This window comes from Bombyx mandarina, chromosome 09, assembly GCF_030267445.1.
Source record: "Bombyx mandarina strain Sakado chromosome 09, ASM3026744v2".
NCBI classification, from domain to species: domain Eukaryota; kingdom Metazoa; phylum Arthropoda; class Insecta; order Lepidoptera; family Bombycidae; genus Bombyx; species Bombyx mandarina.
The window spans coordinates 1,421,676-1,665,468 of record NC_143216.1 but is presented as its reverse complement, the minus strand read 5'-3'; the positions used below and the strand labels follow the sequence as shown (position 1 = coordinate 1,665,468).

The 243,793-nt window shown below is 38.3% G+C and overlaps 12 protein-coding genes and 2 long non-coding RNA genes across 18 annotated transcripts in view; 4 read left to right on the top strand and 10 right to left on the bottom strand.

Annotated features, from left to right (window-relative positions):
- Positions 1-336: 336 nt before the first annotated feature.
- On the bottom strand, positions 337-10,063 carry LOC149502291 (uncharacterized). The gene is made up of 3 exons (XM_089729597.1): positions 9,879-10,063; positions 7,228-7,413; positions 337-756 (listed from the first exon to the last, which is right to left on the bottom strand). The coding sequence occupies exons 2-3, from the start codon at positions 7,384-7,386 to the stop codon at positions 433-435; spliced, it is 483 nt and encodes a 160-aa protein (XP_089585723.1). The 5' UTR covers positions 7,387-7,413; positions 9,879-10,063; the 3' UTR covers positions 337-432.
- A 1,673-nt stretch (positions 10,064-11,736) lies between these two features.
- Gdap2 (ganglioside induced differentiation associated protein 2) lies at positions 11,737-129,582 on the top strand. Of its 5 annotated transcripts, none has more exons than XM_089729660.1 (12): positions 11,737-11,896; positions 63,021-63,183; positions 64,318-64,460; positions 64,836-64,968; positions 66,039-66,148; positions 66,991-67,230; positions 77,977-78,124; positions 121,015-121,168; positions 122,474-122,613; positions 123,797-123,851; positions 125,521-125,664; positions 126,413-129,582. In XM_089729660.1, the coding sequence occupies exons 2-12, from the start codon at positions 63,038-63,040 to the stop codon at positions 126,455-126,457; spliced, it is 1,458 nt and encodes a 485-aa protein (XP_089585786.1). In that variant the 5' UTR covers positions 11,737-11,896; positions 63,021-63,037; the 3' UTR covers positions 126,458-129,582. The 5 variants fall into 5 exon arrangements, with proteins under 5 accessions (XP_089585786.1, XP_089585788.1, XP_089585787.1 ...); XM_089729662.1 differs by having other exon boundaries at positions 11,743-11,896; positions 63,025-63,183; XM_089729661.1 differs by lacking the exon at positions 11,737-11,896 and adding an exon at positions 22,864-23,024.
- On the bottom strand, positions 26,854-29,176 carry LOC149502290 (uncharacterized). The gene is made up of 2 exons (XR_016323513.1): positions 28,135-29,176; positions 26,854-28,041 (listed from the first exon to the last, which is right to left on the bottom strand). It is a non-coding gene; the product is annotated as an uncharacterized LOC149502290 (long non-coding RNA).
- Positions 109,630-112,796, bottom strand: LOC149502289 (uncharacterized). Its single transcript, XM_089729668.1, has 2 exons — positions 112,659-112,796; positions 109,630-112,282 (listed from the first exon to the last, which is right to left on the bottom strand). The coding sequence occupies exon 2, from the start codon at positions 112,273-112,275 to the stop codon at positions 111,034-111,036; it is 1,242 nt and encodes a 413-aa protein (XP_089585794.1). The 5' UTR covers positions 112,276-112,282; positions 112,659-112,796; the 3' UTR covers positions 109,630-111,033.
- Positions 129,583-139,172: 9,590 nt separating the features above from the next.
- PIG-F (phosphatidylinositol glycan anchor biosynthesis class F) lies at positions 139,173-140,143 on the bottom strand. The gene has a single exon (XM_028180328.2). It carries the CDS (start codon positions 140,021-140,023, stop codon positions 139,310-139,312), a length of 714 nt encoding a protein of 237 aa, XP_028036129.2. The 5' UTR covers positions 140,024-140,143; the 3' UTR covers positions 139,173-139,309.
- Positions 140,144-140,734: 591 nt separating this feature from the next.
- Alas (5-aminolevulinate synthase) lies at positions 140,735-142,829 on the top strand. The gene has a single exon (XM_028180323.2). It carries the CDS (start codon positions 141,212-141,214, stop codon positions 142,733-142,735), a length of 1,524 nt encoding a protein of 507 aa, XP_028036124.2. The 5' UTR covers positions 140,735-141,211; the 3' UTR covers positions 142,736-142,829.
- LOC114247368 (pre-mRNA-processing factor 17) lies at positions 142,826-179,480 on the bottom strand. The gene is made up of 11 exons (XM_028180322.2): positions 178,557-179,480; positions 177,790-178,063; positions 177,406-177,565; positions 175,873-175,988; positions 174,185-174,288; positions 173,738-173,845; positions 171,793-171,901; positions 169,802-169,956; positions 168,596-168,729; positions 167,718-167,939; positions 142,826-143,021 (listed from the first exon to the last, which is right to left on the bottom strand). Exons 1-11 carry the CDS (start codon positions 178,722-178,724, stop codon positions 142,844-142,846), a joined length of 1,728 nt encoding a protein of 575 aa, XP_028036123.2. The 5' UTR covers positions 178,725-179,480; the 3' UTR covers positions 142,826-142,843.
- Positions 179,481-179,551: 71 nt separating this feature from the next.
- Vha14-1 (V-type proton ATPase subunit Vha14-1) lies at positions 179,552-181,686 on the top strand. Its single transcript, XM_028180353.2, has 4 exons — positions 179,552-179,710; positions 179,830-179,911; positions 180,563-180,768; positions 181,347-181,686. Exons 1-4 carry the CDS (start codon positions 179,657-179,659, stop codon positions 181,377-181,379), a joined length of 375 nt encoding a protein of 124 aa, XP_028036154.1. The 5' UTR covers positions 179,552-179,656; the 3' UTR covers positions 181,380-181,686.
- Positions 181,687-182,046: 360 nt separating this feature from the next.
- On the bottom strand, positions 182,047-190,883 carry CAH9 (Carbonic anhydrase 9). The gene is made up of 5 exons (XM_028180352.2): positions 190,750-190,883; positions 184,654-184,857; positions 183,721-183,992; positions 182,611-182,841; positions 182,047-182,450 (listed from the first exon to the last, which is right to left on the bottom strand). Exons 1-5 carry the CDS (start codon positions 190,796-190,798, stop codon positions 182,244-182,246), a joined length of 963 nt encoding a protein of 320 aa, XP_028036153.1. The 5' UTR covers positions 190,799-190,883; the 3' UTR covers positions 182,047-182,243.
- A 17,695-nt stretch (positions 190,884-208,578) lies between these two features.
- On the bottom strand, positions 208,579-210,304 carry LOC149502288 (uncharacterized). The gene is made up of 2 exons (XR_016323516.1): positions 210,220-210,304; positions 208,579-209,184 (listed from the first exon to the last, which is right to left on the bottom strand). It is a non-coding gene; the product is annotated as an uncharacterized LOC149502288 (long non-coding RNA).
- Positions 210,305-211,305: 1,001 nt separating this feature from the next.
- Positions 211,306-215,648, bottom strand: LOC114247385 (uncharacterized). The gene is made up of 2 exons (XM_028180342.2): positions 215,317-215,648; positions 211,306-212,563 (listed from the first exon to the last, which is right to left on the bottom strand). The coding sequence occupies exons 1-2, from the start codon at positions 215,462-215,464 to the stop codon at positions 212,334-212,336; spliced, it is 378 nt and encodes a 125-aa protein (XP_028036143.2). The 5' UTR covers positions 215,465-215,648; the 3' UTR covers positions 211,306-212,333.
- Positions 215,649-217,934: 2,286 nt separating this feature from the next.
- On the top strand, positions 217,935-220,492 carry Vps51 (vacuolar protein sorting 51). The gene has a single exon (XM_028180331.2). The coding sequence runs from the start codon at positions 218,278-218,280 to the stop codon at positions 220,375-220,377; it is 2,100 nt and encodes a 699-aa protein (XP_028036132.1). The 5' UTR covers positions 217,935-218,277; the 3' UTR covers positions 220,378-220,492.
- LOC114247374 (uncharacterized) lies at positions 220,484-230,969 on the bottom strand. Its single transcript, XM_028180329.2, has 4 exons — positions 229,802-230,969; positions 229,655-229,718; positions 223,627-229,252; positions 220,484-222,427 (listed from the first exon to the last, which is right to left on the bottom strand). Exons 1-4 carry the CDS (start codon positions 230,452-230,454, stop codon positions 221,997-221,999), a joined length of 6,774 nt encoding a protein of 2,257 aa, XP_028036130.2. The 5' UTR covers positions 230,455-230,969; the 3' UTR covers positions 220,484-221,996.
- Positions 230,970-236,940: 5,971 nt separating this feature from the next.
- The window catches only part of TBC1D5 (TBC1 domain family member 5), a 14,350-nt gene continuing 7,497 nt past the window's right edge, over positions 236,941-243,793 (bottom strand). The window contains exons 9-13 of the mRNA XM_028180345.2: positions 243,211-243,329; positions 241,435-241,577; positions 239,726-239,885; positions 239,163-239,400; positions 236,941-239,066 (exon numbers count right to left, since the gene is read on the bottom strand). Of these exons, the coding sequence (XP_028036146.2) occupies positions 238,797-239,066; positions 239,163-239,400; positions 239,726-239,885; positions 241,435-241,577; positions 243,211-243,329 (930 nt within the window). The 3' untranslated portion in view covers positions 236,941-238,796. The remainder of the gene's footprint in view (positions 239,067-239,162; positions 239,401-239,725; positions 239,886-241,434; positions 241,578-243,210; positions 243,330-243,793) is intronic.

Genomic DNA, 243,793 nt, shown 5'->3' with positions numbered 1-243,793 from the left:
TTCAAAAAAATTATATTACACATTTACAGACTTCGCTATATTTCGCGTTGTTACGCTCTTTCGAAGATTTAATTTCTTATATAGAGTCAATATTTACGATTTATATTTAGATAATGCTTGTTTCCTCAGAGCGATTGCAAATAAACCAGCTAATTTATCTTTGCTTCATATATGTTTTTATTTATACTTACCCATACGTTCATTTGTACCTTTACATTATAACATTCTGTTCTGATATTAATTCGTTGTAAACAACTGAACTACATTTAGGTAATCATAACGGGAATAATACTAGTCTAAAGTATACCGAAATTTAAATTAAATTAAATAATTAAATTAAATTTTGATTCGTAATTTTATTCAATAATTAAATATAACATTTTGAATTAAGATTATAATGATTTGATTTGAACTATGCACAAGAAGCACACATTAAGCGCCATTTTTATCGGTATCTATATCACTGACAACCCGTTTCCTGGTTTCAATTTTACTATTAACAGAAACATTGTCAACGCCCACAACCGTGGAATTATTTATATTTCGTATTTTATTTATTCCATTATTTGTGCCGGTCAAATATGTGTCAACATTTACTTTTAGCACTGTCTTCTCTTCAGCGGTGGTTTTAATTTCAATGGATGTAGTACTTGCGTATCGTATTAGTGTTATAAGTGTAATATTTTGATCGATTTTCTCTAGTCCATATTGAAAATCATCACCAGTTGGAACATTATCACCGTATAAATCTCTTAACTGTAAAAAAAACATTTTTATTGATTTCTATAGACTGGAAAGTAATGGCGTACCACAATCCATTTACTTATACTGGTGTTTTTTTTTTTTTTTATGATTGAAGTATTACTGGTGGCCCGGAGGCCTTTCCAGTTTCACCAGGACAGGTGGGCGAGCAAAAGCTCAGCCAGGAGGGGTGGGATTTGCTAACAGCTACCCGAGCGCCTCCGAAGGAGACCTAACAGCTCAAGAGCAGCTGCTTCGCGAATGAATCTACTACCGGATCGGAATCGCGACCCGCTGAGAAGATCCGGCAAGAAACTCAGCGAGCTGATTCATGGGTTAGGTTGCACGGCGAACTCTTTGTCGAGTTCGACGAGTACGGTTACCGGGGTCCCTAAGCCTGCTCCTAGTGTTAGAGCTGAAGGCGTCTAATGCAAAGGTTATTGGATCTGATGGATCCGTAAGGACGTGTCTAGGGCGTCGACGGTGACTGGCTCCTGCGTGATCAGGATTCGGGGAGTAGTCAGCGGCGGCAACGATAAGGCGATTATCATGACGCATAGCCTTATCGAAGTACCGTTCCGACGCTGACTTCATGTATTTCTGGATAGATTCGAGGCCCAGGTCGTCGTGTAGGTCAACGTTCCTCACGAACCACGGAGCTCCGACGGCTAACCTGCAAAAGCGGGATTGTAGAGATTGGAGGGTGTCTATGTGTGTGCGGGCCGCGTGAGCGAACACCACACTCGCGTAAATCATGACGGGCCTTATGCAAGTTTTGTAAAGTGTCACCTTGTTCCGAAGGGACATTTTACTCCGCTTACAGATCATGGGGTAGAGTCTACCGAGAATAAACGCGGCACGGTCACGGACTGATTTTATATGCGGGCGGAATGTCATCGATGCATCCAGGGTAACGCCCAGGTACTTGACCTTCCTGGCCCAGGGTATGGGTTGTCTAAAGAGAGTAATCGGGGGTGTGAGATTCCTCCTCCTAATCCGGGAGGAAATCCGTGTGGAGCTTCCCCTTTGAAATAGCACCGCAGTACTTTTCGCTGGGTTGATGTCTATGCGCCATTTTCGGAACCACTGTCCTAGAGCTAGGGCTGCGCTCTGAAGCATCTTAGCGATTAGGGACTTGTTTCTACTGGAATGGTAAACAGTCGTGTCGTCGGCGAATAAAGCTAAATGGGTCGGCGGCGACCGGGGAATATCGTTAACGAATAAGCTAAATAGGAGGGGTGAGAGGACAGAGCCTTGCGGGACTCCAGCTGTGAGAGGTCGTGGGGAGGAGCGGGTTCCCTCGACTCGATATCGAAAAGAGCGGTTCGACAAGAAGTCCCGTATAATGAGCACGAGACTATCCGGCACGCCCATGTTGAATAGTTTGAAAATCAAACCGTTGTGCCAGACTTTGTCGAACGCTTTTGCGACGTCGAAGAAGAGAGCTCCCGTGTATAACGGTTTTGGTCGATTAAGCCCCACAAGAATGTGCTCCGTGAGGCGGTGCACCTGTTGAACGCATGAGTGATTTGTACGGAATCCGAATTGTTCATCGATGAGAATGCCCTTGGATGAGACAAAGTCTCTGAGGCGTTTGTAGAGCAGACGCTCATACAGTTTGCCTAGAGACATGAGGAGGCTAATCGGGCGGTAGCTCGTCGGATGATTTTTTGGTTTACCGGGTTTATGTATGCCGATAACGTCCGCTTCTTTCCACACCGCGGGAAAGATACAGTTCGCCATAGCGGCATTGAAAATAGATGCCAACATCACGATGAGTTGGACGGGTAGAAGTTTAATAACGCGGTTGGATATACCGTCGGAACCGGGAGCCTTGCGAGGACGTAGGTCTTTGATCAAGTCTTTAACTTCCATCGGGGTGACGGGTGGTAACGCATCCGAGGGTGGCAAGGAGACTCTGCGTCCTACCTCACTGTCTACTAATTCTACATGAACAGGGTCCACGGATTGAGTGCTGGGCGTGCACTGGGTTTGCAATGTATCGGCCAGCAGCTCTGCTTTTTCGTCATCATCAAACGCCGCGAGTCGGCCTGAGGGGCCTACGAGGGGGGGCATAGTTACTACCGTATCCGATTTGAGAGTACGAGCTAAGCGGTAGTAAGACCTTTGGGAGGGCGCGAGTCCTTCTAAGAAATCAGACCATCTGGCATCTCGGACTTCGGCGATGCGAGACTTTACGTCGCGTTGTAGGGCACGCATTCGAATAGATTTTCCGCGGTAGGATACCTGTCGTAGACGCGTATCGAGGCGTTCTTAGCTCTAAGGAGTTCCCTAATATCGTCGGACAATTTGAAGCGGTGAAGGAAGTCCTCCGCTACAACTTGTTTCGATGATCTATCTAATGTTGAGGTGATGTGTGACGTTAAGATGTCTATGGCTTCAGCGGTATCCTGAGGAGACGGGGTAGAGTCCGGGTTAAACGGGAGCGATGGTGGATCAGATTCAGCCAGGCTGATGCCCAGCGTGTGCCAATCCACCACAGTCCTCGTGACGGGAACGGAGTTGGGAGCGCGACCGAGCTTCATAACGACGAGACGGTGGTCTGAATCTAACTCTGAAACTACTTCGATCGAGTGTAAGCTCAGAGTTACGTTTTTTAATAACGCTATGTCGAGTATATCCGGGCGATGCGCGATATTTAGCGGGTAGTGAGTCGGTGTTAGCGGAGCGACGATATCGAAGGCGAGATCATCGACTAACGCGTCGAGCCGCCTGCCATTCGGGGTTGTGGTGTGTGAGTTCCACCTGATGTGTTTACAATTTAGGTCGCCCGCCAGAATGACAGAGCTCCCCATGCCGAGCAGCGCCTCGATATCACTGCTTAGAACGATCTTATCCGGTGGAAGATAAACGGACGCGATAACGATCGGCGCGTGTCCCGTCAGTGAGATTCGGCACACTGATGCTTCGATATTAGCGAGCGCGGGAGGATCGAGCGGGACGCAATGCAGGGCTCTTCTATAGTAAATGACGGTACCACCACCACGAGCAGAGAGCCTGTCGTTCCTGACCATGTTATAGTTCGCGATTTTAGGGTCACGGCACGCGGGCTTAAGTAGGGTCTCCTGCACCAAAAAGATATCAATTTGATGGTCACGCAAAAAGTCAGAAACCTGATCACGTTGATTTGCGAGACCGTAAGCGTTAAAAAATCCTATCGTTACGGATAGGGGCTTTATTCTACTTATATACGCCATTGATTACCGGCGGAGTGAGGGGAGGACGTACGTATTTAATGACGCGTATACGTCGGCGTATTCTTGCACAACGGCGATAAAGTGTTGTGCAGTGGAGGCAGCGCGAATGGCGTCGCCCAAAGCGTTAACGCGCTCAAAGTTGATCGACTGAAAGAAGTCGATCGCTAAAGCGAGATTGTCGGACGCGGTCGGAGGGCAAGTCGCGGGAGAGGGACGAGTTGCGGGGGCGGGACGAATCGCGGAGGAGGGAGTTGTAACCGTGTTCGTGTACGGCAGCGGTTTCGCCCAAGCCGAGACACTGGGCACCGGCGCCGGAACGAACGCTGGCTTAGCCTGCGACACAGAGGGTGCCGAGGCTTTGATGTCTGGGCCGGAAGCTCGGAGGCGGTTTTGGCGGGCGACGCGGCGATTTATTTTCGGGGCTCGGGGGCATCCGCGGTAATTTGCGGGGTGACCCTGTGTTTGACACAGGACGCAGCTAGGCGGTTCCGTCGCGGTTTTTTGATCGCGAGTGCATAGGGCCGTGGCGTGATCGCCTGAACACTTGACGCATCGGGGGCGCGCGTGACAGTTACGGGAAGAATGCCCGTATAATTGGCAGTTATGGCACTGGCTAGGTGTGCCTTTCTTGTGTGGGGTTTCGACGGCGATTCCGGAAAGGCTACATACCGTTCGGATGTTGAATATTTGCTTACCCTCGGGGGTAGGCTGGAGGGCGACGAGAACCATGTTATATGGCTCCCTTCCGCGGCCTGTGTGCATGCGGTGTACGGAGTTAACCGGTAGGCCTTGTTCGAGAAGGTCGGCCTTGACGAGCTCGGCATCCAACTCTTTAGGGATGCCACGTATGACGGCACGGAGTTCGCGCTCCTCCTGGAGCGTATACGTGTGAAAACTTATACGCTCCTTACGGAGGTAAGAAGAGAGGGCCCTATGGTCGTCGGGTGTTCGAACCTTAATTTGAATGCCGTTCGCGAGGTTACGGGCATTCGTGAAGTTGATATTTTTGGCTTTAAGGGCCAGGGAAACTCGATCCCAAGCTGCCTTCTCTTGGAGGATTACCGGGGGAGGGGTCTGGGTTTTATTTTGTGCCACCGGACGCGGCGACGGAGTGGCACGGGCTGGAGGCGCAACGGGAGTCTGAGGGCGGGGGCGCGACGCGTTCGCGGCTTTGCTAATTTTAGCGGCCGCGGGAGCTCGAGACTCCGCGGCACGCTTCTTACCCTTTTGTACCAGGGTGAATCCATCCGTCGATGAGGCGGGGGCGAGGTCGACCTCCATCTCCGAGTCAGAGTCGGAGGACGAGGAGGCGGGCGCAGGTGACCTACGAGCAGGTGTTTTGGAGGGCGCGACGGAGGCCGCGGACGATCGCGCTGCTGGAACGGTGGCCACGGCGGACGACGCAGCAGTTTTACTCGCCAGTATAGGCGACGCGGGAACGGCAGGCACGACGGAGGCTGCGGTGCTCGATGTAGAAGCGTTGCACGCAGGTACAGGCGACGCAGGAGCAGCGAGCACGGCGGAGTCCTCGAGAGGGCTCGCAGTGTGATTAGCCTTGTAGGTAAGAAACTCTGAGGCGAGCTGTGGGTAGCGAAGTCGGAGGAACTCCGCAAATACAGCGTCCATGATCGCTGAGTGCCCAGGTGGGGCGGCCCCGGGTCTTAAAAATAGCCCCAATTTCTCGGACCTGAGCGGTTCTATTGAACGCAGGTGGCGATGCGGCGCTATTACTACAAGACAAAGAACACAACAAAACAGAAATAATAAAAAGAAACAAAACAAATAAACACTTCCAGGAACACTTGGTCGGCAGATGTACCACGAACACAGAAATAACAAAAAGAAACAATACAAATAAAAACTTCCAGGAAAAACACTTGATCGGCAGATGTATCACGAACACAAGCCGCGCGAACAATGGCCGGGCTAACAAAAGCCGGGCGAACAAAGGCCGGGCGATCGAGTGGTCGATGAGCACGTCCGCACGTGACGGGTGCCTCTATCGGAATGAATACTGGTGGTAGCTCGTACGGGTAGGTATTAACGCCATCTATCGTCTAATAGTCGAACGAATATAGAAAGATCTAGTAGCGCCCAGAACGCTCGAGAAGTACAACGCCATCTATTGACAGATAGCGGAAACTACTACTAGAGATGTGTAGAGTATTCTCGATAATTCTAGGAATGAGGTATCGGCTATAAAAGCGTTGCAGAGATAGCACGCAGTCAATCAGTTATCGTAACTACTCGAAGCGAAACAGCGAACGGAACACCTGTAGCGAAGCGGAACAAGCGAATTGAGAGTTTTAAAGTGTTTGTTGAGTGTTTAAAAGTATTTGTGAAGTGTTTAAGTGTTCTAAGTGTTCAATACAGTTTTTAAGCTGTACTTTGGTGAAATTTTATTTATCCCGAATCCCAGCGCGTAACAGTATCATCATTCATGTTTAAAGGCCGTCAAGCTATCCAATTGAGATTACGATTTCAAATCTTATGATCAGAGGCATCCTTCATAATTTGTAAACATCAGATTGGGTGACAGTGACATGATGTCAAGCGATTGACAGTTGGGCACTGAGCTCATCGGTGTTTCCCGAGCGCTATGACATATCCTTCTTCAAACGAGGCTTGTGGACAGTACTTAACTGTAGGCAGCGGCTTGGCTCCGCCCTTGGCATTGCTGAAGTCCATGGGCGACGGTAACCACTCATCATCAGGAAGACCGTTCACTCGTCTGCCTAAAAGGGCAAATAAAGAACCCAATGATACCGCGTGTCTATAGTTGGACGACAGTTCTCGTGTTGGAAGAGTTTGCAGCGTATAATACGTCGTAGTTCACATAATATCGGACAGTGAGCCTCCAAATTGAGTTCGCTACTGCTGCCGTGTCCTATAATTGTTAAATTAATTAATCAAATTATAATAATCCTTATTCTGTTTTTAAAACGCATTCTGAATTGATGTTGCGAGCTAGTTAGGTAAAACAAATTGATTCCTCGCTGATAAAAAATAGACACGATCATTTATTTCAAAATACGTTCAGTTTTTCACATATTTACTTACGGTTACATCATAGAAAAAAAAGCAGAAGTTAGTTTGAAATCAATCACACGGTCAATGTCTCATTACAATCATAAATCACAGAAATTTCCTAAGCTCTGACAAAATTCATAGTTTAGTTTTATATAAAAACCATGCTGCCTTGTTTTCAACTTCGATGATTTTCAACGTTAGTACTAACTTAGAAACAAAAAAATCCATAAAATCTTACCTCTAACACATTGTTCAATATCGTGCCTTCTCTGAGATAATTACTGCCATTCCTATCTACGGGTGTAGGGTTCACAGTCGTCATCAGATAACACAAGAAACAAAATAAAGCTATGACTAGAACTGAATATATCACAACAAACAGCAGACGTTTTATCATTGAAAAACGAATTCTTCCGAGCGTGCTCTGAAATACGTGAAATGTGTTAAAGATATTGATAGGGTATTTCGCAATTTTGATTTAAATCTAAAATTTCTGCTTTGCTTGTGTATTTATAGTGGTTTTTGTTGCAATCTTCCCATGTCAATTTTTCTGACAATTAAGCTACTGTCATTCTAACGGTATGCGTAGCGAATAAATATTAACTATGAATGATTTTTCCATTGATAATAGATGAGGAATTTATATTAATATTAATTTTAGACTTTAGCTTTCTAATAGCTACAAAATATAATATAAACAAATCTATATATATAAAGGAATTGCTGTTCGTTAGTCTCGTTAAAAGTCGAGAATGGCTGGACCGTTAAAAGTTTAGATAAATATGAAAATGCTCGGAATTAAATAAAAATAACAATTTTGATTTTCCTTTGATGTGTCCCCCGTCGGACGCATTCCTTTTGTTCGTTTTAAGTTTATTTGGTACAAAAGTTTAGGGCTGTTATTTATCGATTGAGGCAATACGAACTCTGCCGGGTCAGCTAGTAGAATAATAAAATCTCTTTGTTGAGTATAAAAACCATGTTTATAACGCCTTCAGCCTTATGTTTACCAAAAAAAAATGATCTAGCTTTTATTTAAACACGCCTTCGGAAACTTTTTCCCATTTAAAGTAGATTCTAGAACTATCTATGACAATGGTCTGACCAGATACTTATGACACGAGCAGCTTTTTATAATACTTACTAGACGAATACTACTTATAAGAAGATATGGGAATACGAGTCAGGACTTCTCACGACTTCCAAATTTGAGTTAACTTTAACAATATCGAGAACATTAAACTCCCACTAAGCACACTGGTAAGTCGCGAGCGAATGGAAGACTAAAATAAGAATATTTTAATGAAGAGATCCTCTCGCCTTCTCGCATTCTTACAATAAATCTGACAAGTGAATGGTTTTGACAGGAATTGTGTAAAAGATTTCCTATGTCGAATTTTCACTGAAAATAACTCCGTACAATGTCCCCCTATTGAATTAGTTTTTAGTTGTTATTTGGATTTTTTGAAGGGAAGCTAACGAGGTAAAGTGATTTTTTTATTTCTAATTCCCTTGTGTATGATTAGATGTTAATAATTTATTTTATTCGTGATGTGCATTGGTTTGGTAATGAGATTGATTAATTTAAAAGCTGCTATTTTTAGGAACAATTTCGAATATACTGCAAAATGCAAGCGGGCAAAATATGTGCCTGTCCAAAGTTTAGACTTACAAACACTTCAAAATACGTAGTATCTTTTAGATTTTCTATGTTGTGTTTCTATAATTTATCCCTTTATGATACTGAGCGCTGCGATATGTTCTTCTTCAAACGAGGTTTGAGGACATTCTTCACTGCTATGCCCCTAGCATTCACAACTGATGAAAAATTATATAAAAAATGGTATAATTTTATATCATCATCATACCCCATGAATACCTTCAATAAAATTGACCAAACCAGGGCGCTACATTAAATAATATTGATCTTTTTTTTCTATTACTAATGTGATTGAACGAGCTCACAGCTCACCTGGTGTTAAGTGACCACTGGAACCCATAGACATCCAAAGTGTTAATGCCACCACTAACCTTCAGGCATGAGCTATAAGTCTGTTTTTACAGTACAACGGCTACCCCACCCTTCACACCGAAACATTACTGCTTTACGGTAGAAATAGATAGGGTGGTGGTCCTCATCGACACATTCCCGACCCTGCGGAAATAATGGAAAGCAGTCGACGTCGCCCCAAACACGTCATTTCGGATCCTCCCGATCCACTAACGGTGCTTTTAGGTACCTCAAGCACCGGTCACCGTTCTCGTCGAACCCGTCGCTTGCGACGAAGGGCTCGTCGAGTAAATTAACCCTCAGACACAGCCCACTGAGTTTCTCGCCGGATCTTCTCAGTGGGTCGCGCTTCCGATCCGGTGGTAGATTCTGCGAAGCACGGCTCTTGCTAGGGTTCGTGCTAACAACGTCGTCAGGTTTGAGCCCCGCGAGCTCACCTACTAGTTAAGGTTACGCTGAAATAGCCTCTCAAGGCTATCAGCTTAGGCTTAAAAAAAAGGTACCTGCTTGTGCCTCAACATACGCCTTACCACAAATACTCGACGTAAAACGAAAAACCTATCTAGTTATGTAGAATAGCGTAGGTACGGATACCTCATTCACGTAATAATAATAAGAAAGTAGGATCTATCGCTTGAAATGACCCTTGTTCACATATATCCGTTTCTCCTGAATATTAATTGAATCTAAATTTAAGCAGTTCCAAGTAAATCCCTATATAGCAATAGATTTGTTCGGTTTCAGGTTCTTTAGAATTTTGAATGGGATTCCCCTCGCTGTTATTTCTGAGAACTATGTCCGCTAGTCTTTCTTCGAACAAGATTTTAGAATATCTTTATAGGAAGGCTTATACAATGATTGAACAGGCGAAAACTTACACCAGGCGACTTGCATGCAGAGAATGCTTCACGCAGCAATAGAATCAATACTCTTACGAAAGATTGAAAACACAGCAAATTGACTGTTGTCTGAATGTTGACTGAAATTCACGGGCTATTTGAAGAAAATTTGTGAAAACCTAGTTTAAAAAAATACATAATTTAAAAAAAAACTTCACTTTTAAGACGCGGTATAAAAATTCAGTAAATAAATACTCGAAATTGCGGCAACTTAAAGATATTATGACAAAATAAAACATTTTTCTTTGATTAAGCATCGTCTTGGTATCGTGAAGGTCGTGAACCTTTCATAAAGGCGATTACACAAAGAATATTATTTTCATAATATAACACAGCTGGTATCAATATATTAGATACTAGCGACCCGCCCTCGCTTCGCTTCGGAAACATTAAAACACACATGAAACCAAAAAAATATTTTTTTTTTTTTTTTTTAAAGTAGCCTATGTTCATCAGGGACAATGTCGGCTTCTAATGGAAAAATAATTTTTCAAATCGGTCCAGTAGTTTCGGAGCCTATTCGAAACAAAGAAACAAATCTTTCCTCTTTATAATATTAACTAGCAACCCGCCCTCGCTTCGCTTCGGAAACATTAAAACACACATGAAACCAAAAAAATAAATAAAAAAAGTAGCCTATGTTCATCAGGGACAATGTCGGCTTCTAATGGAAAAAGAATTTTTCAAATCGGTCCAGTAGTTTCGGAGCCTATTCGAAACAAACAAACAAATCTTTCCTCTTTATAATATTAGTATAGATATAGATATAGAAGTATAGATATCACAATTCATATTATTATAAAAGATTTCCAATGTTAGCTGATAAGAAGTTGTCGTAAAAATGAATTATTATTTTATTATAATGAAATAGATATTTTTCGTTGTATAAATTAAGTTATAGATACTCAATCGAACAATGAAACCTAACTATTGTAGTGTGATTTGTGAATATCAAAAGAAACCTACTTCAAACCGTTGTCAACCTTTTTTTCCATTTTCCAGAGATGACGAAAAATTCCGATCATCATAGCGTTACGGATTCGGAAGCGGGGTCATTACAGCCGAGTCGTACAAGCAAGCTCGGAGCAGTCCTGTGTCCAACTGTGTGTGCATTACTTCTCGTATGCATTTTCGCCATGTCGTTTATAGGCACGAAGCTGGCCTATGCTCAATATGACGCCTATTGTAGTAGACGTTACGATATTACAAAACTCTATTCATACAGTAACATAACCATTAGTAAATCTTAATTTCATTTTTCACATATTAGTGTTGCCACATACCTCGTTTTGATTTTGTAAGGAATATATGTCAGTGCCACCTACTGATATAAATTGTAACTTGTTCTGTATTCGAGCTTTGAAAAACGTAAAACTTACTTTATTAGCTTTAACGCAACATGAAGTCAGAAAAAGATAAAATTTGTAACTAGGATAAATAATAAAAGAAAAATTGCTAATCAAAATTACTTGTCTAATGACAACACAAATAACGTTCATTTAATTAAATGAACCCCAATCTATAGATTATTTAACTTAAAATAACGCCATCTAACAAAATTATAATGAAGCATTTCTAGCGATAAAACCTAATTGCTTGTTGAAATATGGAGTTTTGTCAGAAGATGGCACTAAAGTTGAATTATAATATCATTTTTCGTTTTTTCACCCATTTTTAAATATAAAAACTGCATATTTTGGAAAATAAATATCAATAAGAATTCTTACGTGTAGAAAATATCAACTGGAAGTTTTTTTTTTCTGTGCACGAATTTTCAAATCAGTGTTGCCAATATATTAAGTGTATAATCTATGGTGTTGCCTGCCTCTAGATTAATTTAGGAATAGGTTGTCAGAAAACAAAATGGGCGGCCGCTGATCGCGCGACAAATTGTACATTTTTCCTACTATTTTTGTGTGTTTTATAATTCATATTCTTACTTGAGCTTTACTTTTGTAGTGCTAGTGGTGTCTCCTTCAACTTTTCTGTCATATAATGTAAGTATTATTTGTTTTATTCATATAATTTGTACTACACTGCTTGTATCGATTGTATTGGCTGAACTAAAGGCCAATGTCAGCTTTACGTCGGGGTCGTCGAGGGAGGATTAAATTAATTCCATTTTAATAGTTTTGATGTATTTCTTTAATTGCCGAAATCTTTTTAACTGAAACAGCAGATAGTAAAATATAAAATACTAAAAAGAAAATCTAAATTCCAATAAAGGCACACATTCCTTGTAAAAAATATTTTTTCTTGTAACTAATTAAAAATTGGACTCCTTTTCTTGTGTAGCTACGAATGGCTACAATGTTGTATTTATTGCGTTCAGTGTGGAAAAGAAGAAAAATCTCCCAATTTTAATCGAAAACTTTGAATTTATACAAGACATCGTCCATTTCGTGAATTGTGAATTTCTGAAATGAACAAGTTTAATATCACGTATTTTTTTTATAATAAAGTTGAGCAACACTAAAGAAAATTAAAAGAAGGTTGTGGAATAATTTATTACTCGACTTGGTAGGTATGGTACCTATATTAAGGCTGAGGAAGAGTCGATTGGCACATATTTTTTCTCGATTTTGCTTAGGCTTAATAATATTGTCTGTAGTAGATATTACCAATTCATTCATTGTTTTCCTAGGTACATGACGACCTTGAAACAGTTGAATCATTTAAAAACGTAACATACATCTTGAAAAATCAAACCTTATTTCTTTTAATTTAGCGTGATAAACAGAACAATATATGGGAAACATAATAGAAGTGGCTGAAATAGTATTGAAACATTGAGTTCATAAAAAAATTTCTTTGGCATAAAAATCTATCTATCCCTCTTTCTCTCTCTCTGAGATACTGTGTGCGAAGAAACGTAAATTAAATATATGTAAATTTTATAGAATTAACATGTCTGCTAACACAAAATTGAAATCGTCCGAAATAATGTCGTAGTCGTCGTGGCCTAACGGATAAGACGTCCGGTGCGTTCGTGTTGAAGCGATGCACCGGTGTTCGAATCCCGCAGGCGGGTACCAATTTTTCTAATGAAATACGTACTCAACAAATGTTCACGATTGACTTCCACGATGAAGGAATAACATCGTGTAATAAAAATGAAACCCGCAAAATTATAATTTGCGTAATTACTGGTGGTAGGACCTCTTGTGAGTCCGCGCGGGTGGGTACCACCACCCTGCCTATTTCTGCCGTGAAGCAGTAATGCGTTTCGGTTTGAAGGGTGGGGCAGCCGTTGTAACTATACTTGAGACCTTAGAACTTACATCTTAAAATTACTTTGTAAATGTCTATGGGCTCCAGTAACCACTTAACACCAGGTGGGCTGTGAGTTCGTCCACCGATGTAAGCAATAAAAATAATAATAATAATGAACACGAGATTAAATCATAAAGGTTGTTATCATCAAGTCGGCGAAACCCAGGAATAAACTGTACTTAGCTAAAGGTTCAGCTGTTTTCTTGTCACAGATCATGGTAAACGTTCATAGGGTACATTAATTTTATGAATTGCGAACAAATGATGTTTTAGGCCGGAAGATCGTATATTTAATGCGAACAAAAATAATTCAATTTGTAACTTTTATTGTAGTCCTTAAAGGACAATTAAAACCTGCGTCAAAAACTACGAAACGATAGAAACAATATGCCTCATTTCTTCAGCACTACAGGCGCAGTCTAGACAGCTGGAAAATCATTAGGCCGGCCTGCGGACGGTTAAGGCGAGTCAACCGTTCCTCGGGACTGGCTGAATTGCGTCCGCGAACGCCTCATCTTCCGGATGGTACAGGTGCTGACCGTGCATGGTTGGTTAGGGAAGTAACTTGTAAAGGTGCTGTGCAGACGGTAGAGTGCCATCATTGTGGATGCGACTTGGACACGACAGAGTATAGGCATAAAGGGGGCGGCATTACACCTTCGTCGCACAAATAGGTATCGACTTGACGCTGGCGGATGTCGATAGAGAGCCTAATGCTCTGCAGCCAGTACGCGTTACAGGCGATGTTCGACTCGCGTCGTTTCCTCACTGCTGAGGGTCGTGATCATCATATTTTGACAGGATTCTACTTCTTGCAATGTCCCTCCAGCGCCTTCGATCATTGGCTGCATGAAGGGCGTCGTAGAAAGGGATCCCTAGTGTGGTGCGGTTTTAATAGAACCACCTTGTCGGACTGCGCCCACGCGGTCTCTTTCCCTCGATCTTTCCTGTCACAAATGGTCTCTCTAGGCTATCAGGCTATCGCATAAACCTGTTGTAGACATCAACCGAATCCTGGCTTGAATCTGAATCTTAAACAGTTGGTCCCCTCCATATGCTGCCGTTTCGGAATCGGTAAGCGAGGCCCAAGAAGGCGAAACTTCCGAAAGATTCGATGGAAATTCTAAAAGAATTGAAATCGTTAGAAATAAATTAATAACAGTAAGAAAATCGCGAGATTAAACCGTAAAAGCAGTTTTAATTATGTCTAAGTCTCGCGAAAACCAGAGAAAAGACTGCTATTTTTGTAAAAAAACACTACAATCGTAGATATTGTAGTTCGATGTTATACCAGTGTAATACAAAGATAACCATACACTGCAAAGACCTCATTTCGGGCGACCTCATATCGCAGCGTGCAGAGAGCAAACTTTTAAATATACCACAGCCTTTGCGAAGCCCATCTTGTGTTATTTTCTTTTCGTTTCGTACAAGGTAAACACGACCTAGTTCTGCTCTTTTCATTTTTGTTTTTCACAAACGGGAGCTAACACAGAATAATGTGGAAGTCTTCGCGAATAAAAATTTAAAACGGAAAATTCTAGGGTAAAGTATACAATTAATGGCATTGAAGAGTAATTTTTTATTGGGGTAGTTAAATGAACATAATGTCATTAATTACCTAGACAGTTTTCGGCTTTTATTTTTTATATTTCGGACTTTAACCCAATGTACCAGAATTTTCTAGTACGATAACCCACTGAGTTTCTCGCCGGTTCTTCTCAGTAAGTCATGATTCCGATCCGGTATTAGTTCAGCGAATCAATATTGCTAGGCCTGATTTTATTTAGCAAACCCTTTCAGGGAGAGCTCCTTGATTTTGCTCACCAGTCAGGGTAAAGCCAGAATAACCCCTCGAAGCTACTGGCAGATAGGTAAGCAAAGAAATAATCTAGTACCACATTTTTCTTTATTTGAAATGAATCCGTTTTGTTTTCCTTTTTGGGGTTGTTGTAGCCAATGTGAACGAATATCGGCTGTATGTCATTAATCCAAGCGAAACTGGTATACGTACTGGTGTCAAGTGATGTGACTATGCCATACTTCAAATTATCTGACTAGGGACTAATTTTTCTTATAATCAATAGCATGAATGAAATCGAAAACGAACCAAAGAAAATCGGACGTAAATAATTGTGTAAGCTCCTCATACAGAAACGGATCCCTGCACGGATGCGTGGTAACGTTTTATCTATTTCTGCCGCGAAGTTAAAGGGTGAGAAAGCTGTCACACAATATAATTTGACCTGTCCCAGGGTCGCTTAAGCCCTGTAATATAATAAAAGTGACCCCGTAATATGTTCGATCCGCATTCGTTGTCAGTAAACAAAACCGGCTTAATGGGCAATACAGAATATATTTTTATTTTTCCTCATCGCAGTGAAATGTTTTCTGCAATAAATCCACTGTATATTATAGGAAGTCCGCAGAGATTGAAAGCCTTCCTCAAAGGAAATTGCAGTTCCGTCGAATACAGGCACGATACCTTGGGCATTAGCTTGGCTACGTCTATATCAGTAATTGGATTGACCAAGTCCTCCATTCAGTGCATAGGTTAATCCGACTTTTAAATGTCCAACAAGAGCATGCGTGTGGTCAATATTAGGTCGGATATAAAGTTTTGTCATGATTCGTGGAAAGCAGTACTGTTTTTTTTTATTGCTTAGTTTGGTAGACGAGCTCACGGCCAACCTGGTGTGAAGTGGTTACCGGAGCCCATAGACATCTACAACGTAAATGCCGCCACCGACTTTGAAATATTAGTTCTAAAGTCTCAGTATAGTTACAGCTGCTGCCCCACCCTTCAAACCGAAACGCATTACTGCTTCACGGCAGAAATAGGCAGGATGGTGGTATCTACCGGTGCGAACTCACAAGACGTCCTACCACCAGTTAAACTTTTTTTTGTCGTTGGTTGTACTGTTTTTATCTGGATGGCTTTGATAATATTAAATTGATGTCATTTAAAAATAAGAAAAACAAAAAGTAATGAAAAACTGCACTACGGAAAAAATCTTTTTGACGTACCACATTAAATATCCGTTTAACAAATCGTTCTTTAGAAGTTCGTCGGCGATGGTGGTCTTGTCGCTAATCCCTCACCGTAAAAAGCTGACACTTAACTTTACCCGATCGAACCCTAAATGGATTCAGTGGGTGATGAATGCGTCGGTCCATCGCAATTTGAAAAATCGACAGTCACTAGTACCCAGTCTGTAGTACTGTGTGCTTAGTTTCTTAACGTTCTCGATAGCGTAAAAGTTAGCCAATTTTGTATGCAGTTGGAACAGCGCCCCTAGCGGCAAACGTGCGCAAACGATCTCATTCCATACAAATATGAGCTAACTTTTACGCTATCGAGAACGTTAAAAAACTCGCACAAAGCACACAGATGTAATGTCTGTGGTAATGTAGTACTGATCAGAAATTTTGAATATAAAATCGAATGATAAAAATAAAACGCTACTTTGTTTGATAATATTTAGACTAATCTGGAGACTTGACAAAACAAAAATAATCTAATAAGCGACCTATTTATCATGCTTTTATTTATATTTCTTTGTTTTTGTATTTTCTATGGAATATTTCAAAGATGTTCTTGCGAGTGGCTTTGCCCCTTTTGATATATACTCATAGTCACCTAAACATCGTTCTCTCTTGTGTGAATTTATTTATTACGTGAAGCCAGTTACGAATAAAGTGTTCTGCATCTACTTATAGGTTAATTGTTGAATATATTATTTATGTCGGGTTAAGCTCTTCCCGATCATCACCTGTGTCCTCGTGGTCAGTCATTTGTAGGTTAGACTCTAAATAAGAACACAATTAAATAATAGCAGCCTAGAAACGCGGTGATCTCAGAAATGCGTGCGATCGCAAGGCGTGCGTGCATCCTACCCTCATAGATTAACTCTTCAAATGTCACACGTCATCCACAGATTCACTGACACTTGCCATACGTCATTGTCTATTGAACGAGTCAATAACAAGTCTAGCCATAAACAATTACGATCGCAACGCCACCTCCGATTCCACCCAGGTAATTAACCTGACGTTTCAAATCTAATATATCGCAGTTATTTCCACTGATGGTGTATGACATGTATATGATTTCGATATATGGAGACCAGTTGCAGGTCGCGGAAATCCCCTGTATGCGGACTGCGCAGAACCAGTCACTATGGTGAACCTTGGGGGGTGGGGTGTGTCTTATATCCAGCTGAGAACGTCTTTAAGCTGAACATGATAATATTTTGTATTGTATACAGAAATAAATCACAAAAAAAGGTATGGAAACAGAAAGAAAGTGTGCTTCATAACTACATGTACAAAAGGCGTGCCTAACTCATACACCGGCATTCCTCGGTAAAGACCAACAGTAAAACAATTGTACAAAATTGCACAATGAAACAAACATAAACAAAGCAACAAGAGACAAGTGCTTATAAATATATACACAAAATACAATGTAATAGAGAACAGCTATTTGACATGCATTAAATACTCAAACATCAAATAATTCTTATCAGTAATCATGAGGAGATATAATACATGTTAAGTCTTTTCTCGGTTTATTTCAACATCGAAGTCCCCTTTTTTATGGCTTAGAGGGCTTGTCTGGTGTTAAGTGGTTACCGGAGCCCATAGACATCAACAACGTAAATGCGCCATCCACCTTGTGATAAGGGTACTAAGTCAATTATATACAAGTACAACGACAACACCATCCTTCAAGCCGGAACGCATTACTGCGTCGCGGTAGAAATGGGCAAGGTGGTGGTAAGTAGCCATGCGGACTCAGATGATGTCCTACCACCAGTTTCTAGTTCTTAGCTTAAACGTTAAGGTCTTCAAAGCTGTTATGAAAACTATTATTTTGTTTCAGTGCGAAGCTTGAATATTTGTATAGTTGATTGACCTCTTAGTGATGGGGCGTAATATTTGGTGAAGGATTCTGGAACCGATTATAGGATACGATGAAAGATGTATACAGAAAAAATCAAGAAATGAAGGAACTTTTGGCATAGCTGAATGTAGTCGAGATGATAAAAAGTTATCTTTTTTTTTCTCCTACCTATGCTGATAGCCTTGAGAGGCTATATCAGCTTCTCCTTGACGTGTAGGTGAGCTCAAGGGGGTCCAACCTGACGACGTTGCTAACACGAACCCTAGTAAGAGCCGTGCTTCGAAGAATCTATCACCGGATCGGAAACGCGACCCACTGAGAAGATCCGACGAGAAATTCAGTGGGCTGTGTCTGAGGGTTAATTTACTCGTGGAGCCCTTCGTCGCAAGCGACGGATTCGACGAAAACGATGACCGGTGCTTGAGACACCTTAAAGCACCATTAGTGGATCGGGAGGATCCGCGATGACATGTAATAATAATAAATCACGCACAGTTATCCAGCTCTTTTATAGGATTCCCTGTGTTATGGGTACTAGAGACTGACAAACATACTGAAATACGTTTCAACATATACATATATACATAATAAACACCTAGACAAAAAAAATGTTCATCACACAATGTTTGCTCGATGTGGAAATCGAACCCACGACCCTCGGTGTAATAGTCAGGGGTTAATTACTGCACCATCGAGTCAGTCAAAATTAAAGCACTATCATACTTTGAAAGTGCTTTATATTAACCAATGAAAAGTACGTCCATTCTCGTAAATATAAAGAAATAAGTAGGTATCTTTTTCATTATTATGAAAAAGATATGCAAAATTATAAATATCGACTACATAAATAATGAAGTCGCTTTTGTAATCTCTGTTATCGGTCAAATAGCGCGTCACCTTTTATCATTCAGTTTTAACACCTTCTATTGTTTCGTAATACGCCATTATCTTGGGGAGATTGTAAATAAAAAGGTTTTAGCTTTGCGTTATACACAGCTACGAATTTGACTCTAGTGGGACATTTTTACTGGTGGTAAGACCTCTTGTGAGTCCGCGCGGGTAGGTACCCTGCCTATTTTTGCCGTCAAGCAGTAATGCGTTTCGGTTTGAAGGGCGCGGTAGCCGTTGTAACTATACTGAGACCTTAGAAGGTGGGTGGCGCGTTTACGTTGTAGATGTCTATAGGCTCCAGTAACCACTTAACACCAGGTAGGCTGTGAGCTAGTCCACCCATCCATTTATGTAATTTTGATCTCATTTTCGCTCAACTGTCCGGAAATATCGTTTTAAGGTGGACAACCATAATTTTTTATGTGTTTTTTCTATCAGTAGTGTATATATTATTGTGTATTAAGTGTACAAATTATTTTGTTTGACTCTGCATTGATATATTATACATTAATGAATATGTTTTTTTTTTAAGTGATAATATTGATCTAAAATTGGAAATTAGAGATTCCAAATAAAAGACAAAAACTAAACAAGAATTCGTACAAGAAGTTGTATTCACATTTAAACAAAAGAAAAAACAACTCTGCTAAAAACAATAATCGTGCCGGTTCGTAACCACTTAACTTCGGGTTAGCCGTGAGATCATCTACCAATCTACGAGTAGAACAACACAATAGAGCCTGCGTTATTTGTAAATGCTTTAATTCTACACGACACGTGGTTTACGCACGTATGACCTAACTTAGAAGTCGTCGTATTATGGATAAGACGTCCGATGCATTCGTGTTGAGCGATGCACCGGTGTTCGAATCCCAGGCGGGTACCAATTTTTCTAATGAAATACGTACATGACAAATGTTCACGATGGATTTCCACGGTTAAGGAATAACATCGTATAATAAAAATCAAACCCGCAAAATTATAATTTGCGTAATTACTGGTGGTTGGACCTCTTGTGAGTCCGCACAGGTAGGTACCACCGCCCTGCCTATTTCTGCCGCGAAGCAGTAATGCGTTTCGGTTTGAAGGGCGGGGCAGCCGTTATAACTGTACTAAGACCTTAGAACTTATAATTCAAGGTAGGTAGCGCATTTACGTTGTAGATGTCTATGGGCTCCAGTAACCACTTAACACCAGGTGGGCTGTGAGCTCGTCCACCCAACTAAGCAATAAAAAAATATTAAAAAAACATATTAATTCAAACATTCCTTTAACTACAGTTTGGCAATAACGTGACAGTAGCAAAAATTACTCAAGAGTCACATACTTGGAAAGAAGAACTACAAGAATCCGGCTGTAAAAATATTAATTTTCCGCCCGTAACAAGCACTCGGGAATGTTTCAATCACAACTTTTTCAATACACGACGTACGACGAAAAATCATGAAATAACGTTTAGGTCGTCCCTCGGGATCGACCCAGTCATCATTCACCTGGGAAGCGTTGTGACGTCATAAGATACGTCACACTGACCTATATACCGAGGGAGAGGATTGGGGGGTCGTCTCATTCAGATTTAATCCCCTGCACAATTAGTTGCTTATGACTTCATTCTCTTTCCTAGATCCTCGATTGGTAAATATGATTCTTGTGAATGGTGCAGAGTTCAAAGTTGGAGCTGTATATGCAAAAAGTGCAGTTGACTTCTAACGAGATGGAATTAAGTACAGCATTCAATCGCGTAGAGCATTTTGAAGTCGTCGTGGATAAGACGTCCGGTGAATTCGTGTTGAGCGATGCACCGGTGTTAAAATCCCAGGCGGGCACCAATTTTTCTAATGAAATACGTACTCAACAAATGTTCACGATTGACTTCCACGGTGAAGGAATAACATCGTGTAATAAAAATCAAACCCGCAAAATTATAATTTGCGTAATGACGGGTGGTAGAACCTCTTGGGAGTCCGCACGGGTAGGTACCACCACCCCGCCTATTTCCGCCGTGAAGCAGTAATGCGTTTCGGCTTGAAGGGTGGGGCAGCCGTTGTAACTGTACTGAGACCTTACAATTTATATCTCAAGGTGGATGGCGCATTTACCAGAGGCGCAGTAACCACTTAACACCAGGTGGGCTGTGAGATAGTCCACCCATCTAAGCAATAAAAAATAAAAATAAAAAAGTATTAAGGGTTTTGCGTGCAATACAGACAAGTTTAAGATACATACCCATTTTCTACAAATAAAACCTTATTCAAACAGATTTAGTCCAATGAAATATCAATCGATCAAATTACTCCAATAAAATATTACCGTCTCTGCATCAGTGTGTTAACGAGCAGTATATCAAGAATTATCCGTTAAAATAATTAAACATCTCTTTTTATTTAACTTTATTGTACCATGAAAGTGAATGATAAGTTAATATTCAATTTATCAAGTTATCATTCACTTTTATGCACATCAACAAAGCCAGGAGCACAGGTGAGCTACCAGTCGACTCTTTGCAAATCACGTTTCAAGAATAACAGGTCATAGCGCTTAAGAAGTGCCGTGGTGGGGTGAGTTAATTTGAGAGCCGGATGGTATGTGGCAAAAAAAACTCTGGAAATGAACTATGAATGAGCGCATTGTTTTCAGATACGATGGATGACTCGACTCTGGTAGCGGAAAGTAAAATGGCGATCATGGTGGATGATCTCGAAGGATTGCCTTCAAAGCATTCCTCTTCCCTATTCGAAATATGAAAAGCAAATTTAACTCTATATATAGACACTAGGTGGCAGCACTTTATAATAGGAATTGTAATTGAGTGTTCTTGCTGTAAAATAGGAAAGATTAAATAAGTTTGTACTCTTTCTAATTAAATTATTTTTCAACCAATAACCCATTACTCCCCATAGTTTTCCTGTGGCAATCACAGTTATTGTGATTCTAAGAGAAAATCACTATTTTTGCTAAACCATCTCCCGCTTTGTGTAGTGGAAGGTACGACATGTTCAAACATGAAGTATGTGGCGATATTTTGGGAAAGACTTTAAATCGCTAAGTGTTCCGCTACATATTCCACTGGAAATATTTTGAATAGATAATGAAAATTATACTTTTATCATCAGCTATAGCCGCCGTTTTCAGAGCATAGTAATATTATTATCAAACTAGCGACCCGCCCTCGCTTCGCTTCGGAAACATTAATTTTTAATTTTGATAGCCGAGTCCCGGAATGTTACCCGCGGTTATTCTCGTGCCGCGGGCGACGCCGCGGGGCGAAGCTAGTCTAAAAAGTAGCCTAAGATACTCCTTATATCATCAGCTACCTATTAGTGAAAGTCTCGTGAAAATCGGTTCAGCCGTTCCAGAGATTAGCCAGAATAAACAGACAGACAGACAGACAGACAAAAATAGTAAAAAATGTTATTTTGGTGTATGTGCCGTATATATTCATAATAATATGCATGTAGTAAAAAGCGGTTAATTCAATATTACAAACAGACACTCCAATTTTATTTATTTTCCATTTTTATTTATATGTATATAGATGATACTTGTGGTGAACCTTGAATTAAATTTGGCAATAATTTTCTGTCCATACTCTTATTAACTTAATTTGATTTGTCTCAGGTCTTAATTGTAAGAAATCACTGTTTATTAGCCTAAAAAGGTTTTAATCATAATAAACACGGAAGAAAATGATTTTTTCGACTATATCCGAACCTATGGGTCATTAAAAGTTAATCGAACGCATACAAACCGTGCACAAAAACTGGAAAATGCATTAAAAACCGACAACCTACTAAATCGTGAACTAACCATTATGGTCTTTATATCTGTCTGTTTTTGGTTGATTTTCATTTGAAACGCTATAAGGTTTTACTGCGCCTTGTTTTCCGCGTCACGCTTGCCCGCTGTCAGTCTTCAACAAGAACTCGTCGTTGATGAACGCGTGCTAATATTTGAAACAATATCTGAACAAGTAAATTACGGCGTTGTGTGTGTGTGTGGTTCATTGTGATCAAAAAGTTTAACATAAAATATCAACCTGGAGAACTCGGCTAAAGGTCAGTTAATAAGATTATACTTTATATCAAAACCCGGTTACTTTAAGCCAACCTCCAAATAAGTAACAATTGCTACGTCAATTTATTTTTTTGTTATTATGGTTTAGAACTCTATTCTTTCTGCAGTAGATCATTCGGTAATTCGGTAGAGCGGTTCGAACGAAATGTAAGTACAAACGAAGATATCTGACAAATTGGTATGATTGTATCGCTAGATCGATTAGACCCGTAGGTCGAAGCAGGCATTCCGATAAGGAAATAGTCTGTTTTATCGCTTCATAATAATTTTAGCTATAATATCGTCGACAACACGATATATACATATGTATATTGTACATTAAGCCTATATCTCGTAACAGGCAGTCGGTTTCATACCGGCTTTGTATTAAACGCTAATACTTATTTTTTAAATAGGAACTTGGTATCAAAAGAACATGCATATCAATGTGTGATTTTGACAGTGACTACAAAAAAAAATTTACTAAAATCAATTCAATTCATATATCCAAAGAACAATCTTCCGGGAGGTGCTTATTAAGTGCAGATAATTATGTAATAGTGAATTTGATTTACTTTGTGTTATAATTGGAAATGTTAATTGAAATACCCATTTTTTTAAAGTCACGTCAATTATTGGATTATCATCTATATACGCAATAAAACATCGTTCAATTACCAAAAACCATGCCAGTATCCAACTCTGTGGGATAAACGACATGGAGTCTCATAAAAAAACTGAATATGTGTATTGTTTCAAATATTCGATTTCATTTTCGCATAACAATCTTTTACAACCACAACCGCAAGGTACTAGATGCTTTTAAATTAGTTTAAATAAATGTCCCGCGGTTTTTTCAACATTAAATTTGTTGTCCATAAAGAATGAAACGCCGAATTTTTATGAAATAAAGAGTTGCTTGTCTGAGTCTGTAGTCGATAAACTGCAAGTTTGGTAGGAGCGGTTACCATGGCAACGTTTTCTGTTAATATTATGCAATGGCTTATGAAATATCCATTCTGGATAGAATTCACGTAAATGCGTTCTTACAGCCCGTGTCAAATTTATAGTCTGTCGGAAGGATAGTTTTTTTTATTTTTTTTTTTATTGCTTAGATGGGTGGACGAGCTCACAGCCCACCTGATATTAAGTGATTACTGGAGCCCATAGACGTCTACGACGTAAATACGCCACCCACCTTGAGATATAAGTTCTAAGGTCTCAAGTATAGTTGCCAACGGCTGCCCCGCCCTTCAAACCGAAACGCATTACTGCTTCACGGCAGAAATAGGCGGGGTGGTGGTACCTGCCCGCGCGGACTCACAAGAGGTCCTACCGCCAGTTTCAGATATCGTGATGAATGAGTAGGTACTATTTCGCTTTAATGTACATATCGCACCTTCGGTAAGACAAGGGCCGAAGTGCTAATTTTAAAAATGTTCAGGAGAGACGTTTTAAGATTTTTATAGATTTAAATTGTGTTTTTCTGTCCATATTAATGTAAAATAGTATTTTATTTATAGCAAAAATATACCTTATACATGTGAATATAAATATGTAATTTGAAAGACTGAGTTATTTATTTATTTATACTAATTATTTAATGAAATATTAATGTATTCCTACAATTATGCCATTATCCCACCAATATTTAAATAAATGTGCAGTTGCGACCAAAGTTACACTTTATATTGAAATGACTTAAATGAAAATACTACTTATTGGACTTTCATTGTTATATTATAGCAATGAAAGTCCACAAAAACAAATTTAAGTCTTTAAAACAGCAATTAGAATTGTGATATAATTGAGACGGCTATCACGAATATCCGGGTGACATGTGCATACATAAACAATATAAAATGTATTTTAACGTGTGCATCCGCTCATGTCAAATGAACAACTTGAATATTCAATTATTTCTAATTGTATACAATGTTATCTCAGGTTAGAAAAACTTTATAAATATTAAATTTCGGAGTCCTTTTTTTTTCGACGTATCACAGAAATTATTTCTCGAAATCAGAATCGTAAATAACATCTACTTCTAGCAAAATTCGCCTCTGTGTGGATTTGTGTGTATGTTTTTTTCTCAAAATATGTCACAATCGCAAAGATGTTTGTAGACGTATTTTGATATTTAAATCGTGTAGGTATTACGTAATATATATATCACTACTAATTAAAATTCGAAATTATTGATATCCTACTTCATGCCTATAATGTCGAAACATCTTTTACCATCTCTGGTGCTTAGTGCGAGTTTTTTAACGTTCTCGATAGCGTAAAAGTTAACTCAAATTTGTAACATGCTTTTAGAACAGCGCCCCCTAGCAGCAAACGTAAGCAAACGTTTCAATTCAAAACAAATTTGAGTTAACTTTTACGCCATCGAGAACGTTAACAAACTCGCACTAGAAGCACACTAATGACAGTCATCTGCAAACTACGCAGTTTTTGAATTAAAGCTACCAAGTATGTTTCCGGACATTTAAAATGTACCGCTATAATTGCGGACTTCGAATGCTATGACGTCATTACAAAAAACACATTTTTAACAGAACAAAATGACTTCATAAACGTAACGTAAAGGTTTTAGTGTAACATTGGTACATAGATATCCTTACTAAGTTTCATTAGTCAATTTAAGGTCACGTTCGGCTGTGACTACTGCAAATTGAATAAAAAGACGAATTTATTGAAACGATCTACGCGCCACCTATCGTACGCTCATTGTACTATATTATAGCCTAAGTGATATTCTGAGGTAGAAGCTATTCCATACATACATTGTAAAGTTTCATCTAAATCCTTCTAGTAGTTTTTACGTCAAAGAACAACAATCATGCACCCATAAAAATTTTAATATACCTAGTCAGGTCATAAGTATTGTCACACAGTAAAAACTTTTCTTTTAGAATGCTGGCCACAAAAAAGTTTATTGAATTCGAATTTCGAATTGTTCATGAAAATAAAAATGTATATGTTGGCTTGAGGGTAGATATTATTTTGTTGAACACCAAGTAAAACGAAGTCACCTTTGATTTCTAATTTAATCAACAATATTTTAACTTGACAATTCACTTTAACACTTGTCCAACTTTAACCAGTACGTACAACAGTCACTGAATCACACAACGTAACAACGATATAGTAAGTGCACCGGGCAAACGCAGTCGAACGAATGTTCATTTCAAGGCACGTTCCGCCTTTTTATACTAGCCGGCGCAGCTGGCTTATGAGTCACTTCTGTTGCAGCTGTTGTTTACGAGTAGAACGACACGGCCGGCGCGCCTCGCTTGTGTGAGTCACTCCTATTGCACGTGCTGTATAACATAAATATCGTTAACGCCGTCACGGCCATACTGACGTGCGCTCGTCCTCGTGCGCGCATTCTTATGGTATGTCTGTGAACAACAAACGTGTTCGTTCATCCTGACATTAACGGATGCAACTTAAAACGTGGTCTATGATATTAACAATCTAGTACGGTTCGGTTCGCATAATTCTTCAGAAAATCCTATACTGGCTATAAATAACCTTCAGACTGCTTACACACCTGGGCCAGTTCATTTAAAACTCTTCAGGTATGTAAGTATGTCCCTTTTAACTTACACCGGAATTTTTATCCCTTCAGTTTTTCGAACTGGACCGGATAATGCTAGACCGAATCGCAATCCCTGTAGCTAATTGTTGTGGCTAATCTGGATGAAAATCCCTATAGCCAAGCCATTGGACCGGACAGACCCTTCAATGACTTCACACTTTTTTTTTTTTTTTTCCTCTTTTTTTTTTGCTAGTCCGGATTAACATCTCTCTAGCCACATACAATTCTCTTTTTTTTTTTTTTTTAATCTGCGTGTACGGTAGCGTTTGTTAAAACATTTCTTAAACCAGAACATTTATACGGAATTTCTTCAGAAATAGTGCGAGACCGACCATCGTTTTCTACATTTCCAACACCTGCACCTGAGGTGCCTGAGCTTACAGACATTGTATCACTACCCACAGACTATGTTTGCTGTATCGCTATTTGCGGACAAAAATGTCGCTTCTATTGTCAGTGATAGAGTCGTCATCATTAAGATCAGTTTCACGAACAAGATTAATTAACCCATCTGTGTACGCCGTCACGTCATCGTCACTATAATTTTCAGAAATTTCTAGTAGGCCTGACGGGCCTCGAGGTACTTCGCGTAAGTTTTCATGGGGAACTTTGTACACTAGAACCATTTACATATCTCAACTTATACCTATCGTTTTCCAAAACTGCAGATGATTGAAAGATTACTGGTGGCCCGGAGGCCTTTCCCGCTTCACCAGGACGGGTGGGCGAGCAAAGGCTCAGCCAAGAGGGGTGGGATTTGCTAACAACTGCCCGAGCGCCTCCGCAGGAGACCTAACAACTCAAGAGCAATTGCTTCGCGAATGAATCTACTACCGGATCGGAATCGCGACCCACTGAGAAGATCCGGCGAGAAACTCAGTGGGCTGATGCATGGGTTAGGATGCACGTCGACCTCTTTGTCGAGTTCGACGAGTACGATTACTGGGGTTCCTCAGCCTGCTCCTAGTGTTAGAGCTGAAGGTATCTAATGCAAGAGTTATTGGATCTGATGGATCCGTAAGGACGTGTCTAGGGTGACTACGGTGACTTGTTCATGAAACCGCTTACCATTGAATAAATTACTATGGCTTTGTTTTATAAGACTACAGTCTGACCCTGAATGGAACATAAAGGGGGAGCCAAAACCACTTATCTGTAACACACTGAAGCTCTGGAACACACGTTGACGTCTCTGGTTGGACCTGCCACAGCACCTCACAGTCTCCTACGAGGCGGCGCGCCCTAGCGCAAGTGCAGCCGTAGCGCGGGGGCTCCAATATCGGCAGTCCGTGCTGGAGGCGTGGTCTCGTCGTTTGGCGGACCCGTCAGCCGGCCTCCGTACCGTCGAGGCGATCTGCCCGGTTCTCGCGGACTGGGTGGGCCGCGACCGCGGAAGTCTCACCTCCGGCTACCTGTGCAGACTCACAAGACCTCTCTTACACGATGTTACTCCCACACTGAGGAAGCCAACCGCGAACACATGTCAAGCACGCACAAGCACGCACTTCACCGGAAAAACCTGCATCCGCCAGCGGAACCCGAACACCGCCGCATCGCCAGACACGAACGCACCGGACGTCTTATCTTACAGGTCACGACGACTTCAGATGTGTCAATTTTTCTTCCCCACGGAAACTTGCTTGCTTTCTTGTTTGCTTGCTTGCTCGATGAAGCCCGAAGTCATCGAACGTGTAGTGTTATTGGTATTGAATCGAGTAGATTCTAAAATTTCAGCGACAATTCACAGTCTCATGTCCTGGTTTACTGTACTAGTGCCATGTAACTCTAGCAGTAGTCATTGGCTTAAAAACGATTCGTGTCGGAACTACCCACTCGTCATGACAGATCCATTATTGCGCTCGAAGTTTCACTTGAGATTTGCACTTGCCTTAATTTCTTGCAATAGCTTGTTACGTGTTGTATTTCCGTTAGTAAATGCCATGTGATGAAGTCGACAGTCAAACTGGGCAACATGAGCCAGAACGTAAGATGTGACGATTTCTTCGTGGCTCAGATCTTCCATCGAGGTAACAGAGACGTTATTACACGACTTACGTATGATGCATTCACGCTCTTGTGGCGTACCACTACTAGTATTCTAATCTGCATCATGTTTTTTTTGCTGTACTTCGAACATGTTCAAACACGTCACGCCAGTGAGAGTAGAGTTCTGATCCCACTTCTGATGTTGGCTTGAGGGTAGATATTATTTTGTTGAACACCAAGTAAAACGAAGTCACCTTTGATTTCTAATTTAATCAACAATATTTTAACTTGACAATTCACTTTAACACTTGTCCAACTTTAACCAGTACGTACAACAGTCACTGAATCACACAACGTAACAACGATATAGTAAGTGCACCGGGCAAACGCAGTCGAACGAATGTTCATTTCAAGGCACGTTCCGCCTTTTTATACTAGCCGGCGCAGCTGGCTTATGAGTCACTTCTGTTGCAGCTGTTGTTTACGAGTAGAACGACACGGCCGGCGCGCCTCGCTTGTGTGAGTCACTCCTATTGCACGTGCTGTATAACATAAATATCGTTAACGCCGTCATATACTTTTAGAATTTTACTCATTTTTAAATATGGAGTGGACGCTTAAAGAAGACCGTGTTGCAGTTATTGCGTTGCATCGTTGCGGTTACGCGCCAATTCAAATTTTTAACATACTGAAAAATTTGAACATAACCAAAAGATTCGTTTATCGTACCATCAAACGATACAATGAAGACTCTAGTGTAGATGACAGGTCAAGAAGTGGTCGCCCTCGGTCTGTTAGGACTCCAGCAGTGATAAAAGCTGTGAAGGCGCGAATTCAAAGAAATCCCAAACGTAAGCAGAAACTGATGGCCCTTCAGATGGGGTTAAGCAGAACCACGGTGAAAAGGGTGTTAAATGAAGACTTAGGGCTTCGGGCATATCGAAGAAAAACAGGACATGATTTGAATGCTCGTCTAATGGACCTGACACTGAATCTCTTCAGTGTCAGGTCCATTAGACGAGCATCTCTGCCGCGCTTTGTTGAAGCGGTACGCGGGAAAAAAATATCGGGAAATTCTTTTTTCGGATGAAAAAATTTTTACCGTAGAAGAGAGCTACAACAAACAAAATGATAAGGTGTACGCACACAGTAGTGAAGAAGCGAGCAACCGTATTCCGCGTGTCCAACGAGGTCATTTTCCATCCTCGCTCATGGTATGGTTAGGAGTTTCTTATTGGGGCTTAACAGAGGTACATTTTTGTGAGAAAGGTGTAAAAACGAATGCAGTTGTGTATCAAAATACAGTCCTGACGAACCTTGTGGAACCTGTTTCTCATACCATGTTCAATAACAGGCACTGGGTATTCCAACAAGATTCGGCGCCAGCTCATAGAGCGAAGAGCACACAAGACTGGCTGGCGGCGCGTGCAATCAACTTCATCCGGCACCAAGACTGGCCCTCCTCCAGTCCAGATTTGAATCCGTTAGATTACAAGATATGGCAACACTTGGAGGAAAAGGCGTCCTCAAAGCCTCATCCCAATTTGGGAGTCACTCAAGACATCCTTGATTAAGGCAGCCGCCGATATTGACATGGACCTCGTTCGTGCTGCGATAGACGACTGGCCGCGCAGATTGAAGGCCTGTATTCAAAATCACGGAGGTCATTTTGAATAAACTTTAGTGTCATAAGAATCTATGTTTTGTTAAGTTCATTTTGGTATATGAATGGTTACATAATGAATAAACTTGTTTCAATTATTTTACATTAAACATGTGACAGAACTTATGACCTGACTAGGTAATTAAATTAGTAAGATAAAACATTAATGGAATTATGAAAACATATAAGCTAAATCATATTTTTACTGGTGGTAGGACCTCTTGTGAGTCCGCGCGGGTAGGTACCACCGCCCCGTTTATTTCTGCCGTGAAGCAGTAATGCGTTTCGGTTTGAAGGGTGGAGCAACCGTTGTAACTATACTTGAGACCTTAGAACTTATCTCAAGGTGGGTGGCGCATTTACGTTGTAGATATCTATGGGCTCCAGTAACCACTTAACACCAGGTGGGCTGTGAGCTCGTCCACACATCTAAGCAACAAAAAAAAAAATTAAAAAAAAAAATGTTTTAAAACCGTAATCTCTGAACAGTAGAGGCTGCAATTGTTTAAGTGTGGAACTATGTATGTTGTTTCACTTGGGGATTGTAGAATTTAGCCAGCTCTTCCCACCATCGTTCTTGACATTCTCGTCTTGATTTTTCAACATTATACCGAAAGATTTCGTTATTATAATTATAATAAGCTCGTGGCCTTCATCTCCACTCAACATATTTCATAATTTAATAAAATAGTGATATTAATCTTTTGAATATATTTGACACAGAACTGTCTAAATATGTTTTCTTGAGTCTTCCGTTATGATTTTGCAGTATCCACAGAAATATTTCAAGAGTCACGTCTGGGATTTGTGGTTTTTGGATCATTACTAACTATGTGAAAAAATATAAAACTATTTGCATCCAAATTATTGACGTCAGCAAACGTTTTTAATTTCTTTCGTGTTTTGGAAATTGTTCACCGAATCTAATTCGATGTATCAGAAAATAAAACAATAAGAAATAGTTTAGAAGTCTCACCAGCTAAATTTCACATACAACATTTAATGTTAAATATAACTTTATGCACCAGCAAAAAAGTCAACTTAGATTTTATAGCAAGACACGTGATTTAATTAAAATATGTAAATTCAAAAGGAAAGTCTTATAAATTCATTATTGATTGGATGACTTTAAACATTCAGATATTTCTTGTAACTTTGATTTGATTGATAACTAAGAAACTTCTGGTAACTGAATGAATGCGAAGAAATCTGCTATACTTCTTAATTTGCCTGTCATTAGCAGACGTAGGCAGAATAATCGGTTCAAATCCTTGTAGTTGAACGTGCTATCTATATATTAATAAGTGAAGCAAAAACTTTGTACCCCATTTACGAAAATTGCGCGGCTGGAGAAGTATGAAATTTCCCACACTTATAGAGAATATAGAGAAGGAGTGCACAATGTAATTATGGATAAGAAATACATTAAATCAATAAAAAAAACATTACACACACTATCATGTTTTTGAAACACACACACGCATATATACTCTTTGGTTTATTGTTAGTCTGTGGTCCAATTGAGAATAGAATAATACTGTTTGTCGTTAATATAATCTATCTATAGTATAGCCTTGGCAAATCTGTGATTATAGAAGTAAAGTCCTTGACAATAGAACCATAGTAATATTCAAACTTATTATTTAAATTAATAATTATGGTCGAATTTCGACCGCTGGGCGACCGCTAGTTAAGTATTAATGCCTATAGTGTTGAGGTTAATCATGCGTGTTCATTTACATACACACGGTTCAACAAAATTCGCACCATTTACTACTGAACCGTACGCTGATGCATGTATAATGGTCAATACAATGTAAACGCCATTGTAACTGGCTTGACCTCACGGAAGCGAGTTTATTGACCCAATATAAAACGAGACAGAGCATGTTAACAGTTTTCGAACAGATACGAACCAACTAAGTCAATATTTGGATAAAATCCTTTGTCTATTTCCCGTGTTTCTCTCGACAAAAATATAACGTCAATATCCATGAATCTTTTATCACTCCACGTAGCTAATATAACTTACGTGAATAAATAATTAAAGAAGTCTGACAAGGTTGTAATGATAAATGCTTTCCGTCGATGAATTAGTTTGCTTTCGCCTGTCGCAAATCAGAAGAACTTATCGCAGAATGACCACTTGAAAGAAAGATCTTGAAGGAAAGAACAGATCACTTGTGACCTGCGTCGACGTTGAATTCGCTTAGAGACTTGTAAAATGGTATACCTAATAGATATCGACTTGAGAGCTATTATGTCAGTTTGTATTCGTTTGTACAGTCACCGATTCACACGTAAACGATAAACACGTTCCAATATTTTCGTTTTTTCTTATCGCATAGACGACTTCAAATATCTTTAACTATTTGCAGTCTAATATCATGGGTCCCACCTGGCATAGTTACAACTTACATCGTGGTTTACCATAGAATATATCATAAGAATTAGATCAAATATCTAAAGGTTGATGTCATGATCAATTCACATGACTCCAGCTAAAATGTCACTTTGGAATACAAAGCGTCACAGCTTGCAGAATTTATAAAAATAACGCAAAACGTGATGTAGAAAACTCGTTTATAAATGTAGAGGTACAGGTAGTGGCGACTTGACGTGACTCATTTAATTCGTGGGAAGCGATTGAATGTGGGAATGAAAATAAATTGAATTGAACTAAGGATAGTGGGCTAGTGGGTAGAGCCTAACAGATACAAAATTTAGGTATGCAATCATATGAAACGGGAATCCAATACCATTAAAAAAATCCACATTTAAATACAATCTAAACATGTTCGTAGCTTTTAGTAATTGAGAAATTTAGTTAAAAAAAAATCCATTTTTTTAATGTTACCTAACAAGTTTGGGTCTATCGAACAGAAAATAATTCAGAAAATCGAAAAAAATTGCATCAATACCCGTTGTAACAACTTCAAGAGATTTCATAACCTTAAACCGGCTTATTCATAGAAAACTAAAACACAGTCGTCCTACTTCAAAGTGAAAGGCATCGGATAGATGCAAACCTTCAAATGATACACAAAACACAAACATATTGTGTCAAGCCTCCGTGGCACTGCGTCCTTGGTTTAGTAAGCAAGTGTTAGGCCACTTGTGCCCCAAATCAGCTAATGCATTAAAGTCTCCATATCCTACCTATTGGCTTTGGCAATTTTGATAATCCAAAATGGCCCCTATAGGTGACTTCCACTGACACTCCAATTGGAACAAAAATATTTATATAAAAACCATTTTCCCTGTGTCCTCCCTCGCCTGCACAATTTTTTTAATTTAAAGTTTTTCGACAATAGCTTCGTAAACGTCATTTGTACCAATACCAAATACCAATGTCTGTAAATTCTCTACCACAATTACTAGACCACTTCGACCATTCCGAGACAGATTTCGAAATTTAGTCATCATAGCAATGAAATTGTGGAAACTGAATGTGCATAATGGCAAAACATGTAAAATAGTAGATTTGGCTCCTCAGTCGATTATACCGTTAACAGATTCTGGAGCGGTATTTTCTTCATAACTATGTATTTAAAGAGCGTCGATTCACAAGCTATTTTCAATACAAATCAATGATATTTTGTACATGAATCAATCCCACAATATCGAACTCAGGTAAATTTTGTTCGTCGCATATATATTTGCTATTTCCGCCCATTTTTAGTTAAGGTCGGTATATCTTACGATCCGATTATATATTTTGTTCTTAATAAGAGCTGGTGTTTCAGTGTGCACATTGTACTCAGAAACGTGATTATTCATCCGTTTTTCTCATTCAAGTAATAATAAAATTGAAGTTATATGAAATTGTGATAAACTGGATTTTATAGTTTTTTCATGGTATTATTTTTCAATAATTCTTCTTCTGATTATATATATTTTCAATTATTTGCGTTATGGTTTGTACCATACCTTAAAACTGTTATGCAGTAGAAATAATCAAGTTCATAAAAAGAACTCAAACTGGCATAGCGCAACGCTAATACCCTATCTGTAAATTGCTATGTGAAAATAGTTTCTATCGCCTCTGATATAAGTTATATTTTCTAATGAGTTCTATAGTCTTACGGCTAATTGGATACGTGTCCTGCATTAATTGAGACCGCTGCACTCTGTGGAATAGCGATGACTGTTGATTTAAGGATGCGACGGATGTTTGCGTCATTCGATTTAGGTCAACGTACGTTGTATAGAATATATTAAAGTCTTCGAATATTATTTGGCCTTCAACCTATTGCTATTATCTTCATATTATCTATCACTCCCGATCTTAATCGTCTTACTTATCTAAAACCTGAGCTACCCAACTCCTGAAGAAGAAACCCACAAGTCCAAAATTCTACCTAAAGATACTATTACTTCTTTCTGTGCGCAGAGAATGGTAAATGTCAAGAAATATTTTGTATAAACAATTGTATGTGTGTGAATATATTGATCGTTCGTTACCACGAAATTGTTCGACACGTTGGGAATCATCATAATCATCGCTAGCCCACAAAATATCATCCACTTCTGGATATAGGTTTCTCCCAATTGATACCACTGAGTTGGGTCGTTCGCCTGGTGGGGTGTGTTCCACCTTATGAAATAGCAAAATGATAATTATATACTCAATATTTTAATATTGACTTTACGATTGAATACGATTTGAAAACGATTTACGCTTTAGCTTTTTTAGTTTTCAAATCATTTCTTCAAAGAACACCTCTTTTCTTGTTGGGCGCTGCAAAACAGTGAGTCAAATTGTTATTTTTAAAAGTTATATATGTAAAACTTATTAGTCATTACAGGTCTTATCTGATTTTCTAGTTAGTTGTTTTAGAAAAAGCAAAATACACAGAATGCATTTAATAATAAATATGAATAATAAACAGAAGCTGATAAAGGTGATAAAAAAATAGCGAATTATTCAACGTCCAACTAAAGTGATTCTTTTCCATTATTATTATAAATGAAATCATTTGTAAATACTGTGAACTTACCAATCACATCGATAGATTCATGATTTTCATTTGATAATGGTTAAATCCCAGAAGCTAGACATTGCACAATTTAATTAAAAACGAATAAAAAAATTAGGTTCTTGAGAAAGAAAAAAAATTAATTGCTGTCATCAAAGTCTGTTGCGACCTTGAAGTTATTCCCTGTTTATTTGCGCACACAATATAAGGAATCTCTTTATATGAAACTTAACTCTGGTTTACAGGCCCAAGGAACCGGTTAATTATTTTAAGGTCTGATCTTTTTACTGTACGCAGTTGCGCTGGTTTGGCAAGATTTTCTCTCTCTGTCTAATGTGGACGGTCGTTGGAAAAAGGTGTACGTTCCTTGAACCTTCCGGGCATTAGTCCAGTTAGTTAGTATAACTAGTTAGTTTTTGTTTTATTGTATACTAGCGACCCGCCCTCGCTTCGCTTCGGAAACTAATTTATTATTGATTTCTCCACTATTTAATGGATGTTATTATACATGTCGTAGGCGGCACCAGGGATGGCTGAGCGGTAGTTTCCGTCATCACTCGTATTCGATTGAACTCAGTTTAGTCAATAAAACTTTTCAATAATAATTATTGAAACTCAACACACACAACTTTCACAATTACAGGATAAACCGACAGTTTCGTTGCACATACCGACAGACCGACTGACTGACTGCCAGAGACTCACTGACTGAGTCGGAAGGAATGACTGTCTGACACGGAATGCCGCGACTCTGTCCACGTACCGCCATTTTATACTGTGGCGTTACGGAGTCTACCCTTCATTTTGTGATATTTATCAAAACAACATTTCATCATTTAAAATAATAATCAAAACCACCGTCTTAATATTACTAAAAGTCGTTATCCACGACAACTAAAATTCGTTATCCACGACATACATATAAACCTTCCTCTTCAATCACTATATTAAAAAAAACCGCATCAAAATCCGTTGCGTAGTTTTAAAGATTTAAGCAGACATAGGGATATAGGGATAGAGAAAGCGACTTTGTTTCATACTATGTAGTGATGCATATATGTACGAATTTACTGAGCGTAGGCGTGTTTTAAACTCACACGGAAAAAAATTAATGAATAGGCGGGAGACAAGTCGCACACACAGTTTGGCACACCTTTATCCTAAACTAGGATTCCCCTTAGTATGGAAACCAGAGACTGATCTCTCTTCATTGCTGAGGATCGTGACTCCGTTTCATTCTGTCTCCATCGATCCCGTTCTGTAGCTTGGTGGAGTGCGTGAGGAACTAAAAATACCTGTCAGCGACGCACTCCACCAGAGACTGATAAACATACGCTTAAACCTATACATATAGATATTAAAGACCCAAACAAAGTGTAAAGAAATCTTGATCAACACACGTATGTTTGACCAATGCGGGAATCGAACCCGCGAACCGCGGCCCAACAGTGAGAGGCGCTGACTCCTGCTCCACCGAGTCAGTATCACCATCCTGCCTGTTCTAGTCGTGGAGCAGTTGGCCTGTTCTGTTTGAGGGATCAGAAAGCGTGGGTCCCGCGCACGACGTGGGTGGCGACATAAAGATTGTGATAACGATGGATCCAGTAAAATTTTTACCGCGTGGTCGGTTAGCTCGCCTACCTTTCTAGCAAATTTGGGTGAATAACAAAATAATGCTCTTTGACACGTGTAATAAAATCTCATTCCCTGCCTATTTCTGCCGTGAAGCAGTAATGCTTTTCGGTTTGAAGGGTGGGGCAGCCGTTGTAACCATACTGAGACCTTAGAACTTATATATCAAGGTGGGTGGCGTATTTACGTTGTAGATATCCATGGGCTCCAGTAACCACTTAACACCAGGCGGGCTGTGAGCTCGTCCACCCATCTAAGCAATAAAAAAATTTATATATATTTTTTTTAAATAGAATAAAACACGTGTAGATATATATATACTATTTACATACATTTAAAACGCAACTTTTGCCAAAACCTCTTGCCGATAAATATAAATATTCAAAAATGTCTGTAGTGTGTGGTATTACAAAAAAAAATTATCAAGTTACATTTCGCGATAACCTTGAAATCTTGAATTTTATGTCAACATTTACAATTCAGTTATGAGACATGTTTATTTATTTAGATATTGACGTGTTCGATAAATTTAATGTAAAATATTTTATATTAGGCTAATTATATATTTTGTGCGATATCTATATATTAATACGTGAAGCAAAAACTTTGTATCCCTTTTTACGAAAATTGCGCGGACGGAGGAGTATGAACTTTTCCACACTTATAGAGAATGTAGTGAAGAAGTGCACAATGCTAATATTTTTTTAAATAATACATAAAAGATACATTAAATCAATAAAGAAAACATTACACACACTACATACCATGTATTTGACGCACACACGCATGCAAACTATTTACATATTGTCAAACTTTTGTTCTTGACGTCTGTTGTCAAATTGAGAATAGATTAAATATTGTTTGTCTTTATTAATATTTCTTTATAGAGTAGCCTTGGCGAAATTTGTGATTATAGAAGTATAAAATACAATCATAATAGTGTACAAACTTACAATTCCAATTAATTATAGTCGAATTTCGACTATTGCGGGACCTCTAGTCTATACTAATATATAAATTTACAGTGGTTTTTACGGATGTTCCATTATAACTACTGAACCATTCATCCGATTGACTTGAAACTTGGTATCCATGTAAAAAATACATGTACTTAATGGATAGGCTAATATTTATATGAGTGTTGGACTCCCTAATAATAATGAAAATAAATAATAATGTTAATTTTAAATGCCCAGCGAAGCGGGCGAGTACGGCTAGTTATTAATAATGACATTAATATACAATGAGCATCGCTTTCGGAAATTAGTAACCTTTAAACCTAACAGTGGGTAATTGCTAACAATAAAAGATATAATAGTGTAAAAGAATTCGTCTTGTAAATTATAAGTCTCGAAGTCCATGAGTGTCACAAGTGACAATGCAAGGGTTCGTTAGTCTGTCGAAGTTCGTCATCAGCAAAGAACGATTTTACAGCACTATATAATATGCCCTCCAACGAATTATAGAATAATTTACCTAATAATATATATGTAATATAATACCGCAAACTATTGAAAGTTTATCTTGGGCTCTTTACCTCAAATAATAGGTAAAGGGCTTATTTAGGTAATTAAAATTAAAAATTGATATAATAGGAGATGTATGGAAATGGTAGTGCAGGGTAGAGGGGGAAGAGGTCGACCAAAGAAGACATGGATGGAATGTGTGAATGAGAAAAATTAGCTGTGCCGACCCCACCTTGTGGGATAAGGTGGAGAAAAATAGATAATAGCGCAAAAAAAGTTCGTCTTTGACGCGGTAGCGTTCTTTGATCTAACATAAAATTTTCCACACGCATTATCCCACTGTCTTTGTTTTAATTTTAACCCATTCCCAGAACTTCTTTATTCTGTCGATTGAGTAATGTTTATTAGTTTAATAGTGTACGTGTTACATCCGGTTTTCCCGCGATCGTCATTAGCGCGTGCAAGGGCATGTAGGTAGATTTTGTTGAAAACATCGTTCGCCTGTTACAACGGTCTGTGTTTTGTTTTCGTTTCACATTATCGTTAATCCATCGAGGACGCGTCTCGTCGTGCGTCGATAAGAAGTACATCAAACAATTGTTGCGTTACTCGGAATAGCATGTGTTAACGTGAAGCCGAGTGCTGTTTGCGATACATTGAATTTGCCTTTGTGTCCCAGCGTTTTATTTTCGCTTTTAGTATTCAGGTATGATTGTGTCTCCGTAATTACGTTTAAAATTACCTGTCCTAAAGTTTTACGGAAGGTTTCAAGATTCTGGATTGCACATTGGTTGCAGATACTATCTGAATAACTGGGACAAATCACGCACGGTCATTCGGCTTCAAATTGCGTTTCCCTGTGTTATGGGTAATAGAGACTGACCCGTACTGGTAATAGGTACCTAATAGACATCCAGACAAAGAGCAAACAAACATGTTCATCACACTAATGTTTGTCCGATGTGAGAATCGTACCCACAACCCTCGACGCAACAACAATCAGGTTCGCTAACTATTGCACCACCGAGGCAGTCTTTCTAGAAGGAAGGACCTAGAAGGTTTTTTGTTCGGAGCACTCAATTTTAACGACATGCTCACGCGGTAAAGAGCATGATGGAATGTGTGCTTTTTTTTTTGAACCGCTCTGGAAGTAATAAAGAATTCGATGAAGGTTCTAGATACAGCTAGTCCCAGTGCGCTATTTACCATTGCATAGTTTACAAACTAACAACAGTGACCATAATGAAGACAATTCACGCATTTGTTTAATGGCCAAACGTAGAAAACGTCGGCTTATTTTACTTGTTATAAAAAACAATAGTAATTCGTTTCGATTTTAAGAGCAAGATAATCGTTATCCCTATGCTAAAGATCAACTAGAGACTTCAATGGTACAATATTTGGACGGCATTATTTATGTGTGCTAACAAATGAATGATAGGTGTCTCTGAGCTCATGTAACCAATCCCGTCCACTAAACTTACAAAAAAAGCCACGTATTCTGACGCAAAAGCAAGAGTGAATTATATACTCGATACAATGTTTTTTTCCAAATGTCAATCGTGTTAATTATATCTTCAGATCAGTGACGCACGGACATGAAGTTACGGTTGCATGAGCTTATTATCTAACGGAAATCGACTAGAGTACATAGTTAATATTATCGATACTAATCGGATAAAACTAACTATCGTGAATTAGATAATGCGACATTAAATAACTGATAGGAATCAACCGCGCAGTAGTTCCATGTCGCTGACCATTGTACGATCGACCGTCTGTCTGTCACCAACGCTTATTCGATGACCAGTTAGCCTATTAGTTTCCAGATTCGCTGATTAGAATGGTTAAACTACTGTTAATTAAGATCGGACATAGATTATGCCATCGTCAGTTACAGAAGAGTTTTACAAAAAATAGATTCGTGTTTTTGGCGGTAGTTTATACTACAGGAGTTTTTTTTATGATTGAAGTATTACTGGTGGCCCGGAGGTCTTTCCAGTTTCACCAGGACAGGTGGGCAAGCAAAGGCTCAGTCAGAAGTGGTGGGATTCGCTAACAGCCGCCCGAGCACCTCCGAAGGAGACCTAACGAGAGCAGCTGCTTCGCGAATGAATCTACTGCCGGATCGGAATCGCGACCCGCTGAGAAGATCCGGCAAGAAACTCAGCGAGCTGATGCATGGGTTAGGTTGCACGCTACAGGAGTATTCAGAGAGGGCCGTACATGAAATATTGGAATACGATTAATATTAGTTTTAGAGTTTAATATTACGTCATAAAAGGACTACTGACTGTATGACCACGAAAATTGTAAAGCATTCAAAACGTCCGAAATAGTATAATGACAATAGAAAATGCGGGATTAAACAGTAAAAATAATTTTCATTGGGTTCCAATATTTCGACGGTGTAAGATTTATCTATTTTACTATGTCAATCTAATATCTACGAATCGCGAAAACCGAAGAAAATATTATATAGTGGAACTTATTGTAGTATGAATTCAGTGGAGGCACTATGCAACGGTGTTCGAACCCCGCAGACGGGTACCAATTTTTCTAATGAAATACGTATTCAACAAATGTTCACGATTGACTTCCAAGGTGAAGGAATAAGATGGTGTAATAAAAATCAAACTCGAAAAATTATAATTTGGGTAATTCCTGGTGGTAGGACCTCTTGTGAGTCCGCACAAGTAGGTGCCACCACCCCCCCTATTTCTGCCGTGAAGCAGTAATGCGTTTCGGTCTGAAGGGTGAAGTAGCCGTTGTACCATACTTGAGACCATAGGACTTATATCTCAAGGTGGGTGGGGCATTTACTTTGTAGATGTCTATGGGCTCCAGTGACCACTTAACATCAGATGGGCTGTGAGCTCGTCCACCCATCTAAGTAATAAAAAAAAGGCGCTTGAATCAGTGCTCCGTGAATTGCACTTTTCCCGTCCACGACACCGTTACGTGGCCACTTGTTTTGTTCTACTTGCCCCACTTAATCGAACTCCATAGGAGAGAGACATTGTAAATAATATATTATAGCCATTGTGTTTAATATAAAACAGAAATTGTTTTGTCGATATAATCTTTTATATTTGACCTTAGGTATATATGTCTAAAACCACTAGTAACGTAATTATTGAGGTAGGTACACTTTTGATTCTTAAAAGACTTTTTTTATTGCTTAGATGGGTGGACGAGCTCACAGACCACCTGGTGTTAAGTGGTTATTGGAGCCCATAGACATCTACAACGTAAATGTGCCTTGAGATGTAAGTCCTAAGGTCTCAAGTATAGTTACAACAGCTGCCCCACCCTTCAAACCGAAACGCATTACTGCTTCACGGCAGATATAGGCAGAGTGGTGGTACCTACCCGGACTCACAAGAGGTCCTACTACCAAATTTCTAAAGAAACAATATTTTTTTTTGAGGAAATACGTTTTTAAGGTCAACGTGACTTCCCAATCACACACATAACACACACAGCCATACATATATGTTATTATTTCCAGTTTAGCTGACTACAAACATTATTGCCGAGATGCTATTAAAATTTTTACTATTTCACTGAATATTGATCGATTTGAAATAGGATACAGAAATCCGAAGGGGCTTCAAACGGCCGTGTCCGAAGCCTCATAGGTGTGTGACAGCAAACCAACGTTTTATCTGATTAATACGGGACTACGTGACGCGAAATCCAATATAAAATTAATTCAGTAGAATTTCTAGTTGGGAATTTTTTGCTGTTTACTCAACGAACGTCTTTTTTGCCACGTACCATCCGGCTATGGAATGAGCTCCCCTCCACGGTGTTTCCCGAGCGCTATGACATGTCCTTCTTCAAACGAGGCTTATGGAGAGTATTAAGCGGTAGGCAGCGGCTTGGCTCTGGCATTGCTGAAGTCCATGGGCGAAGTAACCACTCACCATCAGGTGGGCCGTGTGCTCGTCTGCCTACAAGGGTAATAAAAAAAACGAAGGAGTTTTTGTCGGTCTATACGGTATCCACCTTTCCAGTGGCATTTAATGTATTGACAACCTTTTAACATAATGTGAACGGTAAGGTTTAGATAACGGTTTTAACATTACGTGAAGTTAGCAGTTGTTTTATTATTTTAATTTAGACATTATTTAAAATTGACTTGTGGCTTAGATTTCGATTTATTTTTTGGATTTATTTTGTTAACTTTACTTCATTGTGAAATTCTTTAGCATAGTTAAATTTCTATGAATTCTGTGATTTTACTGACTTGACGATAAAGTAATTAGCGTCTCTGACTCCTCGGCCGAGCGTCGTAGGTGCGATTTCCACCAGTGTGATTAATAGGTACTGCTGGTCTATACGTATGTATATCATTCAACGGTTCCCATAGTACAGGGAGACCCAGTTTTGGGACAGATGACGGTGTGTGACTTGCCACCGGCTATTATTATTATTAATACATATTAAATAAATACGAAATGACATTATGCTAATATATAGTTACGTGGTGGATCGTACGCACCGGCAGCTAATAGCGTAAGCTATTACTAGTCGGTGACATCACACCTTATCTTGCTACGAAGGTTGTTAAAGTGTTGGCTTCTAAACGTGTCCAATAAATGTTGATGTAGCAAGCTACTGTGTTCATCTACAGTGCGGTTCGAGAGATGTTACCTCGTTCTCAAATGAAATGACCTCTGAGCTTCGGTGTTTTCTAAAAGGACCTTCATTTGGCCTATAAATTTGTTTGCCGTGCAAGCAAAAAGCTTTTGACAGATGAGTCAGTTTACCATTACGATCGCTGCAACAATGTAATACTAGCTCGGCAAACGTTGTTTTGACATATAAATTATTTCTAGGAAAGATAAATAACCTATATACCGACTGCAGCGCCATCTGCCGGGCTGATTTGTACATCTAAATCATTCTCGAATTCACCTGAAGGTACACAGAAAATTTCATTAAAATCGGTCCAGCCGTTTAGGAGGAGCTCAGTGAAAAACACACGCACAAAAGATATAAATATATTAAGATATTGATTTTGAATTGTTGTTATTCTTCAAATGGGAACTGACCTCTGCTCTGGTTTTCCTCTGAAAATTGTAATAGGATAGTAATAGATTACTTCGTCTACTATTCGAAAGCTGTTACTGTGGTTTTAGAGACATTTGCAATAGGACAAGGGCAGCCCGGTGCAAGATTTCATAACATTCAAGGGTCCCGAGCGAGCCCAGACTAACGATTGGCGTCATTCAAGACAACAATTACTACAATTGGACATTTTAGTCGCCTTTCCATTTGTGCCAAAAAAATGCCTAAAGTTTTATGAATAAAACCCATTTCATTACTAAGCCGTCTAGACCATAGCCACTTGCGTCACAGACGTGGCGTGTCCCGTGTGAAAGAAATAGTCGTTACAATTTCACTAAAATATGAATATCTATACAGGGTTAACATTGACCCCAGCTATGTACCGTTCTACGTTAAACTATATAATAGAACAAGGCATATTCTCAAGCGATGAGCATATTTTCATTCTATTGTTCCGCATAAACCATGGAGCTAAATGAACATATGTGACATTTCCGCTCTCAATTCAACTACAATAAAGAGTAACTAAGATCTTTAAATTCACAAAGATTCATTTCCGAAACTAAAATTATGAAAGCTAAGCTAAATGAACATATGTGACATTTCCGCTCTCAATTCAACTACAATAAAGAGTAACTAAGATCTTTAAATTCACAAAGATTCATTTCCGAAACTAAAATTATGAAACTCATTACCTCTTAAATACAACTTTCTGCAGATATGTCTTAATCAACTTCATCGTGTAGATTTAAAGTTATCAAACTGTGTTCAAAACAAAGGAAAACACATTATAGAAATTGCACTTGTTTATTTACATCAGTATAGGTTGTATATGTTCCTAAAATATCTCCAGACTATAAACTGGTAAAAGTTAAATGGAAAATCCGAATTTACTTAACACAAAAAGTGTTTTTTGAAACTACCTCATAAATCGCCATCAAATTCAAAATTGATTTTTTATTGATTGATTTCTATAATAGTATCATTGTAAATTAATCATTACATTATCATGTTTTTCTGCTCTGTGTTTAACGACCCCCCTATAAATAATTCCAAATTATCCTAACAATGTCGATGTAACGAATGTATTTTGTCTTTATGTAATCTGTCGCAATACACCGGAATCTTAACTATCATAGACACGATACAAAACATTTCCACACCCAACGCCATTCGCCATTCCACTCCGACTCGTCATACGAATTAAAGAAATCATTGTATCAACATAGTAAAATATTGGCTGATATTGAAAACCAGTTTATAATGGGTCTTGGTTATAGCGCAATCTTAATTTAAGTTTCTTAATAAAAAATTCTTCATCGATTCTATTTGTCCATTGTCTATATTTCAATACTCTTACAACTCCCTGGACAGAACTATACATGAGTATCTAGGGCATAGTGATATGGGCCATAAGGCCAAGCTCTAAAATAGCAGTATTCTTTCAACGCTATACTGGAATTCAAGAGGGTACTTGAACTTAAAAGAAAACTTGGCTGTGCCCTCTTCATTTCTGATAACAATGAACGATGCTGATCACGTACAATAGAGGAACGGACATCAAACGGACAACAGCGTGTTGACAGAATTTATAATGACTCACAAAAATATAAATACGGCCAATTAACGAAAGCAGAATCTGTTTAGACCTACTTGTATTGGGAACGGATTCTCCAAAATCGTTCTGTACCAACCCTGGTTTGTGGGTGAGGGCAGACAACCGACCTTAATTTTCATTTCTTCTTCTCAGTCGTTCACTCCTGGCGGAGTGGTCGTGGTTCGTAAGTCTTAATATTTGGTTGCGGCTTTTGAGAGACTTCTCCATCTTTCTCTATTTGTGGCGGTACGTGTACACTTAGTAAGGGAACACTTCGTAGATAACTTAACCAAGTCTGTCCACCTTGTGGGTGATCGGCCGCGAGAGCGTTGACCGTCTACTCTTCCTTGAACCACTAAACGTTCCAATGATCTTTCATTACGAATGATATGTCCAAACATATTAAGGATTCGCAATTGCACAATCGACGAAAGCCTTTGTTTGATTTGGAGCTCTTTGAGGATGGATACATTAGTGCGGTGAGCAGTCCATTTTACCCTCAGCAAGCGTCTCCAGCACCACATCTCAAGGGCGTCAATCTTTTTACGACATTTTTGATGGATCGTCCATGTTTCTGCTCCATATAGGAAAATAGGAAATATTAAGCACCTCATTAAGCGAACTTTGGTGTTTTTAGTTATACGGCGATCTTTCCATATTTTTGTGAGCTTTTCCACGACTGATCGTGTCACGGCACAACGTCTTTTAATTTCTTCTTCGCAACTTGCAGTATTTGTGATTGTGGATCCCAGGTAGATGTAACTCTGGACAACTTCGCAATTTGCTATTTCGTGTAAATCAGATCGATTGTTATTCTTACGATCCACCACCATCACTTTAGTTTTATCGCGGTTTATGGCAAGGCCAAAGTCGGAACTAGTTAATTTTCATAAATAACTTCAAAGGCTTATATCGTAACACTTTATTCAAATATTTCATTTATTTCTTCATCATCGCATATTAGATCACATTACTAAGATGTGTGATTCAATAAACTTCTTATTAGTCAAATATCGGCCTGTAAAGATAAAATTGGAAATTGGCGAATCGATAACTGCAGCTTAAAATAGCTACGTACGTTAAATAGATATTCCGCATAGATTCCCCTGTCCAATTTACAAATGTCCAAAAGCTAGACGTGAAGAGAATTATTTCTGGTGAGTACATAAATAGTCAGAATTTCACAGATATTACAGCCTATTATTAATGCTAAGGTGTTAAATTAAAACGTCATGATGTTCACAAATGCTCACAATGTGTAGCCTTCTATTTGTATTGCTATTCTGCTATTATACACACTTTTGATTTTTGTGTCAATTTCTTAAAAACTTTATCAGTATATTTTAGTAGTATACGTTGCCTTTGGTCTAAGAACACACTCCATTCACTAATACGAATGTAATGCTTAATCTTATTTAGTACATATAAACAGTGCACTGGAACTTTCTATCCACAATTCTGGGAATTTCTTCTAAACTTAACTATTGTTTAATTTGTGAAAATTTCTAAATTTGTAATTTTTATTATTTTCACAAAGGAAGAGCGTGTGACTGCTTCTCATGCGTTCAAAATTATTAAATTTTAAAGTTGACAAAAAGCTTCTCATTGAGAAGATAAGATTGAAATAAAATAGAAAATTGTCGAAAAAACAGTTTTGAAACATACAATAATAACACAATGAATTAAAAACCTTAGACTTAAAAAAATAGATGGAAACAAGCGTTGTTATACAATTGAGGCTTCTAGATCATCTCTCAGTTTTTTTATTGCTTAGATGGGTGGACGAGCTCACAGCCCACCTGGTGTTAAGTGATTACTGGAGCCCATAGACATCCACAACGTAAATGCGCCACCCACCTTGAGATATAAATTCTAAGATCTCAGTATAGTTACAACGGCTGCCCCACCCTTCAAACCGAAACGCACGGCTGCTTCACGGCAGAAATAGGCAGGCTGGTGTTACCTACCCGCTCGGACTCATAAGAGGTCCTACCACCAGTAATAAAGCACCGGATCGGAAACGCGACCCACTGAGAAGATCCGGCGAGAAACTCAGTGAGCTATTATTCGAAATTCATGTTCAATGCACGTGTTGTATGATCGAAGCGTCGCGTCAGTTCGGCAACCTTGAGATGCGAGCCGTACTCTACCTACGGAGGTACAATGACATCACACGGCCGGGCATGGCTCGGTGAACCTTTTCATGGCATGCAACAAAAAAATATACTTTGCTAATCGAGGTGTGACGAGCTAACAAGACAATGAAAACATTTATTGAAGTTTTAGCAGTTTTAAATCGCGAAGCCACTGTTATTAATGTCGCGTAAGTTTCTTTTTTCATTAACAATATACACCCAATATTTTGAAGTCGTCGTGGCCTACAGAATAAGACGTCCGGTGCATTCGTGTTGAGCGATGCACCGGTGTTCGAATCCCAGGCGGGTACTAATTTTTCTAATGAAATACGTACTCAACAAATGTTCACGATTGACTTCCAAGGTGAAGGAATAACATCGTGTAATAAAAATCAAACCCGCAAAATTATAATTTGCGTAATTACTGGTGGTAGGACCTCTTGTGTGTCCGCGCGGGTAGGTACCACCACCCTGCATATTTCTGCCATGAAGCAGTAATGCGTTTCGGTTTGAAGGGTGGGGCAGCCGTTGTAACTATACTTGAGACCTTAGAACTTATATCTCAAGGTGGATGACGCATTTACGTCGTAGATGTCTATGGGCCCCAATAACTACTAAACACCAGGTGAGCTGTGAGCTCGTCCACCCATCTAAGCAATAAAAAAAAACACATTGTGAAGGTCATTTCAATCTTTGAAACTGCTATGTTTAGTTTACTATATTAATAAAGATTATTTTATCTTCATTTCTTATGTTCCTAACAAAGCGCTATTCATTGTAATACTATTTTTCCAATGAAAATGTCTCTTTCGTGTGTAGTTTCTTTTTTTTTCTTTTTTTTTATGTCTCGATGAGTGAATTGTGATTTTAGATAAATTGTTTAAATAACTGATGTCCTAAAAAATATCGCAACTTAAAAAAACGTTGCAACCGATTACAATTTTAAAATATTCAAGTAAAGATTATCAGTTTTTTTTTTTATTGTCCTTGTAGGCAGACGAACTTACGGCCGACCTGAGTGGTAACCGTCGCCCATGGACATCAGCAATGCCAGCGGTAGATCCAAGCCGCTGCCTACCGTAGAAGACATATTTCAAAATATATTCACAAATGTATTATATTTCATATCCACTAATGTGCTGTGCTATTTCTCGTAATTCAATACCATTTCCCTGTTGCGGTTTCACGGTTCGATAGTACGTGACACACTACTAGTTACACTTGAGGTTTGTACATTTGATAATTTGACGAGAAAGAATTTCCTGTTTGATACTACAGACATTCATGGTATCATTTTTAGATGTATAGTGAAAACAGACACAGTTGAACTTCCGCCGAGCGGTTTTTTTTGCTTAGTCTTTTTTATTTATTGCTTAAGTGGGTGAACAAGCTCACGACCCACCTGATGCTTAGTGGTTAGTGGAAGTCAATCGTGAACGATTGTTAAGTACGTAATTTTTGGTACCTGCCGGCGGAATTCGAACACCGACGCATCGCTACATACAAATGCACCGTCCAATCCTTCAGGCCACGACGACTTCTAGATTAGGTTTAGTCTGTTCTGCTGTAGCCCTTCCCGCCGAGATTGAATCACTTCAGTTTCCATACTGAAATTACGGAAATACCAGACCGCTTGTTACTGACGGATACCGATTATATAATTTAAGGCTTGCTATATCCGTTCTGTCTCTCTTTCTCTCTCTCTCTCTTTCTTTCTTTCCAAAACAGCCCGATAATTTTTTTATATAATATTTGTAATTTAAATAACATTCCAAGAATTCTTCATATTTTTTGCAAGATCGGTTTGGGTTATTACATTCGACTTCTTCGCCCTATCGAGTTAAAACACTTTTAAAGTTTTTGTTGCCACTAGTATGACAGTCTCTGAAACATTATCACCAGAAGCCATTAAATGTTAACTACGAAAATCTTTTGAAGTACATATATATTTTATTGCTTAGGTGTTAAGTGGTTACTGGAGCCCATAGACATCTACAACGTAAATGCCTCACTCACCTTGAGATATAAGTTCTAATAAGGTCTCAGTATTGTTACAACGGCTGCCCCACCATTCAAACCGAAACGCATTACTGCTTCACGGCAGAAATAAGCAGGGTGGTGGTACCTACCCGTGCGGACTCACAAGAGGTCCTACCGTTTGCATATATAATTTAATTACATCTCTATAAATAAATTATTTCACGGCATTTCATTGAAAGCAACTCATAAATCATCACGTACTTTTGAGCCCCGGCACTAATAATAATATCAGACAAACAGATGAGGATATCTCAGCTAAAAAATAAAGCTAGAGAATAATATTTGTGAAGTTGTTGTAAACAAATTACTTATTACGGAAACAGGAAGGCGTTGCATCGATAAAATAAACGGAAAAAGTAACATTTAATAAAAGACAACTAACTTAATTCATTGTGTGAAATAGCGAGACAGTGGAATTGCGCACAAAAAGGCTCTTTGAAATACAGTTTAGAAGATAATACTTTGTTTACTATTCAGTTGTGTGTGTTCTTATTTGCTTACACTAGGAGACACGGAACCACTTGCTTGGTTTCTTAGAAAGTTGATATTCGTACTAATAACTTTTTAATTACCATACAAAAAATTTACCGCTACAAATAAACTTGGGTTTGTTTTCAAGGACTTAATAAAAAAACTTCAAGTGTTCGTGAACAAGTGCCTGCGTCAGATTTTGAAAATCTTTTGGCCTGAGACGATCACTAACAAAGAGCTGTGGAGGATCACCAAGCAGACACCAATGGAGAAGGAGATCCTTACGCGGAAGTGGCATTGGATTAGTCACAAATTGAGAAAGCTCGATACCCACTTATCCAAGAGAGCATTGACCTGGACAGTGTTTGGCAAAAGGCCGTCCCAGAACAACTTGGCGTCGCTCGGTGGAGCAGGAGCTAGGCGTCTGGGGCGTGACGTGGGAGGAGCTAGAACAGACTGCCCAAGACCGATGTAAATGGAAGGATGAATGGATTGATTCGAGCCCTACACCCCAGCAGAGGGTAATAGGAAAGAAGGAATAACATCGTGTAATTAAAAATCAAACCCACAAAATTATAATTTGCGTAAATACCAAATATGTGCCACCACCTGCCTATTTTTGCCGTGAAGCAGTAATGCGTTTCGGTTTGAAGGGTGGGGCAGCCGTTGTAACTATACTTGAGACGTTAGAACTTATATCTCAAGGTGGGTGGCGCATTTACGTCATAGATGTCTATGGGTTCCAGTAACCACTTGACACCAGGTGGGCTGTGGGCTCATCCACCCATCTAAGCAATAAAAAATAAAAGAAAGAAGAGAACACAAAAAATATTTTTTGGTGGTAAGACGTCTTCTGAGACCGAATACTCAAATGGTGCCTGAGGAATTTTTTATGAAGTTTTTTTCATTTATTTTCTAACAAGGCACCTCATACTAGGCAGCCGACTACGAAATAAACTACGCTTTCCTAAGCCGTCCTTCAAACGACGTATTGAGGCCTCCACGATAGGTAGCAGCTTGCGTGTGCTTTTTGTGGGGCCGATATCCATAAACGATGGACCACTTAGCATGTCGTCAGATCGACTGCATTCGATTGTAATAAAAACGTATTACGAGCAAATAAAGTCAATTTGTATTTATTTATTGCCCTAGTAGGCAAGCGAGCGTACGGCCCACCCCATGGTGATTGGTTACCGTCGCCCATGGACTTCGGCAATGCCAGGGGCAGATCCAAGCCGCTGCCTACCGAAATTCAAATAAAATGGATGGGATGGTATTCCAAATTACATAAGTACATACAATTTCTTAACGTGTTGTCACTTGTCACGAATTACGGTTACGATGCTGGGCGAGACATCCTTGATGAAGTAGACAGTTCGGTGCCGGTTTCATAAATATGTACGTCATGTGACATAGATTCACAATTATTCGTATATTTACATTAGAAACGTTCTCGTTCATATAAAAAATTAGCCTACACTTGAAGTCCGAGAAAAAGTCGTTGAGTTGCCAACGTTAACTTTTTCCTTTGAGTAAGTGATAATCCGAATATCCGAATCTTGGTGCGCATGTTTAGTAACTTTGAGTAAAAACCGGACGTAGGGCTGCACTGCATCGTAGCATATTTTGTACTCGTAAATTATAATTTGCGTAATTACTGGTGGTAGGACCTCTTGTGAGTCCGTACGGGTAGGTACCACCACTCCGCCTATTTCTGCCGTGAAGCAGTAATGCGTTTCGCTTTGAGAGGTGGAGCAGCCGCTGTAACTATACTGAGATCTTAGAACTTATATCTCAATTTACGTTGTAGATGTCTATGGGCTCCAGTAACCACTTAACACCAGTAAGTACATGTAGGTACATACATTACTTCGATTATACAGACCATGTACAAGTATTTTTGGTAACATATTAAGACGTAACAGCAGACGATCAATTGTAATTATCAGCCCACGCGTGTATCGGAACTGTTATGACATACATGGGCGTTTGCCCACGCTAATCGAAGATTGATCAAAACTCGTAAAAATGTTTAGTTCAGTTTTATAATATTCTCAAGTAGTATGTACGTAGGCAGCGGCTTGGCTCTGCCCCTGGCATTGCTGACGTCTATGAGCGACGGTGACCACTTACCATCAGGTGGGCCGTATGCTCGTCTGCCTACAATGAAAAAAAAAAACCTACAAGCATATTAGGACGTACGTAAAAAAAAAAATATTCAACATAAATGAAAGTACATACTTGTTGAACGTCAAAAAGAACTACCGCCAATTCACAAAAACTAACCTCCGTCCTGAGAAGAACTGGCAAGAAACGCAGCGGGCATGTCTTTTTTTTTTTTTATATTAGATTTTTTTTTTAATATTCATTATATTCGAAATATTCGTCATAGTGCTGACAGCAGAGATGACTGCAACGATAAACGCACATGATAACGAGGCTATCTGTCCCCAATGGGATACGCTGTAAGATAGGAAAATGTAAGTAATAAATGCAAATGAACTCTAAGTAACTTCAAGCTCTCTTCAATACACTGTACAGAGATATTCTATGCATTCGTTTTGAAAATGAAATGCCGTGAAATGTAGATTAATTTAATTATAAAACACTAGACTATCCTATGTTTAAAAAAGCAGCAAGTTGTATCATAATATAAGCAGGAATATAATATAATGCATAATATGGCAGTGAAATTGCCAAATTCTAATAAAATGCAACGTTCTCAATCAAAATAACAATACAAAATCAAGTTCACGTTTTGTTTTCTTTACCATAACCATTTTAGGAACGGCATTTTTCTGACTTGAAATTAGATGCTTTTCTCTGATTATCTGATATTCATATTACATTATTTTTACTTCAACTTTGAACAAGAGACACTTTGCCAGCCCAAACCGCTGTCTTTTCGCGCTAAATAAAGATATTTTAATTTTATAGTATTCATAAATTTTAGTTTCTAATTATCATGTGTCGTCGGATAATTTCATAGACCAAAAACATCTTCAGAAAATATTTGAAAAAAATTACTACTGGAAGTAAATTCTGTGAGAACAAGGATACTTCCAGTTAATTATAATAAAGTTCAAGGACGCCGGAGTACCCGTGTCGTCCGAAATAGCCGGTCGGACCACCATTATAACATTTGCAACAATATTGATGCTAATTTTCATTTTCTCAATTAAGAGTCGATTTTTCTCAGTTACGTATACTGGGCGTGTAACTCATTTATTTTATGAATCGGTTAAAAGACCATCTTGCTTATGAAATTCCGATAACTCAATAGGAATAATGCCGCAAAGATCAACACTGGTCTATCTTTATACGAAATACTTATGCTCAAACATTATTATACAGTTGACACCAAGATCATGATTATGAAAATGAAATATACAAATCAAGATATGTCCTATGCTGTGCGTTACCTGTAAAAACTACATGGGTAGGAAGCGGGCTTGTCTACTTAGTGGCTTGTGCTTACGAACTTTTTTTTTTGTTTTTTTTTCCCTACCTATGCTGATAGCCTTGAGAGGCTATATCAGCTTACCCTACCGTGTGTAGGTGAGCTCACGGGGCTCAAACCGGAGAGTTGCTAACACTGACCCTAGCAAGAGCAGTGCTTCGCAGAATTTACCACCGGATCGGAAACGCGACCCACTGAGAAGATCCGGCGAGAAACTCAGTGAGCTGTGTCTGTGGGTTAATTCGCTCGCCGAGCTCTTCGTCGCAAGCGACGGGTTCGACGAGGACGGGACCGGTGCTTGTAGTGCCTAAAAGCACCATTAATGGATCAGGAGGATCCGTGATGACGTGCTTTGGGCGACGTCGACGGTTTATCATTCGGTCAGCCAAAGGCCACGACAGGAGGGTTCTCATGTCGTGCCGTCTTCTCGAAGTGGCGCAGCGATGCCGACTGTAGATACTTACTGACAGGGTCGTATTACGAACGATATACGGTCCTATACCAGGAAAGAAAGCACAGCCAACATCAGTAACATATTTGTACCATTAGTGGCTACTGTAGCTCTTGAATTACGCCACCTACCCCAAAACATGAGCTCAATCTGATTGTTTATTGTTAATCAACTATCCCGCCCACCAAACTGGAAAGAACTGCCTTTGTGGAAGCTCTTGATGTAGCAACTTTCATAGTTTTTATGCCGTAAATGAATAGACGAACTCACAGTCTCTGTGTAGTGATAAGCGCATGCCAGAACAACTAAGTGAACCTTCCCAATCCTTAACCTTAACACATGAACTCGAAGGAACAGAACACAGCTTCAGGAAGAAAAAAAAAGCGGAATGCTTACTACCGGACACAACATGCCAGACGAGTAATAGAAATTAACATCGCTCGTGCTACTGCTGGCAAATCCCACCCCTCCTAGCTGAGCCCGTGCTCACCCATATGTCCTGGTAAAACTGGAAATACCTCCGGACAAACAGTGATCCCCAAAACATAAAAAAAAATACATATATTATTGTTATAATGTGACGCACCACACACAAACTTGCGCTTTGTTCTGTTAAAATTCAATTTTAACATTTCATTTAACGAAAGATTGCATGAATACATTACGTTTATAATATAAAGATGTTTATGATTATTCATTCATTGTGATGTCGTCGCGCTATGAGTAATATTCTAGATAATTTCCTTTTAAAAACCGACGGAAGCAGCCGGGTCTTAGTTTCTCGGGTGGAAAGAAAAACGAATGCAGTTGCATGTCAACATAGCGAAGGGCACGACGCAGTAAATAAAGCATAATATATTATGCATATATATTATATTATACATTATAATGTAGTCACTATTTCATAACCATTACGAGCATGGTTCGATTTGTAATAACCAATTAATTATCATTCACAACGCTAATTATTCATGCGTCATTAATAACGTTTCATTTTTTCCAATTGATCAAATGGAATTATTGTTTTCAGTTTATAGGTTGTTTTGAAATGAGTTTGGCCAGTCTGGTTGAACGAGCTCACGGCCCATCTGATGTTTAGCGGTTACCATAGCCAATAGACTACGAAAATGCCGCCACCAACCTTGAGACATTAGATCTAAGGCTCATGAGCTATTTCTCCCTTAAAACCGGTATGCTTAATGCTTTAAGCTAAAATAGTAAGGGCAGTGGTACCTACCCACCCTTGCGGCCTCACAATGCGCCCTACCACCAGTCAACCATGCCAGATTGTGAATACAACAAAGAAAATACATAAAACATAAATAGATAACTGAACTTCTGGTTTACTAGTAAATAAAAGCTAGCATTTCATATCTATTAAACCCTATGATAAAACTGTTTGGATAATTATATAGGCTGAACGACACGTTGATAACCTGACATAAAAAAGTCACCCGTTTTAAATTACATCTTCAAGAAAGTAAATATTAGTAAACAAGAATGATCTTTTAGCAAGCCAATTGAGCAAATACTGGTGGTAGGTCTTGTTGTGAGCTCGCACGGCTAGGTACCAGCACCCTGTCTATTTCAGCTGTGATTGAGGGGATATGGCAGTTGTTGATGTCCTTAGGCACCGGTGACTATTTAAAACCTAGTAGCCCGTAAAATGGTCCATCCGTCTTAGCAATAAAAAATAAATCATCGTCTGGGGTATTGCAATGAATTTTAAAATATAGATTTGATTTTCAAACACTAATCTATACTAATATTATAAAGCTGTAGAGTTTGTTTGTTTGTTTGATTGAACGCGCTACTGTCAGGGACTATTGATCCGAAAAATTAAAATAATTATAGCCTATTTATTGAGGAATGATATAGACTATATAACATCACGCTAAGACTAATACGAGCGGAGCACTAATAAAGAATGTTTCAAAATCGGGGTTTTTTTTCCTTTTGAGAGCGTCCACTGTGTAAATGAAGATAAACGAAGCTGCGGGTAAAATTTAGCGTTATCCTAAAGTAACTATTCCACGGGGACGAAGTTGTGGGCAAAAGCTAGTATAAAGATAAAATTTCATCATTATGTTACGACACAACCCTAGACTTCCCTAGATACGGCTACGGATCGATCCTAGCCCCAACACAAATTAACATCGGCAATATAATTATCACGTTCACAGCATTATTATTTTTGGAACGAAGTTCCTTACCGCGCGCGACGGAAAAAATTCTTACGAAAAGTTGTCACGACACTTTTTAGATCCGTCATTCTGACCAATTAACGTGTAGGCGCTTATCGCGTGACATTGCTCGTATCCGATTGGTCCGCGTAATGAGTACAGTTTCTCGAGATAGCGTTTCAACAATAGTAATTTAGTTCATAGTATTGTTTTTTTCTTCTTCATAATGCCGTAATTTATTATTATAACTTAAAAAAAAAAATACAATTCCTTCACTAATTAATCGAAAGGAACTTCGTTCCATCCGGATGTCCCTTGACACCTCTGAAGTTTTTTCTTTCTTTACCTTTTTACAGAGCTGAGGTTATAATAAAATTTAATCCGTTATGTTCAATTAATGCATTTCCGCCAAATGTCAAGCGACAATCGGGATTATTTCTCAAGGTACACAAAACCAAATCGTTATAGTCGGATTTTTTATTAGACGAAGTGAACTGACGTTTACTGTGTTGTCAGTTTTTGATGAAATAAAAATAGTGTTGTGACAAAGTGAACGATTGAAAAAACTCCTGAATTAATGAAATTGCCTCGATTGTCTAGTGAATAGTTGGTGTGGCGAATTGCCGATATCGGGTACGGGGTTCGAATTTTAGGCGTGCTTTGTACATACCAACGAGTTTTCGACGAAATATTATGTTCCTATAGTATCTACCTGTAGTGAATACCGAGTGTTTTAAACATTAAGAAAAACATTGCGAGGAAGCTTGTAAGACTGTCCTATTTCCAATACATCATATAGTTGAAATTGTAGACGTATAAAATATAACAATTATAGGTAGGTAATGAAAATAAAAAAAACTGATTGTAGTTACATACTACTAGTAATATATGGAGCACTTTAATACAATTTTATTGTAAAATATAAATAATATTCTTTTATAGTTTGAAATTAATGATTAACTCTTCACACTCATTGTTCATTCATGTGACTGAACGAGAACTGAACGCATCACTATTACTTTAAATATAGCAACATTATTTCACAAAGTGACATTAGCTACTGTCAGCTGGCTTCGTCTAATTAAAAATCCGACTATACCTCCCGATATCGATTTGAAATTAGAGATAAGACAACCCAATCTTTTCATAGATATGTGTATTACTATCTGTCAAATCTACAATCAATTAGAATCTTATTAGAAAAAGCCCTACTTAGAGTATTCGATAATTTATAATAAAGTCGATCGACATTAAAGCAGCCGACATAGTCTAAATAAAAAAATATTATAGCGGTAATATTACTAAGACGCTCGCTGTGACTGTGATTTTTTTATTGCCTTTTGGAAGCAGTCTAGTACATGGTCCATGTAATGATAAGTGAACATCCGCAATGCCAGATACACAGCTGAATCGCCGCCTACTATTTAGGACTCTCCTTTTTTAAACCTCGTCTGAACTACTACACTCTTAGTACTATGCCAGAAAAGTTAAGACATCACTAACAACCAAGGCAAATTACGTTAAACAGTCGCATTGTCGTTTGGGCTTGCTTGGCCTGAAAACAAAAAATCAATTCGCTAAAATACTTATTCAATGTTAATAATTAGAGAAATGAATAGTTAATTGGCGCCAAAATTAAAGTGAATCCAGATAACGGATGCGATGATCTCTTGACCCAGTTGGGAGGGTCGTCGACCGCGTGACGTCACACCACCCTTCCCCTGACACAATCCCGCCCGTCACGTAACTCCTGGGGGTGTGTCCCTTCCCTTTCGGGGTCACATGCCAGCCACACTTCGAGGCGAATGGTCGTGCTTTACGAAAAAAATAACGGTGTTTTTTCCCCAGTTTTTGTGAGTTCGGGAATGACGATCGTCGGTGAGAAAAATTATTTTCGTTTAAATCAAGTTAATTTTTCATGTAATTTATTCTTGTATATAACTTTATTTGTACTCATTTCGTATAGAACATACTTATTGCAATACATATTGTCATTTCATTTTTAAATTGTAACGATGCTTGTAACCGTAGCATTCTTTGAAAGTAAAATGTACAAAATTATTACATAATATAATAACAGAATTTCGAATAAAATACGCAAACAAAATTTCAAAACAATAAAACATGTTTTCCTTTGTTGGTTATATAACATTACCATGAAATGACCTTCGGCATACCCTACTTCACAAATTATTTATGCGCGGGTACTTTACATAAGTCAGACATTTTCATGTCTTTGCATGTTTTTTTTTTTATTCTGTTCCAACATTTTCGTGGCACGACCTCATCAAATATCTATCATCGTAATGCGAAGGTACATAAGTTTCCGCGGTACATCGTTTTTCTTTTTTGAATAATTCATTAACTACGTTCAGTAGCATTGTAATTATAAAGGCCTTATTGTTTCTTTTTTTATTATTAGATTAATTCATATTCTTGTAAATGTAATTTTATTACTCTTAATAATATAGTCTTCAGATATTCATGAGAGATTTTCGTTAACATAATATTATCGAGATTTAGCGCGCAACATACCTACATAATTTTAGTATCATTTACCCATTTGTTTCACGAATTATTGTGCCGATGTTTTTTTTATAATAATAGCATAAATAAAGAAATAAAGCATAAATTTAAAATATTGGACCAATTATATTTTTGTAATCTTTGTTTAGATAGTACAAGTTATGTTTGTTTCATTCAGGCTGTCGGTGAACTATTATTCATCGTTATTGACGAATTGAAAATGCAAATATCCATGCAGATAACAAAACACAGGCATTATTCATTCAACCCATTGAATAAAGAGACAAAGACTGATTGTTCAGGTCTCAACGTTCAGTAAAAAATTACGTATTCCTCAATGGATTCGTCGTCCTTCTCTAAACGCACAGGCTAGAGAGAGACGGCTTCATTGCACTTGCTGACGTCACGGGAATCAGGAAACCGTGCCCCAGTTACCTCACTGTGTCAAACTCGATTGCTTTTCGATTTCACTACGTCAATAAATTGTCAGCCTTAACACCGAGCAATAAAGATCGATTCGCTCTTCCCGCTGGGTTTTAAATTCCTACAAAACTTGTTTCCCTAGTTCTTACTATGGTGGGTAAGTAGGTCAATTGTGTTCATGAATGAACGAACTAAGGAACGATTTTGAATGCTCAATTAAAATAATGAATGGTTCCAAATTACGTTCGATTTTGACTGGATTTGGTATTTAATTATGGAAATTGGCCGGTTGTTACGTGCAAAATGGGTCAAAATCTGATACGGAATATAATTTACCCATATTACTAATTGTAGAATAACTGTGATGAACTCCTTTCTCCGTTTTTCACTCTTTATCATACACAGAAGAAAACACTTATTAGTTCTACATCCACTTTAAAACATTTAAAAGCGCTATCCAAAAGACAGACCAAAAAGCTTGGATCATTTATACACTAGTATAGAAGAATGTCTTTGGAATGTTGTAACAACAAAAGGAAATTGTCATTATCGTTTTAAAGTATCGAGTAAAATTTAAGAATTGTCTCTATGATCGATTGAATAGAGAATAAAGTTCGAAATAGCTCGATTTATCGTGCCGTGGCCTTTGGTTTGGCAATGATTTAAATATAGTGTACAACCGATAATACGGTCTGTTCGTAACCACAAAAAGAATTCTATCTTTAGGCGGTAAGAATCATGGAACTTTAGTACAAATTATTATAGAATATGAGTAAACCTGAACCATCATTCCCCCAAATCCGTCTCAGAGGCCCCGCCGAGCTGACAGGCGCTCGAGCCCTTTACACTCTTAACAATGATAATAACAATAATAACGAAAGATTAATTAAATCCTAATCCATACTTTATGTCCCTTACACTTTTCTTTTTTTTATTGCCCCTGTAGGCAGACGAGCATACGGCCCACCGGATGGTGAGTGGTTACCGTCGCCCATGGACTTCAGCAATGCCAGGGGAAGAGCCAAGCCGCTGCCTACCGCTTAATACTCTCCACAAGCCTCGTTTTTTGGACTAAAGCTTGAATCATTTTAAAAACAAATAATCTTTAAACAATTTACGCAGGGTTTTAGAGTCCTAATCCGCGGTTCTGATTGTTCTAAACGACACTCTTCGTAAACAAAAACCCACAGACCACGTCCGCCCACCATCTGACATATTATTCATTCCCTGCAGTAAGGTTAGGTAAGGTTCCGAATGAAATACAATATTCAGTTGACAGGTACCACTCTCATTTCTGTATCTCAGGTTTGCAGGGTTGCGAAGAGAACTCCAACGCGCCGTACTGTAAATAATTAATGTAGCTTAAATGTAGACGAACTCGTGCATTGTGTAATGACCTTAAATGTCAACCTTATTTATAAACAAACAAAGGTCAGAGTGAATAAATAAATGCTAAATTAAAATTGACAGTGAAGCTTGCGAGATTGAAAATTACTTGTGTACTTTTGATTATCGAATTTATCGAGTATCGAAATAGCTACGAAAGAATTAATGAACGCCTCATCAGTAGTGGCAATATCAAAGTAAACAGGTAATTAATACATTAAAAACAATATTAATTGTGTGAAATATACATATAAAGTTGGACAGTTTCACTCATCTGGATGATTTGGATCAATCATTGGATTTTTTTTGTTCCTACCTATGCTGATAGCGTTAAGAGGCTAGATTAGCTTTACCAGACGAATAGGTGAGCTCACGGGGCTCAAACCTGTCGAAGTTGCTAACACTGGCCCTAACAAGAGCAGTGCTTCGCATAATCTACCACCGAATCGGAAACGCGCCCCACTGAGAAGATCCTGCGAGAAACTCAGTGGGCTCGTAGTACATACATTTTTCTGTACGAATATAATGGTGCTGGTTGGAGAAAATGAGTTAGTGAAAACCACTAAAACGTATTAGTATACTATCTTTTCTAGTAAGCTTTTGCGTTAAGTGTAATTAAAAAGCACGTTTAGAATTTGCTAATTACTAATTGCTGCTTTTTTTAGTGGTTTAGTTTAGTTGCCGAGCCCTTCGTCGCAGGTGACGGGTTCGACGATGACCGGATCATTGAATACTGAAACGCTATTATAAATCATTAGCATTGTTCATCGGATAATATGATTGGTAGTGGTAGTGCATTGCGAAATATCCTGCCTGTTGTTTCGAAACTTTTCACATTTTCATTATTGTCAATTCAACCGCACAATTGCAAAACAATGGGACAGAATAACTACAAATCTTTTATAAACTCTATTGCAAGTGAACAAATTACAATCATTGTAACAAATAATTTTTACATAAATATATTTATTATTTCGTTTCTGCAAGAACCGTTTCCTTACATCATCTTTAAGATTTTAAACATGGATAATTCATCAATAACAAATTATTAAGTTGTTGCGTTACTGCCTCTAGATCAGCTTTTGCAAAATGTCCTTCACATCCTCAACTTCTATCATATATGCAAGTTGTGTCGGAAATGGAAATCTTCAGTGGTCGCCAATTCTCCAACCACGATCCTTTAATCAATATTATATATATAGTACTAGCTGACCCGGCAGACTTCGTAGTGCCTCAATCGATAAATAAAAGACCTAAACTGTATAAAATAAACTTAAAACAAACAAAAGGAATCCGTCCGACGGGGGACACAACAAAGGGAAAACAAAATTGTTATTTTTATATCATTCCGAGCTTTTTTTATATTTTCTCACCTTTTAAACCTTCCCTGGACTTCCACGAATAATTCAAGACCAAAATTAGCCAAATCGGTCCAGCTGTTCCCGAGTTTTAACGAGACTAACGAACAGCAATTCATTTTTATATATAGAGATTATACTCGTTTTTTTCCTACCTATTCGCTGGTAGCCTAAGAAGCTACTCCAGCTACGTGCGGATGGATAGGTGAGCTTACGGGCTCAACCTGAAAGAATTTGCTAACACTAGCCCTAGCAAGGGTAGTGCTTCACAGAATCTACCATAAGATTGAAATCGCGACCCACTAAGAAGATCCGGCGAGAAACTCAATGAGCTGTGTCTATAGAGAGTTCAGTTTGCTTGTTACCTGTGCAACCTTCCTTTATTATTTGACAGGTTAATTAAACAAACATCACGGTCACCATTACGCCAAAATTAAAAGTACTATTTATTAATTCCGACATTTCGACTTTTTTATGGTTTCCTTGACCACGGACGATCAAGATGTATAGCGGTATTGTACTTTGTGTTGTCTATAAGTAGTCCTTACGGATCCATCAGATCCATTAATCTCAGCACTAGAAGCCTTCAGCTCTTACACTAGAAGCAGACTTAGGTGACCCCGGTAAACGTACTCGTTGAACTCGGCAAAGGGCTCCACGTGCAACCTAACCAAAACATCAGCCCGCTGAGTTTCTCGCCGGATCTTCTCAGCGGGTCGCGATTCTGATCTGGTAGTAGATTCATTCGCGAAGCAGCTGCTCTTGAGTTATTAGATTTTCTTTGGATGCGCTCGAGCAGCTGTTAGCAAAATCTCATCCCTCCTGGCTGAGCCTTTGCTCGCCCACCTGTCCTGGTGAAACTAGAAAGGCTTCGGTACACCAGTAATCATTCCTTCATAAAAAAAAAAAATAACCTATATATGCGCCTGGCGGTGTCTGTGTTCTCCACATGTAGAAAGAAAACAAAAACCAACTATTGACATCTGTAATAGAAAATCTTATACTGTCTGAGCAATTGCGTATAAATAGTTGTTGATGAAAAAAGTAATATTCTATCAGTCTCAAAAAATAAGTTCGCGTTGGAATAAGTATAACCTCATTTTAATTTATTTAAATCCAATTATATTGGGTACCAAGTTTTTTAATGAAATGCGTACTCAACAAACTGTTCACTATTGACTTCCACGGTGAAGGAATAACATCGTGTAATAAAAATCAAACCGCAAATTTTAATTTGCGTAATTACTGGTGGTAGGACCTCTAGTGAGTCCGCGCGGGTAGGTACCACCACCCTGCCTATTTCTGCCGTGAAGCAGTAATGCGTTTCGGTTCGAAGGGTGGGACAGCCGTTGTAACTATACTTGAAACCTTAGAACTTATATCTTAAGGTGGGTGGTGCACATACGTTGTAGATGTCTTTGTGTTCCGATAACTATTTAACACCAAGTGGGCTGTGAGCTCGTCCACCCATCTAAGCAATAAAAAAAAATGTGTTTCCGTTAAATGATGCGTTTTTACTTATTTGATCCTCGTGTAAATTAATACTTTAATATTTCCAGATAGTTCGGTGTGCGGGATGCGCGCGCCGGGCGAGTGCTGGTCGGTGCCGCGCTGGTCGCAGACGGTGGCCCCTCCCCCCGCCGACTACTCCAACTGCACCCCGCTGCACGCCCAGCCTGTGTTCCTGCACGACGACGCGATCAACGACCGCCTCGCGATATGGTCAGTAAAGCTCTAGCACACCAGCTTAACCGCCCAAAATCTGAGTGAGGAATGCAAATCTGTTTATCGCTTGGACAGAAACTCCCATAGACACAGCCCACTGAGTTTCTCGCCGGATCTTCTCAGTGGGTCGCGTTTCCGATCCGGTGGTAGATACTGCGAAGCACTGCTCTTGCTAGCAACATTCAGGTTTGAGCCCCGTGAGCTCACCTACACACGTTAGGGTGAAGCTGAAATAGCCTCTCAAGGCTATCAGCATAGGAAGGAAAAAAAAGAAAGACAGAAGCTCTTCCATGTCTCTTGTTAATGTTATCCACTCCCGCGATACTCTCACTGCACAATGACCTAAAGCAGGTCACTACCTAATCCCGTTTTAGTGCAATGACTAATCCTTGAGGGGTAGTATGTAAATATGGACATGGCCACATCGAAAGCAGCCTGCAAGAACTGGATGAGTAGAAGCCCAGTGGCACGCCAACGGGAGGAACCATTGTCCACTTGGCGTCGAGTGGGAGCTTTTGATGATAATGCCTTTTATGACTGTCTGCTATAAATTAGTCCAAGTTGTACCATTAATCGCTTAAAGAGTGATCAACTAATAAATCAGCCCTGATATATCACACATATTCTTTTGAATGACCATTCTGCCACGCAACGCCGAGTCGAACTCGAAGAAGTTCACTGTAAGATAACATCTATAAAGTGTGACAGATTTCAATTCCTACCAGATTTTCTATACATTAAAGGGTGCTGCAACTTTTTCTTCATCAACAATTCGGTTTCGAGTTTGTATTTTTTTTATTGTTTAGATGGGTGGACGAGCTCATAGCCCACCTGGTGTTAAGTGGTTACTGGAGCCCATAGACATTTACAACGTAAATGCGCCACCCACTTTGAGATATAATAAGTTCTAAGGTCTCAGTATAGTTACAACGGCTGTCCCACCCTTCAAATCGAAACGCATTACTGCTTCACGGCAGAAATAGGCAGGGTGGTGGTACCTACCTGCGCGGACTCACAAGGGGTCCTACTACCAGTAATAATACTACCACCAGTAATATTAACTTTACCACCAGTAAAAATAAAAGTACTTTTATTGGGATGGTCTAAATATATGCCCTTTCTCGATTCCAGGCAAGGCGACATAACAAGCTTGAGAGTGGACGCAATTACCAACACCACGGACGAGACGCTGACGGAGAGCAATGAAGTCAGCGACCGCATCATGCAAGTGGCTGGTCCGGATCTGAAAGAGGAGATCATACTCCGGGCACATGGTATGCAATTTTTTTTATAATTTTTTTATATCTTAGATGTCTGGACGAGCTCACAGCCCACCTGGTGTTAAGTGGTTATTGGAGCCCATAGACATCTACGACGCGAATGCGCCACCCACCTTGAGATATAAGTTCTAAGGTCTCAAGTATAGTTACAACGGCTGCCCCGCCCTTTGAACCGAAACGCATTACTGCTGCATGGCAGAAATAGGCAGGGTGGTGGTATCTACCCGTGTGGACTCACAAGAGATCCTACCACCAGTAAAATTATATAATGTCTAGATACGTTAAATTCTTGAAAGGTGATCCAGCAGTGGATGTCTATGAGCCGATATGAGCTAGTCACGTATCCTAACTGAAGATGTGTGTTTCCAGAGTGCCGCACCGGCGAGGTGGTGGTGACGCCGGGGTTCGGTCTCCAGTGCCGGCACGTCATCCACACGGTCTGCCCGAAGTACGTGTTGAAGTACCACACCGCGGCCGAGAGCTCGCTGCACAACTGCTACAAGTACGTGCGTTGTTCAATACTCAATGAAACTCCAAACTGTTTCTGAGCCCGTACTGATTATACGCTTGGGATTTGTTTTTTTTTTTTTTTTCCTAAATTTTCGTTACATTATTTAGAATGACTTGTATTAATGTGAAACACCGCAACGTGCCGTCAAATTAACCAACAACAGTTTGCTTTAGGTGGTATGTTCTCGAAACCCACTCGCTATGGTATTTAAAAAGAACGGTAGACAGTGGCTTGGCTCTGCCCCTGGCATTGCTGAAGTCCATGGACGATGGTAACCACTCACCATTAGGTGGATCATATGCTCGTTTGTATATGTATATTATGTGTATAATAAAATCTTACATTTATTTCCGTTATCTGGTACCTGTAACACAAGTTCTTTACGAACTTATCACGGGACCATTTAATGTGGCGTGATTGTTGAATATTTATTATTATTGTTATTATTTATTATCTATAATAATATATAAATCTACAGTGGTTTTTACGGATGTTCCGTTATAACTCATGAACCATGCATCCGATTGACTTGAAACTTGGTATCCGTGTAGAAAATGCATGTATTTAATGGATAGGCTAATATTTATATGAGTGTTGGACTTCCTACACCAGTTGCGGGGGCGTTAATGATGAGAATCTTTGTGGGGGTGAAAAATAACAATGTTAATCTTAAATGGTCAGCGAAGCGAACGGGTACAGCTAGTTATTATTATTATATGTATTAAACACTGTCTCGCCAGGGAAGACGGCAGGACACTCTGGCGAGGTGGGCAACAATCGGCCGGAGCGTTAGGGACTATTGGGAGAGAAACCGGCGAACTATACGTGCATTTTCGAGAAAGACTGCTTTTTACATTTGGGCCTCTCGAGATGTTTTGAGAGGCTTTTAGGGACCAAACTATTCACCGATACAATTACCGGGATTATTTCTGTAGATACCACCCTCCACATGTCTGTCACCTCGTGCTCCAGGTCCAAATATTTCGTCTTTTTATCTGCCTCGGCCCGCACGAGGTTCATTCATTCAGGTAATATTATGTATATTTGCGTCCGTTGTCCAGGAACGTGCTGCACGCGGCGGGCTCGCTGGGCGCGCGCTCGCTGGCGCTGTGCGTGCTCAACACGCAGCGCCGCAACTTCCCGCCGGACGTCGCCGCGCACGTCGCGCTACGTACGTACCACTGCACTACGCTTATAGTTCCCTCCTGATTCCGTAGAAGTTGTTCATCGATAAAAAAAAATTTAATAGATTTTATGACCTGGTAACTAAGATCAACAGTTTAATATCTCTGAAAGTGCACAAATGTGGGAAAATTAAACGAAGCCGCTGGACGTAACTTCTCGGGATCCTCCAAAAAGTCCAATGAATAAATCTCAGTAAATGACCACCATTTTACTGATATTATTTTTCATCCAATATCATCTATTGAAGTGAAAACTTCTTTAGAATCGTTGTGATTTCAAACCGGATGCAACGAAAAAAACGACAGGTAAGAGACTCAAATACAAAAATGTGTAGGATGAAGCCAGCAAAGAATGAGACAGAAATATACATACTATTTAATACAGCGCCACCTGTGAGATTTTTTAATACTAACGTGTGTATGAAAGCTCTTGTAGTGAATCTTAATTCAGGATTATACGTGAAATTAAAATATCAATTCACAGAGGGCGCTACCTTACAATTATTTACTAATGACAAAATTTTACATATACTTAAGACGTTTAGGATAATTGTATTTTAATTTTGGAAGGTTTCACTTCTACCACGTGTGAATTGCACACATGTTTTTTTTTCCTTTAGTTTCATTCCAGTTGATTAATATCTCAAATTAATCATCTTCATTTAATTTAATTTCACTCCATATTATCATTTTTCATAAAAATAAGAATAAAAACTAAAATAAGACATGACTTAAAAGTCTTAGTTACCAGGTCATGAAATCCATTAAAAAAAAAGATGAACGCAGTGGTTCGAGCGGGGCGCCGCTCATCTGAAGGATCTGTCGGCAGGCACGATCCGGCGCTACCTGGAGGGCAACGCGCAGCCGCAGCTGGTGGTGGTGGCGGCGGGCGCGGTGGACGCGTCGCTGCTGGGCGCGGTGGCGCCGCTGTACTTCCCGCGGTCGGCGCGCGAGCAGGACGCGGCGCGCTGGCGGCTGCGGGAGGCGGGCGGCCGCGCCGGCGAGCCGCTGCACCACGACCGCCGGATACGCATCATCCACAACCCGCACGAGCACCCGCACCGCGACGGTACGTACGCACCGCCCGCAACACCACACTTACACCTTTTTTATTTTATTGCTTAGATGTGTGGACGAGCTCACAGCCCACCTGATTTTAAGTGGACACATCTACTACGTAAATGCGCCACCCACCTTGAGATATAAGTTGTAAAGTTGTTTTACCACATTACTCGAAGAACGGATGGCCGTTGGGGCCAGAAAGTTCTTGAGTGGCGACCACGTACCGGAAGACGTAGCATGGGTAGACCTCCCACAAGATGAACCGACAACGATTGTTTGGCAGACAGGACTTTATTTTTATCGATACAAATTAGGTCTTCCTCCGGGCTCAGTATTCAGTCAGTCCAGAATTCACCGGAAAGGAGATATGTTTTCACTATTGAATTTCGCACATACCCGATCCTGCGGACTGAATGGCACACAGTCGATGTCGCTCTAAACACGTCATTTCGGATCCTCCCGATCCATTAACGGTGCTTTTATGTACCCCAAGCACCGGTCACCGTCCTCGTCAAATCCGTCAGTTGCGACGAAGGGTTCGACAAGTAAATTAACCCATAGACACAGCCCACTGAGTTTCTCGCCGGATCTTCTCAGTGGATCGCGTTTCCGATCCGGTGGTAGATTCTGCAAAGCACTGCTCTTGTTAGGGTCAGTGTTAGCAACACTCCGGTTTGAGCCCCGTGAGCTCACCTACTCGCTCGGGGAATCTAGTATTACCCATTGAATAGAATAGGTAGGAACAAAAGAAATTTAACTCCGCCGCTCAGCCGTAATTACTGGTGGTAGGACCTCTTGTGAATCCGCGTGAGTAGGTACTACCACCCTGCCTATTTCTGCCGTGAAGCAGTAATGCGTTTCGGTTTGAAGGGCAGGGCAACATACTGAGATCTTAGAACTTATATCTCAAGGTGGGTGGCGCATTTACGTTGTAGATGTCTATGACCTCCAGTAACCACTTAACACCAGGTGGGCTGTGAGATCGTCCACCCTTCTAAGCCATAAAAAAAAAAATTAATTGGGTTAAAGCACGAAAAACTTCACGCATTTTTCTTGTTCAGCACCTTTGTATAATGCACGTAGATTGCTGACTTAACAGTACGGGAATTCTTTTGTTAGGAACTAATATGGGCGGGTCCGCGCCAGTACCGGAGGATTCGGATCATTATTAACCCTCTCATCCGCCACGGTACGTGTCCCAGCTGGTGATGGATTTAGGCTTGATACCGCCCTTAATGCTATAATAAATTTTATTAATTTTGATCCAATATTTTTTTTATATAAAAATTAATATGAACTCATTTGCAAAAGAGATTGTGTCGTTACTTACATTCGATTTTGAAATTGTAGCATTTCAAAAACTTTGCCGCCCCTCAAATCATGTCGCCCAACGCCGGGACCATACGAGCCTAGACGTAAATCCATTACCAGTCCCAGTGGACTGTGAACGCACATTGTAAGAACACGTTGGTGCATCACATTTAAGTCCTTACACACACATTACGTTTACTGGTGGTAGGACGTCTTGTGAGTCCGCACGGATAGGTACCATCACCCTGCCTGTCTCAGCCGTGAAGCAGTAATGCGTTTCGGTTTGAAGGGTGAGGCAGCCGTCGTAACTATACCGAGACCTCAAGGTAGGTGGCGGCATTTACGTTGCAGTTGTCTATGGGCACGTCGTGAGCTCATCCATCCACCTAAGCAATAAAAATAAAAAAAGTTTGCATATTATTTTGTTCACTCGTTATCATTGAGCCTAATCGCAACATGACATGGTCAACGGTTACAGAAATCGATTCCCATATAAATTATTCAAAAGGTCATTGGAGGTCAAAAAATAACAAGACATTCCTGTGACTATTATGACGTTATTAAACTCGTAAACGTACCACATTGTAATTTCACTTCTAATGAGTATTAGATTTAAAAGTGATAATAGTTCAAGACTTTAGGCGAGACATTCACTAGCGCCATCTACAAAAATGAAATTTAACGTTTTCATAATCGATTTGAATAGTTACGATTAACACCGTTAGATCGCTCCGTAGTGTCATAAAATCGGGTTATATTAAGCTATAATCGTGAGACCAATCCAATTCTGATTGATTTCTACTAAAATAACAAATAAAATCATGATTCACACTACTGATACGGATACTACTGATATGATTGAAGATTCTTTTCAACTATATCACAGATTGAATAACAAAACTTGTATACGATTCTTGAGTGCATTTTTTTTTAATCGAACTTTTTTTTTTTATTGACCACCTTTTATTGCTCACAGCCCACCTAGTGTTAAGTGGTTACTGGAGTCCATAGACATCTACAACGTAAATGCGCCACCCACCTCGAGATATAAGTTCTAAGGTCTCAGTATAGTTACAACGGCTACCCCACCCTTCGAACCGAAACGCTTCACGGCGGAAATAGGCGGGGTGGTGGTACCTACGCGTGCGGACTCGCAAGAGGTCCTACCACCAGTGATTACGCAAATTATAATTTTGCGGGTTTGGTAAATTATAATTTTGAACTTAGAATATTGCGTAATTATAAACGATCTATTTAATGTTATGTTGAGTACATTAATAATCAAAACCAATTACCACGGGCCTGTTCAAGTTAGAGGTATTTAAAATCCAAAAACATTACTTAATGAACTAGTGGACCACCTAAAATACTATTAGTATTCAAGGGAATTCAATTAAGCCCATATTTTCTAACATGTTTTTTGGTATTTAAATTGAATACCTTCAAAACAAATGCATTATATGTATTCAATTTTCTCTTAGTTCTGATATCCTTTACAATCACAAACTATAAGAGATTACGGTAGACAGTGGCTTGGCTCTGACCCTGGCATTGCTGACGACCATGGGCGACGGTAACCTTTCACCATCAGGTGGGCTGTATGCTCGTCTGCCTACACGGCAATAAAAAAAACTTACATAGATTGTTATCTTTAACTGATAATAATTGCTCTAATTTAGAGCGATAATTTCGGATACGGTAAATAATAAAAATTATCGAAAAATATTGTTTTGACTAATTTTGCTTTACTCTAAATGTAACGATAAAAATCAGATGACGCACAAATGACGTCACCTGATTTATGCGCTCTCGGAGGAATTAAGGTACATCCGGCTTCTGGACAACTTAATATAAGTATTTTGGTAGGGTGTTTTATTGCAATAATATTTATTGTCTTTGGGTTTCACGTCTCGTCAACATAATTAAAACTATTTTTACGGTTTTTATTTTTATTACATAAATTCTGACGCTACGAACCCTTTACAGTTTTTAAACGTGCTTATGAAGAAAATGAAAAAAAAATTAAAATCTTAGATTTTTAAACATTTTGTTTGGAAACTCATTATATAGTTTGCAAACCCGAGACTTAGTTCTTTGATTTGAATGCAGAGTTGTGCTAAGCTTTATAACGATAATAAATACAGCCTTTCTTCTTATTTTGGCCGTTGGCTTCTTTGCTGTACCAAGTTTTTTTATTTCTTAATACATTTACTGTATAAGCTACGTGGCGTTCAATGTTAAACTTAGGTTTCATTGTCGCCTACTACCGAATATTTAGAAAAGAAAATATTATCCGTAATATTTTTTTCAATGTTACGGGCGTTTTAAATCCGGACGATTTTCGGTTCGCCTTTTGCTAAAGACAAAGTTAATTCCATCGCCCAACTTGATATATTCACAGTTGATTTATCAACTATACTGCAGAAGCGCATCACCTTCCAATTCAGAACGCACGAACGATTCGCAGTAGATGTGTTTCCTGAGCGCTTTGACATGTCCTTCTTTAAAAGAGGCTTGTGGAGAGTATTAAGCGGTAGGCAGCGGCTTGGCTCTGCCCCTGGCATTGCTGAAGTCCATGGGCGACGGTAACCACTCACTATCAGGTGCGCTGTACGCTCGTCTGCCTGCAAGAGCAATAAAAAAAAAAGTAGAACAAGAAAAAATCACAAAAACTAATTACGCACACTTAGAACTAATTACCACAGAACGGGGACGCTAACGCTGTTATCACGACCATCCCATTCCGAATTATCTTCAGATAAAACCGAATATAAATGTCGTTATCGGATATTGACGCATCAGTTGTATCGATCGACTTCGTAGTGTCGTGTCCGTGTTCTGTTCACTCGCTACGCAATGGATGTTGTGCCAGTTAAAGTTGACATCGAGCTAAAGGAAAAACCTAAAGGTACGCTGACGATAATATCTTTAAGTAACATTCGTGTGAAAGTATTCAAAACACTCAAACATCCACCTCAATGAATACTGACGATTGACGCAGCCATGGTCATCGAACACAAAGGCTGTGACGTGCCTACCCTAAATAAATGAACTTATGTGATTAATTTAAAATTAAGATATGAATTTATTCATTAAAGCGACCGTGTGATTTTTTTATTTTTTATTTGATTGAAATCGAGAAATTAGATTAGCACAATTGTTTTTTCTTTCGAATGCAAATAAATTCACGTTACGTAAATATTGAAAACACAATATCGAAATAGCATTTTCAGTCTTATTATGTGTATACTAAAGGGACATATTAATACTACTCTAGAGAAATGAATACAGGGTGTGGTAAGATGTGGTGTGTGTAATAAGATAATATTATCGCTGCCCCTATGTTGAAGTATCAACATTCTCCTAAAAATCTGAATTGCATTAATGTGGCTTTAGTATGGGTCCAAACTTCCATTTTAATTAAAATAATTGTGAGTTATAATTAATTGAATGCAATCGGAGTCAGTTATACGTTGCAAAGGACACTTTTTTCATTGATTAGATGGGTAGACGAGCTCACAGCCCACCTGGTGTTAACTGGTTACCGGAGCTCAAAGACATCTACAATATAACTTTTTTTCTTCTTTTTTTCGGGCCGGGGGCCGAACCTCCTACGAGGTCCCCGCGCCTAGGGGGCGCGCGGGGTATGTGAGACTCAACGATCTGCAGGTGTTGAGAGCAGACCGCGGGCCCACCCACTAAACGACTCCCCTGCACTCTTACATCCGACGTCCGATCTCCGTCTGGGGTCAAAACCCGGTCAGAGTAGGGGGGTTCCTGCGGTCAACACTACAAACCAGACACGCGGCGCCACCCTGAGGACGCCCGATCGACGGGTCGTCGAGGCGATAGTCGACGATCAACGACGTCGGTCTTCGCGGTACGGCGGCCCTACTTTACCAGGCCGCCCGGGCGATGCCGCTGGTGTCCGGCATACCTCGCTGGGCCAGAACCAGCCTGCCAGGTCGGAACGCGATACACCGCCGACCGGGTTGCTTTTCCACAGTATGTTCGGCGACGACAGCAACGACGAAAACGCGGACCGCATCACAGTCCGCAGCCGCCGACGCGCCGTCCCGTCCCCCTGGTGCCAGCGCGCTAGAGTGACGGTAGCGTTCGGCGCAGCCTCAACCCCCTTAGGTCGCCCCATGACCATCACTCAGGGAGGAGACTGCCTCCTCATAGGGGCCCGAGCTGGACAAACGCTCTCCTCAGACACCCGGCTCGGTGGCGGGGGCACGGCGCCGAGAGGGAAGAAGAGCTCTCCCTCTCCCGTTCCGCCGCCTCGTTCTGCGAGATGGTAGACTCGCAGAAGTCGAGCATCGCCTGCCAGGAATCGTCGCTGCCGAGCATCGTAGCCAGGACGGTCGGAAGCGACAAATCCGGTCCTATTTTTGCAACGAGGACGCGGCGCTGCTCCGCGAAAACGGGGCAGTACGCGAGCGTGTGCTCCGCTGTCTCGTTGCAGCCACTGCAGTGGTGGCACTTCGGCGTCGGCTCCCTCCGGGCGACGAGGTGCAGGTAGCGACCGAAACAGCCGTATCCCGTGAGCACCTGCGTCGCTCGGAAGGTGAGACGTCCTCGGTCGAGGACCGTCCCCAGTCCGAGAGGACCGGGCGAATCGCCTCGACGGTCTGTCGCCCGTAGGCGGGGTCCGTCAGGCGGCGAGACCACGCCTCGAGCACGGCACGCCGAGATTGAAGCTTCCGCGCTCGAACTTCCGCCGCGCCGGGACGCGGCTCCCCCCTGGAGTGGAGATCGCATCGCCACGCGTAATTCGCAGCGAGCGCCTCCGCTTCCAGGTCCCAGGGAGGCGTCCCAGATCTACAATATAACTCACCTTAAGACAAGAGTTATAAGGTCTCAGTATAATTACAACGGCTGCCTCACCTTTCAAACGAAACGCATTGCTGCTTCACGGCAGAAATAGGCAGGGTCCCTACCCTTGTGGACTCACAAGACGTTTTACCACCACCCAAATTATAATTTTTCGGGTTTGATTTTTATTACACGATATTATTCCTTCACCGTGGATTGTGGAAGTCAATCGTGAACATTTGTTAAGTAAGTTTAAGTTCACGTATTTCATTAGAAAAATTGGTAATTGCCTGAGGAATTTAAACACCGTTGCATCGCTAGATACGAATGCATCGGGCGTCTTATCTTTTAGGCCACGGCGACTTCAACTAGTCATATTTTGGATGAACTTAACTGAGACAGCTCACTGAGAGATACAAGCTGCGCAACCTAAATATTCATAGGCGCGCGCACTCTCTCTATGTCCAGTAATTAGAATGCCACAAATAAAACATTAAAATCATGACAAAACCCGACAGGTACCGCCCCCCGCATTAAACACACATGCATTTATAAACACGCGCGTGCTATCTGGTTTTTTTTCGGCAATAAGGATCGCATTTAACCTAGAACGCTCAGCTTGAACACACAGAAAAAATAATAGTGAGATAGGCGTACATATTAGTCGTTATAAAACTAAATTTCAAACAAACGCGAACGTGACTTTTAGTGACTGGTTTTCATGGATTTTGTATTTATATAGAGGAAATTTTAAGGCGTTATTGGTGTAGTGTTAAAATGATGGATGATCCCGAACAATGTGGATTCGCGTTTTGAAAACGTCGAAGGTCAAATTTAGTGCAGGTCACTTGCAATTTGTCATTGAAAATTTATAGTGATGAATAAGAAAGGCTGTTTTTGGAGGGTAAAAGCTTTGCTGTTTTCTAGAAAGCTGATGGTGGATCATGCTCTATCACAGACTAACGCAGCCAATGTTATGTTCCATATCTACATTTAAAAAGTGCATATTTTTAAAACCATTGTAATCTACGATGACAGCAGATGTGTAAACGCAAGAAGAAATTTACAGCATCTAATTAACATGACCTACTTAGAGACAGTGTTAGTCTTTTTTGTTACAATTTAAAACACGATTGTTCTTTCTTCATTTTAATACTAATTAAATAAATTATTAGATCATTAGAGTTCTGTGAATAAACTGTTGGCTTAGTAACCGGACCGGACAAGACCTACTCGTGGCTTAATTGAATAATATATTTGTTTAGTTCTAAGTATGTACACTGAGGATTATTTGCCATTATCTAAACGTGAAAAAATGTGGTATAACATAACTACAGTTTATCGTGATTGAAACAGTGGAAATTTAATGAGAACGGTTTCTTGAAAAGCTAAACTGACAGTTGTTTTCCCGCCGAATCCGCCATTTTGATTGTCAGTGTGCGTCAAACGTCAAAGATAACATGTTGAACGAAGGATTCGAATACGACCGTAAGTTGACAGTATTTACTTACCAAAAGATTTCTTGCAGCAAATGGTTGACATTAGGTAACAGAACACTATGGTAGCGGACCTTTAGCCGGTGGTGAGAATCTAAACTATTCTTCTTAATGGTAATGCTAATGATAATGCTTCCGGTTTGGAGGTAGGGAAACTCGTTATAAAATACGTAAAATACTTAAAAACTCGACCTTGACGTTGATGGTGGCTTTACCTTTGTGGTATTTTGGTGTTCAAGGACTCTAATAACTACTTGGCAGCGAGTAATATTGGAGACCAGCAAGCATCACAACATAAATGTCACCGCCCACGACGGAATGGTGGTATCTATCGCCCCACCACTAGTAAATGCTGATTGGTAACACACACAATAAGAAAATGATGCTGGCCAATCCCTTAATAGTCACTTTTTACAAAACTCACGAGATGAGACGTAAGGGTGCTATTGTAGACACAATGCAAACGTAGCAAAAGTCATTTTACTTTCTTTACTAACTTTAAACTTTATTAATGGTAGTAGGACCTCTTATGAGTCCGCGCGGGTATGGACCACCATCCTGCCTATTTCTGCCATGAAGCAGTAATGCGTTTCGGTTTGAAGGGTGGGGCAGCCGTTGTAACTATACTGATATCTTAGAACTTATATCTCAAGGTGGGTGGCGCATTTACGTGGTAGATGTCTATGGGCTCCAGTAACCACTTAACACCAGGTGGGCTGTGAGCTCGTCCACCCACATAAGCAACAAAAAATTTAAAAAAATGCACGTGTCGCTATATCGAGATGCTCCATTCGTGTTCGTTCGCTTAAAAGATTTTCGGTTAGTACACAATGATTCTCGCGTTTAGTTATGAGTGATAAATAAATGATGACACACATTACTGATGACAACGTATGTACAAGTACGTATGGTCGGAACGTATTTATAAAATGATAAGAATTCCGCAATGCAGATTATTTAAAATTCACCAGTATTCGGTTTTATGTCTGTTTGTTATCAGCTCAGGACAAAGAAAATTAAAGTCTGGAATGTCTGTGTAGAAGACAGTTTTATTTTATTAAGTATATTCAACTGAATTGGCATTGGTATTAATGTTCGTAAGTGTTTGTTTCTGCATACCTATTATTCGAGATTATTATGAAAATGCGGTAAAACTAAAATATTTTTAGGTATATTTTAGTAGTCTAGTAAGCAAGTCTAAAATTTAGTATAAATATTTATAATAATAAAATACAAATCATGAAACCAAAAACGGATAAAGTTAAAGAAATAACAAAAGAAGAAACAGAAAAATCCCTCCCTACAAGCACGTTGCGATGGTATTTTAGAGATATAACCCGAGGAGGGTTGACGTCAGCACTGGTTACCATCCTCGCCGAACACGTAGCTTGTGACGAAGGGCTCGACGAGTAAATTAACCCATAGACACAGCCCACTGAGATTTTCGCTGGATCTTCTCAGTGGATCGCGTTTGAGATCCGGTGGTAGATTCTGCGAAGCACTGCTCTTGCTAGGGTCAGTGTTAGCAACACACCCGGCTTGAGCTCCGTAAGGTCAAGGGAGATGCTTAAATAGCCTCTCAAGGCTATCAGCATAGGTCTGTCGTAAACAAATGCCAAATCTGAATTTGGCAATCAAAAGGAAAAGACCAAGAAATCTTTTATTGCATTTAAAAAGTATTTCTAAATCACACTATAAATCATCCGATCAACAATTTACCCACATGTGTAAGCGTAAAAAATGAGATTATAATATTTTTCAACTTAATAAACAAAAAGCAGAAACTGAGCTAAAATGAACCAAAATTTAAAATAATAACCAACTATGACTCTGGATGATGGATTCTGACGATATCATCTTACGTCCAAATCCGTTTGTACATTTAGAAGTGTTGACCATTTTTGGACAGACGAGAATAAAAAGAAGCCATTCATTCATCTGTAAACTTTTTTAAAGACCACATAAAGCTATATATCGACGGGTGAAAAGCTATTGGTGGTTTAAGCGACACTTTCGCAACTTTACAGGAGAGCATATTATTATTAAAGTTTAAAATTTGGAAAAAATTACATAACATACAAAAATCTTCAGCTATTCGAATGGATTAAACTTGATTGAAGTTCAATTAAAAACATCGAACTGTTGATGCTAATACCAAATAAAACGCACCTTTAATTACAAAGATAAATGTCGCTTATACCAAACAGTGTTTCACCTCTAAATATATATCTAGTATTTCCTTCAGAAATTGCGTTTCGTAAACATAATCAAAACTACATTTACCGATTAAAATCCCGTATATTTTATTGTCATTACATTATTGCCGAAGCTTCGATTATAACATAATTAAAATATAAAATACACACAATTTATATCTTAATTACCACATCAAGCTAGTTTATGTTGAGTCTCTATATCGGGCAAGGATTTTTTATTTTTTTATTATTATTAGACACGTGTTCAGTTAAGTGACTAACGTATATTGAGATTACAACCTAACGGTGCTATTGACAGCCCCACAATCCCGAGACTGACGTAGCATCACTGCAATATAATTATCGTCAACACATACATATTATTATTAGTTGCTATGGGGACATTTAATTTTGTAGTCCCTACATTTACATTCTAAAAATTCAATTGTAAATTTTTTTTATAATACATTGCTTGCTCTTTTTTTTCTACCTAAGCTGAGAGCCTTGAGAGACTATTTGAGCGTAACCTTAACTATTAGGTGAGCTCACGGGACTCAAACCCGACGACGTTGCTAACACGAACCCTAGCAAGAGCCGTGCTTCGCAGAATCTACCACCGGATCGGAAACGCGACCCACAGAAGATCCGGCAAGAAACTCAGTGGGCTGTGCCTGAGGGTTAATTTACTCGTCGAGCCCTTCGCCGCAAGCGACGGGTTCGGCGAGGACGGTGACCGGTGCTTGTGGTACCTAAAAGCACCGTTAATGGATCGGGAAGATCCGTAATGACGTGTTTTGGGCGACGTCGTCTGTTTACCATTCGTTTTACAGGATCGGGTATGTAGTTACCAGCGGCCATGACAAGAGGGTTCTCATGTCGAGCCGCCTTTTCAGTGTTTATAGCTTTCGAGTGACGCTTATATGTTTTGCTCAGCCGAGGACGACGCGTCGCTGTACGATGAGGACGCGGCGGCCGAAGCAGCGGCAGCTTTCGCCCGGGCCTGCGCGCCGGATACGCAGCGTCTGCTGGCGCCACCCACCAGGCAGTACGTGGACCGGCGGCTGCTCGACGACCATGACCAGTGAGTACTAGAGTTATTAACCGACTTAAAAAAAGAGGTTTTATGTTCGACTTTGTGTGTTTTATATGTGGTCATCAATTTCAATTAGAATGGGGATTTACACTGCCCGTGACAGCCACATTATTAATTTTATTGAAGTTTGTTTCTAATTTTTTTATTTTTGTTGCTTGGCTGGGTGGACGAGCTTACAGCCCACCTGGTGTTAAGTGGTTACTGGAGCCAATAGACATCTACAACGTAAATGCGCCACCCACCTTGAGATATAAGTTTTAAGGTTTCAGTATAGTTATAAATAAGCAGAGAGAAAAACAGTTCTCCTGAATTTGTCCGATAGCTTTAGGGTTATCGAGAAAAAGAAAATTAAACACCCTGTATTAGATAAGGCATTTCTGTTTTCCACCACAGTTTTTCTGCAAGTCGCTTTAGGTGCTTGACGTGAATTCTCATACGTCAATATTTTATTTACACTGTCAATGACATTGCCGATGTTTGCGTTTACATTACTCGCGCGCTTCCCACCTTAAGCTAAACAAATACGAACACATACAGAAGGAGCTCTCCGGCCCGTGATCAAGAATTATCTATACATATAAATAAAATTGGAGGGCTGTTTGTAATATTGAAATAACCGCTTTTTGCTACATGCATATGCATATATACGGTACATACACCAAAATAAATTTTTTTACAATTTTTGTGTCTGTCTGTCTGTCTGTTTGTTCCGGCTAATCTCTGGAACGGCTAAACCGATTTTGACGGGACTTTCACTGATAGGTAGCTGATGATATAAGGAGTAACTTAGGCTACTTTTTTTTAAACTAGCTTCGCCTCGCGGCGTCACCCGCGGTACAACAATAACAGCGCGTTACATCGCCGAACTCAGCTTTCAATAATAAAATTGAATGTTTCCGAAGAGAAGCGAGAGCGGATCGCTAGTATTCAATAAAAATCAACTTTTAAAAGAAACTTGGAGAAGCCGCAAAATAAATCACAATATTTATTTTTGTTAACCAAAATCATACCGATTTTTTTCTTCGGATTATTGTACAAGTTAGTTCCGTGAATCGAAGTGAAAAGTTAATATAGTCTATGATAAGATTAGCGCTGAATTCATTACCAAAAAAAAATTTTTTTTTAAATAAAATTACTTAGACTACTTTTTTTAGACTAGCTTCGCCTAGCGGCGTCACCCGCGGTACGACAATAATCGCGGGTTACATCGCGGGACTCAGCTATCAATAATAAAATTTAATGTTTCCGAAGCGAAGCGAGGGCGGTTCGCTAGTTTCGAATAAACTTTAAACAACCGAAGGCAGATATAAGCGCTAATGTATAAGTTTAAAAATAAACGATATTATAGATATAAGCGCTAATGTATAAGTTTAAAAATAAACGATATTATAGATATAAGCGCTAATGTATAAGTTTAAAAATAAACGATATTATTTATAATTTCGTGTCGAATCGGCAATGTGTTGCCATGAGGACGCCTCAAGATCCGTGAAGCCTGTGGCATTTCCGATGACGATCGAAAACAGTGCATCGCACTTGGTGTATTTGCGGAGAGTGATTGATCACCGGCAAATATTTGAGGTTTTTTTTTGCACACCGCCTCACATTAACTTTCAAAATATAATACGCCTACAGTCTGTCAGGTAAATATGCGTTCTTGTAATAAAATGGAAATATCTCCCGGAGTTTAAGGCGTTGTTCTTTGAGAGGTATACGACAAAGGTAAGATCTTCCACCGAGCGGGTGATATTGCTCGGTAGACTGACGGTCCGAATATTGTTGTTCGGAACTTGTATATATGCAAGCTTTTTTATTTTTTTATTTGTGCTTAGATGGATGCACGAGCTCACAGCCCACCTGGTGTTAAGTGGTTACTGGAGCCCATAGACATTTACAACGAAAATGCGCCACCCACCTTGAGATAAAAGTTGTAAGGTCTCAGTATAGTTACAACGACTGCCCCACCCTTCAAGCCGAAACGCATTACTGCTTCACGGCAGAAATAGGCAGGGTGGTGGTACCTACCCGTGCGGACTCACATGAGGTCCTACCACCAGTAAGCTTATCTTGAAAATGTCGTAAGCGATATTCAGGCATCTGTCAAATATCTTGTGTTGTATGATGGCTACCCGCCACAGTTCTTATTGTGTTGTAGTAAGTAGATATTTTGTGAAGCTACTATTTGTCACGCTACGTCAACACGCGTGGTATGGCGATACCGCAAGAGATATCCTGCATTCAAACAGCATGCGTTTCGATATGATGGCGAGTATACAATAAAATTGAGACTTATCTCATGTATCACGGGTGGGGGTGATCACGTTCTGTAATCTCCAATAACCACATCACTCCGGCTAGCTTATTGATCTGTTCTCGTGCGGTAAGAAGCATACTTTTTTGTAACGCTTTCTAAAAATGTACAACTAGTGGTAGGACGTCTTGAGGGTCCGTACGGGTAGGTCGTCTTGAGGGTCCGTACGGGTAGGTACCACCACCCTGCCTATTTATGCCGTGAAGCAGTAATGCGTTTCGGCTTGAAGGGTGGGGCAGTCATTGTACTGTAAAAACTGAGACCTTAGAACTCATGTCTCAAGGTGGGTGGCGGAATTTACGTTGTAGGTGTCTATGGGCTTCGGTAACCAGTTAATACCAGATAGCCTGTGAGCTCGGCCAACCATCTATGTAATAAAAAATAAAACTAAAATAAAAAAAATTTGTGAAGTGTATTAACAATAGAAAAAAAAATTTAATTGAAATGGCAAAGAAAATGTATGTTAAACTTAGTAAGTCCATCACACATTGTAGTCGCATGACCTTTCCAGCCCTATTCCTCTCTTTTAAGGCAGTAGAATTAATCTATAAACGATTATGTATAAAAGAATATATCTATAGACGATTCTCATCCCTATAAATCGTCTAAAATAACACTCGAACCCACCCTACTGCGACTTCCGAAACAAAAACACTTAAATGAAAATACAGTTCAGAAGATTCCAGGTTCCTAACCTGGCAGGGTCGGCATATAAAGGATTGGCGCAGCAGTGAATATGACTTTACTATTCAAGTACTTATTTTGTACTGTTGGTAGGACCTCTTGTGAGTCCGCGCGGGTAGGTACCACCGCCCCGCCTATTTCAGCCGTGAAGCAGTAATGCGTTTCGGTTTGAAGGGTGGGGCAACCGTTGTAACTATTCTGAGACCTTAGAACATATCTCAAGGTGGGTGGCGCATTTACGTTGTAGATGTCTTTGGGCTCCAGTAACCACTTAACACCGGGTGGGTTGTGAGCTCGTCCACCCATCTAAGCAATAAAAAAAAACTTCAGAGGTGTCAAGGGACACCCGGATGGAACGAAGTTCCTTTCGATTAATTAGTGAAGGAATTGTATTTTTTTTTTTAAGTTATAATAGTAAATTAATTACCAGAGGATCCTCAGCTACTTCGGTCATATTGCCCGCCGACAGTCAGATAACTTGGACAAAGTGATTGTGACGGGCAAAGTAGAAGGAAAGAGACCCCGCGGCCGATTACCTAGCCGTTGGTGTGATCAAGTAACCGCTCTAACTGGGTTGCCAGTCGCAACCGCCATTCGAGCAGCTGAGGACCGGACGAGATGGAAACAGCTCACGAGACAGGCAACGGTCAAGTTTCAGGGACACGACCTTCAGCAATGAAGAAAGCGACGAAGAAGAAGAAGAATAATAGTAAATTACGGCATTATGAAGAAGAAAAAACAATACTATGAACTAAATTACTATTGTTGAAACGCTATCTCGAGAAACTGTACTCATTACGCGGACCAATCGGATAGAGCAATGTCACGCGATAAGCGCCTACACGTTGATTGGTCAGAATGACGGATCTAAAAAGTGTCGTGACAATTTTTCGTAAGAATTTTTCCGTCTAGCCCCCTTTCACAACGCGCGATAAGGAACTTTGTTCCAAAAAAAAAAATTTACGCAGCAGCGAATATGACTTTACTATTAAAATACTTATTTATTACTCCCTTAATCTTATTACACCACTTGTTCCAAGACTTTACTCTCGTCTATATTCGTATGAATACTCAGCCAAGTCACACTAAGTGATCTAATTTTAGCATATCGAATTATTAACGAGCAACCTCGTCCGCTTATACCTACTTCATATTAAATTCATCTCTCTCAAAGAAGCCATGTTTCGACTTCGGCGAATTATACGTTCGTTCTATCTAAGCCTTGATAAACGTATTTATGTATGCGTTTTCTCGTGTTATAAACGTAATTTTAGACTTTCCATTTTGCTATCAGCTTGTTTCCGTTTTCCTTCCGCAAGTACTGGTGGTAGGACCGCTTGTGAGTCCGCACGGGTAGGTACCACCGCCCTGCCTATTTCTGCCGTGAAGCAGTAATGCGTTTCGGTTTGAAGGGTGGGGCAGGCGTTGTAACTATACTGAGATCTTAGAACTTATATCTCAAGGTGGGTGGCGCATTTACATTGTAGATGTCCATGGGCTCCAGTAACCACCTAACATCAGGTGGGCTGTGAGCTCGTCCACCCATCTAAGCTATAAAAAAAAGTACTTTCCTTAAATGGTAATTTAAAAAAAAAAACATTAAACTTTAGTATTCGGGGTACTTAAACCCGCGATCCGTTATCAACACCCCGTGGGCCCCCAGGCGCGGGGACCCCGTAGGAGGTTCGGCCCCCCGGCAAAGGTATTTGATGTATTGTTTTAAATGTGTGCACCCATTTTCTACTATACTACATACGTGGAAACTTGACAGATTGTTTCCACCATCGACTTCTAACCTGAAGCGTCAGATCACACGTCACGTTTAGTATATGCGTACCTACAAGCTGCAAACACAAACCATTGTTTTGACAACTACCGTCATGATGATCATCAAGACGTACTTAATGATATCAAATAATCACCAAAGATTCCCAAAAAGATTTTATCTTTATTTTGGGATGCGCGATAGAAATGTCTTCGGCGAGGGGTGACTTTGCTTTTGGTTGGGTGGCTTCACTTTTATACTATAATATAAAAGTCGAAGTGCGTATGTACGTTCCCTATATGTAAAGTTCGTAACGGCTGAACCGATTTTAATGAAAAATTTTGAGGAAATCTTCAAACTGGTCCAGCGGATGATCCCGTGAAGCTTGTTAGCGATCAGATCATAGTCAAATCTAAGTATCGACCTCTGAAACGGGCCGGATTTGACTGGTAAAACTGATAATAACAAAATGTTAAAAACAAACGCCTGATTATAAACCGTAAAATTGTGTATTTTTACTAAAGCTTACGATTCGCGGAAATCGAAAAGTCAGAGCCACTATGATTGCAAACTACAAGAAAAATTGATATAAATTATGCAAAATTCGACTTTGTTTGAACGAAGTGACGTTTATAGTGTATTAAAACATTTTTTGTTTCAAATTGGAAAACAATTACTCACTTATTTATCAGTTGAGGTATTTGAACAACAGCAGTTATGATGGCAACGGAACAACGCAATAAGTCACGATTCACCTTATTATTATTATTAGTAAAATAAATGCACGCCGATGATAAGAATTCAGAACACAAAGAACAAAATAAAGACAAAACAGAATCGAAATTAAATTCAGACTCTATTACAATGGCACTAATGATACTTTTACGAAAGCTTGTTAAGTCATTGCACTATTCATGAAACGTTAAAATTTAAGATCAGTGAATTTTATATGTAAACTAGCTGAATCCGCTTCGCTGGGCGTTTAAAATTAACATTATTATTTCTCACCCCCACAAAGATTATCATCATTAACGCCCCCGCAACTGGTGTATATATTTTTTTTATCTCCTACCTAAGCTGGTAGCCTGGAGCGGCTATTCCAGCGTAACCGTAACTAGTAGGTGAGCTCACGGGGCTCAAACCTGACGACGATGCTAACACGAACCCTAGCAAGAGTCGTGCTTCGCAGAATCTACCACCGGATCGGAAACGTGACCCACTGAGAAGATCCGGCGAGAAACTCAGTGGGCTGTGTCTGAGAGTTAATTTACGAACGAAAGAACGGTGACCGGTGCTTGAAGTTCCTAGAAGCACCGTTAGTGGATCGGGGGGATCCGAGATGACGTGGGCTGGTGTAGGGAATCCAACACTCATATAAATATTAGCCTATCCATTAAGTACATGTATTTTCTACATGGATACCAAGTTTCAAGTCAATCGGATGCATGGTTCAGTAGTTATAACGGAACATCCGTAAAAACTACTGTAGATTTATATATTAGTATAGACTAGTCTAGATAAATAAGACGCTGATCCAATCGTATAGGCATTCATAAAACTTACAATCAGAAAGGTACATATTTATATTTTCTTCGGTTTTCACGAGCCATATATATAATTAATACTATATTTACGATCTAATCTCGCATTTTGTAATTGTCTTCATATTATTTTCGATGTTTTGAATACTATACAGTTTTCGTGGTCACAGACAACTAAGGTGACCTACCGTCTGATTTACTATAAAAAATATTTCTAGACTGCAAAAAATGAAAATATACAATGCCCCAAAAGGAGCGAGGTCTTTACGTTGTAATGTCTATGGACTCTGTTAAACACTTAACACTTGTATTAAGGTCGTTCATCTATGCAATTATTAATGTAGAAAAACATTGATTTTCCACAGCTGGTGTGAATCGTAAATACAAGAAAATGAGTCAGAGGTTTACGCACGTGATCATACGTACCTTGTATTAATGACACAAAGAACGAAGTGAATCACACAAACATAATTTGATATAATGTCTACCTTGTTTCTTATGTCTCTGTCTGTGTTCGTCCACGCGAATTTCAGCTTTTTGATTATTGATTTGGCTCATGTGAAGCGACGCGCTATTAAAGGGTATTCAACTGTAAACCACGCACATGAATTCCGCACACGTCATTTCGGATCCTCCCGATCCATTAACGGTGCTTTTAAGTACCTCAAGCACCGGTCACCGTTCTCGTCAAACTCGGCGCTTGCGAAGAAGGGCTCTGCGAGTAAATTAACCCACAGACACAGCCCACTGATTTTTTCGCCAGATCTTCTTAGTGGGTCGCGCTTGCGATCCGGTGGTAGACTTTGCAAAGCACTGTTCTTGCTAGGCTAGCAAATTCTTTCAAGTTGAGCCCGTGAGCTCACCTACCCGCCCGCGCGTAGTAAGAATAGCCCCATAGTCTACCAGTGTTTAGGTAGGAAAAAATGAGAATCTTAATTAAAAAAATTAACATTACTGCGAACTATTTATTATAGTACTCGATTCTGTGACCCCTTGGCATTTATGTAATTCTTCTCATTTAACAAATTTTTATATCCAATTTTTTTTTCATTCATTTTTCATTTCATTTTTTTTCCGTTCTGATCAAATTTTGCAGTGTTTGGAGATATGTTCTAAATAACCACTGCCCATTTCCGTTTTTGTCCTTGTATGGACATCACACTTACGTTTTACGCGAAACCGTCAAATAGGTTCATATTATTAACCTACTTCAAAAGAAGGACGAGGTTATCAATTCGACTGCATTTTTACGCGTGTTACCTTTTTGAAGATTCTTCACGTGGATTTAAAGTTTATCAAGACGTGACCAGTATTTTTTGAACCACACTTAATAATGCATTTTTAATTGACTTCGGCTGTACCTATTGATGATATTTTCTCATTTTATTTTGTTGAAGTCGGTTTTTATTATTTATTTTGTATTGTTTAGTTTGTATTTTTTTTTATTGCTTAGATGGGTGAACGAGCTCACAGCCCACCTGGTGTTAAGTGGTTACTGGAGCCCATGGAGATCTACAACGTAAATGCGACACCCACCTTGAGACATAAGTTCTAATATTCTAAGGTCTCAATGTAGTTACAACGGCTGCCGCACCCTCCGAACCGAAACGCAATAACTGCTTCACGGCAGAAATAGGCAGGTCAGTGGTACCTACCCGTGCGGACTCAGAAGTCCTACCACCAGTAAAAAAGTATTTATTTCGAATATCGATAATCCTGTTACGCAAATGTCTAAGCTGACTTCCACAAAGCCTATTGACCTTGTCTGTATTAGTCTCGCTTGTATTCGGTGATGTAGGTAAAACTTGAGTGAATTTATTGAAATTGCATATTAGTCTGCTACAATATGACCTACTCGTACATATCGACAGGCGAAAGGCTGTTTAGTCTACATGACATTTTTTTTTTTTTTTTATTGCTTATATGGGTGGACGAGCTCACAGCCCACCTGGTCTTAAGTGGTTACTGGAGCCCATAGACATCTACAACGTAAATGCGCCACCCACCTTGAGATATAAGTTCTAAGGGTCTCAGTAGAGTTACAACGGCTGCCCCACCTTACAAACCGAAACGCATTACTGCTTCACGGCAGAAATAGGCAGGGTGGTGGTACCTACCCGCGCGAACTCACAAGAGGTCCTACCACCAGTAATTACGCAAATTGTAATTTTGCGGGTTTGATTTTTATTACACGATGTTATTCCTTCACCGTGTTCAACACGGGAGAGGTTAAGTACGTATTTCATTAGAATAATTGCTACCCGCCTGAGATTCGAACACCGGTGCATCGCTCAACACGAATGCACCGGACGTCTTATCGCTTAGGCCACGACGACTTCAAAACATATTTAAAGATTGGAAAATTTAAAATTTGGGAAAAGCATCATCACAAAAAACGTCGTATTGTTGATACTACACAAATGAAACCGACCTTTATCGCATTACAAAGATAAATGTCGCTTAGCGAAATTTCGCTTGAAGTCTTACTGGTGGTACCAACACCCCGCCTCTTTCAGCCGTGAAGCAGTAATGCGTTTCGGTCTGATGGGTGGGGCAGCCGTTGTAACTATACTGAGACCTTAGAACTTATATCTCGAGGTGGGTGGCGCATTTACGTTGTAGATGTCTATGGGCTCCAGCAACCACATAACACCAGGTGGACTGTGAGATCTTCAACCCATCTAAGCTATAAAAAAAAGTTTTTTCCCCTCGATAATGGTGATTGTCACAAGAAATATTTTGTAGCACGCAATTAAAACTACTACAGCTTAATCTCGCGTTTTTTTTATATATTTTTGTTCCCGATGCTTCGTATATTTTACTGTTTTCATGGGCATCGACGACTATCGTCTGCCTCACCGTCTTTTGTACAATATTAAGTCCTTACACGAACATTGACGGAACTGCGTCCACGGTCCTCTAAGAAGCAGATTAATTTTGGAGAAGATATTTCCTTTTTGTTTCCAAAAGAAATGTTACTGTCAGGAAGCAACAATGCGGTGAGCGATTATATCATAGACCTATATAATACTTCGGTTTATTATATTTACAATATGACAATAGGTTTGAACTATGTGAATGACAATTATTATTAGGATCTCTCTCGGAATACCTCTGACAAGCGCTTTTAGACAAGAAAAGGGTGAGATATTCAAACAATAAATATAGATATAAATTAATTATGATTTACGAAATAGAAATGTAAATTACGGAAAATGCATTTATAATAATTAAGGTAAGGAAAAATACTGCGTGATGAGGTCACGACAGGAAAATAACAAATGAATGTTAAGGGTGATACACACTTAAGGAGACAATATTATTGAATAGGAATATTATTAGAGTAATTAAGTTAAATATATTGAGATAGATGAGACCATCTAACATATGCAACCCAACGTCTTTTTTTTGTTGCTTAGATTGGTGGACGAGCTCACAGCCCACCTGGTGTTAAGTGGTTACTGGAGCCCATAGACATCTACAACGTAAATGCGCCACCCACCTTGAGATATAAGTTCTAAGGTCTCAGTATAGTTACAACGACTGCCCCGCCCTTCAAACCGAAACGCATTACTGCTTCACGGCAGAAATAGGCAGGGTGGTGGTACCTATCCGTGCGGACTCGCAAGAGGTTCTACCACCAGTAATTACGCAAATTATAATTTTGCGGGTTTCATTTTTATTACACGATGTTATTCCTTCACCGTGGAAGTCAATCGTGAACATTTGTTAAGTACGTATTTCATTAGAAAAGTTGGTACCCACCCATTGGTCTCAAAGCAGGTGGACTTTTCTAGAATAATTTTACACTAATGAAACTAGAAATTATTCCATGAACACTCATTATTCCTATTAGTTAAAGTTTAGAGTGCCCTTAATACAACTGAAAACCGTATGCAGAATTGCCGAATAAGTGGCCGATTAATTAGCTTAACATACCATATAATTTCAATGACATGACCTTGAAAATCCGTAGTTTTCAATATATTGTTATTGTGTAATGAATTTTCTTAAACATTTTTTTTTATTGCTTAGATGGGTGGACTAGCTCACAGCCCACCTCTTGTGATGTGGTTACTGGAGCCTATAGACATCTACGACGTAAATACGCCAATCACCTTGAGATATAAGTTCTCTAAGGTCTCAAGTATAGTTACAACGGCTGCCCCACCCTTCCAACTGAAACGCATTACTGCTTCACGGCAGAAATAGGCGAGGTGGTGGTACCTACCCGCGCGGACTCACAAGAGGTCCTACCACCAGTAAAATATCGTTAAAGAGTACATACAAATACAATATTATGATACGTCTCTTAAGAGAATATGGCAAAATACCATCTAAATACATACATAGAATCAATAAAATCCTATAACGATTTAAAATCTCTGGAATTCGTTGCCATCAGCGGTCTTCCCCAACAACTGCGACATTGGGTTATTCAAGAAAAGAGCATATTCTTACCTGAAGGGTAGGCAACGCACTGGCGTAAACGCTGGTGACCGTGGGCGGCGGTGAATCACTTACCATCAGATGACCCGTATTGCTCGTTTGCCACTTAGTTGTTATAAAAAAAAAACTATTCCTGTCGATTGCAATTTGAAAGTCACAGCAAAATCTAAATTTAGTAACGAAATGCAATATTGCTTAGTACACAACATTCATTCGTTAACTAAGTAATTTGCAGTAGAAATTACATCTGTAGTCTGTTTTTCTGCTTTTATCTCGATGTAGTATTTTATTTTAACCGTGGTGTATCCGTTTACCAGTACCCGGTCGAGGAGGCTAACAGACGCGGTTATGGTCGACACCAGCGCCTCCAGAGAAGAAGAGGTAAAAGAGGAAGACCGATGTCCTTTTTTCCACTTCTTCCAATTCCTCCTAGGATACTTTTTTATTTAATTTATATATTAAACTTTATTTTTGTGGCTAATCGGAATTTAACTACGTGTGACGCTTAAAAAGAAATTCTAAGAACGCGTTGCTTTTGATTTCAAGGCCGTTTTAAAAAAACTTCATGAGGAATGACGAAAAATCGAGATTTTTCTTTAAAATATGTTTTTCTGAAAATTAACCACGTAGAACGTTAAATTAATTAATTCACGAATGCTGTGACCCAGTTCGGTTGCGACACACGACTAGAAGAACGTAAACAGACACGTGTAGATTCGTAGGAATAAACATGACAATTATGTATTTTTTAAGCACTGTTTATTTTCTTAATAAAATAATTTTCATGTTTAAATTGTTTAGCGATTTCTTTTAAAAATGGAACATAATAAATGGGTTCATACTTCAAAATCACTACATAGTATAAAACAAAGTCGCTTTCTCTGGCCCTATATCCGTCCCTATGTATGCTTAAATCTTTAAAACTACGCAACGGATTTTGATGCGGTTTTTTTTTAATAGATAGAGTGATTGAAGAGGAAGGTTTATATGTATAATAACATCCATTAAATAGTGGAGAAATCAATAATAAATTACAGTTTCCGAAGCGAAGCGAGGGCGGGTCGCTAGTTAACTATAAAATACGTCTTTTCTAAATCAGAACGGAAATTTTAAGGGATAATATTATAAAAGCAATATTTTTTTTCGTTACATAAAGATGTGATTTTAATTATCAAAAACACATTTACATTAATTTCTAGTTTATTTTACTTATTTTCCATTTTCAATACCTTTTGCATACCGTTTTCATTTTTAAAGACGTTCAGGAGTGCTCACCATAGATATTAATGGGAAGCGTCGCCCGAAGGGAACTCATGACAACCTTAAAATATAAAATCTGTATTGTAAATCTGTATGTATCTGTATAAAAAATATAAAATATCTGCGATTTATTTACCTATGTCCGTGTTTGTTGTTCGAAAATGTTTTCTCGACGCACACTAAGATATCAAAGGATGTACAACCCTTTAGAGAATAGCCTGTCAATCCCGGGTACAACAAAACAACAGTGGGAGAGACGGGACGGTTTTCACCGTCAACACGTCCACCAGTTGACAGTGCTGACAGTTTGACAGGGATTGTATCCGTGCGTGCTAAGGTGTGTTGAATACCACAACTGTCGGATGCTTACAAATGATAAAACCTATGAATCCGTTTACTTTGAAAACCAGCGACAAACAAAATCAAGAGCCATTGTTCGAATCTGTATTGGTATATATCGACCAATGAGATGGAGGGGAATTTTGCAATAAAGTTGAATCGCGCTACCAATAATTCCAATAAATCTTGCGCAGTTATTCGAGATGATACCGGCATCTCGTTTTTACCATCGCACCGCCCGCCACCGGAGTAGAGTTCATCCATACTACCTGAAGCCACTGCGGTCATCCACAGAGCGTTTTCAGAGGTCTTTTTTGCCACGTACCATCCGGCTATGGAATGAGCTCCCCTCCACGGTGTTTCCCGAGCGCTATGACATGTCCTTCTTCAAACGAGGCTTGTGGAGAGTATTAAGCGGTAGGCAGCGGCTTGGCTCTGCCCCTGGCATTGCTGAAGTCCATGGGCGACGGTAACCACTCACCATCAGGTGGGCCGTATGATCGTCTGCCTACAAGGGCAATAAAAAAAAAGCAGTACACCATTTATCTACCAAACGAAGACAGTCGCTCTGTGTAATCTCTTCTTTAACGTAAATATCAGTCACAACTATGCTTTCTATTAAATATTAAAAGCAACTCTATATAGTATATAGTCTAAGGCGGTATCAGTGTGCTTAGTACGAGTTTTATAACGTTGTCGATAGCGTAAAAGTTAACTCAAATTTGTATGCAGTTGGAACATTACTGTATTACTGGTTATTACCAGTAATAACCAGTAATACAGTAATACAGAGGTCCTATTGGACCTCTTGTGAGTCCGCGCGGGTAGGTACCACCGCCATAACTATTTCTGCCGTGAAGCAGTAATGTGTTTCGGTCTAGGGTGAAGGGTAGGGCAGCCGTTGTAACTATACTGAGATCTTAGAACTTATATCTCAAGGTGGGTGGCCATTTACGTTGTAGATGTCTATGGGCTCCAGTAACCACTTAACACCTAGCGGCAAACGTGAACAAACGTTCCAATACCATACAGATTCGAGTTAACTTTTACGTTATCGAGAACGTTAAAAAACTCGCGCTAAGCATTACAGAACATTTAGAACGTCAGTATACTCGTAGCGGCGAGAGGTCGCGCGACGTGTTGCCCGATCGATCCGACCTCCCACCCCGGGTCGGGCGGGGCGAGCACTTAACTTTTATTTCTGAAATAATAGACGCACGGTTTGCCACACACTGCGATTTTAGCCACTGGCAATAATGATTGACCTATTTATTTATTCACGCTCTAGTTAAAACCGAAACACCTCGGAAGTTTTGTGATGAATGAATAAAGATTATGAATTTTTCATTTGCGTTGTCATCTTTCAACCATGATCTCTCATGGTCCACTGACTTTCTCGCCGGATCTTCTCAGTGGGTCGCGATTCCGATCCGGTGGTAGATTATGCGAAACACTGCTCTTGTTTGGGCTAGTGCTAGCAAATTCTCTCAGGTCGAGCCCGTGAGCTCATCTACCCGTCCGGACGTTGCTGGAATAGCCTCTTAGGCTACCAATAATTAGTAGTTAGTAGTAGTAGTAGTAGTAGTAATAATAATAAGTGTAATCGCAAATTGTAAATTATGTGTATGTAAGTATATTGGAATATAAATCATATGGTGATTTCGTATTGTGTTTAACGGTATATATATATTGTCTGGAAGAGATCGCTTTTAGCGGTAAGACCGCTTATTGTACAAACGTATCTGCTTGTTGACTGTTTTCTGATGTTATGTGTTTTGGTGTGCAATAAAGTATGTTCTCTCTCTCTAAATTATATGTAGGTTAGCACCAATCTCTCAAGTTTATTTCTGTTGCTCACGTTCACTTCGTATTTCCAACAATTTGCAGTCTAGTCAAAATTTATATGACAGAGTACTTTTCGCCGCGTACTCCATACCTGCCGGTGCACTGCGGACGTACAATATCCGCCCGAGCTTACCTAACATTATTACGTACATACTGTGTTCAATAAAAAGTTGGCTGATAAATTCTCGGGATAAGCGCTTACGATAAATTTGTTACCTTAATATGTTCTATAACACCTGTTGGCCAAATAATAAGACTGAAAAGCAAATCTGTAAACAAAACGAACAAACAGACAGCGTTCAGTTCTTTGTTGATTATTAATTAAATATATGGGTGTACGAACTCACTACCCACCTGGTGTCAATTGTATTGCATAACAAGTGTCCCATCTTTGAAGCCGGAATCTACAAGTCTTTTTTTTTTTTTCCTACCTATGCTGATAGCCTTGAGAGGCTATTTCAGCTTCACCCTAACGTGTGTAGGTGAGCTCACGGGGCTCAAACCGGAGAGTTGCTAACACTGACCCTAGCAAGAGCAGTGCTTCGCAGAATCTACCACCGGATCGGAAACGCGACCCACTGAGAAGATCCGGCGAGAAACTTAGTGGGCTGTGTCTATGGGTTAATTCGCTCGTCGAGCCCTTCGTCACAAGCGACGGGTTCGACGAGGACGGTGACCGGGCAACTACTACGTCTGCTTTGTGACAGCCATATGAGCAGAACTGTGGTACCTACCCGTTTATTCTTATCGTGGTACATACAATACAACATACAAGATCCTGATACAGTTTTAAATATAAGTAAAAAATAACGCATTAAAAATTACAATCAATTATTTGTAATTATCTTAATAAAAAGAAACAGTATTATCACGTTTGCTTAGCAAAACAATTTAGGAAATAATTATACATTTGAATAACAACGACTTCTATTGTGTATCGCATTTGCATTCACGGAGATACTAATTAGATGCTTATTTGAAATTAACGTTGCTTCGGTATGAGCTAGTTAGTCTTAAAAAATGTTAAAGATTAATTCAATATTTTGTACAGCGAACGTATTGGTTTTCTTGAAAGAATTTGGGCATGTTTTTTTAGTTGTAAGTTGTTTCTCATTATCATAATCAGTTCTCTCTGCCTGTCCCGGTTATCTCTTATAATTACACTAGTCGATCTTCTGGTTCTACACACATATTACTTACTCATTTATCTTGACAAGACAAACGAAAGATTGGCAACGTAAAAAAACGGGCACAATAATGACAACATGAATACACTTTATCTCAGAAAGGTAAACTTAGATTCAATAATATATAGGCATATACAAAACAAGATGGAAAATCGGATTATTTGTGGAATTCAATTAGGTACTAGCGTTGATTTATCGTCCTTTTCAAGTTAATTGCACGACTTGAAATTATTATTATTATTATTTTTTGCTACCTATTTCCTGGTAGCCTGAAAGCTCACGGCCTCAACTTTAGAGAATTTGCTAACACTAGCCCTAGCAAGAGAAGTGCTTCGCAGAATCTACCACCGGATCGGAATCGCGACTCCCTGAGAAGATCCGGCGAGAAACTCAGTGAGTTGCGTCTATGGGTTAACTCGCTCGTCGAACTCTTCGTCATAATCGAAGCATTCGTATCATCTTGCAGGTGTTTCCCACTGAGTTTCTCGCCGGATCTTCTCGGTAGTGGGTCGCGTTTCCGATCTGTTGGTAGATTCTGCGAAGCACTGCTCTTGCTAGGGTCAGCGTTAGCATCACTCCGGTTCGAGCCCCGTGTGCTCACCTACTAGTTAAGGTTACACTGAAACATCCTATCAAGGCTATCAGCTTAGGTAGGAAAAAAAAAGCAGATGTAGTGTGTATGGATAGAAATTACCCCACATTCAGTCGACCGACGTAGAACGCAGCGCGACGCGCGTCTCAGCGAACCTCACGCCCCCTTCAGTCAGACTTAGTTACGCGCTGAGCGTCCAGCGCGACGGACGTGTTTCGAGAAATTAAAACGTGTAAACATAATTAACGTTATTGTATTTCAGACGGTAATTTTACAGTGATTGTGTGGTGGTTCTTTCAGTTTTAAACGTTAAAAAAAAATTATATAATTATATTACTTCTAAAAGACAATTGTAATCGCAAATCACGTCTCTTCGATGCTAGTGTTCGTTTATTTGAATTATTAATGTCTCGATGAATTAGTTGGGTAGTCGAACGTTATTCTGAAAGGGTACGGTTTTTTTATTATTTAAATAATACGTAATTGACGCATTTCATCTACAAAAAACTGTTATATGTCACTGGAATTTAAAAGACGTTTCCTGTTTGGATATCGCTGAAAACCGCTGTCATTTAAAGCAATCAGCCAAAAATTAGGTACTCACAATGTTTTTCAATATGAACGTCGCGTAAAAAAACAATTTATTTTTAGTCACCGCCTGCTGTCAATCACACCGAATATAATATTGCTTGGTGTTGTGAAGTTTTAGGAATTTAATTTCAGAACCTTTTAAAAAATTGTTATGTATTCACGTAAATCTAACGACACTTGTGCGTCTTAAAAGTATTTTTAGCCGGAGCATTTTTCTGATTTGCATATTACATATTCTTAAAAAAGTAATTTAGAGCTCTAGTCTAATTTCCAAATTATTTCTCCGGATATCGTCATAACAGTTTGAAAATAAAAAAAATAAAAAATTATGTTAGTAAGTCTAACAATTTTCAAGTCAATCACACTGAATGTAATATTGTTTGGTGTTGTGAAGTTTTAGGAATTTAATTTCAGAACCTATAAAAATTTTTTTTTATTTTCTCGTAAATCTAACGACACTTATGCGTCATAAAAGTATTTTTAGCCGGGGCATTTTCCTGATTTACATTTTACATATATTCTAAAAAAGTTATTTTGAGCTCTAGTCCAATTTCACTTTCAAGTTACAGAACATACGTCATAACTTTATATTTTACTGTGTGTTGCATGTTCCATATCCGTTAAATTTACGATAAACATTAAGAATGTACTTGAAACAGAAGCTGACTTTTAAATTGATAATACGTATTCAGTTTGATAAAATGCCTCTTTATTGTTATTTCTCCGGATATCGTCATAACGGTGTGAAAATAAAAAAGATGTGTGGGTCGTGGGACACCGGATAGGAACGAAGTTCCTTATTATAAAAATATTAATTTTAACTTCTATTCGAGGTATAAAGAATATAATTATTCGGATATACATTTTTATTGCGATTTTTTTATTGATAAAAAAAACTGCTTTGCACAGTTATCAACTTTATTTTATTCACAATGATTTATAAAAAAATGTATATTAAAAATATGTTATTTTTTGTACGTTATTACAAAGTTAAGTCGTACACTGTGTGCATTACTAAATAAAGCTTACGTTACGGACGTTTTTTCCCGGTTAGGGTACCCCTCCGCATCGTCCTATAAGGAACTTCGTTCCAAAAATAAAATATTAGTAGGTTTAACAATTTTCAAGTCTAATGACCAGTTTTGAAACACAATTTTTTCTTTAAAAGCGCCTCATTGTTTTTCTTCGAAATTTGTAACACATAGTGACGACAAAGGCATTTAATATTTGACATTTAATTTTCGCAAAATTGTTTTTGGTGGTACTTACACCTAAACACTGAGTATTTGTATGTATTTGTAATCACTTATTGAAACACGGTAGTGAAAGAACTTAGCCCATCTGGTGATAGGATTACTGGAGCTTTTAGACATCAAATCGTCAATTCCTCCCCCTATCTTAAGACATGAGTTCCATGTAAAGCATGACAGCTACGCGGTAGATATAGGCAAAAACTAAAATCTGATTAGGCTTATTAGTATCTTACATTAGCTCGTACCTAGTCTTTTTTTTACTGCTTAGATGGGTGGACGAACTCACAGCCCACCTGATTTTAAGTGGTTACAGGAGCCCATAGACATATACAACGTAAATGCCGCCACCTATCTTGATGTATGACTTCTAAGGTCTCCGTTTTTACAGTACAACGGCTGCGCCGCCCTTCAAACCGAAATGCATTACTGCTTCACGAGAGAAATAGGCAGGGTGGTGGTACCTACCCGTGCGGACTCACAAATCGTCCTACCACTAGTCTTCTTATTCTAGAAAGAATAATACCAGGAGCATCACCAAATTACCATTCAAATTAAACTTGTACCTCATTATTACAAAAGAATTAAGTAGCCGGGAGTTGTAAAGAAATTAATTTTTGTCCCGAAGTAGGATAATAAAACGGTCACAAAAGGACGGGTACCCTTTGTAAGTTTTGTCATTTGCAGTCGGCCACTAAACGATTTTCTCTCTTGGCACGCTAAATGCTTTGTTTCAACGCGAAGTTGCTAGTCGGTGAGGATTTAAACCCGTCTCTAACTCAGATATAATATTTTCTGGTTACTTTTTCTCACATAGCATATTGTATTGACATAAGACCGTTACAATCTAGAACGTTAATTATTAAAAAATATTCTAAACGCATCAAATCGTTGGTAGGCTAAGGGGCTATTCCAATTCAAATTACGGAGGAGTAAGCAAACTCACTTGGCTCAGCTGGGAGGACTTGCCAACACTAGCCCTAGCAAGAGCAGTGATCGGAATCGCGACCCTCTGAAAACAAATTGACGCCAAAATACTCAATGCGTTTGTAATGAACGTATTATTGACACAAAACTTGTAATTTTATAGTAATATTTGTAATATTTTAATGCGCTTCAATTAGCCCAACCTTTATCCTACATATTATGTAGATCTGGAACAGAATCATTCAACGTAATTTTATTTTTATTTTATTTTAATTTAAATTCCAAAATTTTATTTACTTGAAAATCGCACACGGATCATGGACTGATGACAATACAATAATTTTGTTATTCCTCCCTCCTACATTATCAGAAAAAGAAATTATTAATAAAATTGTTAGTTCGGCGTTCTAGTTAAGACCATTACCGGTCACCGTCCTCGCCGAACCCGTCGCTTGCGGCGAAGGGCTGCACGAGTGAATTAACCCTTAGACACAGCCCACTAAGTTTCTCGCCGGATCTTCTCAGTGGGTCGCGTATCCGATCCGGTGGCAGATTCTACGAAGCACTGCTCTTGCTGGGGCCAGCGTTAGCAACACCTGACCTGAGCTCACTTACATGTTAGGGTAACGTTGATATAGCCTCTCAAGGCTATCAGCATAGGCAGGGAAATAAAGACGATTATAGTTTTTTGTTTTTTAACGGGTGAAATTTAAATTAATATTCTGTTTTTGAACCACGCTGTTAGATCTAAGGTCAAGTAACTAGCTTGAAAGGTAACGTAATTGATTATTTTAGTATTATTCGATCTACCGATACTCATGCTACAGCTTGAGTATCCACTGTTCTTTCTGTTTCTGACACGAAGTCGTCTTGCGTTTCGGATTAGAGGGCAGGCAAATCAACGAAATAGCCTTGTCGAGCACGCATTCAACAAGCGTCAATGATGTCATTAAATTTTTTAGTACATTCGGCAATAAGATATTATGCGTATGTAATTAGATACGTGCCGCCTTTAAATCACCAATAGAACCTACGCCGGAGTGGGTATATATATAATCATATTATAAATAATATAAATAAAGAAATATTTAGAATATTAAGATAAACTATTCCACCACTCTGCCTATTTCTGCCGTGAAGCAGTAATGCGTTTCGGTTTGAAGGGTGGGGCAGCCGTTGTAACTATACTTGAGACCTTAGAACTTATATCTCAAGGTGGGTGGCGCATTTACATTATAGATATCTATGGGCTCCAGTAACCACTTAACACCAGGTGGGCTGTGAGCTCGTCCACCCATCAAAGCAATAAAAAAAAATAAAAAAACAATATTCAACGTTAGTAAATTAATAAGATATGCTATAACAGCCGTCACAATCTTACCTAACGCGTTATTTAATTGCGCAGCGTTGCATGTGCTCGTTCACGCTGATGCACAGAATTGCTCGCTGTTGCGTTAACTCGACCGCCTTACTGATTAATATTATAGACTGGGTTTTTTTTTCTTTATGCGTTCGTTATTTTCTACGCTGCATTTTTATCTACGCTATCCAAGAAAAGGACGTAAGCATTTTTGTAAGGACAAATTTGAAACAAATTGAATGAGCTTTACAAATTTGACGGTAGTTCGCACATTATCCAAATGACGACGAATAACAACTCAGTCGACACTGAAAACGAAAACTTTAAAGTGATTGAAACGTCTAAAATAATATATTGACAGTAAAAAACACGAGATTAAAATAGGAAAATTGTTTGAAATACATTTGAATGTTTCTCTAAACACTGCTACTTTTTCAACGTGTTTCTGACATTTGAACAATTTCAATCAGAGTTATCAAAAATTAAACTGAACCTAAGATCTATAGGGTAGTCACAATTTCGTTATAATAAAAGAGTATGTGGTCGTCGTGGCCTAACGGATAAGACGTCCGGTGCATTCGTGTTGAAGCGATGCACCGGTGTTCGAATCCCGCAGGCGGGTGCCAATTTTTCAACTGAAATACGTACTCAACAAATGTTCACGATTGACTTCCACGGTGAAGGAATAACATCGTGTAATAAAAATCAAACCCGCAAAATTATAATTTGCGTAATTACTGGTGGTAGGACCTCTTGTGAGTCCGCGCGGGTGGGTACCACCACCCTGCCTATTTCTTCCGTGAAGCAGTAATGCGTTTCGGTTTGAAGGGTGGGGCAACCGTCGTTACTATAAATGAGACCTTAGAACTTGTATCTCAAGGTGGGTGGCGCATTTACGTTGTGGATGTCTATGGGCTCCAGTTACCACTTAACACCAGGTGGGCTGTGAGCTCGTCCACCCATCTAAGCAATAAAAAATAAAAAATAAAAACTGGCTTTTTTTGTTTTATTAGCGTCATTAAGCATACGAGTACATGAAGTTGATTAATAATTATATCAATTAGTATATTAATCCCAATGAATAAAAATTAAACCCACAATATTTACAAATTTACGTAATCAAAGGCTCACACGAATAGCTTTGACTTAAGTCTGCCTGTTTCTACCGCGAAGAATTATACAATAAAGACTGCGACCTTATTTTTCAAGGTGTTTTCCAGTACACCCATAAAATCAAGTGGGCCACGAGCTCGTAAAAACAATTATCAACAATCATGGCAAGGAGGGAGTGCTTCGTCGAAATATGCACATCTTTCGTGCAGTTTACGAGTACTGATTAGGACTCTTAGGAGAATTAGATGTATACCTACATGTAGCCACGTAAATAAAGAAAGCCCTACTACGGATGGATGATAAGTTTATAATGGCAGAGGTCGTAGGAGTCGCAAATCCCTATCTTCTAATAATTTTAGTCAGAGTACTTGTCTTAAAAAAAAATTATTAAGTGAAAATAGTATTATTAATGAGATATAGTAATGCTAATATCATGGAGAGGCGAGGTGAATTAAGGCTCACTGGATTCATAAATCACTGGAATTATCTTTCTTTTTCGGTGTTACCCAGCATTGCTATATTAAAATTTTATTAAAGAAGAATACTTCTAAAAATCACATTTACTTGTTGGCTATAGAGATCTAAACATACACTACATACATGACAATCTTTGTTGTTGAGTGGACTGGGTCTTAAGTTTGTGTGCATCCAGTTTTGATGTATGGCATCGCAACCATTTATGACTTTTACATAAACTAATTAGTTTCGAATTGTCGGATTTCGAATAGGCTATATATACGCTTAAAGACTTTTTTTGGTGTACATAAAAATAAAAGAACCCGTTTTAATGGCAAACATTATAATTTATTTTTCTGAAACCTTGAAGCGGCTGCAGTGAGTCACGTAATGACGTAAACTATGCTGGCGTGCAGTCCTTTCTCTAGAATTTCATTGAACGTTCACCGATATGTTCTACTTCTTTCAAACGTTATGAATTGATCGTATTTGTGGATCGCCAAGCTATTTAATACAATGAATTGTTTCTCCTCCTTTAATCGTGCTTCTTATGTCAGGTACGTGGTACCAACTCATCCTGTCCGGTATAATCAAGGGTGGTGTATCATCCTACACGCAAGCAATAACACAATAATGCATTATATCTCGTTACGCATTAAACTATTCTCCTAATCAATTATTAAATATCATAATGGAATATTTCGATTTTTTTTTTTATATATATTCGATCAAACACAATTTTGTGGAAGTTAATTATTAAAATTAGAGAAAGAGCATTTGCGTTGAATTGGTGAGCGAACTCACGGCCTATATGGTATTAAGCGATTACCTAAGGCCACTGATGGACGGACACCGTTCAATTCACGGTAGATTCTCGCCAAAAATAAGCAAGATTAATGTCGCGTTTATTACAGTAATTGTATTCTTTCTGACATTTCGTATACTTTATAGTCTTCATGTTTACGGACGACGTAACGAAATTTGAATGTCACGCTAATTACCGTCTAAAAATTAATTCATAAAAAAAAATTGAATTCAAAAAGAAATCTTAATAAAAGTAGTTTCTATTTTGTCTACGACTCGACTACGGAGTAAATCGAAGAAAATACCAACTACGTGTGTAGCAGAGTATGTAAATTAATCTCGAAATCATCCTGTAAAGTTTTTCGGGCACTCAAACAAGTTGACTTGAAGGCTCGACTTTTTGTTCCTATCTATGCTGATAGCCTTGAGAGCCTATTTCAGCTTCACCCTAACGTGTGTAGATGAGCTCACGGGGCTCAAACCGGAGTGTTGCTAACACTGACCCTGGCAAGAGTAGTGCTTCGCAGAATCTACCACCGGATCGGAAACGCGACCCACTAAGAAGATCCGGCGAGAAACTCAGTGGGCGGACGTCTTATGAATCCGCATGAGTAGGTACCACCGCCCTGCTTATTTCTGTCGTGAAACAGTAATGCGTTTCGATTCGAATCGTGGGGCAGCTGTTTTATTGTAAAAAACTGAGAATTTAGAACTCATGCCTCAAAATGGGTGGCGGCATTTAGGTTGTAGATGTCTATGGGTTCTAGTAACCACTAACACAAGGTGGGCCGTGAGCTCGTCCACCCATCTGAGCAATAAATAAATAAATCCAATTATGTATATCGACACTTGAAAGGCAAACGTGACTAAGCGACAATAACTGCTGTGTACATAAGTGATAGGCAATAACCATATTCGATGCGCAAAAAAAAATTATTTCTAGGTCTATTAAAATAATTTCAATACTACAGCTAGATTCGTTAAAATAAGAATTTTTTCCGGTATTTCAACTATTTATAAATTAGTCTACTGTAAAGTTCACGCATTGTCGCTTAGGCATGTTTGCCTTTCCAGCGTCGATATATATGTACCTTATTTTCTGTACTAGGATCGATTCAATTGAGATTTACTTAACGAACTTCGATGGCATCAAGCCAGTCGCGCGATCGGAACATTTTACTCGTTCAAATAAAAGGATTTTTCAGTGCCGTTGTTAGTAAACCAAAAAATTCTCGCTTCAGATGTTAACCATTAACAATAATGCACTAGTGTATATTAAACAAGTAACCTTGACTCCGGCGCCGGATGTGATGTCATCGGATACGATTCATGTTTTTACTGTCACTAAATTTCCTGAAAAGCACGTGAATTGTTTTATTTCACGGTTTTAGAGTGGAAAACAAAATATTGATTACATATTACGTGATGGGCTGGAGGCATGCCGGTTTCCCTTTACGATACGTTTAGGCTGTTTGCATTAACGAAGATATTTTTGTGTTTCAAAATGGCCGACAACTGACATAACTAGACATTCTTAAAGTTAGTTACATCGTTAACTTACACATTAAAAAAACTCATTAAAAACTAGAGCTCTTTATAGCCGTTACGAAATGATAAAGCGATTATAATTGCACACAAACTTTTACTTTTTCTTTTTTAACCGTCTACAAATTGTTTAATCTATAAAATTTAAATTAGGCAATTTATCAAAAGATTACTGTTTAGGACTTACAGTAAACAGTTTTACGCGACGTTGTTATGCTAATAGTGGAAGAAAAAGTGAAATAATATTAAAAGTGTGAATTACCAACGGACCTTAGTCAAGTTATAAAACAACAAAAAAACAAAATGGCGATGGACACTATGGCAGTGGAATTGCCAGATTTAACCACAACTGCTCCTCCACCAGCCGCAGAAGAAACAGCCGAAGAAAAGTGAGTATCTTCTCATTCATGCCTTGTGTACGTCGTGTTTGCATTTAATATTCGCAAAAAAAATAAACCGTTACGACTTATCGGAACGATATTTTGTATTCAGTGTCGGATGCCCGATATCACACGGCACGTTCGCTCACACACATCACACTTCCGCCCGACACCGAGTCCTAATGATTCCGATTCGATACCCTCGTCCGGTTTCATGAACCGCAATGTTTACAATTATCTGTCTCATTTGTTATTCTACATTTCGATCTTGTTTGTTTACGTTGACAGACCTAAAGTTAGTTTAGCTTTAAAAGCATTTTTTTCCTATCTCGTATGACGCAAAAACTTTGTACCCCTTTTTACGAAAATTGCGCGGGCTGAGGAGTATGAAATTTATTTATAGACAATATAGAGAAGGGGTGCAGAATGCTAATATTTTTAAAAATTTATTCATTAATAATACATTAAATCAATATAAAAAACATTACACACACTACCGTGTATTTGACACAACACATATACTCTGTGTTTATTTTGAAAGACTGTGGTTAAATTGAAAATATATTAATATTGTTTGTCTTTAATATTACTTGTCCATAGTGTAGTCTTGGTGAAATCTGTGATTATAGAAGTATAATAGATATAATAGAAATATACTCATAGAGCTCACAGTCCACCTGATGTTAAGTGGTTACTGGAGCCCATAGACATCTACAACGTAAATGCGCCGCCCATCTTGAGATATAAGTTCTAAGGCCTCAGTATAGTTACAACAGCTACCCCGCCCTTCAAACTGAAACGCATTACAGCTTCACGGCAGAAATAGGCGGGGTGGTGGTGCCTACCCGTGCGGACTCACAAGGCGTCCTACCACCAGTAAAAAATAATATCCATTTTTCGGCATTACGAAACACACCGAACTGTGTACAAATTTAAATAATTCGAAGCACGTCTGAGCAACCTTTAGTTTTGGATGCGAACCAGAACCGATAAACGTGAATGCCGAATGTCAAACGAAATTTGACCTAACAGAAGAACGTTGGAACAATTCAAAAACGGTGCGTGACTAGATTTCAGTCTAGACTCTATAAACGACAATAACCTTTTTGATTCCTTTACATTTTGACTAGCTGACCCCCGGCAGACTTCGTAGTGCCTCAATCGATATATAAAAGACCTAAACTTTTGTATAAAATAAACTTAAACCAAACAAAAGGAGTCCATCCGACGGGGGATACATCAAAGGAAAAACAAAATTGTTACTTTTATTTAATTCCGAGCATTTTCATATTTATCTACCTTTTAAACCTTCTCTGGACTTCCACAAATAATTCAAGACCAAAATTAGCCAAATCGGTCCAGCCGTTCTCGAGTTTTAGCGAGACTAACGAACAGCAATTCATTTTTATATATATAGATTAAACCAATATTGACGTTGTCCGTGAACCAGTGTTACTACCGTCACCATTGGTAGAAAACAGAATCATGATTGAAATCAATGATACGAAGGTCCATTGTGTGAGAGCTCATAAAACGTAATGTACTTTTTCAAATGTAAAAGGGGATTGCCCACTCTCCATAGTGTGCTAGGCCCAAGATGGACATCAATTATTACTATAAAAATGTACTGATTCAAATTCTTAAATGACCGACCGATTAGTCTCCTCCCAGCGATAGGCAAAATTTACGAACGGCTCCTTCGGAAACGCCTCTGGGACTTCGTTACCGCGAACAAAATTCTAATAGACGAGCAGTTTGGATTCCGCGCCAAACACTCGTGCGTACAACAAGTGCACCGCCTCACGGAGCACATCTTAATAGGGCTAAATAGGCGTAAACAAATCCCGACCGGCGCCCTCTTCTTCGATGTAGCGAAGGCGTTCGACAAAGTCTGGCACAACGGTTTGATCTACAAACTGTACAACATGGGAGTGCCAGACAGACTCGTGCTCATCATACGAGACTTCTTGTCGAACCGTTCGTTTCGATATCGAGTAGAGGGAACTCGTTCTCGTCCCCGTCATCTGACTGCCGGAGTCCCGCAAGGCTCCGCACTCTCCCCGTTACTATTTAGTTTGTATATCAACGATATACCCCGGTCTCCGGAGACCCATCTAGCGCTCTTCGCCGATGACACGGCTATCTACTACTCGTGTAGGAAGATGTCGTTGCTTCATCGGCGACTCCAGACCGCAGTAACCACCATGGGACAGTGGTTCCGGAAGTGGCGAATAGACATTAACCCCACGAAAAGCACAGCGGTGCTATTCAAAAGGGGTCGCCCTCCGAATACCACTTCGAGCACCCCACTCCCCAGTAGGCGCGTAAACACCTCCGCCGTTAGCCCCATCACTCTCTTTGACCAGCCCATACCGTGGGCCCCGAAGGTCAAATACCTAGGCGTCACCCTCGACAGAGGGATGACATTCCGTCCCCACGTAAAAACGGTACGCGATCGCGCCGCGTTTATACTAGGACGACTCTACCCAATGCTTTGTAGACGAAGCAAACTGTCCCTCCGTAACAAGGTAACCCTCTACAAAACTTGCATACGCCCCGTCATGACGTATGCAAGCGTAGTGTTCGCTCACGCGGCCCGCACCAACTTGAAACCCCTTCAGGTAATACAATCCCGATTCTGCAGGATAGCCGTCGGAGCACCATGGTTCCAGAGGAACGTGGACCTCCACGATGACCTGGAGCTCGACCCCGTCAGTAAGTATCTACAGTCGGCATCGCTGCGCCACTTTGAGAAGGCGGCACGACATGAGAACCCTCTTGTCGTGGCCGCCGGAAACTACATACCCGATCCTGTAGACCGTTTGGTAAACCGTCGACGTCGCCCAAAGCACGTCATCACGGATCCTCCTGATCCACTAACGGTGCTTTTAGGCAATACAAGCACCGGTCACCGTCCTCGCCGAACCCGTCGCTTGCGACGAAGGGCTCGACGAGCGAATTAACCCACAGACACAGCCCACTGAGTTTCTCGCCGGATCTTCTCAGTGGGTCGCGCTTCCGATCCGGTGGTAGATTCTGCGAAGCACTGCTCTTGCTAGGGCGGTGTTAGCAATTCTCCGGTTTGAGCCCCGCGAGCTCACCTACACAAGCTAGGGTAAGCTGAAATAGCCTCTCAAGGCTATCAGCATAGGTAGGGAAAAAAAAAAAAAAAAAAATTCTTAAATGTATTGGATATCTAAAAAATATATTGAAATTGACGCCACTATTATAAAAAATATAATAAAAATAAAAACTCGTTTTGAGGTTAATTTTCTATATAAATAAGTGTCGGATTGTGAGATACTTCAAGAACTTTTCTTTTCTTAATGTTTAAGATGTTCCTAATGTATTTTTATCCAATAGGGTATAAAAACACACTTAATTCTTTAAATATCTATATTTTCTTCATCTTCATACACAATTAGTATCATCTAAAAATAGCAAAGGAGAGCATATACACGGTTTTAAATCTCGGTCAGGGTAAAACCACAATTCACACAATGTTTTTTAGTCGTAGTATGAAACGTTATTGATAAAAGTAAAATAAATCGAAGAAAAATCAGAACACATCCATTTTGTACGCAAGCACAACACCACAAGCAGCAAGCGAAGTGTCAGTCAGTGAGATTAAATTCAGTGTTGTCAGTATAAAGAAAAATAATTACATGAAATTCATATATCGATTATTTTTTTAAATAACCGATAATTGATTTATATCTTAATCTTTTTTTTACGAGTACACATTATTTTTTATGTTTTTGTTTTAGTTGTACATATTTAAATAACAATACTAGTAAAGTTTTTTTTATTGCTTAGATGGGTGGGCGAGCTCACAGCCACCCTGGTGTTGCTAAGTGGTTACTCGAGCCCACATACATCTACAACGTAAATGCGCCACCCACCTTGAGATATAAGTTCTAAGGTCTCAAGTATAGTTACAAGTTAAAGTCCAATGGGTATGTCTTCGATGTTATTTTATGTGCATAAAATCCATTAAAATCGTTTGATTAATGATAATACTTAAAATGATTTATTTATATGTTTTATTTATATACTCAAAATATTTACTTCATACGTAAAAGGATTTGAAGCTGGCAATATTTTTCCCGCAAAAATAAAAATCCTTGTTTTTTCAATAGAGTTACTTTTTTTAAACTACTTATTGTAAACTATAGTGGCGCTTATTTGCAAGAAAGTAAATGCATATTTATTTATGACAAAATTAATGCACAAAGTATTTTTTCTATAATCTATTGTCCGCTTTGGGCCGAAAATGGGCCATCCCCTTTCATTTTTATCCTATTTAAGCTGATAACAATGTTTGGTAATGTTGTCCTACGTACCTTTGAAGTGTTTTTGGAAAGAATTACTGCTAAGTTAAAAAAAACAACTAAAATACATCTGTAACCAAATTAAACATTAAGTATATCTTCGTATATCGTATATTAAGTAAATGTAATAATACGTGAAGAAAAAACTTTGTATCCCCATTTAATGCGCGTACGGAGGACTATGAAATTTCCCACACGTATAGGGAATATAGAGAAGGAGTGCAGAATGCTAATATTTTTTAAGCTATTGCATAGCTTTTATCGCGGGCCTTGAGCGCGGCGACCGAATCATGAAATTCTGTAACGAAAAAAACCTTACACCCCTCACTCCGCCTACCATGTAGCTCGCGTTCAACACATTCACACGTTGCGCTTGTGTAGTGTTTGTGAATAAGCGCGTAGCGTGACGTCACACTGCATGCTCATCATGAAAAGTCTGCCCATCTCTCTCTCGCGCGGTCTAGCTTATGAGTGTGAAGGGGACAGTTAAGGTTTTGCTTTTATTTATGTTTAATATAGAGTGGTCTTGTTTTATTATTTTTTTAATAATAAATTATCATTGTCTAATTATAATTGCATAAGTTGATAAACAATGCTATGCAATAGCTTTACCGCGGCAGTTCCCGAGTGCCACACGTTTTTTATTTATTAATTATGCATAAAAAATACATTAAATCAATAAAAACAAAACATTACACACACTACCATGTAGTTGACACACATACGAATTATACTCTTTGGTTTATTGCTTATAGTCTGTGCTCAAATTGAGAATAGATTAAATACTGTTTGTCTTTAATATTATTTGTCTATAGTACAGCCTTGGCGAAATCTGTGATTAAAGAAGTAAAGTTCAATAGAACCATAATAATGTTGAAACTTATAATTTAAATTAATAATTATAGTCGAATTTCGATTACTGAGCGACCACTAGTATTAATAATTAGTTGAATAATTGAAGCCATGATGACGTTTTGCGCATCTCAAAAGACACGAAAACAATAGAGGGACGACTGATGCGTATTGTATTTTCGCAGAATTGTCGTCAATGTCAAAAAGTATATGTCTGATTCTGACGGTAAACAATAAGAACGAGTTCGTGTTTTATGTCAATGTCTTATTTGTAATCGCAACCGGTTATGGCTTTTCCAATTATCAAAGCAAATTGTTTTCTCAAAATGGTATTTTTATAAATAAACGTTGAGGGTTACATACCGAATCGTACTCTATTAAAAATTAAAAATGAACCGCAAAATTATAATTTGCCTAATTACTGGTGGTTTCTATCGGAAGGGTGGGGCAGCCGTTGTAACTATACTGAGACCTTAAACCTCATAACATTCCCGATCCTGCGGACAGAATGGAAAGCAGTCGACGTCGCCCAAAACACGTCATCTCGGATCCTCCCGATCCACTAACGGTGCTTCTAGGTACTTCAAGCACCGGTCACCGTTCTCGTCGAAGCCGTCGCTTGCGACGAAGGGCTCGACGAGTAAATTAACTCTCAGACACAGCCCACTGAGATTCTCGCCGGATCTTCTCAGTGGGTCGCGTTTCCGATCCGGTGGTAGATTCTGCGAAGCACGGCTCTTGCTAGGGTTCGTGTTAGCAACGTCAGCAGGTTTGAGCACCGTGAGCTCACCTACAAACGTTAGGGTTACGCTGGAATAGCCTCTCAAGGCTACCAGCTTAGGTAGGAAAAAAAAAAAAAGACCTCGTATCTCAAGGTGGGTGGCGGCATTTACATTATATATGTGTATGGGCTCCGGTAACCGCTTAACACCAGGTGGGCTGTGAGCTCGTCCATCTAAGCGATAAAAAAAATTTAAAAATATAAAAACTCGTATCTTTACCTCGGAATTTTAAGCCACATAGTAGCAATGGCTGACGGCAGTGTTACGAAGCGTTATCGCATTTCAATTCAGCACCGTAACCGATTTCTCCTATATGAATAATTCGAAAATATAAGTTCTCATTTTAACTAACACTAGATGATGACCGAGCTTAGCTCGGTTTTTTTTTTTTTGATAACGCCATCTTGGTTAGTTGCCCTCAATTAAGAAAAATAGTATTATTATTCGCCAATACATGTAGGGAATTGTTGATTATTGAAAACACGAATAAAACAACATTTTCTGAAAATGAATCGTAGCTAGATCGATTTATCGCCCCCGAAATCCCCTGTATACTATATTTTATGAAAATCGTTGGAGCCGTTTCCGAAATTCAGATTATATATATAGAAGAATTGGTCGTTTAAAGGTATAAGATTTAAATCAATTTAAAAAAGTGGTTTCCAAAAATAAATATATTGAAATACATAATATTTATCCGTATATATCGCACATCTAGATCTAAAGAGGTATTAACTCAAAAAAGCACTTTTTTCAGAAAACACGAAAAACTGTTTTCTGTGTCCCCGTGCACTGCAGGAGCGTTTTGTTTTTATAGTTTACTTTATTTATACACAATAATACTTATCTTGTAGTAATTTAGTGTTCTATACACGTTATAAGGTAAAAAATTGCAATTTTTTAATTATTTCTCTTTTGCTTATTAATGTACGTATAATTGCTACACTAATTTGAGTTGAGCCTGTGTTGGTGAATTAAGTCTTTAGTTGACTCTCTTTTGAAGAGGCATTATACATTTAGAACGCAAAACTTTTTGAATTATTTATGATAAGTCCAATTGACAGAGTGTGCTGTGACCAACAGTAAGAGTATAATTTTGCTGATAAAAAATAAAAAAATAAAAAACTACTGCAGTCAATCAATATTGTGTATATTGGTTCTGTTATTATTAGTAGCATTAACTTATGTCAGTCTCATAAACCCAAATGGGTCATAGTAACTCTAAACAAAACATAAAATATATTGCAAACTAGAAAAAACAGTTTTAAATGCACATCTGAATCATTACAATTACTCTTAATGCTTATTCTTGTAGAATAAAAAACACTCTTATAAATAAGAAGTTATCACCCTTAAACTTCGGTTTAATCTAAATACTTGTCTATTAATAATGGCACATAAAAATAATCGTTAATAAAATACACCTTATTTATATTAATAGACTTTACTAGTATAATTTTAATACTAGGTACTGAAGAGCTTTGGTAATTCACTGTAATGAGATCTAACGAGCTAAAAATATTCCGATGACAATAATGCATTTAATTTTTATTACCGCCAAGAATATTCTTATAATAGATATCATAATAAGATTTTGGGATTACATTCTTATCAATCAAATCTTGAATGTCTTTTTGTTTTGCATCTGATAATGCAATTTTTTCATTGTAGGCTTGTGTTAATCCAATTGAAAATGTAGTCTGATTTATGGCTACCCCAGTTCCTCTTGTACGGAAAGCCCTCTTTTTCACACACACTTTTCTATAAGCTTCTTCAGCAAATTATGTTTTATAGAAAAATGTATCAGGGTGTTCTTTTTCAACTCTGAGTACCTTAATGTCATGCCACTTAATTTGATTTTTTTCTTCATCTACATTAAAATTCGTGCCCCATGATTCCTGTAGTGCTTTAACATCATAAAATTGATTGTAGGTCATTTCAACAACTTTGTATGGTTTTCCAGTCTTTTTTGCAGTGGTAATCAACGTTTTATATTGTTCTGGTATATAAATTGGGCCCGACTGCATATATCTTTTTATTTGTCTTTCAATCACACTATGTACGTTATCTCCTTCGTTCTGTGAATGACCGCGTATTAAAAACTTGTGAGTAATAGACTTAACTAGCAATTTGTTGACGGCATAGGCATAGGCAGATAAAAGAAACTTATTTTTTTGTTGGCCACCACAATTATCCGAATAGAAAATGACGTCAATTTCTTTGTTGGGATTTTGGTCTATCTTTGATTTAATGTAGTTAAGTACGCAGCTGCTAATTTCAATAGCTCCTCTCTTTCCCTCTGTTTCATCCCAAAAGTAGCATATGACATCTTTTGCCCTTAAATCGCTGATAGTAAAATTAAGGCAGTTGATCCTAGATTTATAGAAGAACAAGGATATTTGTCCTTTAGGAATCTGTAATACAGCCTGTAAGTCATAAACTGCTACGATTGTGCCATCTGTCCTATTCTTGTCATTTTCTTTTTCAGTTCTTACTAAATCTTTTTCTCTTAGATGCTCTTCATATTCCTGGATTAACTTGCACTTTTCTTCTTCGTTTGAATTCTTGTACCTTTCGCACAAATCGCATTGATCTTTCTTCGGCACGAAGAAAGAAATGTTAAATTCGGTATTGAAAATCCTGTTGAATGTAGAAGACGTGGCAACCGGTAGTCCATCCTCTTCACGAAGTTTTTATAATCTCGGTAGATATCTGCTAATGATTTATCACTTGCTATGAATTCTCTTGTTGTTTGGGCTCTCAAATAGTGTGATTCAATCCGGGGAATAGAATTTATAAAATCTTTAACGCTCTGTCTGATTTGTGGGTCAATAGTTGGATGATGATTGTGTTTTCCTCTAAAATCGGCTTGAATAATACCTGATTCTGTTTTCTTTGAATGTGCTGTTTTTATCGCTTTATTGCTCAAATCAAGAGTGGATTTGAAAAATGGCTTGCATACTCTTATTTTGGATCCATTAATCTCTAAGTAAAATGCATTGTTGAGAGCTCTAAAATTTTGTGTACTTGAGTACCGATATTTAGGCTTTATTTGTTGCGAGTGGCGTACTATAAATTCTCTTTGCCTTTCAAGATCGCTGAGTGCCCAATATGCGTCAAAGACCTGTTGTCTTGACATCTCGTCCACTTTATCTTTGCATTTTAGGCGACATTTGTCTCCACAGGGTGGTCCAACCTTTCTTTCTAGTATTAGTTTCTTAGATTTTGACAGGGACTGATAGGCTTTGCCAGAATTTCTCAGTTGTTTCGCAATTTTCGACTTCCACGTTGCTGGCTTGCGTACTCTCTTTTTGCCCTTTTTTTCGATCTCAATACACGATTCAGGAACCATAACATTTTCCGGGCCTACTTGCTTACTATCATCTTCGGTATCCGACGAACTCGAGTTGCTGCTGCTGGTGCTGGACGAAGTCGCCGATGATAATGAAGGTACGACCTTAGGTGGGAGCTCATTTTTGTTTAACAATTGAAAATTAGGATCTTCATCAGAGTCGTCAATATCACTTTCATCGCTCCGGATCGGTGAAATATAGTAGTTCGGGGCAACAGAATTTTGTTGTTTAGATGTGCTAGGTATAGATGTATTAACCGGTGTCAAGACAGCATGAGTTTCATTGGAGGAAACTTCATCACTTGATGATATTATCTTCAAGTCATCTTCCACGGTTGCATGTTGCGTAGAAGTGATAGGAGGACCGATATTTTCTTTATCCCGTTTTTTTACCATATTTACTAAAAATCGCCCGCGGTGCATTATTTTCCTGAAATATAAAATGTTTATGTTACGAGCATACAGAGTCACGTGCTCCAAATCGATTTAGAAAGCCGATAAAAAAACATTTTTAATCTTTTTAGCTATTTTGTAAAAATATATTTGTCGGAAACCATCTAAAGGGATCTAACTTGAAAAATTGGCAGTAAAAAAGGAATAAGATTTGTTAATGCTAAGATGAATATTAAATTGAACTATGACCTAAAAACTCCAATCGTCAATAACGAAATAAGTTTAATTTTGATAAGATTTTACAGATAAAGGAGGGCATAAATTATGACTCAACAAAACAGACACAACTACAAAATCAAAAATGTTTCAAGAATAGGGTAACAACTCAAATTAAAAATAAAAACTTTACTCACCTTGCCAGTAATACAGGTTTAACTCAAAATGATGCATCTATTTAATCTGCAATAACCATCTAAAAGGTGACAATTCAAAATAACTCAATTTTTTTTACGGAGAACACGTGTGCTCTGTTTGTAATTCTGATTGCAACTAGCGTTGTTTCCGTTTAGGCGCGAGAGGGGCTGGCTCGCTCGTTCAACAAAAGGGACTCTAGGTGCCATCTAGCGTTGAGTTTTGTACTTATTTTTAAATCTGTTTTATTGGTCAGATAGGTATCCGTATAGGAAATTTAATGGTGAGCATAACTCAATCATACAGATTTTTGACTTAACTCTCTTTAGATCTAGGTGTGCGATATGTATATTTGTCCGTAGATCTTGTAGGTTGTATGATGCTAAGTTCTCTAATGCTGACATCTTTTGCTTGTCACTTGTAGCATATAGAAAAGCTATTTTAAAATATTTATAAGGTGATTTAGCCCGATAAGTATTATAGTTTTATAGTGTAAGTTGATGTATAAAATAATATGTGCGTATTGTGTTGCTTTTGTTTTTTTGTAATTTAAATTTCTAAATTTCTCTTCTTGTTCACTTTCTAATTAAATGTGATTTTGATTGTGGAAACATATTTGGTTATTGTTTTAGCTATATTTTTTTAAAATATTATATATTTGTACTGTACTGTTTGTTTCCCAAATAAATAAATAATATCTGATCGATTTAAAAAAATAGATTTCTGTAATGACAGACTTAACGTTTCTACGTTGGAAGCTTAGACTCAAACACGGTATATCTCTTACGCGTTATTGTATAATGTAAGATTAAAGCACATTAGTGAGGCTTCTCAGGGCTTCGTTTATCGTCATTCTATAATTTGCGTTTCTTTCGTTTCACATAATTAAAACATGCGATGAATAAAAAGGTTATTTCTGCGATTTCAGATGATGAAGCCGTCGCGAACAACAACTATCCTTAAACACATTAAACACATTATCCTACTTGAATATTTTTTATCGCTTACATGGGTGGACGAGCTCACAGCCCACCTGGTTGTTAAGTGGTTACTGGAGCCCATAGACTTCTACAAAGTAAATGCGCCACAAACCTTGAGGTATAATAAGGTCTCAGTATAGTTACAACGACTGCCCCACCCTTCAAACCCGAACGCATTACTGCTTCACGGCAGAAATAGGCGGGACGGTGGTACCTACCCGTGCGGAATCACAAGAGGTCCTACCAATAAGATATCCCTCCTATCGTGCGCCTCTCTAACTAATAGATTGTAGATACTCGTGGTAGGACGTCTTGTGAGTCCGCACGGCTAGGTACCACCACCCTGCCGTGAAGCAGTGACGCGTTTCGGCTTGAAGACTGGAGCAGCCGTTGTACTGTAAAAGCTGAGACCCTAGAACTCATGTCTCAAGATGGGTGGCGGCATTTACAATGCTGATCTCTATGGGCTCCGGTAACCACTTAACACCAAGTGGGCCATGAGCTTGTCCACCCATCAAAGTAAAAAAAAAAGAAGCTTCTAGATTATTTTACTCACTCGTTATCATTGAGCCTAATGGCAATAACGTGGTCGACAGTTACACTGAAATCGATTCCCATATAAATTGTGCAAAACGTCATTGGAGGTCAGTAAATAACAAGACATTCCTGTGACTATTATGTAAAGCCGTTATTAAACTTGTAAACGTATCGCATTGTTTATTTAAATGTTTAACTATGTCCATACACGATGGACATACTTGATATAAAAAAATGTATGTAGTATGTACACCTTTAATAGTTTCGCTAAGCTATCTTCTTCTATATCGTTCCCTCACTGCTGAGGATCGCGACCACATGTGACTTTCCTCCACTGTGTTCGATCATGGGTGGCAAGGACCGCATGGTATAGATTATCATCAACCGCTTCCTTTACCAGATCTTACAATCTGGCTGGTGTTTGACCTCTATCTTTTCTCCCAGTGCCTCTTCAATCCTGAAGGTTGGCCGTTAGCTTCCTGTATTCATCTCTATCAGCAGCCAGCCGGAACAGCACTTCTTTCTTGGCTCAGCACGTCTCTCCGTCCACTTTGCCCAACGTATCTATCGTTCCTGAGCACGCGACCGAGATATTGTATCTTGCGCTTTTTGATAGAAGGCAACATTTTCCGGGACATATGAACGCGCTGAAGCACGGTTTCGTTCCTGACCCTCTGCGTCCAACTAATGCGTAACATGCGACGGTAGCATCACATCTAGAATGCCTGTAGGCGTCTTGTAGTGTCCTCTTTCAGGGTCCATGTTTCGCAACCATACATTGACCTCTATGCGACCCGAAATGAAGTTATTGTAAATAACCCGACATCGCTAAGCTATGATTTGTATTTATGAGATGGATTGTAAAAATAATGTATTTAATAAATAAGCTCTTGCTGGTCGAATTAATTAAAGTCAGTGTATTGTAAAAACTAAAATAAACCATTCTTACGTAGCAAACAGGTTAAAACCATTAAAACCTTTATATCGTCCTGTTGATCTCGGTCGGGATATGAAGTCAATGTTTTAAATTCTTTTTACATTTTCGAGTTATTCGGGCGATTTTATCTTGCTGAAAATTAAATTATAAAGATTATTTTCCATAAATAAAATACAGTTCAAGCTAATAAGAGCGTGTTATTTAAATGCTGGATCTTAGTTATGAAGAAGTACCTACTTTGTTCCCTCACCCTACGAATAACTTATCATTTATTCGTAGCCTTCACCCCGCTTTTCCGTAGTAATACATGCGTCAACCCGCTGAGTTTCTCGTCGGATCTTCTCAGCGGGTCGCGATTCCGATCCGGCAGTAGATACATTTTTTTTTTATTGCCGTATAGGCAGACGAGCATACGGCCCACCTGATGGTGAGTGGTTACCTTCGCTCATGGACGTCAGCAATGCCAAGGGCAGAGCCAAGCCGCTGCCTACAAACATTCGCGAAACTGCTGCTCTTGAGTCGTTAGGTCTCCTTGGGAGGCGCTCGGGTAGCTGTTAGTAAATCCCACCCCTCCTGGCTGAGCACGTACTCGTCCTTCGGGCCACCAATAATCTTTCCATCCTAAAAAACAACCATAGAATAGCTCGACTAGCCAACTCATACACTCTTTCATCTCTCTTCCCGTATTCCCATCGTGCATCAAAACTTTTTTGATCAAGTAAAAACATCACTCAAAATACAGAGTGATTCACTTTCGTAACAACAGCATTTTAATTGTTATAAACAGCTCCAGTTCGTACGCGACTCGTATTATGAACGCAACCTTTAAATACATCTGATTATGGACAAATTATAATAACATGCTATTCTAAATATATGACGGTATTTCAATGTAAGCATTAATTATCAATAAAATTCTGTTAATAGAATAATTTCAAAGTGTAAATTTGCAGCTATCCGCAATTAGAGAGCCCTTAAAATAAAAATACGCAATTCAATGTTTACGTAAAAGCTATTGTTCTGCAGTTGAAGAATCTTATAATCGACTTCGGCGAAGGGTGCGGGGGTGGTGTGACGTCATGCGTCAATGACGGGCGGCCCGGTGGCGCCGAGCCAAACTCCCCCTTCACGCCCTTGGAGCGGAGCGCGACCCCTACCGCTATTAGCTCAGAATCTACCCCGCAACATGTTGCTATCACACCGATGAAGTGTTTTGTGTCGGTGACCTTTTCCGACTATTACCTATCTAACTATACACTGTATACAATAAAATCAATGAGGGAATAGATTTTTTTTTTTACACGGAAATTTTACGGGAAAATATTTACCGTTTTTCTGATATTTAATCTATATCTATACTTCTATACTAATATATAAATCTACAGTGGTTTTTACGGATGTTCCTTTATAACTAATGAACCATGCATCCGATTGACTTGAAACTTGGTATCCATGTAGAAAATACATGTACTTAATGGATAGGCTAATATTTATATGATTGTTGGACTGCGGGACCTCTAGTAATTAACAATCGCCATGTATTGTTTATGTAACTGTGTGTGGTACGCTGTATGAACTATGTAATTAGATCTTCAAGAAAGATTATCATACAAACAAGTTTTAGTTAGATAGCAAAAAATATCATTAGTGTAAAGGAATTCAACTCCAAATCTTTGTAAGAGAAAAAATTAACGTACCAGGTAACGAAGGCGAAGATTGTAGTACAGAATTCCGTGACAAAACAAGAGATAAGATAAAAAGACGTACGCGTGAATGTTATACGTGAACCAATAAGCAAACGTTCTCAGAAAAGACCGCATTGCAGGAATTAAAAAAAAAAAACCTCTATTTTCGTACAAAATAAATATTAATTGGATAAACAATATTAATTTATTTCACGGTTTTTCCTGTTTAAACACACACACACTAAAACGAAATAGGTTTTGATGTAACAACACTATTTGTTTTGTTACGAGGCCTTAATATATAATATAGTTGGTCGGTTGGTCGGTGTTTTTAAAATATCTATATATTAATACGTGAAACCGAAATTTTGTACCCCTATTTACGAAAATTGCGCGGACAGAGGAGTATAAAATTTCTCACACTAATAAAAAACATAGAGAAGAAGTGCAGAATGCTAATATTTTTTTTTAATTATGCATAAAAAAATCTTTAAATCAATAAAGAAAACATTACACACGCTACCATGTATTTGACACACACACACGCATACCTATATATTTATTCTTAAAGTCTGTGGTCAAATTGAGAATAGATGATGAAATATAGAAGTATAGTCTTTGACAATAGAACCAAAATTATGTCCAAACTTAATTTCAATTAATTATAGTCGAATTTCGACTACAGAGGGGGCACTAGTATCTAGTTATTGTCTGGAAGATGTGCTTTAGGAACCAAGGTACTTTTCTGTTCCTTCTTCTTCATACTTGTCTTGTAGACTCGGATCAGCATGTATATAAGTTATGTATATGTTTATACGACCGTATCAAACATTCTTCTCATTCGAGCAATTTAGATTGGTGAAGTTTAATATACAAACTAAAATATTACAAAACTGAAGAGTTTGTTTGTTTGAGCGCGCTAATCTCAGGAACTACTGGTCCGATTTGAAAAATTCTTTCAGTGTTAGATAACCCATTTATTGAGGAAGGCTTATAGGTATAGGACTTATATAACGTCACGGTAAGGCAAAATACAAGTGGAGCACCAATAAAGAATGTTACAAAATAAGAGTTTAAATAGCTCCTTAACATTCTATAATTCAAAAATATTTTCACTTTCTACGTAAATGAAGTGGGGGTAACATTTTGCGTTATGCCAAAGTAACTATTCCACGCGTACGGAGTCACGGTCAAAAGCTAGTATACAGATAAGTTGATATGATTAACTCTGTCAAGCGTCTGTGTTAGAACTTATTAAATCTTATTTATCCGGAAGAATCCAAAAGGTAGACGTTAAAGGAAAGAGATCTTCCGGTGTCTTACTTAATATGGGTGTTCCTCAGGGTTCCATATTGGGTCCCTTCTTATTTCTTGTGTATATCAATGATTTACCAAAGTTTATTGAAACCCGTCACGAGGTCGTATTATTCGCTGATGACACATCCTTATTGTTTAAAATTAAACGACAATTGGAAGATTATGACGATGTGAATGATGCTATCTCGCGCGTGGTACATTGGTTTAGTGTTAATAATCTGTTATTAAATAACAAAAAAACAAAATGTATAAAATTTACCACACCTAATGTTAGACAAGTAGACACTAATATCATTGTAAGTGGAGAGACACTGGAGCTTGTTGATTCGACAGTTTTTCTTGGTATAACAGTTGATTCCAGGCTGCAGTGGGGTCCTCACATATGCAAGTTAGCGAATAGACTTAGTTCTGCAGCGTTTGCGGTAAAAAAAATACGAACGTATACTGATGAAGATACGGCACGTCTAGTTTATTTCAGTTATTTTCATAGTGTTATGTCCTATGGCATTTTGCTATGGGGCAATGCTGCCGATGTCGAAACGATTTTCATCCTGCAGAAGAGGGCTATTCGTGCTATTTATAATATGCACCCGAGGGAATCCTTGAGGGACAAGTTTAAGGAAATCAAAATTCTAACTTTAGCGTCCCAATACATTTTTGAAAATTTATTGTACGTGCGTAAAAACATTGTAGAATTCCCCAGAGTCTGCGATTTGCATAATGTGAACACTAGGAACAAACATAGGCTTGCGTTGCCGGCGGCTCGAATTAAGAAAATAAGCAACTCTTTCAGGGGGCTGGGTGTACAGCTTTTCAACAAGATCCCACAAAACGTTCAACTACTACCTGTTCATAGATTTAAGAAAACTGTCAAGGAACGTTTGTGCAACAAGGCATATTATAAAGTTAAGGATTTTTTACTAGATGGCACTACGTGGGAATGAGGCGTTCGCTCCTGGCCTTTTCATTTTTCATTATTATTATTATTTATTTGAATTGTATTTTTTTGACTTGTTTTTTTGTATACTGTAAATATGTTTTCTTGTTTAAATTATTTGATTCGACTTTCCGATCGCTACCAAACGTATCAGCTAGGACACTAGTACAATCTGTGTGCTTAGTGTGAGTTTTTTAACGTTCTCGATGGCGTAAACGTTAACTCAAAATTGTATGGAGTTGGAACGTTTGCCTACGTTTGCCGCTAGGGGCGCTATTCCAACTGCATACAAATTTGAGTTAACTTTTACGTTATCGAGAACTTTAAATACTCGCACTAACCTAAAAAACAGTCAAACCGCTTCGGAGTGTGTAGAGGACGTACATACATACATACATACATCGACTTTTATTTATTTATTATTTTTTAGATGGGTGGACGTACTCACAGCCCACCTGGTTGTTAAGTGGTTACTGGAGACCATAGACGTCTACAAAGTAAATACGCTACCCACCTTGAAATATAAGTTCTAAGGTCTCAGTATAGTTACAACGGCTGTCCCACCCTTCGAACCGAAACGCATTACCGCTTCACGGCAGAAATAGGCGGGGTGGTGGTACATACCCGTACGGACTCACAAGTGGTCCTATCACCGATAAAGAATTGGAATTTGAGCGTTTCCAAAAATCAGAGTTTAAGTTTATAAATATTTCTCACTACTACGTACTAAGTAATTTAATAATATATTGTTTAATGTTGTTTTCGTTCTAATAATAGTGCATTACAAAAAGCGTATTCATAGGACGTGACCGGCATAATATGAAACAGCTTCACGTAGTCCTGTGTTAATTTACACATATAAATATTTACGTTCTTTATTGATAGTTACTACTAAAATAGAATACACACGTGACGGTCGCCGTTATAATTGGATCTCTTGTTCTATCCTCAAATAGGTGGGAATGTGTTGATATAAGGGATCTTCGTTTTCTAGTCACAAGTTTTCAGGCCAAGGACGCGGTTGCTGGAAGTCGCGAAGTTTAAAATTACAATATTATATATATATATTTATATACGTGGAATGCGTAGAACGCTCGCGGTAACGTCATTAAGAATTAAAATTAGTTTGTGTCCCCAATCAATAGTATATTTATAAACGTAGGTACAAAGATATTTGAATTATTTCTGATACGTCACAGCTGGCTTTAATCCAAATCGGAATTCGTTTGTTGGTTTATTATAATATAGCGACCCGCCCTCGCTTCGCTTCGGAAACATTAAAACACACATGAAACCAAAAAAAAAAATTAAAAAAAAAAATTAAAAAAAATTGCCTATGTTCATCAGGGACAATGTCGGCTTCTAATGGAAAAATAATTTTTCAAATCGGCCCAGTAGTTTCGGAGCCTATTCGAAACAAACAAATCTTTCTTCTTTATAATATTAGTATAGATTGTCTTACTGTATGAGGAAAGGTATAGGTATACATATATGAATTTGTCGGAGCCACATCAAAACATCCACGTTGAGATGTGAGGTATGCCGTGCTTGGTAACCTTGTACGATTTTTTTTATTGCTTAGATGAGTGGACGAGCTCACAGCCCACCTGGTCTTAAGTGGTTACTGGAGCCCATAGACATCTACAACGTAAATGTGTCACCCACCTTGAGATATATGTTCTAAGGTCTCAACTATATTTACAACGGCTGCCCCACCCTTCAAACCGAAACGCATTACTGCTTCACGGCAGAAATAAGCAGGACGGTGGTACCTAACCGCGCGGACTCACAACAGGTCCTACCACCAGTAATTACGCAAATTATAATTTTGCGGGTTTGATTACAAAAATGTCGCATAAAACAAATAGCCTTTCAACTGTCGATGAGTAAAACGAAACTACTTCAAATTATATAATATGTATAAACAACAACAATAATTATCACGTACATATGTTTTTCTTAAAGATATGAAAGACTGCTGCGTCGTGCCAAGTCCGAAGATCTGAGCGAGGTATCTGGGATCGGATGTCTGTATCAGAGCGGCGTGGATCGACTGGGTCGGCCCGTGGTCGTCTTCATCGGGAAATGGTTCCCCATCGGGGACATAGACTTGGAAAAGGTAAGCTCTTAGAAACTAAACTGACTTAGCTAAAGAATAGACTATAGTAAGGCTTGGAAAAGGTAAGCTCTTAGAACATAAACTGACTTAGTAAAAGAATAGACTAGAGCAAGGATGAGCTAGACGCGGCCCGCGTTTCTATGCATTTCTAAAATTGAATTTATTTAATCGATTTTTCCCATCAATTCGTTTTTCTGTTCTTTTCTTGTTTGTTTTTAATAGAAAAATATAGTTTCGTAAATTATTAAAAAGAGTTAACCTATGTGAGATTTAAACAAAACAATAATTTTATAACTTAGCTCTAATATCCTGACTGGTGTTGACAGTGTTAAAAAAATATGAAATTAAATTTCAACTGGGTTTTAACGTTTATTTTAGCGTGTTTTTTAAAATTTTTAAACTACATACGTTACGGCTCAGTCTTGCGTTAATTTTTTTATTTTCTTGTTACCGACATTTAAAATACCCTACTTAGTGTTATCTGCGATCCTCTTATCGTGAAGCTGTAAAGCCCAGTCAAATAAACTGTGAAACCTCAAGATACTTTTAGTATTTCTGTGTGCGAAGAAATGAAATATAAAAAATATGTGTATACAGATAAAATAGACTGTAGTTAACACAATATTCAAATGTCGATAAATACGATATCTTAGATGTCTACCTACGCCGTCGAAAATTGTAAACTATTCGAAACGTTCTAAATAATAAAATGAAAATGGTAAATGTGAGATTAAACCGTAAAATCAGTTTCATTGTCTGGTATAAACCCCTAGTGGTGTGGCAACATTTTCAACCAAAGTAGACAAATATACATAACACACAATTGAAATTTAAGAGTATTCAAAGAGCCATTTTCTTTTAGCGTATTATATTTTTAAAGGCTTGTGTTTCAAAAATATTTACTCGTCTCTTACAAAGCGAGATAATAAGTAATATTCCGTGCCTAAACTAAACATTTCTCTGAAGAGCCGTAGCCGAGGAGTTTAACCCATAGAGACAGCCCATTGAGTTCCTTGCCGGATCTTCTCAGTGGGTCGCGTTTGTGATCCGGGGGTAGATTGGAGCACTACTCTTGCTAGGGTTAATGTTAGCAACTTCATTAGATTTCAGCCCCGTGAGTTCACTTACTTGTTAGGGTTATGCTGAAATGGCCCCTCAAGTTCATCAGCTTAAGTAGGAAAAAAAGGAGTCAAAGAGCCGCGCCTTCCCGACCTTTGGCCTAAACTAACAAAGCATATATTTCAGACTGCGGGAACTCGGTCCTTTGGAGCGCAAAATATTGATTGTTGGTTAATTTTTTTTCAGGCACTGCTATACCTGATCAAACTCCTGGATCCGATCGTGCGCGGTGACTACGTGATCGCGTACTTCCACACGCTGGCCTCGTCGGCGAACCATCCGCCCTTCTCGTGGCTCAAGGAGGTGTACACGGTGCTGCCTTACAAGTACGTTGATTCTAATAGCCCTCTCGGCACTTGGTTGACGAACAGTCTTCCTGTTAACGCTAGTTTCTAAATCTAACAGAATTGCTTGATAGTTAAATCACCATCATAGTCGGTTACTCTTGGCAGAGCAGTCAGAACTGTTTGATGATTATGAATGATGAATGAATGATTTATTTTATTTCAGACAACAATAAGTCCATATGTGTACATAGTATCATTAAAACATACTTAAAATTAACAAAACCAATCAAATAAAAAAGATACATTTATTAAAAGTAATTCATCATAGTCATATTCTTTACATCATAGTCTTTACAATTCGTAATTTACTTCTTCAGGTGATCCGTTTGCTGTTTCAGTTCGAGTAGATTCGATTACTAACTGCTTTCGTGTCATCTCTGCATCGCTTTTATAATTTTTTTTTTTTTTTTCTTGCTTAGATGGTTGGACGAGCTCACAGCCCACCTGGTGTTAAGTGGTTACTGGAGCCTATAGACATCCACAACGTAAACGCGCCACCCTCCTTGAGATATAAGTTCTAAGGTCTCAAGTATAGTTATAATGGTTGCCCCACCCTTCAAACCGAAACGCATTACTGTTTCACGGTAGAAATAGGCAGGGTGGTGGTACCTACCCGCGCAGACTAACAAGAGGTCCTACCACCTGGCTTAGGGATTTCAAGTATTGTTTGAAGAAGAACGTCCCACAATGCCCGGGGAATCACAAAGAACGGTTTCTAAAGTTGAAAAGTTCACCGAATGTTCATAGTTAGTGAGAACGAACTCTGCTCCGGTCGTGAAGAATGAGATTACCACGAATTGAATTTAAAACAATTCCTCGGGGCGCCCCTCGACCAGCATGGCTGATGACGCCGTATCACGAGCGCGCTTCGTCATCAAACGATACCTTAGTCTTGTGCTTCGGCGATAATCACGACCGATGATATACGGAAGGTGAGCCTCAGGCACCTAAATAACTTACTAGAAGTAAGGTGCCCACAAGAGAAGCTACCACAACCCTGCCTATTTCTGCCGTGAAGCAGTAATGCGTTTCGGTTTCAAGGGTGGGTCAGCCGTTGTGTTATAAAAACGAATATCTTAGAACTCATTTCACAAGGAAACAAATCAGACAGCCGCGTATTTCAAATCTGCATAATGTAAAAAGCCTAATTTTATGTTCACAGATACAAGAAGAATCTAAAAGCTTTCTACATTGTTCATCCTACGTTCTGGACTAAGGTGAGTGGCACATTTAATATGAATATATATGAGGCCGTCAGCGCAAAAGTGGCCTAAGCTTGTAGGTGAGCTCACGGGGCTCAAACCGGAGTGATGCTAACACTGACCCTAGCAAGAACCGTACTTCACAGAATCTATCACCGGATCGGAAACGCGACCCACTGAAAAGATCCGGCGAGAAACTGAGTGGACTGTATCTATGGGTGGCTAGACCACTTTTGCGCTGACGGCCTCATATAACGGCGTAGGCGATAGGTCGGCGACACAGACGTCATCAGTAAGGCTCCCCGGTAGGGGGGCAATGACGTAGATTCGAAGTCTCAACTGTTAACACTTCTCAATTGGTCATGAACGGTGGGTGTTTCCCGAGCGCTATGACATGTCCTTCTTCAAACGAGGCTTGTGGAGAGTATTGAACCTTAAGCAGCGGCTTGGCTCTGCCCCTGGCATTGTCACGTCCATGAGAGACGGTGACCACTCACCGTCAGGTGGACCGTATGTTCGTCTGCCTGCATATTAAAAAAAAAATGAAGTGATTTTAATAATTATAATTTAAGACAAGTGAACTAGTGGCTTGAGCTCCGATCTGCATTGTGTATTCTCAAAAAATGCGAGTGAGCCACTAGAGTCCGTTCCGTTATTATTGAATGGCTCACCTAGTTTTAAATGGTTACTGGACGTGGCTAGTGGACCCCATAGACCCACCTTGACACATGGGTTCCAAGTCTCAGTTCTACACTACATAGGATGTCCCACTTCTTATACCGAAACGCTTTACTGCGACGGAATTAAGCAGGGTAGTGGTACCTGCCCCCGCTCAGCCCCCGTAGGGACTATCAGGTGGCGGGTGCGGGGGCGCCCGGTACTCGACTGTCGGTCCGGTGGTGGGGCGGTGCAAGGTGGCTCCTGTGCGCCACCCACGGTGTATCTCCCGAAATTACGTCCTTCGGGATTTTTCTGGAGATGAAATCCCGTCTTATCATCAGGACGGGTACCGGCGAAGGCGGACTTACGGCGCGCACTGCGGTACCGTAGGTCTGGTGTAGCCGGTGTGGTGGAGCTCGATGGGGTTTAGTCGGTAGTCGTTCTGCGGGGCAAGTACTTCGCGCGCCTTTTTCAAGGCGTAGTCTCTTGCGAGGAATTCGGGGAGGTGGAGGACCTTGGCCCTCCTTGTCCCCCTCTTCCTCTCAGGAGGCGTCGTAGTCCGACATAACCCGGTTCGTTACCCCCCCGGACCGGGTATCCGTAAATGGATTCCCCAGCGTTAAAAAAAAAAAAAAGGGTAGTGGTACCTGTCCGCGCTTTCAGAAGACTCCTTACCAGCAGCGAATAAAATGTCGCCTTAATAAATAGAGTTCATATATAGGCTGGTAGTAGAATGCGTAATGTAAGTCTACCGAGGCATGTACCACCATCTCGTCCATTTTTGCCGCAAAGCAATTACCCGTTCCGGTTGGATGGTTGGGATATTTCGACCTCATGTCTAAACGTCAGTGGCGGCATTCGCGTGGTGTGAGTCCACGCGGGTAGGTACCACCGCCGTGAGCTCGTCCACCCATCTAAGCAATAAAAAACAAAAACAAAAAATACTTCAAACACATTAGGATATTAATAATATTAGATGCGATGAGTGTCCGGTTCATAACAGCCTGCGTCTGCTTGCTCCCAGATGATGACGTGGTGGTTCACGACGTTCATGGCGCCGGCGATAAAGGCCAAGGTCCACAGTCTGCCCGGCGTCGAGTACCTGTACTCCGTCATGCCGCGCGACCAGCTCGAGGTGCCGGCCTTCGTCACGGAGTACGACATGACGGTTAGTGCCACACGTGAACAAATCTCCGTAATCTCAACTTAAAATAAACAACAAAGACATGCGGCCGTCACTTTCTTTATGGTATGGGTGAGTGAACGTGGTCACGGATCATCAGGCTACCGAAACCTGTAGACATCACGCCGTGGGCCGTGAGGTCAAACTCTCCATCGTCCTGTGTTGCTGCCCAATCTCCAATGAAACCCTTAGTCCTAACGAGATGGGACGAACCGTCCCTATTCCAGGACACCACACTGGCCGTACACATCAGGACTATTAATTAGAAGCATAAAATTATTACACGAGAATGATATATCGTCTTCTCGCATTAAGACTGTATAATCTCAAAACTTACTAATTTTATAGGAGAATATTTTAAAGGTTTAACATGTGATATTTTTAATATTAATCATCTTTGCAACATTTATTTTTTATTTTTTACTAGTTACATTATCTGTATTTAAAAATAAGATAAAATTATTTATTAATTTTGTTAATAGTAGAACAACGCTTTTTTGACAGTATTTATGAGAAAAATACTGGTGATACCAAATGATTCCGCATATTAACTCAAATTTGAATATTTTTGGAAATTGTACACTTTTAATGCGAAAAGACGATATGTATGTTTATTTGAGAAGTTTGTGGGAATCGACTAAGTGATGAAGAACCGATTGTCGCTTTATCCTACGGATCCCATGGAAGCAGACCGTCTACAAAACGAAATAAATAAATATATATTCCTTCGCAGATAAACGGTCTCCACTATTTCCAGCCGGACACGACTAGTACGTAAGGTGTCCGCTCTCGTCCCGCCCTCGTCCCGCTCGCTTCACACGCGCCTTTCATTGTTATAGCTCATAGTAATGGCCTTACGGTGCTGTCAACTAAGAACACATTTATTTCAATAACATATGAATATCAGCTACGTAACAATATCACTCGATATACGCCATATTCCACGTACCTAGTATTTTGTACTTAGTAAATTTTCGAACGTTGACAACACCGAGACCGCGTCGTATCGATCTGTCAGTGTCAAAGTCTGGTCTGTTATGGAACAGGCTGGTCGGTATGTGTCTCGTATTGAAAGGTCGCTGTTATAAGTTTTATTGTGGAAATTTTAATGTTAATTAAATGTAAGTAAACAGGGAATTGTTAAACTTCCCCAACGTACGTAGCTTGAATCACGAGTTACGGTGAGTGACAAATTAAAATCGGCCGTGCTACTATCCTCGTAACGATAGAGCGATATTTGTTTAATAAAAGGGCCGTTCGGATTGTCGATAATCCCATTCTCACGGATCGTTTGGAGCCTCTGGGTCTGCGGAGGGACTTCGGTTCCCTCTGCATTTTGTACCGTATGTTCCATGGGGAGTGCTCTGAGGAATTGTTCGAGATGATACCGGCATCTCGTTTTTACCATCGCACCGCCCGCCACCGGAGTAGAGTTCATCCATACTACCTGGAGCCACTGCGGTCATCCACAGTGCGTTTCCAGAGGTCTTTTTTGCCACGTACCATCCGGCTATGGAATGAGCTCCCCTCCACGGTGTTTCCCGAGCGCTATGACATGTCCTTCTTCAAACGAGGCTTGTGGAGAGTATTAAACGGTAGGCAGCGGCTTGGCTCTGCCCCTCGCATTGCTGAAGTCCATGGGCGACGGTAACCACTCACCATCAGGTGGGCCGTATGCTCGTCTGCCAACATGGGCAATAAAAAAAAAAAAAAAAAAAATATATGGAAAGAATGAAATAAATCATACTCAATTATCACTTTCAACTTCGGCCGGTGATGTTACATAAAATTATTAGGAACGTAGCAACATATATCAGATAATATTATTGAGTACAAAATTGTTAGTGTCGCCGGCTGCAACTAAGTTAAGATTTCCACAGTAAACGTTTTAAGATTGTTGAGTATTTATCGTATAACTTACTTAGTATTAGTGGTGCATTTTTACATAACTTAGTTTTAAGACGTATAGCGGAAATTCTAATTATTAGAGGCAAAATATGTTTAAATGTTGCAACACTGAAGTCCACTACCTAAGCGACACACAGAATAAATTGTGTAATTTGTTCAATATTGTTTTTGTTTCAAAACAATTTGTATATGCATTCTTAAGCAAATTAAGGAGAGATAATAATGAATATCAAAAAAGGCTTTCTCATAGCTGGCAACTTGTCCGAAGTTTGAAATATTATTTGGAACCACTAACTCCTATCATAACAGGGTAACCAAAATGAGCACAGCAACAAAATTATGTAAAGAAATTTATCAAATATCAGAACCAAGTACATTGGAAAATATCAGATTATATAATTCAACTATTTTCAGTAACAAAATGAAAAATATAATATAAAGGTGCTTTATAATCATTAGTGTGTACATGATGTTTAGTTGGGAATGGCTTAAATATTAAGAAATGCTATTTGATATAAGTGTTCAAAAGAAATCCACACAGATATTACAAATAAACTGTTTAAAAGGAAAAGCGAACAAAGGCTTTAAAACTTAAACAACGGAGCCTGACTTGAATTAACAAATTATTACAACAAGCGGATGTTGTGACAGAGTCCTCTGCGAACATTTGTCCCTTCAGTACGACTGAATGTATCTTATATCCAAACGAGGTTAGTGATGTTTGTATTGTGAATAATATAACTGATAAAATGATGTTGAATACTTAATTGAATATGGTTGTCGTAAAATGCCTTTAGATTTTTTTAAAAGCACAACGTGGGTCGCCTTATTCACGTTGGTTCGTGAGTTGCAAGTAGTGTTGCCAAGTACGAAACACTGCCATGTCTTAGTGCAGCATTGACGCGCTTAACGGTCGCGCGGGTTTTATCGATACATAATTGTTCGTTATTGAGATAAATATTATTTTTTAATGTTTTATGACAAACAATAAAAATTCATGTAAATGTATAATTCGATTGTTATGTCATAAAAATGATGCCCTTGTCTAGAATTGTTAATCTCTAAATCATATGCATGACGAAAAATAAAAGGTATTATTGGTGTGTGTGTGTGTGTGTGTGTGAATAATTGTTGCCAATATAAAAAAAAAAATTACATAGTTCCATAGACAAAATATTACACTGTATTAAATTTGTAATCATGATAGCAAAGATCATGATTTGAAATAATCACAATTCTTCTGTTGTTTTAAATATTTCCCTGATGTTTAACTTTAAAGGGTCCGTTGTGGGATTTTAATTTGATGTTGTAGCTTAAATATGCTTCCTAGTTAGTGTTCGGACCCAAAACAGCCAAAATGTTTAATTAACTAATGTCACTTGTATTATGTACTCGTTCACTTGTGATATTCACATGGCCTTAGATGGGTTAAATATTTTCGATAAAATATATTTATGTTGCAAGTTGAAGTTGAAGTTTTATGTGACAAGTTGTTGCAGATGCAGTTCATTGTATGAACTTTGAATAGTTCACTCGCTTTGTATTTATTGTAGATTCGAATAATTGAGTCGTCTATTATCAAAGGCGGCAATCTGTACATTTGGACAAAAATTTTTTATTGATATGTTAATACAGATTTATTTGAATATAATCGTCTCCTTCAAAGAATACGGTTCAAAACCTGCATTAAATAAAGGTTAATAGTTAACCTGTTATTTATCTAAGATGTCGTTCCGAAGAGTTTTGTGACTGCCAATGGAATACAAAGTCAATAATTCGTTTTTCTGATTTACCAATCATTGTCCAAAAGTCAGATTGCCGCCTTTGATAATAGACGACTCAATTATAAAATCAGAGTGAATTATTGAAAGTTTAAATTGAAAAAAAAAATGTCAAAATGTGATCATTACATTAATGGTTAAGTTTCAAATATAGTATTTTATCAGTAAATTTAATGATGTAAATATTTAAAATAATAAAATTATTAATTTACTATTACAGTGTTTTTTTTATCCTGAGATCAGACCTAGGACAGTTCACACGCTGTGTTCGACGCACGAACATGCACGCTGTTGCTACTTATTCTGTTAGCTCGGGAACCAATAGATTATTAATATTAATAATTACGTATTTTTTTATAAACCTAATTGCCAGTAGCCTGAAAGGTTATTTTGGTCTTGACTGGTGGACGAGCTCAAAAGCCTGAAATAATTTGCTGAAATCTGCTCTGGCAAGAGCTTCGCTTTACCGAATCTACCACTGGATCGGAATCGAGACGCACTGGGAAGATCCGGCAACAAAGTTAGTGGGTATGCTTATGGGCTGGTTACATGTCAAACTTCGTCGCATTCGGTGATTTCGATGAGAACGGTTATCGGCGCTTGGAGACCCTAAAAGCACCGAGAAGTGATTCGCTTAGGACGACGGAGTCTGCGTTGCCCCGTCATCAGGTTCCAGTATGTAATTAAAGGCGGCCATGATAAGAGAGTAATCGTGTCGCACCGCTTTTTTGACGAAGTGTTCTGACGCTGTCTTTAGATACTTACATATCGGTTTTAATCTAATCGGACGACCTCCATCGTGAAGATTTCAATTCCTCGAATATCAGGGTGCTCCGACTGCGACCCTGCAGAAATGGGATTGAATATATTGTTACGCGCTGGGGTTAGGGATAAATAAAAATTCTACCGAAGTATATATTGAAACTGTATTCACACTTAGAACACTTAACGAGCTCTCTACAATTCTCAATTCACTTCTTCCGCTTCGCTTTAGAGTTCAGGTGATCCGTTTGCTGTTTCACTTCGAGTAGTTCCGATTACTGACTGCGTTTTTTTTTTTATGATTGAAGAATTAATGGTGGCCCGGAGGCCTTTCCAGTTTCACCAGGACAGGTGGGCGAGCAAAGGCTCAGCCAGGAGGGGTGGGATTTGCTAACAGCTACCCGAGCGCCTCCGAAGGAGACCTAACAGCTCAAGAGCAGCTGCTTCGCGAATGAATCTACTACCGGATCGGAATCGCGACCCGCTGAGAAGATCCGGCGAGAAACTCAGCGAGCTGATTCATGGGTTAGGTTGCACGGCGAACTCTTTGTCGAGTTCGACGAGTACGGTTACCGGGGTCCCTAAGCCTGCTCCTAGTGTTAGAGCTGAAGGCGTCTAATGCAAAGATTATTGGATCTGATGGATCCGTAAGGACTTGTCTAGGGCGTCGTGACTGGCTCCTGCGTGATCAGGATTCGGGGAGTAGTCAGCGGCAACGATAAGGCGATTATCATGACGCATAGCTTTATCGAAGTACCGTTCCGACGCTGACTTCATGTATTTCTGGATAGATTCGAGGCCCAGGTCGTCGTGTAAACTGACTGCGTGCCAACTCTGCAACGCTTTTATAGTCGAAACGACATACTAGATTTATCGAGTACATTCTGGCCAAGTTGAGTAGCTTCGATGTGTGTTTCCGCTATCTGACAATAGATGGCGTTGTACTTCTCGAGCTTTCTCGGCGTTGCGAGTTCCATTGATATTCGTTTCGGCTATTCAGCGATAGATGGCGTTACTCTTACCGGCGTAACAATATTATATACGGGCGAGGGGGGTTCGCGTGAGCAAACTTGCAGTCATAACCGTACGTATGCACGTTTTGTAGTGTCATTACGAAAGAAATGTAGGTGTATTAATATACGTAACTATCTAGTTTACTACCTCTGGAAAAAGACATTACAGTATTTTTAGTGCCGATAAACTAATGTCGAGTTCCTAAATATTAAACTATATAGACCCGAGGTGGTGGGAAACAAAATATTTTTTTTTATTTCGCAAGCAACGACTGATCTTTCTTTTTTTTTTTATTGCCCTTGTAGGCAGACGAACATACGGCCCACCTGATGGTGAGTGGTTACCGTCGCCCATGGACTTCAGCAATGCCAGGGGCAGAGCCAAGCCGCTGCCTACCGCTAGCTGATCGTAGCGGTTTTGCCGTACGATTAATTAGAGTGAAAATTCTTTAGGCGCATTGAATTAAATTTAACTCGCGACAGATTCGTTACGGCTAGAGAGAAAAGATACAATTTAGGAGAGCGAGAGTGACAAAGCGAATTTTTTTTTTGGTCAGGAGGAAATCGCCGGACTTCCGCCGCAGGGCCGGATGGAGGGCGGTGCATATCGTAGTCGAACTGACTAAAAGCTCCTGTCGCTCAAAAACCCACGTCCGAACCTCGTATAAGACAGAACTCATGAAAAGGCAAAGTGGGGAAAGTGAATTGTCTAATGCGGAACACATCTCTCTCTTCACCCTCCCCCTGACAAAGCGAACTAGATCGTTTCTCTTATAGACAGCAATCCCTATTACAAGAGAAATTTGACTTAAGGATGAAAAATGAAAAAAACACAATAGCACACCCCGCAAAAGAAGTTTTACTTCTTTCACGTGCACCAAATTGCACGCGAACCATTTTTTTCTTTTTTGTAGAAAAGTATTTTATTAATTTCCTTCCTTCTACGTACCTTTAATCATTGTTGAGTTCATTTGCCGCTTACACGGTGTCCAATGAAGTTCATGCAGTATATTCATCGATACTTATATGATTTTATTGGTATATTCATATATTTATATCCCCCTATTAGAACACCATAATTATATAAATATAATTAGCCATATCATAAACTTATGTATAGAACATGGCGTTTTTCCAAGCAAACTAAAAAGATCTGTCATTAAGCCACTCTTTAAGAAAGACGATAAAGAAAACATTGCTTGTTATAGACCGGTATCTTTACTTCCCATTTTTTCCAAAATTATAGAGAAAGTTATTTACGAAGCTATTAACTCCTACTTTGAAAAACATAATTTATTTACACAAGAGCAAAAAGGTTTCAGAAGAAATAAATCAATTAATATGGCTATACATGACCTATTAAAACCTATATATTACAACTTAGATAATCGAACTCCTACTGCTACACTGTACATGGACATGACTAAAGCGTTTGATTATGTGGATCATAAAACCCTTCTAGATAAATTAAATGCTTACGGAATTAGAGGCAATGTCCATAAATTATTAAAATCATATTTAACTGACAGATATCAAAGGGTTGAAATAGACAACATATGTCCACTGAGTAGGACAGTACAAAGCTATCACTCAAATTGGATGAAAATGAAATTCGGTGTACCTCAAGGCAGCGTACTAGGGCCGCTCCTTTTTCTAATTTATATTAATGACTTCCCTAAAGCCATAGAACATCCGATGATTCTCTTTGCCGATGATAGCACCGTCATCTTTACAGAAAAAGAATTAAATTCCTTAGAGTCCGCTATTAACACTACTCTTAAGCTAGTTATAGAATGGTTATTAAGAAACAATTTATTAATTAACCTAAATAAAACAAAAATTGTCACATACCCACAAGAAATACAACACTCTTTGAAAATAGAATATGATGGGACACATATTGAAGAAGTGAATAGTACTAAATTTCTGGGTATTTGGATTGATAATGATATGAAATGGCAAACACACATTGATACAATATGTAAAAAATTAAACCAATATACGTATGAATTGTATAAGTTAGCGAAAGTAGTAGACCAATCAGCTGTACTGACAGCTTACCATGCATATGTGGCGTCAACCCTTAGATATGCTTTAATATTCTGGGGAAATGCCACTAATACAGAGTACGTATTTAAAGCACAAAAGAAATGTGTGCGTGCTATAGCAAACATTCATGTACCAGACTCATGTAAGCCTTTCTTTCAAAAGTTTAAAATCATGACTTTTACATCGTTATATATTTATGAGGTAGCGATTTTTGTCAAAACGAACAAACATCTGTTTGCAAAACCGCAATCTGTTAGGAATACTTTAAAGATCTCTTCGCTACCTCATAGAACTGCCCTTTATGACAAGAGTTTTTTTAGTATGTCATCAAGAATATTTAATAAACTACCAATAAAAATTTTGAAGACAGTAGATTTACAAGATTTTAAGCAAAAATTGCAAGTATTTTTAATAGATAAGGCTTACTATAGTATGTCAGAATATTTAGACGATAACTTTAGATAATTAAGATGATAAAGTAGAATAATTTAAGTTTTATTTTTTATTTTTATGTAGACTTACACCTAATATTTGTACGCTTTACTAGCAGGACATAGTCATACATTTATTAATATTAGCTTATTAATCTTTGTTAAACTATGACCACAAATAATAATAAAATAAATAAATAAATAAATAAATAAATAAACAGGTCATAGGATAGATTTAAATTTAATTTTTATTGCGTTGCTCGATCTCACTGTCCACGTGGAGTTTAGTGGTTACCGAAGCCCATAAACTTTAAGAACCGAGGTCGAACTTCCAATTTTATTGCATTAAGGCGCCCCCTATTTTTCAAACTGGATCGCATTACTGCTGGGTAACAAAAATAGGGAGAAAGGTGGACTTACTCGTACGAGTAGTGTCACTTAGCGTTTTTTTTTTCTTTTTTTTTTTTTATGATTGAAAGTTTACTGGTGGCCCGAAGGCCTTTCCAGTTTCACCAGGACAGGTGGGCGAGCAAAGGCTCAGCCAAGAGGGGTGGGATTTGCTAACAACTGCCCGAGCGCCTCCGAAGGAGACCTAACAACTCAAGAGCAATTGTTTCGCGAATGAATCTACTACCGGATCGGAATCGCGACCCGCTGAGAAGATCCGGCGAGAAACTCAGCGGGCTGATGCATGGGTTAGGTTGCACGTCGACCTCTTTGTCGAGTTCGACGAGTACGGTTACCGGGGTCCCTAAGCCTGCCCCTAGTATTAGAGCTGAAGGCATCTAATGCAAAGGTTATTGGATCTGATGGATCCGTAAGGACGTGTCTAGGGCGTCGACGGTGACTGGCTCCTGCATGATCAGGATTCGGGGAGTAGTCAGCGGCGGCAACGATAAGGCGATTATCATGACACATAGCCTTATCGAAGTATCGTTCCGACGCTGACTTCATGTATTTCCGAATTGATTCGAGGCCCAGGTCGTCGTGTAGGTCAACGTTCCTCACGAACCACGAAGCCCCGACAGCTAACCTGCAAAAGCGGGATTGTAGGGATTGGAGGGTGTCTATGTGTGTGCGGGCCGCGTGAGCGAACGCCACACTCGCGTAAGTCATGACGGGCCTTATGCAAGTTTTGTAAAGTGTCACCTTGTTCCGAAGGGACATTTTACTCCGCTTACAGATCATGGGGTAGAGTCTACCGAGAATAAACGCGGCACGGTCACGGACTGATTTTATATGCGGGCGGAATGTCATCGATGCATCCAGGGTAACGCCCAGGTACTTGACCTTCCTGGCCCAGGGAATGGGTTGTCTAAAGAGAGTAATCGGGGGTGTGAGATTCCTCCTCCTAATCCGGGAGGAAATCCGTGTGGAGCTTCCCCTCTGAAATAGCACCGCAGTACTTTTCGCTGGGTTGATGTCTATGCGCCATTTTCGGAACCACTGTCCTAGGGCTAGGGCTGCGCTCTGAAGCTTCTTCGCGATTAGGGACTTATTTCTACTAGAATAGTAAACAGTCGTGTCGTCGGCGAATAAAGCTAAATGGGTCGGCGGCGACCGGGGAATATCGTTGACGAATAAGCTAAATAGGAGGGGTGAGAGGACAGAGCCTTGCGGGACTCCAGCTGTGAGAGGTCGTGGGGAGGAGCGGGTTCCCTCGACTCGATATCGAAAAGAGCGGTTCGACAAGAAATCCCGTATGATGAGCACGAGACTATCCGGCACGCCCATGTAGTTTGAAAATCAAACCATTATGCCAGACTTTGTCGAACGCTTTTGCGACGTCGAAGAAGAGAGCTCCCGTGTATAACGGTTTTGGTCGATTAAGCCCCACAAGAATGTGCTCCGTGAGGCGGTGCACCTGTTGAACGCATGAGTGATTTGTACGGAATCCGAATTGTTCATCGATGAGAATGCCCCTGGATGAGACGAAGTCTCTGAGGCGTTTGTAGAGCAGACGCTCATACAGTTTGCCTAGAGACATGAGGAGGCTAATCGGGCGGTAAGCGCGCTGGTATAATACTTAGAGAGCGCTACTGCCCATTCAAAAGACGGCTAAGACCTTTGAATACCACCAAGGAAAGAGTTGGGATGATGTTTTTTAGACACTAAACATATAACCTAAACAGACCTAGACAGGAGATTGTATGTTTTCGGTCTGTGTTGTTTTAATCAATAGGAAGTGATTTTAAATTAGATTTTTGGGTAATGTTTCTGGCTTTTAAAATGAAACACCTAAATGAAAAACACGAACGACGCATAAAACGCCCGCTGTACTCGTATCAATCGATTATACCATGCTGGTGCGCAAAACCAGCAGGTAGATAATTTTCTAATGAAATACGTACGTAACAAATGTTTAGGAAAGTTTCCTCTTCAAAAAATATTTGCCAAATTCCTGATTTCTACCTGGCTTGGGCAATTACCACAATCCTGCCTATTTCTGCCATGTAGAAACTATGCGTTCCGGTTTGAACTGGTACACCATAACACTTATTACTATACAGTTATACTACACTTATTACTATACAGAAGTCGTCGTGGCCTAACGGATAAGACGTCCGGTGCATTCGTGTTGAGCGATGCACCGATGTTCGAATCTCAGGCGGGTACCAATTTTTCTAATGAAATACGTACTCAATAAATGTTCATGATTGACTTCCACGGTGAAGGAATAACATCGTGTAATAAAAATGAAACCCGCAAAATTATAATTTGCGTAATTACTCGTGGTAGGACCTCTTGTGAGTCCGCGCGGGTGGGTACCACCGCCCTGCCTATTTCTGCCGTGAAGCAGTAATGCGTTTCGGTTTGAAGGGTGGGGCAGTCGTTGTAACTATACTGAGACCTTAGAACTTATATCTCAAGGTGGGTGGCGCATTTACTTTGTGGATGTCTATGGGCTCCAGTAACTACTTAACACCAGGCGGGCTGTGAGCTCGTCCAACCAACTTTCTTCTCAGTCGTGTCACTCTTGACAGAGTGGTCGTGATCGTCATGTAGTGTTGGAAGGGGCAGACTTGATGCGTCTCACGATGTCGCGCCATCTCTCCCTGCTCGAAGCCATTCTACTGCACTCATTTAAGGGACCTCCCACTGCAGTTTTAATTTGGTCGGTCCACCGCATTGGTGGCCTCCCGCGCGGTCTTGTACCATCAACGCTTCCCTGTACAACGAGGCTTTCTATGGACCGACCATCTCGTCGCGAAACGTGTCCGAAGAAATTCACCATTCGAGACTGTACTATACCAAATAGACGCTGCTTGATGCCGAGTTCCTGAAGTATCGAGACATTTGTACGAAAGTCGGTCCACGAAACTCCAAGCATTCTTCTCCAGCACCACATTTCCAGAGCGTCTATTTTCTTCCTTTCCACGTCTCGCACGGTCCACGTCTCAGCAGCGTATAGAAATATAGAGAATATTAGTGTTCTAACGAGCCTGATCTTTGTGGTTTTGGTTATGTTTCTATTTCTCCATACTTTCCTCAGCCCGTCCATCGCCGACCTCGTGACAGCCATGCGCCTTCTGATTTCGTCCATGCATCCGCCATTATTTGAGATTAACGCCCCAAGGTATATGTAGGACTGGACCACGTCGCAACCCGCTATTTGAGTCACGTCCGGCGAGTTATTCATAGCGCGATCGACAATCATCACCTTGGTCTTACTGCGGTTAATCTTTAATCCAAACTCAAGGCTCACACGTTCCATCCTCGACAGTAACTCCCCCAAGCATTGCGCATCAGTTGCAAACAAGGTGGTATCATCCGCGTATCGCAAGTATGCAATCCTATACCCCCCAATTGCTACACCATCTGTCCAGTTCTCCAAAGTGATGCGCATTATGATTTCTGTGTACGCATTAAATAAGAGCGGCGATACAATGCAACCTTGGCGAACCCCAGCACTTGGATGGAAGTTATCAGAGAGAACGTCATCCGCGCGCACCGAGGCCGTACCATTCTCATATAAGCGTCTCAGTAGGTGCACAAGATGTTTCGGTGTCCCCAGATCCAGTAAGGTCTTCCACAAAACAGGCCATTTCACCGAGTCAAACGCTTTGGAGAAGTCAACAAAACAAATGTATGTCGGCCTGTTGAATTCTCTTGCTTTCTCAATTATCTGACGTACGATGAAAATTTGTTCCCGAGTGCCTTTCCCCCTCACGAAACCGGCCGGAGCAATCTCTTTGGACAGATAGGTTTTTAATCGCTCATTCAGAATATGTAACATAATTTTGCTAGAATGTGATGTAAGAGCAATTAGACGATAGTTGTTACATTTCTTCGTAGAGCCCTTTTTATGCAGGGGAGTAAACACGGTATGTGTCCATTCCGACGGCCAAACTCCCGTCTGCCATACCCTGTTGCATATCTTATGAAATATGTGGTCAGCGCGTTCTCCTAAGGCTTTTATTGTTTCAATAGGAATTGCATCTCTACCAGTCGCTTTCCTGTTTTTGAGGTGTTTTATAGCAGCCCTAACCTCAGACAGGAGAATGCTTGGCTCCAAGTCCTCATCGTTTGGATCTGTACTTGTAAATTGCCGTGACTGTGGATCCTGGAATAACGATTGACAGTAACTCTTCCATGTTTCAGAGATTTGATCCAACTCTGTTATCAGTTCGTTTTTATCATTTACAATAGCCCAGGTCTTAGATGGCAGTGATTTGGTAATGAACCGTATTTTGTGGTAGAGATCTCTAGATTCATGCTTCATAGCATGTTTTTCGACCTCTTCACAAATGTTACGAAGATGAGAGTTATGATCTCGTCTGCAGCTGGCCTGAATATTGGCAGACAATACATTCAGTTTGTTCGTGTCTATGCCTTGAGCTTTCTTTCGACGTCTCTCTTCAATTAGGGCGAGCGTACCATCGGTCATCCAGTGTTGGCGTTTGCGCATTTCCGATATTGGTTTGGACTCTATTACTGCATTTTGAATGAGTTGTTTAGCCTTGCTCCATAACATTTCCGGTGTAGCCTCATTGTGATTGACGTCAGTCCACTCTGTCCATTTCCGTTCGAATGCCGCAGTAAACTTTGCCCTATCTGTTACTTCGATCCTCCTTTGCGCTCTAGGAGATCGGGCAGCCTTGAGCTTCAGTCGAATTTTTGCCAACCAACTAAGCAATAAAAAAAAAAAAGTTGAGACTTAGAACTCATGTCTACTTGAAAAACTTGGCCATATACCATAGTAAATGAACTTGGTGAGCCGTGGCCTGAATCCCCTGCCAAGACAGTAAAACCTGCCATTTCATTGTTATAAGCTTTTTTTTATATCTAATTATCTAGATTAACATGACACTTACTTGAAAATATAAAACAATACAGCTGATAAAATGTTTTTATTATCAAATCCTAATTTAAAAAAGACTCTTAGCTAGTAGTAGTACTTGTTATCGGGTCAATCTTTTAAATATTAAGAACAAGTAATACAAATAAGTTACCTCATTAGTGATATTGAGTTTTGTAAAAGAAAGGGTATGTGAACTATACGGTCAAATTATGGATCACAATTGAAATAATTTAAAACTACAAAGTTAGATTAAAACATTTATTTTAAACAACGATATGAACAAAAAAAAACTTGTTAAAAAAAACTATAGTAATTTCAAACATGATACAAGTTTACCATATAAATTAAAAATTATAATTTTAAACATAATTAAAGCCTGATTAGTTACTTCGAAACCCTTAGTTTATTCAATATCATAACTAGGAAATTGACTGCTGGATATTTGTAGGCCGCTGTCATTAAGGTTGCTTTGAATACTGTCAATACATTAGCCAGCAAGTAACCACCTATAGCTCCAAGGTAGCAAGGAATCGGCCACTGCTGCCATGGAGTATTCCAGTCCAGGGGTATCACTACAGCCCCCAGCCATGCGCCGCATACGGTAAGCATGGCGTTATTCACTAGCATCTCGACCACTGTGTCCCTGGCAAAGCTCTTCACGCCAAACAATAGTTGCATAGAACATTCCACACCAGAATGAAGTATGAGGGGAAATATTGTGAGTATAGTTAAGAGCGTGGATAACATCAATGTTTCTTCATGTAAGTCTAATACAGGCGCGCCAAAAAGTATTATTCCAATAAAAAAACAAAAGTTAACACCAAGGAGAAACACAAACGATTTGAGGACGTCGCTTGCTTTCGTTTTACTGGTCTTGCCTTTCTTTCCTTGTATATCATTCGGGGCGCTAAGATAAAACGACTTCAGTAATTCGGCAATGAATATTAGTACCAAAATATAAAAAGAAGTTCCTTTGCCCACATAGTAGAGCGACCCTCTATACGATATGACAGTCACAATACTAGGCAAGTAAATACATGTAATAAGGCTTGATATTGTTATTCGACGTAATTCTAATTGAGTATTAAACGCAAACATTTTAGTTTATCTATAATACTATTTATTACTAACACTATTTATTGTTTAACTTTTAAATTGTCAGTTTGTTTCCATTTTTCACATGTGTGACTTCATTTCATTAACAATTATCTTGGTCTGTCAATTCAGTACTAGTAGTAGTTTTATTTTTCCAACTGGAAAGGTAAGGATGTCATAACATACAGCTCAATCTATTATAATAATATATATTCATTTATTTTATTTAATATGAAACACGATAATATGAAATGAATTGTGATACGAAGATATGGGATGAAATATAATCTCGGTAAAATGGTGGTCATTTACTGAGACTCTTTCAGTGGAGTTTTTGGAGGATCCCGAGAAGTTACGTCCAGAAGCTTTATTTTATTTTCCCACATTTGTGCAATTTCACAGATACTAAACAGTTGATAAACCACCGCCAAAAAGTCCGAGATTTTCACATTGGCATTAGAAATATTGTGTATTATCTATGCATTAAGACTGACTTGACAGGACTTTTTGGCGAGAACACGAAGAGTGAACTTGTATGATTTGCTTTTTTGGCTATTTAATATTTCTTCAGGTTTAAATGTGTACTAACGATGGTTTATTAACTGTTTAGTTTTTGTGAAAATTCATAAATATATATATGAAATTAGAATGTATGGTACTACACCTTTGCTTTTCCAGTTGGAAAAATAAAACTATACTGTCAAAACTTCATTCAGCATCAAAATCTATTTAGTCGATTGTGAATTTAAGTTTCATAAATTACAACTAAAACTAAATTTTACTGAATTACAAAACAAGTTAAGAATTATCATGGATAAAAGTAATGCAATTATTAAATAAATTTCTTCTTAATATACTTTTGATACAATTAAATCGTTCAATATTGTTGATATTCAATTCCAAATGACATTAGCTATTTGGCAACACTAAGCTTACGAAATCAAATCAAAATAAATTTTGTAGTGTGTATGACTGCGGGAGCTCAGCAAAAGTACGTTCAAATCGATATGACGACACAAACTTTATAAATGAAAGTCGCTGTCAGCTGAGCTCCCAGTTGATCGGTCACAGACCACAGTGGAACGTTCGGCTACAGTGAGAGCCAACGTTTAGTTATCCTTAAATAAATTATCTCCAACTTCAAAAAGTTTCATAAGTGTTTTGTGTCATCGATTACATAAAAATCGTAAAATGCCTTGTCCGTTTTTGGGATCGTTGAACCAAGCGTTCGTGAAAAATTATGGTGCGACCCTGATGAAGCAGTACGGAAATTATTGCCCGATTATATCTCGTGGATTTCGTTCTTTGGGAAATGACGAAACCAAATGCCCCTTCATTCAGCAAAACTCTATCATTTCGGAAGCTCCTAAGGAAATGACCGAGGACATCGCCGAACCTGCGACTCCGTACCACTACGAGAACTTTTTCCACGACCAGATCAACGCTAAAAAAAGGGACTACTCCTATCGCGTTTTTAGAAAGGTGTCTCGTCTGGCTGCTGATGGAGTATATCCGAAAGCCCTGGAGGGGCCTGAAAATCGTAGAGTAACTGTCTGGTGTGCCAATGACTACTTAGGGATGTCCCGTCACCCAACTGTGCAGGATGCTGCCGTCAACGCTATCAAATCCTATGGAACAGGAGCAGGTGGTACAAGGAATATTGCTGGAAACTCCCAGATGACTGAGAAGCTTGAAGGAGAAATTGCAAAACTGCATAAGAAGCCTGCAGCATTAATATTTAGTTCTTGCTTTGTAGCTAACGACGCTACTTTATCTACATTAGCAAAAATACTGCCTGATTGCATAGTTTACTCGGATGCAGGAAACCACGCTTCTATGATACAAGGAATCCGGAACAGCCGAGCCCCTAAGCATATCTTCAGGCACAACGATCCAAACCACCTACGGAAGTTATTGGCAGACTCTCCCAAAGGTGTACCAAAGCTAGTTGTATTTGAAACTGTCCATTCCATGAGTGGTGCTATATGTCCTTTAGAAGAAATGTGCGATATAGCACATGATTATGGAGCTTTAACTTTTGTTGATGAAGTGCATGCTGTTGGCTTGTATGGAAAACATGGTGCGGGCATAGGAGAAGAGAGAGGTTTGCAAGACAAACTAGACATTGTATCGGGGACACTGGGAAAGGCTTATGGTAATGTCGGAGGATATATCGCAGGTTCCTCCCTCCTCGTGGACACTATAAGGTCTCTAGCACCTGGTTTCATTTTTACTACAGCATTACCGCCACCGGTTCTAGCTGGCTCCCTGGCAGCTATAAGGCTTTTAGCTAGTGAAGAAGGACAGAATCTACGAGCTAAGCACCAGGCCATAGTGCGCTATTTGAAACTGTCATTGCTCGTGGCCGGTTTGCCACAGTTACCATCCGTGAGTCACATAGTGCCCGTTCCCATCAAAGGGGCGGATAAAGTGGCCCTCGTTGCTGAATCTCTAATGAAGAGGGGCCACTACGTGCAGGCTATCAACTATCCCACGGTGGCGCGCGGCGATGAGCGGCTGCGGTTCGCGCCGGGCCCCTACCACACGCCCGAAATGATAGACAACCTGATCACGGCACTCATTGAATCATTCCATGAGAATAATATACGCTTCAGTGAGTTTATGATAAACGGCACTTGCCGCGAATGCAGCATGGAGTACAAGGTGGACATCGGCTACGAGGAGCCCCTCAAATACCCGATGCAAGTCGCCTAGACCTTGACCTTGACCTTGAACTAGCGAAATTTTTATTTATTTGAATTATTATGGTTGATGGTTAGGGAAAAAAAATTAAATGCATGGCAATGGTTTTGATTGTTTTATTCAGTCCCAGTATTTGATGGCGCCGTCCCAGCCCGCGGTAAGCAGCTTGCTGGGCTCATGTGGGTGCCACAGTGAGGTTATGCAAACTCCGTCGTGAGCTTTCCACTTCTTATAAAGTTTCGTCGTCTTCCAATCCCAAATGTAGCATTTCCCGTCCGCGTCACCCGACACCAAATAACTGTAAACAATTAGAAAAGATTTAACAATTTCATTACTGCATTTCACATACAACTGCCTCTTATTAAAATTTCTGCTGATAAACTATTTAGGAGTGTAATGATAAAACAACTACAGGCTACAAATGAGACGTCTCACCCTTTTTATTTTATATTTTATTGCTTAGATGGTTGGACGAGCTCACAGCCCACCTGGTGTTAAGTGTTTACCGGAGCCCATAGACATCTACGACGTAAATGCGCCACCCACCTTAAGATAACTACTAAGGTCTTAAGTATAGTACAACGGCTGCCCCACCCTTCAAACCGAAACGCATTACTGCTTCACTGCAGAAATAGGCAGGGTGGTGGTACCTACCCGTGCGGACTCACAAGAGGTCCTACCGTCAGTTAAAAAGTAGTTTATACATTTGCTGAATATACATTGAATACGTATATTAATAAAATAATTTGTTCGTTAAAATCATTATATAATATCTCTCAAAAGTAGCTGCCATAATAAGGAAAGTATTCCAGCACACAGCATTTGACCTAAAGAAACTTAAAGAACAATTATTGAATCAGCACTTATACGCACGTAATAACGAAATTAACTACAAAAACCTTCAATTTAAAACAAAGTGGAGAAAACGAGAATGACCTCAATAAATAAGGTTGTCTGTAGAATTAATTCGGAAGAATAAATCACGTATTTGTACCAAGTATTACAAAAATATTGTTCTACGATCTAGTTCTTTGATGACAATATGAATCAACATTATTATTTTTTGCCCATCTAATGCTAGTAATCTCGAAGGGTTATGCTAGTATGGCTCACGGGAATTAACCTGGCGACTTTGATAACATCTGCCCTAGCAAGAGAATTAACAATAAGTTCATTATTTCACATAACTAATAACTTAAGTTTTTTTTTTATATTAATATTACAAAAATTCCAAACTTATTCCTTATATTTTAAGTTAATACATGGATATTAATGAACAGATTTCATACGATAAAAAAAAGCGGCTTAGGAACTGGGTACGTCTAAATAAGGCCAGTATATAGTAACTTTTGTGCTGAGTATATAAATGTGAATAGAATTCTACCGATGGCGGTGAGACATGCGTCGGTAACCTTGCCACCAGCCCGTCTCGGGTGAATTTGTCTGGTCTGAGCCTCGGGTTATTGAGAGATAGGGGATTTTAATCGGTTTAATTACGACATGCTCGGTCTATCGCTCATAAACTGCTGGCGGAAATCCGGTGATTTAAAAAAAAAAAAAATCTTAGTCGTTTACGGTGATTCTCAGCGAATGTTCTTCATATTTAATTGGAAGAGTTTTTAGCTGTTAGCGGCTTGTCTGTGCCTCGAGAACTGCTGACGTCCATGAACCAACACTCACCAACATGTCCCTCGTCTGTCTACAGAGACAATTAAAAAGGCCCAGTTGCATTTTAGCCACTTGTGTTAAAATAACCATGGCATGAAAAATGCCTTCGTTAGTTATGGCCCCTTTCGTCATAACGATAAAGAGGTCACTGTTTTTTTTATCAACAACACATCACTGTTGTATGCCTAATCTAATACAACTTTGACTACACAGAACGTACAAAAATATCGGTTTATGTAATGGTCAAACCAAAATAACGTATTTTTTATTATTCAAGTGTTTCCATTATTATGGAAATAACCACGGACATTTATTCCCCCAATGTCGAGTGGATAAAGAGATACGTCATTTATAATTGTTCATTGATCGGTTATGAACGGATGTTACTGTATTGAAAAATATATGGCATTGGTATGATCCTAAAATTTCGTCAGCCAAAACAAGTATAAACTAATAACAAACTACATAGAAACATTTGAACAAGTTAAACAAGCATTTCTCATTTCACGACAAGTAACTAAGTCATTAACTTTATGAAGGCAAACGAGGTAATGTTTGGTAATAAAAAAACGAATGAATATACATTGTCATGTTTAGTATCACCGAAGTAATAAATGCTGACACAATTCGATACCACGAAATATACCTAGTTTAAAAGTCAAAAAAGACTACAAAAGATACATAGTTACCTAACTGTTTATCAAACTGTGAATGGGTTATTGAACTCCGAATAATTGCATACCTACCTACTGTTTTTTTTTCCTTTTCTTTCGATCAGACCGATTGGTATAATAAAACCCGATAATAGTCCAGCAATTGAACGCAAGTATCGGGAGGTCGCTATTTCGACACTTTCTCTTGTTGATTTATATGTAATCAAAATAAGTTTGGCATACTAAAAGTTAATGGCAATTGTGGCATTAATAACGATGAGCTAAAACAGTCCTACGATTTTACTAATCTAAGATTAGAAAAACTAGAACCATCGTACTGGTGAAACGCATCCAAACCTTTGTTTATCAGATGATAGCCCCTATCAATGTATCTTATCGAGGCATCAAGCCAAAATTTTAGTAGCCGCTGCCAAAACCGTGAGCCGTATAGCAATACGCGCCTTTACATAATAGTCACGGGGTAAAAACGTGATTGTCGCATCTAAAATAGTCCAACATTCTATTAACGTAGTATTTTGTAACAAATATTATCGGCCGTGCACCCCGTAACTCTGTAAATAGCTTTAACGGTAAAAAGTAAATAAAACTTTTCTTCTCCGAAAGTTGATGGACCTAAAGAAATATTTTCATGATTGAGCGATAATTTAACTGACTCCAACCTATATTATTGCCGTTCGGGCATTTGTAAAACTTGCAGTAGAACAGCGACCATCCTTGTGCATTGAAAGACACGTTTCAAAAACATTTTAAAAATTGTTTTTTTTTCTACGCTATTTATAACTAGTAGGTGAGCTCACGGGCCTCAAACCGGAGTGATGCTAACACTGACCCTAGCAAGAGCAGTGCTTCGCAGAATCTACCACCGGATCGGAAACGCGACCCACTGAGAAGATCCGGCGAGAAACTCAGTGGGCTGGGTTTTGTTGATGCATAAAATCCACTAAACATCCAATAAAAAATCTATGGGAGATCGAAATGGTGCAGTCGGCGAGTGGTACAATATAAAATGTAATTTTCCTTGTAATTCCTATAGCAGGGCCAGCGATCCATTTTCTAGATTAAATAATTACTGGAACTCACAGACAGTGAGTCTTATCTTTGGTTCTGACCTTATCTTTGGTGGTGACCTTATCTTTGGTCTTTGTTTTTTTTTTGGGGATGGAACTAATGATTTTGGCGGATGGAAGATCTGGGCGAGAAACTCAGCGGGCTGATTCGTTCGTGTCTTTGATCAGAGCACGGCGCAAACTTATCATCAACGCGACTCTTTTAGATATGTTGGAGGTATGAGGTATACGGGAGTCTAAATATCAGAACAATAAATATAAAAAAATGCATCGAAGCGTACCAAACTTAAGAATCCAGAACGGAATACATAATGACTAAACTAATATAATGACCATCATTACAACATTAATTGGATTTTGATTGAATAACCACGTAATCTATTCGTGCAATGTTTCTTGTTTACTAATGACGCACTTTAGCATTCTGCACAAGAAATACATGGGCGTTACACCAAAGCGAATTCGAACAGGAAAATAGTTTGGACGAGAAACATAGAATTTTATAGCGCTTAAGTTTGTCTTCGTGAAGGAAACTATTGTTTAAATACAGTACGCGTATCAATCAATCGATCCATAAATTGATTTTATAAAACAAAAGATACTGTAAACAGTTTGCAGTGTCCAGACAAAACCGGATCCAAACAACAGAACAATTAAAAAAGTTGTCCCAATATAATATATACTAATTGAATTAAAATGTACATTAGATTACTGTTTTATTGAAATATTAATAGTAAATGCTAAATAATTGCTAATGCTAATTACAAACGAACATTCTTTTAAATATGCAAAAGTACTTAACAAATATCTACGAATGACTTACACGGTGAAGGAATAACAGCGTGTAATCAAACCCGCAAAATTATAATTTGCGTAATTACTGGTCCGCGCGGGTAGGTATCACCACCTTGCCTATTTCCTCGAGACCTTAGAACTCGTATCTCAAGGTGGGTGGCGCATTTATATTGTAGATGTGTATGGGTTCCAGCAACCACTGAACATTAGGTGGGCTGTGAGCTCGTCCACCCATTTAAGTAAAAAAATACAAGTCTTTGATGTAGCTTGATATAGTAGATAGAATATGTTTTAGTGGCGAATTGTACCTCGTTAACATAACAAAACATTACAGTCGAAACTATTTCTCAGGTCCTATGAACTAACGTCCACACGAAAAACTAGATTGGTGTAAACTTCACCTGGGCGACCTAGTCACATACTTATTATTGACCACTATTTTTGTTAACAGCTACTTTCAAATCAGCTTCTCTATAAATTAGTTTACTTCCAATAATTCCCTTAACACACTGATGTTACGGAGGATATCTAGAATAATTATTAAATAATCTTTAACGATAGAATTGTTACTAATATGTATTTGAAAGATATTGTTTGTTTCCATAGCTTACCATATGAAGAAAATGTGGTTAGAATTTACTTTTAAACTGCTTTGTAGGCAAAAACAATGAGCGCAAAAGTAATGTTTAAAAAGCCATCTTGTTATCTATGGGCGAAACTAGGGATAGGCCGGTTTTGCATAAAAATTTATTATGTTTTAAATAAATTGCAATCTATAATCACGAATATGAAAAATTGTGGATTAGGCCACTTTTGCGCTGGTGGCCTCATATCAGTTTAGTATAATATTGAGACATAAAATATATTCAACGTGAATTAAAACGGATATTCTACCAAACTTGTTCCCCATAGTGCGACTTACCCATTCTCAATTCAACCTTAAAATAGTGTGGTATAAGATTTGAATTCCAAATTCAGACGCTTGTACGGTATCTTCTAAAATCGATTCGTTAATGGATTATTGGCATTCTTTACGCGTTACGTATTGATAACACGTAGTAAAAAATGTATCCGATTTTTTGGCGTAGATAAGTCTTAAGCGAAGTGAAGTTTTTTACTGGTGGTAGGACCTCTTGTGAGTCCGCGCGGGTAGGTACCACCACCCTGCCTATGTCTGCCGTGAAGCAGTAATGCGTTTCGGTTTTAAGGGTGGGGCAAACGTTGTAACTATACTTGACACCTTAGAATTTATATCTCAAGGTGGGTGGCGCATTTACGTTGTAGATGTCTATGTGCTCCAGTAACAGTTGAGGTATCAGTTTCTCTCACAAAACCGCACTAACTTCGTTATCTAATAAAGCATGTTCTATTCTATTAAATTAATTCAACAAAATTCATTTTTGACCGTCAGAAATAAACTACTTTATAGGCGGACCGCTCATTGTAATATCTGGCCAAAAGGTCAAATTCAACGTCAAATTGTAAATAGCTGAACTAAAGACACAGCGCGGTGCACAAGGCCAGTTTCAAAAGCGAATAGGTTGGCACTAATTACATTATTAAACAAATACAAACAGTAAATAGCTCGCATTAATCATACAGATATATATTTTTTAATTAGTTATAGCACGCAAGTATATTATTATTTATTTCCTATCCTTTATGCACATGAGAGAAGATCATGTGATTAGGAAATGTATGGAAATGGGAGAGGCAAAAGAGGTCGACCGAAGAAGACTTTTTTACTGGTGGTTGAACCTCTTGTGAATCCGCGCGGGTGGGTACCACCGCCCTGCCTATTTCTGCCGTAAAGCAGTAATGCGTTTCGGTTTGAAGAGTGGGGCAACCGTTGTAACTATACATGAGATCTTAGAACTTATATCTCAAGATGGGTGGCGCATTTACGTTGTAGATGTCTATGGGCTCCAGTAACCACTTAACACCAGGTAGGCTGTGAGCTCGTCCACCCATCTAGGCAATAAAATAAAAAAAGACATGGATGGAGTGTGTGAACGACGGTATGAGAGAGAGAGGAGTGAGTCTTGGGCTGGCGGCTGATAGAACAGAATGGAATAGAAAAATTCGCTGTGCTAACCTCACGTGGGATAAAGTGGAGAAAAATAAGAAGAAAGAAGACTTTATTCACATGAGTACAGTGGCGGACATGATGCCTAAGGCTTTCTCTACCAGTCAACCAAAAGTGGTATAGAGAGGACAGTGATAAGTGCTTTGTTTTATTTAAAACAAAAAAAAACATATACAAAATGCACACGGAATATATTTAATCTTCTTTCTGTTTCTCAAAAAGAAATGCACCTTCCATAGGGTCTCTGCACTACCCTTGCTTGACTGATAAGTAGTGCCTTAGGAATTATGTTCGCCACAGTAATCTTGAGCACAAAATTAAATAAATAATTAAAATCGTCTCTTTTTTTTCATTATTTCGAACGAAATTTATCTTTTTACCATGTAACCTAATTTTTATCAACAGACGGTTTTTTTTCCTACCTATGCTGATACCCTTGACAGGCTATTTCAGCTTCGCCCTAACATGTAGGTGAGCTCACGGGGCTCAACCGGAGTATTGCTAACACTGGCCCTAGGAAGAGCAGTGCTTCGCAAAATCTACCACCGGATCGGAAACGCAACCCACTGAGAAGATCCTCAACTCAGTGGGCTGTGTCTATGGGTTAATTCGCTCGCCGAGCCCTTTGTCGCAAGCGACGGGTTCGACGAGGACGGTGACCGGTGACAAACTCCGGGCGCGACCAAAAGTACTAACCTAATTACTTTTGCCATTAAACTTAGCCTGTCAATGCGTAAGAGTTTCCAAGGAGGGCTAATCATTGCTCGAAACAATACTATTGTGATCTATAGTTATGGACGCGACTTAAGCTATGATATGTTTTGACTGGTACATTTTTATAAGCCACGCGTCACAATGAACCGAACGACATCGCCTTATTATAATTGCAAAACAATTTTGACCCATGAAAGCTTCATACGAAAACATTCGACCCGTATTTTAATATGGTTATGGTGATGGTCGAAGCTGAAATAGCTCTCAGGCTGCATAGGTGGAAAAAAATGAAAAAAATAAAAAAAGGACTTCAAATTTATGATCCAACTTTTTTCTTTTCTTCTAACAGTACATTACTTTTGCTCACTCAACATTGCAAAGTTCACTAGACTAGTTTTATTGGTACATAAAGCTCGCTTATCGCCTATTGGTATTTCAGAATGCTAAAACATTAAAGCATATTAATATTGCGTATATAAATGATTTTTCAAAACTTTGGAACACAAAACCTCGGTTAAATGTGGCAATACAAAAAAAAAAATATGTTTTATCTCATTTGACTATACACAGGTGTTCAAGCTTCGTTAAACAATACGTTAGATACGGATGTAATTGACGAAGCAAAATTTTAATATGTATAATAACAATGGTAATTTATTTTATATATCATATTTTGATATTCAAATAAAATCATTGTTTCATACTTGTTTTTTGTTTACGAGCAACGATTTTTCTAGAAACTACTAGAATTGTGAGCAAACGAACGGAACACGGAAACCTTATTTAGAGATATTAATCAAACCTTTTTATGTTTTAATGTTATTTTTTCAAAAAATCACTTAAAAGGGATTTTTAGTTCATGACGATGCTATTCCATATCTTAACGTTTAAAAGTGATTATTTTTAATTTTATATTTCCATGTTTAAAAGTAGTATTCAAAAGGATAAGACGCCTGGTGCATTTTATGCATCGGTGTTTGAATCCCGCAGGTAGGTAGGTACCAATTTTGCTAATGAAATACGTACATAACAAATATTCACGATTAACTTCCACGGTGAAGGAATAACATCGTGTAATAAAAATCAAACCGGCAAAATTATAATTTGCGTACCTAATGACGGTAGGACGTCTTGTGAGTCCGCACGGGTAGGTACCACCATCGCCCTGCCTATTTCTGCCGTAAAGCGGTAATGCGTTTCGGTTTGAAGGGCGGGTGGGTACTGCTACAACTGAAAGCTTAGAACTCTTGTCTCAAGGTAGGTGATAGCGGCATTTACGTTGTAGCTGCGTAATCACTTAACACCATAATTCGCCAAGACTACACTATAACAAAAAATTAACAAAGACAAACAATATTTAATCTATTCTCAATTTGACCGCAGACTTCAATAACAAAAGTTTGACAATAAATAGTATGCATGCGTGTGTGCGTCAAACACATGGTATGTAGTGTGTGTAATGTTTTCTTTATTGATTTATTGTTTTATGCATTATTTTAAAAAATATTATCAATGTGCATTTCTTCTCTATATTCTCTATAAGTATGGAAAATTTCATACTCCTCCGTCCGCGCAATTTTCGTAAAAAGGGATACAAAGTTTTTGCTTCACGTATTAATATATAGATATCTTTTACTTTGCACGTAATGCATTACGTATTGAACTCAGCTGACGCGCGACATGGCTTCGCGGAAGCGCGGGTTCGGGGTAACGGCATGCGTTGCTTTCGATTTAAACTCGAAAGCGGCACAAGGATAAAGACGAAGCCCTTAATTACAGCCACTAATGCTACTTGCGCACACGTAATTTTCCTCAGAGCAGATGATTTCATTGCTGCAGATTTACTGCGGGGTTTGGCCCAATGATAAAGCAGCAGTGTATTCCAAGTTTTTGTAATGCGATGCCGATTGACAACATCTAATGTTTTATTTTTATTTTTATTCGTTACCTTTTATGCAACGTTACAATCCAAGTGTCAATTGGGTCATTCGACAGTTTTTTGACATTTGACACTGACAGATTACGTCATTAATTACATAAATTAAGAACTATGACATCATCACAATTTTTTTTTGTTAGAATTTATACTATAGTATAAAAGTAGAAAATAGTAAGAAAGTATATTTAGTGAAACACTGGATGAGAGTAATAAGAGTAAAATTTATCAATATTTTCATTGGAGCATTATCAATTCTAAAGTAATTGTTTTAGAACAACAGATCCACTGTAGCCGTCGGAATTCGATTTATTGTATTGCCCACAAAGGCAGCCAATCTATCGTCCCACCTGAGGCCCAATCGGAATTACGATAATGCCAAGGGCACAGTCAAATCGCTGCGACTAAAGACCCTCTTCAAGCCTTCGTTTATCGGGACGCGGCAAGAACGATTTCTGGAATCGAACTTAGTTCGAAGTTACAAGGCTTTTTATTTTATTGCTTAGATGGGTGGACGAGCACACAGCCCACCTGATGTTAAGCGGTTACTGGAGCCCATAGACATCTACGACGTAAATGCGCCACCCACCTTGAGATATAAGTTCTAAGGTCTCAGTATAGTTACAACGGCTGCCCCACCCTTCAAACCGAAACGCATTACTGCTTCACGGCAGACAAAGGCAAGGCGGTGGTAACTACCCGTGCGGACTCACAAGAGGTCTTACCACCAGTAAAGGTGGTGAAGGTGAAAAAGGCTGCAGCGAACATAAAACGGTATCATCTCAAGAAATCCCCCACGGAATATACGGTACAAATCTCCGAGAAAACAGCGTTTTCAATACTTGATTATTTCACAGCACGCAATGAACACTTGAGCCGACGGATCTAACTCCCGCGCTACCACTTATCACTCGATAGAACAAAATTTAACTACAGGATGTAGATGGTTAATAAAAGGTCAAATCTATAAAATATTCTTTATAACAAACAATAGCTACAAACATTAACCAATGGTAATGCTTTTATCGATAACCATACATGTTTTATGGTTATCGATAATGATAAACAATAGTAGATTAAAATTTATGTGTACGCATATCATATCTCTGGTTTTCATTGTAGGGATATCTTAGCTTATAGCCAGATGAACGTATGCGGTTTATCGTCGATTATTTATTGTCAATTCGATATTTCATAATGTAAGTGTCCATCGGGAATAATGCCCACCATATATCCGAATTAACAACAGAGTAATAAGGTCCGATGCGACTCCGTTTTTTTTCCTACCTATGCCGATAGCCTTGAGAGGCTATTTCGGCTTCACCCTAGCGTGTAAGTGAGCTCACGGGGCTCAAACCGGAGTGGTGCTAACACTGGCCCTAGCAAGAGAAGTGCTTCGCAGAATCTACCACCGGATCGGAAACGCGACTCACTGAGAAGATCTCGAGAAGATCCGACAAGAAACTCAGTGGGCTGTGATTTTTTTCCTACCTATGCTGATAGCATTGAGGCTATTTCAGCTTCGCCTTGACGTGTAAGTGAGCTCACGGGGCTCAAACCGAGAGTGTGCTAATACTGGCCCTAGCAAGAGCAGTGCTTCGCAGAATCTACCACCGGATCGGAAACGCGACCCACTGAGAAGATCCGGCGAGAAACTCAGTGGGCCGTGTCTATGGGTTAATTTACTTGTCGAGCCTTTCGTCGCAAGCGACAGGTTCGCCGAGGACGGTGACCGGAGGCTGTGATAAGACACTCTACGTAAAACATGAAATAATATCGAGCGATGAAAGGCTGTTTGGTTTAAGAGATATTTCGCTTAATACGCGACATTTATCTTTCTAATTAAACAATTCGATGTTTTTAATTGAAATTCAATTAAGTTTAGTCCATTCAAATAGCTGCACAAGTTTTTATGTTATGATATTTTAACAAAATTTCAAACTTTAAATGGCTCTCCTGTAAAGTTGCAAAAATGTCACTTAAGCCAAACTAGATGATGACGTTTTTTTTTTTTAATAACGCCATCTTGTTGTGTCTTTAAAGCGGTTAGTTGCCCTCAATTAAGAAAAATAGTATTATTATTCGCCAATAGATGTCGGGAAGAGTTGATTATTGAAAACACGAATAAAACAACATTTTCTGAAAATAAATCGTAGCTAGATCGATTTATCGCCCCCGAAATCCCCTGTATACTAAATTTTATGAAAATCATTGGAGCCGTTTCCGGGTTTCAGATTATATATATTTATTATTATTATTATATATATACCAGAATTGCTCGTTTAAAGCTATAAGATAGCCTTTCGCCTCTCGGATTATGCTGATGCATTGAGGTCTTCGTCGAAAACGTACAAAAACGAATGATTTGAATTGTATATTATTTTTTTATATTTCAAAGTATGATTGTTCGATTACATTAACAAAAGAAGGTCGGAGCGCATTTGTATTTGCGTCATTGGTAACATAAGTAGTGGAATTATTCGAACAGAGGAGAGTTCATTTCAATACTGTTTATGGCTACCGTATAAATTATACAGCTACTTATAATATTTGTTGGTAGGGTCAGCCGATTCAGTATCAACTAGAGGTGTCTGCGATTTTTTTGTGCTAAAAATGCGAGTTTGCCTTATATTTGTAAAGGTTGTTTAAAAACACATTGTTTTTCATTCATTACCATCGGTTCCAGATTGTTTTTTTTTTTTTTTAAATCGCCCAATTAACCACCGTCTAAATGTAAAAATAAAATCGTTTATTTTTTATTTATTTTCTCCTACCTATTCTAGATACCTCGAGGGGCTATTTTAGATTCGCCGAACTAGTAACTGAGCTCACGGGGCTCAAACCTAACAACGTTGCTAACACGAGCCCTAGCAAGAGCCGTGCTTCGCAGAATCTACCATCGGATCGGAAACGCGACCCACTGAGAAGATCCGGCGAGAAACTCAGTGGACTGTGTCTGTGGGTTAATTTACTCGCCGAGCCCTTCGTCGCAAGCAACGGGTTCGACAAGAACGAAGACCGGTGCTTAAGGTACCTAAAAGCACCGTTAGTGGATCGGGAGGAACTCGTTTATAATTAGAAATTAAAGTAAGAATAAAAAATAAAAAGGCGGGAACGAACGCCTCATTATTATTATTTTTTAGTTTCCTAAATCCTTGGATCTGTAAATATCAAAGAACAGACAGCCAGTGGACGTGCAGTCTGGAGACAATGCTCTAAGCGCGTCAGGTGATCTTATACCTTTAAACGAACAATTCTTGTATATTAATATACCTAGTCAGGTCATAAATTCTGTCACATGTTTAATGTAAAATAATTGAAACAAGTTTATTCATTAGGTAACCATTCATATACCAAAATGAACTTAACAAAACATAGATTCTTATGACACTAAAGTTTATTCAAAATGACCTCCGTGATTTTGAATACAAGCCTTCAATCTGCGCGGCCAGTCGTCTATCGCAGCACGAACGAGGTCCATGTCAATATCGGCGGCTGCCTTAATCAAGGATGTCTTGAGTGACTCCAAATTGGGATGAGGCTTTGAGCACGCCTTTTCCTCCAAGTGTTGCCATATCTTGTAATCTAACGGATTCAAATCTGGACCGGAGGAGGGCCAGTCTTCGTGCCGGATGAAGTCCATTTCACGCGCCGCCAGCCAGTCCTGTGTGCTCTTCGCTCTATGAGCTGGCGCCGAATCTTGTTGGAATACCCAGTGCCTGTTATTGAACATGGTATGAGAAACAGGTTCCACAAGGTTCGTCAGGACTGTATTTTGATACACAACTGCATTCGTTTTTACACCTTTCTCACAAAAATGTACCTCTGTTAAGCCCCAATAAGAAACACCCAACCATACCATGAGCGAGGATGGAAAAGGACCTCGTTGGACACGCGGAATACGGTTGCTCGCTTCTTCACTACTGTGTCCGTACACCTTAGCATTTTGTTTGTTGTAGCTCTCTTCTACGGTAAAAAATTTTTCATCCGAAAAAAGAATTTCCCGATATTTTTTTCCCGCGTACCGCTTCAACAAAGCGTGGCATCTCTTCAGTCTCAGGTCCATTAGACGAACATTCAAACGATGTCCTGTTTTTCTTCGATATGCCCGAAGCCCTAAGTCTTCATTTAACACCCTTTTCACCGTGGTTCTGCTTAACCCCATCTGAAGGGCCAACAGTTTCTGCTTACGTTTGGGATTTCTTTGAATTCGCGCCTTCACAGCTTTTATCACTGCTGGAGTCCTAACAGACTGAGGGCGACCACTTCTTGACCTGTCATCTACACTAGAGTCTTCATTGTATCGTTTGATGGTACGATAAACGAATCTTTTGGTTATATTCAAAATTTTCAGTATGTTAAAAATTTGAATTGGCGCGTAACCGCAACGATGCAACGCAATAACTGCAACACGGTCTTCTTTAAGCGTCCACTCCATATTTAAAAATGAGTAAAATTCTATACAGTATACATTTTTATTTTCATGAACGATTCGAAATTCGAATTCAATAAACTTTTTTGTGGCCAGCATTCTAAAAGAAAAGTTTTTACTGTGTGACAATACTTATGACCTGACTAGGTATATATAATCTGAAACTCGGAAACGGCTCCAACGATTTTCATAAAATTTAGTATACCGGGTATTTCGGGGGCGATAAATCGATCTAGCTACGATTTATTTTCAGAAAATGTTGTTTTATTCGTGTTTTCAATAATCAACTTAAACATAAACTATTTTGTTTATTGAAAGAAAATAATAAATAATATAATATAATATCAATATGCAATTTGTATTTAAATATAATTTCTAAAAAAAACAATTTATCAAAAAAAAAAACATCCTCTAGTATTTATTTAAATTAAAATATATTATTGTTTTGTTTCTTTTATCATGCCCGGAGTCGCTTGACAACTACCTTACATTTCTATTTCCGACGTTTAGAAATACTACACAGTTTTTGAAGTCACGGATATCAGTAACGGAAACAATATAATGACAATTTAAAAAAAAAACGCGTATTTAAGCAGTGAAAGTTGTTTTAATTATGTCTAACGTTCGTTTTTTTTTTATTGCTTAGATGGGTGGACGAGCTCACAGCCCACCTGCTGTTAAGTGGTTACTGGAGCCCATAGACATCTACAACGTAAATGCGCCACCCACCTTGAGATATAAGTTCTAAGGTCTCAAGTATAGTTACAGCGGCTGCCCTACCCTTCAAGCCGAAACGCATTACTGCTTCACGGCAGAAATAGGCAAGGTGCTGGTACCTACCCGTGCGGACTCACAAGAGGTCCTACCACCAGTTATTACGCAATTATAATTTAGCGGGTTTGATTTTTACTACACGATGTTATTCCTTCCTATTCCTGAAGTCGTCGTGGCCTAAAGGATAAGACGTCCGGTGGATTCGTATCTAGCGATGCACCGATGTTCGAATCCCGCAGGCGGGTACCAATTTTTCTATTGAAATACGTACTCAACAAATGTTCACGATATCCGTTGCTTACAAATTTAACTATATATAGTGCGGACTGCGATTGCGTTTGTTTCGTGTGTGACGTCAATGTCACTGTCATTTGCAGCACGTATTCGTACCGGGATGAAATATGTAAACATTAAATTCATTCTTAACAACCAGATAAGCATTTCTGTATTCTATTTATATGAAGCGCCACACCGTAGAAGCTTATCTGTTTCGCAACACGTCCCAATCGAAAAGTAATGTTGCATTGTTATCATTCGGTTTTATAAAGAAACTTTATATTTACATCACACATTAAACGTATGGGTAATACTAAGCACACTTAATGCGAATTTTTTTACTTTGTCGATGGCGTAAAAGTTAACTCAAATTTGTATGGAGAACGTTGGCCTACGTTTGCCGCTAGGGGGCGCTGTTCCAACTGCATACAAATTTGAGTTAACTTTTACGCTATCGAGAACGTTAAGAAACACGCACTAAGCACGCGGATTTCTTGAAATACAATAAAACCTTTCTTGTTCTACGACAACATATTGTGTATTGATTGAGTAACACGCGCGATCTTACATTCAGAAGGTGTGGTTGGATGTGGACAAGACGGCTTGTCTGAATTGTTTCTCGGTGAGCTCATGAGTTCCACCACGACACGATACGCTTAAATATCGAAAGCAAACTCCCTGCGGGCACTGTATACATACAAATAATTAAAGCTACATATTATAGAGTTTAATTCATTTAGAATTCAGCTTATTTTCACATATTTTGTTGAAATTACCAAAGTATTTTTGATAAAAAGCACCTGATAAAAAACTTCGATTTAAAAAAAATATACAAAAATCAATCGATTCTAATTTATTTATTTTTATTACCCTGGTAGGCAGACGAGCATACGGCCCACCTGATGGTGAGTGCCTACCGTCGCCCATGGACTTCAGCAATGCCAGGGGTAGAGCCAAGCCGCTGCCTACCGTAATACCTATAATGAAACTGCGCAAATTCGGTATTCCGACGCTCCGTACTTTATATTCAATAGACAGTCGATCTATCGACGGTTCGCGCTCAAAGCGCTTAATCTCGCATTTTTTTACTGTCAGGCTTTCGTGACATGTCACGTATACGAAACGTCGTAACTGATTAATGACAATAAATGACGGCACAATTAAGCCATAAAAGTATTTGCAAAAACTCAAAAAAAATACACACTAAAGTACCAATAAAGTTCTCGTTCATATAACAAATTGCAACACTGAAGCGATCAAAACATTCGGTGGTTACGAACCGGCAACCCACATACGATCGTGAGACCTCGGGCGTTTGCGCTGAGGCGAGGTCGACAGAGAAAGCGCGTTGAGTCAACGATACTGTTGTTCTAAGCTTTAGCCACTGGATACGGACGCGACGAGGCTCGGTCTCCGTGAGAGCGGAAATCGTTAATTTCCTAGAGCTAGGGTCGCTTGGTTCCCACATTCTTGGGACAAAGCTTCCAAAACGCGAGAGTATGTTTAACCATTAACTTAAAAATAATTACATAATCAGTATTTTTACGCCAGTAAGAGTAACACCATCTATCGCCGAATAGTCGAACGAATATCGAAGGATCTAATAGCACCTGGAACGCTCGAGAAGTACAACGCCACCTATTAGCAGATAGCGGAAACACAATACTCGAAATGTGTGGAATATTCTCGATAATTCTAGGGATGTGGTATCGGCTATAAAAGCGTTGCAGAGATGGCACACAATCAGCATCCTCGCCCCTGACTCGTCAGGCTAATCCCAAGAGGGGATTGCCCCGAGGCCCGATCCGTGCCTCCGCAAGGGGACACGAAGACCCAACCACACGTAATCAGTTAGTAATCGGAGCTACTCGAAGCGAAACAGCGAACGGATCACCTGAAGCGAATCGGAAGAAGTGAATTGAAAATTTTAAAGTGTTTGTTGAGTGTTTTAAGTGTTCTAAGTGCTAATACAGTATTAACTTTTACTTCGGTAGATTTTTTTATTTATCCTGAGCCCCAACGCGTAACAGTATCAATAGCCCAAAACTTAAAGTTAAAAATATTTATAGGCTGTCCAGGAATAACATTCGACCTTCCCATATAGTGGTGCAGCTATTTCGCTATATTAACCTGGTTTCGAGGTCAAATAAAAATATTGTAAGTTTATTTATTTATTTATTTATTAAATAATTGAATTTAAAATTTAATTAATGGTGAATTAAAAGTTCTGGGTGTTAAATTGAACCTGCACAAACTGCGAATACGTAAGGTGGCGGTGAAGCTGGTAATAAATTTGTAGGAAAAGATATCGGTGTAAAATAAAACATTGTGAATGATGATGATAAATTAAATGTTTCAAAATCACAGGTCGAGAATAACGTCACTATGACGTGTTTAAATAAAAACAGTTCACTCATTTATTCAAATGTAATGAATGAAGAAGTTTCAAGGGAAACTTAGCAAGGACACGAGCAACACGATCGCGAATCTAATAAGATTGCTATTTGATTGTCAGTCGCAGCCGACACCATGACTCCGGCCCTACCGACGTTCGTAAGCACGTGATTATTGCATCACACCACAATCCAGACATCAGGACCATAAGGACGGAACTAGTCTATCTTCTATCTATCTGTATATATAAAAATGAATTGCTGTTCGTTAGTCTCGCTAAAACCTGAGAACGGCTGGACCGATTTGGCTAATTTTGGTTTTGAATTATTTGTGGAAGTCCAGAGAAGGTTTAAAAGATAAATAAATATGAAAATGCTCGGAATTCAATAAATATAACAATTTTGTTTTTGCTTTGATGTGTCCCCCGTCGGACGGATACCTTTTGTTTCTATTAAGTTTATTTTATACAAAAGTTTAGGTCTTTTATTTATCGATCGAGGCACTACGAAGTCTGCCGGGTCAGCTAGTCTTTGATAAAATCGATTTTATAAACATTCGTTTTTAATCTCGAAGCGAAAACTTCTATGGCGCCGTTGTTATTTTAAACTAGACTAAACAATTAAAATATAGCCAAAAATAAATCTGTATATGATTTTGAATGCGGGAGAATGAAGTATAATACAATACTTTTACAGAATCAATTATGCCACGTGTAAAGTTTTTTCTTGCCCTTTTATGTAGACCAGTATACGGCTCACCTAATTGTCAAGGTCCCTCGTCAAAACCCAGGCCAAAACCCAATGCCAGGACCACAGCCACCACTACTGTTGAGGACTCTTCTCACATATCATTAGAAACAGGGTGATGCTGAGGTAAAAAGATGAAGGGATCGTCTCGAACTATTCCTCAGAACAGTGCTCTTGCATATAATTCTCCCCAGTCAATCAAATTTTACAATCTTAGTTTTACAGTAGAAATTTTTCGCGTCATACACTACTATGATGATCTTTGTTGTGTAAAGACGCGAAGGTTTAGGAGTGGCGTTGACCACCAACCTTACCTTATTATCAGCAAATAAATTTCAGTGTCTAAAGTAGTATAACCCTTATTAATACGCTTTTATTAGCTTCATACGTACCTATGTTAGTATGTAACGGAATCTCTGAAAATGATTTTGACCTCCTTCAAAACGTCGGATTAACTCGAAATTTGGCATACTTATTAAGTACCGATGACAATTCAATATTTTAAACAGTTTGATCCGTTATCCTTACTAGGATAATCAGGATTAGTGATTTTTGTTTTCCCGAGACTCGGAGTGTCTGCGTCAAGACCAAGAAGGGAAACTACCAAGCGCGCCGATCATCTATTTCTCGGATAAGTTACTGACTGATTCAGAGGAAATTTTGAAAAATTTTTTTTTAATATAAGGAAATTCGACTAAAAATAAATTTATTTTTAGTCTTCAACAAGAAATGTAAAATCTTGACATTTTTGTTTCAGATACCCATGTTCTAATTCATCGTTTACCCGTTGCAACATCGGCAATGCTGGAAAATGATATCCAACTACCCATTTGTATCGCAATACAATAGTTTATTTGCTATGATAATTTTTTTTGGGTGGAGAAGGTATTTATAGTTTCGGATGAAGGAATTACTAATGGATGCGTGTTGTAAGCCCGTATGGATCTACCATCATAGCTGACACTAATTGCTTATACTATCAGTCTTATCTAATTGAGTGCACGAATTCTTTTAATAGAAGGTCATCGCACCAATTCGATTATTATTGGCTTTAGACCAAATGCGGTGGGAGCTTTGAAATCTGCGACAGAAATACTTGCTTTTGAGTTCATTACGTTGTGGTTCGGTTTAAATCTTGTCTGATTCGGGAATGAAGTAAAGCAGTATAATAATGAATGGGTAAAATAGGTAGTAAGACTATAACTTCATTTGCTTTTCTTTTTCCTACCTAAGCTGGTAGCCTAGAGAGGCTATTCCAGCGTAACCCTAACTAGTAGGTGAGCTCACGGGGCTCAAACCTGACGACGTTGCTAGCACGAACCCTAGCAAGAGCCGTGCTTCGCAGAATCTACCACCGGATCGGAAACGCGACCCACTGAGAAGATCCGGCGAGAAACTCAGTGGGCTGTGTCTGAGAGTTAATTTACTCGTCGAGCCCTTCGTCGCAAGCGACAGGTTCGACGAGAACGGTGACCAGTGCTTAAAGTACCTAGAAGCACCGTTAGTGGATCGAGAGGAAACTTCATTTGCAACAAACTTACAAAATTTATCCAATGTATCCAACAAAACCGTTTTTAATCATTTAGAAAAATATGTCAGATTACATAACTCCCGCGCGACTAGCTGTAGTGTTGACCATGAGATTCTCTATCTACCTTGGACTCGTGTTCTGCTTTCCATTCGAGAATGATCTATGGAGTTTAGTCAGTATTCGTCTTCTAGTCCGACATAACCCGATCCGGATGTATACGGATATCCGGATCCCCTTGGACCGGGCATCCGTAAACTGAATTCCCCAATGTAAAAAATAAAGGCCTCACACACCGGTTACGCTTTTGTATATAAATAATCAACATCACAAGTTTGTTTACCATTGTGACGACAGATAACTAAAACAGAACGTTGGGATCACCTGATTAAACGCCTTCAAATATTTTTATTTTTAGATTATAATATGTATTATTGTATATTGTTATTACCACCATCATGTTTTTTTTTATTGCTTAGGTGGATGGACAAGCTCACGGCCCACCTGGTGTTAAGTGGTTACCGGAGCCCATAGACATCTACAACGTATATGCCGCCACCTACCTTGGCATATAAGTTCCAAGGTTTCAGTATAGTTACAACGGCTGCCTCACCCTTCAAACCGAAACGCATTACTGCTCCACGGCAGAAATAGGCAGGGTGGTGGTACCTACCTGTGCGCACTCACAAGAGGTCCTACAGTACTTAATTACGCAAATTATAATTTTTCGGGTTTGATTATCACTAGACGATGTTATTCATTCACCGTGGAAGTTAATCGTGAACATTTGTTAAGTACGTATTTCATTACCTTGGTACCTGCCAGCGAGAATCGAACACCGGTGCACCGCTGGATACAATGCACCAGACGTCTTATCCTTTAGGCCACAACGACTCCCAATCCCGACGCATCTAATGTGAAGCGATCTTTGCGTTTCTGTTTGAAGCTCTGACAAAAATTTGATGTCTCTAAGTAGGTCGCGGCATTCCACGCTCCGATATCTATGTGCTTTGGTAATGAACACCAGACTGGTTATAAAAGTCGTTATATGTAGTGAAATAACACCAAGGTTTTTCATTATAACATTCCGAATAAAAGAATCAAGGTATCAATACGGACATAGTTCTCATACTTCAGAAGGCGAGTTCAAAGTTCAGCCGACATCCGTAGCGAGGCGTCAGGTGTTATCGATACGACATTGATCCAAGTCACAAAAACACGCAAGGGCAAAATAGATAATAACCTGAATTAAATATTTGGAACACAAACACGGACGTAATTAACGCGTTTTACCAATCAAATCTACATATATTTATGTTTTAAGGAGTACTTTTAATGGTTCATCGAAAATCTACTAAAATATAAGTTCAGATTTGCTTGGAAAGACCAGATTTTATTGTCTAGGTCAATTCCCGTTGTGGACTCCGTGGGGGTTCGAAATGGATCTAGAAAAAGGAGGGCGTGACGTAAATGGGAATCCACGATAGATCAAGCGACCAAGTAAAAACCCAACGGTCACGTGATAAGCGAGCCTTTAAAGGTAATTTCTTAAAAATAATCAATGTATTTCATAAAACAGAATACCTACGTATTTATAATAACTGATGATTATTTTACATATTCGAAACTGAAGATTATTTTATAGCTTCTACATGGCAACAATGACATTGCAAGAAGCTAATTGCCACACTTAAAGAAGAACAAGAAGCATCATTGGATCAAAAGATAAACCGCGCCATCTAGTGTTACTGATATGCAACAGGTAGATCGCTGCACACATCGATAACGTTCTAGCGCGATCATCTAGATTCACACTGCGGATTTTAATCGGCCTTGCTTAGCTGATGCCACCGTAGGAGGATAATTATCTTTGTTGGATTTATTGTGAGGATTTATCTTTTTCCTAGTTTTATAAAAATAAACTGCGCTGGGTGCGGGCACTGGTCTTTCCCATATTCCTCTACGGAGGGGAGACATGGTGCATGAAAAGCCGAGATGGCAAAAAGATCGATACCTTTGAAATGTGGGTGTGGCGAAGGATGCTACGAATACATTGGACTGCCATGAGAACTAACGAACCCATTCTAAGGCAGCTAAACATCTGAAAAAGCTCTCTGCCACCTGCCGGGAACGTATTATGAGCTTCTTCGGACACATAATGCGGTTACCCAGACATGAATTAGAGAGGCTCATAATTGCGGGTCGCATAGAGGGCAAGCGCGCCGTGGGCAGAACACCAGCCAGATGGTCAGATCTACTAAGAGAAGCACTTGGTGGTAGTCTGGTCTATGCCACCCATGATCGAACACAGTGGAGGAACATCACATGTGGTCGCGATCCTCAGCAGTGAGGGAACGATATAGAAGACATGTAGCCGGATCTTCTCAGTATATATCGGAGATAACATATTCTTCTCCGATCGTAAAATATAATAAATAGATGGTTATAAATTCAAAAGAATATATGTAGAATTGTTTGAACAAGTCTTCAGTTTCTATCATAGCGCATGAATCGTATTTTAGCGTGTAAAGTAAAATTCTAATTTAAAACACCGTAATAAGTTAGATTTATTCTACTTTTTTCTTCTTTATTTTTTTATTAGCGCGCTTCTTTTTCTAGACCCATCTCAATGCAACTTCACTAGCAGTGACGTCATTTGTAGTTAACGTATTTGTAGATAATGTAAACGAACCTTACCGTATGTCTCCTAGAAACAAAAACTAATATAACCCGATAACATCCATAGCATTGAGTTTGGCTAACATTATTGGATTTGATTAAACTACATTTGATTGTTAATCATTAACATTATCTTTTTTTTTTATAGCTTAGATGGTTCACCTGGTGTTAAGTGGTTACTGGAGCCCTTAGACATCTACAACGTAAATGCGCCACCCACCTTGAGATATAAGTTCTAAAGTCTCACGTCATCTATTAAGAGGTTTAGCATTTTTGTTTGTGTTTTTTCCGACTGCCTATCGGAGATATCAATAGGAAATTCGGAAAATAGAGTCGAAAATGTTTAACATAATTTGAAATTATACTTTCGAGTATACGCACACAGAACAGGCAAATAAACACTCGCAAATATAAATTAACACACAACTCGCTTTACTAACAACTAGGGTACAGCTACAGATCGGCTTCGCTGGCCATTTATAATTAACATTATTATTTCTCACCCCCACAAAGATTCTCATCATTAACGCCCCCGCAACTGGTGTAGGGAGTCCAACACTCATATAAATATTAGCCTATCCATTAAGTACATGTATTTTCTACATGGGTACCAAAGTTTCAAGTCAATCGGATGCATGGTTCAGTAGTTATACCGGAACATCCGTAAAAACCACTGTAGATTTATATATTACTAGCTGACCCGGCCAACGTTGTTTTGCCATACATAAGATTTCTAGGGAATTTCTAGTGTAGAAAAAAAAATTCACTTATTGTAAGTGTGTAAGGATTAACAAATAAAAAATAAGGGTTTATCGTAGAGGGGTGAAAATTTAGGGCTGTATGTATTTTGGTATGCTGTATCATAAAAACAAAAAAAATTGTCTAAAAAATAAAAAAATAAAATTCAGGGGTGGACCCCCCTTAACATTTAGGGGGATGAAAAATAGATGTTGTCCGATTTTCCACCCTGGCCGATATGCACGCTAAGATTCACGAAAATCGGTCGAGCCGTTTCGGAGGAGTTCAATCACGCACACCGTGACACGAGAATTTTATATATTAGAAGTATAGATATTGTGTCTGCTTAAAAAAAACAAACATCAGAAAAACATTGAAACAGGGAATGTGCAAATCACCTCGATGAACTAAAGTTTCAAGCAGACACATTGTCGATAGTTTAATAATATTATTTGAAAAACTACAAATGTATAGCTGAAGGACGATGACTTGCTATTATGTGTAGCCGTTTCTACACGATCTTAAACTTTGATCATAAAGACATAAGTCACTTAATCGAAAATCTACTTTTGATTTGACATCAATTTACTGGTGGTATGACCTCTTGAGTCCGCACGGGTAGGTACCACCACCCTGCCTATTTCTGTCGTGAAGCAGTAATGCGTTTCGGTCTGAAGGGTGGGGCAGCCGTTGTAACTATACTTGAGACCTTAGAAATTATATCTCAAGGTCGGTGGCGCATTTACCTTGTAGATGTCTATGGGCTCCAGTAACCACTTAACACCAGGTGGGCTGTGAGCTCGTCCACCCATGTAAGCAATAAAAAAAAAAAAGCTGAAGAAGTTTTTTTTTCCAAATATTAATCTTTAAATGGCTCTCCTGTAAATTTGCAAAAATGTCGCTCAAACCAAATAGTTTTTCATCCCTCGATATTTCTTCACTATTAATTTCTACTATAGTTATTGCTACATCAAATGAAATAAATTTAAAGATTTACCTACTGGAAACACAAAACCTCAGTGACAAATTAAACATTGAAAATATTTTACGTCAAACGAAAGCAAATAATCGCGTTTTAATGGTCTTTAACCGAAATTCATTATTCAATATTTTAATTAAACGTTTTTGTATTGTTAATTATACGACAAAGTCAATTTCTGAGAAATTCATGTACTACGAAAATATAATTCAAACTAAAGGATAAAAATAACATCTAATGGTTTTGTGGATAAAATGATAGCGATGAGTGCAGTGATTCTCAACCACTGTTCCGCGGCACTTTTGTGTGCCGCGAAATTTCAAAAGTGTGCCGCCAAATTTTGCCAATATATAATGATGTTAATATTATTAAATTATATCAAAAAAACTTTTTTTATTATTAGCTTGTAATTAATCCCTTTTTAAACGTTTAAATATTATTAAAGCATATATTAGTTTATTTCGCATATTTAATGGTTTTTTATAAACGTTTTATGCAGTGTTTTAGAAAGTAAATAGTTTAAATCTTTTTCTTTGTGTGCCGCCAATTTTTAAAATAGTTTAATGTGTGCCGCCAAATTTTAAAATCGTTAAATATGTGCCGCAACAAATAAAAGGTTGAGAATCACTGGATTAGTGTATCACGATACCGGATTCGTTATTGAAATTTGAACCTTATTTTATAAGCTTGGAGACGTTTTTTCCCCTGCCTAATCGTTGGTAGCCTAAGAGGCTATTCCAACTAGTCACGGGTTCAAACTGAGAGAATTGATGATCCTCGCCGTAGCAAGAGCAATGCTATACCGAATCTGCCACCGGATCGGAAACGCGCCCCACTGAGAAGATCCGGCGAGAAACTCAATGGGTTGTGTCATTAGGCTGCAAAATTAGGGACAGAATTCACACTGTGAACTCCACATAATACCAGGCGAGCCGTGATCTTGTTGCGATTAAAAAGCACCATCACCAATAAAACTCGTTAATAGCATATTATTATCGTATGTTCCTGTGATAAGTTTCTGTCTCTTTCTATTGTGTCAGAAAAAGATGAAGGATCTGTGGAGGATCTGTGTCAGTTCTACCAGCGCAGTTAGCTCAGGAGTTTTTGGCGGGAACGCGAGGAGTGAAGTTATGTGATTTGTTTTATTTTGTCTATTTAGTGTTTCTTCAGGTTTAAATGTGTTATAACGGTGGATTATTAACTGTTTAATATCTGTGAAAGTGAAGAAATATGGGAAAATGAAACAGAGCCGCTGGACGTCACTTCTCGGGATCTTCCAAAAAGTCCACGGAAAAAATTTCAGTAAATGACCACCATTTTACTAAGATTATATTTCATCCCATATCATCTCATTTCATTTAATTTCATCCCAGTGGATTAATGTCTCAAATTAATCATTTTCATTTCATTTCACTTCATATTATCATTTTTCATAAAAATAAGACATGACTTAAAGGTCTTAGTTACCAGGTCATAAAATACCTTTAAAAAAACACTTAACCAGTTACCTCATGTCCGGGGAGAAGTCCACGGTGCAGGCGTACCCGGCCACCATGTGCCCGGTGAACGTCTTCTTCCTGTTCATCTTGAAGCGGTTGAGCGCGCTGAACACGATGACCTTGTTGTCCATGGACTGGCACGCGAGCCACTTGCCGTTGGGCGCGGCGGTGACGGCCGGCAGGGAGTGCATCGTCGGGTCCGCGATGTACTTCATGTCCACCGGGATGTCCCTGGGCATCACGGGCATGACGTCATTAAGGCTCAAGCTCTCCAGACAACAACTTTATCCTACTAATCCTTTGTAAGAATGTATATCGATATTCTTATACGACCTGCTCATGACTCTCGTGGGACATGGCGTCGCATCGCGAGAGCATCGGTATCGCAGGATCCGACTGATGCAGGACCACGACCACTCTGTCAAGAGTGTACGAATAGGAAGATATCCATACATACCTAAGGTATGGCTGTTAATTTTTCGCGCAAAAACTACTGAATGGATTATTGATGAAACTTCTTTACTGGTGATAGGAACTCTTGTGAGTCCGCACGGTTAGGTACCACCACCCTGCCGTGAAAAAGTGATGCGTTTCGGTTTGAAGGGTGGGGCAGCCATTGTAACTATACTGAGACCTTAGAACTTATATCTCAAGGTGGGTGACGCATTTACGTTGTAGATACGTGGGCTCCAGTAACCAATTAACACCACGTGGGCTATGACCTCGTCCACCCATCAATGCATAAATAAATATGAGCATACGGCCCACCTGATGGTTAGTGGATACCGTCGCCCATGGACGTCAGCAATGCTAGGAATACAGCAAAGCCGCTGCCTACAATAATTTTTCTACAGACGCCAAATAAACATTTTTATGGTGGTACTCACCACTCCCAGACCCGCAGACTCTTGTCGTCGGATGTGGTCACGAATCTCCTATTCTCATCGACGAAGGTGATGGTGTTGACCGCACCGAGATGCCTGTCGTACTCTTGGACTATTTCGCCACTCCGAACGTCCCACTATTGCAAGAAAACACGCTTTTGTCGCTTAGCCGGCATGGTGTCAAGTGATTATCAAAACCCATAGACTTTTGAGATATGAAGGTCTAAGTCTTAATTATATAGTACAACGGTTGCCCCACCCTTTTAACCGGTATTCCCTTTAGTTACGACGACTTCAAGTACTTAGATACCAATAGGCGCGAACATCATATATCTAGGCGGCTGATGCGTCACGGGGTCTGATGACCGCTTAACACAACATTTCCCAAAGTGGGCGATAACACCCCCTTGTGGGCGCTGCAGGCCTAAAGGGGGGCGGTAAGAGACCTAGAAAAAAATGGGGGCGTTGTGTAGAGGCTTTGGTGGCGATTTGTAATTTCATCTAGGAGGACTCTTAGACACCGACTAAGCTCTCGTTATAGCGGTTTTTAAATAGGTGAAAAAATGGGGGAGCTACAAAATAATTTATTCTCAAAGGGGGCAGTAGACGAAATAAGTTTGGGAACTCCTAGTTTAACACGTGAGCTGTACACTTGTCTAGTGGTCTACGCAACTAAAACCGAACTGACACATGAGAGGTACTGGTATCTGGAAGATATCCATCGAGTGGAACATATCCAATCACTTCTTACAGTGATATTCGTTCGAGCTCGACAATGTGACAAAAAACCGTCAGATTTGAACGGCTAGTAGCTCCGAGACCAATAATGAGTAGACCGAAGTCAAGACCACAATCTATGAATTATTTCTATATGATTTTGGTGGAATATTTGGTCATTGTGACGTCATCATTGAAGTATTACTGGTGGCCCGAGGGGCTTTCCAGTTTCACCAGGACAAGTGGACGAGCAAAGGCTCAGCCATAAGGGGTGGGATTTGCTAACAGCTACTCGAGCGCGTCCGAAGGAGACCTAACAACTCAAGAGCAACTGCTTCGCGAATGAATCTACCACCGGATCGGAATCGCGACTCGCTGAGAAGATCCGGCGAGAAACTCAGCGGGCTGATGCATGGGTTAGGTTGCACGGCGACCTCTTTGTCGAGTTCGACGAGTTCGGTTACCGGGATGATGATGCTCAGGGTGACTCACGCATATGATCTTCTTGTCGGAGGTGCCGGCGACGAACAGGTGCTGTTTGTCGGCGTCCGGGTGGAACTTGGCGCAGTACGGCACCTTCCGGGACGTGAACCGGGACACGCACGCGCCCGACTCCGTGTCCCACAGCTTTATGTACCGGTCGTACGCTGCAACCATACCACACCACTCTATTATATCCATTAACCTTTTGACTGACGCGTAGGACACCGGTGCCCTACGCGGCGCATTGAAGTCATTACGTCGATTTCTGTAGTGGTCCCCCGGTAGTTGAAAAATTCGACTATAATTGATTGTAATTATAAGTTTGTACATTGTTATGATTCTATTGTCAAAGATTAATATACTTCTTTAATCGCAGATTTTTCCAAGATGTTAGATATATGAAGGGTGCCTGAATCGCGCTAACGACATTTTCATGATAAGTATGGTTATATACAAATTCCGAACAATAACATTCGCATTATCCGACTACCAAGCACCATTCCTCAAATCTCATATCTACATTCCTGACATTGACATTGTCATTCCCACGATATTGACATTGCCATTCTCCACTGAAGTAGGAAACCTATGGAAATGAAACGTCAACAAAAAATTCGTGCCACTGTGACGTCATCTGGCCACAAAACATGGCGGTTTTAGTGCTGTCCAGAAGATTTTAATGTTAGTAGGTTTTATCGATAAACGTCATTGGCTCATTTTATTTTAAATATTGTTGAGTATGAATGTATTTGTAGAATTTATACTTCAATAGGAAGTAAATATATTGTTATGTGCAAAGATGATGTGATTTAGATATTATGTGAAATCTAAGACGAGTTCGTGCTTCAAATTTGCCAAGTAAACGATAAAACGATTTTTAAAATTTGCTACACTGATTTTATAAAGTTGTCGTTTGCCGCAAAACATAAAGATATGGCGTAGTACAGTGCCATCTGCCCATTTCTAGTATGCTGAATGTTATCGTATTTTGAGTACGTGTTTTTCTTAGACTATTACAATCTATTTTAATTGTTTTGCTGACCTAAAGTCCGTAACACACTACCGCAGCGCACCTCAAGGAAGGTGCGCCGCACCATTTGAATCACTCTCACTTGAGTGATTCAAATTTTAAACTTATCAAGGGACCGCCTGATAAAAAAAAACACCTACAGAACATATTTTATTCGTTAGTAAAATTACAAACGTCATTCCTTGTGACTTCCTCTCTAAAATCACTTAATTATTAAATATTTAACGAATTTACAATAGTGTTTTACTCACTGCGGAATAAAACTATTTTATTTAAATAGTTCCGAAGAGATTTTGTCGGTAGCCTTTTTCCCGAAATATCTAAACAGAATGTCTAAATATGTTTTGATGACATATTTTAAAGAGGTATTTATGATTAGTGTCATGATCAATAGATTTCGATCGAAAAATTGATTTTTCGGATGAGGGCTCCATAATGAATTTAAATATATATAGATAATAGTTTTGGGGCATCGACTTTCTTGAGATCCTATAAAATATGTTTTAATTATTATTTTTGTATGTTTCAAGCATGATAAAATAAGAAATTTTATATACGCAATCATATTAAATCGATATCAAAGTCAATAAATAATGTACAACCCAAAACAGACGGCCGAACTGACGTGACAATGACATTTGGTGCGCTAAACATGGCGGATTTTCGGCCTCATTAGACGGAGACGGAGACATTTACGTATATTCATGTTTCATTTTATGTACGCACTGAAATACTGTTATATTGTTTTCCTGCGAGTTAAAGTGCTGAGTAAGAACGAGATAAATATATGTTTATGTGTGTGCCTTCAAAATGGGTGCTATTTATATAAGCAATTGTACGTATAGAACAATATGTCGTGTCCCTACTATATAGGTCTATGCCATTCTCACGACATTGACATTGTCATTCTCACGGTCATTTAAACCAATTGCTCAAGTTAATCGAAACGGATTAATAAAAGAAATGTTACCAGCCGACAGAAACTGTTTCCCGGAATTGTTGAAGTTGACGTCTCGGACGGCCTGCCGGTGCCCGAAATACGTTCTGATGCAGCGACGGTCACCGTACACCTCCCATATCTGTCAAAATGGTAAAGTTTACACATACTATCAGTAACACATAATTTATACATGTGGGATTTTCAATTCGGGGTAGGCCAGTGAAACTCTCGATTACTTCACAAAAACTTGATGCTTTATTTCATCTTATTTTCCTACCTAAGCTGAGAGCCTTGGGAGGCTATATCAGCGTAACCTAACTAGTAGGTGAGCTCACGGGGCTCAAACCTGATGACGTTGCGAACACGAACCCTAGTAAGAGCCGTGCTTCGCAGAATCTACCACCGGATCGGAAACGCGACCCACTGAGAAGATCCGGCGAGAAACTCAGTGGGCTGTGTCTGAGGGTTCATTTACGGTGACCGGTGCTTGAGGTACCTAAAAGCACCGTTAGTGGATCGGGAGGATCCGAAATGACGTGTTTGGGGCGATGTCGACTGCTTTCCATTCTGTCCGCAGGATCGGGAATGTAGTTACCGGCGGCCACGATGAGAGGGTTCTCATGTCGTGCCGCTTTATCGAAGTGGCTTATTATATTATGTAACTCCACTATAAACGTCTTTCGCCTTCCGGGTTACACTGCGTCTGAGCGTCGTCACGTCCGGAAACTACTCTCCTGTTGCTTATTAAATAAAACTAGGTATTCCGCATTCATTCGCCGCCTTTCTTACTTCCTAACACGACATCTCCTATCTCTCTCACTCAGTCATGCTCCATATCTGCCATTCATCCATATCGCTCCGTTCCGTTCCTGCATACATACAATTTTACATAGACATTTAGAGATTCTTGGGTGAGAGTTTGACAATGATTCGTATGTTTTGTGTGATAAGTGCCATTTTGGAGAATCAATGTTTGGAGAAATTCAAGAAATAGCAACTTGATGTCTGGTTCTGATTTTAATTACGTTACGGAAACACGATATTTTAAATCAATCAAATTCTACTCATATTACATATACAAACATGTTTTTGTTTCGTTTATTTCTCATATGAATTGCCCTTTAGTTTACCAACGATTAGGTAGGGAAATAAAAAACAATGTACATATATATAATGATATGGAGTATTCTAAAATGATTGAACAATAATAAAATACTTAATTGCGTTTTCTGTATAATAATAAGAAAACAACATTTAAAGTCTATAAGTTCCTTTTTAAATTATTATTTTTTCTTAATGAAAGACGGTTCAGTGAATCTATCTAAGAAAGATCTTTTTTTTTTAAACTAAAAAGTTTCAAAAGTTTTACATAAAAAGGTTTTTCTTTACTTATATAAAACTCAGCTGTTTGAATTCCTCCATATTTCCGTCACGTCCCCGAGGTTCACGTAACAATTTTATTTATTTATTCCTGTCTATGCTATCAGCCTTGAGAGGCTATTTAAGCTTCGCCCTAGCATGTAGGTGAGCTCACGGGGCTCAAGCCGGAGTGTTGCTAATACTGGCCCTAGCAAGAGCAGTGCTTCGCAGAATCTACCACAGGATCGGAAACGTGACCCATTGAAAAGATCCAGCGAGAAACTCAGTGGACTAAACGTACTACAGGTTAGGAGCCGTTGAATTATACTATACTAGCTGTACCCATCCGCTTCTCTGGGCATTTAAAATTAACATTATTATTTCTCATCCCCACAAAAATTCTCATCATTAACGCCCTCGAAACTGGTGTAGGGAGTCCAACACTCATATAAATATTAGCCTACCCATTAAGTACATGTATTTTCTACATGGATACCAAGTTTCAAGTCAATCGGATGCACGGTTCAGTATTTATAACGAAACATCCGTAAAAACCGCTGTAGATTTATATATTAGTATAGAGTATAGATAAATTGTATTATATGTATATAGTCACCTTGACCCTGCAGTCCATGCCGGCGGAGAGCATGAGGTGCGCCGTCGAGGGGAACCAGCGCGCCGCCGCCACGCCCTTCGTGTGACCCTTCCACGTGAATATGTGCGCCTGGACATACGTAACTAAGTCGGTACTGACGCTACTCCATGCAGCGAACACACCATTTTTTATTACTGGTAGTAGGACCTCTTGAGAGTCCGTGCGGGTAGGTACCACCACCCTGCCTATCTCAGCTTTAACGCAGTAACGCGTTTCGGTTTGAAGAGTGGGGCAGCCGTTGTGACTATGCTGAGACCTTAGAACTCATATCTCAAGGTGGGTGGCGGCATTTACGTTGTAGATATCTATGGGCTCTAGTCCACTAACATTAGGTAGCCTGTGAGCTCGTCCACCTACCTATAAATATACCTACTACCTACCTATAATATGCAATAAATTAAAATTTACCTTCGGCAGGAAACATTTGTCGGGAGGTGACTCGCTTCGCAGTTGTGTTTCGCTTCGGGGCGCCTCGATCCAAGACCGACCCTGATAATCGGTGACCTTGTCAACTGTAACGTCAAAATAATATTATCACAAACGTGTCTGAAAAATACCGTGAAATAATCAAAAAAAGGCTGTGACACAGAATCATAGTTATCATCGTACACACAAATGAATATTATATTTTACTATTTCATTTGAAACTAATCTTGGAATTATGTTGGTTTACTACTGTTTTGTTTTTTTTTTTTTATTGCTTAGATGGATGGACGAGCTCACAGCCCACCTGATGTTAAGTGGTTACTGGAGCCCATAGACATCTGACTTCTTGACAACATCAACGTAAATGCGCCACCCACCTCGAGATATAAGTTCTAAGGTCTCACTATAGTTACAACGGCTACCCCACCCTTCAAACCGAAACGCATTACTGCTTCACGGCGGAAATAGGCGGGGTGGTGGTACCTACCCGTGCGGACTCCCAAGAGGTCCTACCACCAGTGAATACTGGATCCAATGAAGCTGTTTTCAGACTACGCTATACTTTAGTGCCATATAGTATAGCAGCCTATACTTACCCAATGATATATAGTACAGTACAGTGTGAACGTGTCCATAACAATGTATGGTGTTGTGCCTACAGCACGTCAATATATACAGCACAGTGTGCAATATTGTTGTGCTATGAGCTATGTACTATATGCTATTATAGCATATAGTATTTACCGTAGTCTGAAAGCAGCTTTATGGATTTACACCTGGGCCTCATGCCTAAGGCGGCATGATTTGTGAGGCGGGAAATTTTTTGAAACGCCAAAATTTCAGAGAAGAAGAAAGTAAAGATCTCCTTTGAAAAGAATTTCAAACTAATTAAAAAAAAAAAGTTATTTTAAATTTCAAATAAAAGTATTGGATCAAAATTAATTATATAAAAATATAAATTTATTCTAAGGGCGGCTTCAAATTAAGGGCGGTGCGATAAACAGGGCCTAGGTGCTGCATCAAGCCCATCTCATCACTGGCTGGGACTCAAACAAGGGGATGTGTCCTCCGTCAGATTTCCACACTCAGTATTAACAGGAGCCTACTCTGTCTCTTGTAAAACCTTTTCATTATAAGATAATTTTCGTTCTTCAGTTCAGTACAAATAAAAAAAGAGAAATAATGCCTTGTCAAAAATTGTCTCTCATATTTAGATGGGTGGACGAGCTCACAGCCCACCTGGTGTTAAGTGGTTACTGGAGCCCATAGACATCTACAACGTAAATGCGCCACCCACCTTGAGATATAAGTTGTAAGTATAGTTACAACGGCTGCCTCACCCTTCAAACCGAAACGCATTACTGCTTCACGGCAGAAATAGGCGGGGTGGTGGTACCTACCCGTGCGGACTCACAAGAGGTCCTACCACCAGTAAGTGGTTAAGTTTTTCAAATTTTATTTAAAGTAGTTAATACCTTAATTATTTTCATAAAGTAGGGAATAATAGAAACTATACTAATTTAGAATAAAATATGCCATATATAATTTTTTGGCTGTTAGATACAAACAAAACAGAACCTACATCCAATGCGAAAAAGGTATCAATTGAAAATACTATAAGCACCCATCTCGGTAATAAAAAAAAGATGTTGTTAACACACAAAACTTACTGTGTAATATAGATCTCTCTTCCAAAGGTTTATCATCATCAACTTTTCCTTTCTTCTGTCTCTTAGCTAAAATCTCTTCTAATTCTTTTGCTTCATCGCCTTCCGGCTTCATTATCCTGACAAAATAAAAGACGATTTTATGAGTGAACAATACACCAATCATGACAAAGCATGGCAAAAATAAAGATGTTGGTTGATTGTAATTCTTGCCATTTATGCTGACTGCATTTATTGATATTTTTCCTTTGATAACTAATATCTTTTTTCTGTCAGCTTTTCTCAAAAAACACCAGTTTCAGAAGAGTTTCATAATATTATAATGAAAAACTGAGCGAGGTTTGGTAATATGGCTTACATTTCTGTAGAATGATTAATTAAATATTTATTACTTTTTGTTGGTTTTTTTGACACTATATGTTTATATATCATCGTTTTCTAGAAAATACTGGCCAAGTAAAATTTCGTAGTACCTATCTATGGTATATCATTATTTAAGGAAGCTTGACATATGTCTGAGAAAATCCTTAGAAGATATACACATTTATATAGAAGATATTTTCCCCCCATCTAAGCAAAAAAAAAACATATTTTTTTCTGATGAAAATTGCATTTTGTCTCGCAATGATTCTTAAGTTAACAACAATATCCTATTGTGGTCTATAGCGGTTTCTATAACTCTTTTATCATGTATAATTAGATGACTTTTTTGATGAAGAAGATCTAGTTCAAATGCCATAATTTCACTATTTACACTTATTTCTGTAAATAATATTTGTAGTTTAAAATAAATAAATTAAAAGTAAATGTAAATTACTGCCACCAGGGTTGATGAATCCAAATGATTGGATTGAATCAAAACGATGGTGATTTTTCATGCACACTAGTATATAAGATGATATACTGTTTCTATTACCAGACTATGAACGTGCATTTGAAAGAATATAAAATAAGTGATAAAAATACAAGCCTAACTAGTTTGCTTCATCAATTCTTCTCAAGATTGTTGCTAGTATTGGAACCGATGGTAGAATAATACTGAAGTATTCCAGATGGTCTGTGTGTATACTAGTGTTAAAATTACGGCACAATCGTATTTATAGTGAAAACCAAAACTAGAACTATAACTATAACTTGTAGTCAATAATAATTTGCGCAGGAGTTGCCGCCCCTTTCAACATGTCCTCCGCCTGAAGAACAATAGATGAAAGCGTGGCCATCTTGTGTCTTTACCACTCCGACAAATAAGATGCGCCGGCGACATGTTGCAGGGGGCGTGGTTTAACAGTCTTTGCACACGGCACTCGGATCACCGGATGTGACGTAAAATCGTATGATTTTGGTGCTTCGTTGAGATGTGCGAGTTGACTTGCTCACTCGCCACAATACTTTTTTGAAATTCCTAAACCAGTTATTGTGTCATTTGGGTTGAAATAATTTTGATTTGAATTTGGTCAACGGGATGGATGGATAACTTCTTGCAAGCCTATGTCATAAACAAGATGATTCTTTATTCATGAAACAATATTTACAAACCTCTGTTCTCCTTCAAAACCTCCCCAGGGTCCTAGAAATCCATTAATGTCTTCAGGATTGTCATTTTTGGTTCTCTTCTTTTTATCTAGGGGTCGCTTTTTTATTGTTTCAAAAACTGATTTGCCTTCTGTATCTTCTTTAGGGTCTATCATAGCAGATTCTGAAAGAAAATTTTGAAGATTTCATTCATGTTGTTTTTCTAAGTTTAATATGAACGATGATAGATAAATTGACAAGATTTCCTACTAAAGTTTATATATGTTACTAATTTTAAATTCAAAATAAAAGTATAATGATGATCATTTGCCAATACCTCAAAAATTAAGCCTTACAACGCAATAATCTATATTTTTATATAGATTAGTGAATTAATGTGATACTTACTCACTATAGCATCTCCTTCTTGCTCCTCAACATTTGTAGAAGGATCTACAGCATAACCATAACTCGTAAATGTTCTTCGTTGATTCTCAAACTGAAAATCGCTAATATGTGCCAATTCTACATAGCCAGATAGTATGTTTCTCGTTGCCTTCATTTGCTGTGTTTGAAATGGATTCTCTGGTCCGAAAGCAGGTGCAAACAGCTCTTCATACTTTGGATTGTGTGTTAACTCTTTTGCATTTGCTGGTATTAAAACTCTAGTGTCATCTTCATTCTAAAGTGAAATAATCGAAATTTCATTAAATTTCAATTTAAAAGTAAATAATATTTAAATTAATGCAATTTCTTTGCTAATGTAAGAAGTTATTACTCATGGATGTCGGTAATGCCAGTAGGACAAAGCAAAGCCTTGGTCTCAATAAAATACAATGATTATGTATGATGTTAAGTTGTGATTTGTTAAAATCTTTGTTTAAAAATATTTCAAAGTTAAAAAGTTTCAAATGGGTATTTCGATAAGTATAAAATAAATAAATAAATTATTTTCTCGAATTGAAGTCTTAACTTTATATCCTTAATGTTGATAAACACAAAATATAACCTCAAATTGCAACTTATATGTTGGTTTAAGTGCTACGGGGTCCCTGAATATATTTTTTTGTTGGTCTTACACATTGAAATGATGAAAGGTAATGAACTTAAAACAAACAGCAAAGACAAAATTTCTCAAATGAGAATTTTAAAATTGATGTGTTCATGTTACATACCGTAGGCACCACAGCTGGAGCAGCACATACTTGCATGGTCTTGGCCACCGACAAACTCGGATCAACAGGCTTAAGATGGGTCAAGAGAGCTTCATTGCTGAACTGGTTTGTTTCTGTATCATCACTTTCATCCTCTGAACTACTGCCGTATTTTTTTATATTGAGCATTTTTGTTAATAATTAAAATTTTATATTGAAGTATGTACAGTGATGATGATGTCACAATTCATCAATTATTTTAATGTTCTTAAACAAAAATGAACACGATTAAAATAGTTCATATCAACATTTGTAGGTAGGTATTTGTTTGATTTGTTCATTGGTTCATTGACAATTTTGACATTGGTTTCAATAATAATTCCATTTTTTTAACAGAAATAGCAAAGGAAACATATCATAAAACGTAATGTAAGCAAGATGGAGCGAAATGAAGAAAAAATTATTTATTTAAGACTGTAATAAATTAGAACAAAATTAAAGGAAACTAGATAAGATCAAGGTTTTAATAAAATTACTGACTACTTTCTGAGATTTTCGGTAACTTTTTGAAAGATCCCGATCCATGTTACGGTGAATTTCTGCTCAAACGATCGCTTAAAACCTCCAAATGTACTGGGCCATACCCTCAAAGATTAATGAAAAGCATCAGACAACACACTACTTGATGAAAATATAGTTCTATGGTATTTGTTAGGCCTGTCTGTACGCGCTCTGAGAGAAAATACAACATTAGGTAAGAACTGGCCTTCTTACAGTTCTTACTGTATCTAAAACTATCATAAGTTTATTAAAAAAGGATAGTTGTTGCCTAGCAACAAGTTGTTGGTTTCGTAGATTCATTAAAAAATATATAAAAAGGTCAGTTTATGCATCCGAAGATTATGTTAAAAAATAACTAACATAATTATTAATTACCACAGACTATGACTATAATACCAATCACAAATTATAATCTACTGGTACCAATGCTGCCAACTGAAGAAACAGCAAACATTGTCAATAGTACCAAATAAACGTCAAAATTGAGTCAGGTGACGAGCCCTTGTGAGAAAAAATACCATTGAAAAATAAATTTGAAAAATTAAACTAAATCCAAAAATATGGCTCTTCACGCAGCTGTTAAGGGAAAATTAATTAGTGTTATCGGGGATGAGGTATTTGTGAACATTTTTGATTCTTATATATAATGTAGTCCATTGACTCTTAATCGGTTGTACTATTTTATTTTCGATGGATTCTGTGATTATTTTAAGTTCAATTTTGGCGATTTCAGGACACATGCGTCGGATTCCTTCTCGGGGGTATCGGCGAGATCAATAAAAACAGACATCCGAATTTCATGGTGGTCGATAAGAGTGAGTGAACTTACTATTTTAATGAATATTATAGGACCCTATCACAGTTCCATATATCAATAGAGCTACATTACCATTGCGTAGTACATTTATAGTCTTATTTATAGTGAGTTATTAGAAACTTTGAGCTGTTGGTCACATCAATGAAAGTGAACATTTAGTATTAAATGTAGTCACAGAATAAACTACGCATTTTTTTCTGAGTGTTTTCCTAAACTATTCATCTGGTTGATTGATTGTCACATACCAACCACACCCACAAAATTGTATCAAGCCAAGTTCCTGTATCAGAACCATCATCTTATTTCGGACCTTCAACAACTTACAGCTTCTGCAGGTAGTTTTATAAATAAAGTGCGGCCAGGTACCACATATATGTTTATGAACAAATAAAAACTAAAACAATTTGTTTGTAAGACCTAGTTTTCTCATAGCTATTTAACATTCACATAAAAATCAATCTCCCAATTTTGTTCTCAGCTCATAAAAGATTAGCTGAAAAAATCTTATATTAAGAGTTAAAAAAGTTTAAATGACTTTTGATTGTACAATCCCGTAAAGGTGAAAATTATTGTCACCTCGACAAGATTATCTTATAAATATCTTTTGAAACATGACATAGTAATAATAAGTTTTGCTAAAATTCCGCAGACACACCTGTGAGTGAAATCGAGGAATGTTTCAAGCGTTTTGTTAAACGTGATGACATTGACATCATTCTCATCAATCAGAACATTGCTGAGTTGATCAGACATGTGATCGATGCGCACTCTGCACCAGTACCTTCTGTTCTTGAAATCCCATCAAAAGACCACCCATATGATGCCAGCAAGGACTCCATTCTACGTCGTGCTAAGGTAACCCGATTTGTGTTTTAGCTAGCAGGTGAGCTCACGGGGCTCAAACCGGAGTGATGCTAACACTGACCCTAGCAAGAGCAGTGTGTCGCAGAATCTACCATCGAATCGGAAACGTGACCTTCTGAGATGATCCGGCGAGAAACTCAGTGGGCTGTATCTGTGGGTTAATTCGCTCGTCGAGCCCTTCGTCACAAGCGACGGGTTCGACGAGGACGGTAACCCGTGCTTGTGGTACCTAAAAGCACCGTTAATGGATCGGGAGGATCCGTAATGACGTATTTTGGGTGACGTCGACTGTTTACCATTCGGTCTACAGGATCGGGTATAAGTTTTCATAATTAACAGGTCAATGCAAACAAAATCAGTAATGAAGAAGATAAAAATAAACTATTTTTTACTTCCAAAGAAATTTAGTCACAATTCTTCTGAATTAAAAAATAAACTTAGATTGTCCTCAATTTGTTTAAATAAAAAATTCAGGCGGCTTTGGATTCTAAATGAAATCACTATTTTTATAACAAATCCCTGCTTTTCAAATAATTACTAATTAATCATTTTCTATGTTTTATTTACAGGGCATGTTCAACCCAGACGACTTGGTACGCTAATGCTAATATGTTGCATGTTTTTGATGTCCGTTGACGGATTGGCATTGTAAATACGCCACAGTCTCGATATAAACTAACCACTAATGTTTATCCAACATTTATCAAAAGTTTTCAGTGTGCAATTGTTTTATTTTTTTCATATCCAGCATTTTTAATACATTCCAGAAAACAAATGTTATATTTAACCAGCATATTTAAATAAAACTATATAATATAATGGAATAAATAAATTATTCAAATACAAAGTATTAATCTTGTATAAAAGTTGTTGAATTGTATTATAGATTAAAAAAAGTAAAATGGAAAACTTGTTTTATTTTTGTGTTCTTTTTGCGTTTTTGCTGCTTGGAACTTGAGTGAACAGGTAAGACTGTGTGCTATATTTTATTGTGCTGAATTAATTCAACCCTTTTTGACTAATAATTTCTTAACAAGCGCCTTGCTGTTATTATGCGTATGTATGTGTATGTGATTATTTTTCTAAGATAGAATTCCCATTTTATTGCTTTATTGACTCGTTATTTTTAATTTCAGTCGATGTTTGGAGCTGATAACTACAGCACATAGATTCTAATTTTGTAAAATAGAATTAATTATACATTGTATACAAGTCTTAATGAACAACACTTTGTACCTGTCTGTCGCATATCGAATAAAAGTACTAAAGTAATTTTATATTTATTTATTTATCTTTCATAGATCATTAACAAAACTTACACACTATATTACTTACATTACACGCAAATATACAGTGCACACATAATAAAATTAATTAGTAACGAATACTATTTGGTATCATTGGTATTTTAAACGCGTTACACCCGTACCGTATTATTTATCAGTTGTTATTGGATATATATATATTTATTCATCGAAGTCGATGACATCATTTTCGGACTTCTTGTGGCCAACCCAGTCCCATTTGGAGTAGTGGAGTTTGGTCTTCTTGAACTTAGGGTTCTTTGATGTGATTCGGACGAAGACACGGCGACCAAACAACGGTTGTAACTGCCTGAAGTTATCAACTAACGGCAAATTGAGATTGGAAAGAAGACCACGAAAATTATCCATCTGAAAGGAAATAAGGTTTAAATTGGAATGTATTTATTTGTTAAGATATGTTCAAAGAAGTAAGCGTTCTTAAATACAGATATGTACGTCGTCTTTTTAGTTGAAATAATAAAGTCCTAGATCATGGTTAATTACATCATAAAAAGAATAAATAACTCACTTGAAACACGGAAATGGGCAGGTAGTCAGAAAAGATCACCCATGTGACGGCTTCAGCACAGGGAGGAGTGGTCAATGATCCTTTGTACGTGTAGAACCTTTCAGTGTCCAAGCCAGACAGGATTGACGACAGGGAGAAAGTGTGCGGCAGCTGCAGAGTGGAGTTGAAGTTCTCGATGGCCGTTAGGTTCTTCACAATAGGACTTAAGAGCTTGGCATCGAATTCCACAACCTAGAAAGTTAAGTATTTTGTAATTTCATAGCAGTCATTTCGTAGTGATTTATGTAGACTTGAATGCGGGCAGTGCAGAATTGGCCACTATGGCAAGATTTAGGTAATGTCTATGTCCAGTAGTGAACCAAGGACGCATATAAAGCAGGACGAATATATATCCATGTTTTTCTTTTCCTACCTAGCTGATAGCCTTGAGAGGCTATTTCAGCGTAACCTTAACTAGTAGGTAAGTAGTAAATTTACTCTCAGATGAGAAACTGAGTATGGTGTGACAGACACAGCCCACTGAGTTTCTCACCGGATCTTTTCAGTGGGTCGCGTTTCCGATCCGGTGGTAGATTCTGCGAAGCACGGCTCTTGCTAGGGTTCGTGTTAGCACAATTACCTTGCACCTTCAAAAAGTGCTATATCTTGGAATGGCAACTCAGGACCGGTATTAGTGACAGGTTTGAGTTATATCACTTATGTGTGAACTTATCAATGAAAAGAGTACAAAATAGACGGCATTTTATATCATATGAGATTCTCCATCTTCCATAACTATTAAGCACTGTCTAGTTTTAGCTATAGTTAAAAACAAACCTCTGCGAAAGTGTATATTTTTGTAAAATATCTTCGCAAAGATAATAATACCTGCGAAATGATATCGATGATTGATTGTTCAAAATTATCTGTTTTTGTTTCAAAACTAAGTTGAACAACATTACAAAGTACACTTCACAAAAATACACATTTCGATCTACTTTTACACATATCCTCATATATAGGACCGGATTTAGGCTTGTTATAATTTAACCAAATAGAAACTTTTAACCAAATTAGAAACTTTTAACCAAATTAGAATCTTATTAACCAAATTAGAAACATTTGTCTAACCTGATAGAAGAACGCGAGCACACATAGGCCATCAGGGTGCTGCATAGCTTCCGCGGTATTTCTGTATTTCTTATTCCTATGGATGATGTGCATTTCCAAAGGAAGACGCATATCGTTCAATGTGTGCTCCGATCCTCTGTTGTTCTTGTCACCCCAGTGGAAATGCAGACCATCGATCTCATACTCGTTGTCTAGGGGACCTCCAAAGATGTAAGGTAGACGGAATCCTTTCTTCTCCTCCTCCGAAGTGTACTTGGGGATTGTCAGTGCCACTGAAATTAGAAAAAATATATAACGACTTAGTAAACAAAGATATCAACGGAGAAAAAGTCTTCATTCGCCAAATTATTCTTGAAGAATTCAAATGTTTTTTTTGTTTTTATTTGTTCGACATGAAATTCAATGCACCCTTTTGTTACTACCTGAACCAATATGCAAAATATTAATTCATACATATTAAAAGTGATATTAAAATATTTGTCGTGTAATTTGAGATTGGAGGATAGCGGCGCTCACGTTGTGATGTCTATGGGCTACATAATATAAGGGACGTTGTGAGCTCGTTCACCCAATCCTGTAACATAAAAACGGAAGTACTCACTTTCAAAGCTGCGTCCTCTCGCAATAATTCGACGGATCGCGATCGGACTAAATAGATGCTAATGAACTTATTTCGGCCGTGGAGCAGCAATGCGTTTCGGTTTGAAGAGTGGGGTAGCTATTGTAACTATACTAAGACCTTAGGACGTATATCTCAAAGTGGGTGGCGCATTTACGTTGCAGATATCTATGGGCTCCAGTGACCACTTAACACCAGGTGGGCTGTGAGCTCGTCCTCTCATCTAAGCAATAAAAAAATATGCCAACCCGTTCTTTACGCATCTCAAGTGAACGAAGCGAAACATTATAGCGGTCGCACCGTTGAATCTTTACCTGAATGTCCCGTATTAGTGATCGTTAAAGGTCCAGGAAGAGGGTTCTGGTATCCAATGAGTTCGATCGCTGGAATTGAGATAGGAATTGCTTGACGTGCTGAAATTGCTATGGGAGACTGCTGACGGCCGCCACAAGCAGGGTGCAGTACCGCCCAACGTCTCTGGTCGGAGGCCCGATATCCCCATCCTGCTGCCACAGATACTGAAAGAAAAAGAATTATTAATACATAGCTTATCTACGAATTTAATATAAATAAATACTCTTTACGATGTAGCATACATTTTTTGTGTGGGATTTTATTGGGTGAATATATTCACGCCGAACCAAGTGTAATGCAAGTCAACGGAAATCAAAGCTTTAATGCCGTAACTAACATTGGGATATGAGATTGAAGTCTCAATTGTATCAATAAAAATTGTTTTACTCCAGTAGTTTTAGAGTTAAGTGGACCAAACTAGACAAAACTTGATAAGTACAGTAATTTTGTTGAAACGTATCTATGTTTGTCGAAGATATAATTAACTTTCACGTCGGAAACAACTAGTGTTCTTAGTGCGAGTTTTTTAACGTTCTCGATAGCGTTAAAGTTAACTCCAATTTGTATGGAGTTGGAACGTTTGCCGCTAGGGGCGCTGTTACTACAGGGTGCAAGTGTCCTATATATTATCAGCGTGCTATATCACACGAACGATGCGTGAACGCAGTGAAAACGGAAACGAAAAATACCATAAAATTATTGTACATACCGAATACTTGTTTTTATAGCTATGATAAATTCCTAGTGCCCCTGACGGAATATTAGACGCAATTAAAGTTATTGACAAAATAGTATGTTCTTAGGTTTTCACCAGTCGTACACATAAATAAAAACTACGGTTTGATCTCGCATTTTGTTAATGTCAATTGGCGACTCAATCGTCTGCTACCACGTAAATAACCGTTTAATAGTATTCGTATTTCCGAAAATAATTTAATGAGAATAAAAAACTCGAGATAAAACCGTGAAAGTAGTTCTAATTACGATTTTACTATTAGTGGCAGGTCCACGAGCACTCGAGTTTATTGATGTGTTTATTTTGAATGCGCAACAACATTCCGCCTAATTTAAGCATAGCATTCACGTTGGTTGTAATAGAGGGACAGCCTATGCACAATACGACACTTCAACTTGCTTGTCTCAAATGAATTGAAGCAATCACAGCATGCTTCACAAATATCTTGGTATAGAACATTGTAAATTAATTCGTGGTGAGAGTAATTTTCAACTAACCTAATGCCTTTTTCACAAAAAAAACACCTATTCTTTATATTTAGAATAGTGTACAATCAAATAAGACCTGCAAAGAAATGTATTTATAAATTTTATGTTCGGTTTAATAAATAACAAAACGTCTTGATTGCATTCATTGTTTTTACAATTGCTGCATTTTATTATCGTACGCTGTAATCATCATGGTCACATCTTTGTAATTATAAAACAAAAAATGCATACGTTGTAAATATTTTTTTTTATTTCGTCAGATTGTAAAATGCTGTTTCCGAAATAAAGTTAACTTATGGAAACCTAATAAATAAATATCGTTTCATTAAGTTTTTTAACGATTTAAATGCTACTCAAAACAGCTGACGGCTTTTAATTGCGTTTATGTGGTATGCTAGTTTAACACAATTTTTCATTCGCGATCTTCCGTTTTACCGTGTCCGAAGTCTCGCGTATGAAGACTTTAATTTGGTCGCACAGTCGCACCCAGTATATTTATTTATTACTAATAAAAACGTTTTTCATTAATGTTTACGGCTGTCACGACTTACAGTGGGCTATCAACGATATGAGCGGCGTAAACAATAATCCCGATCATTAAAACAAACATAAAACTTTTTAAAATGTAGTTCGAAACTACTTTTATCGGTTATTGCCTGTATTGAATTCATAACACTTGCAATAGTCGAAAGCATTTTACGATTGATTTTAGAATATTTTATTTAAGTCGGGACATTTAATCATTATAGCAGGCATTAAGATTAATAAATTTCGATTACATTATTCATAGAGCTTAAACAATACAGGGATTGAAGCCCAGAATGCTTACGATGAACGTCTCTATATTTTTTTTGTATTGTCCTTGTAGGTAGGCAGACGAAGCATAGCATTTATGCCCATCTTCTACCGTACCGTATGGTGACCTTTCTCAAGAGTGCTCGACGATGCTTGAAGATGAATTGTTTTTAATCAAGAGCGCCTTTGCTAAAGTTATTGACGATTGTACAGCATTTGTGACCAACCAGCATGTTGCACTGTCTTCAGCTTTTTAGTTCTATGAGCTTTTTTTTATTACTTTGTAATTTTTTTTTCGACCTATGCTTTCAGCCTTGAGAGGCTATTTCAGCTTCACCCTAGCGTGTAGGTGAGCTCGCGGGGCTCAAACCTGACGACGTTGCTAATACGAACCCTAGCAAGAGCCGTGCTTCGCAGAATCTACCACCGAATCGGAACCGCGACCTACTGAGAAGATCCGGCGAGAAACCCAGTGGGCTGTGTCTGTGGGTTAATTTACTCGCCGAGCCCTTCGTCGCAAGTAACGGGTTCGACGAAAATGATGACCGGTGCTTGAGGTACCTAAAAGCACCTTTAGTGGATCAGAAGGATCCGAAATGACGTATTTTGGGCGACGTCGACTGCTTTCCATTCGGTCCGCAGGATCGGGAATGTTCTTTTTATGAAGTTATTGTCTATCGCTTGATACAAGGCAATACTTAATTTTATAAAAAGTCATACATCAAAAACTTGGTTAATACAAACACATTATGGCAATAGTAAGTATTGAGTTAGAATTAAAATTCGTTTGCTGAACCTCCACGAATAACATAAGCAAACATATTTTTAAATCGTATTATTATGTAAGAAAATATGTATTTATTTCTATAATTTAAATAACAGTTATTTTCACTTGTTATTGTTATTTAACCGACGTTGTTATTTCACGGTACTTAATGCTGTAATAGATACTTTAACCCTTTGCTGAATGGATGGTTCGTTAGATCTACGTGGCGAACTAACATTTTGTTGCGCTATACAAGTATCCTTACGAACCTTTTATTTCAAACCTCGTTCGATGAATCGTTCTCAATTTTTTTTTATGGCCTGGCATAAGTCAAATGTTACATCACAAAAACTAAGACAAAGGTATACAAAAAGAAAACACGAGAATCTATAACATAGTGACGGTTTATCACAAACATTAAATATTCATATTATAAACAAAAAAAAAACACGTATTGTGTAATTTTACAGATAGCGTTCTTTAATTTCGCACACATTTATCTAATGATGTTACTTATCAATCAAAAATATCTGGGTACTAGATCACGATCTCGGGTCGTATCTTGTTCTAATTAAAATTATCTAATGTCGTTACAGATTTTCAGCAGCATACTATTTATGATATAAACTTTTACTTTATTTCATTAAACGCGAAGAAGGCTACTGTGCTAGGCTTTTAGTAGCTTAGGTAGCTGCTATTAAATTATGTTAATGTAATTCGACTGATTAGAATTACTGGTGGTAGGACCTCTTGTGAGTCCGCACGGGTGGGTACCACCGCCCCGCCTATTTCTGCCGTGAAGCAGTAATGCGTTTCGGTTTGAAGGGTGGGGCAGCCGTTGTAACTATAGGTACTGAGACCTTAGAACTCATATCTCAAGGTCGGTGGCGGCTTTTACGGTTTTAGATGTATATGGGCTCCATCAACATCAGGTGAGCTGTGAGCTCGTCCACCCAACTAAACAATTAAAAAAAAAACGATTTTATGGTATATTAAAAATGACAGTGGTCGTAATATGCTTTTCTACTTACATAATAAGCAAAGAGTGATCGCACGATAATGCGTTAATATAAAAAATGCAAATATCCACGGCCTTTTCATAGATTAACCAATTTATTCAATATTTGAGGTCAAGTTAAAGTCGTGCGGCTACTGAGCTATATAAACAGTTCAAAGGATATCTTGCCTTTATGTATACAAGAAACGACTAAATGATGTTCGGAATTAACAAGTAGGTTACATTATGAAGAATTAGTTTTATTATTATATTATTATATTTTTGATACTTCTAGTAATTTAATTCTATTTTAGCACTTCTATTTCACTATTATAGCACTTCTAGCTTCTAGCATATATTTAGCACTTCTTCTATTTTAGTTTTGATATTATGGTAAGTAATGGGTATTCAACTATTCACTAAAGGTTATTATAGTCGGGATAAACGGCCACTTATTTAAAAAAAAAACTCTTAATAGTAAAATATTTGTCATGCTTTGAAAATGCATTTAAAAAATAATCAATATAAAAATAAAATCTAAGGTAGCGTGTGATGGGCGCCTAAGAATATTCTCAACCCAAACTTAGCTCATGGGTGTTGTAGAAGGCGACTAAGAGCCAAAGCCAATACAACATAGGCCCAAGGTCAACAAAAGCATTCCCAAGAAGGGTTTGAGGTCAAGTAGACGGCCGGTCATAAAAAAAATGCCAAAATTAACTGAGCAACATGAGAACGGGTGTATGGAAAGAGAAAAAATGTTGCCCCGACCCTAGTGACTGAAAGAAGGGCAGGAGAATGATGATAAAAATAAAATATATGCTAGCGATAATATTCACTACCTATCTATATTAATATAGTTTTTCATATGGAATTCATAATCGGTACCCAATTTCCTAATGTTGCATTAATAAGGCTTTTATATAATGGTAAGGTTAAAAAAGGTTTGGCATGTAATATCTTTAATGAGATAGGATCGCTTAAAACAAGTTAAGTATCCAGAGCTAATTTTAAGTACTGAAACTACGAAGTTGTTCGCATTTTTATTACCAAATACTTTATTTGATCCATCTAAAATATACTACAGTATTCTGTTAAAATTAGTGTCCCTAATAAATTACAGAGGTTGCAAGATTGACACGAAAATTCAACAGATAGGCGCACTAAATAAAATAACCTTAAAAGACTGCGCTTCGTGCCAATTTTCAACAGAATCCTAAGAAGTAAAAAAAGTATAATATTAATACCGAACCCATACTATTTTTATGGTATGTTCTGTGCTTTAAATATTTTATTCAAGTCTTATGTAACATTGGCATTAGAATTACAAACTTGTCTGAAATGTATCTCAGCAATAAAACCGTGTACGAACCATAGTCATTATTGCCTGAATAATATTTTTAATGTTTTATTTATTAGTTTTTTTGCAATAACCACGTGTGCAAACTATGGAATTCTATTCTAGGAGCCTTCTGAGACCTTACGGTATTATATAATGACAAAATACGATAGCAAATACGAGTCTTCATAATATTTGAGCGTAAAGAAATCAACAGTGCGTGCTGATCGGATGTTTATTAAAACCCAGCGTGCATCGAAAGGAAGGAGCAACGTTTTTAGCATGCTTCAAATCAACAGCATTAAAGAGATTAAGTGTATTTAACGAATGCTGTGACCACGTTTATGTACATTCAATAGAAATTATTTCAACCTTAAATTTAAAGTATTGTTTTTCAATTTTCGTTTATAAATTAAACGACGGTTGATGAAATAGGATTTTTAAGCTTTACCCACAAAATACATATTGTTATAATAAAAAAAAAGCATTAGAAAGACATAAAAAGGTGTAGAAAAATAAAGTTTTATTAATACTGTTAATAATTTTTGTTTGTTTTAGGACAGGTTCGGGGTACCAATTTATTTGATAGTTACCTGATAACGGATTCTACCTCGAGATGAAAAAAAGTCTCGATTTCATTCTAATAATGGTTACCCACCCTACCACCGAAACCGGAACGTATAATTAATTTGCTGTAGAAATCTAATACAATCGAATTAATATTTAAAAAAAAATACAAACTGTGAATATTTTATGGAGGATGTGATATATTGTAGGTTATTTATGTATAAAATGTAGGTAATTAATAGGTAATTTTTTTATTTTTTTTTTATTTTTATAAATCATTTTTTATTTAAAATTTTATTTCTAAAAGCTTCATAATGAAATACTTTTTTAATGTTGCCATTTTTAATTAACTATTTATTTTTTTAACTCACCATTAATAACCACCAGGGTGAATACAGCTATAATACCAAAGTACTTCATTGTTATATTTGTTCACTAAATTAAATTTATTTAATAGATTTAATTAGTTTAGTACTGATGCTTCGTAACTCGACAGAAGCAGTTTAAATACTACACATTTACATGTTCAGCAGTCCGTTTTCAATGGTCTAACGCGTCATCGACGTGAGAAATAACCTATTGAATGCCGCGATGTCGCTACACTGATAAGTTTGAGGGCATATTATACCCTTAGAATATCGTAAAAGGCTTTTGTGAGCATTGATATTTCGAGAATATTCGCTAATATTTTTCGTAAGAAAAGAATATCACTGTATCAAATTTCCCGTAAGTACATTTCATTTGATATGTGAAACGTGACTGCGAAACGTCAATTAAATATAACATCTTTATAGACAGTATGGGTTTAATGTTGATTTTGAAGACGTCATGGATTAAAGATTAATACTTCTGGTGTACCTACAGTGGTTGAATGACGCGAATACGCCAGTGTTCGAATCCCGCAGGAAACTACCGTTTTTCTAATTTCTATATTATATACAAATTAATTGCTGTTCGTTAGTCTCGCTAAAACTCGAGAACGGCAGGACCGATTTGGCTAATTTTGGTCTTGAATTATTTGTGGAAGTCCAGAGAAGGTTTAAAAGGTAAATAAATATGAAAATGCTCGGAATTAAATGAAAATAACAATTTTGTTGTCCCTTTGATGTGTCCCCCGTCGGACGGATTCCTTTTACGTCTTTTATTTGTCGATTGAGGCACTACGAAGTCTGCCGGGTCAGCTAGTGAAGTATAAAAACAAACATGCTTACAAATGACTTCCACGATTAAGGAATAAATTCATGTATTTAAAATGAAAAACTAATAATTTGCGACATAACATCCGAAGTCATAGACAGCAGTAAAATAAATTTAACACACTTATTGAATTTACCTAAGAAATAGATCATTATACTTTGTGGGCAGCGGCTTGGCTCTGCCCGTGGAATTGCTGAAGTCCATGGGCGACTGTAACCACTCACCATCAGGTGGACCGTATGCTCGTCTGCCTACAAGGGCAATAAAAAACATATAAAAAAAAACATATTTCAAGTTCTCAAATTGCATTCTTGAAATTCATTTTGCAATTTCTTTAGGCGGGAACAAATTTGACATTTCGATAAATGCATAAGATAATGCATTTGAATATGGATCGGCGTAGATTATTAAAGAGCCAGCATTGTACTTCGAATCATTATTATTATCATTATTTACTGCACCACTGCTAGATGCACCCGCATTACGTGAAGTGGATTCCTCATCTCAGTCTAGATTATTTCGACAGAACATATTGCATGCCACATACTTTTTTCAATTGCGATTCTAGGGATTCTAACCGAATATTTATGGACAAAAGCGAAGGAATGCTCTCACTTGCCTCTCAGCACCGATGCCGATAAAAAAAGAAATATTGAGTTTTTCAATCAACAGAATGAACTACGCGATTCAAAGTCACATTACCATTCTGATGCATTTGTTTTCTGAATTTTACGATTGTCGTGAAAAATCATTGTTTGGCATTCGGACAACAAAAAAAAGAACACGTCTTGTAATTGATGCGTTTAGTTGAACGTGACCAAAGTGTGGATTGGCCTGTCAAAACGCTAATGTCACATGTCACCCGTTGTGCATTTTACGAATCTAAAACTATCTTATTTACGAGTCTTTGTTAAGCGATTTACAAAGATGCAAGTAACGCAACGCATAAAAAATACTAGTAATGTATGCGTAGGTACTCGATCTTTTTGCCTCCAAATGATATTATCTACAAATTAAAATAATCATTTCGTAGATGACGCCTAGACTCTCCTAGACTGGTTGAATTTAATGGAAGGCATTCAAAAGCCTTGCTAATTTTCATTAATTAAAAATATTAAAGTTAAATTGTAATCTATAGAAATAATAATTCAACGTTCCGTGTTACGATAAGTAGCATTTTATTAGATAGTTAATTAAATCACTTTCATCAAAAAATAAGTCGATCCTAAATGAATAATTTCGAACAGAAAATAAGCGGTCGACATTACCAGGGTTGAGAATGGTCACCTAACGAACGAATATTTTTAACAATAGATCCAAAACAAGAGAAAGATGATGTCAATTATTTTGCTAGTTATCATAACAAATCCATTGATTAGAATCAAAACATAAAAACGTTTTGATGCATCCGAATTAGTAGGTATTGATTCTCGAACGATGTCTTGATTAGACCAATGTCATTCTTCAGTGTTATTCGAAGTTATTTGGTCAGTCTTTGAAAATGAAACAAGAACATTCGTTATTTAATGAAAGCACGAGTAGGTTTTTTATTTATACAATTTATATCAAGTATAAAGAAACTGTATTAGCGTGCCAAGGGTAGGATACGAATTACTAGCAGTAGGTAATTAAGTTTTTTGACTAAATGTAATTAAAATAATCGTTTTGACACATTCTTTGAATAATTTGAAATTGATAGTGAAGTAAAAATGTTGGCGTGGATTAGTAAATTAAGTGTCAATTGGATATCACAAGCCACTTGGATGAAATCACAAGTTCACGAAGAGGATACGATGATACCTGGCCATCGAGAAGCTACAACCTCTTCACCGTCGATAGTAATATTGTTCTTACTTTAATTTTCTACTTAAGCTCCAGACCCTAAGATCTATTACTACTGGTATAGGACATATAAACAAGATAGAAATACAATCTTCGTAATTCTCCAAGGAAACACGACTCTTATTAATTGAAGTCGCAGATTCCGGATTAAAGAAAGGAAGAGACATTCCAATAAAAGCTTTGCTTTCTTATTTTTTCAATTTTAATTATTGGTGCACAGAGTTTTATGATTATGGTACATAAATGCGGCTGTATTGATACTGCAGTCCACGCCGGGACGTCTCTGTATTCTTAATTTTAGAAAGACGATCAATGAATAGTTCGCGGCAGATATAAGAAAGACTGTGGTAACAACCCGTGCGCGCTCAACTCTGCCACCGGTGCTCACGAGAGGGAAGTAAAGAAAGTTAGATATGTGCTGATTATAATAATAATGCGGACCGAAGATGTGAAAATAATTAGTCATGTTTACAGACTTATTAGCTACTTTCTTGACAGGCTAAGACAGTCTATGAAGTCTAAGACTATGAAGTCGTCGTGTCCTAAAGGATAAGATGTCCGGTCCATTCGTGTTGAGCGATGCACCGGTGTTCGAATCTCAGGTGGGTACCAATTTTTCTAATGAAATACGTACTCAAGAAATGTTCACGATTGACTTCCACGGTGAAGGAATAACATCGTGTAATAAAAATCAAACCCGCAAAATTATAATTTGCGTAATTACTGGTGGTAGGACCTCTTGTGAGTCCGCACGGGTAGATACCACCACCCTGCCTATTTCTGCCGTGAAGCAGTAATGCGTTTCGGTTTGAAGGGTAGGGCAGTTGTTGTAACTATACTTGAGACCTTAGAACTTATATCTTAAAGTGGGTGGCGCATTTACGTTGTACGATGTCTATGGGCTCCAGTAACCACTTAACACCAGGTGGACTGTGAGCTCGTCCACCCATCTAAGCAATAAAAAAAGACAGTCAAACATTATGGGGAGTAGTCGCCCCTTGTTATAGAGAATAGTCGCAGTCACTCGTTCATGTTTAAAATCTCAAGGACATAAACCGCTCATGACCGTGTGGTTCTGAATTCAGACCTTTGTTTTTTTAAATTCTTTAATCCTTCCAGACGCTTTCTAAAGCCCTCGACGTAACAAGGATACTTTTGAAATCACAATTAAATCTGCTCCAAATTAAAACTTGCATAATTAGATATAAGTCACAAGGAAAACTATAAAAGCGTATCAATCGGTTATTCCTTTTAAGAAAACCAAAACGTTACGAATACGTCACAGAAGTTGCGTGTCTCATCTTTTGCAACGCGGAATGGGGGTCGCTGATTCAATACGTTTTCACGCACCACGAAGATAACGTAATGTTTAATAAATTGAATATTTCGCACTAGACGGGCAACGTTCATGCCGCACCTGTAGTGTTAGTGCCAGTTTTTAACTTCACGATCGCGTAAAAGTTAACTCAAATTTGTATGGAGTTGGAACAGCTGCTCTTCGTTTGCCGCTAGAGGCGCTGTTTCAACTCCATACAAATTTGAGTTAACTAAAAAACCGTTTAGTGCCCTTAGATCAGACTCTGATAACCTACAATAAATAACACAAAAACCTCGTATTCTATGTTTGGCTGTGTTGTGTTGCACTAGACAACCACAACCGCGTTTATTTCCTCGGTCGTCTTAAAAGGCGATTCCCTGAGTCCCCTAGTAGTTTCCTTAGCCTTGAATGCTCAGCAGCGCTCTTAGATTATTACACCGGAATGCTGCGCTACCAACCGGCATTTACTGGTCGTAGGGCGTATTATAAGTCCACACGGGTACGTACCACCAATCACCAATCTTAGCTGCTTCCGTTGCTTACCGGTCTTATGTTCCCGTTTGGAGGGTAGCAAAGTCGTAAATACAATTGGAAATTCGACCTCATGTTTTAAGTTGGGTGATGAAATTCACGTTTTAATGCCTCCGATACCCGTGTTATACCAGATGAATCATGCAATCATTGACCTATCTTCGCAATACAAATATGTTATAAAAAACCGTAAATTCAAAAATCCATAAAAAATGTGTCTTTGATATTTATAACAAGATTTTGTTCTGAAACAATTTAATTTGGCAGAATTTTCGAAATTACAATTTGGCAACAGCATCCTTGTCAAAAATCCATTAGTTTTTTCCATAGATAATAATACACTTAATTATATTAGAGGCATTTCTCACTCGTGTTCGCCACAATTTTACATTAATTAATATACTACTTACTATTCTAAATAGATCTTCTGATTAAAGTACCTGTTCTTAACGGTCTAGATGGGCGACCCACATCGCAATACAACAAAATTCCTATTCCCCGAGAAAGTTCCATTACAGAAGTTGTCTGTGAACGAATGTTCGTGTTTTTAATATAGGCCTATATCTTCCTTTCGGATTGAGCCCTGTAATAGTCACATAGCTCGATACCAATACAATTTGAATTAGGTTTAAAACAAAAAACCAGTCTGTTATAAAAAAATATAATTAAAAAGCTTTTTCTTTAATTATTTATTTAAATTTTCAACCTACACTCTCTCACACTATTTACATGGGAAGAAATGTAGAACAAGATTTTGAATTATTAAGTTAATTTGTAATAAATAGTTGCTAGTGCTCTCGACTTCTATACCAAGGGCTGTGGATTCGAGATCCGAACAAGTTCTTACTGGTGATAGGACCTCTTGTAAGTCCGCACAGGTAGGTACTACCACCCTGCCTATTTATGCCGTAAAGCAGTAATGCGTTTTGGTTTGAAGGGTGGGGCAGCCGTTGTAACCATACTGAGATCTTAGAACTTATATCTCAAGGTGGGTGGCGCATTTACGTTGTAGATGTCTATGGGCTCCAATAACCACTTAACACTATGTGGGCTGTGAGCTCGTCCACCCATTTAAGTAAAGTATCTTTACTTAAAAAAAAGTATCTTTGAGTAATAACGTTACTTTGGTAAACAAGATCAAAAGTTTAATAATCTAGTTGGGCTTTACAGGCAATTTTAAATCGTCATGACTCATGCAGCTTCGCCAGCGAGAAGAATCGGCAATAAGTTCAGGGCTTGTTCTTTTCAATTCTATTTTAAACATACATAAAAGCTTACTACATTTATCAATTAAAATAGAACTAGAACATCTCTACATTATCGAACTCCCGATCCATTAACGGTGCTTTTAGGTACCTCAAGCATCGGTCACCGTCCTCGTCGAACCCGTCGCATGCGACGAAGGGCTCGAAGAGTAAATTAACCCATAGACACAGCCCACTGACTTTCTCGCCGGAAATTTCTCAGTGGGTCGCGTTTCCTATCCGGTGGTAGATTCTGCGAAACACTGCTCTTGTTAGTGCCAGTGTTAGCAACGCTTCCGGTTTGAGCCCCGAGAGCTACACGCTATGCTAACGCTGATACAGTCTCTCAAGGCTATCAGCATAGACAGAAAAATATATATCGAACACTGACCAAAGATCTATTCAGTAAACTTGCTGTAGCACAATTTCAACACCACGCGGCTCTGTCGTTCACGTAGTCCCCACCTGTGTGGTAAGTCGTCGCAATTGAGGTACTTTTTATTTATATCTTAGGTAATGCTATTAAACCTAAGATCCAAAATAACCCTGGCCAATTCTGGTTACCAAAGAAAATCATGCGAGTAGCGTGCTCTGTCTGAAAGAAGCTAAGCCTTTTCCGAATGTTCTCGAATTTAATAATTATTAATGAGTTTTATTGTTTGGCACTTACGCTGTTCTAGAACAAGTCGTGCTATCAATTTTGATGCCGAATTTGTAAATGAGACTGAGATTGGTCTAAAACGTAAGAAACAGCGTTTACCAAATATCGTATCTACATATTTAAGTTCTTATTCATTATAACATAAAAACAATAAAACCATCTGAATCAGATTTCTAACAGTTTTGTTTGGAACCGGCATATAATGTTACGAACGCTCATTGTAATTTAGAGCAATGAGCTAAGCTGCTTTTTTCTTCTTCGTTTTCTTCTACACTTTTAGCAGAGTGGTCATGACCGTCATATTTTCAGTGACTAGTTTCACAACCAGACACCACCCCTCCCATCCTCCCTTACATCCAGCCTGGAGTATAAAACAGTAATAATGTGACGAAAAATATTATTTTCTTGCTCTAAGCAAACTTACGAGCTTATGTTGTGTTTACCGTAGCTCATAGGCATTAAGACATGAATGCAAACACCCATTTCGAAACATGAATTAACAAAAACGGTATATAATTATTAATTCCCTTTTCACCGTTCTCATTATCAAATATTAAAGTAATTCGATTCTAATTTTTTTTTTAAATTAGCATTCCTCAACAGAAGAAAATAGCCTGACTACGCTGGGATTGCTGTATACTAGTTTGTCTACAAAGACATTAAAAAAAAACATATCCGCCACCATCGCTCCGCGACTTCCAATTAAACGCTCGCTTCATCAAACTTAAAACGTAACATAGTTAGAATTCAGAGCTCATCCGGCATCCATCACGCTCGACAGGCGGAGCCTCCATGTTGTAAATCATGTCGTCGGCTCAGATAATTGTTTATGCTGGAACGTGCCTGTCATAATCAATGCTGAGATGATCGCTAGCCCGGCGCTCCCGAACCGTCTGGTGGGCGGGGCTTCATGATGCTTTAAACTCAACGACTATATACCTACCTACTGTATAAATAAATGCATAGTTTCGAAGTAGATTAATAGGGTATGTTCTGGGCCAGCAACGTTTGGTACTACCGTCCTGACGGTATCCTTCATGTTAGACGATATTCTGAAGAATCTATGTGCTTAGTGCGAGTTTTTTAACGTTCTCGATAGCGTAAAAGTTAACTCAAATTTGTATGGAGTTGGAACGTTTGCTTATGTTTGCCGCTAGGGGTACTGTTCCAGCTGCAAACTGATTTCAGGTAACTTTTACGCTATCGAGAACGTGAAAAAACTCGCACTAAGCACACTGAAGTCGTCACGATACTTGAGGTTTGTAGCGGCGTCCACATTGGCATACGCGCTGCCACCAGCCACGCGCGCTAACCAAACGCAAAGCAATGAAAACTACATTTGAAATATAACAATGGGAACAACAATTTATAATAATGGGAATATAGTGTCATTTCTTCTGTCTCCAGACCGACTGACTCGAACCTTTGAAGAACGAATTTAGAAATCTTAAATTCTTCATTACAGTGCTTTAAGATTTATTGCAGAATAGAGTCAATAATCCCTTGGCACTACGGCAAATTACACTATTCGTCCCGCAACAGTATGCGCGGACGGGAGTGCGCCGCCACCACCACTTATTTGCGGCGTTGGCGGGGCTGAGGACCCGTAGAGCTAAGAACTGTCCAACGGCCAGGGCAAATGCGCTGTTAAACGAATTTCTGTCCGAAATCCACAATGCTGACGTATTTGCCGATAGTTGGGGAATACTTTATTCCAAAATTATTTTATTTTTAGCATAATATTATAATAGTACTTAATAGTACTTTAAATAAATATGTAACTACTAAATATGATACTAATATGTTTTATTATATTAGTTCGAAGTTAGTCCTTCGTATTCACGAAAACTGTAAACTGATATTCGTAATATCGGAGATATTTTACTATACAAAAGCTACGCAAAGTTGTATTTTCAATAATAGCTTTTATTGTGGAGTAAGTAATTAGACAAATTAATTCACGTACAATCCAAGCTCAATAAGCAAACAACTTCATCCATGTTCCAGAAAATGGTTAAGTTCATGGACAACAGCTAAAGAAAAAACGCGTCGCTCCCTCGCATGGCAGTGGCGTGTGTAACGTATTTACCACGGCGGATTTACGAACAGGTTCGGTAAGCTGAGGTCTAGGCCGTCAGTTTTTAAGGGTGGCAATTTACAAGTATCTTTTCTTTGGTTTATGTCTAACAGAAATTAAAGGATTAATATTTATATAGGTAACTAAATGCTATTATCGACTATATTATAGTAACTTCTTCTTCGTCGCTTTCTTCATTACTGAAGGTCGTGTCCCTGAAACTTCACCGTGGCATGTCTTGTGAGCTGTTTCCACCTCGTCCAGTCCTCAGCTTCTCGTATGGCGGTTGCGACTGGTACCTCAGTTGGGGTGATTATTTGGTCATATAGGGTGGTTATTATAGTTACAATTACATTGAAAAATATGTAAATAAAATAATTTTTAATTAGAGTATTCAACTGTATAGATCAGAAAGAGCAGCATAGTTTGAATAGTGGTAAATGTAAAAATCCACTTAGAAGTACTCTTGTACCTCCTAATAGACTATTACAATGAAAAATACTCCAATCTAATAATAATACTGACCTATCTCATCTGTGGCTGACTATCGCTGTCTCTCTCTAGTTGGCCAAAAACTAAGATCACAATGCACCAAGAGACTTATCTTGTCATAAACACGTCGGATCCCCCGGATTCACTCTCGCTGCTTTTAGGTATCACAAGCACCGGTCACCGTTCTCATAGAACTCGTCGATTACGACGAAAGGTTCGGCGAGTAAATTAACCCATAGACACAGCCAACTGAGTTTCTCGCCGGATCTGCTCAGTGGGTCGCGATTCTGATGCATTGGTCGATTCTGGGAAGCACTGCTCTTGCTAGGGCTAGTGTTAGCAAATTCTCTCAGGTCGAGCCCGTGAGCTCACCTACCAGACCGAGCATAGCTAGAATAGCCTCTTAAGCTACCAGCGAATTGGTAGGAAAAAAGCATCAAGAACCATTTCGGGCCATTGCACCAACGAAGTAGATGCCCTTCAGATAAGAGCACACATATTAAATAATTTAACATTTGAAATCACATCAGGTTCGATGAATTATCACCTTATTGTTCCTAACGTGAAGAAAAACAAGCCCTTGTCGATACGCGACGTACCTTTATTTAAATTATGATTATTTAGAAGATTATTAAAATACTTAAGATTTTTTACTGGTGGTAGGTATGACCTCTTGTGAGTTCGCACGGGTTTTTTTTTTGTCCTACCTAAGCTGGTAGCCTAGAGAGGCTATTCCAGCGGAAACTTAACTAGTAGGGGCTCAAACCTGACGACGATGCTAACACGAACCCTAGCAAGAGTCGTGCTTCGCAGAATCTACCACCGGATCGGAAACGCGACCCACTGAGAATATCCGGCGAGAAACTCAGTGGGCTGTGTCTGAGAGTTAATTTACTCGTCGAGCCCTTCGTCGCAAGCGACGGGTTTGACGAGAACGGTGACCGGTGCTTGAAGTACCTAGAAGCACCATTAGTGGATTGGGAGCATTCGATAACGGACATTTTACTTCGCCTACATATCATCGGGTAGATGTCGTGAAGCAATACCTAATGCGTTTCGTTTTGAAGGGCGGGTAGCTGCTGTAACTATACTGAGACCTTAGAACTTATATCTCAAACTGGGTGGCGCATTTACGTTGTAGATGTCTATGGGCTCCAGTAACCACTTAATATCAGGTGGGCTGTGAGCTCGTCCACTCAACTAAGCAATTAAAAAATTCGATGTTATGATATATTACAAATGACAGTAGTCGAAAGTGATCACACGATAATGCGTTAATATAAAAAATGCAAATATCCACGGCCTTTTCATAGATTAACCAATTTATTCAACATTTGAGGTCAAGTTGAAGTCGTGCGGCTACTGAGCTATATAAACAGTTCAAAGGATATCTTGCCAAAAATCTTCCCTGAAGTCGTAACAATCACGACAATGTTTCGATTCCATCAGATAAGCACTGAACGCATAAGCATTGAACAGGAACTTAAGAAATAATCAAAAATCCCGTAATACAATAAATAAATAAGCCTTTATTGTGGTTAGATTTTAACTTATTTAACTAAACATAAAATGATATTAATTTAAAGATTAATTTAAAAATTACTATAAAGATTAATGATGTGAAGTCATCGTGACCCAAAGGATAAGACGTCCGGTGCATTCGTATGTAGCGATGCACCAGTGTTCGAATCCCGCAGGCGGGTACCAATTTTTCTAATAAAATACGACGTACTTAACAAATGTTCACGATTGACTTCGACGGTGAAGGAATAACATCGTGTAGTAAAAATCAAACCCGCAAAATTATAATTTGCGTAATTACTGGTGGTAGGACCTCTTCTGAGTCCGCACGGGTAGGTACCAACACCCCGCCTATTTCTGCCGTGAAGCAGTAATGCGTTTCGGTTTGAAGGGTGGAGCAGCCGTTGTAACTATACTGAGACCTTAGAACTTTTATATCAAGGTGGGTGGTGCATTTACGTTGTAGATGTCTATGGGCTCCAGTAACCATTTAACACCAGGTGGACTGTGAGACCGTCTACCCATCTAAGTAATAAATAAAAAAAATAAAGATATCAATAGAGGTGAGAAAGCTATAAATTAAATTAAACTAAAACATATTCTCGGCATTTGGCTTATCTCTTAACAGCTTGTCTTTCGACAAATGCCTCATAATATAATATTATAAATTAACATTAAATAGACAACGTGTCCTCTTAGTCGTTCTATTCGTGTTTGTGTACATACATAAACATATATTCATAAATATACATACAAATCCACAATGTAATATAACAATAATTATTAAAATTTAGGTAACACAAGCAAAATATAAAATACAGTCAAAATGCTAACCTATTTGCTTAAAGACAGTTACAAAGAGTCCGCGGTAGGCAGAGAACTTGAGAGACGGTGACCTTTTCCCTACCTATTCGTTAATGGTCTAAAAGGCGATTCCAGCTACGTCCGAACGCGTAGGTGAGCTCACGGGCTCGACCTGCGAGAATTGGCTAACACTAGCCCTAACAAGAGCAGCGCTTCGCTGAATCTTCCACCGGATTGGAATCGCGACCCACTGAAAAGATCCGGCAAGAAACTCAGTGACCATCAGGAGCCGAATAATGTTATAATGCTGTATAAAATTATAATTACTTTATTAATTTAAAATTATCTGTTATTATTATTTTCGTAAATAAAAATAAAAACTAAGGACTAAATAAAATCGAAATGCATAATGCGACTAATAATAATAGCCGATAAATGAGATACGGTTTATTCTTTGTTAAGCAGTATATTAAAGACTATAACAAAATATATTCATTGCATGTATCGCGTAATAAAATACACAAAATACTAACATTAACTTATTAATATTGCAGTCGCGTGCGGCGCCAGACAAGCATCAAATTAATGTCCGCGCAGAGAATTTTTGGCTGTGGGTTAAGGCGAAACGTCCACGTGCTTATTATTAATTTATTTTATATACATTTATTAATATTATTTATATATATACCGAGATTGCAAGCTGTGAGGTCGTTTCATCTTACGCCTACCTAGGTTCACTGGTTACTAAAAGTGGTGGTTCGGAGGACGAAATTAAGCGGCGCATAATCATCGCGATCAGCCATGGATAAACTCGGAAAAGTATGGAAGGACCGGAATATCACCAAGACTACCAAAGTCCGACTGGTAAGGGCACTGGTGTTCCCCAACTTTTTATATGGGGTTGAGATCTGGACTGTGAAAGAAAGAGAAAAAAGAAGGATCAATGCATTAGAAATGTGGTGCTGGAGAAGGATGCTCCGTATATCTTGGACTGAGCATCGCACCAACGCCTCGATCCTAAAAGAACTAAATATCTCTCACAGGTTGTTGTCAACAGTGCAATCCAGGATTCTTCGATATTTTGTACACGTATCGCGTCGGCCAGCAGAGTCTATCGAGAAACTTGTTGTTCAGGGTAGGGTCAATGGTAAGAGATCTCGTGGACGAATCCCCATGCGTTGGACTGATCAGGTGAAAGACCTTACTGAAACCCCACTTAACGAGTGTGTGCGCCGGGCCTCGGTTCGCAAACTGTGGAAAACATCTGTCAAGGCTTTAATGAGCAAGAATTCCACATGACCACGACTGCTCTGCCAAGAGCAACCGATTATGATGATGATGATGATGATGATTAATATTATGAAAACAATATTATTTTTTTATAAATATTATATTTCATTTCGTTGACAGGAACTAACAATCGCGAATGTCACTGCCATAGATTATACACTTAATATGTCACTGCGTTAAAATCTAGTGACATTTTAAAGTTTTTTATTAAACCTAATTAGCTTTAGTATAGATGCTATTCTCCATGTCATTGGTACACTTGGGTATCCCTAATTTTACGTTGTAAGTAATTCTGGAAACTGTGTGCTTTTGCTAGCGCTGTTCTCCATACAACTCTATACGAATTTGAGTTAACTTTTACGCGATCGAGAAGTTAAAAAACTCGCAGTAAGCCCACGGAGGCTAGTAAGAACTTTGTCATTGCGGTAATACACATTTACAGCTCATTAACATATTCACATTGCCTATTAATTTAATTTCGTTTATTAAAATCTAATGATGTCTTAAAATGACGTGTCTAAATATCGCATTAAATCACAACGGTATCCCCTCTGTATGACGCACAAATTTGATGGTGTTCAGGAAATATCCTTAATTGAATGACGAAGTGTGACGATATTAATGAGGTAGGTAAGGATAATTAACTTTCAGCACTGTGCTGACAATTTATTTCTATGCGGTCATATTAAATGGGAGCAAATATTTTTATTGTTGTTTAACTTGTTTAGATGAGAAATTAGAAAATAGTTAATGGCTCATCTGTTCTTAAGTGGAACCGGAGCTTAAGATAACGTAGTCCCGCTGTGAACATTTGCCTACGTTTATCACTAGGGGCGCTGTTCCAACTGCATACAAATTTTATTAAGAATGTTAGTGAATAGGTATGCATTAAATCTTGGCATGATATTGAATGCCCTGCATTTCTTTTTTTTATTGCTTAGATGAGTGGATGAGCTCGCAGCCCAGCTGGTGTTAAGTGGTTACTGGAGCCCATAGACATCTACAACGTAAATGCGCCACCCACCTTGAGATATAAGTTCTAAGATCTCAGTATAGTTATAACGGCTGCCCCACCCTTCAAACTGAAACGCATTACTGCTTCACGGCAGAAATAGGCAGGGTGGAGGTACCTACCTGCGCGGACTCACAAGAGGTCCTACCACCAGTAATTACGCAAATTATAATTTTGCGGGTTTCATTTTGTGTATAAATGTCTATGGTTCGCTCTTCCCTTTTCTCTCGGTGTCGTCGCCGCGTCGCATGGTCTGCACGCTGTACTTTAAGTTCCTCTATAATAATATATCTTTGTTATTGTACTGTCTGTCCGCCTGATTATTTTCAATAAACTGCTGGATGTTTACTGCTGGTTTTTTTTTAATCCCACGCAAGTTCCACCTGCGCGACCAGAGGCCCGCGTGTCATTCATCTGCTCTAATAAATTTGAGTTAAGTTTTACGCTATCGAGAACGATATAAAACTCGTACTGAGCACACTGGATATGTGAAGCCGAAATGTCTATTGTGTTATCACATGCACACCTACCCGCGCAAGCTCTTTCCCTGTCATTAGTCATACATTTTCTTACAATTTCACTACTTACTTAGTAAATTTCATAACAGTCTAGGCGCCCGGCTTTTATTCAGAATATGAATAGCTGGATATGTGAGTTTGTGGTAGTTTTCCAATTACAGCACAAGAGCGCATTATGCGGCATAATCTGTATTTTATGAGCATAATGCGACTCAGTGACGCACAATGCCGAATTATGCTGAAGCTTAGTTGAGCATTATGCCGCATATTGCGCTCTTGTGCTGTAATTGGAAAACTACCTGTGTTACCATTAATCGTACTTTATTTCCCTACATAAATCTCCCCGCAGTTCCTAGTATACTTCTCACTTCGGCAATCATATTTTCAAATATGGAGATTAAGATGCCCGTTATTGAATATAATTAAGACTTCATTGTACAAAAAAAACAATTGATGCAAATAGAAAAAGAAGCTTCACGCTAGTTTCAAATTTGATAGGTACGTAAAATAAATAACAGAGCTTACATTATCTTTCATTGAAAACTATGCTATCGTAATCTATTATATTTATTTTTAATTATATTTCATTTATTTATAATAATAAAATTTTAATAACATAAATTCATCAACTATTATTCTAAGCTGTAAAACGGAAATACCATTAATTCAACGCTTAATCCAGATCTCAAGCTGATGTATCGGTCTTTAAGAAAGCAATAGGATTTGTGATGCCATGATACGGCATAATGAATGCCTTAAATTTTGATAAATCAACACCAACTAAATTAAATACTAAATTAAATAAGCATTGTTTAAATTTTCTATTTGCTTAAAACAAATATCTAGTAATTAAAAGTAGGTGACAACAATGCGCCTTAAATTGTAGGTAGGTACGTTAATTCAATTAGCAATACGTATTGTCTAATAATATGTTAATTTGCCAACTGCCAGCATCAACTTCATGTGGTGAGCCGCAATAAATTGTTCTTAATTTATAGCAAATCAGACGTTCATAAAAAAAAACATTATTAATTACGATTGATGCTTAATAGTTAACTGCATTTGGAGGTTATGAATCCAGTCATCGTTCTCGTCGAACCAGTCGCTTGCGACGAATGGCTCGACGAGTAAATTAACCCTCAGACATAGCCCACTGAGTTTCTCGCCGGATCTTCTCAGTGGGTCGCGTTTCCGATCCGGTGGTAGATTCTGCGAAGCACGGCTCTTGCTAGGGTTCGTGTTAGCAACGTCATCAGGTTTGAGCCCCGTAAGCTCACCTACTAGTTAAAGCGACGCTAATATAGCCTCTCAAGGCTATCAGCTTAGGTAGGACAAAAAAGGTTATGAATAGTATATACTTAGCTAAGCTATGACACATAATAATGGTATGGAACCATGAAATAATTTGTAACCTGACTGAACTAATTAACTCATTTTCACCGTCGGCGTCGTCGCCCGGGAAACACCATAGTTACATACCATCTACTTTACTTCGTCACAGTATTATTCATTGATCCTTTTTGGCACCATTCCACATTTTGTTCTTTTACTTATCATTGGCTAGTTGACCTATTGTATGGTCTATGATTTTCTTAGTTTACCATGGTTGTTGCTACTACTAACTCCATTCCCGATCCTGCGCACAGACTGGAAAGCAGTCGACGTCGCCCGGCGCCCCAAACACGTCATTTCGGATCCTCCCGATCCACTAACGGTACTTTTAGGTACCTCAAGCACCGGTTATCGTTCTCGTCGAACCCGTAAATACTCGTAAGTAAGTACTCGTCGAGGGCTCGACGAGTAAATTAACTCTCAGACGCAGCCCACTGAGTTTCTCGCCGGTTCTTCTCAGTGGGTCGCGCTTCCGATCCGGTGGTAGATTCTGCGAAGCTTGCTAGGGCCATTGTTAGCAACACTCCCGGTTTAAGCCCCGTGAGCTCACCTACACGTCAAGGAGAAGCTGAAATAGCCTCTCAAGCATAGGAACAGCATAAAAAAAAGCTACTACTAATAACGTATACGTAGTTTATTAGTAGTGTTATTACTTTCTCTATTGTATTATATTGTTTCTCTGTAATATTGCTGGAATACAGGTAACCTCCTTTAACACGATATTTTACAACACGGTACCACTCTAACACGGAAAGAAAAAATGCCCAAAACCCTCCTAAAACACGGTACTTCTATAACACTATAACGAAATTTTTGTTTAAAATTATTTAGAAAATACAGCATTTGAACACACAATATACCGAAATTTTAGGCTTATTTTTTATGATAAGTACCTAGTAAAATGTATAAAGGCATAGTTTTTATTTATTTATTACTTAGGTGCGTGGACGAGCTCACAGCCCACCCGGTTAATTGAGATGTTTTATTCAGAAATAATACTCTTCTATTAGTACTGACTTCTACTATATAGTTTAATTTTTTTTTATTGTTTAGATGGGTGGACGAGCTCACAGCCCACCTGGTGTTAAGTGGTTACTGGAGCCCATAGACATCTACAACGTAAATGCGCCACCCACCATGAGATATAAGTTCTAAGGGTCTCAGTATAGTTACAACGGCTGCCCCACCCTTCAAACCGAAACGCATTACTGCTTCACGGCAGAAATAGGCAGGGTGGTGGTACCTATCCACGCGGACTCACAAGAGGTCATACCACCAGTAATTACGCAAATTATAATTTTGTGGGTTTGATTTTTATTACACGATGTTATTCCTTCACCGTGGAAGTTAATCGTGAACATTTGTTGAGTACTTATTTCATTAGAAAAATTGGTACCCGCCTGAGATACGAACACCGGTGCATCGCTCAACACGAATGCACCGGACGTCTTATCGCTTAGGCCACAACGACTGTAATATTTCATACTTATACCTAACACTGTTTCCCACAAAACGGGACTGTGTAGGAACGTATCTACCGTGTAATAGGTTACCTACCTGTATTAATAGCCTATTCTTGTTTTCAATTACATGAAATAGGGTACGACCATAGACCTATATAGTAGGGACACGACATATTGTTCTATACGTACAATTGCTTATATAAATAGCACCCATTTTGAAGGCACACACATAAACATATATCTATCGCGTTCTTACTCAGCATTTTAACTCGCAGGAAAACAATATAACAGTATTTCAGTGCGTACATAAAATGAAACATGAATATAAGTAAATATCTCCGTCTCCGTCTAATGAGGCCGAAAATCCGCCATGTTGAGCGCACCAAATGTCATTGTCACGTCATTTCGGCCGTCTGTTTTGGGTTTATACATTATTTAATGACTTTGATATCGATTTATTATGATTGCTTATATAAAATTTCATATTTTATCATGCTTAAAACATACAAAAATAATAATTAAAACATATTTTATAGGATCTCAAGAAGGTCGATGCCCCAAAACTATTATCTATATATATTTAAATTCATTATGGAGCCCTCATCCGAAACATAGATTATACACTTAATAATATATTTGAATCCGAAATATCGGACACCATTTTTCGGTCGGAATCTATTCATCATGACACTAATCATAAATACCTCTTTAAAATATGTCATCAAAACATATTTAGACATTTGGTTTAGATATTTCGGGAAAAAGGCTACCGACAAAATCTCTTCGGAACTATTTAAATAAAATAGTTTTATTCCGCAGTGAGTAAAACATTATTGTAAATTCGTTAAATATTTATTAATTAAGTGATTTTAGAGAAAAAGTCACAAGGAATGACGTTTGTAATTTCATTAACGAATAAATGTTTTGTAGATGTTTTTTTTATCAGGCGGTCCCTTGATAAGTTTAAAATTTGAATCACTCTCAAGTGAGAGTGATTCAAATGGTGCGGTGCACCTTCCTTGAGGTGCACTGCGGTAGTCTGTTACGGACTTTAGAGTCAGCAAAACAATTAAAATAGATTGTAATAGTCTAAGAAAAACACGTACTCAAAATACGATAACATTCAGCATGCTAAAAATGGGCTGATGGCACTGTATTATGCCATATCTTTATGTTTTGCGGCAAACGACAACTTTATAAAATCAGTGTAGCAAATTTTAAAAATCGTCATATCGTTTACTTGGAAAATTTGAAGCACGAACTCGTCTTAGATTTCACATAATATCTAAACACATCATCTTTGCACATAACAATATACTTAATTCCTATTAAAGTATAAATTCTACAAATACATTCATACTCAACAATATTTAAAATAAAATTAGCCAAGAACGTTTATCGATAAAACCTACTAAAATTAAAATCTTCTGGGCAGCACTAAAACCTAGGAGTGGGTGATATAAATCGTATCTAGATTCAATATCTATATATCGCAGCAATATCGTTGAATCCGATATCGCCCCGCACGAAATCTATATATCGATATCAGCCGATACACGATATTGCTCGATGTGATGCGCATCGGCATATCGTACCGATTCGTGAATTGAAATCTATATATCGATATCAGCCGATACACGATATTGCTCGATGTGATGCGCATCGGCATATCGTACCGATTCGTGAATATCAGCAATATTCGTTTGGTTCGTATCGAATCGGCCAGAGTGAGTGAGCGCACGATAGGGATATCATGTGATGAATGAAACAGAAACAGGCATTATCCATACAATTGTCAACCTTATATTTAAGTCCATATGTCTGTAGATTATTCTTAGCGTCGTATCAACAGGATACAATTTAGGAAAGAAGTTTCAACTTTCGACCCTAACTTGAATGCAGTATAGCCTATTTGCATCGTTGAATTTAATTTCACGCGCTTTGACCTTGAACTAGAATTTTTGGACAAGTGTTTATAAATACTTAAAAGTTTTTTGTGTTTGATTTTTAAAGTACACATTTTTCTATTTTTAGTTGAATCCAAATAATTGAGTTTATTTCTTGTGTTTGTATTAAACTTTTGAAATCTACACTCTTTTGGTATATTTTGTAATTTTAAATTAAGACACAAAATATTAAAAACTGAAAATAATGTAGCCAGTCCTAAGCCTGATAAAAGCATGAGGGAAGTTTTTTTGATAAATTTCATTTTCATGTTCTTTTTATTACTTTAAGATCATATTATAAATTGATATCAGAAAACCAACCGTATAACGTTGACTTAAATCTATATCTACTACGATATTATATCAGCGTATCGTTTCAAATCTCAAATATCATGAATCGAGAAAATCTACTAGCATCCATCAATATATAGATTCAGAAAATATATAGATTCAATATCCGATATTGATACTCAATATATAGATACGATTCGATACGCGGCAAAACCGATATTACCCACTCCTACTAAAAAAACCGCCATGTTTTGTGGCCAGATGACGTCACAGTGGCACGAATTTTTTGTTGACGTTTCATTTCCATAGGTTTCCTACTTCAGTGGTGGGTACAACTTATTTTAATATTATGTATATTAAGAATCTAAAGGAATAAGTCGTCGTCGTGGCGTAAAGGATAAGACGCCCAGTGCATTCATATCTTGCGTTGAACCGGTGCTCGAATCCCGCAGGCGGGTATCAATTTTTCTAATGAAATACGTACTTAACAAATGTTCAACTTAGGTTTCAACGTGAAACTCGAGAACCGTTGGCCCAATTTTTATGAAACTGTACACATACAGAATGCGGCATGCCCATAGAGTAAGATTATATATAACCTAATGCCGGCCACTGACATGCGCGCAAATATTCGTACATTGTACGAATGTTTGCGCGCATATTGTGAAGGGCCGTCAAACATTCATTCGCAAACCTAGCGGCTGTGCAAATGGGTTCGCATACTCAATTTGCGAACCCGTTTGCACTTCCTCCTACACTTGTTTACGAATGTCTCACGAATTTCTCCTCCTTTTTAATTCGTCAATAGAACATTGAAGAGAAAAAGAGTTTTTAATTCTTTCCCAGACATCATTAACAGCCATGCTGTTTTTATGGAATTTCTTTTGATGAAGATACGCTACACAGTAGACGTCACGAACTATGAAAATGGCGTATAGTATACGTCCGTTGCCTTCGCAATTCTGGGCGCAACTGGTCACACGAATGTGTGGGAGACTACGCGAAGGTTCGAGGTTCGCGCGCTTTGATGTCTGTTAAAAAACCGACACAGCTCTTTGAAAACCACGAATGCAGCGAAAACTTTGCATAATCATTCGCAAATGTGGTCCTACACTTGTGGGTTTGCGTATTCGTGCGCACGTGAGTGACCGGTGTAAGGCATGCCACTCCAACGAACATAGTTACGTCACTGCCAGATAAGTAGCGCTGGCAGCAGTGTTTTTATCTTTTGAACTACTAACTCGATATGAAATCTATTATCGATTTCTATAACGAAGCCGCGGTAGCTTGGTTATAATTTACAATGACAAATAAAACGATTTATATTATTTATCTTTATTATTTAGAAATTTTTATTTATTCAATTACAATTTTTTTTCATGTAGACGTTGAATATAATCTTTCTAAAATACTGGTGGTAGGACGCGTTGGAAGCTCGCACAGGTTGGTACCACCCTACTGATTATTTCTACCGCGAAGCAGTCGGCTTTGAGGAGTTAGGAATGCCATTTACAATACAATTACAACTTCCCATTAATGCCTCAACTTAATTGAAATACAAAATTCTTCAAAAATACCTTAGTTTTAAAAATGACTCTTCTAATCTATAATCGTCCTATTTGAATCAATTTTATGTCTCTTTATTTCTATTAATAATATTACAGAGTACTATAGAGCGATGTGATGACGACACTGGCGACACATACTTTGTATACATTTTTTATTATTATTTGGCATCTCCAAGGTAGGTAATTAAAACTACCTGTTTGACAGTGACAACAGAATTCAAACAAGTTCTAAATAGAAAAGAAACATATTAGTATATGTATATGGCAAGCCTGACCAAATGACATGACCCATAATAAAATAAGTAAATGGAAAAAAATGATTTACAATGAAAAATAATAGCAAACAAGTTCTTTCTGATTTTTGGTGGACTTCATTTTTAGCAAAAACATATTGCTAGATTACTGCACAAAAATTATTTTAATGAAGATTTCAAAATGGTACAATGATACGATGGAATGGTACGATGATACTTTTGTATGCTACAAACTTTGCTTTTTTTTTTGGTAAAAATCCAAAAAACAATTTTTTCAAAATTCGTCAGGTTTTAGGCAAAAGATTATACAGAGAATAAGACTAAAAAAATATTAGATTAACTAATTATAATTTTACAAAATTAAATTTTCACAACTAAAAACTAAATATCTTGAGAGCCAGAAGATTTTTATACCTTTTTTGCATAGTAAATAAAAGAAATTTCTTTGTGCATGCACCTTAAGTCTTATGAATGATCACAGTATGTGGGACTGTGGATTCAATGATTAAACAAAATCAGTACACAAATATAAAATTAAAGACTGCTATCCAAATCTTTGAATTGTTGCTGTAATAATTTCTTCATTTTCTCAGGTACAGGTACACCAGAGTGTGCTGGTTTAGGCCTACGTTTCCATGAAGCTTTCTTTGCACTTTTGCTGGTGCTGCTTGGTAATGGAACTGATTTGTTCTCTTTTGGTTTTGGGGTTGCAACTTTTGGTACAGTTGCTGTCCTTTGACGAGGCTCAGAGATCGTATTAGTCACTAAAAATAAGTTATAGATTTATTCTTTATTTGATTTATAAAGAAAGTACAGTCAAAACCGTTTACTGCGACATCGTTCAGAACAAAATGCTGGTTATAATCACCTAGAACAAAGGTCCCAGCTGAATGCTATATGACGGCCTTATTAAAAATATTGCTTTATACGACATTGCTAATAACGACATACCTCATAAAACAACCACATTTAATGAATATTTCGGAGAATTAAATCTGTTTGAACGACCGGCTATGCTGTATTGTAAACAATTTGAATAGGTATACACATTTGTCTTCAATGGCTATTAAAATCAGGAAAGAAAACAATAGGATTTAGTTTAGTGTAGGGTCTTTTCTAATTCTTAGAAACAACACATGTGCATGCAGTAGAGTCAAAGCCCGCTTCTTCATATCTCTTCAGTTAGTTTGTTACTTATCTATACACAAGACGCGCCAACACTTTGTGGAGTTATTCGTGAAACTTTCAAAATGTCACAAAGAAAAAGAAAACAAATTAATATTGAGGAAAAATCGCGTATTATAACCAAGCTAGAGAGCGGAATTTCAAACAAAGACTTAGCAAAGGAATATGGTGTATCACACTCGACAATTTCAACCATTTGGAAAGAACGAGAAAAAATTCAAACGCTTTATGACAATAATTTTTTGAAAATGAAGCGAGCCAGAACAACGAAGCATACGAATATTGAGGAAGCTTTGTTAAAGTGGTTTAAATATCAAAGGGCTAATAATGTGCCAATAAACGGACCGATTCTTCAACAAAAAGCTAACGATTTTGCTCAATGTTTTGGCGAAGATTTTGTTTGCTCGTCTAGTTGGATTCAACGTTTCCGGGCTCGGCACGGTATTGTCGGCGGGAAAATGAGTGGTGAAGCTGCTAGTGTTGATAAGGATACTGTAGAAGAATGGATGACGCAAAAGTGGCCTACATTATTCGAAGGCTACGGACCAGATGAAATTTTTAACGCAGATGAAACTGGACTTTTTTACAATATGACACCAGACAAGACTTTAAAGTTCAAAGGAGAGAATTGTTTGGGAGGAAAAATGTCTAAAACAAGATTAACGATCATGGTTGCAGCAAATATGACAGGATCCTGTAAAAGAAAGCTTTTAGTTATTGGCAAATCTAAGAAACCAAGATGCTTTAACATACACTCACTGCCGGTAACGTATGAAAACAATGTGAAGTCATGGATGACATCGGACATTTTTGAGAGATGGTTAAGAAACTGGGACGCTGAATTGAAAGGAAACAAACAGAAAGTTCTACTTTTGGTTGATAACTGTCCTGCTCATTCAGCTGTTACTAATCTAAAATGCATTAAGCTTGTGTTCTTACCACCAAATGTTACATCTGTATTGCAACAAGGTGTAATAAGGTGTTTAAAATCTCACTATAGAAGACTGCAAGTGTTAAAGTTAATACAAAACCTTGACAGTAGCGACCAAAAGAGCTTTACGGTTCTTGATGCCATCTTGATGATATCAGAAGCATGGCAAAACGTTTCACAAAACACTATAGCTAACTGCTTTAAGCATGCTGGTTTTAAAGACCTGTTAACAATAACCTCAGATGATGTGACTGATGATGATGGAGAGGACAATATTTCTGTTGCTCAATTAGCCCAAAATTTACGACCTGCTTTATCTACTACTGAAGCAGCAGAGTTCATTGATGTAGATAACTCTATTGCAATTTGCGCACGAGCTACAGAAGATGATATTGTACGAAATGTTAAAGAAGAAGATGACGAACAGGAAGACTCTGAAGAACAATTTACTGTACCAACTTTGAATGATGGTATCAATGCTGTTAGTGTATTAAGAAAGATTGTTCTTTTTAATGAACACATCCACAGCAATTATGACGATACGTTAATTAAAATCCAACGTGAATTACAAAATATCTATGCACAGCAGAAGTGTTCCAAACAGACCAAAATTGCAGATTTTATGCTCACAGAAAAATAGCATTGTACTTATGTGTAATAAACAAAATGTACATAGTTGAATAAATATATTTTTCCAATAATTCCCTATCGATTTGTTTGTACTTGCACGATACACATTAAACATCACCAGTTGTTACGACGATCGGTTTTTACGACTGAATATGAGCAGTCCCTTCGATGTTGTTATAACAGATTTTGACTGTAATTACTAGTTTTTTTTTTACATCACTTGGAGGCATGAAGCCTTCATTAGAAGTCTATTCAAAAATAAATATAAGGAAAAAGGCGCTTAGAAATACCTGACTTTGAATTTTAGAAATTATTTATTTTATTTATTTGTATTCATTTCCCTTCCATCTGACTTTGACAAATTTAGTGTTTTCCTTAGGATACAAATTTCCAAGATATCACGGTAGTTATTGAATTTTTCAGTTGTTACTTATGTTATTTGGTTTTAATACACGACGTCCTCGGATGTAAAAAATGTAAATAGGTACTACAATTTGCGTTTAAAGGATTTCAAGTTTGATTCTCTTGATAAAATCGTTCTTAGAGCAATATGCAAATGTTGGCGAATAATACATAAGCCGTTTGTGACCACTAAAAGTCGGAAATAATGAAATGAAAACTTTAAACGAGATTGAATTGAATTGTTGAATGATTGAAACGGCTCTCGGAATTGAAGAACATCCGTTAAGAAATCTTTGGAAATTCAAACCTCAAGCCTAAGGAAGGGATATTGAATAGATTCACCTCGAGAGTGTAAAAATGGAATCTTACATTTTAAAGGTATCTTGTCAGTCGCCTTTTTGATAGACGATATCGTTTTCTTAACAGACGCAGGCGAAGCGCGTCCTTTAGTCTGATTAGTCTTCCCTACAATTCGTTGCACTTTAGGCGTTGGTTTGGGAACATCTCGAGGAGCCATCCTTACGTTTTTTGCTCCCAAGTTTTTCTATTGTATATGAGAAGTATTTTAGCAAAAAAATCACAAAACAATTCGAAACAGAAAGTTTTCAAATTTAAACACACAAACTTCAAAATATATTTTTTTGTTGATTCGTTATTATAGGCAAAGATATATTTGACTATACAACCAAATATTTTGTTATGAAAGGCTGGCTGTTGTCCGAAAACTCAAAAGGAGCGATGGGATATATTAAAAAAGAATTAAAAGAAATGAGGTAAGTGCATTAACATGAGATAACGTGATAAGAAGAAGAGGAAGGCTGCGTGGATGTTCCACCATGGATATTCTGAACTACCATAGGAAATAATACAGTACCCGTGGTTCTTTTCTATATTTAGTGCATTACCCGTGTATGCTCATGAGTAATATAATTAAAATGAATATAAGTACTTTTCCCGTACCAATGCTGATAGCCTTGAGAGGCTATTTCAGCTTCGCCTTGAGGTGGTGAGCTCACAGGGTTCAAACCGGGACTGTTGCTAACACTGGCCCTAGCAAGAGCAGTGCTTTGCAAAATCTACCACCGAATCAGAAACGCGACCCATTGAGAAGATCTGGCGAGAAACTCAGTGGACTAGTAAGTACTGAGTACTTCGCTTAAAGGTCTTGTTACCAGGCCAGCCATAAAATATTCAAAAACGCAGTACATAGCAGTACGTATGATAAAGATTACCTTGCATAAATTTTAATAATAAAAACTAATTTGGCTTAAAGGACTTTGTTTCCAAGCCAGTAAAATATATTTAAAAAAATGGGGAAATAATATCACACGTATATACCATGACATGGGGTAAATTGGGATCCTGGGGTAAATTGGGACAAACCTGCGGAAGATTCTCAAAGTACTTGTAGCACGGAATCTACCTAATTTTCTTTAAGGTAATATTTATCAATGTATGGAATAAAAACCAAGTTAACTATGGAAGTACTAAACATGAGTTAAGTTGGTCCCAAAAATTAGTCAAATTAAATTTAAAATAGTGGTTGAAAAGAGCGTTTTAAAACAGCTTAAAGAACTTTTAAAAAAAGTGATATTATCGTTGTTTTTTCAATAAGATCACAGTTTATATAAGTTTTTAATACACCTGGAAATACCACAACAAACGGTAAGTTGCAATATTCTTATTTTAAATACAATATTTCGACAAAATAAAAAATGTATATTTTTTCCTTTCTTTTTGGGGAAAATTGGGACGTATGTAGGGTAATTTGGAACGAGACTGGAAAAATTAGGGACGAGAAAACACAAAATTGGAACGCCAAAAGACAAAATAGGGATGGCTTGTTAGGGTTGTCACTGATATCTTATAATAGATTTTTTAGCCTATACTATCACTTAATTGCGTGATGTAAAGAAGGTTAATGTGTTTATCAGTTAGTTTATGTAAGTATTATAGGTAAAAGAAAAGTATATATATAATTACTTTTTTTTCGCGACATTTACCTTGTAATATCTGCCCGGTCGTATGTTCTTTATAGCAATAAAAAAAATTAAAAGTTAAAAGAACTCAAACGAATCAAAACTTTTATTATTTCAGAATCTATTCACGCATCGAATCATGATTTTGTTAACATTCACAACGAACACACACAAATAAAAACAGGCCTCAGATTTTAAATGTAACATTAATTAAAAATCCGAGATATCCAATTATGAGTGAGTGAATTAATTGAGTTTAGTTATTTCGCTTAGAAAGAATTTCTTTTATTTTTGTTATTATTGGCAGTAATCAGATAAAGCTGTTTTTTTATCTTATTCACCTGATATCTTACTCTTGCTCAAAGATTATTTTGAAAATGTTGATTAAATAAAATTGTATTATTGCATTTTCAGTCCTTTTGTTTTCTATTTTTTATTCTATTTTATGATTTTGTTTCAGAGTTGTGATTTTTAAGGAAATTAAATAATAATTTTCTAAAATATAACATGCACATACTTTTTTTGATCATTGTATTGTTGATTATCATTCACGTCACATCGCTTCGGAATAGAAACCAGCTTAATTTACACTATGTTGTGTATTGTGCTTAAATTATGGATTGTATTCATCATTTCGGTCCATATAAATTATTATATGGCACCTACCTATATATCGCAGTACTGCGAGTTGACAACCCTTACAAATATCCCAATTTAACCCTCAACCGTGTCAATTTACCCCGGACGCTGGGTAAATTGGGACGGCCATTATTTTACCGATTATTTCTTTAAAATGAATAATTTAAATAATGTAACGGTTTTTATCACCTAGGTACGTTCAAGACTCAACTTATTTCTTTGGTTGAGCAGTGACTATTTAATTGGAACTATTTTAAAATTCAATCTGAAGGTCGATTTTGTCCCTATTTACCCCATTGTACGGTACATACTACTACATACCTTTATTTACCTTCAATATTAAGTGTATAATCTATGTTTACCTTTAATATTGTATGTATATTAAACATTATATACAATGACTTATGTACAATTATTGTACATACAGAAATAAAATATATAAGCTAGATTGTTTATTCTAAAACTGCACTTATAAGACGGAGTATTAGTAAAGTAGGATAAAGTAGAAATAAATATAACTGTTCTCATTCTCATAAGTCTTATCGACGTCAGTCCTCGCAGCTGAAATTTTGTGTTTCTAAATTGTTATTCTCTTTGGTAAATTAGAATTGCAGACGAACCAATAAATCAATAAACCGCAAATATATTTTATTAGGGAGATTATCTTTAAAAATACGAATCACTTTTATACCTATTGAACGAAGTACTTAATATGGAGGAAGCCAAAGCGGTTAAAGAAAATCCTCTGGACATCGACAGCAGTAGTTTCAGCCCAGACGTCTACTTAGATTGTCTTCTAAAATGCGCTACCCTAAAGCAAGTAATGGACAAAGAAGCGGAAATTGTAACTCAAAGTCAATTTCTGCAATCAGAAATGCAGACATTGGTTTATGAAAATTATAATAAATTTATTTCGGCGACCGAAACTGTACGCAAAATGCGTTCCGATTTTAAAATAATGCAAGAAGAAATGAATAAACTTAGCGAGAATATCAATAAAATAACTACATTCAGCTCTCAAATATCTGAAAATCTCCAAGGCAGCGGTAATAATGTTCGACGTTTGTGTGGTACAAGACAGCTGTTAGATAAACTTCAGTTCCTTTTCCTTCTACCTTCTCAACTTAACAAAGCAATAGCAGAAGGCAGATACAGTGATGCTGTACAAGACTATTCACATGCTCAGCGAGTACTCCAAAAATATGGCAATCAGCCTTCATTCCAAAGCATACAGACTGAGTGTTCAGAAATTATATTTGAACTGAAGAAGACACTCCGTGAAAGACTTATCAGTCCTAATACATCTGCAACTGAACTTGCTGAAAGTGTAGCCCTTTTAAGGCAGCTCCAAGAAAGTGATTCATCCTTACAAGATATATTCCTTAGTTGTGCAGAGAGTCGTCTTGACAAACACTTGCAGATGCTCAGTTCTATAGCTGAACATACAGACATTTTGGACTGGGTAGAAAAATGCAATAATACATTGTTGGCTGATTTAGCTATTATAATATCATGTTACAATGAAATGTTCGAACAGGAAGCTATCATACCCGAATTTGCTGATAAAATAATGATTCAAATTTTTCATTTATTCGAAGAGGTCATTAAAAGACCCGAGAACAACGGAACTGAAATGTTAATAAGGGGCCTTGATAAATTCTTCAGAAAACTCCAGGCTATGACCGAAATATCATCAAGTGATATGATGTCCAGTAAAGGCACCGAGGTTGTCATTCAGTGTATAAATCACAAGGCTATGGTACAGTACCAGAGCATACAGACTCAATTTAAAGACAGTCTTATGAAAGTAAGGCAGTCTTTGGCCAGTAAAGGGTCAGAAACAATTGACTTAAAAGATATATTGAACTCCCTTCAAGTATATCTGATGCAAAAAATCCAAGCCTCACTCTTAGATCTAATGGCATTCTTACAAAATAATTTATCATTTGGATTAAAACCTTGGTGTGCAAAAGCAGTAGCCGATGCTTGCTCTAAAGTCATAAATGAAACTATGGCTAATCTTTCTGATCTGGTAAAAAAGATGGCTTGCCTTCAGACTTCAAATAACAACATTCCTTTTGAATTGCTACTTATACTAGCTAAGCTATGTTTGGATATGCAAGAGACTGGTGTCTCGACATTACAGAATCATCTTCTCAAACTCTTAGAAGAGGCTGCTCCTGGCCTCACTGTGGATAACAAGGATACTAGTAGTGTCATGGTCCACTTATCTACTGCAGCGCAGACTGCGCTAGATTCAGAAGTTGTATTTATTGGCCAGACTGCAGCCCAAATGTTGAGAGTATCTGTATTAGCTAGAGATTGGTTGCGAGCTCCAGAACCAAGGGGGCCAAGAGCAGTATGCAGAAGAGTAGTGGAGACCTTAGCTAGTGCTGATGGTGCTGCATCTCAACTGTTTCCAACTAGTATTAAACCTTCTAGTGACTCCAGTCGGCGTACTATTTGGTCACGTGCTCCTTCTTCTTTTTCACCTCTTAATAGGATATTCTCTGAGAGAATTGAAGTGTTTAGTCCTGCAGGGGCAGACAGAGCTGCACTATCAAATGGTGCCCTAAAAGTAGCTTTGAAAGCATTAGTTGAATGTGTGCGCCTACGCACATTTGGAAGGCATGGCCTACAGCAATTACAAGTTGATGTTCACTTTCTACAGCAAAGGCTTTCATGTATGGGCAATGATGAGAGGCTTCTAAATGCTTTGCTTGAAGATGCTTTAGCATCAGCACAGTTGAGATGCGTTGACCCACAACTAATGGAACCTAGTATTGTAGATATTATTTGTGAAAGAGGTTGAAGGTGAAGAACATGACGGTTGTATTGATAAAACTGGCTTAATTATCATATGATTCAAATTTAGATTAGTCTAGGGAACCACTCTTAAATATTAAATAAACAAACAATTATTTATACTTTTAGTAGTTTTATTTATAACCCATTAATCAAAATTGCATCATATTAAAAATAATATCATCTACATTTATAAAATTTCATGTTAAATGCTTCTAAAACATAAATCTCACAAGACTGCTACTCTGTTTTTTGCATTTTTGTTAGTCACGTAGATAAACATCATTAAAATTAAAAACATTTTAATATACTATTCAAAACAGACATTATTTATATATTTTGGTCCTAGTTCACTAAAAAAATTATGATGATCATCGCATTTAGATTAGTTCATCGTAGTGGTAAATAATCAAGGTTGATGTAATAATTAAGAAAAAAAAAAGATAAGTAGGTAATGATAGTTATTGGCAACAACAGATATTTCATCCTTAATCTTGAATCTATAAACAGGTGACGTATTGAAGGCATAATAATGATTTGAAGTTAAAATCTTGTTGATGTTAATTGATGGATACAACTAGACCGTGAAATTTACTATTGCAATAGATTCACTATTTCCTAATGAATTGGATCAGAAAGTCTCAGTGGATAGTAAATAATATTTAATCTGTTTACATACAGAGTGTAAGAATTCCGATTTAGAAAAGGAAACTTTAGCACACGAAAAATATGCATAATTTAAGGATATTAATTAGCGGGCACTGCCCCTGTATTTCATTATAATACGCTAGTGTAAAAAGAATTATGGTAAAATTTTGCTCAGCTATATGTAAATACTTGTAGTTTCTGTATGCGAATTCTAGTATGTTCCGTCTAGTATATTCTAGTAAATCCTGCATGTACTAGAACAAGTTCTGCACATGATCACGATATTGTGGCCTTAGCTAATTTTATATCCACACTTCTTATTCAGGAATCATCAGTCACCACCTGTCTTTGTTGTCGGGAGCCTTACACCCGGTACAGCTATATTAAAAACAAATTTCGTAGCATACGACTTCTGAAAAAATAAGCTCACAAAAAGAAATTTAACATTGTCCTACACATCTTCGTCTGACCTAGAAAACGATTTAATTAGACTATTACTAGACAAGTATCCCAAAATACAATTTAAAACTGAAAATGTTTCCAATATTTTATCAGAAATATAATAATTAATCTTACACATATAATATAACCTCTACAACAAATTGACAAAATATAATTGCTATAATATATAAACTTCTCATTTACAAACAGACAAGTAAACGCTAGTCCTGTCTGGACGCATAAAGTATTTGTTACAAATGATGCAATCAATTAAAGTTCCCAAACTGGTACATATATTTCATTTAAAACATGGTCCGTTTGTTACTTTATATTATAATGAGCTTCTTGATGCGTGGTTCCATACAACTAGCAACATTCTTATACTCTACGAACATCGTCCCAAAAATTCAGTCGATTTCGAAAATTTACGATACAAGAACACGAAGTGAGCCACACTCGCGTGGAGGAGTACATCGCCTGGAGTGTATTGAATCTGCCATTTTAACATGTGCGGCTCACATCTCTTGTTAAGTACCATTATGATTTCGATTTTTGCATCAGTTTCCTCATTTTCTCGGGCACGGGGACGCCTCTGTGGGCGGTGTTCCTTTTCGCCTTGACTACTGTCGTTTGTTTGGAAGTTTCGAGTTTGTCAGAGGATTTGAGTGACTTCCGGGCTTCTGGAGGTTTAACGTCGAGTTTGACGCTGGACTTTCTGGTAGTTTTGGGTTGGGTCGGAGCAGTGGTATCGCTCCGAGTGCTCGACTTCCGAGAGCCGACAGGTTGCTTTGGCCTTTCTGTGGATTTGCGTGTTTGTTTCGGGGCAGGCTTCGTATCAATCTCAGGCGGTGGAGAACGTCGTTTGCGTATCCGAGGGGGGGTATGCGCCAGTGTGGTGTGCCGGGACAAAAGGGCAGCGCTACTAAACAACTGACCACAGTCACACCGGTGTTCGATCTCTGTTGTCCCTGAAATGTTATCAAAAAAAAAGCGGTTAATGTTTATATTTTTTAAAATGACATTAACGAAACAAAGTTCTCGTGATTATCACAAGGCGAAGGTTTTAATTTGAATTGATTTATTATTATTACTACTTTTTCATCAGTTTTTTCTAACGAAGTTAGGTAAGGGTTCTAAATGGTAATTGCCGCCCGAAGGCATCGCGACAACGTCAATCCTTCCGCTGTGTAGTGTGTATTTTTTTAATGGAAATAAAATAATGACATTCCTCATAAAAGTTCCTGTTTTATAATTACACAGGTGTCGTGTAACCCAAAACTAATATTTTCGAATTTATTCGTCGCGGCCTGAAGGATAAGACGCTCGCTTTACTCCTATCGAACAATGTGACTTAGGTAGGTACCGATTATTCTAAGGAAATATCGTATGATAAAAATTGAATGCGCTAAATTTGTGCAATTACTGGTGGACCGTGATTATAGGCCTTGTTTCCACTCCGAAGCAGTTAGGAGTTCGTATTTGAAGGGTGGGAGAGTAGTTACATAATTCAATTGATTTTTTTCCCTACCTATTCAATGGTAGTATAAAAGGCTATCTCAGCTACGCCCGGATGGGTAGGTGAGCGCACAGGCTTAACCTGAGAGAATTTGCTAACACTAGCCTTAGCAAGAGCAGTGCTTCGCAGAATATACCACTGGATCAGAATCGCGACCCACTGAGAAGATCCGGCAAGAAACTCAGTGGACTGTGTCTATGAGATTCAATTGAGATTTCCACTGCATGAATAACAATGAGGGGCGTCATTCACGTTGTGATATACAAGGGCTCTAAGGTATTCAGTTAACATCAAATGTTAAAAAGGTTAACACAGTGCGTCACCTCATATGAACTAATAAAGTATTCTTAATTATATTTCTAAACCTTTTATAAGTGCAAAAGCTGCAGTTAAAAGTTTTCAAGCAAATGACTTAGAAATCAAATTAACCCAGAACAATAATGACATTTGTTTGTGCCCTTAAATTTCTTAATGTTTTCTTTAGAGCACTATGCCACCATAAAATTTGTTTGTTTTTTGTCGTATTTGCACCAGTTTATAGAATACACGCAACTAGCAAAACTTCTCGTTGGGTTATCTAAAGACACTTATGTTACTTGTTTTTATTATTATTTAGTAATGGAGCTTTGAATATTACAAACAAATACTTACGCTTTTTCAATTGTTTAGCTGGTGAAGGATTCGTTTTGTGCGACGAAATTGTAGGCCTTCCCGAAGATTTTCTTTTCGCAACAGAACTTAACGTTTTCCTTTTGTCTGCCAACGATTTTCTCTGAGGTTTAATTAATTTCGTTTCTTTAGTTCGGTTTTCTTTTGCCGGTTTAGTCTGTTTTTCGGCAATAACCGTGGGGAAAGAGTATTTGACGTCACTATCGTCTGAATCCGAGGCTGGTGCTTCAGTAACTTTATTAATTCTTCTCTTTACATTTAAAGCCACTACTTTCGCCTCCACGGTCTTTGGTTTCAGGCGAGGTATTTTCGGAGGGTGCTGTAATGATGTTCTCCTCTTGATTAGTTCTTTTGAGTCCGGACGTTCAATTTGTAGGGAACTACGTTTATTTGCTCGTATTTTCATAAACGTTTTCCCTTCGGCAGTAGCATCTATTTGGTAATTAGGATTCAACATGTATCTAACTTCATCATCGTCACTCGAGTCTGTAACCGGTTTTACATCGTGCACGACGGGTTGTGGGGGTTTTGTTACCTTTTGTCGTTTTATTAGTGCCGATCCGACTTTTTCTTTCGGAGCAATTTTCTTTTTCAACTGAACCATCACAATCTCTTTTTCTTCTCTCTTCTTTAAATTTGTGGCAACTTTAGTAACTATCGCAGACTCGGATCTATCAGACACTTCAACTATATCTTCCTTAACTATAGCACCAAGATTTTCAACTTTTCCTTCAATATGTTTTTCTGGAAGACTTTCGTCTATTGTGAGCAGATTTTGGACTGTTTCTGGAGCAGTAATTTTAACGTCGTTTTCAATTTCATCTTTTTCCAAATCAATTACTTTGATCTCTTCTGTAACTATTTTTGGTTCATCGTCATCATCATCTTCATCATTAATGTTAGATTCAATGGAATCATGACGTTCAACACCTTCGACAGCGTCAGTTAGGCCGTCTGGGTTTGGTTTACACATCTTCGACTGTCTCTTTTTCCGTTGACAAATCACAGTGTGTTTGTTCAGCGAATGTTCATTGGGAAACACCATGTAGCAAAGTGGGCACTCGTGTATTATATCTTTCGTGGACAATGAGCTCTGTACACTTTTGTCGTCCGATTTTTCCGAACTTGTCTCATTGTGTTGTTCTTTGTGTTCCATCAAATGATGTAATTTTCGAAAGGTTTTCTTACAGATTTCACATTGTGGCGGCGGTGTAGACTTTTCAACGGTATTCGATGGAGTACTCGGTGTAATGGTAGTTTTTTGTCTATTTATACCATCGTGTGTTTCGCGATGTTCAACTAAATGGTGGAGTTTCCTAAATGATTTGTCACAGGGCTCACAGCGGAATCCAGCGCTTGTGTCTTCACTTTGTTTTGTCACTTCATCAGATTCAACTTTAACTTCACTTTGTTCAGAGGAGCTCTTCCGAGTTCCTTTAGCGCTTGTGCTATTCGAGTTGTGAATAATCCTGTGCTGAACTAAATGATGAAGTTTCCTAAACTCTTTCTTACATATTTCGCAACTAAAAACAGATTTGGTGCTTTGCACATTTTCTATTTTCTTTTCACCCTGTTTCGTGTGTTGAAGTCTATGACTATCCAAATAAGAAAGTTGTCTGAAAGTTTTACCGCAATATTCACAAACAATCAAATGGGTTAGCTTGCTGTTTGGTTTATTTCTGGTTTCTTTCCTTGAATCGTGTTGTTTTCTGTTATCTTCTTTTGATTTGTTTTTAATGGGAGTGTCTTCTATGACGACGACTTCATCAGTTTCTGTCTCTGATTTAGAATCATTCGATTTCCGTTTATTAGGGATGATCTTTTTGATTTCACTGATTTTAACGTCGTCGTCATCATCATCATCATCATCATCATTCAACGGATCAGAGTGACTGTCGAAAGATTTAGAATCGGAATCTTGAGAATCTCTCATTCTTCGTGCTCTTCTTTTACCTGCATCAGATCTATTAGGCGAAGGACCGGTGCAGTGTTTAACATGCTTGAAAACCACATTCTCTGTCCTAAACAGTTTGTTGCAAATTGGACAAACTATATTTTCGTTAATTTTTCCCATTGTCCAATTTTCTTTGACCATTTCATCTCCTGAGCTATCTTCGTCTTCTGTAGATGTTTCGTGCTTAATTGGCTTTGCATCTATTAGACGGGGTTTTTTATTCGGACTTGGTGGTTTAGATTTTTCCGGGCTTCCGTCAGGTAATGGATACTTCCTTGGACGTCCCCTTCCTCTTTTCGTAGGAGTCTGCTGTTGACTATCATTAATAGAACATTTCCTTTCTTTATTTTCGGACTGGTTTTCTAGTAATTCGGCAGCTTTGACCAAATTATCTATAGCAGACACTGTGGTTTTGTTTCTAGGCATATCTACGTCGCTGTTCATTACCTCTTTGATTGTGTTTTGCCCATTAACTTTTTCTTCTCTGGTTATACTTCGACCAAGTAAGTATGATTTTTTGTGAACTAAGCTCTTTGCGCTTGGCTTTTCGTTTTTTATTTCCTCGAACCTTCGTTTCTTCTTGGGCGAAACGTCTATTCCTAAATCGCTAGGTTGAATCAATTCGAATTCTGGTTCTTCAACAGGAGTTAATACTTGTTTTCGTTGGTGTTTTATTTTACTTTTCGATTCATCGTGTGATTTGGTTTCTCCTGTATCAACAACATCAAAATCAAACGAATCGCAAGAACTAATCGTTGAATTGTCAACATCTCCAGTTGTTTTCGACGGGGATAAATCTTTGCCCTGTACATTCAATTGACCGGGAGTGAACTCCGCATTTGTGTCCATGAATACAACTTTCACTGGCTTGTCTTCGATAATTGTAATGGGTCCTTCCATTTTTCGTTTAACAGTTAAAGCATTTTGATATGCAATCTGTAGTTTCGATTGGTAATTTTTGTTAGACGGATCATCATGTACAGGTATATTTGATAAAATAGTGACTTTGTTTGAAGGGATATGTTTGAAATTTTGTATTTTCGTAGGCGCCCTTACAGGTATTTCACTTTGTTTAGTTGAATAATTTGTCGGGGCAACCTGCGTTTCAGCAACGTTAACTGTTAAACAATTTTGATATGTAACAGAATTCCTCCTAACAAATTTATCAAAGTCTTTCTCCGTGATAACAGCTGTTTTCTTCTCATCTTGTTTAGGTACAGATTCTTTAAAAGATTCATCTTTGACGGTAATTGGAGACGAAAAAGAATTTTTATTGGTCTCGATATCGCCGGTCACAGGTTCATGTTCAATAATTTCTTCTTCAGAGTCGAATGCTGATGTAGCACCTGCAGTCTCTTTCAGCGGAACTGCTGCTGCTAAATTTGGCACTTTTTGTACATCGCTCTCCTGAGCGTTTGCTTTTTTCTCTTTTTTCCTTTCATTTTTATTAATGTTTAGTTTCGAATTTAGATCCTGTGGTTTTTCTGGAGGTATTTCTTTTAAGTTCGTTCCCTGTGTTTCGCTCATTTTCAATTCAATGGCATCTAAAGTAGTTTGATTGTTCGCAATGGCATCCACAACAGTAGAATTCAAATTCTTCTTGTCCACATTGTTCTCTACATTAAGATTTATATCTTCCGTAACAGGTTTCATTGGATACGTTCTGTTAATTAGTTCTTCAATTGTTTTGTCAATTAAATCTTGCGCATTAACTTTTCTCTGAGGAGTTTCTCTTTTTAACGTATTCGTAACAACAAGAGGTACAGGTTTATCGGCAGAAAGAATTTCGGCTGTCGTCGCTGCTTCTGACTTGTTCATATTCTTTAAGCTTACTTTTTTAGAATTTGGTTCAGATGTTACAGACTTTATGGGTATTTTGCTCTCGTTTCCTGCAGAACTCGATTTGCTTTCTGGTTTGGCAATTGCTGTTTTGTTTATGAATAAGGATTGATTTTTTACAACAGGTTTATTTAATTCTGAATTTTTTGTATTTGCATTAGTTGTTTGTCTTTGACTATCAATTTTCTTAAGGACATCACGTTTGTTCAAGTCGTTAGAATTTTTTATTGATTTGCTGCTAGTATTATAAACTGGTGCTTTGGTTTCCTTTATTTTATTTAAGAATGCTTGTCGATTGGCCTCAGTCCATTGACCAAAAGGAACAGCACTATTGTTATTGTTGATTGCTTTCTCTTGAATTTTTATGTTTTCTAATTTAATATCATCCTTTTCTTGATCAGCCGTTTTCTGTGTTGCTTCTTCATTAAATTTTCCTTTAAGCTGGTCTTTATTTATGGCAACTGTGTCAAATTCTTTAACATTTTCAATTTTTGCAGCGCTTTTACTTTCTAAAGTAAGTTTAGGTTCTGATTTTCTTTCTGGTTCTTCAGGTTTTTTCGTAATATTAAGAATAATAGCTGAGCTAATGGTATCAACATTATTTTCATCTGGTGTAGCATCTTTAACTTCTACAATATTTTTTGGATTTTCTATATCTGTTGTTTTATTTATTTCTTCTTTTAACAATTTAGGACAGTTAACTTCATCTGTTGTTGTGGCCACCTCGAGACTAGCACCACTACGATTTTTATTTCCACTTATGTTATCACTAGAATCGACAACATCTAATGTCTTTTCTTTAGGTAACACAAGGGTCTGGCCATGTATTTTATTTACTGCTGTACTGACGTCACCCGTGCCTTGTTTTATTAGATCTTCCTCATTCACACTCGTTTCAACTTTCGAAAGATCTGTCAAAGTAATTTCTGTAGAAGACTTGCAGCTCTGTTGATCTTTTATGTCATTATCAGATACCATATTTGTGGTCAGCATATCTTGTGTAGATTCTATTTCTTCAAATTGTTCTATTTTTCCTACAGCAGTTTCTACTTGGTTTTCTTTAATTTCATTACTTTTTAATGGGGGTTTTTCTAATTCTGTGTTCTGCGGCATGTCATTTTGTGTAACTTTGGCTTCCTTTATTAAATGTTCGCAATTGTCTTTTAGATCATTACTTGGTAATGCATTTGTTCCTTCATCATGAAATCTTGAATCTAAGTTTTCAGTTATACTATCTTTTTTATCTTTTTGTTCGTTTACGTTTAAGATACTAAGTTTGTTTTCACTAACTGTACTCTTTGGTTCTACTTTTTCTCCTTTATCAAAAACATTGTTACCAGCTGTAACAATATCAGGCTCTTTGTTTAGCTCTGTCATTTCTTTATGCTTTGTTGGTGTTTCAACTAATTTTTGTTTACAGTTATCAGTGTGTACTTCAATAGTTTTCTTAACATTATCAGAATGTCTACTCGGATGCAATTGTTGATCCACCATCGTTTTTGTAAGCGGGACACCTTCTTTGTTAGGAGTTGAATGTGTCATAGGCATAAAACTGCCTACCACAGGAGATTTTCTTGATTCACTGAACTTCATCATTTTTCCATTTAAATTTAATTCTGGTTTGCCCTCAAAAGGTAACAGTTTGTTTTCACTGTCTGCATCTTCTGATGTAGAAATTGGTGTAGTTTCCATTGTGGGAAAATTCTTCTTTTCAGTAACTTTGTTACTCGATGAATCATTTATGATTTTATTTAAATCTTTATTAATAGGCACATGTGATGTGTTCTTTTCGATTAGCTTCCCATCTTTTGTAGGCTGTAAACAAATTTTCAATTCAAGTGATGACATAAGCCCAAATTTATCCTTTATAATATAATCCTGCTTATTTTTGTTGCAGTGCAATCAAATTAGTCAGAGAATTAGTTTTACTTGAATAGTTAGGGGAACTCTTTTATTGTTACAATGAAGACTTCAATGGGTTATATCGCATGATGAGAATGGACACTACAGCCTCTATGGAATGGAGTAGCCACTTACCGTCAGTATTCTGAGAACGAATAAAAAAAAGTACCAAATAACATCATGATTTTTCTACATTCATTGACTAAAATTAAACTATTAATGCTTTTTTTTTACATTTATATTTGATAGAAAACTATAATGTGATACAAGGAAAACATAATTTACACTACATAGTTTTTATTTAAAAATGCTTACCACTTCTTTTGTAACTTCTATTTCTATTTCTTCATATACTTCTAAATTCCCTTCAGCATTTTCACTGGAATGCATACATAATTATCATTCTCATCAGAACAAATTGTAATTTGAAATTAAACAGCTGCCTGCATATTTAGTACTTACCGAACTTTGAGAAATTTAAAGCTGGGTTGCTCTTGGTTATCTATGATCTGAACAGCAGCTAACTCTTCCTCCCCGTCCTTCCTATACAAATACAATCCATTCCCAATATCTATAGCATCCACATTTTTGCCATCAATTTGTAGCACTACTTCTGTATCTTTACTTGTCTCACCTTGCATGAGTGTCGGCGTTTCAGTAAAATTTTCACTTAGCTTATATTCCTCAGATTCTGCTCCCTTAAGTTCTGTTGCTGTTTTGTCATCTACATCTACATTGTCATCTATTACCAGCTCGTCACCATCATAAGAATTGTCGTTGTCTTCAAATATCTCCACTCCTCCAGATAGGATGTTGGCAGCCTCAATTTGTTTGCCAATCTTGTAATTGTCACGGTCAATTTTTTTATTGATTGGCGACAAGTTTCCTATGATAACGTCGGTGCCCGTGATGGTCGTGTCTGATTTTGTACTCGTCGATGTTAAAGCCACATCTTTTATGTGAGAAATGTCAAAGGTTGAGTCAACTTCAGACAGAGAAAAATATTTGGAGTTTTCATTGGCCGTCATAAACGCCTCGCTCGGTGGCGATGTGGTGTCCAGCGTGGAATCACCTGAGCCCCCAGCCGTACTTCGCAACTGGCTCAGTCTATCCATCCCCGCACTTCATCTGCCTTCACAACAAGCTTGTTACAACAAAATGCAGCACGTCTGCAATCGACGAGGAAAAAATATTTCTCCTGTTAAGAAAGCCGTTGATATCATTTGAAGGTTGGTCCATAAATTAGCACCTAGGTCAATACCAAAGAACAGTGAAACTTTTTAGAACGATATTGATATCGTGACACTTATGAAATTACGAACTTAGACTTAGCAATTCACATCGAATAAGAGTAGGTTTTTTCTTTAAAATAATCCTTTACTTGATTCTTTCATAAATAAATTAGTAGTAGGTATACTTTTCTAGAAGCGAATAAAAAAATCTCAAGTTTTGATAAAACAACACAACACATCAAATAGTAAAGATGGACGCTAAAATCGGTGTTGCCGCTGTTTCTAAAAAATAATAAGTGTATTATCTATGCCACTGTTTGAATTGATTTTTTTTATTTAAGTTTCTTTTTGGACTTGCACGTCACGTCTCTCTTACGTTGCCATGGTTTACATACAACATTATTATAATCTATGGTTAATTCCTGGCTCTTGATTGGGTTGTTAGTAGAAATAGTTTATTCCTATGGTTTATTAATGCCTAATGATGGTGTTTATTAACGGTTTATTAATGAAGGAAATGTGAGGATTATTTCGTTAGTAGTAGTAGTTAAGCGTTGTGGGTTATTTTGTTTTTTCAATTAATAATATTTATTCTGATTCAAACATGCATTAGATTTTGTAATCATAACGTCATAAAAATTAAATGATTGATTAACCGTTTAGTATTTATGAAAGTATGGAAAAACGAGTCCATTGAAGTCTCCGTAAATTCCATGTGTAAAAATAAAGAAATTTACACCCAGGATATTTCGTGTCATCTCATTAAAAAACTACTTGCAGTTGCTTCATATTCATTTAATTCCATTTTATTTCATCCGTTAGTGAAAGGAAATACCATTTTTTATAAAACCAACTTTTTTTGGTTCACCAGTTTGGTTTTGTTACAAGATTTAGGTGTCTAGGCTACATTTCCTTTGCTTGTCTCATGTATAAATCCCGCTTATGTCGTTGAACTCGTTGGCGGGAATGTAGAGATGTGTCGCTTTATCCTGTCAATTTCGCGACACTTGAGATAAACATTGATAAGAGTGGCTTAATAATTATTGAGTTCAATAATTAAAAAAAACGATTCAGTAGGATATGTACATTACATATAGTAAGAAGCTATTTTTTATTTTTTCGGAAATAAGTATTATTTAAAAGAAATGTGAAGTACTGCTAATGACTGCCTTTCATAGTTAGTACGCTTAATATGTAGGATTGCTTTTTATTTCATAGTAGGCAGAATAGTCGTGGAATAAGTTTTAGAGTCGGAAAGAGATTTTCAAAAGTGAAATGCGTGGTTCAAATGGCTATGTATACGGATCTTTTTAGTGGGTTGCGATCCCGATCCAGTAGTAGATTTTGCAAAGCACTGCTCTTGATATGACTTGCGAGGTTTTAAACGTTCTCGATAGAGTAAATGTTAACTGGACTTGCGCCATATTGTGACGTCATAGCTGTCAAATCGAAAAATAAAAGGTAAAGTCAGTATGTAAATCATAGGTATTTTAAATTATTATTTATTTTTAATCCAAATCTCCAAAAATTTAGGTCATTAAAATATGCCATTGATTAATTTTAAGTAGGTATGGAAGAAAAAATATATATTTGTATTACCTGTATTTGTAACAAAATTAAAATTATCATCGTCTTCTCTTAAGTCTCGTTGCCGGTATTCATTTTTTAGATGCTTGACATGGTTGATCTTCCTCTGCCAGTTATCTTTTGTGATTATAGCTATGGCTTCGGCGGTTAATTTTTCGGTTTCGGTTTATAGTTGACACATATTTTTGTCTGCCACTCTACATTTTATTAACTGCCATATTTAGGTGCTCTATAAGATTTAAATCAAAATTGTCACAAATGTGGCTTAAATATTAAGTGTATTCTGTGCAAATATAGGGTGGCAGCCTTAACATCTCGAAGTCGCAGGAATTAAATACCTAATTAGACTATTAGAACTTTGGTGGTTTGTTTTGTTTTATCTACTCGTAAAGCTCTGCATGCTTCGCAATCGATTTGTTGAAAAAAAGAAAAAAAGATTTTTGTTGCTGTCCATACTTTTTTATTCAGCTTTGACCACTGAAGTAGGAAACCTATGGAAATGAAACGTCAACAAAAAATTCGTGCCACTGTGACGTCATCTGGCCACAAAACATGGCGGTTTTAGTGCTGCCCAGAAGATTTTAATGTTAGTAGGTTTTATCGATAAACGTTCTTGGCTTATTTTATTTTAAATATTGTTGAGTATGAATGTATTTGTAGAATTTATACTTTAATAGGAAGTAAGTATATTGTTATGTGCAAAGATGATGTGATTTAGATATTATGTGAAATCTAAGACGAGTTCGTGCTTCAAATTTTCCAAGTAAACGATATGACGATTTTTAAAATTTGCTACACTGATTTTATAAAGTTGTCGTTTGCCGCAAAACATAAAGATATGGCATAGTACAGTGCCATCAGCCCATTTCTAGCATGCTGAATGTTATCGTATTTTGAGTACGTGTTTTTCTTAGACTATTACAATCTATTTTAATTGTTTTGCTGACTTAAAGTCCGTAACACACTACCGCAGCGCACCTCAAGGAAGGTGCACGGCACTACCGCACCGCACGCAAATTTTAAACTTATCAAGGGACCGCCTGATAAAACAAAACACCTACAGAACATTTATTCGTTAATGAAATTACAAACGTCATTCCTTGTGACTTCCTCTCTAAAATGACTTAATTAATATATATTTAACGAATTTACAATAGTGTTTTACTCACTGCGGAATAAAACTATTTTATTTAAATAGTTCCGATGAGAATTTGTCGGTAGCCTTTTTCCCGAAATATCTAAACAGAATGTCTAAATATGTTTTGATGACATATTTTAAAGAGGTATTTATGATTAGTGTCATGATGAATAGATTCCGACCGAAAAATGGTGTCCGATATTTCGGATTCAAATATATTAAGTGTATAATCTATGTTTCGGATGAGGGCTCCATAATGAATTTAAATATATATAGATAATAGTTTTGGGGCATCGACTTTCTTGAGATCCTATAAAATATGTTTAAATTATTATTTTTGTATGTTTTAAGCATGATAAAATTAGAAATTTTATATAAGCAATCATATTAAATCGATATCAAAGTCAATAAATAATGTACAACCCAAAACAGACGGCCGAACTGACGTGACAATGACATTTCGGCTGTCCAATTTCAAAACCTAGTATCTGACAAATTTAAAAAAAGTGTGTTTTTGTATTTTTCGACCTTGTAGACCATTCTCCACATATTAGGATAGCAAAAACCCCCAAAAATTTGTAAAAAACGAAGTTACACAAAGTCGGAAACCTAGTATCTACAGTAAAGGTTTTCAAAATGCAAAAATTACAAGATTAGAACATAGTATATAACATCAACCATTTTAAAAACCTAATAAGTGCTTGTAGTTACTTGGATTTAAAATGGTTCATGCAGATACTAAGTCAATGAAATTGTTGAAATAAACGTCAAAACTCCCGCGAAACTTTAGTAAGTGAGAAAATCGTTGCACGTCGTTCGTGTTTTTGTCTATAAAATGAGTAAAAATCAGTTTTATAGGTCGAAATTGATCTTGAATGCTTTAAAAGAACAACATGGTGAAATGTAAGTACGCTTCAGTGTGTTTTATTATTGTCAAGGTTTTTTGTTTTCCAAAATTGCAACCTACTACGACACATAAAGTAAATGAAGGTGCAAATATTCCAGAGGATGTTAAAACTGTATTAGGGGATCACAAAGCTAAAGAAAGTAAAGCAATACAAAAGTATCAAGAAGATGCCTCCTTAGAAAATACTTCCTCTGTGAGATACTATTCGATGGATTTACAAAAAGTTATGTTGTTACCCGACATGCCTAAAGTCAAAGAATCGTTTTTCTTGAGTAGAATGATAACTTTCAACTTGACATTTGCACCAATCAGAAAGAAAACTAATGTTAATAATATTTGTATTCTATGGCATGAAGCCTATTCTGGACGAGATGCTCATGACATTGTTAATGCAATTGCAGCAATGATCGAAAAAGAAAGAGATTTGAATCATTTGATATTGTGATGTGATAATTGCACAGCTCAAAATAAAAATTGGATCCTCTTTACATCACTTGTTACTATAATAATCTCTGAGTTTTTCAATTTAGAAAGTTTGACTTTGTAATACCTACCTAAGTAAAGATCACACACGTATGTTAGCTGATGGAGTTCATGGCAATATGGAGAGGCAGATTAAAAACAAAAGATGCTGTGTACGATTTTGAAGATTATAAGAATGTAATTTTGGGTTGCAGATCGCATATTAAAGTTATCGAATTCCAAAAATCGTATGAGTGGGTAAAAAAGAAACGCATACTGCGACGCAATGATGACCTTGTTCCCATTAATAATTTGTTGCTTAGTTCTTTGGTTGAAGTAATATTTGTAAATGGGTGCCGTAATATGTTTTATAGGAATGATTTTGAATCTCCGTATTCCGAGTTGGATTTTCTTATTAAAAAACACGATCCCTTGATCATGCCAACCTTAAAAAATATTCCAAGAGGCATTAACGAAAGTAAAAAGGAAGGCATAGTAACAACTTTATTTAGCTTATGCCAATGAACAGAAGTTTTGGAGAAGAAGTTTTGGCAAAGTGTACCGATTAAAAATAATCCAGTTAACTTAGTTTCTAGTGGACAATTATTAATAACCGAATAATTTATTTTTATTTGACTGTTTTCAAATATTTTGAGTGATTATTTTTTGATTTTTTACTGTGAACAAATAGTGTTTGGTTTCCGATTATGTGTTTTTTTTTCTTTTTCATTAAAAATGCTTATTTCTGCCCATATTTATGTTGTTTTATTCTGTTTTTTCTTACTATGTTTATAAAATTGCATTTAGTTCCAACTCAGTAAATTCAGACTTAAATGAAAACAAAGCAAGTGATCTTACAAAGTCTATTAATTTGCGTTTATCCCCACTCATTATATTTTAGAACTAGATGAAAACAAAGCAAGTGATCTTACTAGGTTTTGAAATTGTCACACTCAAAAAGTTTGATCTAAGAGAACAATCTTTTTATTAGTAACTGCTCCTCTACGTACATCTTTTGTGATAGACGCATGAAATCTACTTTTTTATAAAGCCTGTTATGTACCTCAAATTTTGCAATCACTCTCAAGAAGGTACGACTAATATTATTGAAACGGCACGCTGTCAAATATATGAAATTGTTTTTCGGCTCTCCTGTAAAATTTAGTTTTATGCAGATACTGGGTTTTGATATTTCACAGCCGATTTGGCGCGCTAAACATGGCGGATTTTCGGCCTCATTAGACGGAGACAGAGACATTTACGTATATTCATGTTTCATTTTATGTACGCACTGAAATACTGTTATATTGTTTTCTTGCGAGTTAAAGTGCTGAGTAAGAACGAGATAGATATATGTTTATGTGTGTGCCTTCAAAATGGGTGCTATTTATATAAGCAATTGTACGTATAGAACAATATGTCGTGTCCCTACTATATAGGTCTATGGCTTTGACAGATCGAGGTCGTTGACGCGCACCTAACTAAAACTTCGTATAATTTGCGATAATTAACATATTCGATACATACCTATGTAATTCTGTAGCTGTAGTGTTATTACTTATTAGTCATTTCTTATTGGAAGAACATACCACTTCTCTAATTCTAGTAAATTCTGGTTTCCACTCATAAAAACGGGTCCCCGTACTCACAAGAGGTCCTACCACTAGTAATAAATACCCATCAAAACATGCTTTGCGGTAGAAAGATAAATAATTCATATCACATGAGGAGAGCATGTTTACGTTTAAGTCCTATAGTACATACCAATACAGTAACTAGTAATAATGTTGTAGCAACCCAACCTTTTTTGGTGGCGCTTATGAGATTATTAGCAAAGTCCGGCCTGACTGTGTCTTTGAGCTCACTCACTCGGCCCGATGAAGCATTTGGACCAACAGCAATTATTCGTAAAAAATTGATTAAATTAGTGATACTTCGTAGAATTCACGCTGTCGTCGTGTCTATAGTTACAATAAAGCCGCTTTCAGACTACGCTATAATATAATAGCTTAAAGTATATAGCTCATAGCACAACAATATTGCACACCATACATTGTTATGGACACATTCACACTGTACTGTACTATATATTATTGGCTAAGTATAGGTTACTATACTATATGGCAATATAGTATAGCATAGTCTGAAAGCAGCTAAGCACTTGTCACCTGCTGGGCTATGAATTTATTGGTCTTTTGGTAGGTAGCTACAGAAGAGTAGGTAGCAAAAAAACTGAGAGTACTAAATAAATATTCTACCAACATTAAAACAGCTGTCACAAGAAGAAAATATATTTTAATCATTTTTGCAGTATTTACTATTATGCATAATTTTGCTTTATTTATTAAATAAATACGCAACATATTTACATTTTTAATTCTTGTAACAAAAAGATTTATTCTCAAAAAAATACCAACTTCTATTATATAGCATTACAATAATATACAGTTATTCAATTAATATGGTATTATATTTATTAAACAAATATAAATAAACAAATATTCTTTTTGTTTCAACCAACTATAATGGACATATTATGTACACAGTAAGCTTACTTTGGAACTACAGGTAGTATCATACAATTTAAATGTCTTATAATTATATTTATTTTGCACTTGAAACAGTACACATTTTTATTATTCGCATTTGACTTTCACATTAGTTATCTGCTACTGTTCATCTGATTGACATTGTTTACAGCGACACTTTTCCTACAGTTAACTGTGGAAGAAACCTCTATCTAGCAAATACTAGATGGGCCATGGCTATAGGGGCTTTAAAAATTATATATTTGTGGCAACATTAATCTTAGGTATACCTTCAAACTCGATCCAAAAAACAATATAAAGCTTAATCACTAGACATCTTATTTCGATAAAGACTTAGATATTTCGTAAATTATCACAAAAAAACCTAAACTAAGTAAAGTTGAGCGATTATTTTCCTTTAATCTTAAATCATCTTTTGTATTTCTTCATAACTAAAAACGACAGGTATTTAGATCCTTATTTCTAATAATAAGTCACCGAGAAAAATGCTTTAAATGGTAAGCCGGTTATTGGAGGCCGTGGGCATCACTGCGTGAACACCGGCGTCCACCTTGAGACAACGTATATTGGTATGTCAATAACATCTGTCCTAACTCTTCTGTTGGACCAATGAATACTTCGCGGCAGAATCACAGTGAAGAAACACAAGACGGTGGTAGCTGCCCAGGGCGACAACTAGTCCTACCACCAATAAACGGTACATATGAATTTATTCTCTGTATTATTTATATTCATTTATCATTTATTCGTTTCTTTCATTCATCTCTTTATTCATTTATTATTTACATATTTATTTATTCTTTTTACTTCAACACTATAAATCAGCGGTCGGGAAACCGGGGTAAATTACCCCAAATGGGGTAAAATGAAAATTTGGGGGGTAAAAATGAAACTTTTGTGAGTAAAAAGTATATATGAAGTGAAACTTCTTTAGAATCGTTAAATTTTTTTTTTCTTTTCAAAATTATCATGGGGGCTATAGTATGAAAGATGGTAAAAAGAAGCATTTCGTTTTTTTTTGTTCGTCGCCACGGGTAATATCAACTTACACAAAAATATTTTGGGGTAATCAATAAAAAAAGTTCCCCGACCGCTGCTATAATAAACAAATACATTACAAATTTCCAACTACTGAAGTGATGTGCAAATGCATTCTGACACCGGTCTGCAACTGTCCCAAGGAGCATGTTTATATCTTACCTTATATTATTAAAAATAATAATTTAAATCACATACTTAAACTTTTTTTCACAAGTTCGTGAACAGCCAACTTGATACAATTTTCTGACTCGGTGGTGCAGTAGTTAGCCACCATAATTGTATAATTGTGGGCTGAGGGTCGCGGGTTCGATTCCCACATTCGCCAAACATTCCTGTGATGAACTAGATTGTTCGCACTTTGTCTGGGTTTTTAATATCTATATGTGTATATGATCACCGTGTGTGTGACTTGTCCCTCGTCTAATTGTGACACAAAACAATTATCAGTTTTATTACCTACATCACAAAGAACAGTTTGTGTTTACGTATGACCTCCAGCGGAGGGCGTCTAGCAACTGTACAACGAAAACTCCCGTCTCAGTCATTCGGTCCTCAGCCTCAGAGGGTCGAGGCAGGGCAGGTCGCCGGCTCGGTCGCACTCCACTTGGTGGAACACCTTCAGTTGCACCTCCTTGACTTTGTTCAGCGGACCGAAGTTTTGTTTGTTGGGTTTGTTCTTGACAGCGATGGCGGTGACCGGCACCAGCTGCTTGCGCCCGATGTTGTCGGTCGGCTGCTGCCCTTCGGCGGCTTCCAAGGCAGTCTCCACGTCGATCAGGGTGTGATTCTTGCACTGCAGCAGCGCCGCGAGCTGCGCGCGTGCAACAGAGAGAGAGGGGTTTGCGTAAGGGCGCAGAGCGTGGCGTGGCGTGGCGGGGCGGGGCGGGGCGGGGCGGACAGTACGTACGTGCAGGATGCGGCGCAGGTGCGGCAGCGCGTCGGGCGGCGGGCGCGGCAGGGCGGCGGCGAGCGCGGCGGCGGCGGGCGGCAGGTGCGCGCGCAGCACGGCCAGCGCGGCCAGGGAGCGCGACACGTCGCCGCCCTCCGCCACGCCCTCCGACTCGGAGCCCGAGCTCACGGCCTCGCTGCCCACCACCTCGATGTTCCAGGTCTCTCTCCTCTCCCTCGTCGGCTCCGCGGGGTGGCTGCATCAAAACTTTTGTCTGAGGTGGAGAGTTTAAAGAGCACGCCTGAGTACTTTGCCCTAGCCATGTTAGTTTTCAGAAATTGGAAGTCCTCAGCGAGGCAAGACAGTATAATGCTCGAACAGCCTTCAGTGCGCACAGTTCGGCGCGGCCCGGGGCCCCCGTGTTGAGTCCTGACCGCCAATTATCAACTCTGTCCGTCTCGCTCCATACAGAAGAAGGCCAATCCAATGAACAACAGCTTCGATCTGGCCGTACGTTTGGAGTCCCTCCTGGTTTCCTTGTTTAGCACCCCCCATCTGCCTTTACAATTGCAAGAGCTCACCTGTCGGCGGCGCGCGGCGGCGGCGGGGGCGGCGGGGGCGGCGGGCGCGGGTGCTCCAGGGGGCGCCACAGATGCAGCGCGAGCGCGCACACGTGCGCCGCGCTGGCGTGCGAGGGCCGCATGAGGGCGGACAGCACCGCGCCCGGGTCGTTGTCCAGCACTGCAACACAACGCTCATACTCAACAACACTCATAGTTGCAAAGTGCACAATATGGTCATTGTGAATTAAAAAAGGCATGGTCCACTTGGTGTAGCTTTTTTTTCTTCCTACCTAGCTGAGATCCTTGAGAGGCTACTTCAGCGGAACCTTAACTAGTAGGTGAGCTCACTGGGCTCAAACCTGACAACGTGTTCGACGAGGATGGAGATCAGCCCCCATTTTGCGAGTACCGTCGAATATTATATATAGTGCGATGCTAGGCCGTACTCAGCGCAGGACCGCACTCAGTACGTGTCACTCAGTCACATGTATTACATATATACAGATTACAGACAAGGTATTTAGGCATCTGTTCAATTGTTATAATTTTTCTGTATGTACCTGTTTTGAATTGCAATCCAGATTGTTATATTAAATATTTAAACTTATAAATTCTATAGCTGTAATTTGTTTTGTGCATCAACAATGGAAAAAATGCAAAGGGCACGATATGGTCATTGTGAATATAAAAGGGATGGTCCACTTGGTGTAGCGGTGACATTTGTTGAGGCATGAGGTCGAGCCGGAACACGCGGCTACTTTGCGGCCGAGCTGGACACGGGGCGGCCTCTGCTGCGACTACATCCTTCATCACACACACGGTCGCTGGAGACGAGCGAACCGGCCGCCTTATTCTCTAAACTACAGCGATAGAGATGACTACCGATTACAAATTCTCAGAAACGCTTTAAGCTAATTATCTTAAGGAAGAAATCGCGCAATCGATTTTAAACAAAAACATTAGATGAAAATAATTCGTTGGCTGTGCGGCCCGTGCCTGTGAGCCGACAGACACAACTCGCTGGACACACATTGTCTAGATCCTCATTTCCCAGAAAGCGCTTGTGACTTTTGTGCGTCTTTCATCAATTCTAGCATAATTTTCCAATTAGCTTAATTTAGTACTGAACGTTTTTTGAGTGTTTAGACTCTAATATGCAAGTTATATAAACCTTTAGTATCTCCAAAAAAGCTGTTCGAAGTTAACCGGTTTTTTCTTTTAAATTACCGAGTTACTAAAAATTTTTGAAGTGAAAACTTCTTTAGAATCGTTGTGATTTCAAACCGGATGCAACGGAAAAAACGACAGGTAAGAGACACAAATACAAAAATGTGTAGGATGAAGCCAGCAAGGAATGAGACAGAAATATACATACTATTTAATACAGCGCCATCTGTGAGATTTTTTAATACTAACGTGTGTATGAAAGCTCTTGTAGTGAATCTTAATTTAGGATTATACGTGAAATTAAAATATCAATTCACAGAGGGCGCTACCTTACAATTATTTACTAATGACAAAATTTTATATATACTTAAGACCTTTAGGATAATTGTATTTTAATTTTGGAAGGTTTCACTTCTACCACGTGTGAATTGCACACATTATGTTTTTTTTTTCATAATTTTCTTATATCGTTTGATAACATTACAACATTTTAAAACGAACATCCCTTTGGAAAGTCATTTAGAGATAATTCGAAAGTAAATAGTTATAGTGGTACTCACGGGAGGCGCGCGCGGCGAGCAGCGCGGCCACCACCACGTAGTGCAGCCGTGGCAGCGCCGGCCCCTGCGCGAACAGGAAGCCCCACAGCGGCGCCAGCTGCGCGCGCGGGAACTCGCGCCCGAACAGCAGCCGGAGCCAGCGGCTGCGCACCCGACCAGCTCACGGAACCAAACGTGACGCGCGACATGCGATACGCGTCACGCTATATGCGACGCGCGCGACGCTACATGCGACACGCGATACGCGTCACACTACACGCTACACGCGTCATGCGACACGCGACGCGTGAATTGGACTATTTGGCGGGAACGCGAGGAGCCGACTAGGACGAATCGTTTTACAGTGCAACCTTAATATCGTCGCTGTCAAATTAAAATCTGCTATGTGCAAAAACTCTATTTTGGATTTAACGAGTAAAAACAATTTCGTATAAAATTTTATATGAAGGTGAATTTTTTAGAACTATATCAAATAGAAGCTATAGATAAATATTGAAGCTATAGACACATAACATTTTTTTTATACGGTAGATAGGGCTGTGAACTATACGAAAAGGTCAAAAAGTAAAAATCTCAAAAAGTGCACATAGCAGATTTTGGTTTGACAATATAACGACGTCCTAGATTTAACAAATTCTTCGTTATCCCCTTGAATTGTCCCTAAGAGTCAATGTAAAATGTACCTTTACATTACGAAGGTTTCATGCAAACAATGACGAATTTTCAATTATCAAAAAAAGTGTAGATTCCTCTAATTAACGCATTTGTCAACCCAAAACTTTTATATAACATTCCCACCAATATGACCCTTAATCCCATAGTATAAGAATCAGTCTCGACAGGTTTGAGAAAATTTGTTACCTACCTAAGTTTTTTTAAATAGAAAATACGTACAGTAATTTGATAAAAATATGTTATCATTTATTTGTAGGATTTGTTTGCTATAACAAGAGAGTACGTAAATACGCTTTTTTTACCTCGCTATAACAAATGGTAAACCAATCTAACCTTAATACAAACCTCAGTTTACCGAATTACTTGATATAACGAATATCAACTTGTCCCTTCCGATTTGTTATGTCGAGGTTGCACTGTATTTTGTTCATTTAATGTTTCTTCAGGTTCAAATGTGAAATAACATTGGTTTATTAACTGTTTGGCATCTGTGAAAGCGCACAAACGCAACCGCTAGACGTGGCTCCTCGGGTTCCATCAAAAAGTCTGACCGAAAAATCTCAGTAAATAACCATTATTTTACTGAGACTCCTATTTCGTCCCGTCTCACATTAATCAATTTAATCGTATTTCGCCTCATACAATTTATAATGTCATAACAGAATGTAGTTTAAGAAGAAAATATAACACTTGGAACACTTGGCTTAAAGGTCTTGTTTCCAGGCCATAAAAAAAAAAAGCATGAGTTAGCACAATGCTCACGTATCGACAAGTAACACCTCAGTCGTTTGCGACCAACGACGTCTGCAATAATAAAGCGTAAAAGTAGTTTTAATTATTACGGTATCATCACAAATCTTCTAAGTGAGCAACAGCTTGGCTGCTTCCTTGTTATTGTCAATGTCAATGAGCGACGCCGTCCACTGTACCGCGAGACCGTAAGACGGTCGGTGTCAGTGATCTGTATTATTTGATTTGCGTATTAAATTGACGCAAAAACAATAAACGATCTGGATACCATCCTTATGAATAGCTTATTTACGCCACCTTCTAACTAACGGCCGGATAGACTGACATTGTCATGTTAATAACGGTCCTCACATTCCGAAGAGCTCCAAGGAAATGTTGAAGTTGGTCAGGTGCGTGGCGAGCTCGGGGTCCAGCGGGAACAAGTAGTCCTCCTTGACCTTCTCCAGGTATCTCACCACTTCGTTTGGATTCTGAAACATCTTACTGGTGGTAGGACCTCTTGTGAGTCCGCACAGGTAGGTACCACCGTCCCGCCTATTTCTGTCGTGAAGCAGTAATGCGTTTCGGTTTGAAGGGTGGGGCAGCCGTTGTAACTATACTGAGATCTTGGAACTTATATCTCAAGGTGGGTGGCGCATTTACGTCGTGGATGTCTATGGGCTCTAGTAACCACTGAACATCAGGTGGGCTGTGAGCTCGTCTACCCATCTAAGCAATAAAAAAAATAATTAAAAAAACATCCGGACGTACATCAACGATCTGAGCCCGGGTCCCGGACGAGGCGAGGAGGTGCTCAGACTTACGAGGTCCAGAGTGGCCCCGGGTCGGCCGAGAGGGTGCTGTCACCTCGTGGTGCACCCTCCGTTTGAACTTTTTTAATTATTACCCCAAAATATTTTTGTGTAAGTTAATATTACCACATGGCGCAGAACAA

Bases quoted from the DNA above. Each gene is read 5' to 3' on its own strand.
- LOC149502291 (XM_089729597.1), bottom strand. From the start codon at position 7,386: ATGATAAAACGTCTGCTGTTTGTTGTGATATATTCAGTTCTAGTCATA. The intron at 757-7,227 runs GTAAGATTTTAT...TTTTTTTTACAG, and splicing joins TATTGAACAATGTGTTAGAG to TTAAGAGATTTATACGGTGA.
- LOC149502289 (XM_089729668.1), bottom strand. From the start codon at position 112,275: ATGCACCGCGGGCGATTTTTAGTAAATATGGTAAAAAAACGGGATAAA.
- Vha14-1 (XM_028180353.2), top strand. From the start codon at position 179,657: ATGGCTCTTCACGCAGCTGTTAAGGGAAAATTAATTAGTGTTATCGGG. The intron at 179,912-180,562 runs GTGAGTGAACTT...AAAATTCCGCAG, and splicing joins TTTCATGGTGGTCGATAAGA to ACACACCTGTGAGTGAAATC. The intron at 180,769-181,346 runs GTAACCCGATTT...TTTTATTTACAG, and splicing joins CCATTCTACGTCGTGCTAAG to GGCATGTTCAACCCAGACGA.
- Vps51 (XM_028180331.2), top strand. From the start codon at position 218,278: ATGGAGGAAGCCAAAGCGGTTAAAGAAAATCCTCTGGACATCGACAGC.
- Gdap2 (XM_089729659.1), top strand. From the start codon at position 57,574: ATGGTCGTGCTTTACGAAAAAAATAACGGTGTTTTTTCCCCAGTTTTT. The intron at 66,149-66,990 runs GTACGTACCACT...ATCTGTCGGCAG, and splicing joins CGCCGCGCACGTCGCGCTAC to GCACGATCCGGCGCTACCTG. The intron at 67,231-77,976 runs GTACGTACGCAC...TGTTTTGCTCAG, and splicing joins CGAGCACCCGCACCGCGACG to CCGAGGACGACGCGTCGCTG.
- LOC114247374 (XM_028180329.2), bottom strand. From the start codon at position 230,454: ATGGATAGACTGAGCCAGTTGCGAAGTACGGCTGGGGGCTCAGGTGAT. The intron at 229,719-229,801 runs GTAAGTACTAAA...TATGCATTCCAG, and splicing joins TTTAAATTTCTCAAAGTTCG to TGAAAATGCTGAAGGGAATT. The intron at 229,253-229,654 runs GTAAGCATTTTT...ATTTGTTTACAG, and splicing joins TAGAAGTTACAAAAGAAGTG to CCTACAAAAGATGGGAAGCT.
- LOC114247368 (XM_028180322.2), bottom strand. From the start codon at position 178,724: ATGCTCAATATAAAAAAATACGGCAGTAGTTCAGAGGATGAAAGTGAT. The intron at 178,064-178,556 runs GTATGTAACATG...ATTTCACTTTAG, and splicing joins CTCCAGCTGTGGTGCCTACG to AATGAAGATGACACTAGAGT. The intron at 174,289-175,872 runs GTAAGTTTTGTG...TTGACGTTACAG, and splicing joins AGAGAGATCTATATTACACA to TTGACAAGGTCACCGATTAT.
- PIG-F (XM_028180328.2), bottom strand. From the start codon at position 140,023: ATGTTTGCGTTTAATACTCAATTAGAATTACGTCGAATAACAATATCA.
- Alas (XM_028180323.2), top strand. From the start codon at position 141,212: ATGCCTTGTCCGTTTTTGGGATCGTTGAACCAAGCGTTCGTGAAAAAT.
- CAH9 (XM_028180352.2), bottom strand. From the start codon at position 190,798: ATGAAGTACTTTGGTATTATAGCTGTATTCACCCTGGTGGTTATTAAT. The intron at 183,993-184,653 runs GTAAAGATTCAA...TTCTAATTTCAG, and splicing joins CACTAATACGGGACATTCAG to TGGCACTGACAATCCCCAAG. The intron at 182,451-182,610 runs GTGAGTTATTTA...ATTTCCTTTCAG, and splicing joins TGCCCATTTCCGTGTTTCAA to ATGGATAATTTTCGTGGTCT.
- LOC114247385 (XM_028180342.2), bottom strand. From the start codon at position 215,464: ATGGCTCCTCGAGATGTTCCCAAACCAACGCCTAAAGTGCAACGAATT. The intron at 212,564-215,316 runs GTAAGATTCCAT...ACTTATTTTTAG, and splicing joins TGACAAGATACCTTTAAAAT to TGACTAATACGATCTCTGAG.